The 281,173-nt window shown below is 37.6% G+C and overlaps 25 protein-coding genes, 4 long non-coding RNA genes, 1 other non-coding gene and 1 pseudogene across 43 annotated transcripts; 15 read left to right on the top strand and 16 right to left on the bottom strand.

Moving 5' to 3' along the window:
- Window positions 1–10,535: 10,535 nt before the first annotated feature.
- LOC126612581 (wax ester synthase/diacylglycerol acyltransferase 11-like) lies at window positions 10,536–15,699 on the bottom strand. Its single transcript, XM_050281044.1, has 5 exons — window positions 15,468–15,699; window positions 13,406–13,960; window positions 12,273–12,620; window positions 11,776–11,913; window positions 10,536–11,120 (listed from the first exon to the last, which is right to left on the bottom strand). Exons 1-5 carry the CDS (start codon window positions 15,648–15,650, stop codon window positions 10,941–10,943), a joined length of 1,404 nt encoding a protein of 467 aa, XP_050137001.1. The 5' UTR covers window positions 15,651–15,699; the 3' UTR covers window positions 10,536–10,940.
- Window positions 15,700–22,995: 7,296 nt separating this feature from the next.
- Window positions 22,996–23,370, bottom strand: LOC126611947 (rapid alkalinization factor-like). Its single transcript, XM_050280252.1, has one exon. It carries the CDS (start codon window positions 23,368–23,370, stop codon window positions 22,996–22,998), a length of 375 nt encoding a protein of 124 aa, XP_050136209.1.
- A 13,292-nt stretch (window positions 23,371–36,662) lies between these two features.
- Window positions 36,663–37,442, top strand: LOC126611946 (uncharacterized). Its single transcript, XM_050280250.1, has 4 exons — window positions 36,663–36,849; window positions 36,969–37,001; window positions 37,091–37,171; window positions 37,254–37,442. The coding sequence occupies exons 1-4, from the start codon at window positions 36,838–36,840 to the stop codon at window positions 37,440–37,442; spliced, it is 315 nt and encodes a 104-aa protein (XP_050136207.1). The 5' UTR covers window positions 36,663–36,837.
- A 31,526-nt stretch (window positions 37,443–68,968) lies between these two features.
- On the top strand, window positions 68,969–76,025 carry LOC126610788 (switch 2). 2 transcript variants are annotated; one of them, XM_050278919.1, is made up of 8 exons: window positions 68,969–69,612; window positions 70,530–70,636; window positions 71,577–72,504; window positions 73,765–74,012; window positions 74,421–74,547; window positions 74,618–74,893; window positions 74,989–75,256; window positions 75,370–75,507. In XM_050278919.1, exons 1-8 carry the CDS (start codon window positions 69,247–69,249, stop codon window positions 75,387–75,389), a joined length of 2,340 nt encoding a protein of 779 aa, XP_050134876.1. In that variant the 5' UTR covers window positions 68,969–69,246; the 3' UTR covers window positions 75,390–75,507. The 2 variants fall into 2 exon arrangements, with proteins under 2 accessions (XP_050134876.1, XP_050134875.1); XM_050278918.1 differs by having other exon boundaries at window positions 68,971–69,612; window positions 75,410–76,025.
- LOC126610789 (F-box/kelch-repeat protein At3g23880-like) lies at window positions 76,016–77,528 on the bottom strand. Its single transcript, XM_050278920.1, has one exon. The coding sequence runs from the start codon at window positions 77,445–77,447 to the stop codon at window positions 76,302–76,304; it is 1,146 nt and encodes a 381-aa protein (XP_050134877.1). The 5' UTR covers window positions 77,448–77,528; the 3' UTR covers window positions 76,016–76,301.
- Window positions 77,529–83,111: 5,583 nt separating this feature from the next.
- LOC126612171 (uncharacterized) lies at window positions 83,112–83,832 on the bottom strand. Its single transcript, XR_007618979.1, has 2 exons — window positions 83,697–83,832; window positions 83,112–83,532 (listed from the first exon to the last, which is right to left on the bottom strand). It is a non-coding gene; the product is annotated as an uncharacterized LOC126612171 (long non-coding RNA).
- Window positions 83,833–86,394: 2,562 nt separating this feature from the next.
- Window positions 86,395–87,327, top strand: LOC126609931 (uncharacterized). The gene is made up of 3 exons (XR_007618325.1): window positions 86,395–86,567; window positions 86,669–86,814; window positions 87,248–87,327. It is a non-coding gene; the product is annotated as an uncharacterized LOC126609931 (long non-coding RNA).
- Window positions 87,328–88,687: 1,360 nt separating this feature from the next.
- Window positions 88,688–92,549, top strand: LOC126611686 (GTP-binding protein At2g22870). Of its 4 annotated transcripts, none has more exons than XM_050280062.1 (6): window positions 88,688–88,843; window positions 89,569–89,758; window positions 89,948–90,665; window positions 90,756–90,825; window positions 91,825–91,987; window positions 92,071–92,549. In XM_050280062.1, the coding sequence occupies exons 3-6, from the start codon at window positions 90,194–90,196 to the stop codon at window positions 92,278–92,280; spliced, it is 915 nt and encodes a 304-aa protein (XP_050136019.1). In that variant the 5' UTR covers window positions 88,688–88,843; window positions 89,569–89,758; window positions 89,948–90,193; the 3' UTR covers window positions 92,281–92,549. The 4 variants fall into 4 exon arrangements, with proteins under 4 accessions (XP_050136019.1, XP_050136022.1, XP_050136020.1 ...); XM_050280065.1 differs by having other exon boundaries at window positions 88,689–88,843; window positions 89,623–89,758; XM_050280063.1 differs by having other exon boundaries at window positions 88,689–88,843; window positions 89,583–89,758.
- Window positions 92,550–94,358: 1,809 nt separating this feature from the next.
- LOC126611687 (uncharacterized) lies at window positions 94,359–95,183 on the bottom strand. The gene has a single exon (XM_050280066.1). The coding sequence runs from the start codon at window positions 95,084–95,086 to the stop codon at window positions 94,601–94,603; it is 486 nt and encodes a 161-aa protein (XP_050136023.1). The 5' UTR covers window positions 95,087–95,183; the 3' UTR covers window positions 94,359–94,600.
- Window positions 95,184–95,419: 236 nt separating this feature from the next.
- Window positions 95,420–95,492, top strand: TRNAR-CCU (transfer RNA arginine (anticodon CCU)). The gene has a single exon. It is a non-coding gene; the product is annotated as a tRNA-Arg (tRNA).
- Window positions 95,493–98,502: 3,010 nt separating this feature from the next.
- Window positions 98,503–106,889, top strand: LOC126611397 (transmembrane E3 ubiquitin-protein ligase FLY2-like). Of its 2 annotated transcripts, none has more exons than XM_050279675.1 (15): window positions 98,503–99,113; window positions 99,950–100,022; window positions 100,841–100,968; window positions 101,222–101,337; window positions 101,485–101,545; window positions 101,735–101,843; window positions 101,925–102,002; window positions 102,514–102,671; window positions 102,760–102,819; window positions 102,904–102,997; window positions 103,627–103,794; window positions 104,959–105,287; window positions 105,766–105,882; window positions 105,963–106,126; window positions 106,484–106,889. In XM_050279675.1, exons 1-14 carry the CDS (start codon window positions 98,943–98,945, stop codon window positions 106,062–106,064), a joined length of 1,764 nt encoding a protein of 587 aa, XP_050135632.1. In that variant the 5' UTR covers window positions 98,503–98,942; the 3' UTR covers window positions 106,065–106,126; window positions 106,484–106,889. The 2 variants fall into 2 exon arrangements, with proteins under 2 accessions (XP_050135632.1, XP_050135633.1); XM_050279676.1 differs by having other exon boundaries at window positions 98,505–99,113; window positions 101,777–101,843.
- Window positions 106,890–108,522: 1,633 nt separating this feature from the next.
- On the top strand, window positions 108,523–112,334 carry LOC126611049 (ADP,ATP carrier protein 3, mitochondrial-like). Its single transcript, XM_050279231.1, has 4 exons — window positions 108,523–108,680; window positions 110,334–110,826; window positions 110,975–111,346; window positions 111,830–112,334. Exons 2-4 carry the CDS (start codon window positions 110,356–110,358, stop codon window positions 112,127–112,129), a joined length of 1,143 nt encoding a protein of 380 aa, XP_050135188.1. The 5' UTR covers window positions 108,523–108,680; window positions 110,334–110,355; the 3' UTR covers window positions 112,130–112,334.
- A 1,550-nt stretch (window positions 112,335–113,884) lies between these two features.
- LOC126609637 (leucine-rich repeat extensin-like protein 4) lies at window positions 113,885–115,553 on the top strand. The gene has a single exon (XM_050277489.1). It carries the CDS (start codon window positions 114,004–114,006, stop codon window positions 115,300–115,302), a length of 1,299 nt encoding a protein of 432 aa, XP_050133446.1. The 5' UTR covers window positions 113,885–114,003; the 3' UTR covers window positions 115,303–115,553.
- A 120-nt stretch (window positions 115,554–115,673) lies between these two features.
- On the bottom strand, window positions 115,674–120,287 carry LOC126609636 (mitotic checkpoint serine/threonine-protein kinase BUB1). Its single transcript, XM_050277488.1, has 14 exons — window positions 120,063–120,287; window positions 119,842–119,989; window positions 119,440–119,597; window positions 119,245–119,329; window positions 118,959–119,066; window positions 118,777–118,864; window positions 117,798–117,901; window positions 117,646–117,717; window positions 117,474–117,563; window positions 117,235–117,392; window positions 116,693–116,780; window positions 116,471–116,605; window positions 116,269–116,390; window positions 115,674–116,030 (listed from the first exon to the last, which is right to left on the bottom strand). The coding sequence occupies exons 1-14, from the start codon at window positions 120,110–120,112 to the stop codon at window positions 115,841–115,843; spliced, it is 1,596 nt and encodes a 531-aa protein (XP_050133445.1). The 5' UTR covers window positions 120,113–120,287; the 3' UTR covers window positions 115,674–115,840.
- A 1,542-nt stretch (window positions 120,288–121,829) lies between these two features.
- Window positions 121,830–123,160, top strand: LOC126609831 (squamosa promoter-binding protein 1-like). The gene is made up of 2 exons (XM_050277755.1): window positions 121,830–122,301; window positions 122,843–123,160. The coding sequence occupies exons 1-2, from the start codon at window positions 121,985–121,987 to the stop codon at window positions 123,012–123,014; spliced, it is 489 nt and encodes a 162-aa protein (XP_050133712.1). The 5' UTR covers window positions 121,830–121,984; the 3' UTR covers window positions 123,015–123,160.
- Window positions 123,161–126,299: 3,139 nt separating this feature from the next.
- On the bottom strand, window positions 126,300–127,961 carry LOC126610138 (uncharacterized). Its single transcript, XR_007618383.1, has 3 exons — window positions 127,764–127,961; window positions 127,088–127,151; window positions 126,300–126,353 (listed from the first exon to the last, which is right to left on the bottom strand). It is a non-coding gene; the product is annotated as an uncharacterized LOC126610138 (long non-coding RNA).
- A 927-nt stretch (window positions 127,962–128,888) lies between these two features.
- LOC126609864 (putative E3 ubiquitin-protein ligase RING1a) lies at window positions 128,889–143,137 on the top strand. The gene is made up of 10 exons (XM_050277795.1): window positions 128,889–129,147; window positions 129,289–129,331; window positions 129,797–129,855; window positions 140,099–140,180; window positions 140,331–140,451; window positions 140,623–140,664; window positions 141,035–141,553; window positions 141,768–141,875; window positions 142,245–142,475; window positions 142,939–143,137. The coding sequence occupies exons 1-10, from the start codon at window positions 128,976–128,978 to the stop codon at window positions 142,969–142,971; spliced, it is 1,410 nt and encodes a 469-aa protein (XP_050133752.1). The 5' UTR covers window positions 128,889–128,975; the 3' UTR covers window positions 142,972–143,137.
- A 1,035-nt stretch (window positions 143,138–144,172) lies between these two features.
- On the bottom strand, window positions 144,173–149,079 carry LOC126609700 (protein TPX2). Of its 2 annotated transcripts, XM_050277574.1 has the most exons (18): window positions 148,775–149,079; window positions 147,987–148,069; window positions 147,777–147,901; window positions 147,584–147,661; window positions 147,203–147,472; window positions 147,020–147,116; window positions 146,736–146,927; window positions 146,482–146,634; window positions 146,334–146,396; window positions 146,167–146,247; window positions 145,904–146,071; window positions 145,677–145,811; window positions 145,507–145,584; window positions 145,291–145,410; window positions 145,025–145,191; window positions 144,775–144,943; window positions 144,581–144,675; window positions 144,173–144,489 (listed from the first exon to the last, which is right to left on the bottom strand). In XM_050277574.1, the coding sequence occupies exons 1-18, from the start codon at window positions 148,938–148,940 to the stop codon at window positions 144,372–144,374; spliced, it is 2,358 nt and encodes a 785-aa protein (XP_050133531.1). In that variant the 5' UTR covers window positions 148,941–149,079; the 3' UTR covers window positions 144,173–144,371. The 2 variants fall into 2 exon arrangements, with proteins under 2 accessions (XP_050133531.1, XP_050133532.1); XM_050277575.1 differs by lacking the exon at window positions 147,584–147,661.
- A 1,915-nt stretch (window positions 149,080–150,994) lies between these two features.
- On the top strand, window positions 150,995–152,054 carry LOC126612421 (non-specific lipid-transfer protein 13-like). The gene is made up of 2 exons (XM_050280821.1): window positions 150,995–151,426; window positions 151,791–152,054. The coding sequence occupies exons 1-2, from the start codon at window positions 151,077–151,079 to the stop codon at window positions 151,798–151,800; spliced, it is 360 nt and encodes a 119-aa protein (XP_050136778.1). The 5' UTR covers window positions 150,995–151,076; the 3' UTR covers window positions 151,801–152,054.
- Window positions 152,055–155,184: 3,130 nt separating this feature from the next.
- Window positions 155,185–160,442, bottom strand: LOC126612602 (double-stranded RNA-binding protein 1-like). Of its 3 annotated transcripts, none has more exons than XM_050281061.1 (6): window positions 160,089–160,442; window positions 158,493–158,651; window positions 157,896–158,131; window positions 157,576–157,795; window positions 157,065–157,205; window positions 155,185–155,674 (listed from the first exon to the last, which is right to left on the bottom strand). In XM_050281061.1, the coding sequence occupies exons 1-6, from the start codon at window positions 160,390–160,392 to the stop codon at window positions 155,361–155,363; spliced, it is 1,374 nt and encodes a 457-aa protein (XP_050137018.1). In that variant the 5' UTR covers window positions 160,393–160,442; the 3' UTR covers window positions 155,185–155,360. The 3 variants fall into 3 exon arrangements, with proteins under 3 accessions (XP_050137018.1, XP_050137019.1, XP_050137020.1); XM_050281062.1 differs by having other exon boundaries at window positions 157,068–157,205; XM_050281063.1 differs by having other exon boundaries at window positions 158,538–158,651.
- Window positions 160,443–162,457: 2,015 nt separating this feature from the next.
- Window positions 162,458–164,574, top strand: LOC126609923 (zinc finger CCCH domain-containing protein 2-like). Its single transcript, XM_050277861.1, has one exon. The coding sequence runs from the start codon at window positions 162,862–162,864 to the stop codon at window positions 164,179–164,181; it is 1,320 nt and encodes a 439-aa protein (XP_050133818.1). The 5' UTR covers window positions 162,458–162,861; the 3' UTR covers window positions 164,182–164,574.
- Window positions 164,575–170,393: 5,819 nt separating this feature from the next.
- On the bottom strand, window positions 170,394–195,841 carry LOC126610386 (phospholipid-transporting ATPase 2). Its single transcript, XM_050278444.1, has 25 exons — window positions 195,611–195,841; window positions 194,730–194,950; window positions 193,988–194,201; window positions 192,215–192,331; window positions 191,561–191,653; window positions 191,243–191,417; window positions 190,398–190,564; window positions 189,452–189,556; window positions 188,225–188,322; window positions 187,977–188,119; window positions 187,142–187,238; window positions 186,909–187,018; window positions 186,664–186,828; window positions 185,545–185,699; window positions 185,310–185,390; window positions 185,052–185,172; window positions 184,229–184,335; window positions 175,758–175,889; window positions 173,633–173,786; window positions 172,708–172,825; window positions 172,380–172,553; window positions 172,175–172,226; window positions 171,834–171,961; window positions 171,459–171,609; window positions 170,394–171,016 (listed from the first exon to the last, which is right to left on the bottom strand). The coding sequence occupies exons 2-25, from the start codon at window positions 194,852–194,854 to the stop codon at window positions 170,678–170,680; spliced, it is 3,321 nt and encodes a 1,106-aa protein (XP_050134401.1). The 5' UTR covers window positions 194,855–194,950; window positions 195,611–195,841; the 3' UTR covers window positions 170,394–170,677.
- Window positions 195,842–201,091: 5,250 nt separating this feature from the next.
- LOC126610388 (reticulon-like protein B17) lies at window positions 201,092–221,469 on the bottom strand (annotated as a pseudogene).
- Window positions 221,470–222,711: 1,242 nt separating this feature from the next.
- Window positions 222,712–232,524, top strand: LOC126610961 (probable aminotransferase TAT2). 2 transcript variants are annotated; one of them, XM_050279140.1, is made up of 7 exons: window positions 222,714–223,208; window positions 229,828–230,167; window positions 230,457–230,675; window positions 230,970–231,029; window positions 231,517–231,672; window positions 231,776–231,869; window positions 232,274–232,524. In XM_050279140.1, the coding sequence occupies exons 1-7, from the start codon at window positions 222,916–222,918 to the stop codon at window positions 232,390–232,392; spliced, it is 1,281 nt and encodes a 426-aa protein (XP_050135097.1). In that variant the 5' UTR covers window positions 222,714–222,915; the 3' UTR covers window positions 232,393–232,524. The 2 variants fall into 2 exon arrangements, with proteins under 2 accessions (XP_050135098.1, XP_050135097.1); XM_050279141.1 differs by lacking the exon at window positions 230,457–230,675 and having other exon boundaries at window positions 222,712–223,208.
- Window positions 223,219–228,173, top strand: LOC126610963 (uncharacterized). The gene is made up of 2 exons (XR_007618653.1): window positions 223,219–223,774; window positions 228,141–228,173. It is a non-coding gene; the product is annotated as an uncharacterized LOC126610963 (long non-coding RNA).
- A 2,052-nt stretch (window positions 232,525–234,576) lies between the features above and the next one.
- LOC126610962 (tyrosine aminotransferase-like) lies at window positions 234,577–238,618 on the bottom strand. The gene is made up of 8 exons (XM_050279142.1): window positions 238,288–238,618; window positions 237,036–237,375; window positions 236,575–236,793; window positions 236,393–236,452; window positions 236,027–236,182; window positions 235,835–235,928; window positions 235,315–235,617; window positions 234,577–234,802 (listed from the first exon to the last, which is right to left on the bottom strand). The coding sequence occupies exons 1-7, from the start codon at window positions 238,569–238,571 to the stop codon at window positions 235,499–235,501; spliced, it is 1,272 nt and encodes a 423-aa protein (XP_050135099.1). The 5' UTR covers window positions 238,572–238,618; the 3' UTR covers window positions 234,577–234,802; window positions 235,315–235,498.
- Window positions 238,619–241,963: 3,345 nt separating this feature from the next.
- On the bottom strand, window positions 241,964–243,862 carry LOC126612419 (DNA-directed RNA polymerases II, IV and V subunit 6A-like). Its single transcript, XM_050280819.1, has 5 exons — window positions 243,695–243,862; window positions 243,220–243,395; window positions 243,078–243,129; window positions 242,322–242,389; window positions 241,964–242,224 (listed from the first exon to the last, which is right to left on the bottom strand). Exons 1-5 carry the CDS (start codon window positions 243,761–243,763, stop codon window positions 242,155–242,157), a joined length of 435 nt encoding a protein of 144 aa, XP_050136776.1. The 5' UTR covers window positions 243,764–243,862; the 3' UTR covers window positions 241,964–242,154.
- Window positions 243,863–244,388: 526 nt separating this feature from the next.
- On the bottom strand, window positions 244,389–247,962 carry LOC126612146 (pentatricopeptide repeat-containing protein At2g13420, mitochondrial-like). 2 transcript variants are annotated; one of them, XM_050280464.1, is made up of 2 exons: window positions 247,606–247,962; window positions 244,389–246,838 (listed from the first exon to the last, which is right to left on the bottom strand). In XM_050280464.1, exon 2 carries the CDS (start codon window positions 246,733–246,735, stop codon window positions 245,158–245,160), a length of 1,578 nt encoding a protein of 525 aa, XP_050136421.1. In that variant the 5' UTR covers window positions 246,736–246,838; window positions 247,606–247,962; the 3' UTR covers window positions 244,389–245,157. The 2 variants fall into 2 exon arrangements, with proteins under 2 accessions (XP_050136421.1, XP_050136420.1); XM_050280463.1 differs by having other exon boundaries at window positions 247,680–247,962.
- A 763-nt stretch (window positions 247,963–248,725) lies between these two features.
- LOC126610335 (nuclear cap-binding protein subunit 2-like) lies at window positions 248,726–253,226 on the top strand. The gene is made up of 9 exons (XM_050278383.1): window positions 248,726–248,922; window positions 249,169–249,255; window positions 249,405–249,628; window positions 250,060–250,198; window positions 250,276–250,309; window positions 251,367–251,477; window positions 252,324–252,377; window positions 252,501–252,607; window positions 252,866–253,226. The coding sequence occupies exons 2-9, from the start codon at window positions 249,238–249,240 to the stop codon at window positions 252,935–252,937; spliced, it is 759 nt and encodes a 252-aa protein (XP_050134340.1). The 5' UTR covers window positions 248,726–248,922; window positions 249,169–249,237; the 3' UTR covers window positions 252,938–253,226.
- A 766-nt stretch (window positions 253,227–253,992) lies between these two features.
- LOC126610334 (26S proteasome non-ATPase regulatory subunit 2 homolog A-like) lies at window positions 253,993–263,214 on the bottom strand. The gene is made up of 25 exons (XM_050278382.1): window positions 263,015–263,214; window positions 262,618–262,718; window positions 261,609–261,729; window positions 261,440–261,499; window positions 261,208–261,275; window positions 260,975–261,017; window positions 260,498–260,563; window positions 259,999–260,037; window positions 259,819–259,901; window positions 258,556–258,670; window positions 258,237–258,311; window positions 257,655–257,813; window positions 257,364–257,471; window positions 257,167–257,271; window positions 256,941–257,081; window positions 256,763–256,867; window positions 256,289–256,510; window positions 255,959–256,072; window positions 255,541–255,756; window positions 255,254–255,313; window positions 255,058–255,171; window positions 254,879–254,964; window positions 254,670–254,778; window positions 254,397–254,575; window positions 253,993–254,310 (listed from the first exon to the last, which is right to left on the bottom strand). Exons 1-25 carry the CDS (start codon window positions 263,132–263,134, stop codon window positions 254,235–254,237), a joined length of 2,685 nt encoding a protein of 894 aa, XP_050134339.1. The 5' UTR covers window positions 263,135–263,214; the 3' UTR covers window positions 253,993–254,234.
- Window positions 263,215–265,466: 2,252 nt separating this feature from the next.
- Window positions 265,467–269,616, bottom strand: LOC126612180 (probable transcription factor GLK1). Of its 4 annotated transcripts, none has more exons than XM_050280525.1 (6): window positions 268,554–269,613; window positions 267,969–268,109; window positions 267,008–267,451; window positions 266,476–266,538; window positions 266,157–266,279; window positions 265,467–265,927 (listed from the first exon to the last, which is right to left on the bottom strand). In XM_050280525.1, exons 1-6 carry the CDS (start codon window positions 269,241–269,243, stop codon window positions 265,778–265,780), a joined length of 1,611 nt encoding a protein of 536 aa, XP_050136482.1. In that variant the 5' UTR covers window positions 269,244–269,613; the 3' UTR covers window positions 265,467–265,777. The 4 variants fall into 4 exon arrangements, with proteins under 4 accessions (XP_050136482.1, XP_050136481.1, XP_050136484.1 ...); XM_050280524.1 differs by having other exon boundaries at window positions 266,157–266,282; window positions 268,554–269,611; XM_050280527.1 differs by lacking the exon at window positions 267,969–268,109 and having other exon boundaries at window positions 266,157–266,282; window positions 268,554–269,616.
- Between the last annotated feature and the right edge of the window lie 11,557 nt (window positions 269,617–281,173).

Genomic DNA, 281,173 nt, shown 5'->3' with positions numbered 1-281,173 from the left:
CCATCTAAATATCACAGATCCAAGACTACACGAAATTATAAAAATTCAAGCCTCCTATGTAAATGATATGTATGAATGTACAATAACCATTCTTTCAAACTCATTATCCTAAACCCAAAATACCACATCTTCCTTTTGCTAGTACTCTTGCCTAACTCCTTTTTGCAAGTTCCGAATTATCCTGATTTAATGTGCACTTTGGTGTTGTCGCTACCGTTCTTGCTACGATTTTGGCTTGAGAGGATGTGACAGGGGTCAGGAGAGGAGGCAATCGCCCAGCCTCCATTTTCTATCACAAGGAGGGACAGAGCAGGGACGAGGCGCTTATGAACCTTTCGTTGTGGTTCAGAATTTCCAACCATGTTTTCTTTCCTATCGCACGTGAATCGAAGAATTAAAAAAAATCGGACATGGGGGTGCATTAGAAAAATTAAAAGAGGTAGAAATTTGAAAAAAAAAATATTGCGAGAGTTTTTTTGAGATTTAAATCAAGCTCTTAATGAAAGCACCAATTTGTTTTTGCAAAATTCTGCCGCCCTTAGATTTGACGAAATTATACCAACAAAACAAATTAACTCCCTTGGTTACGGCCAAAGCCATGCGCCTAGGGGGGAGGGGGGTTGTCCAATTACCTTTGATGCCTAAGATAGTTTCAATGTGTGTGTGTGTGTGTGTGTGTGAGAGAGAGAGAGAGAGAGAGAGAGAGAGAGAGAGAGAGAGAGAGAGATTTTGGGTTGAATTGCATAGGATCAATTTACAGAGAATGAATTGGTGATAGGGTATTCATGGAAGCTAGTGGGCGGCCATGGTGTGTGGGAAAGGCCATGCCACATGTCCGTGTCCAATTGACCAAAGTGTGTCATCCCTTGGATGCAGTAGGAAAATATCTTTGAGATGTTGAAATATCTTAAAGATGTTTAAGAAAAGTCCTTACATGTATTATTAAATATATGATAATATCTAAGAATTCTATTTGGAGAATACCTTGATTGGATTTAATTGCGTTTCTTTGAATAAAGGAACATGTTTTCAATTAGGAAAGCATAAAGGTAGGAATTAGTTATTAGTTCTAGCTTTAATTCCCTTACCTTATCTCCTTGTTATGTGCAAATGAGCTTGGAGAAATATTAGTCTAAGGCTTAGGCTTCTTTGTTGGTTAAACTGTCAGTGGAATGAAATGTGGGCCTCGCCAATTTATGACAACATTCTTGTCAAATGTGAATAGAAGTCTACATGTTAGCTCTAGTATTGTTTTGAATTATTTTTGGCTTCACAGTGTCAGCTAAACTAACTTGCTTAGAGCCAGTGGCAGATCTAAGATTTTAAACTCAGTGGTCCCAATAATAAAGGTCAAAAAATTTATAGACAAAAATAACATTGAAAAGAAATTATAATACATTTCATTCAAAAATCATACAAAAACAACATTACAAGCTATAAAATCCTAATTAAAGTGTCCACGTTGAGGTTTCCAAGTCTGAAAATGTTTCATGATAGCTTCATTACCCATACATGAAAAAACATCTTTCTCAATGTAAACAACTAAGCTGTCACTCAACCAATGATCTCCCATTTTATTGCGAAGTTGACCTTAATGATATTCATAGCGGAAAATGCCTTTTCCACTGAAGCGGTTGCAACTAGTAAAACCAAAGCCAACTGAACAAGCAAATATACATATGCAAATGTTTGATGCAACCCTTTCTCCACCATTTTCTTAGCAAGATCATTAATTTTGCAATTGAGAAAAATCATTATCAGAACTCACAAAATGAATATAAATATCAAGTTGATCTTGAAGTGCTGATCTAACTAGATCCTTGAAATATTTAGGATACAACTGAGCAAGGCAAACAAGCTTTTCTTTATCAAACGCTATAAATGAATCATTCAGGCTCAACACATGCCAAGCATATAAGCAATTCAATATTACCTTCAGCGAAGCGATCATCTAATTCTGTAAGTTGGAAATCAATGACCTCAAAAAAGAGTTCCACTTTGTAATGATAACGATTGGTCTTTTTTGGAGCCTTACGCAATGACTTCCCTTGAATGACATATGAACCATCCGTATTAGGTACCTCAATTTCATGTTTGACACAAAAAGATGATACTTTATCAACCAAAAGATCAAATTTCTCATCATTCCTCATGCAACGTAGTTGTTCTTTACATGTCTTGACTAAAGTCATTGCATTCACAACCCTTGATCTTTCTTTTGCAATGCTTGTGCCAAATCATTTTTAACTCCCAATATGAATTTCAATAAAAAGATGAGGAACACAAACTCAAAAGATTGTAAATCTTTTAATAACCTTTTTGCTTCACCAACACTATCATAGTAGCAATCTTCAACAATCATGTCAAGCACATCCACCACAGATGAGAACATTGTAATCAAACGAATCAAAGCACCATAATGTGAATTCCATTGTGTATCCCTAACACGTTGGAGACTAGTTTCTTGATTTAATCATTGCCCCCATTTCAAGACAATAATTTTCAATAGCTTTCATGAGATTTTCTTGTTGTTTCTCTCTAAGTGCATCACAACACTTACATGAGCATCCAACAACATTCACCAAACTATTAGTAAAAAGAAAAGCGGCAACATCAGAGTTTTTCTTCGCTACGGCAACAAGAGCTAATTGTAGTTGATGAGCAAAACAATGAACATAGAATGCACAACTTTCTTCACCCAAATTTTTTTTTAAAGGCCATTGAACTCACCTCTCATATTACTCGCGTCATCATAACCTTGACCTCGTAGGTTAGAGTAACTCAAATCATGTAGTTTCAAGAATTCATCAATGGACTCCTTTAGTTTACTTAAAGTTGTTTCGGTAACATGTTGGACCCCCACGAACCTTTCAATTACTTGACCTTTGTTGTCCATATAACGCAAAACTCCTGCCATTTGCTCATTTGTTGAAACATCACGTGATTCATCTACCATTATAGAAAATAATTTACTCTCTTCCACTTCCTTCATAATAGCCTTAATGGTTTTGAAGGCACATGAATTGACAATATCTTTTTGAATTGAATGAGCTATATTAGGTTGAGACTTTCCGGAGCATTTTCCAACACAACTTCCTTTATTTTCTCATCATGATCTGCAAGGAATTGCAAGAGCTCTAAATAATTCCCCCTATTATTCGAAGTGTCACTTTCATCGTGGCCACGAAAAGGAAGGCCTTGTCACAACGAAAACTTAGTGCAATCTATTATTGCATTCAAGCAAAGACGATATTTCATACTCTTCTTTTGACTATTTGATCACAGCTGCTTCAATATGTGTTGATTCATTAGATAACTAGCTACTTCTCTAGCTTTATTATGGACACTACCAATAGGACCAACATGTTTGTCAAAACGTTCTCTTGCATTCTTCCATTTCTTAAAGCCTACCTCAGTGAAGGCATCACTTTCTAATTGTGAAAAGTTGATTTTAAAGAGATGGCAATGAAGACAAAACGCCGCATCTTTAGATATACTATACTTCAACCAATCATATTCTTCAAACCACGAAACAACAAATCGTCACTTTTTCTTTGCATGCAAAGTGTATGGAAACTCATGCATTGTAGGCCTACAAGGTCCCATTGGCATATATGCTATTCGGACCTCATCTTGAATATTAGGAGGATAGTCCTTCATTCGAATTCTTTTTCCCGAGTCTCTCTCAAGATTATTAAAATCAATGTCACACTCATTTTGTTTTGAGCTCGGAGTACCCGAACAAATAGAAGGTGCTATTGGCTTTGGCTTGAAAATTCTTTCCATGTTTCTTATTTCTAAACTACACATTTAACAAACAACACAAAACATCTACCAATTAATCAATAAACAAAAATTCCATTTATTCCAATGATCAAATGAGTATACAAACATAAAACATATCAACAATAGACTAAAAATCTCCATCAATATCTAATATAATTTAATTGAGATTAGATTAGAATACCAAAAAACTTACTTGAATTTTGAGCCAAATAGTGGCGGCATGGAGATTTGAAACAAGTGGAGGTATGATATTAGAGTAATAAAATTATAATATGGGATTGGGTGGGGTTAGAATTTTAGGGTTTTGAAATCGGGGAGTTGGGGATTGGAATTTGGGTGAATATGTGAAAGCTGGGACATTGGGAGAAGCAGATAAGTGGGGAAAAGTGGGACTGTGGAGAAAGATGTGGCCTGGGATTTAAAACAATATGGACAAACGACATCATTTTGCCCACTGTTTTAATTTTTTAATTTTTTTAATTAAAACAATTGCCAAAACACTGTTGCTTTGGGCCAAGTGTTAAAGGGGGTCCCTATTTTCTTTCTTCTCATGTGTGGTCGTCTTCTTCTCAAGGAAGATGCCACTACAACCTGCACAAACCTCGTGTTCGAGTATGAGGGGTCCTCGAAAAATTTCTAGCAACAATTTAGGATCGCCGAGGGGTCCTGGGACCTCCCAGGCCCCTCTATAGATCCGCCATTGCTTAGAGCGTCCCCAAGAGATGTTGTAAACAACTAAAACCCTTTATTAAAAGCCAAACTTAAAAATAAAAATAAAATTTTCCAACAAACTCTACAAAAGAGTCTTTAACATAACAAAATGAATAGTCACTCTTTAAATTTATTGAGCAACTGTTCATCACATAAATATTGAAAAAATAATAAATCTCAAGTGTGGATCCTTCTTTGAGAAAACAGAAAGAGAGAATATTGTTTTAGAAAATGAGTAGGTTGGATTTGAATTGTTAATAATAAAATATTCAAAACTTATTAAAATAGGGAATGTTATTGGAGATAAAAAGTTAAACGGGAAGTAAAATAAATTTTTTGACATTGGTTACTTGTTAGTTTAACAAAAACTTAGAGATTTTCGGAGATGCTCTTCAGCTAAATAACTACTAACAACCCTCTTAACAACTTTTCTAACAACTTAAAGCATCTTCAAAGGAGGTGTCAAATTTTAAACATTAAAATGATATTTGATGGCTTATGTGGCAATCCGACATTTTGTACAATACTTTGCTTCACCCGATATGTTAAATAACAATGCCATTTAATAATTTTTTTTTTTCTATTTTTGTTGGCTCCCATGAATGAGGCAACCAATCAAATACTTGAAAAAAGAAACAGCATTGATTATATATTATATTGATCTATTAAAAAAATTATTTAATAAATTAGATATCTGCTGTCAAATTTGACAACAAAATACTTTGCCTTCAATTGACTCAGCGCCACATAGGAAATTGAATGCTTGGTTGGAGAGAGTTTGCTGCCATTTTCTATCTCCTTTGAAGATATTTTTAAGAGGCACTATTTTAACAACTAAAGCTGAATTGACACTAAGGATGGCAACAGTTATGGCGGGAGGGTAATCGCAGTTATTTAACCATAACCATTTAATTCTTTACCTGACATAACCGTTTACACATTGGGTAATTGCATAAACGGTTATATATAATCATACTCATAACAGTTTATAAACGGTTAACAGTACCCATAATTGCATACCCATTTAACCGTAATAGTACATCCGTTTACCCATTTACCCGTTTACAGTTTTCTATCATTTACCCTTCTTTTACCCATTTATCCATTTACCCGTTACAACATTGATAAAGTTCAATCATTCATTGTTTTAAGGTTAGTCATTCATGAACGATGGGACGAATCGTGATCATTAATGCATTGTATGCATGAGAGATTAACTATATATTTAAAAATTAAAGTAGGGTAAGTGAGAGCTCTTAATTTCGAATCTCGCCAAATGTAAAATTGTATCATATTATTGTTAGTCTATTGTGAGGCTAAGCTTACTTCTTCTTCTTAGTGTAGATAATATCGTTTGTTAAAAAAAAAAAAAAAAAAATAGTGTTAAAGTTAGCCGTCCATTAGCTAAGCATGATCATTCATGCATTGTTATGTATGTAGCCGACTCACTGTACCATTTCTTTTGGGATTCAGATTTGCTTTCATTTATTTTGTTATTTCTCTATTGAATTTTGATCAAATTCCAACTAGATGGCACTGCAAGTCTTACAGAGAGACAGGTAATAGGATCGGTGTTGCTGTTCCCTTAGAATAATTTAGCAGTAAAAGTTAAAAATGGGATATATTGGCCATACAGAATTACAGATTCCTTTCCAGTATGGACTTTTGCCCCATGAGAAAAAACGACAATAGGTTATAGCCTTTTTCACACCACGTATTGTCGTAGTGTTTGGGAATTATTCACATGTGCCACATAGACAAATGCTTCGTTGTGAAACTCCGCCGTGGATGCAGGTTCAGGTGCCGCTCCGGAGACAAGAGAGAAGTGGAGATGAAAGAGATGACAGCAAGGAGAGAGATGAGCGGCGGGAGTCCATCGAACAATTTAAGGATTTTTAGTTTTATTTATTTTACATACATTAAAATAAATAGTTAAATGAATTCATGTTTATAACCAGGGGTAATACTCATAACTACCTTCTAAATTTCACGGATAAACGGTTATTCACATAACCGTAATCGTGAATTTTATATGAATGGGGTTATCCATACCCATAAGCATGGATTTAAATATCGAAAATATCGGCGAAATATCGCCGATATTTTCGTTTTTTTCGGTTACCGATATTTTAATGAGTATCCAATGAGTTTTCGTCAAAATATCGCGATATTATCACTAATATCGCGATATTATCAATATTATTGGTAATATCGCGATATTTTCGCGATATGACATCCAAAAATTCTTAAAATTTTCTGAAAAGTCTCAATTTTGAAACTAAAGGGATTCGAACCCCCTCCCATTTGACTCTTAACTCCTTAACCACCATATCCCTTATGGTTGTTGCGATAATATGCTACTATATTTATATATATTGTTTTGTTTTGAATTCTTTTTACAAGAAACAAATTTGCACATATTCCAAATTTTTTGTGGTATTATATTTTAAATTGTGTCAATTAATTACTTAGTTAATGACATGTGGTTTTTAATTTTTCTATTTTTTATTTGGTCACTTACATGGTAGGGCTGGAAAAAATTCCCGAAAATCCCAAACCAAACCGAAAAATCCCCAAACCCAAACCGAAAAATCCCAAACCAAAACCATCCTGAAGTTCGGGAATCCCATCCCGAAAAATACCGAAATTTTCGATATGGGATTGGTTTCCAAATCCCATTTGTTTGGTAATCCCGAAAAATACCGAAGTATTCGGTTTCCTATTGACTTTTGGGTTTTGGTTCTTGAAAACCATTGTCATGGTTGCTGACTACTCTTCACAATACACTTACTCTACAAGTAGAGATGATGAAGATAGTGAAAATTTTGAACCTCATAGGAACTCTATGTGGTACTAAGTCACTCATGTATCTTACCATGCAATGTATAAAGTGTAAAATATTGTACTAATTCATTATATATAAATAATTATGGTGTGTTTAAACTTCTTTCATTAATTACTACATATTTTCTACATTCACAATGTTTGCCAGTTCGCTATATAATCAACTTAAATCAGTTAAATCCATCATGCAATGCATTTCCTTCCAATTTTTTGTGATAAACTAATAGATAATTGACTAAATAAATATCCTGCAAAGTTTCAATAAAAATTTCCAAGTTTTTCTTACAATTTCCGTGGTTTCCATGTAATTTTTATCGATATCGATATTATCCCGATATTTCCATCGATATTTCCGTGTTTTCAGACTACCGATATTTCCGATATTACCGATATTTTCTTCCTTGCCCATAAGTATTTTGCCATTCTTAGTTGACACTCCTCCAATTTCTCATTGACATCTGTAAACGAAAGTATGTTGACATGTCTATAAACCCCTCACGAATCTTCAAAATATCAACTGAAGATCCCACCACCCATTTAATAACTATTTTTATTCTTCGTTTCTTCAGTTGATTTTCTCATGCTAAACTTTTCTTCCTATGATTGTTTCAAATAAAAAATTTGTTTGGGTTAATATTTGAATATTGGGCTTGGATAAAGGGAATCTCAAGGATGTCAAATTAAAGGATGACTTGCCTGAAGCCCAACATCGAGTCCAGAAGCAAACTAAAACCTTCTCAGCCAAGACATAAGACACGTGTCTATAACTGAAGTAACAAGTGATGGAGAATAACCTACTATCAGCCAAAAAACACTTTTCAATGGCATTACAAGTAAAAAGTTGATGACTCACTACTCTCCAAGAGCTTTTGGGCAAGATCAATGCCCTTACTCTCTGGCCAGATCGCCTATAAAAGGAAGAAGAGACAACAGAGACAAGGACACTCAACTAATCAAACAAACAAACTTACAAACTCTACTCTCAAGCCAGTTTGTACCCTTCAAGCTGAAATCAACTCAGATTCAGTCATTTTAGCTATAGTTTCCTTAGAAAGACTATCTTTTCTCTAGTATAAAAGATCTGCTACCATTTTCAATGTTGTAGTATTGACTCTCTCATGTAAACCTGTTTAACAACCATCCATTTTTAGCATACAACCTTTGTAAAACCAAAGAGAAGTGGCTGCAAGAGGTTCAACCTTACCAGACAAGATGAAATCTTGCCCGAGTCTCTTTGTTTGTCCTTTAAATTAGTAGATCTATCGTTTAATACACTTTTCAGCATGTATTCAAGTCATTTCCACATGTTTTTCTATTTTAAGAGTCTCATTTGCATCTGGATCTGGTTAACTTAATGGATATGTTTTCATTAAAGAGCAATTTGGAACCAAACAAATGACTTACAAGGGCTCTGGACTCCTTCCATTCGAACATACGAGACCATGAACTAAAAGTCCTTGTTTACAACGCAAGAAAAGAACTTAATATAGACTTAACTTATCTGTGACAATCTTTTGATAACAAGAAGTTTGAGTAACATGGGGCGTAAGTAATCGACTCATAACATATTTGTTCTATATCTACTATACTGAAATAGCAGTGGCAAGCCTAAGCATTTAGTTAGTTTTGATTGCGAGCCTTAAGGCGTATCCCCACGAAGGCACATTTCAGAACTAACTTCAAGCTCTTATTGCAGCACACAAGACAAGTAAGAGCTCAACTACCAAACACACACATCCAAAGTGTCAATCCCTTGGAGAGCTGTGCTGAGGTCCAGAGATCTTTGCCAGAGAAATCTTTGCCCGAACAAAACCAGTTCACTTTCCTAACAAATGAGGTAATATACAAAAACAAAAGTGATAACAGAGTGTCCGTAACAACCCTAATGGATTCTTCTTGACTTACATACAATCATCGTTCTTAATGGAAGGACTTAAAAGTCCCAAGTCTTTCGGTTATTCTGCACAGTCCCCCCTCCATTGCTCTTCTACCATTAATCAAACTTCATCATAAAACAACACATTGAATTCGCGATTATGCGAAGAGATATTGTATAATATAACAGGTATATAATTTTGTTTCCTTGTCAGTGTTAATTAATACCGTTGAAACTTTTTGTTTAAGGGGAGCTGTATCACTAATACAGGTTTAAGTCAATCTTACGTCAATTTTACGTCAATATGGGACTTTCATGGACTTTCAAAGTAAAACTCTTCATGAACTTTGACATCTCATAGTTTTACGTCTATTTTCGTGTCAACAACATAAAATATTATGTTAAAAACATGATGTGAAAGAGAATCCATAGCAAGTTCTACTTTTGAGAGTATCTTAGCATTTCTCTACATAAATAGTTTGTAAAAACTTTGCCAACAATATTAGAGCATCTTTAATGAACTCCCCATATGTGCTTTTAACTAAAATTTAGAAAGAAGTTGAAAAATTCTTCTCCAATCATATTTCTTATCCTGCTTCTAGAACGAAAAAAGCTTGGTTCCCAATTCCATGTCCCTTCCCATGTCTCCTATATAATATTTCAACACATACCCTCTAGCATAACCTGTCAAACTTGAGGTCAACATTCTTATATTGCCAACCTCAGGCTCCGATGGCAGTCGTGAGGGAAATGTTAGGCAAAAAGAAGGATTGATATCCCTTTGTAGACAGGAGATAAACTCGCCCACGAGAGAGTAGTCATCACCTAATGCACGGTGCAAACTTGAATATCACAGTACAAGCTGCACTGCTATTGGGGGGTACTTTATAACATGAATTTCCCACCGTGGTTGGTCTTGTGGGATTCTTTTTGTTGCTATGCTTGAGATCTAGTCATCAAAATACTCGTCATATGATTCATTCGACAAGTTGGAAGGGAAGATTGGAGTTATAACATGGTCTTCCAGCTTCACTTCAACCTTTTAATTTCCACCGTTTCTTTCCATGATTTTCAATCTATTTCCAAATTAAATAATTAGTAAATTGTTCATAGAAAGAATCATGTGAAGAGTACTTCAAAAGAAACTTGAAACGTCCCTAATACTTGGATGTTGTACAATACTTAGGTCTAAAATTTATCAAGCTTAGGAATAGCACACAATTTAGCGGTATGTCTTTTTTATTTTACTGACAATGGCATGTTATAGAAAAAATATGCTTGTGCACTTAGTTCAGTATTTGATTAATATGACAGTGTGTTTGTGTGGCTTAGCCCAAACTGCAAAATACCAAGCAGAAGTACACTCTTTGACAGCAAGCAGCGTCAACTTCGAAGAGGAGTTGACAACAAACCAACTAGTGTCCATACTAGCATGAATTTTATGCACAACACTATTAGTGAAGCTACCAAAAATAGGGAGTAAACCCAAGAGGAGCCGAGAACACACCAACTTAAAACTAAGATACTCACCAGGAGACTCCGAAATAACCTCACTAGGGAGGTACTTGTTGACAAAATATTGAAATGAAACAAATTTGAGCAATCCATAAGAACAAGAAAGAGGAAGGTGAGGGGAAGGAGGAGAAAGGCTGCCACCAGCCTTAAGCTAGAGCAAAAGTCCTGCCGACAACGAATTTTTTAGATCTACGGTTTTGGTAGAGTTTCAAACGTGTGACTGTTCTTCAGTACTATTTTGCATATAATTTCTGTCTGAGGCGTTGAATATCATATCGAGGGCGTTTTCCATGCACAACTTCAACTTTTGTGGATCTATGATGCCTTTTTTCATTGTGAAGGCAAGCTTCACCTTTCCCATATAACTTAGGATTGATATGTCAAGGTCCTGCAGGTCCATGTAAATTGTGTTACCTATATATATATATATATATGTATAATATATCTCTACTATCATTAAGAAAACATACCTCACATATGCATAAACATATATATATATATATATATGCAAGTATATTTATATAAAATAATGCTTTTTACTTTAATTTTTTAAAATACAATAAATTCCTTTACTCAATGAAGATGCAAAGATGCACTCTCTCATCATAAAAATGCAAAGTTTTATTTGTTATTTTCATTTTGCAAAACAATTCTGCAGATATCATTTCGTAAAATGCTACTAGAAGAGCCCTAAACGAACAAGACAATCACAAAAACACCACAGAGCCCTTGTTAATCAACCAAACTTTAGGCAGACCAGATATTTTGCACCTAAAATTGGTGTGACCTCCCTGTGGCTCCAATAAATATTTGATACGTATTAAATTTATAACAACAAAATTAAAACAAGTTAAAATATATAATAAATACGCGTCAGTCACTTATTAGGGCCACAGAGAGGCTACACCCATTTTGGATGCAGAAGATATGTCTCAACTTTAGGTTGTTCTGTAAATGATTACGGAAACGGAACGATGAATATTATTGTTTCCAAAACTTGCGAGACCGTACGTGTGTGCATGATATAGTAATATCTGGTTTACCTGAGGAGTCCCAACTACCAGAAAGTATAAGCCTTTAATTGGATGGTTTGCCAAAGACATTTGTTCCAGCGGGCCAATCATATTTGTGATCACCATGCTCGAGTTCTTTATTGTGCTACGGATGTATCTTGATGCTGCCTGCATCACCAGTAGCATTATAATTTTTTAAGTAAATGTTGTATATATGAAATATCACAGGCATTTTTCTTGGGCTGGTTTGATGCATTGGATGAAACGGATATTAAATTAAAAGTATGTTAGAAATAGAAATAATATAATTATGACCACCTAGAGAATAGAAGATGGATTACTCATTGTTCATTCTAACTCTTCATAAAATAGTAGGATTAGAAGAGATGAATTTTCTTCATAGCTAATCCTATTCTGATCCCTTCCAAACGAAAAATCAATAACATCTACCTTCAATACACCTTAAAATTTGAAAACTCTCCATTTCAATCCAATCATATGTACCAAACGAGTCCTTATTTACTAACCTCATGGCCTCCAAACTTGTTCAGCATCTCCAATAGCCCACTAATGAAATAAATAGTAAAAGAATTTCTTTTCTGATTGATTATTTTTTGTGCCTTCCAAACGAAGTCAAGCACATTTGAGAATTCAGTCAACTTGGGAATAGGAACTTGCAAGAATGTAAAACGATTTCCCCATGGGCTCTTGCTGTCGGGTTTGATCATTTCTTCAATCGACGTATAATTCGCCATGATCCTTGTATTTAGTAAAACCAATGATGTGCTATGTGCTTCCCTTGAGCTTTTGTTCATCTCTTGCATATATAGTCGAGCGCCGAGAAAGACCACCCCAGTAAGAACATCATTTATTGTCTGTGATAGTAAATAAGTTGACAATATGGTGTCTGGTGATTTGCATGTTGTGTGTGTATTTTGTTCTATTTTTTGTTAGACTCAATATTTTAAACAATGATATGTAAGAGATTTTTGTTACTAGCCATTAGAAGATCTATATAAATGTATAATGTATTGGGAGTCTAAGGGCTCAAAGTCCCCAAGTCCCCGATTAAACTGTTCACCTTGAGCTTCAACAATATCAAGACCATTATGGTGAAATTTATTGATAAATTATGTGTTATTTAAAGAATAGTTAAACAAATTTGAGAATCATAGTTTCATGGCTTCTTCATTATAGCATCAATAGGTCAGAATATTCTAATTTGGAATTTAGGATGAAGTAGGCACATTGGCCTTGAACAAAGAAAAAAGAATTGGCAGTTTATACTTTCTTAAGTAAATGTACTTTAAATTTTAGTGGCTAATAATAATCATTCCCACCATGCACGGGGTAGGATTTTGTTACGGCATTCAGACCTTTTTAGGTTTATATTAAGGCATTGAGATAGACTTGCAAGCAGACAGTTAGCCTAGCTAGCTAAACACATGTTCAGTTTAAGTCTTATGCATGCCCTCATAGGATGAGGGCAGAATAAATTTACATTCAGTTCCGATGTTTTAGAAAGAATAAATTTACATTCAGTTACTTTCAACAGGAGATGGAAGGTCAAACGTGAAAGCTTATTCCCATGGTTTAGAAAGAAAAAAGCACATACACACATGCATAAACCAAAATATTGCAGAGAAAACCTGAGACTTACCACTCCAAGCCTGCTCTTAATTAATCTGATTAGATCAAGAGAGATCGTCATAGTAGATACTGTAATTGGCGCGAACTCAAGTCCATTGTTCGAGGATTTTATTGGTGATCGATCATCTTCCCCCATGATGCTCTTTGAAATGCCCCACCAAGAATCGGATATGGTGTTCAACAAGCATGAGAAAGTTGTGGTCATAACATTTTCACTCTTCGGTTTCGATGGCAGTCGTGAAGGAAAAGTTAGTGGAAGCGATGGATTGTCAGCCCTTCGTAGACAGGAGATAAGAGCGCCCATGAGAGAGTAGCCATCACCTAACGCATGGTGCAACTTGAATATTACATTACCAGCTGCATTGCTATTTGGGTACTTTATAACATGAATTTCCCACAGTGGTTTGTCTTCTGGAAATCTTGTTGTTGCTATGTTTGAGATATAGTCATCAAAATACTTGTCATATGATTCATTTGACAAGTTGGAAGGGAAGATTGGACTTTTAACATGGTCTTCAAGCTTCACTTCAACCTTTTTCCATTGCTTCTTTCCATTATTTTCAATCTGCTTCCAAATTAAATAATTATTAATTGTTCATGAAAAAGAGTACATCATGTAAAGAGTACTTCAAAAGAAACTTCAAACGTCCCCAGATACATTTGGCGCACGTCCTATAATGATGCAATATTACGTACCATAATGATCTAGTACAATGCTTAAATCTAAAACTAATCAAGCTTAGGGATATCATTCGATGAGACTAAATCGGCACTGTACAAGTTTATGTGGTACAAATATGGCTTATACATTAGCCTCTACAAGGATCTTATGTTCACCGTATCATCAATTAAACGAAGGATTGAGTATAAGTCACACATCAGGAAATTGAGAAAAGAAAATACAACATGTAAATGTTTGGTTCCACTCTTAATATCACGAAGGTCTTTTGTGATAAAACTCAATACTTAGCAATAAGTGGTTTAGTTGAGACAATATCAGTGTTGTTATGGGTGGGCCATCTGACAATACCAAACAAGCAAACTGACCAAACCCATCAAGTGATACAATTTTAATTTTTAATATATTATGAGGCATCCACTTAATATTATGGTCTAATTGTATTCCTTAGTAGAAATTAATATATCGTTGTATAAACAAATTCCTTTTGGTGCAAAATAAAATAAAATAAAACTTCATGACTTTTTTGAAAATCACCTCAAACCTAAAGGGTGTGAAATGTAGTTTGCCCTATACCCACATGTGGAAAAATTTGAAAGACAAAAATAAAAGAAATCATATTTGGCCAAAAAGAAAAAAATGTTTACTAGTCAAGCGGAATTCCACTATTTTGAACATCTCATGTTTTATTTTCTGGTTTTTTTACAATGCATTTTTTTATATTTAATGACACATTTACACTAAGGGGGTGGAGAATAAATTCATTGAACTAGCCATACATGAGAACTGAATCTAAAACATATTACTTACAAATGAAGAAAATACCATTATACCATATTATTACTAAATAGCTTGACAAAGCGATATTGTAAGACCTCTTACAACTGAAGAGGACTTTCGTTGAATTTGTAATACTAGTGGCCATTTCATTTCTCCTACATCACTCACAGATGACACTTCATTGCAATAGCCGAAAACAATCATGCCTATTTTAATCTCAACTGATCTCTCTTCTCCCCAAACAACTAATAATTTAACCAATTAATACTATCGTTTGTCAAAAAAAAAAACAAGTATCACTCTCTCGTAGCGAATTGGCCTAAACACATCAGTCCTCCCTTAACCTTCACTACGATCTAGTGATATTGTTGCATAAAATAATTGAAAAAAAAGCTAGATAGTTTTGTCACCAACACTACGCACGATCTATGAGACTTTCATATAACTGACAAGTCTTAAATTCGATTGACTTTGATAGTTTATTGTGATTAACACAATCTTCAACCTTCCTAGTAAAATATTGAAAACAAAATTTGCTTTTGAAAAGTTGTTTAATAAGTAAAAGGTAGGAAACAAAGATTATGAGAGAGAGAGAGAGAGAGAGGGAGCGTACCATTATAGAGGAGAAGCGTGAGTTGATGGGGAGAAACACATTCTCAAGCAATGATAGAGTTTGAGAGTCATCGATTGGAATTTCAAATTCTAAAACACCAAGAATCGATATCGACAAAACGGAGCTATTGAAGTAGTGGCCAGTAGGGCTCACTGGATCTAGTCCCTCTCCCCCGATCTCCATCTAGTCCCTCGTTCCAACTAACTTGAAATTGTTATGCTTTCATCAACGTGCATGGGCTATGTATTTATAGAGTAAGCGACCAGCAAAACCTTCTCTTTAGCTTCTCTGTCTCATGCTTAAAACTTTGACATCTTTCCACCTACTTAACTAGACCTAACAGAGTTAATTGGCACCACCCTCCTTACAATTACCAATAATTCCCCCCCCCCTCCCCCAACAACCAATTACAAATAATTGCCCACCACCCTCCATTAAACAGGAGGTTCAATTACAATTAATTGCCCAATTGCATAAATCTTCCTAGCAACAACCCAACTAGTCTTCTCTCAAAGCATTTCCACCCTTAAAAAGTCATCGGACTATAAGCAATTTAATTCCCTCAAGTGAATAGTAACCATCTTTACTGCACAGTAATTGTCCAAGTGCATCACCACCCCTAAATTGAATAGTCCAGACAATTTGTATTAAAATATTATTAGTTTTTTTTTTTATAAAATAATAAAATATTTTTATTTTTAATTTTGGATGATAATAAAATATTGGTTGAAAGTATTTGAAAGTATTTTTTGTATTTTTTTGTATTTTTAATTAATTTTTTAATTGTAGCTGACTTCTGCCTTGCGTCACATGGCCTAAGGGCTAGGCATGGTATAAAATATCGATGATATAGGAAATATCGGTAGTTTAAAAACATGGAAATTTCGATGGAAATATCGAGATATTATCGATATCGATAAAAATTGAATAAAAACCACGGAAATTGTAAGAAAAACTTGGAAATTTTTATTGAAACTTCGGAGAATGTTTATTTAGTCAATTATCTATTAGTTTATAAAACAAATTAGAAGGAAATGCATTACATGATGGATTTAACTGATTTAAGTTGATTATACAGCAAGCTGGCAAACACTGTGAGTGTAGAAAATATGTAGTAATTAATGAAAAAAAAGATTAAACACCATAATCATTTATATATAATGATTTACTACAATATTTTACACTTTATATATTGCATGGTAAGATACATGAATGATTTAGTACCACATAAAGTTCCTATGAGGTTCAAAATTTTCACTATCTTCATCATCTCTATGTTTAGAGTAAGTTTATTGTGAAGAGTATTCATCGAATGATAAATCCCCAAAATAGTTTTGCATGTAATTGTTAACATGCCACTCATATAAATATAAATATTTTAGCATATTATCATTAAAGCATAAGTGATATATGGTGGTTACACTGTTGGAGGAGTAAAATGGGAAGTGTTCAAATCCCCTTTGTGTTTTTTTTTCCTCCCTTTTTTCCCTTTTTTTTTTCTTTTTTTTTTCTTTTTTTTTTCCTTCCTTTACATCGATATCACTGATATTTTGACAAAATATTATTATCATCGATATTGTCGATATTTGTACGATATGTACATGAATATGTTCCGAAATATCCGTGATTCGAAAAAAAAAATTTCTTTTTTTTTCCTTTCTTTACATCGATATTTTCGATATTTTAGCGATATTACACCGATATTTTGACAAAATATTGCTAAAGTGTGAGCGAAATTATCGACATCGACATTTTTCGATATGTTCCGAAATATCCGTGATTTGAAAAAACCGAAATATCCTCGATATTTCAGACTATGGGGCTAGGCTAGTCAACTTTAACCTAGGTGAGAGAATAGGCTCCCCAAAGCCCTGGAATGGGGTGGAGGAGTTTTGGGAGAAGGGAGGGGATTTAGGGCTGGTTAGGTATTGTTGTGCTTTGAAAAATAACTGATTCTGATGTGCTGTGAGAATAAGCTCATTTTGCTACTTCACGTTTTTAGTTTTTTTTCATTCAAAACTGTGAAAATAAGCTGTTTTTAAGTGTTTACCAAACACCTTTTTGAGCTCAGCTTTTTTTTATACCCACTTTTTATAAAAACACATCAGTACCAAACCAGTACTTAATCCATTATCGATTTGAGAGGGTGGAGGTGCTCTCGTTTTTGTACTCATTTACGAGCTAATAATGTAATTCACGGACTGACTCGTTATGGTTTAGCGGTTTTGGTTGTTTAGCGGTTTTGTGGCTGGCTTTTCTCAGCCTCTGTTTTTGTCTGTATTTCATCCTCCTGAAAGCTGCCATTGCAATAAGATAAATTCACTCTAGGTAAAATGAATTGAGTAATGGAAATGCTAAGTAGAACAACTGTAAGACTATTTTTTTTGCCTCTCCAGAACAGTTAATCTATCTACTCATTCCGTCGATCTGTTCCTCTTCGGTGGAATTACATAGTGTTGTAGGAAAATTCTTGATACATTGCTGAGCAAAACTTCAGAGTCTACAGTTCTTCGGCTTAGAGAGCATGTGGACCATGGCGTGTTCAGTGATTGACTAGAGGCAAGAAATTTAATTTCCTCAACCATTCGGCTGCAGAAGTCGAAGCTCAAGGTAACTGGGGGCAATATGTTTGGACCCAATTTTACACATTGGTCCATGCGATCAAGGTCATTGTATGAAAGGGTTTAGACCATTGGATGAGAGAAATATTAAGGTGATTTCAATTATTTTATATTATTACGGTTGTGATAACAATAATAATTATCTTCTAAATAATTAGGATTATCCTGGTATTTTATTAATAATTACCTAGTCAAGGTGTTTGATGCAATCACATTTTATTTAGGATATTGGTAGAATGTATCCAAATTGAGTTGTAATTGCTTGAGATTTGTAAGCTGTTGGTTAGAACAAAATGTGGTGCCGAGGCCACTTAATTGGGAGCCTAAGATCATGCATGTCATGCATGTTGTTGCTAAGATCATGCATATCATGCATGTTGTGGCTAATTATTTGATGATTATCCTTTGGATAAAGGATTGAATTGGTTGGTCAGCAAAGGTAGGATAATGCTTCAAAGGATGAAAAACGTGGGATAATGCTTCAAAGGTAGGATTGCAATTGAATTCTAATTTGCTTTATGATTGCATGGATGCATCTGAACAAACAAGTTAGAAAGGGAGTCTTTTGGTTAAGACGCAACATTCAAGGGCCACATGATATTTCATTTGAAATTAGTCAGCGTGGAAGTGATTGGTATTATCAGGTGGAGCTGCATGGGTGAGCAATTCAATCCCTATAGGTATATGACATTTCGCAACGTAAAAGGCCCTCAAACACAATAAACAAACAACTCTAACGCTCTAGGTGAAACTTTCTCATAACCCTAAGAAAAATACTAATTATCCTAGCCCTTTCGTCATTACATATTCACTTCATTGGAACATAACTGGAGCCGTAGAACTAATCGCTCTGGGAGTACCTTCAGGTCGGTGGAATAGCTAGCATTGCTTCTAGTTCGGTCGGGTATCTACCCAAATCTCAACCGGCGAAGAGTCTTGGATTTCTTCACCTAGAGATGTCACTTCATTAGTTTCTCGGTAAAGTAAGGTGTTACCAAATTACTTCATGTTTGGCACAATGAGAGCCAAACCACATTTATTCGCAATGATCTAGCAACCTTGTCTTCAAAATCTAGAACTCAAGGCTGAGACGTGTTCCTTCCTCAGCCGCAGTCACTCAAGTGTAGAATTCAGTAGCATATTCAACACCACCATCATCACCACATCTATTCTACTCGCGCGATCGAGCTCGGTTGTGAGTTAGTACACCTCATTGTTATTCAACCTACCAGTTACGTAAGCTTTGTAATTTTTAGGGGCAACTGTTCCAGAGTGAGTAAGGCACTCCAGATGTTACTACAATAACACGTCAATAAATAGTGATTCCCATTAAGATCTTCGAAGTTGCTTTGTTGTCGACGTCCTAACAAAACCACACGATCTGCCACCCCGTAGGGTCTCTGACTGGATTGAGTATCGAAGATACCTCATGTTGTACCCAACGACTCTTACTCAGATGCCATCAGTCACCAATCAGATCCCAACTGTCAAATCTTAATTGCAAACTTGATTTGTCAGATCGATGACGCATGTTACACCTACTACAAGTTGTTTTATCCTATGCTGATGGTGAAGCATGCACAACACCTTACCTTTGACTTCAACTACTTTGATGACTCAGACTGATTGCAGAGCACTCAAACTAACTCCTTAGGCCATCTCCAACCGAAGGGTTCAGAGGGCCAGATGACCGAAAATAGCCCAAAAACCGTCTCCAACCGAGGGCTAGGCCAAAGGGCTTGTGGGCCCCATGGGACAAAAAAAAGGCCAAAGGGCCAACTGGCTGGCCCTATCCAGCTAACCCGAGCCTGGCCACAAATTTGAATGCAATGGCTAGCTGACATCAGCATGACGTCAGCTAGGCGTTATATTTGATTTTTTTTTTTTACAGTTTATTCTTTCTTTTCTTTTTTTACAAATTAAAAAAAAATTAATTCTAATTTTTTTTCCTATAACTTCCAAAGCCATTAAACAACATTAAATAACATTAAGTAACATGAAACAACATTAAATAACATTTAACAACATAAAAAAAACATTTAACAACATAAAACTTAAACAACATTTTTAAAAACATTTAACAACATAAAACTTAAACGCCTACTCCATGCTTCTTTTGTCCCACAGATGTGCAACAAGATCCTGTTGTAGGTACATGAACGTATCATCCTATAGCACCTCATATACTCATTTAAAGAGATACTACAAGTTCTTGGATTCAAAGGCAAATTAGGCCCATTATATTTTTGCATGAGCCCTTCTTTTCCTATAAATTTACGTTGTTGTAGTTTTTAAACTTAATTTGTAGTTTTTAAATTTAAGTTGTGGTAGTTTTTAAATTTAAATAATAAATTATGTTTGGCCCTTTGGCCTTCGGTTGAAGATGGTTTTTTGTCACAAGGCTATGTTTGGCCCTTTGGCCCTCGGTTGGAGGTGATAAGAAATATGGTTCTGCACTGTTAATTAAAATATTAATTTCTTGGAGGGCCAGAAGGCTAAAACGAGCCATCTAGCCCTCCTTCGGTTGGAGATGGCCTTATGATATTAACATAATAAAAGTTAATTAATTAATTTTAAATATAATTTTGGGTGATTTGCTGTATTGTGTAAAACCAATAAAAAGTTACAATATATCAACAATATTTATGTTCATTATAAATAGGTCAATCATGTATTGTGATAGTTAAATGCATTCACACGCCTCTTACATGTTCCTTTTTACATGTGGATTCAGACACTGCAATACAGTGTCTATTTCTTGGTTTTTCTTTTTACTTTTGGATTCAAACGCTATGTTGCAGTATCCGTTTCCTGGTTTTGTTTTTTCTTCACTTACATGTCTTCTACGCTTCACAACACGAGCGACTCTTGATTTTTATTTTTGGATTCAGACACTATATTGCAGTATGTTCGTTTCTTGGCTATATTTTTTACATTTGAATTCGGACACTGTAATGCAACATCTGTTTCATTGTTCATTTTTTTTAGTTGAGTTGACTCCTCCATGTAAACGAAGGGCGAGATAGAGAAAGAGTGATAGAATATTCATGTTCTAACTATTTATTGGATTCAGATCCTCTCTAGATCAGTTGCATGGATATAGAAATCCAACGGCCAAAACCTCTTTCTCTTCCTCTCTTCCCCCAACTTCTTTTTCTCCCTCGCACTGCCGCTGTTAACAAACCCCAAATTCAATTGCAGGTCATCTGTGCTCCAAGTTTGAATTTTTTATTTTTTATTTTTTGCTCTCTTTTATTGTCTTAGCTTTTTATTTGTCATCTATTTCTTCTTCTTCATCTTTGAGATTTCTCTCTTTATAATTCTTCCATAGTTATGAAAAAGATCTCTGCAACCAAAAGACACCGGTTTGCATGATCCCTCTCTTTGTTGTTTCCTTAACATCAGCTGAGATTTTAGAGTCGATGAACCTGCAATTGAGGGATGTAGCGGTGTTGGGACTAATTTTTGGGAAGGTAAGGGGAGGGACCTGCAACTGGGGGTTGTGGCGGTGTTTGGCTTAATTTTGAAAGGGGTTGAATTTGATGTGGAATTTGGGGGGCTGATGGTTCGAGGTTGAAAGCTTCAAAGTGAGGGGAAAAGAAAGAGTTGAGGGGAATAAAGGAAGGAGAAGAGATTTTGGTCGTTGGATTTGTATCAATGAATAAGATCCATCGGTCAGGAGGATCCCCACAAAATTGATCTGGAAATGATCTAAATCTCTATTTATAATAGCTTAAAGCTCATATGACACTCATAGAGAGAGAAAGAGAGAGAATGATAGAAGAGTCAAATTCTCACTGTTTATAATGACTTAAAGCCAATGTGACGTTCATCAATTACCTATGTCTAATTAATAAAAATATATCATTGATTAAGTCCAAAACAAAAATATGTCATTGATATGGCTTAATAGTAAAAAATTTATCGATTTTTGGTTAAATTACCTTATAATTTAATATATTTTAATTTTTCTAATAATAAATAACATTTGTCTGACGAAATATATTAAATATTTTAATTTCTAATTTTTTTTTGTTTATAAAGCTAACCCGACGAATTTTTCGTTGGATAAATTATTATTATTTTTTAAATTTAACTTTTGCCTAAGGAAATTTGTTCGTCAGGCAAGAAATATTCGTCAAGTCTCATTGGTCAACGCAATGTTGCTGACGAAATTTCGTCGGCATACTCGTCGGTATTGGGTGGTTGCCCGACGGAGTCAAATTTCATCGAGTGAACCTTCCAGCGATGTCTTTTGCACGACAAATTTTGCTCGATGGATGAGCGCAATGGCGTCCTAAGATTCATATAGCCGACCCCACTTAGTGGGAAAAGGCTTTGTTGTTGTTGTTGGATGTTCGTCCCAAAAGCTTATATGACGAAAGCCTGTTTTAGGAGACGAATAATTTTCGTCTAGTAAGAGGGTGTTTTTTGCAGCGAATGGGTCGACACGATTGTGAAACAAAACGACTTCACCCAACCAAAATCTGTTTATTCCATATTTTCTACTCGAGTTATCATGGTGTGTCCAAAATTACAACCCTACAAGTGCTTTCATGCAATTTGGAATGTTGTCAATTCTTTATATCAAATAACCGGTTAATAACGAAAAAACATACACAACACAATTCTCAGCCCTCCCCCCACCTCCGAAAGAATGTATCACATAACCACTAAAGGGACAGATAAGAGAAAGAATGTAACACATATCATAGAAAATAAGAGAGATAAGAAGATTTATAAATGGAAAAAAGAAATAAAAAATTACTCCTGTATACTAAACAAGTCGACCAATGTCTAACAAAATAATTTGGATTCTCGTAATATATGTATGTCGGCCTTAAATCATAACTAGTGCTCAAACTGAAATTGTACCACCTTAAATCTTAATCGACCATGCTTGAAGTTCATCCGTTCCTTGCACAATATGTAATCACACTGCAGCCACGATGGTAAGGATTGACCTGTCCAGATGTACCACAACTATAATAAGAACTGCCTCGTCGATCGCATGGAACATTATCCCTCTGTAGGGCTCCATAACTTATATATCTTATGGTTTTAGCTTCTTCCGTGTCCTCGTAACCCTCCTCGTTGCCCTCCTCCTCTTCTTTAATATTCAGGCAGTCCTCACCCAACAGGCCATCGCAAGGATCCAGTGGTGAAGTTACTTCTACTTCACCGGCATTACGCCTCATGCTTGAGTATTCGATTGACTCCACCCCCAATGTCAAGGTCATGACAAGGAGAATAATTACTGAAACTGTAATATTATTCGTCATGACCACATATGACAGATATGAATTGGGAGAAACTGAGAAGAGAGTTGGTAGAGGATGGCGATGGATGATGAAGCCTCTGTGAGTACAGTTAGCGTAATAATTTACGCTTAACTAGCTAGAGTTCTAATTAATCTGTTCAATTGATGATCTAATTATAAGCTTGTTTTATGCTTTGGTGTGACACTTGCAGTGTGATGCGCCCGATTCTCACTCCTTATTTCATAAAAATGTTGTATTTGTATATACTTGAAGTCTATAAGATTAGTTCAAACCATACTGCCATGCATATATATACTCCACATTTATAGGATCCACTTCAGGATATATCTATACTTATAAGTGAAACTAAATAACAAACCAACAATGGGGTGGGTGGGGGGTTGGACGTGTGTGAAATTCCTCATGTAGGTCCTTCAAGTTAAAAATTGATAATTGTCATCTAACATATCATACTCCCCACATCATTGTTGTCCCTATCGTCCATTTTGGTAAAACATTTTGTTAGTGTGTACACTACACGAATTGTTGCCGCTACTTTGGCCACTCCACTACTACAAAAAATACTTTGCGCGACGAAATAAGTTTGTTGTGCAAAGTACAATTTCATCGCGCAAAACCTTGCGCGACGAAATTTTGATTACGCATGGTTTGTCACACAAAGCTCGTGAAGATAGGGTTTGCGCGACGAAAATTAATCTTCGTCGCGCAATGTTTTTGACTTTTTTGTTTTATTATTTCTCTTATATTAATTTAATTATATTAATTGTTTGCGCGACGAAATATTTAGTAGCGCAAGATTTTTCGAATTTTTACTTTTTTAATTTAATGTAATTGTATAATTTTTTTTTTAATTACGTTAATTTAAATTGACATATTCAAAATAAAATTACATAAGAAAAATAGTGACCAAATTATCCAATATATATAATATATTCAAAATGTACACATAAATTAACAAAGTACAATAATAAAATCCTAATACAAGTCTATTGTGGTGGTAGTGGCGGGGGATATGGTTCGATAGTGTCATAATCCTCAACTTTAGCTATCAAAATCTCGACGATTCCCTACAAAAAAAAAAAAAAAAACAAACAAACAAACATGGTCAAATAACCAAAAAAAACAACATAAAATAATACCAAAAAATTGGCATAATCTCCCCTAAAATTGGTATACCCCAAATCTAACCCCAAACTCCACCCCTCACCCTATACTCGAACCCTAACCTTGCACCAAACTCAAAACTAACTCCAAAAACACATATTAATGAAAAAAAATTAAAATTTGGGGAGAATATACCTTTTGGCAAGATTGAGAGTGAGTGAGAATGAGAGGGAGGGAGTGAGTGTGAGAGAATTAGAGGAGATAGTGAGAGAGAGATGAGAAAGTGAGTGAGAGTGAGAGATAGTGAAGAGAGATTAAGTGAGAGGAGTGTGAGAGAGAGGGTTGGATTTGAGGAGAGGGAAAGAGAGATGAGAGGTAAGAGAATAGAGAAAGACATTGAGAAAATTGTGGAGGAGTTATTTTGATTTTAAAAACCATATCACTTTGCGCTACGAAGGATACGAGAGTTTGCGCGACAAAATATTGGTCGCGCAAAGTCTTAAAAAAAGATTTAAAACGTTCACGCGTCCCATTTTGGCCCCCACCCAAATTTTTAGAGTTTTGCGCGACGAAGTGTTGGTTGCGCAAAGATTTGTGCAACGAAGGATTGATCACGCAAAGTCTTAAAAAAAAATTCCAGAGTCCCATTTTTGACTCTCACTACTACAAAAGGAGATATCACTGGTGGTTTAAAACTGACAAGAAACAACTGTGGAATTTTTGGTAAAAATCCGACATTAAATCGTGCAATGTCGCACAGAGGAACCAACACCAATACCACCGTCACAAAAAGGTATTGACGTCGCTTAACCCCCTTAATCCGCCACCAAGAAGCAAAGTAATATCAAATAAAAAAGAACAACGGCGTCGCTTAAAAGCGACATCAGTTCTTACGTCGTTTATAAGCGACATGAAAATATGATATGATGGCGGACCAAACCGACATTAAATAACAAATAAACAATTAAAATATCACACTTATTGTCGGTCCAAACCAACATTACTTAACATCTAGATACATAAAATAATTATTATGCTGTCGTCCATAAGCGATACCAAATATATTAATTAAAAAAAATATTTTTCCGTTTTTAATTAATAATAATTAAAAAATATATATATAAATAAATCCCACCATATGTCAATGAAAAACCAAACAATTTTAAGCAAACTTCATATTAAAAATAAAATTTCTACCAACTATATATTAAATTTAAAAGTAACTACAATTCTTAAAATTGTACAACCCATACAAATTCTTCCCAAACACTTGCAAATGATTTTGAACCGGTTGTGTGGTTCATAGTTTTCAACTGCCGATTATACTTATTTTTTTTGGCAATCTCCTGAAAAATAAAAAAATTTATTAGACAAATTTCAAGGTATAATAAAATAAATCATGAAACGTTTACCTTTGTTTTTTCTTTATTCCAGTATGCCACCATCGGAATATTTCTGTAATCTCTAACCTTTGCCGCTACATGTTTCGAAAACGACTAGAATTATCACTAATGCATTTTCCAGACGAATCAAATGAACAAGGCTACTCTTTCCAATTTGGAAATGAGGGTCCGCGTCTCCGTTGAGTTGATCCTTATAAATACAGAAAAAACAATTAAAAACCAAGAAACAAAAATAAATTTTCAATTTAAGCATAAAACTAGTTAAAATACAAAACAGAAATTAAAATTAATAATCATAATAATTTAAAAATGAACCACCTTCGAGCTCTTCCTCTTTGAATTGGAGTTCCTCAGAATGTTAATATTCAAAATGGTGATCCATAGCAAATCGGGAAGGAGAAAAGGAAAAACTGAAAAGGAGGAAGAAAGGGACGCACGGATGAAATGGGGAAGGAGAAGAAGAAAGACTGAAATTGGGGGAGAAATGAAAGCACGGACGAAATGGGAAGGAGAGGGGGTTTAAATATGGGTACCTAGTTGGCATCGGTTTAAACCGACATGGATTGACTGACGTCAAATTAAAAGCCAATGGTGTCGAATTAAATGTACATGGCATCAGTTTTAATCGACACCAACCTAACACACTTCATTGATATTCACGTCACTTTCTGACACTCTTTATTAGAAACGAAAAATCACGATTTAACGATTTTTTAACTTCGATTTTGATGATTTTTTACAGCTACACTCTTTGACCGTATATGAATACAATGAATGTATTCGATCTTCAATTTAAAATATTTACACTAGTGGATACCACAAAATCTTATGTTATACTTGATGAAAGTTTAGATAAACTCTAAGTGTTAGTGAATCTATCGTTTTGATGGGATACGCATCCTACGAAACTAATTTCAACGATCCAACCGTCAAACTTGTTTATATATGCTTCGAGATCGCATACGCCAAAAATTGAAAAAACAAACATTCAGAGATCAAGTAACGAGACAAAACTTTTCGACGGCTATAAACAAAAAATCACGATTTAAAGGTTATTTTAACTCCGATTTTCATGATTTTTTACAACTACACTCCTTGACCCTATATGAATACAATGAATGAATTTGATCTTCAATTTAAAATATTTACACTAGTGGATACCACAAAATCTTATGTTATACTTAATGAAAGTATAAATAAACTCTAAGTGTTAATGAATCTATCGTTTTGATGAGATACGCATCATATGAAACTAATTTCAATGATCCAACCGTCAAACTTGTTTATATATGTTTCGAGATCGTATACGCCAAAAATTGCAAAAAACAAACATTCAGATATCAAGTAGCAAGACAAAACTTAAGAAAAAATATATATTTTTCTTAACGGGTCATAACAAGTCGCCTGTTAAGAACCTGTTAAGATAATGCGTGAGACACGAACAACCCGTTAAGATAACAGGTGTTACACGAAAATGATAAACACGACCCGTTTGCCAGGCCTAGTTATGTGTCACCTCATAAACTCATCCTTAAGAAAGATGCAAGAGAGGAAGAAGAAAACACAGGGGATCGTATATAAAGATCATCAATCTGTCGCTTACAACCGACACCGGGTTTCAAATATTAAAAAAATAAAATCTATGTTGCTCAGAACTGACGTAGGCTTTAAAATATTTAAAAACAATAATTAGTGTCGGCTAGAAGCGACACCAATACTTTATGTCGCTTAAAAGCGACACCATTATTTAAAAATTATTAAAATGTAGTCGGTTATAAGCGACATTAAATGTTTACATCGGTTAAAAGCGATATAGATAGTTTATGACGCTTATAAGCGACAGTAAATCCAACGTCATGTTGAGTAGGTGTCGCAATTGTCTTGTCCGCCACTATATTATATTAAAGTGACATCACCAGTGACACAATAAGTCCATTTTGTATGAGTGTCCCGCCTAAATTTAAGGATTTTGAGCGACAATATTAGTTCGTCGTGCAAAATTTATAAAAATAATTTTTATAAATAATAAAAAAATAATTTTATTTTACAATTGAAAATATAAATAAATTAAAATAAATAAGGTTTAGGCGACCAAATGTGTATTCGTCGTGCAAAGAAAATAATTAAAAAAAAGAAATAATTTAGTTTAACAACATAAGATATAAAAATAAATAAATAAGGTTTAGGCAACGAAATATTGATATTCGTGATATTCGTCGCACAAAGTTTTTATAAAATTTTATGAAAATAACTAGATTTTAAAATTTATAATATAAAATTAAATAAAAAAAGAAAATAAATTGGTTTAGGCGACGAAATATTAATATTCGTCACACAAAGTTTTTAAAAAGTAATAAAAACTTATGAAAATAACTATATTTTAAATTTTATAATATAAAATTAAATAAAAAAAAAGAAATAAAATTGGTTTAGGCGACGAAATATTGGATTACATCATGCAATGATTTTAAAAAATAATATAAAGACTTCGTGCAACGAAGTTTAAAGTTTCATCGCACAAAGTGACTTTGCATGACGATATGTGTTTTATCGTGCAAAATTTCATCGTGCAAGATTTTGCGCGACGAAACTACTAGAGTACTAAGGCTTTGTCCATTAAGTTTTCGTTGTATGCTAATTTTAGCAACATTTTGTGTAAATTTTAAGATTTTTTTTTTTTTAAGTAGAGCGATAACTTGAGTGGATTTGATAGGTAGCTGTTTAGGGGAGGAAAATCGGTAGGGATGAAACATACACCATGGTGCATAAACATAAATGTTTTTTGCCATTGCAGTAAAACGCCATTTGCAATATTTAAAATATAGAGAAGATATATTTTATAAATACATGCATATATTATCATCAATGGTATCGGATGCAACCTTGTATGGACACTAATTTATTGATAGTACTATGATATAATGATATTTTTCTTTACTTATATGTGTCACTTGTAAGTGATACGTCTTATGTACAAATCTCGTGAATGGCAAGTTCGTTACCAATTTATTCTTCATTATTTAGAGTAAATATATCGTTGTATCACAAAAACACTAATATTTTTTTCTTTAAGAGAGAATTTTCTACTAGGATTGCATTATACTTTAGTGGTATTTTTTTCACTTATAAGTGAATGTCTCATATTCAACTCATAAATGGCGAGTTAGATACGTAATTATGACATGCCCATTATAGAAATTAGCCCAAATTAACAACCAAATCAAAAAAATTAGAATTTTTTTCTAATACAAAACTTACAGAAATTGCTATCAATAATTGGCACTGGCCGACTCTAATTATAGGTTATGATATTAAATAAATTATAACTTTTGATGCATTTCCTAGTAGCTTCGACCTCGTAATATAACGACAATTAATCACAAAATTATAGGTAATTAAGCGCCATTATCTTGGTTTATCAAACGTTAAACTTGAAATTGAGCCGATTTGCAAACAAAACAGAAAACAAACTAATCAAGACAACGACCCTTTTAATAGGACAATGAATTCTAAACTTTTGATGACCGTTGGGTCTCTTGCATGTCACCACCTGTAGACCCTGAGAGGATGAGGTTATAAAGCTTGTTGAAACGCCCGGCGGCAAAATTTATAACACGTATCCAAATTCCAGCAATGATTTTCAGGTAATCCCTTCACCATTTTTGCATGCCTTTCAACGGTCACATCCTCCTCACACTAGTAGAAAAAGAGCTTGCGCGACGAATAATATTTCGTTACTCAAGACGTACTTGCGCGACGAAAAATACTCTTTGTCATGCAAAATAGAAAAGATAGGAGAAAAAAAAAATTGCGCGACGAAGAGTTTCATCGCCCAAGAACACTTAGCGCAACAAATAATTGTTGGTGTCGCGTAAAGCCAGCAAGAAAACGCGGGTTAATTTTGTTAGGCGCGAAAAACTTGCGCGACGAAAAGGGGCATTTGCACGACCAATAATTCGTCGCGCAAGTTCTAGTTAGTTTTGACCATTTACTGCATGTGAATCCGAGGAATTAATACCGCATTTACTACAGGTGTTTGCGCGACAAAGGCTTCGTCGCGCAAAGGTCCTAACCTACCTATAAATATGCGCTTCTGCTGTCCTAATTCTTCACAATTCTATTATCCTTATTCTTCAAAATTTTGTTCGTTCTAGGATGGTGGATAAGAACAAGGATGAGAGTGTACGCGAAGCCAACCCGCATGATTTAAAGGATCATTTTGAGTTTGCGCATGCGATCGCTGTAGTCATGGAGAATAATTGTCCCACTACTAAGTGGCGTTCTTGGGAAGATGTGCCCAAGAATGTGAAGAAGGCTGTGATGGATGAAGTATTAGTAAGTATATTGTTGATGGATTAATAATTAAGTTTGTGAAATTTTTAGTTATATGTTGGAATTAATTATTTGCATATATGTGTAACATTGTAAGTATACTCTTGATGATGATACGAACAAACAGTTGATGAAGTTGATGGATAATGCGTTGGAGGGAGGTTACAATCGATGGCGTTATGAAGTCTTGCGGAATGGAGCAGGATCATCCAAATAGTAGTTTTAAATTTATGTTTTGTATAACAATATTTAAATTTCATGTGTTTTTTTTATAAGTTAAGTATTCGGACTTAATTAGGTTTTAAATCCTATTGGGTTTTTTTATTGAAACCTAATGTAAGCACTCTATCCTCGGTTTATATGTGTTTACAATCTTCAATGAATATCATACTTATGCTGAAAATAATTGTATGGATTAAGTCATTAATTATATATAGAATAAATATTTAAGGCATTAATTATTTATAAAATAATATTTCAAGTATTAATTATCATAGAATAAAAATTTAAAGTACTAATTAATTTTATAATAAATATTTAATTAAATATAATACCTTAAATATTTATTCTTAAAATAATTAATATTTTATTTGTCGCGCAATATATTGCGCGATGCTAACTTTGTCGCGTTAGTTTAATAACTTAAATATTTATTCTAAAAAAATTTAATGCTTTGCACGACGAATCATATGTTTGTCGCCAAAGTACAGTCAATCTGCGTTCAAATCTTCCAATTAATTGCGCATTGATGACTCATTTTGCGCAACGAACATGAAGTTTGCACGACTAAAATGTTCGTCGCGCAAAGGTGTCCTAGTGCTATATTAACACAGTTTCAGAGCCCTAGTTTTAAAAAAAAAATTGTTTAAAAAAGAATGGCCGATTTTGGAGAAGGTTCTAGGAAAAAAAAACTTGTAGTGTGATTAGAGAGGTATTGACAGAAGGAAGTACCGTACTTTGAAGGAAAAAATTTGGCTGAGGCGCACGCCGAATTTAAGTATGACATTGGGAATTTGGTGCGGAGGGAATGTTTTGCTGAGTTTGAGTCTTGGAAAAAGGTCCCTGAGGAGTTGAAGAAGTCCATGTTGGGAGAGTTATCAGTAAGTTTGTGGTAAATAATGAACGATTATTTTTGTTAAAACGTAATATTTTTTAAATTACTAACTTATTGCTACTGGCATTAATGTAGGCTTATTAGGATGTTGATAAAACTGATGAGAAGCAATGGATTTATGTGGTTGGGCTTTTCAAGAAGAGTTTTCGACAGTGGAAGTTTGATGTGTTGCGGGCAGAGGATTAAAGTTGATGAGGGTTGTTTTTTTTTTAAAATAAGATTTTGTGGACTTTATATTTAATTTAATGAATAAATATATGTTATGTGGATGAGTATTAATATTTTCATTAATTATAATTTATATTTGGGATAGTAAATTAGTTTTGTTAATTAATTTAATGTTTAATTAGTTTTGAGTTTTTGATTTATAATAAAATAAAAATTTACAATACATACAAATAAAAAACTAAAATAGAAAAAAAATTAAAAAATATGCCTTGCCCGACGATACATTATTTCGTCACGCAATGTGTTGAAAAAAATAAATTGTAAAGTAAAGGACATAAAATAAAAAAAATGGTAAACTTGCGCGATGAATGCTTCTTTTTTCGGCACGCAAATGTCATTTGAGCGACGAATTCTGTCTTAGTCGCGCAATGGGTGTTTGCGCTACAAAGACCTGTTTCGTCGCGCAAAATCGTTCGTCCAAAAGTGAACTTTTTAATCTGGATTCAGCCAAGTGTAAAGGCAAACTCCAAAAAAAATTGCAGATTGTGCATCTGCACTCATCCCTTCAATAGAAATACCGATTCAGTTGATCACAATTGACCTTGGTAATATTCCACGGTACGAAGGTCCAGTGCACACAAATGATGATGGTGACATACCTATCGATGATGAGGAATGGGACACTGAAAATGATGATAGCGACGAAAGTGAAAGTTATTATAGTTCGGATAAAGATTAAGACAATTTATTTGTAACTTTTTTTGTAAAACACATGAAATGGTTAATGCATTATATAGAGTGATGGAAAAAATGGTATGAATGATTCCCATTTTATATGTGAATTACTTTGTAAATAAATTTGGTATGTTTGTATTTTATAATAAACAGTAAACAAAAAAATTATTTAAAAAACCATTTTAAAACATAATTGCGTGACGCATAACAATTTTTGGTCGCGCAAGCTAGGCCTAGCAATTCCTGACACGACCCGATAACCCAACACGACAAGCAAAATATTAATTTTATAATTTTATAACCCTAAAAAAATTACCATAATAATTATATATATTAATTTAACAATTTTATACCCCTAAAAACTATAATAATTATATATATATTAAATTAAATTTAAAAAATTGGTGACCATTGGATTGGCTTAAATATACATACCATTCAACTTCTTAAGTGTTATATGTACAAAATAAATAAATTTAAATCTACTTAATATATATATACACACACACCATTGAACTTGATAGGATACGCATTCTACAAAACTAATTTCAACGATCCAACCATCAAACTTGTTTGTATATGGTTTGAGATCGCATACGCCAAAATCGCAAAAAACAAACATTCAGAGATCAAGTAACGGGACAAAACTTTTCGACGGTTAGAAACGAAAAATCACGATTTAACGGTTATTTTAACTCCGATTTTGATGATTTTTTTACAGCTACACTCCTTGACCCATTATGAATACAATGAATGAATTCGATCTTCAATTTAAACTATTTACACTAGTGGGTACCACAAAATCTTATGCTATACTTAATGAAAGTATAAATAACTCCAAGTGTTAGTGAATATATCTTTTTGATGGGATACACATTCTACGAAACTAATTTCAACGATCTAACCGTCAAACTTGTTTGTATATGGTTCAAGATCGCATACGCAAAAAATCGCAAAAAACAAACATTTAGAGATCAAGTAACGGGACAAAACTTTTCGACGGTTAGAAACGAAAAATCACGATTTAACGGTTATTTTAACTCCGATTTTGATGATTTTTTACAACTACACTCTTGACCCTATATGAATACAATGAATGAATTCGATATTCAATTTAAACTATTTACATTAGTGGATACCACAATATCTTATGTTATACTTAATGAATGTATAAATAAACTCTAAGTGTTAGTGAATCTATTGTTTTGATGGGATACGCATTCTACGAAACTAATTTCAACGATCCAACCATCAAACTTGTTTGTATATGGTTCGAGATCGCATACGCCAAAAATCGCAAAAAACAAACATTCAGAGATCAAGTAACGGGACAAAACTAATTTAACGACTATTTTAAATTTACACGGGAATATTGTAGGATGAATACATATATTTCGTCGCAAAAATTATATTTGCGCGACGTAATATTATATTTGTCACGCAAGTGTCTGAAATTTCAATTAAGGCGCTTTTTTTCGCGGAAATTTTAAAAAACTTGCGCGACGATTTTTTAGCCTTGCGAGACAAAGGCTCTGTAGCGCAAGATTCTATATTTTAACCCCATCTCTCCTTCTTCCCCTCACTTCCCTCTTCTTCCTTTTTCCCTGTGCAATACCCTCTCTCTTCTTCCTCTATATCTCCATCTGTCTCTATGTCCTTCTATCTGACCGTCGCGACTTCGTCTCCAAGAGGTAATTTCCTCTTTAGTTTTTATTTTCAATTTTCTTTATTTACAAATTGGGGGTTAGAATTAGGGTTTTTTTGGTTTTTTTTCTTTTTCAAATTGGTGGTTAGAATTAGGGCAGTCGGGTTAGATTTAAGGTTCGTAAGTTGCGGGTTACATTTGGGTTCTTAAATTAGAGTTTTTAGGGTTCTTAATTGGGGATAGATTTAGGTCTTAAATTAGGGGAACGATTTTGGGTAGTGAGGTTAGATTAGGTTGTCTTAAATTGGGGGTTAGATTTAGGGTACTTCACTGGGGGTTAGATTAGGGTTCTTAAATTAAGGGTTTTTTAATTTCAAGTACAGGGTTCGAATTAGGGGTTTTTTAAATTTAAGTACAGGGTTCTTAAATTAGGGATTTGTTAATGTTTTCCTGTGTTCTATGCATCCACAACATTGCACTTACACTTTTCAATATGCAACAATCCTTTTATTTATTTATCTTGATATCCTATAATTCACCTTTTTAATTCTCTTTTATTACGATTAGATGAAATATATTTATGTTTGTGGTTTTTATGTTGGAATTTAAAATATTGTAGGAAGTGTTCCCTATTGTAGGTTTGAAAGAAAAAAAATGAATTACACTATACATTTGTGGAATAAGTTTTTAGAGATTTGCATTGTTGACTGCCACGATTTCTTGATATATAATGGGGTATTAGCCTTTGTTGTTGCCTTATTAATATGATAGACTCAGTTGTATTGCTTGTTGAATTCGGCCTCCCAATTTTTAAGCAAATCTAGATTTTACTAGTAAATAATGATATGCTCTCTCTCACATTATTAGTTTGTTATGAGATCTTTATTTAAACATAAGGTAGTAAGGATATTCAAGGCACCTCACATTTGTTTGGTTTTAGGTAGTAAACTTGTTAGGATGTCCTTTATGCTAGTTTCTTCTTATAAGTTATAATTGTTGGGTCTGTACCTATCTGAATTGATTAGTTTGTGTATAGTATATCAGTTTTAAGTTTTATTTCTGCCAAACTTGAATTGGGAATTAGGGCTTTTAAATTTCGTTTTAAATTTAAGTTTAAATTATTAGCATGTGTATGGTAAGTTAAATCTTTGTGTACGAAACAAATTGATTTCCAATTTTGTAGTTGTCACACCTCATTAGAACCAGGAGGGCGATGACTTCTACACCTAGTCCAACGGCTACAGCTAGTCCGACAACTACACCTACTACTGCCGCCACTGCTCCAGCAGAGATGGACCATAGGTCAGTCAATCTGGTTGACCCAGCTGGTCTTCCAGTCCCACAGGTGCAGGCATTGTCGAATTCTTTGGTGGCGATGCCTGTTAGCGCCCGGGTACTCACCGGCGCCCCCGCACTACGGACGAGATGTTGCCATCGGGATCCACAACTGATGCCTTGGGTACACGGCCAGGTATACAATCCTAATTCACTCTCTCATTCCCATGTTAACTGAGTTGTTATTTTAGGTTGAATTTGTTATGTCATGTCATGTAAGGATTAAAAGTTTTCCATTGTTTTTCTTTTTTTTTTGTTCTCAATTTCTTCACTTTCAAAAATGGGTTTTGTCATGAAATCGAAATTGTGCGTATTCCGTAATTCATGTCTGTTAATTTTATGTTTTTGCAATTTTTTTGTTAATTTATGTGTCATTTCTTAGTTACTGAAATGGGTTTCTCACAGAATTGAAACAGTAGTGTTGTGGAAGAGATTTGATGATGAGGAAATGGCGAAAATGTTTAACTGGGAAATAAAAAACTTGGTAATTATCATGAAGCAAAGTTTTTAGAGTTGTACAAGTTTCGGTAGTGACTGTTAGAGTCTTACAAATGTCAATGTGGATAAGGTTATATGGAATTGTTTGCTACGGCAGCTTAGAATTCTTTGCCAAGCATGTTGCCAGCAATGTCGAGAGCCTGTGTATACAAGCTTGAAAATTGTCCGTCTTGGATGGCAGTTGTTGCCATTTTAGAAGTTTGTTGTGGTATTTGAAAACGCTCGAATTGGAAATATGTTCTAATTAGGAGAAAGGAAATAGTGGCCTCAAACAGAGAAGTAGATGTGATGCTCAATAAGTAACTTTCAGGAGAAATAGAGGAAGAAAATGTATGTGAATGTTAACTAATCAGTTTTGTTATTTTAGGTTGAATTTGTTAAGTTATGTCATGTAAGGATTAAAAAGTTGTCATCGTTCCAAACCTTTTATTAAACAATTGTGATCATTGTGTTGGATACGTATATTGTTTTTGTTATTTTCAAGGTTTTGGGAAATGTTTTAATTATAGGGGAGGTTATGCCAAAATTTTAGTAGGATTTGCTATTAGTTTTGGGTTAATGATTTTTTTTCATCTCTTTGCAGCAAAGAAAAACACCTGAAGACCTTGTTGGCAATTGAAGATGACAAAGGTCAACAGGGTGACCAACGGTCGTATCCCAATCGGATACCATGAGCGACATTGGGCAGCACCAACGGCGGAGCAGCATAGTGCATTGGCCCACGACATTAGGCATGTCGTGCGGACCTTTTGCCCTATGTGGTGGAAGTCTTGGAAGGCGATGCTGAAGGAGACGAAGAACATGGTGCGTAACCAATTATCTGTAAGTAGCGTCGCCTTTTTAATGCTTTTCATGTAAAATTTATATATTTATATTTATTACTGTCTTTTATTACTAATACTTTCAAAATATTTGTTACGTTACAGACAAACTACAATTTGGAGGACATGGACGATGACATGTTGGCGTACCTCAATCGGCTCTTCTCCGAACACTACAAACAGTGGAACAGTGACCTGCACCAATGTTTCTAGCAATTTGATGATCCGCAGGTTGCTCTCGAGGAGGATTGTCTGAAGGAGTTGGAGGACCAACAAGATAGTTGGGTTTGGCTTTGCGGTCGTTTTCAGGAGATGGGCTATGTGGTGCGTTTTTAATTACAACTCCTTTCATTTCACTTTTTTTAATTTTTACTAATATTTATTATTGTTTTTTTAATTTTCTTTAAGTATTACAACTAATACGTTTATTTTTTGTATAACAGAAGAAGGCGAAGGCAAACAAGATCAATCGGAAGGTATATATTACATCTTTCATTTCCAATTTTAAAATGTCGCTAATAATTTTTTTTTCTTACTAACATTTTCCTTATCTTTTTTATTATAGAAGGGTTCAAAATTTCCAGAGATCGACGTCTTTGCTGACATTTATGTTCGGCCTGGGGATGAGATGACCGAGTCCCTTCATGTAAGTAATTTCTTATGCATTCAACATTTATACTAATTATTTCAAATTGTTTTCTATTAATAATCCATGTTTTTTTTCACAGGCATTAAAGGGAAACTTTATCCTTAACAAACCTTATCTAATCATATCATATCCTTATCCAAACTTACCTTATCTTATCCAGTCCTGTTTTATCTCAACCTTATCTTATCTTATCATATCATTATCCTATCTTACCTTACCTCCAGCTGCAAAGGGGATTCCTTATCACATTCAACCACTTCTAATATGATTTAAGGAATCCTAAAACACTGCAAACAACTCAATCTTTTTCCACTACAAAGTAGGTCGTGCCCTAGCCTATAAATACAAGTTATTGCCGCAGCTTTCAAAAAGAATTTTTAGAGAGAAAATTGGTGAGAGTGCCGCAGATTTCTGGAGGAGAGAATGAGACTTTGAGTCATGCTTGCAAGGAGAAGAGGAGCCAATTCTGCCATCTAGAGGAGGAGCCGAATCTACCATTGCTGAAGTGTCTCAGAGTTCTTTCTATCCTTATTTGATTTCAAAGTTTAATTTAGATTGTTTTTATTTAGTTATGACAAACATGTGTAACTAAATTTCTTTTTAGCTAGATGTGAATTCGAAGCCATGATCATATGTTTCGTATGAATTGATTACATCCAGTTATTGTTTCATAAATCGTGATTGCAATTTACTTATCTGTTTTATTAAGAACTTGTTCTTGTGTGTTGATTAAGGGTGCACACTTAGTTTGCATGCAGGGATTTGATGCTAAAATATAAGGGAATTTCACCTAATCGTTATGAACTTATATTTACAAGTAGTAAAAGTCACTAGTCATGATTGAGTTAAGTAAATTCCTAGTAGGAGTATCATGCAGTTCATAGTTATGAATGCCTTGTCAATGCTTATGCTTTTCACAGAACTTAATGATCTTTAATATGTATCTCTATCATGCTGTTCATATAGGGAACTTGATAAGAATAATTTGGTTGAGTCGCTGAGTCCAATTAAATGAATCTAGGAAAATCTGAGAGTTAATTTGTGCAGTTCACAATTAATTTGGGGCATTGTCATTCATGGTTTATAGGAATAATAACTGAAAATCGATTTGTATGCACATGTTTCATGTGTTGAGAAAAATCCTCTGGCTAGCCTTTCACCCAATTTTCGTACGAAACTTAATTTCTTTCTTTAATTTACTTGTTTTAAGTTAAAATTCGTCCAAAAACCCCTTCAATTCTTATTTTGTGTTACTCTAGCTTAGTTTTCAAATTTTTAAGTTTAATTTGTGTTGATTAGCATCCCTCCTAATCCCCAGCCTAGAACGATCCCTACTTGTTCATACTACAATTGTCCAAATTATAGTGTTTAATTTGTGTGTTAGTTTCTACCACATCAAATTTTGGCGTTGTTGCTGGGGATTAGCAAAATTGTTAATCTCCCCTTTGTTTCTGTTTTTGTTTTTCTTGTGTTTCTGATTTTGTTTTGTTTTCTTTGTTTTAGGTACTAGTTTATGACTAGAAGTTCTCAACCAGTTCGTGGGCATATATTGGAGTTTAATGACGATTTTGAACGAACTTTGAGAAGGAAGAGGAAGCAGCCAGAACCCAATCCATCTAGTTTTAGTTCTAAATCCGAATTTGAAGAAGAGGAAGAGGAACAAGACATGGTTGTAAACAATCGAACAATTAAGGAACTTTCAGCCTCTGGATTGGACAATGTCATCCCTCTTTGCATTCAATACCCTAGGGCAGCTCAAGGTAAGACCAATGAGTTTGAATTGAAGTCTAGTTTGCTGCATCACATTCCCAAATACCATGGGCTGCCCATGGAAGATCAGAACAAGCATCTTAAAGAGTTTGAAGTGGTGTGCTTAAGCATGACACCAATCAACGTAGATGGGAACATTCTGAATATGAAAGCCTTTTCATTCTTTCTTTTGGAAATGGCTAAAGATTGGCTCTTTGAATTGGTACCTGGAACCGTCACTTCTTGGGAAAGCATGAAGAAGAAATTTTTCCCAACTTCAAGAGTCATTCTTTTGAGGAAGAGAATTAGCGGAATTCAGCAAGGCCAAGGAGAATCATTTCCAGCGTATTATGAGCATTTCAAGACTTTAGTTGCATCTTGTCCACAACATCAAATGAAGGAAGAGCTTTTAATTCAATATTTCTATGAATGATTACTTCCAATTGAGAGACAAATGCTTGATGCTTCGGCAGGAAGAGCTTTGGTTGACAAAACACCAGTTACTGCAAAGATCTTAATAGCAAATCGAGCCTTGAATGCACAATAATATGAAGAAGTTGGACAAAGAGACCCCCCACGACAACATCAAGCTAATGAGGCAAGTGCTATTTCAGAACTTCAATCTCAAATGGCTAATTTCTCTGTTCTTCTATCACAGGTTGTTGAATGATCCAAAGTGCAAGGAACAACTACTTGTTGTGTGTGCTCTATACAAGGACACCCCACTGATAAATGTCCTCAATTGATAGAGAATGGGGGATGGGAAAGTGTCAATGCCATAAGTTTTCAAGGCCAAAATCAACCAAGGCATGACCCATTTTCCAACACCTACAATCCAGGCTGAAGAGATCACCCAAATATGAAGTAGAGAGAACCTTAAACTCAACAACAAAGCGGATATAGATAGCCACCTCATGGGCTATATCAAAGGCCATTTCCACCACCACAACCTCACCCACAATCTAGCCAACCAAATTCAGGTTCGTTAATGAATAATGATAAAATTCTTCAAGTACTAACTTCTTTGATGCAGGGCTTACAAAATCAACCCAAGGAGGTGGGCGAATTGAAGAATCAAATGGGGCAGATGTCAGAATTCATGGGACAATTCAGAGAACAAGGCAAACTTCCTAGTTCAACCATTGTCAATCCAAAGTGAGGTTTTGAAACCGCTAAGGCTATCACATTTAGAAGTGGCAAGGAGATTGGAACCAACCCAAAAACATCTAAACAAAGCCAAAGAGAGGACAAAAAACTGCTGCAAGAAGAAGAAGAATTGGACAAAGCCACGGCAAAGGAAGAACAACCCTTGCCGCAGCCCCCTAAGAATCCCACGCAATCCAACTCAAGTAAGGTTGGTTCGAATCCAATTCCACCTAACCCTATTCCACCAAATGTGCCTTTCCCTCGCAAGTTTATGCAATCTAGGAAATAAGAGAATGAAAAGGACATTCTAGAGACATTCAGGAAGGTGCACGTTAATATCCCATTCGTTGATGCAATAAAGCAAGTTCCCAAGTATGCTAAATTTTTTAAAGAGCTTTGCACAACAAGGAAACGAATTCCGGAGAATGAGGTGGTACATGTAAATGAAAATGTCTCTGCAGTTTTGCAAAGAAAGCTACCACCTAAATGCAAAGATCCAGACAGTTTCAATATCCCTTGTGTTATTGGTAATATAAGGTTTGAACATGCTATGCTAGATTTAGGGGCTTCCATTAATGTCATGCCATATTCCGTTTATGCATCTATGAATCTAGGAGAGCTTAAAAATGATGGTGTTATTATTCAATTGGTTGATCGATCTAATGCATATTCGAAAAGAGTTTTGGAAGATATTTTGGTGCAGGTAGACCATTTGATTTTTCCAGCAGATTTTTATATATTTGAGATAGAGGATTCAGCCCACTCTACACCATTGCCAATCTTACTTGAAAGACCTTTCATGAAAACAGTCAAAACCAAGATTGATGTGGCCAATGGAGCGTTGACTATGGAGTTTGATGGCGATATGATTAATTTTAATGTTTCTGAATCTATTAAGTATCCTAATAATGTTCATTCTTGTTTTGCCATTAATTTGATTGAAAATATAGGGCAGGAACGTGCAGCACCTATCAAGATGGATGTATTTAGAGCCACCATTGAAAAGGGAATTGGAATGGATCACACGGGACAAGCCACTGCCCTTAAAGAACCTAAGGCCAAGAGAACCACCTCTGAAATTGTTGACAATGCTGCTACTTTTGAGTCTTCATCGCAGTACATTGGTGAGCCACCTATTGCATTTCCAATACCCATTTCAACTAATAGGTTGTTACCTTCTTTGGTTCAAGTGCCCAATCGAATCCAAGCTAGTGGTAGAGTTTACATTGACTTTAGGAAGCTCAACGCCACAATCAGGAAAAATCACTATCCCATTCTGTTCATAGATCCAATGCATGGAAGTTTTAAGGAACATGTCATGGAGGATGTACCCCTCCATGCCGTGGGCCCTAGTGAAGCTTAAGTGGAGGTATCGTCCAGCTGGAAGATGTTAAAGCAAGCGCTTCTTGGAAGGCAACCCATGTGTTCAAATAAAAAGACAATGGAATTTTCGGCTCCTACAACCAGATTTGCTCTCTTTTACCCTTCTCTTTCTTATTTTTACTTTGCCATGATTGTCTTATTTGCTAGTTGTCTTTTATTGCTTTCTTGTTTGGTTTTATTTTTGAAACATTGAGGACAATGTTTGGTTTAAGTGTGGGGGGGGTACACATATTTCTTTTCATGACTTATCTTTGAATTTCACGACCTATCACTTCTAATGTTGTTTGGTTTAAGTGTGGGGGGGGGGGGGGTACACATATTTCTTTTCATGACTTATCTTTGAATTTCACCACCTATCACTTCTAATGTTGTTACTCACTGTTTTTAAGTGTTTTAGTGTGTAATAATAACAAAAATTTGAAAAAAAAATAAAAAAAAATGTTTGAAAAAACCAAAAAGAGTCGTTTTGCTTGTTTGTGTCTTAGGGTACCTTCTAACACAATGATGAAGATTTGGTTTTTAATTGCATGACTGTTAAAGAAAGTTACAAACATGGGTGGAAGTTTGATATGCTCTTTAGTTAATATTTAGTTGTAGTTGTCATTTACGAATTCACATGTAATCACGAAGAGAAAAAAATCGGTTTTTGTAACATGCTTAAAGGAAGAAACTCAAACCAACGCTACAATCCAGTGAGACTTGAGCCTATTCCTTGTTTGGAGAATTATTAATCTGTGAATTCTTGTTTTCTAAAGTCGTTGCATGATCTCGTTACTTCTTTGCTTGGTTGCTACTTAGAATGCTTTTTCATCATTTTAGTTCCAAATACTAGAACTCATGTCTGTTTCAAGAAAAAAAGTTGTTTAGTTACCACCAGAGCCAAAAAGCCTTATCCCTTGCATATGTATTGTAGGTTTAACCCCTTTGAGCCTTATTTAGCCTATTTTCTTTGTTAGCCTGCATTATCCCTACCTAGCCTAGTATAGGAATATCCATACCCTTGTTCTTAAAGAATAGTGAAGCATGACTTGTTGGGAATTCCTTTTGATCTACGATCTGCAGAGAAATAAGTGTGGGGGAAGGATTTGTTCTTGTGAATCCGGTAAAGTGTAGTGTTTATGTTTTATGTTTCGAAAAAAAAAAGAAAAAAAAGAAAAACGTTGAAAAAAAAGAAGAAAAAAAAAGAAAGAAGAAGAAAAAGTTGAGAAAAGAAAAAAAGAGGTTGAAAAGAAGTGAGAATGAGTTCATAAGTGTTGGTTGTTGAAGAAGGGTCCAAAAATGCGAATCTGACCCTTAAAGTTGTACTAATCTCCCCTTTGTGTTTATAGCTGGGTGCTGTAATCAAAAGTTGAATTCTAAGTGTTGATTTCATTACTTTGCTTACTATCACTTTAAGAACGTTTGTTTATCATTGACCATTCTTTGTTAACCAATACCTTAGCCGCATTACAACCCTAGACTTTTATCTTGGTTGTTATGTGTTTCAATATATGGAGTTTGAAATTGGTATGAGCATATGGAATCCCTGGTTCTCGCTTCTAAGTAGTGGCATTCCGTTCATTAGATCATATACATGTTTGTATTAATAATTCCATAAAGTTTCTTCTTTGTTATAACATATGTGAGTGCTAGTCTACATATTTACGTCAATTTTCTCACATATACTTAGTATAAGGAGTGTAGTCAGAAAATCTGTGTGAAAATAGAGAGTATATCTGGTGAGGAATTGAGTGAATTCTCCAAGGCATGTTACTACTTTTAGATGTTGTTTTAATTGATTAAATGCGAGCTTATGAGTAGTTACTGTGGTTAAGTATAAGCTCAAGAGTAAGGATGGCTAAAATCTATGTGAGTAGTGATTTTTAAGATGTCATGTTTCATTAGAAATCCCTGAGGCAATTGTTGGAAGGTTTAGGTTGTGTTTTGTTTTCTTTGTTTTGCTTAGGGACTAGCAAAAACTAAGTGTGGGGGAATTTGATAGAAGCATATTGATACGACCAATATTGCATACATTTTAACGCCCTTTAGTTTCGATTCTTGTTATGTTTTTGAGTGAATTTAGTTTTTTCACTTAGTTTTATGTTTTTCTTAGATTTGAAGAGTGAAGATGAAGAAAGAAGAAAAATGAGCACTTTTGCGATTAAAATGAGTTGGCATGCTGGAAGCAGAAGCTGTTTGTGCAGATCAGTCAACTTTACGGATTAAACTGTACTTCCTCAGAATGAACCAGCTGTTGAGCCTTATACCATTGGAAAGATATGGATGTTAGCTTTCATAGGAATTTTACGGACTGTAATTTCGAGTTTTCTAGACAATGTTATGAAGGTTTTCGTACAAGACGTCGGTCAGCCGAGTTTATGCGGAAATTGCGAAGTCTGTTGGGTTTTTCGAGTCATAATTCAGTCGAAGTCCAAAGCCCAAGATAGAACGTGTTGAGCTGGCTTTAATCCTATTTCGAATGGGTTTGAAGTAATTATTTGGGAAGTTTACTTGCCACATCATTCAGTTATGCAATACAAAGGATATCACAAGACCTAATTATGTTAGGACTTGTCTACCATATAAAGGGGGTTTTTGGGAACGTGCTTTAGGGGGGTCGCAGCAAGGAACCAAAAGAAGAGCAGCAGCCGCTTTCCATCCTTCCGAAGTTTTTCATGTTTTAAAGATTTTTAATTATGTTTTCAGATTTTATGAGTAACTAAACTCTTTTTCTAGGGTTAGGATGATGCCCTAGTATGGATGTTTATGGTTTTTAATGTTATTCATTGGATTTCTAGTTTCTTTTAGATGAATGCATAATCACTGTTTGAATTGTTACTGTTTGTTTGAGTTCTTTGATTGATCACCTTAGGACTTTGCATCTAGTAAGATTGGAAGATGAATTTGAGGCTGAACTAGCAATATAATTCAATTAGCTTCTTGTGGTTAAGTGTGGTAAATTACATTATTGCTTGACAAAGAATAATGGTTTGCTTGGTTCCCTTGTTTTCTAGAGCGTAAAGAGTCCTACTTGTTAAATTTATGCCTTAACCAGGATAGACTGCATGTTAGGATATACGACCTCTGCCTGAACTAGGAGAGAATCATTCACTTAAGGAAAACTATGGTCTAATGTGCCTGACAAGGACTTAGATACGGGAATTATCATCTAAAGAATTGAAAGATCCATTGAATGCATTGAAACCTAAACTAGATTGCTTGTGGTTGATTCTGAATCCCTAGATTTTCATCATTTGCCTTAAAACACAACGTTTTCGTTTCTTTAATTTCAGTTTTTACTTAAGGTTTTGTTTTTGTTCGCTTATAAAATCATCACAACAAATTCTTCACATCCTTGACTGATTTATTAATTAAGATCGAGTCTAGTTCGTTGTTTGGGGTTGTGTGTCATTAATATTATTAGATTTGGTTTAGTTCATCAAATTGGAGCTTTAATTAGAATCCTTGTGGGAACGATACTTGGACTTGCAAAACGTTATATTACGACTATCTTGTGCACTTGCAAGTTTACACCACATATTTATGCGACTTTGTTAGCTTGTTTCTTTGCATTTAGTGCCTTAGTTTCTATTTATTATAGTGATTTAAGCTATTTTCGTATGTTTGTAGGTCTAATTGGCAAAAATGACAATAAATGGCTAAATGAAGCAATTTGGAGCAGTTTTGGACTTGGATTGGATAGCATGCGTGGGGAGCACTTTGGATGGACGTTTTTAGGGTTTAAATAATGCTAGAAATGTGCTACGATATGGAGGAATTAAGAGTGAGGCTTGGGAGACAAGGAATCAAAAATTAAAGGGAAACCTTATCCTTAACAAACCTTATCTAATCATATCCTATCCTTATCCAAACTTACCTTATCTTATCCAGTTCTGTTTTATCTCAACCTTATCTTATCATATCCTTATCCTATCTTACCTTATCTCCAGTTGCAAGGGGGATTCCTTATCACATTCAACCACTTCTAATTTGATTTAAGGAGTCCTAAAACACTGCAAACAACTCAATCCTTTTCCACCACAAAGTAGGTTGTGCCCTAGCCCTATAAATACAAGTTATTGCCGCAGCTTTCAAAAAGAATTTTTAGAAAGAAAATTGGTGAGAGTGCCACAAGTTTCTGGATGAGAGAATGAGATTTTGAGCTGTGCTTGCAAGGAGAAAATGAGCTAATTCTGCCATCTAGAGGAGGAGCCGAATCTGCCATTGCTGGAGTGTCTCAGAGTTCTTTCTATTCTTATTTGATTTCAATGTTTAATTTAGATTGTTTTTATTTAGTTATGACAAACATGTGTAACTAAATTTCTTTTTAGCTAGAGGTGAATTCGAAGCCATGATCATATGTTTCGTATGAATTGATTACATCCAGTTATTGTTTCATAAATCGTGAATGCAATTTACTTATCTATTTTATTAAGAACTTGTTCTTGTGTGTTGATTAAGGGTGCACATTTAGTTTGCATGCAGGGATTTGATGCTAGAATATAAGGGAATTTCACCTAATCGTTATGAACTTATATTTACAAGTAGTAAAAGTCACTAGTCATGATTGAGTTAAGTAAATTCCTGGCAGGAGTATCATGTAGTTCATGGTTATGAATGTCTTTTCAATGCTTATGCTTTTCACAGAACTTAATGATCTTTGATATGTATCTCTATCATGTTGTTCATATAGGGAACTTGATAAGAATAATTTGGTTGCGTCGCTGAATCCAATTCAATGAATCTAGGAAAAGCTGAGAGTTAATTTGTGCAGTTCACAATTAATTTGGGGCATTGTCGTTCATGGTTTATAGGAATAATAACTGGAAATCAATTTGTATGCATATGTTTCATGTGTGGAGAAGAATCCTCTAGCTAGCCTTTCACCCAATTTTCGTACCGAACTTAATTTGTTTCTTTAATTTACTTGTTTTAAGTTCAAATTCGTTCAAAAACCCCCTAAATTCTTATTTTGTGTTAGTCTAGCTTAGTTTTCAGTTTTTAAGTTTAATTTGTGTTGAAATCCCTGGCCTAGAACGATCCATACTTGCTCATACTACAATTGTCCAAATTATAGTGTTTAATTTGTGTGTTAGTTTCTACCACATCATTGAACCCCAAGTGTTGGAACTCCAATGTGCGCTGAAGATCAACGAAAGTTTAAAGAAAGAAGTGGATGAGCTACAGTGCGTCCGTGTTGGTCTGCTCGATGAGAACAAGTAACTAGAGGGTGAGAAGGCCAGGTTCAAAGGTTCACTTGTTCATAGTTAGGCCGATTTCTACAAGCTGGGTTATGTAGATCGTCTTTTTGGTAGGCCATTTGACTTTAAGTTTGCTGGGAAAGACTTCAAGATCTTCTTTATTTCTCCAGAAGACTTGTTTCCCTTTACTTTTGAGGCCTCTATTGGTGAAGTAGTCGAAAAGGTTGGTGCTCAGGTTAAAGCAGCCGGGGTAAAGTGCTGGATGATGTCGCTGCTGAGTGTGTTGCGGCTGCTAAAGGTGTGATTTGCGAGTAGTCGTGGGATGTCCAAGCTGCTAAAGAGTAGTCTTTTAGGTAATCTTTAAGATTTTCTTTGTTTTCCTTGTTGATTTTTGCTTTTCTTGAACTTCTTCGGCCTTTGCTATTTGTTTATCAATTTTACTAGAAAATTTAATAAACTTGCTTCCTTCATTTTTCTCCATCTTCGCTTCTTTTGTTTACACCCAACATTTGACTTTTAGATCAGCGGTAGGCGTGCTGCTTTTTTATAAGCAGACAGGCCACCATAGCCTATGCAGCCATAGATGTTGGTGTAAAATTTTTGCAAAGTTGCTAGCCATAGGATCAGCAGCTAGAAGCCTTACTTACAGAAGCAGACAAGTCTGCGTAACCACTTGGCTATTAACCTTGGCTTTCTTCAATCCTTTAAGTTGCGTCACCTGCATCACAACATACAAAAGTCATGAAATTCACTAACCTTTGGTATCAAAAGTACATGGTTATATGGAATTTCATAGGCAAAGGTCCGAGAAAACTCCCTGCTCTTTATGTAACCAATTATATGGGTCACGTAGCAAGTATCACAACACTTTAAGAATTAGCATAGATCTACACGATCATTTTACGCTTGGCAAAGGCGAGGCTTATCGATTGCATGGCATGTCGGAAATGGATAAAGCTTCGTATATACATGTTAACTTGTTTAACCTTTCACAAAAATGTGCAGTTGTATAAGTTTAGCGCAGCTTATTGCTCGAATGGCAAACCGTAGGCAATCTTATAGAAACCGTAGACTACCTTAGTGCACTCAATAGCAGCTTTAAGGTTCCAGGGCAGCCGTCCATAGGGCGTACTGCGTAATGTGCCTCTTCTATCTCTGAGGCCCAGCTCCCCGCGGATTAGGCCAAAAGACCCAAAATTCTTCTGTTAGCTAAGCCTTGAAAAAAGCCATATGGCTACTTCTAGGAATCCCGGCGCAAGCCATCGTGCACCTAGTTTCACCAGGGCAGCCCGACTCACCCACGTTTGGATATTCGGAGTGTAAAGTTTATCCTCATGTATTAGAGAGCATGGTTGGTCCCCAGGAGGTGCAATCCCTGCGATAAGTCCCTAAGAAGGGCATGATCTTCTTTTAAAGTGCAAGAGTGATCAGTTGTTGTAAGCATGCAGCCGAGCTAAGTTATAAATTACTTCTGAATTCCTCATTGAAAAACAAGTGAAACGAACAAAAACTTAGTTATAAGGTAGGAACTACATAACAACTCGATAGTCTTCGGCTTGTGAGGTGGAGCCCGTCGAGCTGCTTGAGTCTTCAGGCTTTGAAGTAGTGGGAGGTCACGTATAGTACTTTCTTAAATTGTAAGCATTCCACTGTTTTTCGATCCTTTTGTCGTTTATGGTGGCGATGGTGTAACTATCATTGTCGTCTACTCTGTTGACTTTGTAATGACCTTCCCAAATGGAATCCATCTTTTTGGAGTTTTCTATGTAAGCAGTGTTGAAGGCTTTTCTTAGGACTAGATCTTCAGGCTGGAACTGCTAGATCTTGGCCCTTTTATTATAGCTGGAGATAAGTTGTTGCTAGTAGGTTGCGATGTGGGTGATGACCTTCTCACGTTTCTCCTCTGCTAGATCTAAGTTTGTGGCCATCTCCTTTTTGTTATGCTCGATGCTTGACAGTAGAATGTTGATACTTGGCATAATGACATTGGGAGAAATGATTGCTTCTGAACCAAATGCCAAATAGAAATAAGTCTCACCGGTTGGTCATCGTTTGGTGGTGAGATATGCCCATAGACATCCAGAAAGTTCATATGACCATTTTCCCTTCTTGTCGAAAATGGATTTCTTGAGGCAATCAAGAATCATTTTGTTAGATGCTTCAACCTGCCCATTGCCTTGGGGATACCTCGACATGTGCATGTACTACTTGATGCTATATTTCTAGAAGAACTTCGTCAAATCTTTGCCCGAATTACGAGTCATTGTTCGTGACGATGGATTGAAGGATGCCAAATCGGTAAATGATGTTCCTTTATATGAAGCGCTCTATGTCTGTCTGAGTTGTGGTTGTCATGGGCTCTGCTTCTACCCACTTAGTTAAGTAGTCAGTCGCCATCATGCCTCTACCCTTAGTAGCGGGCAGCATTAGCCCTACCAAGTTGATTGCCCATTGCATGAATGGTCAAGGGCTCACATGCAAGTATAGTTCGCTGGCAAACAGTACTGGTATTGGCTTGTAGCATTGGCAATGGTCATACTTTTGTACTAACCCCTTAGCATCTTGATGCATAGTTGGCTAATAGTAGCCTGCGTTAAGAGCTTAATGTGTTAAGGATCGGCCTCCGAAGTGATTTCCACAAACACCTTCATAGATTGAACTTATATCCTTTAGGCTGTCGAGAAGCACTAGACAGTAGAGATGTGGTCCAGTGTAGGATCTTCGGACGAGAATGTCGTTCCACATGTAGTAGCGTGCTGCCTTTATTTGGAGCTTTCCAGACTCCAATCTTTCCAAGGGGAGTGTGCCATTGACCAGGTAGTCTATAATGAAATTTTGCTAGTTTGAAGTTGTAGTAACCTACAACACCTCGACTGCTGGCTCCGCCTCTATACTTGGCTTGTCTAGATACTCCATCAAAATAGTGTTTGAGTTGGTGGTCGAGGGTGGAGCCTAGACTGGCTCGCGTCCACATGGGCGTTGCCTGCCTACGGAACTTGAGTGATGGTGTAAGTCTGTAATGCCGTAAGCTGCTTTCACACTATCTTTAGGTATTGCGCCATCTTTGAATGCTTTGTTGTGTACTCCCGAGTAGTTTGGCTGGTGATTAGCTGGGAATCGGAATGAATTGTAAGCTTTTTCACCGCTAAATATTTTTCCATTTGAAGGCCTGCTAGTAGGGTTTCATACTCTGCTTTATTGTTAGATGTTTTGAAGCCTAAAGTGATTGCCTGCTTAAGCATCAAACCGTTCTGGGGTGACAAGGACCACGCCTGCTCCCAAGCTCTTGTAGTCGAATGTGTTGTCAATATGTAAATGCCAAAAGTCTTCATCCGGTGAAGCAGGCGTGGTTAGAGTGTGCTCGATTGCCTCTGGGGCATCGTTGAACCGTTCTATTACGTCGCCTAGGCTAGGTGTGAATTTTGCTATAAAGTACGCCAAGGCTTGGGCTTTTATCGCCGTGCAAGGTTGAAAAACTAAGTCGTATTGGCCAAGTTCCAACGCTCACTTCATTGTTCATTGAGAAGTATCCGGACCATGTAGGATTAATCGTAAAGGATACTGAGTCAATGACCGTATGAGCTTGAAAATATGGTCTGAGAATCTTCCTGAAGATACTTCAAATGTGTATTTGGCGAGATTGATCTTCATCTTGTACTTTCTAACGATGTCGAAAGTTTTCGCCAAGTTGCCGATATGGTCTAATCACTATTTAACCTTCACCATGATGTCGTCGACGTAGACTTTCATAGTTACTCCAATTTGCTTCTTGAACATCATGTTTACCAGTAGTTGGGAAGTGGCTCCCGCGTTCTTGAGGCCAAAAGACACGACCTTGTAGCAGTAGGTGCCTCGTTTGATCGCGAACGCGGTTTTCTTCTTATCGGGCTCGTACATGGCTATTTGGTTGTAGCTTGAGTATGCATCCAAGAAATTGAACAGCTGGTTCCCAGAAGTTAAATCTACTAGTAGATCGATTCGAGAAACTGGATAGGGATCATTCGAGCATCCTTTGCTGAGGTCGGTGTAGTCTACGCAAACCCTCAATTTGCCCTTCTCTTTCTTCATCACTAGTATGACGTTGGCAAGCCATGTTGAGTGTGTTACCTCTTCTATGAATCTGGCTTCTAATAACTTATCAATTTTTACTTCAATGATTGCCACTCGTTCAGGTGTAAAATGTCTTTTCTTTTAGATCACCAATTTGGCAGCGGGGTCAACGTGCATCTTGTGGCAAGCTATCTTGGGGTCGATGTCGGGCATGTCAAAAGGTGACCATGCAAAGACGTTACGACTTTCCCTAAGGAAAACCGTGAATTCCTTATTTTCTTTCGAGCTCAGACATGAGTTGATTCTAGCAATCTTCTACGGCTGGTAGGGATCAAGAATGATGTGTTTAACATCCTCTTCGAGTTTCCATCCCGTCTCATCTGCTAGTGCGTTGATTTGGACACCATGTTCTTAATCTGACTGTTGTAATTGCTATTTGGTAGCTTTATCGTCCATTTGGACCTCGGTAGCCTCTACAAGGGTAAAGGTCTTCTTTTTTTACTCCTTCAGCACTTGCATAATGCATAGTCGAGATGTGGCCTAGTCAGACTTGATTTCTCTGACTCCTCCTCCTAGGATGTGGAATCAAATTTTTTGATACTTGATAAAGGTTACAGCATCCAGGTTTATTAGCTAAGGTCGCCCTAAAATCCCATTGTGGGGAAACGGGTCGCTTATTATTGTGAACATCTGCTTTGAGACAACTGGCGGTGTTCTCACTTTAAATGTAATGTTATCGATGGCAATCGAGATGTGTTCGTTGAATCCGATGAGCACCTCCGCTCGGCGTATGATTGTGTTTTCCAGGCCCATCTTCTGAACTACTAAGAGCTGAAGTAGATTGATTGCACTTTCGTTATCAACAATCATTATGTTGACTATACGTAGGCTAGTTGGACAGATACCACTAGTGCATTATCATGTGGGAAATCAACGTCTTCAGCATCCTGCTCGGTAAAGCCAACGATGGGTCTATGTTGGGTGTTGACTGCTTCGACCTGTGAGACTAGTAGAGCATGTTGGATCTTCTCCTTCTTGGAGTTGTTGGTTGCCCTCAAGTGCTCGGATTCGACGTTGATGTCATTGATCCGAATTGTCTTGGTTAACGGCTCTTTGTCGGCGTCTACGTTCCTTCTAGGCTGCCCAGCTAGCTTGTCCAAGTATATGTCGACCTTGCCTTCTTTCACGAGCTTCTCTAGGTAGTTGTTCCAAGTGTAGCAGTCGTCAGTTGTGTGACCGGGACCTCGATGGAATCCACAATACTTGGTATGGTCCAACTTGGAAGTATCTTCATTTGATTGTTTCGGCATCTTAAACCATGGTTCGCTTTTGATATCACGGAGGATTCGGTGGATCGAGATCGTGAACTTAGAGTAGTTCTTGAGCGTTAGGCCTTCTTTGGTCGTGGATCGGTCTTTACGCTTTGCCTCATACCTACTTTTGTTATTGTATTGCTTTCTATCCTCTTTCTTTTGAGCTACTACATATTTTATTCGAGGATACTCGGGTACCTTGTCTGCTCGCCAAGCCCTGTCCCAAAGTGCATGCTTCTATGCCATAGCAAAAAAGTGTGCAAGAGTTAGATCTTTTTTCATGATCAATTCTCCAAACAGTGGGTGATCTGCTAGAAGTCCTTTTTAGAAAGCTGCACTAACTATCGAGTTGTCGCATCCGATTATCTTTGCCTTCTCTGCTTTGAACTTCTTCACATTAACGTTGAACAAATGGTCAAACTTCTTCTTGATCGAGCGGTATAATGAATATTATTTGGTAAAAACCAAAGAAAGCTCATCAAAACTCCGGCTAGATTGTGGCAGCAGGGTGTGAAACCAATCTTACGTCTCTCCTTGCAGAGTGATGGTGAATATATTTCACATGAGAGCGTCATTGTTCCAGTAAAGGACTATTGTACTTCGGTAGTGCTTAAAGTGTCTTTTCAAGCTTCCATCTCCTTTGAAGGATGTGAAATATGGCATGCTGAACTTACATGGAGGCTCTGCATGCTCGATCTTGTACGTGAAGGCTGATCTGCTTATGTTGGTTTATGTTATGTCGTAATGCATCGTAAGTGACCTCGTTACGTTGGAAATCGTGCAATCGTTCGGTCATGAGCCTCTCTACTTCTTCCTGAATTTGCCTTTGTTGGAGGTAGCGGAGCTCTCGGCTGCCCCCTGTCGTGACCTACTAGTCTAGGCTGCTTTTCCATGTGTTCAACTCATCTATGCCACAACTGCGGTGCATGTGGTACGTTTCTAGTAGGTGAGCAAATTTCTCACAGGTTGTCGATTAAACTTGAGCCTGATTGAGTGATTGCTTCTATTCATCCGTTATGCTGCCTACTCCAATGTGAGGTGGATGATGCTCTTTGCGGGCCTAACCGCAAATGAACACTTTGCCTAGAAGGTTGCTCATGTTGATTATCGAAGTGTGGCCTCAACCGTGAATGTATGCTCGTCCGTGGGCCTAACCGAGAATGCACACTCCTCTGCACGTTAAGACGAGAACATACGCTATATCGGGGACCCAGTCAAAAGTGTACACTACCCGAACGCTTGGTTCGTGGCTGGTCGATGGGCTAGTTTCCGAAACACTACTTGAGAGGTTCGTCATCTGCCTTTGTCCTACTTCGGGACATTGCATCTGGGGCATGCTACAAAAGCTGATTCACCAAGGTCATCTGTTACACGAGGGCACTTATCAACTTTATGACTTGTCGAGACAAGTGTTGTTCGCCATATAGATTGGAAGAGCTTGGACAGTACGCGTCTCCTTGAGTAATAGAAGTGTAAGGAATTCCAGGCGCAAGATTTGAGTTGGGATATGTCAAATCTACGGAGAAATGAAGTGAAAATACTTTATGTTCAATCGTAAGTCTAGAAATATGAAGTTGGGATGATTGAATTGATCTTGGAACGATCGGGATTGCTTAGAGGACCACGGGAGTGGGCTGGACCGTGGATTGGGCCGCAGAAGTGGGTCGGGCCATCGGCACGGACTGGGCTGCTGGAGCGCATAGGCACTGGGCTTTCCTCAGCGCGGCTTGGGCCACTATCTTGGCAACTGCGGTTGTGTCTTGGGCCTGCTCGCGATGGGCAGTGCTAGGCTCTCTTGTGGCACGGGCTTGAGCTCACTGCTGCAAGGTAGCATAGGCCTAGGCTTACAGCTACAAGGTGATGCCTTCACCGTGGGTTTGGATCTCATAGTGAACTGCCACAGTGGCTGTTGCCATGGTGGCTACTGCATAGCCACGATGGTGCTCTTTGGGGGTGGTGCCGCTCCACTCGTCGTCGCGTTGAGCCTCGTGGATCGTGGTGGTCCTAATCCTTGAACATAGGAAGTTCTGTTAGTCGTGGTTTCTGAATTTCTAGTCATTGTACTTTTCTTTTACGTTTATTCAAAGAACTTTATAAAAAAAATATAGGAATAAGAACGTACAAAAAATATACAAATGAACGTGAAATTAGAAACTTTGAATACGAGAGTCTTCTTCGAGCGTGTGAATCAAGACTCTCAATGAAAGCACCAATTTGTGGATGCAAATTTATGTCGTCTTCTCATTTAACGAAAATACACCTGCAAAATAATAACACCTAAGATTAAGACCAAAAGCCTCACACACCCACGATGAATGGGGGGTTTTGGGCGAAGAATCTCTGATGCTAAAGTTAGAATTTGAAAGAAAATATGTTTGGAAATTTTTTAGGGGAGAATGAATTAGGATTTTAGTGAGAAAAATGGGGCTATTTATAGGGGAGTGGCCAGCCTTATTTGGATAATAGGGATCGGCCATATACGGTGGAAATATGAATATAATTGCAAGATATTATGTAAGATAATATCTTGCACTTAATTTGTCAATTAATCGTAAATTGAATAGGAAAATTGAGAGTTACCTTTTGAGTGAGGATTTGATGAGAAGTGATGAGAGAGATTTGAATAAATATCATTTTGATCACCTTTGACTCTCCTTTGATTAAGCCGTTATTGTCCGTTGCATGCGCATGGGAATCCCGGTATGCCTCGAGAGTAATTTTGTCATTTTTACCCAAAAATTCACATGTCGCCTTCATAATTTTCTTGATTATTTTTTGCCCCACAATAATTTCTGCAACCAAAATTTAAAAAGTTATCATTACTGCTAAGTGGCCATCACTATAAACATGACATTTTTATTGAAACATTTTAAGATATAAAATTGTTTTTCTTTAATAAAACATGTAAATTTTAAAATGAAACTAAAATGCCATCCACTTTTTTTTTTTTTTTAAACTTTGATAAAATACATTTTCATTGATTTCATAAATATAACAAAAGCAAACAGCAAAAGTTAAACTATTTTTCTAAGAGAGGTGAGTTTCGCATATATTTTTTTTAACACGTCCCTCTTTTTTTTGCTATCGTATTGAATAAAAAAAATGAAAACAACGAATAAAATTAAACAAGAGTGTGTTAGAAGTTAAAAATAATGTGAGTTTATCATTCCAGTTTTTTACTTTCCAATATTTAGTAATTGAATTTTTATTTTTACTTTTCAATTTGATTTTTTTTAAATTCATTATATATGAAAAGCACCACGGGAGAATTCAATTTGGTATTTGTTTGTACCATACTTGACTAATTCCGAAACTACTGAGCACCGGTCAACGTTATACCGTCAAGGACCCAGAAGAGTTTCCCTTCAACCAGAAGGCCAATCACAATGCGACACGTGTCAACATCAGAAGCCAATCACAACACGACATGTGTCAATATTAGAACAAAACTAGAAACTCTCTTCTATAAATAGGGATCATTCTCCCACAACAATCTCTAATGTCATTTTGTACTAAACTATTCACTAGAACTCACTAAACCAGAGCTTGAACCTATGTATTTGTGTAAACCCTTCACAATTAATGAGAACTCCTCTACTCCGTGGACGTAGCCAATCTGGGTGAACCACATACATCCTGTGTTTGCTTCTCTGTCTCTATTCATTTACGTACTTATCCTCACTAGTGACCGAAGCAACCAAGCGAAGGTCACAAAACCTGACACTTTCTGTTGTACCAAAGTCTTCGCTGATTTTGTGCATCAACATTTGGCGCCGTCTGTGGGAAACGACACTTATTCCCACTCTTTTCAACTTTGTCAAGCTGGTTTCCACCGCTCGTACACTCTCTTTTGGCCAAGCATCTCTCGCCGATATGGGGAGCGAAAGAAGCCACAGCACACAGAATGACACCCCTGCTGGACCTAGTATGAAGCAACGAAAGCAGGAAGGAAATAGAGTTACTCTTCAAGCTAAAGTCGATGAGCTAGAGGTTCAGAACAACAAGATAGCGATGAAGAATGAAGTCCTCCAGGAACAATATGAAAAACTTTTCGAGATGCTTCACGAGGCTAGGCAGGCTCAAACACACAAGCCCGTCGCCCCTGTCGAGGTCAACAATCAACTGAATGCCCCCCAACACGGAGGGTCGCCGATATCCGACACGGACATCCCTGATAGGGATCGAGCTACACATCAATGTGATAATCAACATGAGACTTCTCTCAACCCAGCTGCTTCAACCCGAAGCAGGAGAAGTAGAGGAAAACACCTCCTCACAGAGGATGTGGAAGGATCAAAAGCTGTCTATCGCGATTGTCGAGACTTCCTAAAGCAACGTCGAGAGAATCCCATCCACATAAGCTCGAAGATCAATGACCCAAGGGTTTCTGAAAGACTCGGTCCTCTTCCACGACCCAGGCCAGCCGCCAATCTAGATAAGGGGCAACAAGTCCCAGAAGAATATGAAGGTACTGGGGACTCGAAAACATTCCGACATACTTACTCTAGAAGTCAGTGTGGCGAGTCCAGAGAAAGATCACGCTATCTTGATCAAACTTTCCTACTTCCAAGAAGTGATGGGGACTTAAAGAAGAAAACTTCAGTGGTGCACGACTCCACTCAGGACCCCCTTGTCCTGCAGCTCCTTGAGGAAGTAAACAAGCTGAAGGCTGAACGTCAAGCCGAGATACCTGACTGGAACCAACCCAGGCCTGGCCCTCTCACAAGAAGGATCCTCAACACTCCCCTCCAAGCGAAGACAAAGCAGAAGCTTGACTTACAGCTCTATACTGGAAGGGAAGACCCGATTGAACACCTTAACCTCTTTGAGTCCACCATGGTATACCGGGGACACACCGACGAAGAACGGTGCCTTCTCTTCCCCTCCACCCTCTCTGGCGGAGCTTTAAACTGGTATTGTCGTCTTCCACCTGAGACAGTAGACTCATTTGAAGAGTTGAGAAAGCTGTTTGTCTCTCAACACATCTTCCAGACCGATCGCTTGCATTCCGCAGATGACTTGTACACTATTCACCAGAAGCCGGACGAGTCATTACGAAAGTACGCTGGCCGCTTCAGCCATGAGTATTCTCGCTGCGCTGAGGCAGATGACAAGACCGCCCTCAAGGCTTTCACTGCAGGCTTACGTGATTGTTTCTTCAAGTACATGATCAATGCCAACACTTGGAAGACTTACTCTGAGGTGATGATACAAGCTTACAACCATGCCTCCGCCGAGGCAAGGACATATCAAGGGAAACCCCCTACAGTCACCCCTTATCAGCAAGTAGGGAGTGGAGGCCAGATCCAACCGAATGAAAAGACCTCAACCTTCCAAATGGTAGTAGCACACCCCCCTGCCTCATTTAATGCTTCGCCAAGTCAGCAGACATATCAATCTCAGGGCAAAAGGAAGGACTTCCATCCTCACCAATCTCATTTTAATAAAAAGAACAAGGGGCACTATCGCGATAACTCAGGATATCGTCACAATAATGCCCGCCCCCAGGCAGTCAACGCAGTGGGCCAATCACGTGTCAAGACAGGCCCTACCCCGAGGTATGAGACATACACCTCTTTGAATGCTACATGTGCTGCCATCTACCCCAGTATAGCTCACCTGATACCAAAGCCAAAGCCAAGACAGCCAGATTACAAGTCCACGAAGAACACGGGCATGTTTTGCTGCTACCACGAGTATAATGGCCATGATAGTGAGAAGTGCATTATCCTCCGTGACTATATTGAAGCTTTGGCACGTGAAGGAAAAATTGATCAGTTCCTCCTTCACCCTCCAAGGGATAACCGTAACCAACGCCAGGTGAATGTGATATATTCCATAAGCGGCGGCACACCCATGTCTGAATCTTCCAATAGGGCCATGAAAAATAGTGAACGAACTTTGAAACTTGGCCATCAAGTGTTTCACGTGGAAGACATCAGAGGAGGCAAGTATCAAAAGCCTAACTGGGATCCAATATGTTTCTACCCTGAGGAAGAAAGAGGTATCATCTACCCTCACAATGACCCGCTGATCGTGGAAGCTCACATAGCAAATTTTGATGTGAAACGAATCCTGATAGACACAGGTGCTTCAGTCAATATCATGTTTGCTGAAGCTTTCAAGGCACTTAATGTAGCTGAACACTTGCTCGATCGCTCGATTTCTCCTCTGATAAGCTTCTCTGGCGATATCGTGCAACCTTTAGGGAGTATACACTTACCCTTCACCATTGGTACAGGCCCCTACACAGCTACTATTACCACTAACTTCCTAGTGGTCAACTGCCCGACGGCATACAATGTCATCTTTGGGCGCACAGGCATCAATGATCTCAAGGCCATGGTATCCACACATATGTTGTTGATGAAGTTTCCAACCCCTTTCGGCAATGGGTACATCAGGGGAGATCAACTTAGTGCTCGATCATGTTACAACACTTCAGTCAAACAACAACACCTGCCTGTCCCCAAGGAGACTCTCTTTATACATAACCAAGTCGTAAAGACCAGTCCAGATGAATCCAACTCGGGTCTTCAGGATGGCAACAGTCAACCCGACGACCCTCGAGATGACTCATTCACCCAGCAAGCACAACCCGCTGAAGAGTTAGAGAAGATCTCTATCTCCAAAGACCATCCAGACCGCATGGTGAATATTGGCACCACTTTGTCACCACCCCTTCGGTTGTCGCTGATCTCCTTTTTGCAAGAGAACGCCGAGGTCTTCGCTTGGTCATATAAAGATATGCCGGGCATCTCTCCCGATATCATCTGTCACCACTTGAGTATTGATCCCAAGACCAAACCAGTAAAACAGAAGCGAAGATCTTATGATGTTGAACGATACGAGGCGATGAAAGCATAAGTTGAAAAACTCAAGGACATAAGCTTCGTCCGTGAAGTCAATTACCCAACATGGGTAGCAAATGTTGTCCTTGTTAAGAAAAATTCGACCAAGGAAAGTCTCCTACTTCAAAAGGTCTTGTGGAGAATGTGTGTCGACTACACCGACCTAAACAAAGGATGCCCGAAGGATAGTTTCCCCCTTCCTCTCATTGATAGACTTATAGACTCTACGGCAGGGTGTGAGCTCTTGAGCTTCATGGACGCTTATTCAGGATACAACCAAATCCTCATGAACCCCTCAGACCAAGAACACACGGCCTTCACTACTGACAGGGGACTATATTGCTATAAAGTCATGCCTTTCGGCCTAAAGAATGCAGGAGCAACTTATCAGAGACTGGTCAATTCAATGTTCGCCGAACAAATTGGGAAGAACATGGAAGTTTACGTTGATGATATGCTAGTCAAAAGCAAACATGCTGACCAACACATCACCAACCTATCTGAAACTTTCACCATTCTAAAGAGGTATCGAATGAGGTTGAACCTCAACAAATGTGCCTTCGGCGTGGGCTCTGGCAAATTCTTAGGCTTCATGATTAGCCAACGAGGCATTGAAGCTAACCCTGAAAAGATCAAAGCAATCCTCGACATGAAAGAGCCAATAACTTCAAAAGACATCCAAAGCCTTACTGGCAAGGTGGCAGCCTTAACCAGATTCATCTCTAAGGCCACAGACAGATGTGCTCCTTTCTTCAAAGCACTCAAGGGAAATAAGAAGTACATTACATGGACGGAGGAATGTGCCAAGGCATTCAGGAACCTCAAAGAGTACATGAGTAAAGCCCCTCTGCTCTCCAAACCAGAAGTTGGTGACACTCTCATCATCTATCTATCGGTTTCGGCTTCAGCAGTCAGTTCTGTTCTTATTCGAATGGACAGTAGTGTCGAACGGCCCGTCTACTACGCTAGCAAGGCCCTACAAGATGCGGAGACACGATACTCCAACATTGAGAAATTAGCTCTAGCATTGGTCATGTCTGCTCGGAAACTTCGCCCTTATTTCCAAGCACACGCCATCATCGTGCTTACCAATCACCCTCTTCGACAGATACTCCAGAGTCCTGACACGTCTGGACGAATGATCAAATGGGCGATAGCATTGGGTGAGTTTGACATCTCCTACCAACCAAAACCAGCCGAAAAAGGTCAAGCAGTAGCAGATTTCATCGCCGACTTCACATATCCTGTTGACATTGCTTCTACACCTGAAGCAGTAACTTCATTACCATCGGAAGCTCAGAAAGTAGAATCAACGACCCCAGCATGGAGTCTGTATGTTGATGGCTCATCCAACCAACAGGGCTGCGGAGCAGGATTAGTCCTCACTACCCCCGACAAAGTGGCGATGGAATACGCTATTCGTTTCAAATTCAAGGCATCGAACAACGAGGCCGAATACGAAGCCTTTCTAGCAGGCTTGCGTTTGGCCAAACACCTTGGGGTTAAACGAATTGATATCTTCAGTGACTCCCAATTAGTGGTCAACCAAGTCATAAACAACTTTGATGCTAAGGATAGCTCCATGGCAGCATATCTTGCGCAAACGCGACTTTTGCTCAAGCACTTCCACTACCAGATCACCCAAGTTCCTCGAGCGGCAAACAGTCATGCAGACGCTTTGGCTCGCCTCGCCTCGGCAGTGGAAGACAAGATTGGGAGAAAAATTCATGTCGAATTGTTGGCAGAACCAAGCACCATGGTCGCGGAGGTGTACAATTTACAACAAGAAGATAGTTGGATCACCCCAATTTATAAATTCCTTGCTCATGGCACCCTCCCAATTGACAAAGTCCAAGCTAAGCAGATTCGATACAAGTCTGCCCGCTACCTGATCATTAATGACCAACTCTACAAGCGCGGTTTCACCCTGCCATACCTAAGATGCCTTACACCTGCGGAGGCGGAAATTGTCCTTCGGGAAATACATGAAGGAGTCTGCGGAGATCATGCTGGGTCTCGATCCCTAGCTCACAAGACTTTTCGCCAAGGATACTATTGGCCAACACTCCACCAAGATGCCATCAGAATATCTCGCTCATGTGATAAGTGTCAACGCTACGCAACTATCCCTCACTCCCCTCCCGAGCCGCTCACTCCTATGATCAGCCCTTGGCCCTTCGCCCAATGGGGACTTGATTTGATCGGCCCAATGCCTGCAGGGAAAGGCAAGGTCCGCTATGCAATCGTTGCAGTTGACTACTTCACAAAGTGGGCTAAAGTAGAACCCTTGGCAACCATTACTGAGGGAAAAATAGAAGAATTCGTATGGAAGAACATCCTCTGCAGATTCGGCATTCCCAATGCGATAGTCACGGACAATGGGCGGCAGTTCGACAACAAGAAGTTCAAGATGTTCTGCTCTAAGTTCAACATCAACTTATGTTTTGCCTCTCCAGCCCATCCCCAGTCTAACGGACAAGTCGAGGCCGTTAACAAAATAATCAAGCGCACTCTGAAAACTAGCTTGGACAAAGCTAAAGGTTGTTGGCCAGAATTCGTACCCCAAGTCCTTTGGTCATACCGCACTTCATATCGGACTTCCACAGGAGAAACTCCATTCTCACTTGCTTTTGGTACAGAAGCAGTTGTCCCAGTTGAGCTTGAGCAAGCAACATACCGAATCCAGAACTACATACAGAGTGAGAACGACAAGCAACTCACCCTCAACCTGGATCTAGTCGAGGAACACAGAAATCAGGCTCACCTGAGGAATGTCGCCTACAAGCAGCGCATCTCCAACTACTACGACTCAAGGGTCAAACCTCGCTCTTTCAAAGTGGGAGACTGGGTACTGAAGAAAAGATTACTCTGTGATAGAGTCCCGAGTGAAGGAACACTCAGTCCTAACTGGGACGGACCGTTCGAGGTCGTCGGCATCAGTCGCCCTGGCTCCTACAAGCTCAGAAACTCCGACGGCAAGACCCTTGGCCATCCATGGAATGCTGACCACTTGAAGTACTATTACAAATAAGACTCACATTGTACAAGTGTTAAGCTACAGCCGTTCGGCATCCTATGTAACAAAGACCATTTGGTATGAATTCAATAAAGAGGTGATTTAGCCAACTCGGCCATAAACTCTTTTCCATTCTGAGCAATGAAACACTCAAGTGTTGAAGCTTCAACGCAAATGTTTCCAATACAAAACAAAATCTAAGTATGTGTCAACAAGACTATACAAAGGATCTACATCATACATTCCAACACATTCATACATTCCAACACATTCATACATAAACATCATACATTCCAACACATTCATACATAAACATCATACATTCCAATACATTCATACATAAACATCATACATTCCAACACATTCATGCATAAACATCATACATTCCAACACATCCATACATAAGCCAACTGTGCTTCGAAAGGGTTCAACACACTTTGTGTCATTCGACATTTGCCACAATGTGCCTCGACACCTTGCCCTTATTCTCACCAACTAGGTGATGAAGGAACTCACCTTCGTACCACCAACTAGGTGATGAAATGTACAACCCGTACTCTAATATTATTTGGAAACTTGCCACCCTTATCACCAATCAGGTGAAGAAGGAACTCATCTTCATGCCACCAACCAGGTGATGAAATGTACAACGCGTACTTTCCTTCATGCCACCAACCAGGTGATGAAATGTACAACGCGTACTCTCCTTCATGTCACCAACCAGGTGATGAAATGTGATGAAAGGTGATTAAGGAATTCACATTCGTACCACCAACCACGTGATGAAAGCAACCTACCATTCATTCCATTAACCAGAAGACGAGTGGTACAACTTGTACATGTGAACTCCTAGCATTCACAAATAATCAAAAACCATCAAGCTTTACAACTCAACTAGGGGAGCACTTATGCCTAACAAGAGCTATAGTCACCAACAAAGTCTTATTGCAAGCCAACAATGGCTTCAATGCATGGTATACGAAGATCAAGCTCTTCAGCCCTCTTGCATCTGCTTCAGACATTTCTCCTCTGTAACAATGCAAACACTACAACAAGATGTGGCTTGCATCACAATCTCTCGCTTAACAGTATGGAAGCAAAATTTGTATACGTTGTCTCTCCCACATTTTCAAATTTCTAGTTTTCCCAAAAAAAAAAAAAAAAAAAAAAAAAAAAAAAAAAAGAAGAGGAAATTGGAAATTGGGAAATTCAACAAAAGCTTCATCAATGGAGGACAAGTATCAATCTCCAAAGCTTCGCACTATGTTCATCAAGATAGTGCGAAGCACAATCAATTTATGGTGCCAACAAAATCTTCATCAATGGAGGACAAGTATAAATCTCCAAAGCTTCGCACTATGTTCATCAAGATAGTGCGAAGCACAATCAATTTATGGTGCCAACAAAAGCTTCATCAATGGAGGACAAGTATCAATCTCCAAAGCTTCGCACTATGTTCATCAAGATAGTGCGAAGCACAATCAATTTATGGTGCCAACAAAATCTTCATCAATGGAGGACAAGTATCAATCTCCCAAGCTTCGCACTATGTTCATCAAGATAGTGCGAAGCACAATCAATTTATGGTGCCAACAAAAGCTTCACCTATAAAGCTTCAACCCCAAAGCTTCACCTATAAAGCTTCAACACAAAGCTTCACCTATCAAGCTTCAACACCAAAGCTTCACCTATAAAGCTTCAAACACAAAGCTTCACCTATCAAGCTTCAACCCCAAAGCTTCACCTATAAAGCTTCAAACACAAAGCTTCACCTATAAAGCTTCACCTATAAAGCTTCACCTATCAAGCTTCAACCCCAAAGCTTCACCTACAATACCAAATTTCAACACCAAAACACATAAAAGCTTCACACACTCTTCATCAAGATAGTGCGAAGCTAATTCCAGTGGAGCTGAATTTTGGACATCTTATAGTTCTTGAGCAGATGAACAACTTTCACGAAGGAAATTTTTCTATTTGAGCGACGGAAGTTAGAGTGTTGAAGCTCCAAACATGACGGTCAGATTTCTGCAAGCTTCAAAGCTGCTGCGGTGTTTCGAAGATCTGGAAATATTCAACCGTTAGTTTGTTCTGAATTTTTGATATGTTATGGAAGAGATGATGAGGAACAACTTCCATGAAGAAAGTATGTTGATCTGAACAAGAGAAAATGGAGTTTCGAAGCTCACAACAAGTCTGACGGATTAACAGAACATTGATGAACAGTTACTCATCATACTTGAATTTCTGAAGTTGTACTACTCCGATGGATCTCAAATTTGGATATGTTGTAGTTCACAAGATAAGGAACAACTTTCATGAAGACGACTTTGCAATCTGAGCTATAGAGAATGGTGTTATCTTGCATCCACTCAGGCTGATTAGTAGAAACGAAAAGCAATTCCACCAAAGAAAAGATGAAAAAGAGAGAAAAGCTACTAATTGCACTTGATCTTGTCTAGTCAATAGCATGCAGCATCAAACACACAAAAGTTGGAAATATTTTTAGATAAAGCATATACGAATGTGTGACATCGAAACAAGGATTCGTTACTTTGACAAATTAGTAACACGCGAGACACCTCATTCGGCAACTCTCTTCGCCTGAAGACTTGGGGGACTCCCACCATATGCTACTGCACCTTGATACTCGGCAGTCTCACAACCACTCAGTGACTTGGATTTTTCAAGTCTCCAACCGAGAAGTTTTCCTCACTCGGGAAATTAAGGGAACACTACCTCAAACTACATGCTTCACTCACAAAGCTTCAACAATACAGGTTTCAACAAAAGCAAAAATTCAAAGAACTTTATGAAGAAGGCTTTGGTGTATTTAACACAATATGTTGAAATGAAGCAAAGCTTATTTATTAATATTTTCGATAAGCCACAAATATGTACATATACATGAGTCAAAATAAACAAACAAAAGGGAGCCTTCACAAAGGTTGCTTAGGGGAAGTCTCAGCAGTCGGTAGAGCCTCAGAAAGAGAAAGCACCGGAGGGTGGTTATCCGGAGCCTCAGTACTTGACAAAACCCCAGAAGGAGGAGGCATTGGAGGTTCATTATTTGAAGCTTCATTACCAGGTACAGCCCCAGAGGACGAAGGCAATAAATGCCTTTGGAACAAACCCACAAACCGCTGATGATCAAGTAAAACCTTACCATCAGATTCCTTCATCTGGTCAAGCTTCCTCTTCATGTTTGTAGCATAGTCATGGGCGAGCCGGTGCAACTGCTTATTCTCATGCTTGAGCCCTCTAATCTCCTGTTTGAGACTCATCACTTCAGCAGCCAATGATTCAACTTGGCGGGTTCTAGCAAATAGGCGTTGGGCCATATTAGACACAGAACCTGCACACTGAACACTAAGAGCCAGAGAGTCCTTAACAGCCAACTCATCAGACCGTTTGGAAAGTAGTCTGTTATCTTTGGGAGTGAGAAGGTTCCTGGCCACCACTGCAGCGGTCATATCATTCTTCATCACAGAATCCCCAACGGTAAGAGGACCAGTAGGGGATATGAAGGATGGGCGCCATATGTTGTCTGGAGAAGGCGTGGCTGTCTCTTCTCCAAGGTTCAAGTCAAAACGACGGTCGGAGGGTCCAGACATTTTCAAATGTGTTGAAGAGGGAAGAGGTCAGACAAATCAAGATCTTAGAAGTGCAAGAAATGAGCTTCTACTGGTAGAGATTCAAGTGTGCTGTGGAACTTAATGCCAGCCTCTATAAAAATCTGCACTCGACGGAGCTTCAGAAATCGAAGAGGCGTTTGCTTTCTCAAAAGCTGGGCTGCTCAGAGACCACGAGGGCCGATCTCAGAAATCGAAGAAGCACCTGCTTTTTCAGCCTCGTCAGCACCTGTCACATGCACACTCAGCTTTGCGGAAATTACGGGCAATCTGTCGAAGATTTCTGGTGAAGTAGAAAGCACGTGAATCTTACTGTTCAATCACCGCTATCCATATGCACCATCAACTCCTCGGGTACCACATATAACTTTGTCAAAGATCTCTGACAAAGTTTAGGCACGAGAATTTCGAAGTTCCAGCTACCCTACTATTACCCATAAGGGTAAAGGAACAGCACCACTGCTTGACAACTGGAAAGTCCCTATGTGTGTCGACCTCCGTGTTTTGCGGCAAGACAGGTTGGCAAGAACGTCCAACCTTTACTCACATTCGAGAAAAGACTCCCAACATAATTACTTTCTCAAAAACCGGAGTAGCACCGCTTTCCGAATCTCGAGAGTCAGATCCTCGACGGGATTGCTTGTTCGAAAACCGAAGAGGCACAACTCTCAGAACTTCGAGAGCCAGATTTCCTTAGATAAAGCTTGTCTGTAATCTTCACACGTAACATCAGCTTTCCAGATACCACATACCACTTTTTCAAAGTGCTCTGACAAAATTAAAACACGTGAAGCTGGCAGCTCCCACTACATTGTTGTGACCAAGAAGGGTAAAGGAATAGCATTACTACTTGTTATTGGGAAATCCCTATATACATTGACCTCCCTCCTCAACGGACAGGCAAACCTGTAAAAATGCTCAACCCTTTCTCGCATTCGAGAAGGCACCCTCAACATAACCTCTCGAAATACTCAGCTTTATTTCCCCCCGATAATACCTCAGCAAATAAGCCACACCAAGAACAAGAGTATCTCATATCATCAGGGTCGAAAGCAAGAGTATCCCATATCATGCTTTCTCCCTGTCTTTGTCTTTGTCCTTGTCCACACCTGCAGGACAAGGAGAAAGAGAGCAGTCAGTCGGAACCTGAAATCAAACCTCCAATTTGGAACTGACTGCCTGGAGCCTTTGCCTGGTTGCTTACTTAGCATTGCTCTCGAGTACTCATCCTCAACTGCTGTTAAGGTCACGAATTCCACCGGCAAATACCTCATGACAGTTGATCAGATATTGGCTCTTTACACTGAAGCTGCCAAGCGTGGATGAGTCACTATGAAGGAATGTTCTGAAGGACCATTTAAATGCAAAGGTTGCACACCACTTCTGCCATGCAAAAGATTGAAGCAGAAGGTTCAACGATGAGCTGAAACAGATCACTACAACACGACACCTTTCCATACCACATTCATTATTCCGTCAACAACAAAAGTATCCCATATCATCAAGGTCGAACGTACTCTAGATTTGATGGACTTGTTTTGACCCTCAAATTCTTGAGTCGGCCTTATACTCTGAAGGGCACCAGAAAACCCTCCAGCACAGTTCAAGAATAAGCCTGTGGAAAGTTACTTCTTCAAAAGCAAAAGTATCTCATATCATCTCTTATCCATTTGCTTCTCCTTATCCTGGCAGTTGAATGAGAGACAAGGAGAAGGAGAACAATCAACCGGAAGCCGAAGTCAAACCTCTGATCCTGGGTTGCTTACTTGGAAGTTTGACTGCTTACCTTGTCTGTCACCTCTTTCGGCAGATCTCCTAGCTCGGCGACTTGGGAGACTCCTACTATAAGGTTTGTATCGCACTTGACCAAGCCCGAAACTACAAGTAAGCTTCAAGTGAAATTGATACATTACCTTGTGCATCTTCATCGGTTAAAGATACCACCCCTGGATGGAGGAAGCGTACTTCCAGAGAAGATGCCACATCTACCTATGAGAAAGATAAGGCAAGTGAAGACGATACCACACCTCGGTACTTAGAAGTTTCGTGATTACTCAGCGGCTTGGATCTTGCAAGTCCCCAACCGAGGAGCTTCCCTCACTCGGGAACTTAGGGGAGCACTGTTTGTACCATACTTGACTAATCCCGAAACTACTGAGCACCGGTCAACGTTATACCGTCAAGGACCCAGAAGAGTTTCCCTTCAACCAGAAGGCCAATCACAATGCGACACGTGTCAACATCAGAAGCCAATCACAACACGACATGTGTCAATATTAGAACAAAACTAGAAACTCTCTTCTATAAATAGGGATCATTCTCCCACAACAATCTCTAATGTCATTTTGTACTAAACTATTCACTAGAACTCACTAAACCAGAGCTTGAACCTATGTATTTGTGTAAACCCTTCACAATTAATGAGAACTCCTCTACTCCGTGGACGTAGCCAATCTGGGTGAACCACGTACATCCTGTGTTTGCTTCTCTGTCTCTATTCATTTACGTACTTATCCTCACTAGTGACCGAAGCAACCAAGCGAAGGTCACAAAACCTGACACTTTCTGTTGTACCAAAGTCTTCGCTGATTTTGTGCATCAACAGTATTGATATGCATGCCAAGAATCTGAATCTTTACATTTAGGCTTCGCCTCACATTTTGCTAAATTTCAACCATTATAATAATCCAACGATTGAGGACACGAAACACTAAAGATTGGTTCTAAAAATATTTTCATCAAAAATGTTTTCAGTTATTTTAAAAACATATCCAAACAAGTTCTAAATTTTGATTATTTTGAAGAATTAATCTCTATCTTTGTAGACATAGTAAAACACACTATGCAACAATCCAACCAACTTTACAATTAGCAACTACAATCCTCACAAAAAACCCCCCGTCGTGCACCGCCTACCTGAAAATGGCAACAAACAACTCCGTAAATGGTCAAATACCCGAAAACGAGCACGAATGCAATCCCAACCCTCTCCTTGAACAACTCATACCTCCTCTTCATGACGGTGAACCCATAGACAGGCTCAAGCACGGAGACCACATGGGTCAAGTGCCTAAACGGAGTGATGCAGACATGAATGACCTAAAAGAGGAGGAATGTGACAATGCCGAAAAAGTGCAACAGAATTAATGATAAGGAGATGAGCATGGAAGTGTAGATGGTGTCAAATCTCATTTTTATTTGGATAATACTAAAGAGGCTAAATTTTTAAAACAAAATTTTGTAAACTAAATGATATAAAAATTGAGTATTGGATTATTAATTAAGCGTTGATTAGTGTGTTTATTTCTTTTGGTAACACATTATTTAGTTTGAAAATATAATATCTCTAACATTACATTTTCTATTTTAATTAAAATTTTCATCTTAAAGCATATACTAGTACTAACATATCAATTTTCATTATAGTCATCATAAACTTAAAAAAGGAGTATAATTCGATGTAATTTACAAATTTTGGTTAACCAGGGCTTTCATCTTCATCGCGAGTGGAGCAGGGATCTGAATTCGGAGTTTAGCAGAAGTATTGCGATTTGGTCAATTTGGGAATTAGGTTTATCCTGATTCGAATTGAATCGGGTGAACAGTCCGTTTTCTGAAAGGGGAAAAAAATAAAAAATAAAAAATTCCCCTGCCCCCACCCGTTTCTCCCTTCCCCACCCCACCGTCTCTCTCTCTCTGGCCGTTTTGCTCTCTTCGTCTCCCGTTTCTCTCTCTCCCCCTACCAATATCCAATGTCCCTCCAGTCCTTCAAAGAAGCCCTTAAACCCTGCAGAAACTCATCATCCTTAACAATCCCATCAACCCAATCACAGTCCTCAATCTCCCAACCCGTAGAAGAACCTACAATCCCAAGACGTCCCGCCAAATCGTCTCTGTCTCAGCAGCTTCTGAGACTGCAAGACCCATTGTCTCTGCCGCCAATTCAAACCAAACAAATCCAGGACCAGAATGGTAGTGAGGATGAGGTTGATGAAGAAGAAGACGACCCAGAATCAGTGGCCTGTGGGAGCCCTAAAGTGGGTTTCTTTGAATTTGATCACACAGGACCATATGAGCCCCTGATCTTGTCCTGTGAGGGAGAATTTCCAGTTGTACAGGTTATTAAACTTTGTTTTCCCTTTCATAATTGTTTCAAATTTATGCATATGTGTTGTGTTTTCGCGGTAATTTTGGTTTTCAATTTACGATGATCATTATTTAGTTTAGTTTGCATAAATGTATCTGCTTGGTGTAAGGAACGTAAAGGTACATTCTTTCTGTTTGCATTGTCTCACAAGTTCACAATTCAATCGTTATATATTCACACGCGCCACACAAAAGTTTCCGGTCAGTGTTTGCTCCTTACAACTTAAGTAAATATGTGATGGTAACAGTTAGGTTCATAATTGGAAGTTCGAGTAGTAATATGACTTCAAGGACCAGGGAAGTGCTTGATGAACCTGGATATTATGTATTTGATTTGGCCGAATTACTTGAGCCTATGGTGGCTATTAGTGGTCAAAGAGAATTTTTGTTAACTGGTGATTAGGAAAATTCTAACATCGGCTTTTATTCGAAGAGCAATTGTTATTAGGCCATTTCCTTCTTAGTTCCAAAGTTGTGCAACAGACAGAGCAGTGAGGTCATTATTTAGCGTTGGCGGCTAAAGGAAGGTTTGGAAGTTTTAAAGTGAATGAAATGGAAGGGAAAACAATAATGAAGTGTGGTGGAATGCAAAAGAAATAATTAGGCTTTTCCTGTATGATTTGTTATCTTATGGGATTCTAACGACGTTGGTCACTTTGTTGAAACATTAACTGCCTGACACTACTGTATTCCAATCGTGTAGTTTTCTTGTCTGTAAGGGGATCTGTAGGAAACGTCTAAATCACTGGTTTTTATATTCATGAAATAGTTGAAGTTCTATAAGTATAGCTTTTGGGTCTCTACAATATGAATGGTTTGCATGAATGAGATATAAAATTGTTGGACTCTTTTTGTATAGTTACCATATCACTTCGTTTTCCCGTTGCAGGTTCCTGCATCCATTAACTGCAGGTTGCTTGAACATCAGAGAGAGGGAGTGAAGTTTCTGTATACTCTGTACAAGAAAAATCATGGAGGTATTCTTGGTGACGATATGTAAGTAGTAGTGATGAACTTTCATCTTATATAGTTCTTAAAGTTCTGACCTTTTACTTTTAGTTGTGTCCTCTGGACTCTTGCATTTTCATTGTTTTTTATTTTTTATTTAATTGTATTGTAATTTAATTTTGAGCATTATCCATTTCATTCAATGTTGTGATTGGTTAGTGAAAAATGAATGTTTGGTTTTGGGGGCATATCTCCAGCAGATTTGACTATGCATTTTCCAAACTGTAGATGAAGCACTCGTTCTCTCAGACTCAGACTGTGAACCGAAGATACATGAGTTTCTTTTAACTTAAGAATATACCTAACCTGGAAAGGGGTTCTGGGACAAATTTTCGTAGTGGAATTTTTCTCTTTAAAACAGTTGGTAGCTGCCACTCTCCTTGGAAGTATATATTAACATGGAGAAAGAAAATGCCAAAAATTAGTTTTTTTTCCTCTTTCCGTTGTAAATTTGACAGTGTGCCCAGTGCATGTGTAGTTACTTTTGAGAACAGCATATTGATTGGGACTATAATTATTTGGTCGAGATCTTGACAGTGCATTATCATAGGGATGATTTTTACTCATTTGAAATGTGAATGTTTCTTTGATTTCCTTATGTTGGTGTATTGTAAAGTGCCCATTATCATAGGGATGATTTTACCCATTTGAAATGTGAATGTTTCTTTGATTTCCTTACATTGCTGTATTGTAAAGTGCCCATTAAAACATTTCCTTGTGTTTTGCAGTTATTTTATATGGTAAAATGCCTTCTTTTTTTCTAAGGATGTTTTTGCTTTTGCTAGACAGTCCACCGTAATATAGATTGGCAAGGATAACATTAGCTATGAACACATATATGCATTTGTGTTTGATCTCTAGCAACTCACAACTTGTACATTCAAGTTCCTAGTTAGCAAGTTCTTGATTTCTCTTACACATTGAACAGGGGACTAGGAAAAACCATCCAAACAATTGCATTCTTGGCTGCTGTGTTTGGGAAAGATGGGGATTGCATCGACTCCACAGTACTGAAGAAATGCCAAACAGCTGAAAGAGCCCCTGTTCTCATAGTTTGTCCTACTTCAGTTATCCACAATTGGGAGAATGAATTCTCTAAGTGGTCTAACTTTAGTGTTGCTGTTTACCACGGTGCAAATCGTGATTTGATTTATGATAAATTAGGATCACATGAAGTTGAGATACTTATCACAAGCTTTGACACATACAGAATATGTGGCAGCCAGTTGTCAGAGGTGAATTGGGAGATCGTGATTGTTGATGAAGCACATCGGCTTAAAAATGAAAAATCAAAGCTCTATATAGCATGTTTAGAATTTAAAACCTTAAAGCGTATTGGTCTCACTGGAACCATAATGCAGAACAAAATCATGGAACTTTTTAACCTCTTTGACTGGGTTGCACCTGGATCCTTGGGAACACGTGAACATTTTCGGGAGTTTTATGATGAACCCCTCAAGCATGGCCAAAGGTCAACTGCTCCTGAAAGATTTGTTCGTGTTGCTGATAAGCGAAAACAACACCTAGTGGCAGTTCTTCATAAATATATGTTAAGAAGGACGAAAGAGGAAACTATTGGGCATCTTATGATGGGGAAGGAAGATAATGTCATATTCTGTGCTATGAGTGAATTGCAAAAACGGGTGTATAGGAGAATGTTACAGCTACCGGATATCCAATGCCTAATAAATAAGGACAACCCATGTAGTTGTGGAAGCCCTCTTACTCAAGCTGAGTGCTGTAAAAGGACTATCCCGCATGGAAAGCTTTGGCCATACTTTCACAAGGAGAACCCCGACGGTTGTGATTCATGCCCCTTCTGCATTGTCCTTCCTTGCCTTGTCAAGCTCCAACAGGTAAATGATATTTTTAGTTTTTAAGCCCTTGGTACTCTGATTATTTCTCCTAACTCTCTTTTTATTAGGAATAAAGTCTTTGGTTTTCAAAAGTTTTTTCACCTTTATAAGTTGTAACTATTCAAGTTATAGTTTTCTGAGCATGAGTTTAAGGTGCAGAGGCAACGCTCACAGGATTGTTTCAGTTTTTTTTCCTAAGCGTATTTTTCAATAAGAGATTGAATAACATGAATGAGAAAACAAATAGCTGTAAAGAAGGGCATAATTTGTCTTGAAAATCAACTTAACGTCCAAGTTATTATATTTTTCAGTGCTGTGTGTTTGCGGTATTTTCACTTTGTGTGCGTTACTATACAATAACAAAGGGTCATTGACTTTATTTGGAAGTCTCAAGTCTCAGATACCTCTGAGGATCTGTTTCTCATTAATCATTTAATGGAAAAATAGACTGGTTGTCTGTTGTTTCAAGTGCATTAGGAATCTATGACATTGTAGGGGATAGTTTGTTGCTGGATTACTTGATGTTGAAGGAAATTAAACTAATAAGTAATAACTATGAAGGGCTACAAAAGATCAAAAAATTTCTGTTACTTTCTAAATAGTTTAGTAAGATTACTCTCTTCCTATTGAATGAACTAGGAAGTAGCATTTTTTTAAATTCCTCTGGTGCTTTTGGTATTGGCTTTTCTGTTTATGCTTGTCTGTGCATATGTAATTTTTCTGTTTATTTTCTTTTTTTGCTCGAGTTTTCTTTAGACGGACCTCTGGTTTAACTGTTTGTACTGTTTCCACTTGATAAACAAAACCCTCTCTTAAGCTATTGAACCTTCTTTGTTCTTATTTGTTTTAAAGTATTGAACCTTGTGTGTCTAGCATGTGTAGGGCGCACATTTACTTACACAAGATAAACATAAGACATGAGGCTGGCTTCTCTTGAATTTGTGGCACCTTGAGACATGATCTCTTTGGTGGCTGTTAAATCAACACTGCTCTGTTATAGAGCCCTGCATGTGCTTAACATCAGCATTAAGAATTTTAGAAAACAGTGCTTAAGTGGAAAATGTTAGAAAAGTTTTAAAAAAAAAAAGAAAAAAAAAAGGATATATGTTAGAATGATAATGTGAGAGGGGCAATGGATTTTTGTATTTTATAGGGCATGTTTTACTTTTATGGTGAGAACCGTGGATTGATTTGTTCGTATGCATTGTGACTGTTTATCACATTACTTTCTTAGTTTTATGGTGGTGTTATGCTTTACAGATAAGTAATCACTTGGAGCTGATTAAGCCTAATCCAAAGGATGACCCAGATAAGCAAAAGAAAGATGCAGAGTTTGCCACCGCTGTGTTTGGCGAAGATGCTGAATTGGTGGGAGGGAACACCCAAAATGAGAGTTTTATGGGCCTGAGTGATGTTAAACATTGTGGCAAAATGCGAGCACTTGAAAAGTTCTTGTTCTCATGGATTTCACGGGGTGACAAAGTTCTTTTGTTCAGTTACTCTGTCAGGTGACGTGAGAACCTTATTGGTTAGGCACAGTTGTTTTTTCTGTTATTCTACTTTTTTCATTATAATTGTCTTCTTTTGGGGTCTAAAGATGTTTAAGTAATTATAAAGTTTCAGTTTAACACAGGAACTTTGTGCATTGTTTAGGGTATTTAATACGTTGGTCAAATTGTCAATGTTTTAATTGATGCTTTCCGTGTAAATGAATTGTCCAGTACATGTCTTTCTTTCTCAGAAAGAAAAAGTGTTTAACCTGATCTATTTTCTGCATTCTTATTTTTAAATAAATGGATTATATAGTCAACGTTCTTTTAATGAATATTTTCTTGGGCAAAAGTCCATGCTTGCATTTCTTCTTTTGGTTATCTATCTGGATAATTATTATCCTGAACTAGAATTACTTCTTCCAGGATGCTGGACATACTGGAAAAGTTTCTCATACGCAAAGGCTATTGCTTCTCAAGACTTGATGGTTCAACACCAACCAACTTGCGTCAGGCTCTTGTTGATGACTTTAATTCAAGTCCTAGCAAACAGGTATATTTCAAATTCATATGACCAGAGAAGTTTGTGTTTAAATTTCCGTTTGACAGATTTATTGCTTTAGGTGTTCCTTATATCAACTCGAGCTGGTGGGCTTGGGTTGAATCTGGTCAGCGCAAATCGTGTGGTAATATTTGATCCAAGTTGGAACCCTGCACAAGACTTACAGGCCCAGGACCGGTCATTTCGTTTCGGACAGAAGAGGCATGTTGTGGTTTTCCGCTTTCTTTCTGCTGGTTCCCTTGATGAGCTTGTTTATTCACGTCAGGTGTACAAACAGCAGCTATCCAACATTGCTGTTTCTGGAAAAATGGAGAAAAGATATTTTGAAGGTGTCCAGGTATAGAAACCAATCTCTTTTTGCTTTTGGTTAGTTCTGGATCTTTTCTATTGGCATTCAATTACAATATATTTGTATCATTGGCTTACTTTCAGGATTGCAAAGAATTTCAAGGGGAACTTTTCGGAATCTGCAATTTATTTCGTGACCTTTCAGATAAGCTATTTACCAGCGAAATCTTTGAGCTGAATGAGAAACAAACTCAAAAAGAATTGTATAGTAGAAAACAAGAATCAACCAAAGTTGGTAGCGATCATGTTTCATTAAAAGAAGTGGATGTCACCTCTTCATCAGTGTCTGAGGCCAGATCAACCAGTGATTCTGTGAAGCGTTTAACAAGTCAACCTGTGCTCAAAGAAGTCGGTAAGTTTGATATTTAAATTGGACTTTTGTTCTTGCGTTGCACTTTTTTCGCATTTTTCATATCATTGTGCTTTCTTGTCATTTTCCTGTTCTGAGGATATTTGGTTGGGTAGATGTAGGCTGTAGCGACTGAAAGTGTCTTTTACTCCTCAGGTATCGTGTATGCACATCGTAATGAAGACATTGTGAATTATGGACCTGGAACTCAAGGGACGACAGAAATGACCATCCCTCAGAATGGTAGCCTCGTGGACCCAGGCATTCATGTCTCGAGGAAGAAGAAACTAGATGGTATCGGTGGGAAGGAAAATTTTCCTTCACCCATGGATCAGAAAAGGATCCAGTACAGCCGCCTTTCTAAGTTCATGGGTTTGGGAGAGCTTGAATTTAGCAAGTGGGTAATGTCTGCCACACCAATGGAGAGGGAGAGAGTGCTCGGGGACTTCAGGAAGAGAAAGAAGAAGACGCTTGAAAACATTATTTTCGAAGTTTAGTTTGTGCGAAACAAAAACAGCTCGGCTCCCTCATTGTACAATTTTGTATATCCTAGAGGTGGTGATGGAAATTGCTCAACATTTGTATCTTGGACAATTGTGTCAGACCTTCGTTTAAGAATCGTGCTGCCAGAGAGTTCACTCTCGACCGACCGACCTCCGGTGTAACATCGCCAGCAGTTCTATCTGCATTTCCTGCAATTCCTACCAATTGTAGCCGCAGCGTGTAAATAGATTGGCCTAATTTCGAGTTGAAAATCTAGACTACTGATGAACTAGCAGGCTGCTTCATTTTCTGTATTACGGCATCGACGTACATACATGCGGCTACAAACATTAGCAAAGCAAGCACAAACATAACTCTCCCTGTTCTTCCCCCTTCTTGAACTCACATGTAGACAGATGGAAGCTCGATCTCATCATCGAGAGACAAACACATACAGGGATACTCTAATTCAGTAAGGATTTATACAGTTTAACATATCACGAAACGAAAAATGAAAGCTATGGCACCCAGCTACTTCTCAACGATTCTTCGCTTTCTTCCTCTTTCATGGAACGTGCATCAAGTCGCTCGCTCTATCGAGTAAAGCTAGGCTCTCCGTGTAATATTCAATACATGAATACCCTGGATCTGTATGAATTCCTAGAAATTCATTTCTGTTGTTACTAGGATCATGAGAGACCAACTCTCCAGTCTTCCTTCCATGGTCATACATTTCTAACAGAAACTCGCCATTCTTCCTGCACCCCATAATCTGTACAACTCGGAAATTCGGGATGACATGCGTATCAATGGAGAATTTCTTTGTCCATGAATCCACCACCCCGTACTCTCTCATGATCCAAATACTATGTATGTTTTGATCATAGTGCTTCACGGCAATAGACTTTCCAGCAGCTGAAATGGCCATGTACTTGGTCGGTAACACACGAGCCAAATCTTCTGGCAACTCAATCTCTTTAAAAGTCTCATCACTCACATCCAATGACAAAATCACATTGCGGAGTCCATTTTCTTTTCGACGAGACGCAATCCAATGCACAGCTCCATGAACAAAAACTTGAGACCAAAATGTCTGAGCGATGACGTAATTAGGAGCAGTTGCTGTGATGGTTTTCCAAGACCCTGAATTTAGTGAATAAAGCCCAATTTCAGGGCAAGCTTGGCCTTGATCATCTTGGGGGAGATACACCAGTTTCACTACCTTGTAGTCATTTTTCTTCGAATCAAAGCCGAACCCGCAAATAGAATAACATGAGGAGGTTGGTGCATGAGGCTTTGCAAGTGAGACGAACTTCCTTATTGAGGGGTTCCATAGAATAAAAGAGTTGGTTTCTGTAAGGTAATCGTCGGAGAGGAGAAGCAATCCGTTGCAGGAGCCCACAACTCGGAAACACTCGTTGAAGCTCTGAACTGGAAGCTGTGGCTTTGAGTGTTCCAGGAAGGAGTCATTGTCTAAATGTAGAGAATACTGCTCAACTGTGGGGTCCTTGAGGGGGCAGTGCCTGAGAAGGATGGAAGGGGTATTATTGCTGGTTTTGTTTTGGTTAAGGTTGAGGTGTCTGTTGATGAAGCTAGTGTGTTTAATGATGGAGTTCCAAGATCTGCAGACACAGGTGAACTGAATCAAAGGTTTGACGGGAAGCCTAAGAAGAATTTGGATTATAATTTCTTCAGGAAGGTATTCTGACATCGTTATTCGATTTCCTCGGGATATTTGTGCTCGATAATCTGCGATGCCTAAACTCCCAGGCCATAAGTAATTGTTCAAGAGCTCCTCAGTGAAAGGAATTTGGACCAAAAAGAAATCGTATTCAAACTTGGCTGCTGATATTGATGTTCAACCACATGTTTATTAACTAAGATTCAAACTTACAAATGTTCCGTCGTGTCATTTGACCAAGATGACCATATTCATCCCGGCAAAGCCAAATTATATTCCAGAGCAATCAAAATCATGATCAGTAAATTACGGAAAGTCTACCTATAGTAGAATATCGTTTGTACGAAGAAAAAAATATGTAACCAATATTTTAAAAGATGAAGGCGAAGTCAAGATGTTTCATGGATAGTCTCATTTGGACGATAATCTTACAGTATCTAAATTTATTATAATAACATATATAATATTTTTGTAGAACAATCAAGCTGGCATGCCAAGCAATCAAATATTTGACTATTATTAAAGTCATAATAAACTAATAGAACGTAGTTGGAAACATAAAATTAACATGACACTGGGTACGACCTTGCGTAAAGCGGGAGCCTTGTGCACTGGGTACGACCTTTTTAATAATTCAAACGCTTAGCTAGTCTATAGCATACTTTCACTCAGCAAAGGTGTTTTCTTGATAGCCCCGTCTAAAAAACCGCCTAGGCTAGTCTCAATACTAGTTTTTTTTTAAACATTATGTAACAAATCTTAATGGAAAATGTTAAATAACTCTTACTGGAAAAGGAAATACAGGTTGCACTAATGCTCAATGCATTGTCATGCAGGAATTACAGCACGCAGTCATTAAATTCCTTTCTCTTGTTGATATTAAAACAAGACTATTTTAATGCTGTCCTAAGAAATCAAACCAACAATGAAAGACATCCATACAAGTCAAGTCCTAGGCAGATTTTGCATCCACACTTTGAGGTTCTAAAGCACATAGGACTTGCAAATGAATAGAGAGATTGAGCGATCATCCATTTGGTTCAGATTAAGACCAAATTCTAGCTGGTAACAGTCACAATTCCATGTACACTTTGGATAAATACACAGCGATTAAAGTAGAAGCTACATTATACTTACAATGACCTTAAAATGACCGAGGCTTTCTGTCTGTTTAGTCCAACAGGAGATAATTGGTTCAGATTTGTAATTATTCAGTTCGTCCGAAGTTGGTCTACACTAGAAGAAACGAGAAAGAGTTAGACAGATCTTAAGAGTGGGAACAACAATCTCTGTAAGTGATTGTTTCAAACAAAAATGACGTACAAAGTGCATGAAGAAAAAAAAATTCCTTTTGTTGATTCATTATCAGTTTTGCAAATTCCCTGATGTGATTCTTTCTTTTATGTAGCAGAGACAACTCCCAAGTTTAGGATTTGGTCAGAAGCTAAGAGCAAAAAACACTTCCCTGTTATAATTCCCTTTAACCAGTGGACTGAGTTGCAAGACGTAAGGTATAAACTTCCGAAAAGAATATTGTGCCACAATTATCATCATATATCACCGTCTAGAAATACAATGAGAACAATTGCTTAACAAAATGCATCTAACTAATCGCAATGAGAAACGTCTCCAACTTACTTGCATAAATATCAACATCAGATCAATAAATTAGTGAATTTACCATTGTTCAAGGTGGAATAGAAGATGGCTCTACTGGCTACACATACCATGTCAAGCATATTCATATATGTAACTCATATTGATCAATAACTTGGTGGAGAATATTTAATAACTCTTGTTGCAAAAGAAAATACATCTAGGGCTAAATGAATATACATTTAATCTCAGTTTACTAATTTCAAGTTTCTCGATTTTCAACATTTAGTATATCAAGTTTTTTTCATCTCAGAGTGGTACTTGAAGTCAAAATTTTAGGACAGTTTTATATATTCGTTAAGGTTGCTATTAAGTTAACCGTTAACTGGTGATGTAGCATCCAATTAGACATTGATTGGGCGCCACGTGTGAATCTGGACCCATAGATATTAAAAATAAAAAATAATAAAATTTAAAAAATTTAAAAACCTAAAAGCTACAACTTTGGATTTGGAAGGAGACTTTCTGGGTTTTTTTCCCCGCCCTAGCCGTCTTGGGGAATGGGTTTGCTTCTGTTGTTCTTCCTGGAGGACAACGGCGGCAGCACCACCGCCATTGTTGACGAACCCACCAAGCTCTTCTCTTATTCCACTTCCTCTTCGTAGTCCTCCCCCACCCCTTCTTCCTCCTCGTCTTCCTCCTCCAAAACATGCACAAGTTGTATCTCCTAACACCTCCGCAACACCAATAAATGTGCTAAAAGCTCCCCAGAAATTTCTAAAACGATTAAAGCTTTGATTTTTATACAAAAATCAGAGCCCATTCCTGAGTTGGGTGGGAGCTCACGGGGACGAACCCATCTCGGTCTCTATTTTTTCTCTCTAACCCTCATCTCTCTCCTCCACACCTCAGCCTCCTTCACAGGAGGCTACTACCTCATCAACTGCAGCTCACCCTCCAACGCCTCTGTCTTCAACCATGTCTTTCAGCGGACCCGTACAAACCCGGGTCGGGCTCCATTTCAATCGCTGACCAAAACCAATGTGACCGCAGATCCGTCAGCATCGGCGACGAGGATAGGTGGATCCGGTTGATTGGACGCTCGCGGTGGTGATTTGACGAAGGGGAAGGCTCAATTGCGATTACATTTTTTTGCGGTTCGTTATCGATGATCCGTCTTCCCCACAAAGACAGAAGGGAAGGTAATTTTGTAGGGTTTTGCACAGACGATGATCCGTCTAGCTCGAAGCTCCATGGCTCAAGATGATGGGTGGGGTGCGGAGGAGAGAAGGGAGGAGGGGATTGGGGAGGGAAGGAGGGGCGGATCGAAGTAACATAAAGGAATTTTTTTTTTAGGGCAAAAACTGTTATCTCATGTTACGTGGTTTTCAACATTTAGGAGGGTGTATTCAATTGGGATTTTAAGGGATTTTAATTCTTTTAATGAATCTAGGGATATTCAATCTGGATTTTAAGTGATTCTCTGAAATTCTAGGTGTATTCAATTAGAATTTTAAAATAGTTTATTAAAATCCTTAGAAATCCAGGTGTATTCAATTAAGATTTTAAAGAAGTTTATAACATTCCAGGTGTATTCAATTAGAAATTGATTTTAAAGAATTTGATAAAGTTGAGGAATTAGAGGGAATTGGAGAGATTTCGTAGTGTATTTTAAGTATCCACAAATCTCACCTCTTCCCATGAGATTTCGAGGGAATTGAATCAAAATTTTATATGGAATCTCTACAAATCAATTAAACTCCATAAAAATCCATGGATTTATAAATCCATTAAAATCTTTCACATTCTCAATTGAATACACCCCCCTTAGTATATCAATTTTTTTTCATCTCAAAGTCATACCTAAAGTGTAAATTTTGAGACAGTTTCATACATTCGTTAGTCAAAGTTAAGTCTCTCGTTAAGTGATGACGTGGCGCACATGTGTACAATAACTGGGTGCCACGTGTCATTAAAATATTAAAAAAAATTAATTAAATATTTTACATGTTCCGTGGTTTTCAACATTTAGTATATCAATTTTTTTTCATCTCAAAGTCATACCTAAAGTGTAAATTTTGAGACAGTTTCATACATTCGTTAGTCAAAGTTAAGTCTCTCGTTAAGTGATGACGTGGCGCACACGTGTACAATAACTGGGTGCCAAGTGTCATTAAAAATATTTAAAAAAATTAATTAAATATTTTAAATTTTAAATTTAAAAATTAAAAAAAAAAACAAACAAACCAGCCATTTTCCCCTTCTCCCCCCGCGCCCCCAACCCAGAGGAAGAAGAAGGAGAAAAAAAAAAGAAAAAAAAATTGTTTGCCAACCCAGAAGAGGAAGAAGAAGGAAGAAGAAGAAGAAAAAAAAAACAGAAGAAAAAGAAGAAACCTGAATCGACAAAGATGAATTCGTCCCCCCCCCCCCCCCGCGACCCACTTGTTCCAACTCCTCCACAACTGTTTGGGCTTTGTTCCTGGGTTCTACGGGAGTCTAATGGTGGTGGTGGTTGACGAGATTTACTTCAAAAATGGCGGATCGCCGTCACACCACCTTCGCCGCACCCCTCACGGTTTCTTCCATTTTCACCACCAAATCTCTCCAAATTTGGGATGTAATAGGTAGAGGGAAGGTCATGAAGTTGATTCTAGGTGGTTAGGTAGTGCAATTTGCCGGAAAAATTGGTGAAAATTTGTCGGAAAACAAAGAATGATGCGGGTCGGGTCGCGGGTCAAGGAGAGACCCGGCCGTTCCCCTCCTTCTCCCCTCCCTCCTTTCTCTCCTTTCCTCCTCCCTCATTCGCCACCTCATTTCTCTCTCCTCCTCCCCTTGGCCGAAACTCTCCCCTTTCTCTCCTGAAACTCTCTTCTTCCTCTCTTCCTTCTTCTTCCTCCTTTTTTTGGGTTGCAAACGGCTTTTTTTTTTTCTTTTTTTTTTTCTCCTTCTTCTTCCTTTGGGTTGGGGGCATGGGGGAGAGGGGGAAAACGGATTGTTAATTTTTTTTTTAATTTTAATTATTTAATTAATTTTTTTAATATTTTTTAATGACACGTGGCTCCCAGTCATTGTCCACATAGGCGCCACGTCATCACTTAATGGGAGAACTAATTGTTTGACTAACGGATGTATGAGACTGTCCCAAAATTTACACTTTAGGTATGACTCTGAGACGAAAAAAAATTGATGTACTAAATGTTGAAAACCATAAACTTGAGGATAATAAACAGTCTTTTGCCCTGTTTTTTATGTGATAAAAAAAGTTTTTATTTTTTATTTTTTAATATTAAAGTGGGCCTAGATTGACACGTGGTACCAAGTTAGTGGTCAGTTGAATGCTACGTCATCAGTTAACGGTTGACTTAACAACAACCTTAATGGATGTATGAAACTGTCTCAAAATTTTGATTTCAGGTAACACTTTGGGATAATAAAACTTGATGTATCAAATATTGAAAACAAAAAAACTTGAGATACTAAAACACTAAAACCAAAATGGTATTTTAATTACAGCACTCAGGCCGCGAATATTTAAGCAACACTATTGCTATGCATGTCTCGTAAGAAATCAGACCAACAATGAAACACCATCCTAGTAACATAAAATGACATAAAAATTAGACATCCATAGACAAGTAAAATCTTAGGCAGGCAAGCAAGGACATTGATTTATTACTGTTAGACGAAGGAAGGGTACGTTATGCCAAAATACACAGAAGGCTTATATATGTCTTGTATGTATCTTTTCTACTTTAAACTTCTAAATAACATAGGACTTGCAAATGAATTGAGAGTTGTGGACCAACAGCTTGGTTCAGATTAAGACTAACCAAGCTGGTAACCGTCATAATTCAAAGTATATTTTGGATTAATACACACCGACTAAAAGTAGACGCGACATCTTACTTACCATGAAGAAGTCTTTGCTCTCTCTGTTAAGTCCACAGCAGAAATTTGTTCAAAGTTCAAACAGATTTTCACTCGTCAAGTTTGTTCTCAGTCCGTCTATTCTGCGAGAAAGGAGAAATGGTATAGATAGATCCTATGAGAGGTACATAATTGCTTCAAACTTTCAAATAAAAAAGAGAACAATGTGCATGGAGAAAATTTTCCCTTCATTGATCCATTATCAGGTTTACAATCTTAACTAAACTATAGCCTATATTTATAATTGAACAATGTTTACAACTAGATATAAACAATGTCCTCCTTTTGAGATGTTTGCTTCTGATCTTTCTCTTTAACTGAGATTGTCTCTTGAATGCGTTGTTGTTGTTATCGGATGATTGGGTCAGAACTCAGAAGAGTCTCCTTGAGTCACAGTCCGCCATTCAGAGCATGCGCTTGCACTTCAGTCTTGACGGCTTTCGCTCTTCGAGCCTCTTTGTCACCGGTGCCATTCTCCCAAACAGAAAAAGAGATTTTGTGGTACCGGATTCCTGAATGGTGGTTCAGCGGTTCAACTGAGACCCCAAACAATGGTGTTTGTTGACCAGACCACGCTTTTCGAGATTTTCATCTGTAATTCCAAAAAATCACGTAGATGAAATTAACATATGCAGCTGATCAAAGTTTTAATTGATACATATGAATCATATATTCTCAAAGGCTAATTTGCTAATTTATCCAAGGTTTGTCCAAAAATTAAGATGAAGGTCAAATTTTAATAAAATAGAAATCTACCCGATCTGGTAAATCATGGATGCGATATGTTAAAACCCTACCAGCACCGTCATCCTCTTCATCTTGGCTTTCAGATGCCTCACAAACTTTCATCTCTCTCTTTCTGAAACCCTAAAACCTAATGAGTAATGAGTAATGAGGGTGTCAATGTGGTCAGTTTTATAGGTGGAGAGGAGGGTGCAAACGATGGGCGCATTTCAAATCCAGGGGCTCATGCTGCGGCTGGTATTAGGGTTTTGAAATGACAATTGGATGCTGTCGTCAAACATGGTAAATGCGTTTTCTTTACCTTAAAGAGATTACAGATAAGATCCCAACTTCCAGGTGCATTGTATAATTCCCAATAGACCACAAGAATGATCCAGGAGCAGGTCAGTGGTACTGGAAACCAATTGGAAGCCCTATGACCGACCTGAGAATAACATATTCTCTGTCACTCATAAAAATAAATTATCAAAATCTTAATGAATGCACACAGGGGAGCCAACATAAAAAACAACAAAAATTATAATAAAAAAAATCCTCTCTTTCATCCTTAACAATGTAGCGAAAAAAACCATAACATGTTGTGCATTAAGTCCTTAATTAAAATATAGATCGATGTTTTTTCAAATTTCGAAAGTCGTCCATGATTGAATTTATGCTAAATCTTTCTAATAAACAGTGAGAGTCGACTAGGGTTTATGCAAGGGTGGACTGAAGTGTAAGAGAGAGACTTAAAATGTGCAACTTGAATTGAGGTGGAGTTGATTCAAAATTGGTTTGGAAAAATTGTGCAGATGCCTGAAATGGTTTGTATGTTTGAAATGAGAAGTTTGAAGCTAAAATCATTTCAAGCATCTGCATAAATTTCCTATACCAATTAAATTAATATCTAAAATCACCATATCTAGGGCAAGTTTGGGATTGATCCGCTTTTTAAAAAAATGTTTATGTTGTGTTTTAAGAATAAATAGCTGTAAAATAAAATAGTTGAGTGTTTGATACACTGTATTTTTAAAAACGATGTGAGTATAAAAAACAGTGTAAAAGCATTTGTTAAAATTTAATGTAAAAGTGATATAATTTGTACAATGAAACAAATGGACATGGTAGTGGGGGTGGTGGCATGGCAAGGGCAATGGTGGTGACGGTGGTGGTGGTGGCAACAGTAGTGATGGTAGCGACAATGGTGGGGGTATGGTTGTGGTGCCAATATTGGGGTGTAGAGGTAACAATGGTGGTAGGGCGACGGTAGTAACGGTTGACAGTTGTAGCAACTATGGTTATGGTGGTGATGGTGGCGGTGGTATTAACGGTGGTGGTAGCAGTAACAATGGTGATGGTAATGGCAGTGGTGGTATAATGTTAGTGTTTGTGATAGCAGGTAGTGACGGTCAATCACTTTATTCACCAAGAAAGTGAGTATAGAACGTTAACAATGTGAATTTTAAAAACTAACAAGGGTATTATAGAAATTAAAAATATTCATTAAAGATTCAACTCCGTTTTTATTAAAGCAGCTTTTAAAAGTAACCCACATGCTACTTTTAAAAGTTGTTGTCTAAGGTCATTGCTTTTAAAATAAGTAGGATATTTTATTTTTACCAAACTTGTTTTTGTATTGCGTAACTTTAAAGGAAGGCGTTTTTAGTGGAAAAAAAATAATACCAAATGGGGCCGTAGTCGGGTAAATTGTCAATATACGTGCATAATGTTATTTCTTTATGTGTATTTTACTCAATATAGCATAAAACAACGGCTTAGAGCGTCTCCAACAACCTAACTAAATGAGACTTTTTGGCTAACATAAGGGGCAAAAAAAAAAAAAAAAAACAAAGCTCGAACAGGCTAGTTAAATGACTAGTTATCTTAACTTTGTAAATAGTATCTATCTATATTAGCTAGGAGGAGAAAGAAAGTAAAAATTTTACTAAACATTAAAAAAATATAAATTTCATTGTGTGGGCTTCAAGAGAAGAAAAATGGCTTCCGTTGTTAAGTTTAGGAAAAAAAATAATATTAAAATGTTTTAACTTGTTGGAAGTGGTGGCTGTCCAAATTAACATTTGAGTCATCTAGCTAGCTATAAAAAGATAAATTTAGCTAATATGCTACAATTGGTTTAATCATAAAATGGATAATCCTTGCTTTCCTCTGTATTGTAAATATGCATATCCTACCACTTGCAAATAATGTATATTTTGATGTATAAAGATTAGTTCAATTTCTTAATCTTTATTTAAAGATGATTAACTTGTAAACAAAATCATGGCTTTACTGTAGCAATGGTCCTTGAATTTAACCCTCTGTTTAATTTTAGTCACTGAACTCTCATATTAGTTTCTTTAGTCCTCAAACTTAATAACGTGTTGTCCCATTTTAGTCCTTGGTCATTGCTACAATTCAAATCGAAGAATTTTAGTCATCAAAATGTATCAAAATAAATAGACGATTTATCATGAATATATTATTTGGCACTCACACAATTAATTTGTTCCATAAATTTAGAAGATTCAATACATTGATTGTCACAGCTCGTCCCGAAATAAATTATCGATGACGTGAATTGACTATTTCACCCTTAAACGTGAGTGTCGTGGTGTGTGTTATGCATGTTAGGGGTGGTCCAAACTTATGTTTTTCCTTAATTTTTGGACCAAAGTAGCACTTAGTTTTTGTGGTTTTGGGTTGGTGACCACGTGGACCACTCACACACACATAAACTCTTCCTCTCTCTTCTCTCCCGTGCTCTCTCTCATTCGGACTCACTCTCTCTCCTTTCCTCACGTACGGACCAACAACAACACGAATGGAAAGTTACAGATCGAGGTTTTAAAGGACACCATCATGTTCTTGATGTTCATACGAGTTGAATGGTACCATTTTTAGGTAAGAACTCCTTCGAAAACCCCAGTTTCTCTCGAACTCCGATTAAGGTAGTATTCATGCAAACGTAAAATCTCATGTTTTTGGGGATTTCAAGCTTAAAGGTAGCTTAAGGAGGTCCTCACGAGGCTAGGAGTGGTTCGTTGGAAGAATTTGGACGTCGGAATAGTGAGATTCGACGAGTTGCAGGTTTGGCCGGAGTATCGAGGAGTTTTCTGGCGAATCCCGTGGGTTTTAAAGCTTTTAAAAGGTATGGTTGTGTTCTATTCGTGTCAAGCTTCAAATTGGTTTAAGTTTCATGAAATTTGACTGAGAAATGGACAAGAAATGGAAGTTTGAAAAATTCCCAGTTTTCCAGCGCCGGTGACGGTCGTCGGAGTTCTAAGGTAAAGGATGACGGAATATTCCTAACGGCGTTGGTTAGTTTAACGGATTCCATTACTATTTAACAAAATATTCCTACGGGGTTAAGGGATTCCGTTAGGGTCCCTGCGCGTGGGCGGCGCGTGTTGCCGTGCCTTGGCCGGCACGTGAGGGCGCGTGGGGTCATAAAAAATTATTAAATATGGGGATGTTCGTGAGGTTATGTAGATCACATTGGTATATTCAAACACCCTATTTGAGCAATGTATGAGAAGTTATTAGCTAGTTTTGTCTATGTGCTTTAATTAACGTTTTTATAGTTATTTCGCATATAGGGAAGACTTATCCCGAGGACGAGCGCAGTCAAGGGCGACTCGAGATCTATGACCCTTCGACATACTAGTGAGTGGGCTTTTGGTTTTCAGTATATATTTATATACTTGATATTTTCCCAGAAAAAATGTGTTTAAATGAAGTATGCCTTGAATGCCATGCATATAAATTATATTCTGTACATGAATTAGTATTTGATGCATAATATATAATTGTGGTGCTGTAGACACTCAGGTAAGTCCAGGTGAGTTTATGAATTGTGAATGTGAACAACAGTTGTGATTAATTGAGAAGCATAGAGCTCATAAACCTGCACCTAGGGTGATTGTGATTTAGCCAGAGATATAGCACATGCATGTATATAATGTCACCTCCCGCACCATATGCTCACATCCAATTTAGGTGCACAATCTTGTCGTACAGACCATTATAGGTGGTTCCGACTCGTAAGTGACTAGTGATTTATCGCACAGCTATCATGAGAGAATAGTATTGAGCATAATTATATTACACCCAGTCTTGTCGTACAGACCCCTCTTTAGTGGTTTCGACTTATGTGCAGTGTAATGTCGTATAGGTCATTGTAGTGACTCCAGCTAGATTGACTAATGAGCTATGAATTTAGCCGTGCAGACTTCTACAGGGGTTCCGGCTAATATGTTATTTTCCATGAATTTATTCTCACCTGAACTACTTATTCTGTTTATATCTTGGCATGGCATATTTATGAATATGATTATGTGAAGCATGATTTGAATTGAGATATTTATATATACATTTATGCATATGCTTATATTCTATTTCTGGGAAAATTATACATGTTTTACGGCGAGGGGTTAGAACTTTTGAGAAATGAAATGGTTTTGTAAAACGTTTGTTTTTGCCCACTCATGTTTTCTGTTTTGCACCCCTCTAGGTTTTAGGTAGACTGCTGTTGGTGGCGTACGAGGATTCCGGCGGTTCTGACATATTAAAATAATTGTAGGACATGTTATGGTACTGTATAATTAGTACTTGTCCTACTGGACTGCACCTAGATTTTCTATGCTCTAATTAGGAGTAATTACACTTGTATCTCACTCTTAGCACTTCCGGTTTATTAGTGCACTTTAGTAGCTTTCGGTTTTTATTTATTCGTATATTTCTTATCCTTATTGTTTCCGCACTGTACACATGACTACGTTACTTTCACGTGACGGTCAGCATGCCTCGATCTCGGTCGAGGTGTGTCATTGATGATTTTTAATAAAAATTAAAAAAAAAGAACGATTTTTGTTATAAAATTTTTACGGTAAAAATACGTTATTTGCAAATAATGAAATATGCGGGTGGGATCAAGTATTTTCCTTTAAAAAAGTAAAAATTAATAAATAAATACAAAATAAAGTAAAAAATAAAGAACCCGAAATAGTTACATCCCCGTCTGTTTTTATAATTTGCGGTCTCTCTCTATATATCCAGAAGCAGAAACCAGAGGAAGAGGGTTTAACTTGAAAACCATCCATTTCTGTCGACCTCATCCACTTCACTTGCAGCAGGTACTGCAGTGCGCCTCTCTGATATCTGCGCTCACCACCATCAAGGTCAGCGCTTACCCTTCTCTGTCTCCCCTTTAGCTCAATATTTTCCCTTTCATCCTCTTTGCCTGTAAAGTTTCAATAGGGATGCATTTGGCAACGCATTAATCTCTACTTTTTACCCAAATTTAATATAAAATTGAAATATAATGAAGAATGTCTTTTTATTTTTGTTTTTAGTTTCTGGAGGTTCATGTTTTAGCTTTAGCTAGTATTGTAACCATTGTTGATGTTGAAATATGATAGTTGAATGATGGGCTGTTGCAGTTAGCACTCTCCTGTTTGATCGAATTTACGCTTCTGTTTCAGCAATTAATTTTTTGTATGGATTATGATATGAACGACTCTGCCTTTTTACAAGATTGCTTACCAAGTTTATGATTTTACAAGTGTGCATTCAATGAATTTATTTCCAATGTAATAATAATGATTATATAATTGTTGAATTGAACTGATTCGATTGAATTGAAAAGAGTTAGTTGAAGGAAATGGCATCTAATTCAACGTTATATGCTTCATTAATGAAAAAAGTTAGTCGAAGGAAGGTTTGAAGCTTTATCGAGTTTGCTTTTGATTTTTTGTAAACACTGTCATGCTGTGTTTTATCTCTATAGAAAATGCGGGAAAAAAAACCCAGTTAAACCCTGCTTTGTAAAATTTCAGTGAATTGGAAACCTTGATTTGTTGAGTTGAGTGTTGTTCATCGTAGAAGTTGACGTTTATTGTTAAAGTTTCGAAATTGCAGGACGTGGTGAACAATTTGAAGGCTGATACACGGGATGCAGGGAAGGTGTTTGTTAAATGTTCTGGAAGATTGTTCGGCTCCTGGCAAACCATCCTCACTTTGTCATTACCTTGATGACTGCTGATAGAAAAGCTGAACAATCATTAGGGTCGGTGTTTCTGCATCTAGTTTCCCAAGTAAGTTTTTCTTTATGATTAATGTGTTTTCTCTAAGGCCAAAGACTTGAATTAAGATATGATTAGCATATTGGTTGGAGCCTTATGTCTGGGGTAATTTCTTAGTGGCTATCATTCTCGTTCTCCTCAAATGCTCATAAACCTTGATGCATCGTATGACATCTACCCCATTAATTTTATTTGTTACAGGTCAATTAATGATGGAGTTTCAATTGTTTGAAGACTTGGAGTACCAATTTCCAGATTTCCAGGTTTAAAAAAATTTAAGGTAAAAAAAACCAAACCAACAAAACCGAATCGAAAAGAATTGAAAGATAAACAGAACCGAACTGAACAGTAATAGCAAAAATCCAAGCCTCCATTGTCACAAAAATAGCCTTATTAGATAGCCTTTTCTATAACCTCACAAAATAAAACCTCTCTTGAACCCATACAATGTTACTCAGAAACCGCCTCCTAACCCTGCAAATCACTTCCTTCTTATCACCGCTTCCTTCCCCACCTATCAAAACCCGACCTTCCACCCTCTCCTTCCGAACTCTCCTCTCAAACCCAACTCATCCGAGCCAAAACCCAAACCCAAAACGCAATGTCCTAGCTCCAAAAGCCACGGCTAACTCAACAATCCTGGACAAGAACGTCCTGTTCATGTCGCCTGGGGTCGACCCGGCCGAGGAGGTGACTGAAAATATGGTCCTACCCGGTTCGAACATCGTGCTCGGACCCTATGCCGGCGATGCCAAGATTAAGGAGGTGGAGTTCGTGAAAAGCAGTGCCAGAGCTAAGGATTGCCCAAAACATGATCGACCCGAATTCGCTATTCTGGGTCGATCCAATGTGGGCAAGTCCTCACTCATTAATTCCTTGGTTCGCAAGAAGGATGTTGCTCTTACATCTAAGAAACCAGGTTTCTGATTTTCTTAAAGGTTTTGAATTTTTTGAAGTTTGAATGTGATTTGGTATCTGGGTTTTGCTTATTTTTGTGAAATTTGTGCAGGGAAGACTAAGCTCATCAATCATTTCTTGGTCAACAAAAGTTGGTACTTTGTGGATTTGCCTGGTTATGGGTAAGGCCCTTCCTTCTTTTGTATGCAAAGAAAGTTTCAGCTTTTGACCTTTTATCTCCTAGGTTATGTTATCTCCATTTGCAACTGTTTGGAACTAGTTGTGCATCGCTGAAGAAAATCTCAAAATTTATGGGAATTAGTGCTGGATCAGTTGGGTTTGAGTTTCTTCCGACAAAGCAAGTCAGTATATGTATCAGTGAAGTAATGAAAAATACAAATTAGAATAGGAAGACGCTCTACACATATGAAACTAAGTTTTCACTTACAAACTGTTATGCATAATGTATGACATGTATTCCACTGCCTGCGGCTTCGTAATGAATACAGCACTCTTGCCAACCAGCTCTCTGTAGTATCCCAAGTCCCAGATTGTCGGGGTCAGGGCTTTGGTGACTTGAGGTTATTACAATACTGAATATCTATGTCCTATGACATTATTCTTAATGGGCCTAATAGTTTTTAATCTAAGCAACTAAATTTCCATCATGTCACTCATTGACACTGAAAAATGGTTACTTTTATGAACCTGTAGTTTAAGCTGAATTTTATATAAGCTGAACTCCATGGACATAGTTGAGCATGTACTCATCTTTATCCTCATTTAACAAATTTAGACATACTTCATGCTAACATTGACTAAGAGACCTTATTTTGTGACGTAGAGATTATCACAGAACAATCAGTCAAGAGCATAGTTAGGTGGCCCTTTCCATTTTCTGGTTGTCGTTCTTTTGAAGTTTAAAACTTTCGATTTTAACATGGGTTGCTGTTCTGTTACCAGCTGTTTGCTTACGAGATTGCTAAATTCCTTTAATTGCTTTTTTCTAATGTTTGTTGAATTCATACGTAAGTAAAACATTTAATGCAGAACAATAAGGAATTAATCCTGCTATTTCAGTATTCTTTATAGTTTCTGTATCGATATACAGTAATTGATCAAATACATTTGCCGCCTCCTCTTTTTCATTTTCTTATGTCTAGTGATTTCTTTGTTGGTAGGTTTGCTAAAGCTCCAGATGCTGCTCGAATGGATTGGTCTGCATTCACAAAAGGTTTCTTTTTGAGCAGAGATACTCTTGTTACCGTCCTACTCCTTGTTGATGCTAGTGTTCCACCTCAGAAAATCGACCTAGACTGCGCTAATTGGCTTGGACGTAACAATGTACACTGCTCTCCAATTTGAAATACCTTTATGTTAACCTCTTCATAAATTGCTCATAATTTGTATGCTCTTTCTGCTTTTAGATACCCATGACTTTTGTCTTCACCAAGTGTGACAAAATGAGGGCGGGCAAAGGTAAAAGGGCAGATGAGAACCTCAGGGATTTTCAACAGTTTATCAAAGACAACTACCGCGTACCTCCTCCGTGGATCATGACTAGCAGTGTAACTGGCTTGGGCAGGGATGAACTTTTGCTCCACATGTCGCAACTTAGAAACTACTGGGACCAATAGCTCTGCACGACCATAATATTGGCCGATTTGTCCTCAACTTCAGAAGGAACATGAAGAACAAGGAACTTCCGCTCGGCTGCTCATAGTTTTTTTACTTTTTGTGCTATTAGTCTTGTTACTGGTTACCATAAACGCTTGGAAGAATTCCCCGGCTAAAAGTAATTCAGATTTGTAATTTTGGCTGTGGAAACTGGAAAGATGTATTGTTCTTTGCGTATATATAGATGGATAATGTTCTCAGATTATGCAGAGACGCATATTCAGTTTCATCTGTGTGCCCTTATCTATAGAATGGGATTGATAAGCACTCACTCTTTTTCTCATCCTACACATATTTTGTCCGTTGTTTTCATTTGAATTATTCAACCCGGACCAAAAATAAAACATGGGTGTGAAAATGAACTCCGACTTTCAGATTTATCTTATTCATTTTCAGACCCTTTGTCTTTCCCATGTAGGTTGAGTTGCCGAAAGTTTGAGTTTCTTCTCAAGTGTTTTTAAATTCATCTAAAACCACCGTCGCATTTACATCTCATTTTACATTTTCGGAAAATGTATATTTTAGTTATACGCCAATAGAGAAATGTATATTTGGAATCCTATTCATCTCTCTCTTTGACTGGCGAAGTCCACCTCTGAAATATGCAACTCTGATGGCTTTTTTGAGGACCGCAGGCAGCCACACATCACGTGCCAACATTGATGTCCTGCATAATTATTTACTTTTCTGTGAGCATGTGCCACGGACTAGTCCACGTTCTCTCCTCCACTTGTGCAGCCGCCAGGCCTTCGAAAAACTTTCGTAGTGGCAGTTGTGGTCAAAAGACCGTGTATGATATATTTTTGCCACGACTTGGACTGTTCTGTAGTCAAAAGACCTTGTTATCTTCTTTTAAGCCCTTTGTTTAGAGCTTGTTTAGTTTTTTAGGATTGAATTGAATTCGGTAACTCATAAAATTCAAGATATAATGAGATTAAATATGAATGATTTTTATTTTGAGGGAATTAGACGGAAATTGACAGGAATGAAAAATCTCTCCTACCTGAGACCACTCATTAGTGGACCACTTGAAGACAACACCACATCAATAATTAGGGTTGGAAAAAAATCCCAAAAATTCCAAACCGAACCAAAAAATTCTCGAAACCAAACCGAAAAAATCCCAAACCGAAATTCCCGAAAATTTCGGTACCCAATACCGAACCGATCCCGAAATTTCGGTATGGGAATCGGTCTCAAGTTTTTGAGATTTCGGTATTCCCAAACCGAACCAAAAAAAAATTATATATATATATATTGTTTAATTTTTAAATATATATTTAGATTTTTAATAGTTGTCAGATTCTATTGAGATTTAATCTCAACCATTGAATATAAATTTGATTATTTGATTATTTGATACCTTGCCCCTCCTTAATAATTCTTCATCTGGATGGTTCATATATGCATTGAGATGAAAGATTCATGTGCTATATAGAAATTTAAGCTGATGTATTATTTTTTATGCTACAATTGTACTTACTGGTGTACACAGACTTTCTTTTTCCTTCCATCCATTATTAAATCCATTTTTACTTACTGGTGTACACGGACTCAAATTTGTGCACAAATTAGTACAAACATGCCTTGCCATTTGATTGGTAGATTAGTAGAAACAAATTGGCAAATTGAGCTCAAAAGCATAATATGTCAAATTTTAGTCCAAAAGCCCAAAAGCCCAAAACCATTTCGGGATTCCCGATTTGTCCCGAAATCCCGAAACTATTTCGGGATTTCCAAAAATTGGGATTCCCGAAAATTTGGTTTGGGATCGGTATTGAAATTGGGATTCCTGAAAATTTCGGTTTGGGAATTGAGACAAGGGTTTCGGTATGGGATCCCATACCGAACCACCCCTACCAATAATCCTTAATTATTATTTCATTCGGGTGTCCCGTCTTGAGACCTCAGACTTCGGGGTTGCGGGTGTCCCTAACTCGGGACTCTACTTCGGGGTTTTCCATTAATGATCCCAATTCAAGTGTTAATAATTTTAAGTGTAAAAGAATGTGAAACGTCCATTGAAAACCTACAAAAATAAAAATATAACTTGTGTGATTTCACTTTTTAATTGCATCTAAACCTTAACGCTACACTTGCTGGACTAGTAAGTGGTTAATTATGATACTATTGACCCATTTAGAACAGGCCGCCCAGTCCCTAAAACGTTGACATTAAGCCTCATCGCAAAGATACTAGGGTGATACTGGACACAGTCCCTGGGCTGAGCAGATGCAAGGAAAACCAATGATGGGAAGACGGGGACTGCAAATTCAGTCTCTAATAGCTCGAGTCCACCGTGCTACCATGCACCTTCTTATGGCGAGGCATCGGACTCAGCTCCAAAGTATCCGACAAGTCCTTGTACATAACAGAAAATAGTGAGCTAATTTCTGGTGAACAAGAATGGACATGATTTGGTACAGAAGACGCACGGATATCGATCAGTGGAGGCGCTACGCTCTGGAGAGACCGAGTCTCCATAAACTCCGGCGCGCAGGTGAGGCGCTGGACAAGCTCCCTGAAGTTAATGGGGTCAACTTTGTAGATTCTTGGTGGGGTTGGTTTGGTTGGTGGGAGTGGTGCAACCGCAGGCTTCTTCCATGGCTTCAACGAAGATTTTTGAACCGAGTGGAGTGATGACTGGTGATGGGGAAGCTGCTTTGAGTTTGAAGTTGAACCCTTTGTTGGTTGGATGGTTTGGGACAAGTACTTGGTGGTGGAGGAGGCTGAAGAGGAAGAGGAATAAGATCTTAATGGTTCCATTGGGAGTGGAAGTTTGAAACTTCCAGGGTTTTTGAGGACTTAAAAGTGTGAGATTATTTCTGGGATTTGGTTTTCTTTGTGTTATGAAAATATTAGAAGCACTATATATAGATTGGAAATGAGCAAAAAGTCAACGAGTGAAGCTTTTGGAGAAAGGGAAGATGGAGAAGAAGAAGCACAGAATTTCAATCACGTTTTTCATCTTGCGCCGTCAGCTGTGACGACTGTATAATGTACAAGTTCGCAACGTGGTCAAACCAAAAGTTGCCAGGGAAATGAAAACAGCTAACAGAGATTTGAAATATATGTTCAAACACACGTCAATGACATCAAGCGCCTGTAGCTCAGTGGATAGAGCGTCTGTTTCCTAAGCAGAAGGTCATAGGTTCGACCCCTATCTGGCGCGTTTATGACTACTTTTTGTCATTTTCACTATTGGAGTCTCACCTATCTAGTAGGAGGAGGTTGTCAACCAGGGGAGAGGATCCAAATCCTTCTTAATTTGAGAATATGACTACTTTTTGTCATTTTCACTATTGGAGTCTCACCTATCTAGTAGGAGGAGGTTGTCAACCAGGGGAGAGGATCCAAATCCTTCTTAATTTGAGAATTAAACCACTTCCTAGCATCTCCATATTCTATCTATTCATTTTATATTTCGCCAAAGACGGATTTGAATCACATTATTACTAACTTATTGTGAGGTTAAGTTCATCCCCTCTCTTTTAGTGTAGATAATATCGTTTGTTCATTTTAAGAAAAAAATTAGCCTAAATATTGGGCTAAAAATTTAACCCAAGGGTTGGAGCGGAAAAACTGTTTCTCGATTAAAATCTAAATTTTTTAAGTTAAAAATTTTAGGTTTTAACTCAAGATTAGAAATCTATTTAATGTTTATTTACTAAAATAATGAGTTGACATGAAATGTGACAACCCTTCCCGAATTTTATTGTCTATGGTGTGAAATGATGAATTTACCCTTGAACGTTTGTGGTGTTGTGTGGTTTAGGTTTTGGTTGTGGACCAATTTTCCTAAGTGTTTGGACCCAATGAGAAAGAGATTTTTGTTTGTTGTGATTGGATGCCCAAAACTGGACCACACACTCACATCCAAAATAACCCGTTTACTCTTTCTCTCTTTCCCTCCCTCTCGCATTTTCTGCCATTTCCATACAAGCGTACGGACAACCTTCAAACCTTCACTTCCAGTCACGGATCGAAGCTGGGGAAGTGGTCTTTGTGTTCCTTGTAAGTCCAGGAGCTCACCCATGCCTTTTGTTGGATGCGAAACCTTCGAAAATCCGAGAACCAGAAACCCCAATTTAGTGCATTGTTCATGTGATCGTGATCGTGAAGTTTTTAGGGAGTTTTAAGGTTCTAGGAAGCTTTGGGACATCTTCATGAAGCTCGGGGAGTAATTTTGGAGTGTTTTGGACGTCGGGAGACTCGGGTTCTAGGAGTTATTGAAGTGGCCGGAGTATCATGCTTTCTCCGATGAGTTTCAGTGAGTATTGGGGCTCAAAGTTGGTAAGGTTTTGTTCCTTGCATCATGAGCTTCATTTTGAGACAAATTTCATGAGTTTTAGTTAAGAAATGAAAGAGATATGAAGGTTTGAATAATTTTCCAGTTTCCGGCGATAGCAACGGTACCGGCACGGGGCTCTGACGATCTAAGGAAGAAGGAGGAGAATATTCCGTCAAAGTTGACGGAATATTCTGACGCCGTCAGGTAAATATAACGGCATATTCTAGTTTTTAACGGAATATTCCCTAACGACGTTAACTATTTTGTCCCTCATGCCAAGCACGTGCCTGAGCGTGGCAGCGCGTTTGGCCGTGCCTTGGCCGGCGCGTGAGTGCTTAGGAAATTTTTTTAAAAATATGGGGATGTTCGTGGTGTTGAGTAGATCACGTTGGTATATTCAAACACCCCATTTGAGCATTGTATGAGAAGTTATTTCCTAGTTTTGTGTATGTGCTTTAATTAATGTTTATTTAGTTATTTCGCATGTAGGGGAGACCTATCCAGAGGACGAGCGCCATCAATCGAGGCTCGGGGGCTACGACCCTTCGACATATCAGTGAGTGGGCTTTTGGTTTTTCCATATATATATCTATATACTTGAGATTTTTCCTAGAAAATGAGTTTGAATGATTATAAGTTTTGAAATGCCTTGCAAAGTATCTGCCTATTTTATTTATGCATTAGTAGTTGCATATACTTATGATTGGTGCTGCGGGCGCACAGGTAAGTGCCAAGTAAATTCATAAATCAAAGATATAAGATTGCTTCAGTTATGCGAGATATGATGTGATATATTGAAAGCTCATAAACCTGCACCCCGGTGTTAGTGCTCTCGCCCAGAGTTAAGGCATAGTCCTTCACGTGATGTTCACTTCCCGCACCATATGCTCACCTTGGATCCAAGTTAGATGCACATGATTGTTGTACAGACCATTATATGTGGTTCCGACTCGTAGGTGACCTACGATCATTCGCACAGCCTTCAAGTGATCGTAGCACTAGCATATTTATTTTACACCTAGTCCTGTCGTAGAGACCATTTTAGGTGGTTCCGACTCGTTTGTAGGATTTGATATGGTTGAAATTGATTATGAGCTATAGACTCACGTTAGGTGGAGCCGACTAATATGATATTTGGCATTGATATATTTTAACTGAATTACTTATGGCATTTCATTGAGATGCTTTGGCATGATATATTTCTATGGATTTCATCTTAAGCATGATTTTTGATATAACATATATTATATTTTCTGGGAGATTATACAGGTTTTACAGTGAGGGGTTAGAACTTTTGAGAAATGAAATGATTTTGAAAAGCTTTGTTTTTGCCCACTCACACTTTCTGTTTTGCGCCCCTCTAGGTTTTAGGTAGAAGTGTTTTGGTGGCTCACGGGGATTTCGACGGTGGTTCTGACATAACATCATAAATATAGGATCACCTTTGGGTGTTGTATAATTAGTACTTGTCCTGCCTGACTGCACTTAGGCTATTTATGCTCTGATTGTGTATTTCACACTTAATCTTACACTAGCACCTTATTTTAGCTAGTACTTTTAGTAGTTTGGTTTTTATTCATTCGTATTTCCTTATATCTCTTTTGCTTCCGCACTGTGCACATGACTATGTCACCCTCATGTGACGGCCAGCATGCCTCGATCTAGGTTGGGGTGTGTCATGAAAAATTTAGTATTAATTACATTTTACACTCTAAAATTTGGAAATCATTTACAAAATAAGTCTTGAAATTTTAAATTTCACATATTATACCACATAATTTTTTAATTTTATCAATTTAACCCGTCCGTCAATTTTACCGAGGCCGCATTGACTTGGGCGGCGAGTCCCATGTTCGTTGAGGCGCGTACGCCTACTTTGCCCCCCGAACAAGCCTCCCCGACTCTGACCTCCATTTACCAAATACCAGAATACAAAAACCAGTGGACATGTCAACCACCATTCCCACGCCTTCGTCTTCCTCTTAAGCTCTCGAACCAACCCTCTTAATCTCCAACCCACAATAATTATTACTAATATTATTTAATATATATTCAAATTAAATACTTATTCTAATTTGATACTCCTTTGTTATTAGTTTTCTTTGTTGTTGCTTAAGAATAATTAAGAAGTCAATTAGTCGTTGTGCTTTCACTTTCTCCATTTGATCGGCTGGTAACTTCCTCCAATCTTTGACTCCAATTGAAGCAAAACCCCCCTCTCTTAAGCTGTTTACTCCAATGGGTTTCCTGTTTTTCTCTTCGTTTTTTCGATTTCTTTCCCAACACAGAGGCTTGGCGGTGGCGGTGGAAATTCGGAGTTGAATTTCGGGGATGGGATTTATGGGGTTTGGTTCGGGGGTCGTGAGGAATTTGGGGTGTTTGTGGTCTCGGCGGAGCAAGCTGTACTGGGTTGTATTCTGGGTTTGGGTTGCTTTTGTGCTTTTGCCGCCGGTGGCCAGTCTTCGACCCTTGCGGGAACGAGCTCGATCATGGGGCGATGAGGTTGGTAGTCGAAATTTCGGGTTTTTTTTCTTTCTATGCTTAGTTTTGTTGCATTTGGTTGTTTGTGATTGAACTTTATGACGTTTTTAGGTTAAAGGTTGTGAATTTCAGTTGGAAATGTGAATTTGATCTGCCAAGTGCTATTTGTGTTTGTGTGTATGTAAATATTTATACTAGCTATATTAACTCATGGGAAGGATGTAGATGCAATGATAAATGTAAAATCGAAGTTCATGTTTCTAGAGATAGGTTAATGGAGAGCTCAATATTGGTGTTATACTTGCTAGAAAACTTAAACATTCATGTTGTGAACCTTTGTTATGAACCCAGCTGCTTCAAAAAGTCATGGTTCGTAGTTAATTTAGTTGTAGATACTGAGTTCTGCAGCCCATCGTTATTTTTAGTTCCGAGTTAGTTTAGTTAGAGAACCGCAATAGTGGTGTTTCACTTGGAATGTTGATATGATCACTTAAACTATATGAGCAATGACTTACATGTCCTGCAATATTTCTGTCTGCTTGTTATTTCCTTGGTTGTGCCCATTTTATGGGCTGCATTAAGTGCATCTGTATGTGGCGGCTTATAAATTAGATAAAAGAACGCTTATGCCCACAACACTGCAAGAGTTTGACTCTCGCCATTCCCTCCCCAAATAAAAGTAAAACGTCGTTTGCTGTTAACCAGTAAATTTTTTTCAATTACTTGGCATTGATATAATTTGTTTGACATATCTATATACTTTTTATGAGGAAGTAGGTTTATGACCAAAATTTGTTTTGGAATGGTATGAAATTGAACAAACCAACCTTTTAAATTCCTCAATTTTCTTTTTGCAGTGGCTATTTGTAAAAAAAGATGAAATTGATTTGGGACCATTTTCTACATGGAATATAACAGGAACTTACAGAGGTTTGTAACTTATCATACCTTTGAATAATGTTAATTATTGCCGCTATTACTTGTTCAAGGTTTGTTCATTGCTAACTGGATCATAAGATATTCTTATTGTTCTCATTAGAATTTTGTATCATGAGGCTTATTGCTGAAGTAATTGGGTTAGAAGCAGAAGTTGCAAAATATATATTCTTTATCTTAACAATGCTATTTTTCTTAATTCAAGAAACATAATTCATTAAACAAGAACAGGACAATACAGGGAAAATGTTTTCCCACAAATATATGTAGAATAAACTAGGCTGACTAGCTAAACAAACCAACAAAACTAGGCTGACTAGCTAAACAAACCAACAAAGACTGCTAATCTATGTATAATATACTAGGCTTACTAGCTAAACAAACCAACAAAGACTGCATAGCTAAGCAAAGGAGATGTCAGCAGACCAACAAAACCTAGTGTACAGCAGTAGAATTCCAATCATACAATACAGCCTGAATATGAACTCTATCCCAATGGATGATGACTGGCATAAGCCTCTGGATTGTATGCATACATTCTGAAGATACAGACGTCCAAAGGGAACCCAAAGACATATTCCATACAACATAGTCTCATTAGATACAGTCTAAGATTATGAATTATCTAAATAATTAACTGCAACGAATCTTTTGAAATGCATGATTCCTTTCTTTCTGTCTTCTCCGGCATGAATCAATGTTTTCTGCATATATTCAAGAACCTTACTGTAAACATTAATGGATAAAACTAAGCCTGTAAAATTTGCTTTCTTGACCTGCTTAGACATAATATATTTACATGTGAGTTGCAGGGACTTGGAAGTTTCCTGATTCAACAAATAGCTCTTCCAGATTTCCGGATTTTAGGAATTCCCATGGCAACAGTATCATTGAATTGGTTAGCACGCCGACAAAAATAACTGGCGTACATTACGTACAGGTGAGTAGTTTGAACCCGTAATGACCATCATATCAAAGTAAGGTCTGCATCTGTATATATATCCTTGTGATGGGCTCTGATCATCTTTAAAATGTCATATTTGAAATGAGCAGTCAAAAGGCTCAAATATTCTATCTTCTCATGGCCTACATAACTATAGAACTATTTCTTTCAATTGTTTTAGTGTTAACTTTTCAAGTTATTATTGTTCTTTTTAAAATAACAGTCTACTTCTTCATTTGGCTGACAATAGGGGGTAATTATTTTCCATGATGTGTTTGACAATGAACACAATGTTGGTGGTGTTCAAATCAGGGTGGAGGGTGTATTTATATGGCCGTTTAGACAACTTCGAATGGTAGCTAACAGGTAATTTTTCCTGGTTCAGTTATTGAAAGCTTTTCGTCCATTTCATTGATTAATTGTTTACACCCGCTTGCATTTAATATCTTCTGTTATGGATATGTGCTCCATCTCTTTAAGGAAAACAAAATATGTGCTCTTATCATTTTGCAGTGGAAAAGAGGGAGAGTCAAGCCAAGCAGAAGAATATTTATTGTCAAATCCTTATCATATGGTAATTTTTTGTTCAATTCATTGTTATGAAGCCTTATAACTCTGCTTTCTGTAATCATATGCATTATCCCTTGGTGTTTGCTCGGTGCTGCTAGTCATGTTGATTTTTGTAATCTGGAGTGCCAAAAATATATGAAAGATGCTAGTACTTGTAATAGTCATTAATTTAGAAAGTGAAATGCAATTACAGAGGTTTCAAGTACTCACACATTACATGGTACCTTTGCAACAGCTTGGAGTTTTCTCTTCCCAGGTTTTCCAAGAATCTCCTAGAGATAAGATATGGAGGAAAAAACATTGTAATTTCTCCTACTTCACTATGAATTATTTTCATCTTGCTTTTTTCATGTTATGATAATTTTATTTTGCTCATACTGCAGCTCCAATCTATGAAATGGAGAAACACTGTAATGTAGAAATCGCGGGCCAAGTTTCACGTGTCTCATCCACCCATAATGGTATTTGAGTTTTCTCAGCGTATGGATTCTTTCTTTCCTTTTAATTGCTGCCTCACCATCCCTTTTCTTGGAAACTACAGAATCTCTAATCTTTTTTTTTTGGACAGAATCTCTAAACTTAGTTTCACATTTCTTGCCAACAGTTTTCCTGATAAGATATGATTCAGAAGCACTTTTAATTGTTAGTCTATGATTTTCACATAAGTGGACATAATGCTTATGTAATGTACCATCTTCATCATGTAATTCTTGCCCATGTCATGATTCGTTTCTTTCATATAATCTTTTATTTTCTTTAATACTGAACGTGCTCGTAGCATCTTTAGTTTTTAATTGTGCCTACTTTTTGTGAGTTTTTACTGAATAAATAGATAAACTTAATGAATGGAGGGGCTTGTGCATGTGGGAGGTCAAAACCTTTTGGTCTAGGTTGTGAATGGACATAATTATTTGTTTGTTTGTTTGTTTCTAAAGTCCAAGACTCATTCAAATTTCTACAAATCTTTATTAGATGGAGATCGTGATCGATACCATATAGAATCGTTGATGGAGAGTCCTTCAGTGGATGATGATGGAGATTGCTTCTCTCCCTTGATATTAAACGCTACTTCTGTCAATGTGGAGGTGTACTACAACAAAGCAGTGAACTATACTTTGATGGTCACCTTTGTATCCTTTATTTATCATTGTCTTTCAGGTTAATTTCAATGTTTTATGCCATATTTGTGTAGGCATATTCCTTAACGTATTTCCTCAGGTCTCTTTTCTCCAAGTTCTCCTCTTAATTCGGCAAATGGAACATAGCAACACTCATTCAGTAAGAACTTTTGTCTGAACATACAAAAAAAAAAAAGGGATTTTAACAATACATGCCATTTGTATTTACAAGTGCACTTTTCAGGGGGCTGCCAAAGTTTCGATTCTAATGATTGGCCAACAGGCTATCATGGATGCTTATCTCTGCCTTCTACATTTGACTGCAGGAATACTTGTTGGTAAGTTTGGTTGAGATTCACTACCTGCTTGTTGTAAAGGTTTCCAATCTTAGGAGTGTTACTCTGAAGCAGTTGTGATTAAGTATAGTCACTACTAAAGCTGAAATTATTGTGATCAGGAAGTATTGGGGTTAAGATTACAATGAGCAACTCTCATATAACCGACCCCACTTAGTGGGATAAGGCTTTGTTGTTGTTGTAAAGCTGCAAATAGAGATAAATGCTGTTATTTAAGATAAGAAACTGATTACAACTACTTTGAATATTGTTTTCACGAACTTATAGCAGCTTTTTGGAACATAGATTTCTGATGAAAATAAAACCTGGTGGGCTTTTCAAAAATGTCACTGCAAAGTGCATGCTTCCACATAAGAAATCTTTTTCTCAAGACCCCAAATGGAGTTTGTTACAGACTGATACACGTGTATCGTCTGTTATGTTTATAGATTACATGTCCTATTTTTGAGCATCTTTCTTCACATGCTTAATATTATTGTGCCCATGTCCTCTATAATTACCTCATTTGTTTGTCACATGTTAGTTTTTGCTTATTAACAGTATTTTTAGGCTTTAACCTCTTGTTTCTCCTTATTAACCATATATTTTAACCTTGTTTCTTGTTCATACAGAATCCTTGTTTAATGCTTTTGCGACTGCTGCTTTTTTCAAGTTTGTTGTCTTCTCAATATTTGAGATGAGATATCTTCTTGCTATATGGAAAGCTAGTAGGCCTACAAATAGCGGGGAAGGTTGGGAGACGATGAGGCGTGAGCTTTCAGTTCTATATAGCCGTTTCTGTAAGTACTAATTTGGAATATATGCTTCTTTGTTTGTATGTGGAATGCCATTTCATCAACTTTTGACTTTAAAGCCCATTTGGTAAGTTATTTGTTTTACCCAGTGCAATAAGGTAGAAAAGTTGCATCCAAAAAAGACTGGAGGATAATTTGGGGAGGGTTGTCACTAGTTCTCTTCTTGTTTCAAGAAATATGTAATTTGGTAGAAATTGATTAGTTGTTCTGAAAATAGAACTTGATTAGTTTAATAGAAAGAAACAATTAAGCAACGTAGACAATGAGTGGGATGACTTTGTAGACCTACAAACAGCCCCTTAAATCCAATGTATCTGATACAGAATAATATATTTGGAATATTTTTATTTATTTTCCTCTATTGTTGAATTTCATAATTGTTATGGAATTAAGATTACTTTCCTATTCTAGTAGATTTAGGATTCTTCATGTTCGTTGTACGATTAGATTATTATGAACAGGTGTTTTGTGATTTAACATTGAGACACTTGATTGATGAACGAAATCATCTCCCTGAGTTATCTCTTGCCTCTGTCTTCTAAACCTAATCTTCCCTTCTGTTCTAGATCTCTCCTCGACCTATCTGTTTCTTCTCTGTCTTAAAATTCTAAAATTCTCCTAATTCTCTTATCTTGAGCTCTAATTCTAGTTCTTCTAGAAACCCTTCCAAACCCTAAATTCTAGTACTTGTTCATCATTAATTGACTTTGATACCAATTGATGTAGCACAAGCAACCAGAAATCAGGGTTTGGATCTAAAAAACCAAAAGAGATAGGTCAAGGAGAATTTAGAAGCACATCATTAGAACAGAACTCTAGAAAAGAAGATACGCATGGAGAAGATTTGTTTAATCAAATTATTTAAGTCTCCCAACATTGAATTACAACGCACCTATTTATAATAACCTAATCCTACAAAAAAAAAAAAATCGTAAATTTACTAGAAATAGGAAAGTAATCTTAATTCCATAACACCAGGAAATTAAATCATATAGGAAAATAATTAAGAAATTATGTCCTTTCTTTTGCAACCTACGATGTGTGCTCTTTGATTTCCCTCTTAGGTTTATACTGTTGACTGAAAATATTCTAGCTTATGAGTCTTTGTTTCAAATTATAGGCTTTATCTAACTGTATACTTATTTGCAGATGGGATTCTTTTGGGAGGCATTCTGCTCATGTATGAGTTCCATAACTTCTTGAGACCTATTCTTCTCCTTATGTACTCCTTTTGGATACCTCAAATTATCACCAATGTCATTCGTGATTCAAGAAAACCTTTGCATCCTCATTACATCTTGGGCATGACTGTTACGCGGCTTGCAATCCCATTATACATATTTGGTTGCCCTAACAACTTCATGCGCATTGAGCCTGACAAGAGTTGGTGTATTTGTTTGGGTGTATTTATTGGACTGCAAGCGTCCATTCTTCTTCTTCAGCACTATCTTGGCTCGCGGTGGTTCATTCCTCGTCAGGTTCGATCTAACTCTGGTCATTTATATCTTCCTGGGAATTCTTTTCCTTGACAATTCGCTTTTGACGCACAATGACACACAAACAACCTCGCATCAAGACAGCCATCATTGCTGTATTACGAAGGAATGTTAATTATACGGGTAACTTCTTGTGGAATTTCCCCCAAGCAAGGAGCAGGTTTATTCGATTGGAATAGCATACAAATTGCTTCTTTCAATCGCACAGTAACTAACGTCTTTTCATATAGAATACTAATATTATGATCACATAAAAAAGATTGTAACTAAATGCTTTTTAAATTCCCATCTTGAAGGTCTGTAAACAATATCGTGCTTCACACCCCAATTTTGTGTTAAAATTTGAGCTCCTTTCTTTATTATCAAAATAATGTAGTTTATGTGCAGCTAGTATAACAAGTGTTTTTTTTTGTGGAAGCGTAATTATATTTATATCTCATTTCTGTTTGATGGGTTGCAGATTCTACCTGAAAAATATAGCTACTGTAGAAGGCTTGATCAGAATACGAATCGCACCACAGATTGTGTCATTTGCATGACCGCAGTTGATCTCACACAACGTTCAAACGATCGCATGGTACTGTGACGGCATGTTTTATATTGTAATGTAAGTACCCAAACTTAGGTGCTTGATTTAATGTTCTATTTCCTTTGCAGGTGACACCATGTGATCATTGCTTTCACTCGGGTTGTTTACAAAGGTGGATGGATGTAAAGATGGAGTGCCCAACTTGTCGGCGTCCACTGCCACCAGCCTGATCCTTCCAGTCTGTCTATATCATGTATAGGATCAACTGACATCGCCCAGCTCACTAATTTTGGTAAAGTCGTTGATGCAAGCAATTTAGTAGAAATATTCTGAGTTTTGTTTTCTCTGACGTTTTCCTTTTTGGATTTATTCTTCGCACAATAATAATTGCTTGGATTTTCCCATGAGCTTCATCAATAACCAGTTACGCGAAATTTTAATAAATCCAACATTGAAGACATGTCATTTTAAAATTTGATTTTGATGAATCATATTTCAGTTCAACTCATCCTCTTTGCTCGAATATTATACATCGGTTTTCTGACTTTAGCAAAACTTCGTGTTCTCTTGTTTTGGCTTCTCACTATCTATTTCCTTCCACCAGTTTCGAAATAAGATGTAAAATCTGTTATTCTGTATTCCGTTTCAGGTTGGGCATTGAATCGATATTCAGGTTGAGCGCACCTTCCGAAGGAAGAAGGATGAGGTACGGCATATAATCAATCAGTTTCCATTTCCAAAATGTAACAGATTCTGCATCAGTTGTTACTCGAGCCAACAATTTTTAATTTTTCACTTTTGCTTTGTTTGGTTTTGTTGTATAATGTGTAATGTGTATGTAGGAAGCAATTCTTTAGGTGCAAATTCTTGCCAAGTCCATCAATTGTTGTATAATGTATAATGTATAATGTAGTAAACAATTGTTGTAGGATCTTGTAGACTTGCAATAACGAATTCTATTGGAGAATAAAGTCTCACGGCGGAAATGTAACAAAATAATATACAGCTTATATGTCAGAGTTTCACTCTTAATATCACCGAGGTTTTTTATGGAACTCTACACTTTGTAATATGTAGTTAAGTTGGGACAATGTTGTTAGTGAATCGTGTTGGGTTTTATCAAATCCTTCTTTTGAACTTGCACCACACGAACCAAGTAACTAGCTACTCTCGTGTATTTCTCACTCGTAGTTCGGAAGGCTGGCTATTAGATTTGCTCTTGCATAAAGCGTTTTGCCCAGTAATTCCAAAGGACTGGCGTTTGAGGGAATATGTTTGGTGTTTTGGTAAAGACCATGAAGTGTCCCAACACACGAAGGGTGGGTCTAATCTTCCCTGAGGTTCGGCTTGCCTCTGGCCACAAAGTGCTCTTAACTGGTTTCGAACCTCTGCCCGAAAGGTACCAGGGAATCTGCCGGAATGTGTTTGCTTTAATATCCACTCTTCAACATCATATAGTATGAGGCTATTTATCCAAAATGGTTCATAAGATTTGCATCTTTTTATTTTGATCCCTAAGATTTGTATAACTTCTCATTTTGATCATTGAGATTTGAAATCGATAGAATTGGTCCTTGAGTTTGTCCACCATCAATCATTTTGGTCATTCCGTGAAAAATCTCCATTAAATAAAGATAAAATGACAAAAATACCCTCAATTTTTGTCAAATCATTTTGGCATATTGTTTATTAAATTGAGGGTAGTTTTGTCATTTTAATCCTTCTTCTTTTTTTTTTTGGTAAAATTAATCTTTTTTTTAACAAACAATATTATCCACACTAAGAGAGTGGGGTGAATTTAGCCTCACAATGGTTTAGCAATAATGTGGTTCAAATTTGCCTTGGCGACTATCGAACCTAAGATCTTTCACTTACAAGTGAAGAGAAATACTACTAGACCGTAATACCAAATGACTTGTCATTTTTATTTTTATTTAACATAATTATTCATGGAATGACCAAAATGATTGATAGTGGATAATCTCATAAACCACTTGTATTGATTTTAAATTTTAAGAACCAAAGTGGAGAGTTATGCAAATTGCAAGAACTATTTTGGCTAAAAAAACTGATTGTATATGTAATACTAATATATGAAGGGAGAATGTCAAAACAGTAAGGCTCTCACGATCTCCAAAATACCCCTCCTCAATTAGAATTCTAAAATAAACAATTTACTTTAAAAAAATTTAAACTAAATAAAAATAAAAAGTAAAATATAAAAATAAAATAAAAAAATTGTCACACACATGAACGTGTGGCATGAGACTAGTAGAAAACTAAAGGAAAATGCTCTCTTTTGCATGTGCAATAGAGAAAACAACAAAATTAGAGAATAAACCAGTAGGGTTTTTTTTGGTAAATAATAAAGGCTAGTTTTGATGTGTTTTCAAAATTATTAAAAGTGATTTTAAAGAAAATATTTTTTGGTTTCAAAAGCACTTAAAGTGCTTTCAACAAGAAGCATCAGTTATGTGCTTCTTTCAAGAATGAAACACTTTAAGTGTTTTTCCATAATTTACTTATATTTTTAAAAATGATTAATTTCAAAAATATTTTTACCAAAAAAACTTACGCATCCAAACCAGCACTAAATTAGTATGTTCTTAGACTTCTGGTTTGCTCGTTTACAGGGCGCCAAAATGGCCAAGCCGATAATTTAAAGGCAGAGTGAGGGTAAAACAGTCATTCCAGATAACCCTAATTGTCCCCTGTCTGCTGATGTCGCCCCATTTATATACCTCCTTCATTTCCTAGTTGAACGAGAAGCACTCGGTTGCTCGACGCTCGCTCTCTTCTTCGTTGACCGACTGTCACTCTCTTCCTCCTCGCCGATCATCTCTCAGGTTATGGTTTTTTTCTTTCTCTTCCGCTTTGTTTGGTTCCCGAGAAAATCCTGTTGAGAATTGTGCTCTCTTCATTTTCCCGACTTTTCTCGCCAATCAAACAACCCTTTACGGATGTTTAAGGGAATGTGTTGACTTGTTGATTGTGGTTGAATTTGGCAGCCGATCTTATCCGGTGGTTGTTTTTGCTGTTATTGTTGTTAACACCTCTAATTTTTGTATTTGTTACGAAAATGCATGGAATTTCTAACACTCTGATCATTAATTAATTTCCTTGTTTGTTTGTGATCACACTAATATTTTGGTTGCCGAGATGCCCAAACTTTGAAGTTCAAACTTTTTTGGAAATTCCACTTGAGTTCTTGGTTAATTACGTAATCTGGCTCAAATTATTGTAGACTATACCAGTATTTAGTAGTTGTCAGTGGCGGACCCATTCATGGACCCCGTGATCTCGGACCAACTGGAAGTCCGAAGAAGCGTCTGTGAGGACCTCCGAGGACCCGGTCTGGGTAGATGGTGGAAGAGGGAAGACAATCATGGCTGGCAGATGCTGTGAAACAAAAGCTTTGAACCAAGAAGAAGACAACACAGAGAAGACCACCATGGCTATGCTGTTCCTGGACCTTGGTTCCAAGTTCCAACAAAGAAGAAAAACTCTCTCTCCATTTCTCACATGACCAACTCCCCCAGCTTTTTAAAATTGTTATTGTGCCACCTAGCATTTTAATTAGTAAAGTGATGTGTATTAAAATAAAGGGTAAAATAAATAGTATTGTGATTTATTTTTGGAGGCAAATTATCTGCCCTCCCAAAACCATACATTTCTCATATCTTTCTATTTGTACGGTCACGATTAAGTCACGTTAACATTTTATATTCCTATTGATTTTTGTCTTATTATCTTTATAAAAAAAATTAATATAAAATGTTGACGTGGTTTAATCGTGACCGCATAACACAAGAGGGGATGGGAAGGGTATGGTATTGGAAGGGATCTGCTTTCTTATTTTTAGTGTAAAAATGTAATTTTTTGTTAAAATAAACAGTATCATAACTTTTCGTTAAAGTTCTTTACTTTTTATACCATATGTTGACATCCGTTTTTTTTTTTTAATTCACTATAAATTCATACAATATTTGAAAATTTTTCATCTCGTACCACTAAAATACTATAGCAAAATTATGATATTTTTGTATGTTATATGTTAAGTAATAAACCTAATTAAAATAGTAAACCCAAACTATCAATACAAGTATAGTTTTTTTTAAGTGTAAATAGGTACTTATTTATACGATATTTAATAAATTTACTTAAATCTTGCTAAGTTCTTTAGGACCCATCTAGGCTCTAGGCACATGCCCTAGCCTATTGCCTGACTAGCACGTATCTTGATTAGGACCACCCGATGTTAGAATCTTGGATCTGCATAGTATTACGCTGCTTTCAGGATACATTCTTTATAATTTTCAACAACTGACTATTTTATGGAGAAAAAAAAAATCCGTTAGTTAAGCTTGTGCGAAGAATTATATTATTTCATTTTGCTGTGTCATGGTTTCATGTGTATCATTTGCGGAATACTCAATACGGACATCTCTTGTAGATGTATTTGGCATGCCTGTATTTGAAATCATGTTGTTCTTGTGCAGGTCACTGGCTTGAGTTATAATCATGGATGATGGGTCATCGTATCCATCGGTATTTCAGAAAATACATGGGCAGTCTTACCTCATATGTAGGCTTTCCCCCAAGATTCACACGAGAAACTATGGGGTGAATGGTGCTTACGCCAATGGAGCTTTGCAGAGCCCCCTGCTGCCAACTTTTGACAGCACTGCCCTTGCACAAGTCTCTTCTTTGTTCCCAGTTATGGCGCAGGCCCCGGCAGAGAAAGGTGCAGCTGGTTTTGCTATCGATTTTCTCATGGGAGGTGTATCTGCTGCTGTTTCCAAAACTGCTGCTGCTCCTATTGAGCGTGTTAAACTACTGATACAGAATCAGGATGAGATGATCAAGGCTGGTCGACTTTCTGAACCATACAAAGGTATAACTGACTGCTTTGCCCGAACAATTAAGGATGAAGGTGTCCTTTCTCTGTGGAGAGGAAACACTGCCAATGTTATCAGATACTTCCCTACCCAGGTCAATTTTCTTTCACATGAGATCTACATATCTTTAGTCATCCGATGTTGTCTGTATTACTTCATGCTCCCATATATCTGTGTTGTTGTGTTTCCATTGAGCATTTCCCTTTAATTGACATTCTAAGTTGTTTAAACTTGTGTTTCAGGCCTTTAACTTTGCTTTCAAGGATTACTTCAAGAGGCTTTTCAACTTCAAGAAGGATAAAGATGGCTACTGGAAGTGGTTCGCTGGGAACCTGGCATCAGGTGGTGCTGCTGGTGCTTCATCTCTTCTTTTTGTGTATTCTCTGGACTTTGCAAGAACACGTTTGGCAAATGATGCTAAGGCTGCCAAGAAGGGTGGTGAAAGGCAGTTTAATGGTTTGGTTGATGTTTACAAGAAAACCCTCAAGTCTGATGGCATTGCTGGGTTATATCGAGGATTCAACATCTCTCTTGTTGGAATTATCGTGTACCGTGGGCTTTATTTTGGAATGTACGATTCTCTGAAACCTGTGGTTCTAACTGGTGGCCTGCAGGTATGTTAAATCTTTTTATCTTTTTCCCTATAGGGATTTTTTTTGTGGGGAGCTATTTGATAGTTTCGGCTGTGTGATTCCCTTATACTGTTGATGTTTCCCTTGTTTTTCATTATAAATTGATGGGTAGTAAAGGGACAGTGTTTACATTAATATTAAAGGCAGTTAGCTGCTTGAATCATTTTCAACATGGCTAGAGTTGCTTTGACCACTGCCTGCCTTGCCCAAAATGAAGCGGTGAAGGATCAATATGTACTGGGAATTAGCTCCAGCGGCTGTTGGAATTTTGGTTTATTCTGTATATGTATGAGGAGGTGAAGTTGCTACTTTTTGGCCTATTTTGCTACGGTATTGGATTTGAATCTGTGCCCCTTAAGCATGTATAGGAAAATGATATATGTAAATCTGTGCTTAGTTCACTGGATATTAACACATCAAAGGCATGTTGAAGTTCATTGCTGTTTTTCACATGGTGATTTACAGGATAGCTTCTTTGCTAGCTTCGTGCTGGGATGGGGAATTACGATCGGTGCTGGATTATCTTCTTACCCTTTGGACACAGTGCGCAGAAGGATGATGATGACCTCAGGAGAAGCTGTGAAATACAGTAGCTCTTTTGATGCATTTAAGCAAATCATCAAAAACGAAGGTGCTAAGTCGCTGTTTAAGGGTGCTGGAGCAAACATATTGCGTGCTGTTGCAGGTGCCGGTGTGCTTGCTGGCTATGACAAGCTGCAAGTCGTACTTCTTGGCAAAAAGTATGGGTCTGGCGGCGGTGGTTAATGATATGCTATGTTGACGAAATCATTAGTTATTGTGTGAGCACCGACTCTAGTTGAAGAATTTGGATGAACGGAAGTGCTTTTATGTTTCCAAATGTTTGTGGATTTGTTATTAGAAAGTATAGTTACAAGGATGAAGAAATTTGAATTTTGGGTGATTGTTATCTGTAATTGAGCTCTGAATATAAGTGCTTTTACGTTTTTAATCGTTCCTTTGTTGAGAATAGGTAGTGGTTTCGCGTTCCTTTATGCCTCCTGTTTTGTGGCCGATTCTGTTTCATACTTTTATAGTTCCATTTTTCAGGTTGAGTTTAGCTATTTTTAGGCTGCTTCTCTTGTGGGCGCGGTTCTTGGGTAGGGATGCCTGTATACGGTGTTGCATTGTTTTGTGAGGTTGGTTGCGTAAGACACGTGATCAGACGGTCTGGCCTAACTCATTCAAGCTAGTAGGCTTGGTTCTTGGGTAGGGATGCTCGTATATGGTGTTGCATTGTTTTGTGAGGTTGGTTGGGTAAGATACATGATCAGACGGTCTGGCCTAACTCATTCAAGCTAGTAGGCTTGGTTCTTGGGTAGGGATTCTCCAAGCAAACTTGGATTGTCTGCCCTCCCCATCCCATGCCCTCCTATATTTTGTGGTCAAAGTTAAATCACGTCAACATTTTATATTGATTTTTTATAGAAATAATAATAAGATAAAAAGTAATGAAAATATAAAATGTTGACGTAACTTAATCGTGACCACAGAATTAGAAGGGCATGAGGAGGGTATGGAATGAGGAGGGCAGACAATCCAAGTCCCTCCAATTACACAAAAAATGAACAACAAAATGCTTATCAAGAGTACCATTCTCCTAGACCCCACGATTTAAGAGACTGAGGGTCCCCCACCTTTCGATCTTAACATAATGATGGAGGAAAAAGTACAACTACAACAAAAATTAAATGACCATTTACCGTTAGATTAAGATCGAATATTGAGTGACCACAATTTTCTTGGACCACGGATTCTAGGAGAACCGTACTGTGCTTATCAAATGGGTCTTGGTTTTTATTGCTAATATTACAAATTCCTGCCCAGCTATATAACAAATTATGGTTAGACAACCTTAACAGATGGCTGGTTTTCTATAATGCAGTGCAGACTTAAGATTCAATGCTTTAATTGAAGACTTGCTCTCTCTCTCTCTCTCTCTCTCTCTCTCTCTCTCTCTCTCTCTCTCTCTCTCTCTCTATACATTTTTAGGCAGACAAACATTCAAGGAAGACAGGGACGTATGATCTTCATATCTTGAACTACTTGATGCGGCCGCAATTTGATTGCAACAACATTTCCTTGAGCTTGAAGAAATCCACCCTCTCCAGGTCTTGGGGGAGTCTGAAGCTGTCTTTCTCCAGCTCCACTTGAAACAACTGTGAAAGTTACATGGAAGGAAGGAGGAGTTAGGTCCTTAATCCTTATCAATTATTCTACCTACAGCCATTATATTTTATAAACACCACTTTGTCAAACTGTGTTGCCATCATATTTTCATATGTCAAACACAAAAGCATTCATCTTTATCTTTCGGGCCAATTGTAATGGTTAACTGTCGCTGTAACTTGTACGTCGATACCATGTAACATTTTCTTTCTGTGTTATCATCTTGTCTGAGAAACAGTTCGATCTGTCTACATTGAGTCACATGTACACGAACATGATTAAACACGAGACTAGGATATTATGTCTGCGTGTGCTACTTATTACTTGAATTGAATGGGAGCGGGGAGGGAGAGCTCCGAAGGTATATATAAACAGAAGCTCTTTACTACTTCTACAAGTCCTACCATATCGATCTCAAACCAACTCACCGAGGTGTGTGGATAGAGTGAAGAATGTCTTCCTTTTCACTTTCTTCCTTTGCCTGCCATGTATTTTCATTGCTCCTAACTTTCCTTCTAGTTCTATCTTGTCTGTTCAGCAATTTCAGTCTGGCTGCTGCTGCAAAGCGCAGCAGCAGCCACGTCTATGTCTCTCATCACCATCATAGCCACCGCGGGCACCACAACCATCCACATCCTGCAGCAACATCCGATGATTCAAACCCAAGACTCTACCAAGCTTTTCTTGCTCTCCAAGCATGGAAGCACGTAATTTACTCTGATCCATACAACATCACAACCAATTGGGTTGGTCCTTCGGTTTGTAACTACATGGGTGTGTATTGTTCACCAGCTCTTGATGACCCCAAAATCCAAGTTGTTTCTGGCATCGACCTTAACCATAGGGACATCGCCGGATTTCTCCCTGAGGAATTTGGCCTGTTGTCGGATCTTGCACTTATCCATCTAAATAGCAACCGCTTTTGTGGCATCCTCCCTCAAAGTATGGCCAACCTTACACTCCTTTTCGAGCTTGATCTTAGTAACAACAGATTTGTAGGCCCTTTCCCCACAGTTGTCCTCTCTCTTCCTACCTTAGGCTATCTTGATCTTCGGTACAACGAGTTTGAAGGGCCATTACCTCCAGAACTTTTCAGGAAAAAACTCGATGCCATATTTGTTAATAACAACCGCTTAACCAGTGTAATTCCAGCGTCATTGGGTGGAAGCTCAGCCAGTGTAGTGGTGTTTGCTAATAACAACTTTGGCGGGTGCCTTCCCCCAAGCATAGTCAATTTCGCAGGTACTCTAGAGGAACTGCTGTTAATTAACACGAGTTTGTCAGGGTGTTTGCCCCAAGAAGTTGGGTTTCTGTACAAACTGAGGGTGTTGGATGTGAGCTACAACAAGCTTGTTGGTCCTATACCTTACAGCATGACGGGGCTATCTCATTTGGAGCAACTAAATTTGGCCCACAATATGCTGACCGGGATTGTACCCGCTGGAGTTTGTGGTCTCCCAAACTTGGCGAATTTCACATTCTCTTACAACTATTTCTGTGAGGAAGAGGGGACCTGCCAGAATTTGACATCGAAAGGCATTGCCTTTGATGAACGCCGTAACTGTTTCCCCGAGAAACCTTACCAGAGGACCCAGAAAGAATGTAATGCCATACTCGAGCATCCTGTTGATTGCTTCGAATATCCTTGTGGCAGTGGCGGTGCATTTGCTTCCGCCCCAAGCATTGCCGCAGTGCCAGCAGCAACGCCTCTGTCTTCGCCTCCTAGTGCGGCAGCTCCTACCTATACATGAATTAAATTAGTAATAATCATCATAAAATTAAGAATGTCAATTGGTCTAGAACCAAGAATAAGGGGACAAGCCCATTTCATACAGTTTGATATTGTAAATTAATACTGGATCATGTAAAAGTTGTTCAATCAAGTTCCGATGGAGTAGAGAAACTTGTATAGTTACTCTGGAAGTTTTCGGTGAAACAACCTAACGGTTTCCTTTGGTTTTTGTTTCATTAACCAGATTGTCGCTGCGCAGGTTGCTTTAATCAGTCATTGCTTTGTGTAGTTTTCCGCAGCCTTGTTTTTCCTTCTTGTTGCATTTTAGCTTTGGCATTAGTTTGCTTTTACGATTTGTTAGTTTGTTTCCCTGGACAAAATCGTATGGCGTTTGCAAAATATTTGGAGACAACTTTTGATTCCATAATCCGGTAAACACATGTACAACAAGCGCATTTCTTTGAGACAACATACATCTGAATCTTCCGACAAAGTTTGGGAGTTAAATTAACAGATGCTCCCTGAGATGAGCTCAGCCAGGAGGACTGATTGGGTAATTAAGCAGAACACAGTGAGGCCCTTTGCTTGACCAGTAAATCGCTTAGTTTCCTTATAAGCTGAGGCTCCGAGCACAAGTAATCCTGGAAGGACTCCCTCAGATCCTGCAACAGCTTCTTGTGGTTACAGCCGGGGCTACTATTAAGCAGTTTCTTAAAGAAGTTCCTCCAGAGTTCGACATTCCAGTATCTGAGCTCATTTGAACGACAAGAATTGAAATCAAAATCGTCAAAACGTAAACTAAAGGGTGAAAGTAAAGATAAGAGATGGAAGATATGTGTTTGCATTCGCATTGCTCATGTTACGACCCAATGCAAGACTCTCATTTTTAGGCAACCTTTGCTAAAGTAACGATCAAGTTTTGGAGCGAAACAAAAATCGATAAGATGGACAAGTGGTCATGTATGCAGGACTGAGAGAAAGGTACCTTTTAAAAGATGACTTGGGCAGATAGAAGTGACCACCTTCGGGTGATGGTTTCTTGTCAATTTCCATGTAAGAATTATGCAGCATCGTGTGGACAACAACACAGAGTCCGTATGTGTCTACCTGGTAACAAGAAGTTACACAAATTAGATATAAGAAAATGTTGACTGAAATTAGAATAGAAAAAAAAACGTGGACTATACTTGATATGTCCATGGCCTATTCTCTTGCATTTCCACACAACGAAATCCAGAAGTCCGGCAATCTCCCGTAAAGTCCACAGTGTCAGGAAAGAGATGCAGATCTATCCCTCTTCCCCAGTCGACAAGGCATAGACCCTGTAAGATAACCCCAGATTAATCATAAAAAACTAAGCTGAATACTAGTCTTCAATCTGATACTAGTCTTTTACAACCACAAATAACCTGATCAAGCCACGGACCACTTCTCTCACGAAATTCTTCTTCTGTAAAGTCAGTTCTGTCACAAGATCCGGCTTTTGTAAGGCCATTCCTGCCAAATGGTAAATTAATTGATGATGCAAATGGGTAAGCTTCATAACACACAATCAAGCTCTTACATGAAAGTTGGATTTTTTTTCCTCTCTTTATTAGACTTCTTAAAATAAGTTGCACGTACGAGCTAGCGGTTCTAACTAGAAATAAAATTGTCCCATGTTACTATTGAAGATAAGAAACTGTCTCCCACGCAAGGCATAGGTTAACTAATAGAAACTTAAGCTAAAAACACGTCCTATCACCAGAGTATGCAGTAAGAATAAGACTAGAAAAAGAAAGAATGACAATCAATGCTGCTAGTAAGTAATGACCTCTAAGAGGGGACAAACGAAGGGAGATGAAAATCAGATTGTGAGTAAAATATAATTAGTAAGGTCCAGTTTTCTGTATGTTCAAGTACCAGTCTGCTGTCGTAACGCTCAAGATCTACAAGGGAGAATGTTTGTTACCTAGCATAACGAATAAGCAAATTATCAGGCTTGAAATCTCCATGAATGATGCCAACACCATGCAGAGTTTCTAGCATGTAGAGCATTTCTATGGTGTAATAAATGCATAACACTTCTTCCATGGACTTGCCTTTGAAGGCATATGAATTTATTGCATCCTGCACAAGATCTTTAGGTTACAATAAGCATGACAAGAGTATGGCAGACATGAAAATTGGAATGATGTATGTTTCACTAACCTGAAGTGTTCCACTAGCAAGATAGTCGGAGACTAGAATGCTACAGTCGGGATAGAGATGCATTCTATGAGCAAACCCAAAGCTTGACCTCTGATACAATAACATATCAATTGTAAAATAAACAGAACCAGCAACTACCAATAAAAAACTTGGAGGATCAGAAAATGCTTACTTCCTTGTCTGAGATCCGTTGATCAAGTTGACGATACATATAGAACTCCCAAGGGAAAGCAGGCTTTTGTATCTGCCACAGATTTCCAAAACTGAAATTATCCGGTAATACACTGGTCATCATTAGGAGAGTAGACGTCTGGTAGATTTTACCTTCAATGCAACAACATCTTCAGGATTACAATTGACATATGCTTTATATACTTGAGCAAAGCCACCCTGACCTGCACAACCAGTGATCTGGTACTTCGTACGACCTATGAGTACCATGATATGGGTAATGAACATAATACGTTAACCTTCTACCTTCAAATGTTAACCTTCTACCTTCAAATGGAGCATCAATAGATAAAATGGAAGAATATTTGAAAAACCAAAACACTCAATTAATTTGATTGAACTAAATGTTCTGAATATCCAAGAAGATTCTAGCTCCCTTGGCCCTAGCTCAGGTGGTAACACCTAGTAGTGAAGTTGGTAACAGTCCAATTCTTGAGTGAAATAGAGAATATAAATAATTAAAGTTAAAATAAAAGAGAAATGAGTGATGCATTAAAACTTCGAGAGAAGACTTTTGATCAGGATATGAACTGCATATCCGGTAAGGGTCCATGAAGCAAACTCCAAACAGTTGAGATTACAGCTAACTGAGGTTGCGTTGTGTATAAATAGAACTGCTTGTTGGTATTGGCAAAAACCATAACAGTCACAGGTCCCTAACGTAGAGATGATAACATATCCTCCAACATCATTTCTATCTGATACCGGATGCTCAAGGATGTGTGCTTGATGAGATTGAAAAATGAGAATAAACATCTTTCTTATACATCGAAGGCAAAATGCAAACAGACAGTAGAAAAGACTAAATGTCTATCCATCTCTAAAATCTCATTAAACAATTTACGTTGAGAAATGTCTTCTTCTAAATCCAAGTTCAACCAAGCATTAGTGGGTTTCAGCACAAGATACTTATGAGTTTTTTGTTTAGAAGCCTAGCATTCCTGAACTACTTCGTAAGAAAAGTGAAAAACCATCTTACTTAGCTAAGAAGTTAGAACTCAGAAGTAAAAATTTATGTCTAAACTCATATATTGTGACATAGAAAAGAAAATGAACCAGTAATGTGAATCACCTATCTCAATAGTTTTGTTCCTGGACGAGTTCTTGAGAGAAGACAAAGCCACTTTTCCCGAGTAAGCTTTAGTAGTAGAATGGTATCCCTGAGTCATGTGTGCAAAATCCAAAAAATAACTCTTAATCCGACAACATTAGAGATTATCCAATGATGACTTGATGAGGAAGAAAGTATCTCACATCATATTTTGTAAGTTGACGATTAACTTTCTTCAATAGGTCTTTCATGGTGGAGCTGGACCATGGGTTAATGAGGCTCCCAAAAGGAACTGCTTCATCATTTCCAATCTGCACGACGGAAATGCAAATTGATCAATTTTCGTACATCCAACAACATATTTACTTTGCAACTAATCAAAACACTTCAAGCAATAGTTGTGAAAAAATATAGAGCAATGAAGAAGAGAAGGTAAAACATATCAATTGCCTACACGTAAAACACGTACATGAAACAAGGTTCGCTTACCTTCTGAGCTGAAGAAGCTATTCTATACATCCGAGCAAGAAATAAGGCATGCGCCTTCTCCACCCACTCAACTGGCTTAGCATTCCTACCACCACACGAAACATCATAAGCATAATTATATTCAACAACAAAACTGCAGACCTCCATTTCGGGACACGCGCAGACGCAAAATCCTGTTGGGAGACAGAGGCGGACCTTGAAATACCCATCTGATAAACCATGTGTGCATCGTACAATTTCTCTTTGGCTTCGAGAAATATCGCGTACCAGACATAAAGCAAAGAGTGGCCAACACAAATCTCCCTGTGCAACATTTCCAGAAAAACGCTTTCGAAATCTTCACTGGTATCCATCTGCAAATCCACAAAGACAAGTAATTAAATTTTCCATATCAATCACATTGACAAACAAACTAAACAACCTCCTCAAAATTTTAACCCAAAAAATGTACCAAATTTGATATTTATTAACATAATCAAAGCAACTAAACAAAACCAAAATTGAAAGTAATAAAAATAAATTGACCCATAAAAAATACATAAGCAAAATGTATGAAAAAAAGGTCAGAAATTAGAGAGGGAGTGTATTAATACATACATAGAGGAACCAAATCTTGAGAAATCTGATGTCGTCCCTGTACTGAGCATTGTCCTTGAATGTGGCGATGCAGTCGGATAGAAGCTTGGTGAGATCCAACCCGGAATCCTTTCCGGAGTGAAAATCTTCTAGGGCTTGCTTCACGGACCTGGTTCGGTAACTAATTTCAGTAACAATTTGAAGAAATTGAAGGGTAAGAGAGAGAGAGAGAGAGAGAGTACCAGAGCCAGGGCAAGAGAGGGTCGTGGAGAGGAGTGGTGTCGGAGTCCATGGCCTCTGCTGTGTTTCTTATGTACACAAAACGATAGATGAGATGAGAAGAAACGTGAATTGGAAATTTGGAAGAGCGAAGCTGATTGAGATATCATTCATTCGCATTCAGAGAACGAAAAAGAAGCGCGGAAATGTGTTTTTGAATTTGGAAGGAAGGGTTTGTAATTTGTTACCTTTCTTTGGAAAAGTTTAGTTGAACCAATCTAACCTCGCAATACACCCAGCTTAAAATTTAAATGTGAGTTACGTTTTTTATAATGCTAGAGAAACCAAAATTTTTAAATCAAATGATGTAGTTGTTGATGATTGGATTATTAACTAAATGTCAATTAACGTACTTATTTCTTATTGGTGACACATTATTTAGTTTAAAATTTTGGTCTCCCTAACATTATCCTTTTTTTTTTACTTTATTGTATAATGGTGACGGATCTGTGGCGCCACTTTTTTACATAATTTTTCACACACGTTTTTGTGGGCTCCCTTCATAATATATTTTAACAATTCGAATCATCTATCTTTTATAACATCATTCATATATCATCCTTGCAAAAAATAGTACAAATCCAAATCATTAAAACATTCATTTCAAGTGAAGAAAATAACGAATATAGTTCTACCAAAAAAAAAAAACTCTTAACTCTTAACTCAACGGTCATATGGATATCATTCATATATTATCCTTGCAAAAACATGTATAAATTCAAAACTATTAAGATATTCATTTGTAGTGAAAAAAATAGACAAATACAATTTTACCAAAAAAAAAAAACCAACTCTTAATCCAACAATCATATGAATACCATTCATATATTATCCTTGCAAAAAATTATACAAATCCAAAATCATTAAGACATTTATTTGTAGTGAAGAAAATGAACGAATACAGTTCTACAAAAAAAAAAAAAAAAAAATCTAAACTCTTAATCCACTATCATATGGATTCATATTTGGGTGATTTTTGGTAGACATGATCTTTGAGGGACCTAAAAGATAAAATGGTTCAGATTGATGAAATAAGTTACAAAGTGGGACCACAAAAACGTGCGTAAAAAATTGTGTAAAAAAAAGTTGTGTCACGGATCCGCCTTTTATATAATTACCAGTAAGTACAAAATAAACTAAAATTTACCAATAAACTTATACCAAATAATTAAAACCCTATCTTTCTACTACATTTTATTTTGGCTAAAACCGTTAAAGGCACAAGCTCTTTTTGATGGATGGATGATGATTTTGATTTCTATTTATTAAATCATGAAGAATTTTTTGGTGCTTTTGGTTCTCAATGAAAATGAAGAGATATTTGTGGTGCTTTTCCTTGAACTTTTGTATGTAGTTAAGTGAGTAAAAACATCAAAATTCGTTCTCTATGTAATGTATAGAGGTTTAAGTGTCCCATTCTGAATAGGTTAAACAACCTTTCGAAATTTTATATTGGAGATGCTATTAAGTGGTTACGGGCGTTGATTAAAAAAAATCTGCATATTTGGCATGCTTTGATTTGTAAACATGGAAGAATGAAACCCAAATCTTTTGGGTTTGCTTATTTTTAACTTTTCTTCGGTATTACCCCTTCCCCTCTGTTGTCTCTGACCCCTATGGCCTATGCTATGGCCTATGCTATGCATTATTGTTGTACAAGTAGAAGCTGCTAAACAACGAACAAGAAGCAAACAAGACTCCTCAGAAAAATGAATTATGGAGGAGATTCTTGTGGTCCTCACTCACTCACTCACTCTCCCACTCCTCCTGCTCCTTCATCACGTCTACTTTTTACTCTTCTCCTTCCTTCCCCCTCCCCTTGTTCCACCACATCCCTACTCCCAAACCAAACCAAATAATAATATCATCTGGGGTCAATCCATTGATGGAGGGGATGAGTAAATTGGACTCGGACAAGCAGATGAAGGAGAAGCCGCATGTGGTGGTGGTGGTGAAGAAGGAGGAGGAGGAATTTGATGATGAGCTGCAAGTGGACAGGATGAAGAAAGGTAAGAGATCGTTGTCGTCATCATCAGGAGGAGGAGGAGGTGCAATGAGACGGTGTCAGGCAGACAGGTGCACAGCTGATCTGAGCGATGAAAAGAAATATCACAGAAAGCATAAGGTTTGTGACCTTCATTCCAAGTCTCAGGTTGTGCTTGTCTCTGGCCTCCACCAAAGGTTTTGCCAGCAATGCAGCAGGTATTGCAATTTTCATTTTTATTCTCTGGTTTCTATTTTTTTTTTCCGAGTGTATGAAAATTTATAGTAATTGTTGCTCAGTTTATATATTGATTTTGCAGAAATTGCATAATTTGTAGTTACTGGTTTCTTCTATATGTGTGTGTGTGTGGGGTTGATGTACACTGCTACTCTTTATTTTACATTTCTTCGTTTTCTTATATCGATCGCTGACAATATTAAGTTCACAATTCAAAGTTGTATGGTTCTGTGAATGTTCTTAATTTACTCTTTCCAATTAGTAATGAGGCTGAATTATTTAAGTATATATCTAGCAAGAACACCGTCAGAGCGGTTTACTGGTACAAGTTTGTGCTTCATCTATTTCTATATAACACGTTTTGTATAGCAGTAGGTGAAGATTCCTCAATTTGATGATATGTATTGCTACTCTAAAAATAAACAAAAATTGCTCGATCGACGAAGACTTAGATCTCATTGCATAGATAATAAATAAACAAGCATCCTGATGCAGAATGTTGTTGTTGTTGTTGTGTTGCAGATTTCATGAGCTATCAGAATTTGACGACACCAAACGGAGCTGTCGTAGCCGTTTGTCAGGACACAATGAACGACGAAGGAAGAATCCAGCCGAGTCTCATGCTGTGGAAGGCTCAAGCCGCAATGTTGGTACAAGGACTCAGTCCACTCACAAGCACTTCCAAATCAAATAAGATTTAGAACAAGCATGCTCCCTCTCTTCTGTCAATTTAAAGATGTATGATAATAATAATATATGTTGGATATTTGGCTTGTAAGACGAATCAATTTCATGGACTGTGCTAGGATTGCTGCTACTCGGCTGATTTATCCTTTGGTATATTTCTTGTGTATGCGGAATTATCTGGAAGGGGAAAGAGACTGCATCAAATGGACGGGAATAAAAAAGCCTCAATACTTTGATGTTTGAGGTCGCACAAGAAAACATTAATGGTTCGTTTATTAATCTGTAATCGGAATGGAAGGAACATGCTAATGAGTTCTTTTTTTTTTTTTTTTTTCAAACTTGCTAATGAGTTCTTTTAAGTGTTGTTTTCTCTAGATGTTCTCTTTTGTTTTTTCAAGTGGGACAATTTTGGTGGTTTAAGCTTTGTGTAATCTGACTAAGCAAATGTTGATGGAACTGTTTTTTTAAGTGGGACAATTTTGGTGGTTTAAGCTTAAGTGGGACAATTGGACTCGGACATGGACATCCGGAGGGTCGGCATTGATGTCCAAGTTGGAAAAATTGTGAAACCGAGGTTAGTGGTATGAGAGATCATCTCATGTCACTATGTGTCATTTGTTCATTGGATAGAAAGTGCATTTTTTGAACACATGACAAGTTTCTACGGGACAATAACGACACTAAGACCAAAACTTAATTGTACGAGAGTCCCTCCATACGCATTTTTGTCGTAATTTACTGGAGCAAGCAAGTAGTGGTTATCATCAGCCAACTTCTGAGAACGTCTACTTCAAGACACTATTTCGGGGTTTAATGTCATCGAGTCTTTTGCATTTTTGCAGAATAATGTCCTTAAGGTTTTTTTTTTCTTGGTGAATAAGGCTCAACCTAAATACTTAAATTATTTTTTTCACTTTGTGTGGTATTTTCATGTCGGCAATGATTTTGACAGGTTTATCTAACGGAAAAATTAGTATATGTTCCCTTGTTTCTAATGTTCATTGATTAAGAACTTATTTGTTTTAGATTTTGATCAAAGTCTCTATCATTAATATATTAACGAATACATGTAAGTTACATAATTTTTATAATAAAAATTAATAATTGATTTAGAATTTTAAAACTCCTAATTAATTTTCAATTCAAACATTTTCAAAATATAAAAAATAAAATTAGAATAAGCTTGTACCCATTAATTTTTTATAGAAAATTGATATGTACCCATTCTTAAATGGGATAGGATCAAGGGACAAATATTTTTACACTTCTTTGGAGCCTTTAGATTTTATAACATCCAAGGGTTTTTATTTATTCATTAAGTGACTTGGATACTTATGTGGATTTTAACTAATATTAAAAATAAAAATAAAATTGAAAAAATATAAAATCTAGAAGAAAATTAAAAAATATATATAAAAAAAAAGGGAAGAAACCCTAATCGTGAAAATAAGAAAGGAGGTCTGAAGGCTACAAAGAAAACCAGACCTATGTTCTTATATTTTACAATAGGAAGAAAGTGCAAGATGATTTTTTTAGAGTGCTAATAATAGTAGCTTTCTTTTTTTTGTTTGAACTTCATTGGCTAATGTTAATATTTTCTAATCCTAGGGAACAAATAAAATTAAGGGCATCAAGTTACAGGTCCCCAAAGGCTCCGAACCAGATCAAATATGTTTGAATGCTAAAAGCTTCTCAAAGATGAAAAATCTTCAAATACTTTTTGTAAATAGTAATGTGCGCCTATCTGGAGAAATTGATTATCTCCCTAATGAGTTGAGACTCCTTCATTGGCATGAATATCCATCACAAGTTTTGCCCAAATGGAAGTTGCAGACCTGGGGATCGGAGATAGAGGTTTCAGACCTCCTTTCTTTCTTTTTTTCTTTTTTTTTTCCTTTTTTTTTGAGTGAAACGATAGCGTTAGTAAGTTAAATGTTAGATTAGTCACCGACGAGGTTCGAATTCTAAATCAGATTACGAGCGAAAGTTGCTATTACAAGAGTAGTCAAGCAGAGAAGATGGCACAATGTCACTGGTATGGGAATGCCTAGTACGTCAGATCATAGTCTTTGTTCCTATGTCCTGGGGGGGCGTGAAACAAACATGAGTGGACCAAGTTGATATATATATACACACACACACACACTACTGAAATAGTTATCAACATACTAACCCCCAAAGTTATATGAAAACTAACAGCATAATAAGTAGTAGTTTATTTTTATTTTTAATATTAGTTAAAATCCACATAAGGATCCAAGTCACTTAATGAATAAATAAGAAACCTTGGATATTGTAAAATCTAAAGGCCACAAAGAAGTGTAAAAATGTTTGTAAAAATATTTGTCCCATGATCCTATCCCTTCTTAAATATATCAATATATTATATGAAAAATGTACCCTTTTTTTAATATAAAATGTACCCATTTTTTTTATATAAAATTCATTCAATCTTTTATCTATTCTATTTTTAAACTTATTCTATTTCGTTGATTTGAGAATGTATCCATGTCAAGTTTAATAGAAGAAATTTAATAATGTTATTAAACCTAATACCCCCTTCTTTTTTTTGGGAAAAATGTACTCATGGTTTGGTACAATAATTTTTTGGTTAGTTTTTTATGAACGTACCCATGTGTGTGTATATATATACACACAATATATTGAAGAGTATAATTTATCTTTAATATTTTTAATCTCATAAATTATGAAGTTTTATTTTAAATCTCATTAATATAAATAACTACAAATTTCATTCTATTTTCTCCGCTTATATTGTAATTGACACGCCCCGATTTCGATGTCCCACGGACATCGGGATGGTCACGTGCTGGCCGACACCTGAAGGTGACGCAAGCTGTGACGACCCGTCCCTACTGTTCACTATGATTTCTTTTCCGTTGGTGTGAGTTGACGATTTTACCCTTTTTGGACAAAAGTGGAATCTGACGTGGACGTGGTTTTTGGCTTTCAATTTCATTTTCCTAGGTTCGTACTAAATTAGTACTCATCACTACACTTTATGGCTTCGTCACCCTCCAGGTGTCGGCCATCATAACCTGATTCGGAGTCCAAGTGGACATTCCAGGTCAGGGTGTGTCACAAGCCATTTATGAAAGCAAATGCTGAGAACATGCACCTAAATTGTAGCAAGATAAAAGAATGTGACATAAATGATATTCAACTGCCAACAATGAATTCACAACGATAATGCATGGCATGTTCCGAGCATATTCTAAATCAGGTTACAAGCGAAAGATGCTATTACAAAAGTAGTCAAGCAGAGAAGATGGCACAATGTCACTGGTATGGGAATGCCTCGTACATCGGATCGTAGTCCTCGTTCCTATGTCATGAGGGGGCGCAAAACAAACATGAGTGGACCAAGTTGATATATATATACACACACACACACACTACTGAAACAATTATCAACATACTAACCCCCAAAGTTTTATGAAAACTAATAGCATAATAAGTAGTAATTTTTCTGAAAACCCTAGCATGCCATAAAACCTTCATAAAACATATCTTGTATATAGTGTGCTAACTAGTGGTATCATTATCAGTATCTCTCTTCTGCACAGAACAGTGCCTTACACTAGTTACCAAAAAAAAAAAAAAAAACAGTGCCCTACACATGCTCGCCCGAAGGCAATATAAGTATCATTTTCCATATGCACAGAACAGTGCCCTACACACGCTCGCCTGAAGACAATATAAGTATCTCGCCCGAAGGCAGAACTTTGACCACTAGATACGCACAAAACCATTGAACATAATCTTTTCAAACATAGGTACATATATCTCAAAAACAACATCTTCATAGTATAAAGTCATCCATCATTTGTACTAGAAAGAAGTGTGTAAAAACATGTTCTAAATAGTATATCGTCATCCATCAGATGTCCTACAAAGAACATAGGTTCAATAGAAAATATGGTATTCCAAAATATTCTAAGTAAAGCATGATATCACAAGTGTAAATCTAATTTACTCATAAAACGTAATCATTAAATCGTGCTTTTCATGTATGCATTTCTACTAATAAAACATGCATTTTAGAAGGGGTCCACTCACAAATACTCCGTTGTCGTAGAGCCGTATGAAATATGAATGACGAAATTGTTGCTATTAATTGCACCTAAGCACATAACGGGTACAATTAATAAAACTATACCCAAACAATTTAATTCGGGAAAACGAATGTCAGAAATGGGTCCAGGACGTCGAAATTAGCCTAGGAGGGGTTTCGGACAAAACCCGAAAAGTCAACGGTCAAGGTCAAAGTCAACAAGTAGGGTTAACGGGTCAAACTGGGTCGGACTGATTTAGGGTTGGATCTGAGTTGGGTCCTAGGGTTTGGGTTAGGCCGGTTAGGGTTTTAGGTTGGCTGGGTTTAGCTTTAGGAATTGGGCTTAGGGCCCGGCCCCAAGGCCAAGGGCCCGTGGTACAAACGGCCCGAATGCTTACAAGAAAAAGGGTTTGGGTTTTATCCTAACGGGCCTTGGGTTGAAAGCCTGGCCCAAAACCTTTAGGTTTTAACAAAAAATAAAAGAAAATTAATAAAATGATTTTGGGTTGGACTTAAGGGGTAACAAACCTAAAGCCCAGGTTTTGGCAAGGCCCAAAGGGTTTGGTTTCGACAGAAAATGAACGCCGGAGCTTTCCCAGCTCCGGTTGCCGGTGACCAAACATCTTAGGGTCCGATCTAGGTGTTAAAATAAAGGTGGAGGTGAAAGGAAGGAGTTGGTACCTGTTTCACAATGAGTGGTGGCCGGGAAGTGGCCGGATTTTGCTCAAAAGGTCGCAAGTACGCCTGAGATTTTTCCTGGGCTTCTAAGCTTCGCCGAGCTCCACCGAGACTAGGGAAGGGGAAGGGAGGTCCCTGTGGGTCGTAGTGGTCTAGCACCATCGTCGAGGTGTCTCCTGGGTGTGTGTGGGTGCGATCAGAGAGAGTGTGGGAGTTAGAGAGTGAAGGAGAGGGAGAGAGAATTGAAAGTGAGAGAGAGATAGAGAGAAGAGAGAGCTGACTCGGGAGGGGGAAGAAGAGAGAAAGATATGGGGACTTGCCACGTGGCAAGTAATGATAGGAGGAGAAGGGTTAGGAAATCCCAAAAGGGATCCAAATAGGGTTAGTGTCCAAGGGGTCAAAATGCAAATTGCATTAACTTTGAGGGATGTTGTATAATTACATAGAAATTTTTGGGGCGGGGTTTTACAATAACATATGAAGAATCGTTTGAATACCGTACTTTGAAAAATCTCTCCCAAAAAGAGCAATACACAAAGCAAGGGAAACATGGGAACACTTTAATAATATGTTGTTTTATTTATTTAATTATCAATTTGTTTGTTTTGCCACTTAGTACTATGGTTTAGTGGTATTCATCTTCACTTGTAAGTAAGAGGTCTTAGGTTCGATTCTCGCGAATTTGAACCACATTATTGCTAGCTCAACATCGCCTTCAATAGAGCAATTTACATAGAATGAGTTTACTATCATATAACGTCTTGATAAAATATTATAATACCATGTACTAAAAACTTACACATGTTACTGTTTTATGAAACGGACGTCACAATAACAATGAAGGTAGCAGTTAATGCATTCTATACAAGTGAGAATTTTTTTTCTGTACCTAGTACACAAATCGATACCCACTTGTAATATCAAATGAAAAAGACACGAAAAAAATATATGCTCTTTCCACTTATATTATGATGCTTGGACCAGCGGCTTGTGTATTGGGTAATTGTAAATATCTCTCCATATAAGTCCTCGTCGCCTTCTTCTTCTTCTTCTTCTTTCTTATTAGGCAGGCAGTGAGATACAGAGAGAGAAACGTTTTCACAAAACAGACACAGCCACCGACCGATCTCTCTCTCTCTCTCTCTCTCTCTGTGTTTCCATCGATCTGTGTGTGTGTGTTTTCTCTTTGTTTTTTGTACGCAATAGAATACATCAATGCCTTCACAGAAGCGTTCGACAGCAGAGCAGCTCAGCGATGATGTAGAACATCGCCACCACCAACGGCAACGACCCAAGCAATCTCGACTGCAAGATGAACACCAACTCCTAGACCAAGAAGAGGAAGAAGAAGAAGAAGCAGCAGTAGAACAAGAAGAAGATGATGCCGGTTACGTATCATCTCTCTCTCTCCCATCCCATATTCTCTGCTCTTTATATGGTTTTCTTCATATGGGTCCTCTTTTGGTTCTCGATTGACTAACTTAACAAGTTTTCTTGGTTTTTTTATTTTTTATTTTTTACACTTCAGATTCTGATGGAGGTGCATCTTCAACTTCTCAAGAGATTCCAGAGTACTCTCTCTATCTACTTTATTTTCTGTCGTACTTAAATATCTTATGTGGATAGTACTAGCTAGTTGTAGATTCATGTTGATTTTATCACCATTTTCAAGCAGTTTATGAAAGCTCCATGGGTTGAATGATGATCGGTTTTCGACGTCTATAGTAAAAGATGGAAGTTGGTTTCGATAATGTTGGATCGTCGTCGGTTGTCAAATTAGCTATTACCAAGTTGTGGTTCTGCTTAATATAATGGTCCAGTGATTGTTGCATGTTGGGATCTGAGCCTTGTTTTGTGCTTGTACACGTCGATATATTAAAATTCGACAGGGCAGGGGCTAGTTTTCCGAATTTCTATTTTCGAGTAATGCAAACTGTTATTGTGTATCGTCCAACTAGTGCTATATATGCTTTGAAATTTTGTACCTTCTCTATATTTTTGAGAAACGATTCCACGTACTTGTTGTGCCCTTGCAGATTGATATTCATACAACTGCAAGAACTCCGTAAAGACGTACACTGTCCAATATGTCTCGGTAAATGCTGCTTCTCAACCTTTTGAGTTTGAATGAAATTCAATGCTTTAAACTTAAAATTGCTATGTGTTCACTCACTGGACTCAACTGATGAAGATTTCCCCCTCGTGGTGCACATATCCTTTTTCTCTTTTGCTTCTGCCCAGAAAACATGAGTGTTGCTTGTTTTAAGGTTTATTGCACTACGATGTAATACACACACATATACACATAACAAAATTATTAATTCACTTTTCATTTCAATGGTGGTTAACTGCTAATTTTGCTATGCATTTCAGTTCTTGTTGTTGCATTGCATGCCCGCATTTTTTGGCATGGATTCTCAGTGATGTAGAGATTGAGTTGCCTATAATTAAGTAGTTAACTGCCAATTGTTATAGTGTCCTTTGTAGTTCCACCACTGTCTTCACTCTATAAAATGCAATGTGGTATCCTTTGGGGCAAACTATTTAGGGACTGCAATTTGAATAATTTGGTTGGCTCCATATATCGTTCAATTTGTCAACCACGATATTTTCGGGCCAAGAGTAATCTGGATCTGGAAACAAGGGCTATCTAATACCAAAACCAACTATCAGTATTTGATTTAGCCTATAAGTTAACAAGGGGAAGGCTAAGTAGGGTGTGATTGAGTTGAAGAAGTGAGAAAACCTCGGTGATCTATGGTTTAGCAATGACATGCCGTTGACAGATAATGGGAAACCTGCCTCCTTACATTACACCTCATTTTTCTTGGTTTATGAAACCTTCGGTACTCAGTGACGTCCCACATTTTAGAAATAAAGATAGCTTTAGCGTACTCGTAGGAAAACTATTAAGTAATGAATAGTTTCTAAGATCTAAATAATAAAAGATATATTGATGTGGAAGAATGGGAGCTCAAGTGTGTAGAAAGCACACACATACTTGTGCCGTTGCTTGGCTGATTAGAACCTTGAAACTATGACTATTGATTCATTCCAAAGAAAAGGTGGTAAAGGTATTCAAGTTCGATTATTCCCAAGCTTTCTGGACCTCACTTTCCACCTACCCAGCATCTTCACTAATAATATTTGTTGTGAAATATGTCCAGAGGATCAATACGAGCGACCTCAACTTCTCTAAAAGTGTTATTTTTGTAGTGGTTCTGGTAATTACTATGTTATCGTGATCTTTTAAAGAAGAAAACTGTGATTCCACTTCTATTTTCTTCTCTTGTTGCTTGCTTACATTTAACTCCGCCTGTGTAAGTTTATCTTACATTGCCGGTTCCAAGCCCAGATAAAGGAAGAGGGGGAGGGCGTCAGGTAGTCGACAGCCGGCACTCCTAGTTTACGTCGAATCCTTATGAAAATGAATCCAGAACGAAATCGCGCTAAAGCTAGGGCGTCACCCGTAAGTGGTGCGATGTGTGGCCTGAGCACAGTGATAAGTGAGCAAGGGTCGCTGTATCTCCATCGGCACCCAAATGCAGTGTTAAATGGGCAAGGGGGCCATAGAAACTTCTTTTCGAACGACTCCACTCAAAGTTGTTTGGGAGCATATGCTCTTATCAACTTTACACAGGACACACAAAAGAAGTACTTTGATCCTATTAGACGGGGGAGGTTGAAGAAGCTAGGACAGAAGGGTAGAGTTCAAGAGAGTAGAATGCGTTTAGGAACGTGGAATATAGGAACCCTAACGGGAAAATCTATGGAAGTAGTGGAAGTTATGGTGAGGAGAAGGATAAATATTATGTGCCTACAAGAAACTAAGTGGGTTGGTCTTAAGGCAAAGGATCTAGAAAACTCAGGGTTTAAACTCTGGTATTCGGGCACAAATAGAACAAGAAACGGTGTTGGCATCATCGTGGACAAGACCTTGATACAAGATGTTGTAGATGTCAAGAGGGTATGAGATAGAATCATGGCAATCAAGATTGTAATAGGACAAGGACTCATCAATGTGATTAGTGCGTACGCACCTCAAGTAGGGTTGGTTACGAGTTCGAAGGAGAAATTTTGGGAAGACCTTGGAGACTTGGTGCAAGGAATTGCTTAGACGGAGAAATTATTTATAGGAGGAGATTTAAATGGACACGTGGGCAAGGAGACAGACAAATATGGAGGTTTTCATGGTGGCCATGGTTTTGGGGAGAGAAACGAGGATGGGGAAGCTATCTTGGATTTTGCAATGGCGTATGATCTTTTCTTAGCCAACACCTTCTTTAAGAAGAGAGAAGAACATGTGATCACCTACAAGAGTGGGTCGTCAAAAACACAAATAGATTTTCTTCTAATGAGGAAAGGGGATCGTATAGCTTGTAAGGATTGCAAAGTTATACTGGGAGAGAGCTTGTCTAATCAACATCACTTGTTGGTGATGGATGTACATATCAAAAGAGTGAGAAAAAAGAACAAGACTTGGAAGTGCCCAAGGACTAGATGGTGGAATCTAAAAGGAGAAAAACAAGCCATTTTCAAAGAGAAAGTAATCACCCAGTGTGTGTGGGATAGAGAAGGGGAAGCTAGCCAAATGTGGGATCCCATGGCTAGTTGTATCCGAAAAGTAGCAAAAGAGGTATTAGGAGAGTCCAAGGGCTTTGCTCCACACCAAAACGAATCTTGGTGGTGGAATGAGGAGGTACAAACAAAGGTGAAGGCTAAGAAGGAATGTTGTAAAGCCTTATGCAAGGATAGGACCGATGAAAATGGTGAAAGGTATAGAAGAGCGAAGCAAGAGGCGATGAAAGCTGTGAGAGAAGCTAAGTTAGTGGCGTATGACGATATGTATAAGCGACTAGATACCAAAGAAGGAGAGTTGAATATCTATAAACTAGCTAGAGCAAGGGAAAAGAAGACAATGGACCTAAACCAAGTGAGGTGCAGCAAGGATGAGGATGGAAAGGTTCTTGCTACAGAGAACGCGGTCAAAGACAGATGGAGAGGTTATTTTCATAATCTTTTCAATGAAGGACATGAAAGGAGTACTTCTTTAGGGGAGTTAAGTAACTCAGAAGAGTGTATAAACTACTCCTTTTATCGTCGAATCAGGAAGGAAGAAGTGGTTGTAGCTTTGAAGAAGATGAAACATAGAAAAGTAGTGTGCCCAGATGATATACCGATCGAAGTGTGGAAAGTCTTGGGAGAGACAGGTATAGCATGGCTCACTGACATTTTCAATAGGATTTTGAAAACAAAAAAGATGCCAAATGAGTGGCGAAAGAGCACTTTGGTGCTTATCTACAAGAATAAGGGCGACGTACAAAATTTCATGAACTATAGGGGTATTAAGCTAATGAGTCATACAATGAAGCTCTAGGAGAGAGTCATTGAGCATAGATTGAGGCAAGAAACACGGGTTTCGAACAACCAATTCGGGTTCATGCCAGGGCGCTCAACCATGGAGGCAATCTATCTCTTACGAAGATTGATGGAAAGATATAGAGAGGGGAAAAATGATTTACACATGGTCTTTATAGATTTGGAAAAAGCGTATGATAGGTTCCCAAGAGACATTCTCTAGAGGATTTTGGAGAAGAAAGGAGTACGAGTAGCATATATCCAAGCTATAAAGGATATGTATGAAGGAGCAAAGATTGCCATAAGAACTCATGAAGGACAAACCAAAAGCTTCCCCATAACTGTAGGATTACATCAAGGCTCATCCTTAAGTCCTTACCTTTTTGCGTTGGTAATAGATGAGTTAACATGACATATTCAAGATGATATTCCTTGGTGTATGCTTTTCGCAGACGATATAGTGTTGATAGATGAAACTCAGGAAGGGGTAAATGTGAAGCTTAACTTTTGGAGAGAAGTGTTGGAATCTAAAGGTCTTCGCCTAAGCCGATCAAAGACAGAACATATGGAGTGCAAGTTCAGTGCAAATAGAGGCCAAAATGAGTTAGGGGTGAGGATCGGAGATCAGGAAATACCAAAGACCGACTGCTTTCGCTACCTAGGATCTATCTTGCAAAAGAACAGAGAATTAGATCAAGATCTCAACCATAGAATACAAGCTGGATGGATGAAGTGGAAGAGTGCATCCGGTGTGTTGTGCGACCGCCGTATGCCACTGAAACTCAAGGGAAAATTTTATAAGACGGCAATAAGGCCGGCGATGCTGTATGGCACAGAATGTTGGGCAGTGAAGCATCAACACGTACACAAAATGGATGTAGCGGAGATGAGGATGCTTCATTGGATGTGTGGGCACACAAGAAAGGATAAGATTAGGAATGAGGATATCTGAGGTAAAGTAGGAGTAGCCAAAATTGTAGGAAAGCTGAGAGAAAATCGGTTACAGTGGTTTGGACATGTGCAAAGAAGGCCTACTGACGCTCCGGTTAGAAGATGCGACTACGAGATAGAGGTTCAGGGTCGAAGGGGTAGAGGAAGACCTAGGAAAACTTTGGAAGAGACTCTAAGAAAAGACTTAGAGTACTTGGATCTAACGGAGGACATGACACAGGAATGAGCACAATGACGTTCTAAGATTCATATAACCGACCCCACTCAGTGACTTGGATTTTTCAAGTCTCCAATTGAGAAGTTTTCCTCACTCGAGAAATTAAGGGAACACTACCTCAACCTACATGCTTCACTCACAAAGCTTCAACAAAAGAAAAATTCAAAGAACTTAGTGAAGAAGGCTTTGGTGTATTTAACACAATACGTTGAAATGAAGCAAAGCTTATTTATTGATATCTTCGATAAGTTATAAATATGTACATATACATGAGTTAAAATAAACAAACAAGGGGAGACCTTCACAAAGGTTGCTTAGGAGAAGTCTCAGCAGTCGGTAGAGCCCTAGAAAGAGAAGGCACCGGAGGGTGATCACTCGGAAGACGAAGGCAATAAATGCCTTTGGAACATACCCACAAACCTCTAATGATCAAGTAAAATCTGACCATCAGATTCCTTCATCTGGTCAAGCTTCCTCTTCATGTTTGTAGCATAGTCATGTGCGAGCATGTGCAACTGTTTATTCTCATGCTTGAGCTCTCTAATCTCCTGCTTGAGACTCATCACTTCAGCCGCCAATGATTCAACTTGGCAGGTTCGAGCAAATAGGCGTTGGGCCATATTCGACACAGAACCTGCACACTAAACATTGAGAGCCAGAGAATCCTTAACAGCCAACTCATTAGACCGTTTGGAAAGAAGTCTATTATCTTTGGAGTGAGAATGTTCCTGGCCACCACCGCAGCGGTTATATCATTCTTCATCATGGAATCCTCAACGGTAAGAGGACCAGTAGGGGATAAGAAGGATGGGCGCCATATGTTGTCTGGAGAAGGCGCGGCTGCCTCTTCACCAAGGTTCAAGTCAAAACGACGGTCGGAAGGGCCAGACATTTTCAAAGGTGTTGAAGAGAGAAGAGGTCGGACAAATCAAGATCTTAGAAGTGCAAGAATGGAGCTTCTGTTGGTGGAGATTCAAGTGTGCTTTGGAACTTAATGCCAGCCTCTATAAAATCTGCACTCGACGGAGCTTCAGAAATCGAAGAGGCGTCTGCTCAGAAATTGAAGAGGCGTTTGCTTTCTCAAAAGCTGGGCTGCTCAAAGACCACGAGGGCCGATCTAAAAAATTGAAGAGGCGCTTGCTTTCTTAAAAGCTGGGCTGCTCAGAGACCACGAGGGCTGATCTCAGAAATCGAAGAGGCACCTGCTTTCTCAGCCTTGTCAGCACCTGTCACATGTACACTCAGCTTTGCGAAAATTACGGGCAATCTGTCGAAGATTTTTGGTGAAGTAGAAAGCACGTGAATCTTACTGTTCAATCAACCACTTTCCACACGCAACATCAGCTCATGGGTACCACAGATAACTTTTCCAAAGATCTCTGACAAAGTTTAGACACGTGAAGCTTGCAGTTTCCACTACATCACTATGACCAAGAAGGGTAAAAGAATAGCAAAAAAACAACACTAACAAAGTTTAGACACATAAATTTTGAAGGTTTAGCTACCATATTATTACCCACAAGGGTAAAGGAACAACACCACTGCTGGATAATAGGAAAGTCCCTGTGTGTCAACCTCTGTGCTCCGTGGCAAGGTAGACTAGCAAAAATGCCCAACCTTTACTCACATTCGAGAAAACACTCCTAACAAGATTGCTTGCTCCAAAATCAAAGAGGCACATCCCTCCGAATCTCGAGAGCCAGACTCCCAACAGGATTACTTTCTCAAAAATCGAAGAGACACCGGCAGGATTGCTTTCTTAAAAATCGAAGAGGCACCGTTCTCCGAATCTCGAGAGCTAGATCCCCGACAGGATCGCTTGTTCGAAAATCGAAGAGGCATCGCTTTCTCAACTTCGAAAGCCAGATCTCATTGGATAAAGCTTGTCTGTAATCTTCACACGCAACATCAGCTTTCCAGATACCACAGATCACTTTTTCAAAGTGCTCTGACAAAGTTAAAACACGTGAAGCTGGCAGCTCCCACTACAGTGCTATAACCAAGAAGGGTAAAGGAATAGCATTACTACTTGTTGTTAGGGAGACTCCTATATATGTCGACCTTCATCCTCAACGGACAGGCATACCTGCAAAAATGCTCAACCCTTCCTCATATCTGTGAGGGCACTCCCAACGAAGCCTCTCGAAATACTCAGCTTTCTTTCCCCCCGATAATACATCTGCAAACAAGCTACACAAGAGCAAGAATATCTCATATCATCAGGGTTAAAAGCAAGAGTATCTCATATCATGTTTTTTCCCTGTCTTTTCCTTTGGCCTTGTTCTTACCTGAAGGACAAGGAGAAAGAGAGCAATCAGTCAGCACTTGGAATCAAGCTTCCAGTTAAGAACTGGCTGCCTGGAACCCCTTACCTGATTACTTACCTGGCATTGCTCTCGAGTACTCATCTTCAACATCTTATGCTTCCAGAGAAGATATCACATCTGCCTGAGGAAAAGATAGGGCAAGTGAGAAGGATACAAGGAAGCATGTGGAGACAAGCGTAACAGAACACGTGCCGATACTTCCACTACTTGGTCAACAGCAAAAGTATCCCATATCAGCAGGGTCGAACGTACTCTAGATTTGATGGACTTGTTTTGACCCTCAAATTCTTCAGTCGGCCTTATACTCTGGAGGTAACCAGAAAACCCTTCAGCCTAGGGGTGGGCAAACGGGCCTGGACCCGCGGTCTGGGGCGGTTCGGGGCGGGTTTGGAGCAGGTTCGGGGCGGGGCCCTATATTTGAAACACAAAACGAATCGGGGCGGGGCGGGACGGGTCCAATTCTAAATATACACGGGCCCCCGACCCAGACCGTATACACATACTTTCCTTCCTTCTCTCTCACACACACACACAGGGTCTCTACAATACCTCTCTCGGTTTCTCCGATTCTCCTCAATCTTCTGCGTCAAATCTTAACCCTCTTCGTCAATTCTTAAACTTGGAGATGTTCCTCCCTATCGATCTCTCTCTCTCCCATATCGTCTTCGTTGATTCTTAAACTCGAAGACTCTCATCCTTACCATCTACTCCTCTCGACTCCGAGTCTCCGACGACCACCATCTGCTCCTCTCAACTTCAGCCACCACCTCACGGTCCAGAGTCTCCTGACTCCTGAGTTCCGACCAGTCCATTTCGAAGCCACAAGGTATTCAATTTTAGCCTTTAGGGAATTAAGGAATTAGGGTTGTTCTAGATTTAGGGATTTTAATTTATTCTGTTCTATTTTGGTTTCTATAATTTTGAATATATTTTATATCAGACATTTTGTTCTGGGTTTTGTGTTTTGGTTGCGATTTTGTAATTTAGATCATAGTCTAAGCTTTGAGAATTAACTACATGTGTCATGATGGAATCTTTCTCAACGCATGTAGGGCTTGTTATTGTTATTATCGAAATTCTTTCAAAACTTGAGTTTCATGTATGGATTTTCATTGTTATCCTATTCTCCATTTTAGGGATTTATATTTTAAACCATTAATCTTTGGCAATACAAGGTTCTGAAAAATGGGGTTGAAGTTAAGCTGCAAAGGAATGCATTGAGTGTGCTTGAACATCTACAGGGAATGAGGAAGATTACAATTTTTATTAAATGTTAATTACCAATTATAGTATAATTTGCACTCTGTTAGGAACCATGGATAGATTACAACAATGTTCTATATTTTGGATTTGGATAATAATACTAATATGTGCTGCTAGCCACAATCTGTGCTTCAATACTCCTCTAATATGTGCTGCTGCAGTGTTGTTGTGCATTCTTAAGCCTATAGCCTTCTAGATTATTGCAGAAAGAACTTCCCAGATTTGTTTTTCATCAAGGTTTTCTTTGCTGCATTTCAGAGGAAAATTCAACAACAAAAAAAATTAAGGAAAAAAAAAAGTAAATGGACCCGTGGACCCGCCCCGACTCGGCCCGTTTTAAACGGGCCGGGTAGGTTTGGTTCCAAAACTTAGAATTCCTATACCTGCCCTGCCCCGCCCCGTTAGATTTTTAAACGGGTCCAGTCCGGTCCCTTTAAATTTGGACCCGGCCCGGCCCGTGCCCACCCCTACTCCAGCCTAGTTCAAGAATAAGCTTGTGGAAAGTTACTTATTCAAAAGCAAAAGTATCTCATATCATCTCTTCTCCTTTTCTTCTCTTTATCTTTCATGCTGCCTGTAAGATAAGGAGAATGAGAACAATCAGCCAGAACTCGAAATCAAACTTATGATATGGGACTGATTGCTTGGAGCTCTGATTGCTTACCTTGTCTGTCACCTCTTTCAGCAGATCCCCTAGCTCGACGACTTGGGGGACTCCTACTACATGGTTTGTATCGCGCTTGACCAAGCCTGAAACTACAAGTAAGCTTCAAGTGAAATTGATACATTACCTTGTGCATCTCCACCGGTTAAAGATACCACCCCTGGACGGAGGAAGAGTACTTCTAAAGAAGATGCCACATCTACCTATGAGACAGATAAGGCAAGTGAAGACGATACCACACTTCGGTACTTAGAAGTTTTGTGATTACTCAGCGGCTTGGATCTTGCAAGTCCCCAACCGAGGAGCTTCCCTTTCAACCAGGAGGTCAATCACAGAGCGACACGTGTCGACATCAGAAGCCAATCATAGCGCGACACGTGTCAACATCGGAAGCCAATCACAACACGACACGTGTTAACATCGGAAGCCAATCACAACACGACACGTGTCAATGTCAGAACAAGGCTAGAAACTCTCTTCTATAAAAGGAGATCATTCTCCCAAAATATTTCCTAATGCCATTTGTACTAAATCATTCACTTGTACCCACTAAAGGAGAGCTTAAACCTATGTACTTGTGTAAACCCTTCACAATTAATGAGAACTCCTCTACTCCGTGGACGTAGCCAATCTGGGTGAACCACGTACATCTTGTGTTTGCTCTCCTGTCTCTATCCTTTTACATACTTATCCACACTAATGACCGGAGCAATCTAGCGAAGGTCACAAACTTAATACTTTCTGTTGTACCAAAGTCCTCACTGATTTTGTGCATCAACAATCCTTAAGTCTTTACCTTTTTGCATTGGTAATGGATGAGTTAACAGGACATATTCAAGATGTTATTCCTTGGTGTATGCTTTTCGCAGACGATATAGGGTTGATAGATGAAACTCAGGAAGGGGTAAATGCGAAGCTTAACCTTTGGAGAGAAGTGTTGGAATCTAAAGGTCTTCGCCTAAGCCGATCAAAGACAGAATATATGGAATACAAGCGGGATGGATGAAGTGGAAGAGTGCATCCGGCGTGTTATGTGACCGTTGTATGCCACTGAAGCTCAAGGGAAAATTTTATAGGACGGCAATAAGGTCGGCGATGCTGTATGACACAGAATAATGGGCGGTGAAGCATCAAGACGTACACAAAATGGGTGTAGCGGAGATGAGGATGCTTCGTTGGAGGTGTGGGCTCACGAGAAAGGATAAGATTAGGAATGAGTGGGTTGGACATGTGCAAAGAAGGCCTACTGACGCTCCAGTTCGAAGATGTGACTACGGGACAGAGGTTCAGGGCCGAAGGGGTAGAGGAAGACCTAGGAAAACTTTGGAAGAGACCCTAAGAAAAGACTTAGAGTACTTGGATCTAACGGAGGACATGACACAAAACCGAGCGCAATGGCGTTCTAGGATTCACATGGCCGACCCCACTTAGTGGGAAAAGGCTTTGTTGTTGTTGTTGTTGTTGTTGCTGTTGCTTGCTTACATTTCCTCTTCTGTGCTATCCATAATGGGGTGTCAATCTAGTAAACAAACATTGATAAATTTCTTCTCCTTGACAGGAATTATGAAGAAAACACGGACTGTAATGGGATGCCTACACAGGTTTTGCAGGGAATGTATCGACAAGTCAATGCGATTGGGGTATGTAATGTTGAGCTCTTTCCCTCTTAACTTTTTATTATTTTTTGTAACAGTGGCATTTGATTTTCTGATTAATAGAATGAAAAATATATTAGAATACGAGTTGAGAACCAATCAAGTTTATTTATTTAGCTTGATATATAATCTCAGGAACAACGAGTGTCCTGCTTGTCGTGCACACTGTGCAAGTCGGCGTTCATTGAGAGATGATCCAAAGTGTGATGCCCTAATAGCAGCTTTATATCCGGATATTGAGAAGTATGAGGAGGAGGTATAAATTTAGCTGTTGTTTTTTATGTTTGGTAGCACTTTTGACTTCATATAGAAATAGAGAGGATACTTCAAATTAGTGTCGTTACAATGAACTTTTGACTTCATATAGATGACTCTAGTCTAATAATGTTTTTGCAAACGGAGAATTAAATTTGCAGCATGGTTTCAGGAATTGTCTTTCCATCAGGAGGAGAGGACTCGAAACGAGCAGGTTAGTTTCATTTTTGGTTAAAAAATTTCTTCCTAAGATTTGGATGGTGGTGTTTTCTTCGCTGACAATTTCAATCATGAAGTACCGCGTATAATCTTTCTTGGGACATGCCACTACTCAAGAAATATGTTCTCAAGTCCTGTAAATAGTATGTGGTTTCATCAGTGAGAAATTCTCTTCAAACTATTAAGCCAAACCCTCGCCCAAAGAAAGCCAAGGAACAAGGAAATGGAGCAAAGTGGAAATGGAGCAAAGTCGAAATGACCTTACCTTATTTTTCTTATTGTTGTTTGTTTTTTGGTTTTTGGTTCTCTAAACAGGTGCTTACTGACAACTTTGTTCCTGGTGCCATATTAATGCCTTAATACAGATCCAAGCATCAATTGCCAAAGTTTTTGAACAACAATCAGAAGCTCTAACTAAGAGACGCACATCTGGAAAAGATATATCAGATTCAATTCCTATGAGACCGCGGCCCAATAATCAGAGTTCTGTTTTAAGGAAACGGAACTCTCGAGCCGCTGAGGATGATAATGACAATGACAATAATACCAAGGGCAACAATTCATCTTCCACTGATGACCGGTGTACTGAACTTAGGCCAAGACAGCTGAGAAGACGGGCAGGATTTGGATCCTCTCAGCCTACTTCATCTCTGGCCAATTCAAGTGGAGGATGCGCTGAAAATAATGTAGAAGGGAAACGAGAGAACCGCAGAATTTCACCTGGTGTTGTCTGGAGCTCTGAAATGCTTGTTTGGGGGCGGGGTAGTGCTCGGAGTCACACACGGCGTGGCATTGCTAGTGGTCGCAACAGCAAGAATTCTGAGAGTACTCGCATATCAAAGTTGGTTGATTATCTCCAGAGCTCAGAGGAAAACAATGATGAGGTATAGGGAAACACTGCTGGACTATTTGTTTGGTCGTTAGTAAGTCTATTAATTCCATGTGCCACTCAGGGAGTACTCTTGCTGAGTTTTAGTTTCTCGGGGGCAGATGAAATGAGATACTTCTTTGAGCACCACAGTGACAAAATTAGAAACGGTATTGCTTTCTGTTTTCGTCGTTTTGTATCCGCTTTGATGAAATAATTCTTTTCTGCAGTTAGATGTTCATCTCATGCTTATTTCTTTGGATACAAGTTGTGCACCAAGTTTACAGCGGCCACACCTTTCTTGTCGGCCAAGTTTGTCAGTGAAGCACCTGTGTGAAGTAAGATTATTCTCCTGATATTACTAACCTTAAACTTCTGAAGATGTATACTTCATTTGTTAGACTTCGTTTGAGTATGTAGTATGCATAATCTGTTCTTATTCTTGTTTGGATGAGAGTTATAACGTCGTCTGTAAAACTTGCTTGTCATGCCTCTTTTCCTCATCTTGTGCCAGAATATTAGTTTGCATACAATTGATAAAGAATATAGACCTGATTCATTTGAAACTCTGACTAGCCTTAAATTTGGTAGGATCTTTTGTTCAATGCGGAAATGTTAGTTTACCCCTCTTCTTTCTTTGGTTTTGTTCTACATTACACAATATCTCCGGTGCCTGTGTAATTTTTACATGCATATTTTCTGTACAGTATGTATCTCACCAGACGCCTTTGAGGGCTGAGGAAGTTGAATTATTGGCAGTTAAAGGGCCTCCCAGTTCCAATGACAAGAAATTGAACCTAAACCTGGTGTCCTTAATTGATGATCCGGATTCTGTGCGATTTCTAACAGATCCATGTAGTTATGAAATCCAAATTCTGCAAGAAGAAGAAACTTTGGGAAGGATCAGAGCCAATTGCACTTCCAGCAGGGACCATTTGGTGAGTAGACAAGCTCTTTTAAGATCTCTACTTTTCACTATCTACAAGCTAAAATGTGTGCACTGGTTGCGAATGACAGAGATCCCCAAGATTTTGTCAAACTTTACAATAGTACGCGTTTGATCAAGTAACAAAATGAATTCGCTGGTTGAATTTTCCTCTCAGATTTAACCACAAAGAACACTCCGACATCCATTTTTGCATTATATTTGACTGTTTTGAACTGTGCGGAGTACTACTTGACTGCGTTAGTTTGTTAGTGATGACGGTATGAGTAGTTTTCTCTTGCTAGAGAATCGCGTATTATGCTGTAAAACTGTGAATGAAGACTGTTGATTACGCTATTCGTGTATGAATATGCAGTCCCATCTACGAGCTGACAACATGAAATACCATTACGATTGTCTGGCAGGCGATCATTCTTTATGATCGTACTAAATTACTATCTTCTACTTCTTTTCAGATTCTCGCATACAGGCAGAAGGAGATTAGTTAGGAATGAAATCTTGAACCTGCCAAATGAATGCGGACGAGAAAATTGTTGTATTCGCTGTTGACATGAGAGTTACTGTAAATGCAGTCGAAGATAGATACCGGGATGCATTGATCCCCGGTTGAGACATTGTTTGTTGTATTCTTGATTTCGTAAAACACTTGTTTGCATTGTTATTTATTTTAAGCCATCCTTTATTTAACAGTTCTTAGAAGCCCGGTCAAGTTTTAAGGGCTTCCTGTGAAGCAGAATTCTGTGGTCCACGTTGACGGAGGTTGATGAAAACCTGGACTCTTGTTTCTTCCTCGGATAACTGCTCCAAATGCGAAACAGAAACACGGAAATGGTGGTGGTGAAGCAGGATGAACGTGTTTCGTTCCTGAGGAGAAATTTTTCTGACGCATCACGAAGCAAAAGGATTACAAACGTAAATCCTTCAAGACCAAAGTTGTGAATCCACCAGTTTGATAGAAATTCCAAAAGATAATTTGATTAATTGATGAGTTGACTATAATGATAACATCCAAGGCTTAAATAAGTCATTTACAACTTCATTCGACAACTCAAAAGTTTAGAAAATTAAAACATAATTAATGACATTTATTGGACGGAAATTGAAAGCTCAGATTTTTATTACAGAATCTAAAATTGCGGTTTGGAGGTTGAAATGGCTTCAGATGGCTAAATATCATCTTATGTCACGGAAAAGTAGTGACTTTGAACCATGGTGTTGTTTGCATTCCGAAAAGGTATCATGGGCCTAAATCTAAGTCGGAGGCCAATTCTGCAAATTTTCACTGTGTTCTTTTGTCTTCCAACCGTCCATTTCCTCTTCAATCCATTCGGCCATAAGTCTATGTCATTTTCAGTGTGCCGAGAACACTTCCCGCACACTAAATGTCATAATACAAGTGGTTGAATTTTTTTTTCAAGTATCCAACCACTTATATTATGACACGTAATGTGCTGGCACTTTGCCGGCATCCCAAGGACTAAAAAATTTCGTATTTGGGTTGGACGTGCGAAATGAAGCCGAGATACAACATGATCATCAAAACCGAAATCGAACCCTCAACAGCAATAACACAAAGAAGCTTCTGAAGCAACAAAGTTGTTAGTAAAACTAAACACGAAGCAATCAAAGGAAGTAGACAACGAAGGGACGGCCGCCGATTCTGATTCTAGAAATCTTTGATGAAGGAGGTGGAGAAATTTTGAGGTTTTACATTGATCAGTAAAAGAAATTACACAAGTAACATTGAAAGAATTACACATTGGATTACATTGATACAAGAATTGGTAGATTCATGCTGCTAGTAAAGCAATAACTACATGTACTCGAATGGCCCTTGTACGGGTTCAAGAGTTCTTGAACAAACCACAGCATAGGGAAAGGGAAACAATCATCGCATCTGTGCCGCTGCGCTGGAAACTGCAGAGTTGATCACCATTTTTCGCCTTTCTTTCCGTTGGAGCACACGTAGATATGGTGATTTCGGTTTTGTTGCTTCCTTAGGACACCTATTATGTCATGAAATACACCATTTAATCAACCAGTCATGGAAATAATGCAGCAATTAAAATGCAATTTGGAATATTTACAATTCCTTACTTTGGGGGAAGGAAAGGATGGTCAAAATTGGGCACTGGCCTTGCATGGGGTACCAATGTCCTTCTGAGTTGTTTCAGTGCCTTCTCTTCTTCCACCTGCAGATGACAACGTTTCGGGGTATATGTCAGTTTAAATCATGCAAGTTCCCAAAAACTATGCAGCAAAAAGTACGTATAAAAAAGCATGATGCTTACCATTCTTGCTGCCTCGCTCTCTTCTCTATATCTCTTATACATCATCTCTTTCTCCCTAACTTTGTGATCAAATTCTGCTCTTTCAACAGCTCGATGATCAGCATGGAGATTGAACTCTTGAACTTGGGTGAGAGGCTTGCGTTCTTTTTCGGGAACTGGAATTGGGTCCCTGCATTACAAAACAAATGGTTATCAGTCCCTCATCTCTTTAAGACAAACAATAAAATCATGAATAAAGTAGTTTGCTTACTCTTTCAAGATTGGCTGTGCCTTGAACACTCTCATCTGAGCTTCTTCTTTCTCCTTCCGATGTCTTTCTTCCATTTCCCTTTGCAATTCCTCCTCATGCCTCACTAAACTCTCCAGCTGGAAAGGTTCCGGTTTTGTACACTGCTTGGGCTCTGGCTTGGGTGGGATCTGCATTTAAAACAACAGGATTTGGGGACCATCATTTCACCATTTTTGTTCCAATTGCATGTAATTGAACTCAAAAAACAAACTGATAAATATATGTACCACAGGGTAATCAGTGGTATAAGGATATGGGTTAGCTTTGGGAACCCTCGCTCTTTCTTCTTCCAATTGCTTGTGCCAGACTTCAGTAATGAATTTCCTTTCTTTCTCGGCCCCTCTTTCCTGATCATTACGTAAACACAAAATCAATAAGCAGGTTACAAGCAGACTGGCATGCATCACTGAATTATTAATGCTTTTGGAATTGAATTATCATACCTCTGTGTGGAGATGGAATGGGTTTGGCGTTGTGTTTCTTGGAACTGGTTTTTGGTGAGGCTCTGAGTTTAACGACAGCTGAAAAATAAATAAAAGATGTATAAGAGAAGCTGTACAGATGTTTTGTCTGCTACTTATGCAGTAGTATTGATAACATCCAATTCACTTACTTTATCAAATAGATCAACAATAGACGAAGATTGTGGTGGTATCCTTTCATTTGTTGCAAAATGGAATTCCCGAGGTTTGGTCACATGTTTCTTGGCATTACAGAACACCCCCATATCTCCTTTACTTTCAAATATCTGTGAACAATGAACATTTAGATAAATCAGTTCAGTACCTAATGTTTCCAAGATGAATATCTCAAACCGAAATTGAAAGGCTTGACATATACCTTCTTATTCAGAGGCTTGGCCTTGAATTTTGGGATTCTTTCGAGTTCTTCCTGTTCAATTTCAAACGAACTTTTCACCCTGGGTGGACGAGCCCTCAATGATGTTTGTAGCACAGGGGTTTTAGGTTCCGTAAGAAAAAACCCCAAACGAGGCTTCCATGGATTATTCTGTCATACAATGCAGAAAGAGATGTCAATGAGATGCCTCAGCTGGCTTAGCAAGAACAAAGAATGGAAATAGCAAATATGATTCTGTCTTATACCTGATGGGACACTTCGGTTGAAGCTATTGAGGATGTTTCTGCACTCTGATTGGCCCTTGCCATTGTCTCCAAATGGAATTCCTGCAACAATTAGACACAAGAGACTTATTATCACCGCTGCAACATTGAATGTCCTATTTATCAACCTCCAATCCACAGTAACTTACGTGAAATTCCGGTGGCTGGGGTGTACTTCTTGGTATTGCAGGCAATGATGAGGCTTCTAGAATCTATAATCAGCAACAAAGATCCAATGAACTCAACTGATATAGAACACAAATGAAACAGAAATAAGAGTATAAAATTACAAGTTACCTTTCTGTTTAATGGTCGAGCCTTAAACTTCGGAATTTTAGCCATCATCTCTTCTTCAAGCTCAGCAGTACTCTTTACTCTCACTGAACGAACACGCTGGGATGTTTCAAATTCAGGCTCCTTAGGCCTCGTCAAGGTGAGTTTGGGTTTCATCTGAATAATAAAAACAGCATCAACCTTTCATCATTAACATGAAAAATAAAATGAGACATGAAAAAGAACTTAAAGAGCCGGATGAAGATAAGATGCTTTACATGTGAAATATGCGGCAATGACAAGTCTCTGGTACTTGATTGGAACCTTTTCATCATTTCGGCTGTCGAAACAAATGGTGCTGCAGGTTCCCTAACATAAAGTTTTCTGTCCTCTTTTTGCACAGGAGCTGAAAAAGTTACATGACCCAGTTTTGACTTGTGGGGATATGCTTGGGGTTTGGGATTTAGAATCTGTAATTTTAGGGGACATAAAGGAAAACAATTAGGGTTGTTGTCTAGAAATAATAGTCAAGTTGATAAAACAGTACAGGAGTAAACTTTACCTGTCTAGATCTTCCTTCGTCCAATTTCTGCCGCTTTATCGCCTGATTTTCCTGTCCTAAATTGGGAGTTCCAGTTGCATTCTTCACATGTGTTTCTCTAGAGTTTTAAGTTATGTAGCTAATCAGTCATGACTGTTAGAATAAATCAACACATACATGAGGTAAAAACGTATATACACCAACCTTTTCACGCTATTTCGTTTAATGCTTTTAGTTTGGGATGACTGTAAGTGACTTTTTTGCCTCAGTGCTGAGGGGTTTCTAACCATGCTCGCTATCTTTTTAGCTGTTTGGTGCTTCTTGGAATGACTCGCAAGGCCTCCCCCCTTCTTGGAATAACTCATGGGTGGTTTTGGAGTGCAAGCTTCATTTTCATCTTGAATGATAGGTTTACTATTCTCCTTACCCTTGGTCAGATCAGTTTTCTTAATAGAAGACACTGCACCCAAAACACTGCAAAATAGAATGTAATAAATGAGAAAACGTGGAGCTCAATATTATATTCTAATTGACTAGTACGAGTCAAGAGGCTTGAAACAAAGCTTAAGAGGACCGCCCCCTAACCTTCCGTTTCCACTAGTACATTTGTCATCATGTCTGGTTAAATCAGTTTTCTTAATAGAAGATTTTGTATCCAAAACACTGCAAAACAGAAAGTATTAAATCAGGTCTTGGAGCTCAACGTTATATTCTAATCGACTAGTACGAGTCAAGAGATCTGAGACAAAGCTTTTAAGTAAGAGGAACGCCCCCTAACCTTCCATTTCCGCTGGTACATTTGTCATCATCTTTTAAGGCTTCAGCAGGCATGATCTCTGATTGAGGCTTAGTTTCCATAGACAACTTATCATCAGCTTTTAAGTCAGATGATGATTCCAAGTTCTGCAAAACATAAACAACCACGGAGTTAGAGAGCCATAAACAAGTCTAAGTTTTAAAGGCAAGAAAGAATGAATGAGACCACCACCTTCTCCATTTTCTCTGCTTCACTAAAGTCACACATGCTCTCGATTGTAAGGGATCTACCAGTCTTGATCTTAGGCATAAAGGCTGCACAGAAAAATACAAGTCCCATTACAATTCTAGAGAAGCAAAAGAACAAATGAAAGTCACTTTCAGTGATAAATGGACAACTACAGATTGAATGTCCCTTGCTACGTCAAACCAAACCTAATTCAAATTCTACAGAAAATTTGGGAAAGAAAGAACGAAAATCCGGAAAGTTCAAATCTAATTCCCTTTAACAAATAACTACTTTAAATGCCTAAGACTAAAAAGTATAAAAGAACATCTTGCTTTCAACAATTTGGAGTTCCTGCTTTCAACAAAAAGAAACCGAATTGTTATTCCTACTCCTTAATCTTCTGGGAAACAAACACAACCTAATGATATTTTCCAATAATCAAACACCACAAAATAAAGCAAGCATCCAGATTCCAGACAGCAATCGCTTCCTAGTCGATTTCGATTTCAAGAAACGCTTGGAATTGGAGCAAAATTCACCACGAAAAGAAAAATAAAACCCTAAAAATCCAATAGAGTTGCAGAAATCAACGCAATTAAGAGAAGAAAAGAAAAAACCCCTAAAATCGAAAGCAAATATTTGAGAGAAACCCTAACAAAGAAGACGCAAAAAACATACAGGTCTAAAGATATGAAAAGCACAAAAATGCGAAAGGCCAATACTGAAATTAAAAATGTCAGATAATAAGAGGGAGAGAGAAGAGATAAGAAGGATTAGGGAAGACGACGTACGTGAAGGAGCATAGGCTAGAGCGCAGTCGAACCAGAGCTCGGCCTTGAGCCTATCGTCGTTGCTCTCGTCCTTTGTGAAGTCGAAGAAGCGTGGAGCCGAGAACTCGTACGTCTCATCGACGATGATCGCCGTCGCCGCCGGCGCGTTGGGTTCTTGATCGGTCATTTGGTCTTCTCCTCGATTTCGAAAACTTGTTTGGGATGTGGGGATTCAGAGGAGGATGAGGAATTAGAAAAGATTTGGCCGATTAATGAAGAAATGATGAATAAATGAGAGGGAGGGAGGGAGGGAGGGAGAGAGGAGGGAGCGTTGGAGTGTGTCTGAGTGGGTGCGGAGAGGAGTATAACGTTAGGGGGGAAGGATCCCTCTAACGGTCTGATTTTTTGAATTTGGGGGCCAAGAGCCAATGTGACTGCTCTGGAGTGTGCTGTTTCTAACGGCTCTATTTCGCTTGCCTTTTAGGGGAGGAACGACGTCGTTTGCGTATGGGTAAATACCAAAATAATAAAGTAAAATAACAATTTTCAACTCAAATTTTTAACATAAAAAAATTAAGAGAAAATTTAGCTCATATAACCTCATTTTACACTCATTATTATTAATTAAACTGTCAATATCTAAATTCAAATTTACTACCTAAACTAACCTCACAAACCAACTTCAATATGTATAATTATTTTTATACCCATTTAAATAGAAATAGAAATCAAAATCAAAATCCATAAGAATTGGTGAGAATTAATTTAACGTTTGAGTTTACAAGAGGATGGCCATTGGACGCTGATAACACTAAAACACTTTCTTTTGATGGAATCTCCATCACCTTTATAGCGTTGCGCTTGATAAATCTCAAGTTGCCTTGCGTGACAATGTCAAACAAGTTGTTCCCTCATAGATCCCACTGCAATCATTAGGTTCCTTCTATATCCACAGTTTCCATTAGGATAAACATCAGTTTATCAGATAATATATGTCCTAATAGTCTTTGTGAGAATTCTTCTCTATGTATCTATGTGGGCAAGAGAACATTAAATTCAGGTGGTGTATAAAGCTAGTAAGACATAAGGGAAATAATAAAAAAATCAACACTCTTTCTTGAAGTTAATAAAAGGAAAAAGCTTTATGTATTTTATCAATAGATGCTTAAACTTTTACCTACCTTAAACTGTTTTTGTTGTGGCAATATATTAGTCTTTGGTTTTTGAATGTCATGAGTAAGTTGGGCAAGGACAACCTCAATATTCCACATTGATGATGTGGCAGCAACATTCATCTTTTGTTTCTATGAGAGCATCTTATGTTTTAGCCAATGAAAGAACATAGCTAATAGAAATGACATCTTGTTTCTTGCTCTTCCAACTAATGGCCCCACCTATTATCAATATCAGACTAGAAATCTGCATATATATAGCCTTCCTATTGCATAACCATTAAGAATTCTACTCATTTGTTGCACTTCCTCCGACTAGAAATATGCATCTGTCAGCTGCTCAGTGTTTTGATCCTAGGTTGGATTGATATCGATTAGGAATGCTCACAACATATGCAATATCTGACCTTGTCCATATCATGGTACACATGAGACTTCCTATTGCAAAAGCATAAGAATTCTACACATTTGTTGCATGTCCTCAGGAGTTTAGGTCCCATCGGTTTAGAAAGGTGAATTCCATATCTCACAGGAAGATAAACCTTCTTAGATTCCTCCATGTGGAAATACTTAACACCTTGTCTACATGCATGGATTGGGACAATTCTATTAGAGTCCTAGATCTGTCATGATAGAGCTTTATTCCAAGTATGTATGATGCATCTCCCAAGTCTTTCATATGGAAGGTTTTGGACAACCACACTTTTACAGAAGAAAGCACTGCAATAAAAGCTTAAAGCTTAAGTAATATGTGGTAAAAATTAAGTGGTTGATAGTGATATAATCTAATCTCAAGTTAAGTCTTAAAAAAGTTTTTCTCCAATATAAGGGTTGGCAAAAGAAGATAGTTTTTAGGAAATGATAACTACCCACCCTTGTTTACGGGTGTGTTAGGAGGAATAAATTCTCTAAATTAATTATATTAGATTATATTCAAATCATTCATGAAGCATGATATAGTCATTTGTTAACTAGCAATCAACAAACTAACTGAACAACGTGCCGTTTCTTACTTAGATTACTAAAGCCAATGAAGCTTTATTTGTGTTTTTATATCTAAATCATGTCCTAATACTAAAGCATCATATGATCATATACAATTAATCCCAGTATACTTAGCTTGTTAATTACAAATTATTATCGCGCGGTCGATGGCGCCTCGCCTTTTGGCTTATGTAGCCATGTTTCTGCTAGTTTGTGGATCTGCCAAGGCATCGCACGCGTCCAGTTTCTGTGTTAGTGTGTGGTATGAGTTGGGCAATTGCCTGAATTTTCTTACTGGGTTTTATGCTGACCCTACGCTCGAATGCTGTAACTCCGTCCGGACGTTGAACACGATGGCCAAAAGTGATGAGGCTGAACCTCAAAGTATATGTGAATGCATTGAGGGCGTGGCTGATGCGTATCGAATTCGTTTCGTAGCGTCCCTCATCCAAGATCTTCCCATCAAATGCAATGCTCATCTTAGTTTCCCTATTTCTAATAGCATGGATTGCACCAAGTAACTCTCTCTCTCTCTCTCTCTCTCTCTCTCTCTCTCTCTCTCTCATACACATTTTAAGTTATCTTCCCATCAAATGCAATGCTCATCTAAGTTTCCCTATTTCTAATAGCATGGATTGCAGTAAGCAACTCCCTCTCCCTCTCTCTCTCTCTCTCTCTCTCTCTCTCTCTCTCTCTCTCTCTCTCTCTCTCTCTCTCTCATACACATTTAAGTTATCTTCCCATCAAATGCAATGCTCATCTTAGTTTCCCTATTTCTAAATTTCTAATAGCATGGATTGCACCAAGTAACTCTCTCTCTCTCTCTCTCTCTCACATACACATTTTAAGAATGAACTGAACTGTTACTATTTTTTTTGCAGCCTCAACTGAGACTTCATGAACAGATGCAAAGGATTTCGGCGAAAAGGGTTCAAGTTCTTTTGGAGCATGCATGTATTGGATACAAAAGATAAAATAATAATAAATGGAAATAAAAGCTGTTGTACTAAGGGCTGACCAATTATTAGCAGCCACCTACATTTGGAAATATTTCTTGTTGTATTCGGGACACAATGTAGTACAACATACGTCATAATATAAGTGAAAGTACAATAAAAGTATACTCTAAAATTGAGACATATCAATCATATCGTTCACTTATATTATAATATGTAGTGTATCATCTTATATTTCAAGCACACATAGAAGATTAATGAAGTGAATGCATATTCATTGAAGACCCCTAAAACTTGGTAGTTGGAAAACAAAAATTTAACGCAATGTTGGTGCTGCAGAAGCAGTCATTTTGCTATTAGCGTGAAAACAAGGAGGAGGATTGTCTGCCCTCCAAGTTACCGTGCCCTCCCATGCCCTCCTGATTGTGTGGTCACGGTTAAACCACGTTAATATTTTATATTATTATTTATTTTTGTTTTATTATCTTTATAAAAAAATAATATAAAATATTAACGTGACTTAACCGTGACCACACAAAACAGGAGGGCATGGAAGGGCACCGAAACTTGGAGGGCAGACAATCCTCCTCCTGAAAACAATGATTTTCCCCCAATTTCTAACAATAAATAAATCCTTAGTATTAAGTCCAAATTATATATCCTAATTAAACAAGACTAGAAGTTCTATCTCAAAATTTTGAGTAACAATTCCAAAATGCACTAGATGTCTACTTTCCTTTGTGCCACCGAGTTGTAATTGTGCAATGGAACATTAGAACCACTAATAAAGGACATCGACTATGCATATTAGTGGCCGCTTGGTGGCTATAAACTTTTGACACTGAAGCCAACGGATTCACGTCAAGCTACAAAGAAATGGACCATAAAATGTAGGGAACTTTAACGAAAAGCTCCCGGTACTGTTCACTTTAACGAAAAACCACATTTTTACACTAAAAAGTCAATCCTGGTACTATTCACTTTACTCTTTATTTTGTCCTTATCATTAAAACTCAAAGTTTTCAAGCTCTTTTCATTAGTTTTCTTAAAATGTAAAGTGAAAGGGATTAGAAAAATCCTTCATGAGCATTATAAAAAGCATGTCGGAAGGCTGTAGATGATACCATCCATGTGGGAAGCTTTTTTGACGCAAACAGAAGACGTGACGCAAAACTTAACATAGTAACGTTTTAGAATTTATACGGCCGGCTAGTGGGATAATGCTTTTTTTTTTAGGGGTGTGCTATCCACACACCCCTTTTTACTTCTCACACCCCTTGTTAATTTCTGTCCGTTGATTTTCTTTAATTCATTCGATCCGACGGCCGAAAACCAAAAAGGTGTGAGAGAAGTAAAAAAAGGTGTGTGGATATCACACCCCTTTTTTTATTGTAACTCATGCATTTTTTAAAAGGAAAACTAACGAAAAATCTAAAAAAACTTTAGTTTTAATGAAAAATGACAAATAAATGTGTAGTGAATAGTACAAGAGAAGAGTAAAAATGTTATTTTTCATTAAAAGTGAACAATACTGGAAATGTTTCATTAAAACTCCATTTTTTAAAGGATAAAAAAATAGGAAAACTAATGAAAAGGGTTTAAAAACTTTGAGTTTTAATGATAAGGACAAAATAAAGGGTAAAATGAATGGTACTATGTTTGACTTTTTAGTGTAAAAATGTGGTTTTTCGTTAAAGTGAATAGTACCGTGGGCTTTTCGTTAAAACTCCCTAAAAAAATCTTATGCTTTCATTCTTTTAGAAAGTTAAAAAAAAATAAAGAAAAGAAATGGAGAATTATAGAACATGCTTTTGTGCTGGGTAAGAAATGGAGAATTATACTTAACACCTTATCTTATACATGGATTGGGACAATTCTATTAGTCTCCTAGATCTATCACGATAGAGCCTTATTCCAAGTATGTATGATGCATCTCCCAAGTCTTTCATGTGACAGGTTTTGGACAACCACACTTTTACAGAAGAAAGCACTGCAATAAAAGCTTAAAACTTAAGTAATATGTGGTAAATTTTAAGTGGTTGATAGTGATATAATCTAATCTCAAGTTAAGTCTTGAAAAAGTTTTTCTCCAATACAAGGGTTGGCAAAGGAAGATAGTTTTTAGGAAATGATAACTACCCACTAGTTTTTAGGAAATGATAACTACCCACCCTTGTTTACGGGTGTGTTAGGAGGAATAATTCTCTAAATAAAGTGAATAGTATTAGGATTTATTTTTTAGTGTAAAAATATGATTTTTCGTTAAAATGAACAGTACCGAGAACTTTTCGTTAAATTTCCTTATATTCAAATCATTCATGAAGCATGATATATAGTCATTTGTTAACTAGCAATCAACAAACAAACTGAACGACGTGCCGTTTCTTACTTAGATTACTAAAACCAGAGCTTTATTTGTGTTTTTATATCTACATCATGTCCTAAATACTAAAGCATCATATGATCATATACAATTAATCCCAGTTTAATTAGCTTGTTAATTATAATTTTTTTATCGCGCAATCGATGGCGCATCACCTTTCGGCTTATGTAGCCGTGTTTTCTGCAAGTTTTTTGGATCTGCACAGGCATCGCACGAGTCCAGTTTCTGTGCTAGTGTGTGGTATGAGTTGGGCAATTGCCTGAATTTTCTTACTGGGTTTTATGCTGACCCTACGCTCCAATTTTCTGTATACTCGGAACATAAAATCTTATGCTTTCATTTTTTTAGAAAAGAAAAAGAAAACACAGAAAGAAAGAAATGGAGATTATAGAAGAACATGCTTTTGTGCTGGGTACGCAGTCAACAACAACTGTTGTACTTTTGCCCCTTCACACTTACTAAACTTTATCCATCTTGAAGATTAGGAGGAAGTTTTCCTGCTATAAAATGAGCAAGTCACTGTGTGTGCTCTGAATCAAGCACATTAGGAGAGGCTGTATGTGAGAGTTGGAGGAAATTAATCCCCGTCACTTCACTCCGCTTAGCGAACGGGTTTAATTTCCTCCAATATCTTACCTCCAGTTTTTGCTGCAGTATAGTTTATATCCAAATTTCAACAAAATCAATGAAGAAAATGGAGGAAATTAACTTCATTTGCCTCTTTTAGCAAAATGAATTTAATTTCCTCCAATATCTCATCTCCAGCTTTCATCAGACAAGCAAAAACGATTTTCTTATGGTGCATTCACACAAAAAGTTTAAAGGAAATGCAACTTCAACAGGAAGCACATTTACCCAAAGCACAAACATAACTCGATTTTAATACTAAAGAAATGCATCGTAGACAGAAAAAAGCACATTTATGCACGAGTCAAGAAAGGCAACAGCTATTGTATATAGAAAAAGAGTGTCAAGTAGGGTTCATACACGGAGAAACGTAACATATTATAAGCACATAACTTCACATTATAAGCACTTAACTTTGAAAGCATAGCATATGGGTCTCACCTAGTTGAATCAGGTCTTAGTAAAGCCTAAATGAACCTCTCCCTTCATGTGTGTGAGCAAACAACCCACTTTTCATTGCTCATGGGCAACATAGTGGTTCCTTCAGGATATTCAATATTTAACTTGCGTGAATAAACAGAGACCTTGTTGTACGCACTCCTTTTAGCTGGTGGCCCAAGAGAAGAGTCCATAACGCAATTAGCGGAGCCATTTTGGGACACAGGGCTAGGTCCGTGGTTCGTCTCCTGCGCACGGCCATGTACAACATCAGAGGAAGATCCTTCCCCACCTACTGATGTAGGAGTGCAGGGTCCTGAAGATACAGTGATCAAGCGTTGACGTTTTCCTTCTGCAATTACTGTAATCAAAGAAGATAAGCCCAATGATATGAAAACATCAATTACTTGTAAGATTGTGATATTTATGTAGTATAAGAAGATATAGTTATACAATAATTTAAGAAACAGAGAGGAGGATGTTTGAATATCAACATCTCTCATCCGTCTTCATGGTTCATACCCTATTTAAATTCTGAGTTAAGCCTGTGATGCCATGAATTTCTCTGATACTTGGGGTTTGGGTTCGTTTTCTTTACTTTTTTTTTTACTGTCCTTGTGTCAATCAGAATTGTAAGCACGATTGTTTGTATTACTAAACTGAATCATTAGTGAGAAGTAGTCAACGACAAAGTCAACAGAGGGTATGTACTTCACCCGACATCTAAATTACAGATTGAGATGTCACTTTTCATGTGGTGAAGAAGGTTCTACTCTAGTAGTATCTTTCAATTCTAGTTTCTAGGTAGGTTACGTTTCTTTACCTATGTTTGGATGAGGGACTTAAGGTCCAAGGAACTTAGGCTAAATTCATTAAGAATGCACTACAAAGATTTGATAGAGGAACTTCAAAATGACTAGATACATTACATTTGAGAGAACTCTTGAATGACACTTCCATTTTGAAAGTCCTTCGTTCAATGTCTTTGTAGTGCATTTGTAGTGTTTCCGTAGTAGCTTTCAGGTACATGTTAACTAATGTATGCAGGAAAAACCCTTGCCATAAATCACACACGTTATGAACTCCAAATGGAATTTGCTTCTCTGAACGATTTTACTTTTATTAGCTTTCTAATATATGCTCTCTCAGGGTGCAGCAATTGTGAAGTATTCACATATATGCAAGACCATGAATTCTCTACCTTCACTATCAGCCGTCCGATCCGTTTTAGTGGAATCATGCGGCTAGAAATATAACATGCCTTATAACCTTATGTGAATAGTAAAAGACGCCTGAAAGTTCTCTGCCTTCACGAACAGAGGACTGTCATCACACCAACTTGAGCTTCAATCCCTTTTTCCGCATGCCATATCATCCATCAACAAAACCTACTGGGTTCTGAATGGGTTCAAGGATCTGGTTCTTGGTTGTGATTTTATTTATTTTTTAAGCATAAGGTAACTATTAATATTTTCACAATTAAATAGAATTTGAGCTGTCCAACCCAAATTCAATTTGTGGCATAAAGAGAATGGTTGTTGTTACTCTCCTTAAAACCAAAGCTCCTTTCAGAGAGTTGGCAGCTTAGTTAAAAAAACACAGAGCTGTTTAATCAGACTTTCATAGCTAACCAGCATACTCTAATTTGATGTACGTATTTTGTCCTGACAAAGACATTCTGAAACATATGAAAGCAACAACAATATAGCAGTAGGGTATATAAAAGACTGAGTTTTTGGGGAAAACAATACCACTGTTCTCATGTGTGTTAGGCCTGGCTTGTGGATGTAGTTCAGCAGCTGGGTTTGACTGGAAACTTGAAGATAAGATCTCGGAAGCTTCTTGCCCTTCCCGAGCGCAGGATGGGACCAAAGGTAGCTGACTTGATTTACCTGAAGACGACGGTTCAAAATGTTGTGAAGCATTCAATAGATCTATTCATCTTTTGCTTTCCCATATCATCTGATATTATTTTTAATGGAAAAGGTCTTGCAAAGCACATCTTGTAAAACAGACTATTTCATAGGACAGTTACTTAGAGCTATGAAATTGAAAAAAAAAATCCATAAGAACTATAGGTAACATATTTATGAAATTTGATGTAACAAATGCATTGAAAATACAAACACATCTTTAATAAATAAAAGAATAAAAGAAACATAACTATCTTAAGCACTTAAACTTCCATAGAGAAACATCGTAATAAATTAAAAAGAATATAAACAGTGGTTGACACTAATTTGCAACTAGTAATACACTTACGCTCTCTCAAGGTATGGTAAGCGACCTTTGCTGCACTCAACTCTGCCTGCTTTTTGCTTCTTGCTTCTTGACCCATAAAAGTTTCTCCTTCTATCTCCACTGACGAAACAAAAACTGGCACATGAGGTTCACCAGACATCCTTGAGCTATAGACTGGTATAGAAAAACCTTCCTTTTGAATCAATTCTTGTAAAAGGTTTTTGAATAAACCAGAATCATCCTATGGAAAGAAAAAGAGAAAAACAAACAAAGACAAAAGAGGTATTTAGAGATGCTCGAAACAATCACATTTAACAAAAAACACGTAGAAAATTTTCCACCTCTTGAACTCCATTTGGAAGAATGGACGTTAAAGCAGCTTTTGCAGCTGCATGTTCAGCATCCTTCAGTGTGGGAAGAAACTCTTGACCCTCATATGTCTGTCCACCAATAGTTACTCTACACTTGAAACGACTGTTATGAGGTGGACCTTCCCGCTCACAAGAGTACACAGGTGGAAGCAGATTTCTCTTTTGTGCATAAGTTTGCAGTTGATTCTTGTGAAAATGTTGTATATCTACACCCCATATTAGAAGAGTATAAGTTGTAAATTGACTTAAAGTAATCAAGACAAGGTTCAGACAATTCACAGATGCTAAAGAATTGAAGGTATTATATACTTGTCTTCTTTCTGTTTTGCATATCTATTTTAAGTTAGAGTTTAGATTTCAACAGTTTTTAGCAAGCTAGCTCCAACATTGAGATGAAAAATGTTATTTATAGGCTCAGTTGCCAGCAAAAATTAAGTTCAAAGCAAAGCTGCTGCAAGATATATTTTTTTTTGTTTGTGAAATAATCTTCAAAATGTCAAGGTTCGGTGAAACGATCATAAAACATTAAGGCTCATTGCCAATCACCAGAGAATATACACATCTTACTCAACAAGGTGGCATTCGCCTGAGGAGTGGCTCCTGATTTGTTACCACTAAACTGAAGTGGCAGCTGAGGAATCTGGTGCGTTTCTTGAATCTTCAGTTGCACTATTTGTGGTGCTTCATGTGTAGTACTGGAATCAGCGGCTGCGGTCGAAGGAAGTGCTGGAATAACAGAACCCATATGTGAAAACAAAGTAATACATTGAACTCAATTTCGAACGACATAAATTATCTCCTAGATAATCAGGCAGAAATGGTAATTAACATAGTTAATCAGCATTCACACAAGTTCCGAATTTCGAATGAGACATAAATTATCTCCAAGATAATTAAACACAAATGGTAACACAAGTTCCGAATTTTTGAATAAGACATAAATTATCTCTGAGATAACGAAACACAAATGGTAACACAAGTTTCGAATTTCGAATGAGGCATAACTTATCTCCTAGATAATTAAACAAAAATGGTAACTAACATAGTTAATCAACATTCACACAAGTTCCGAATTTCGAAAGAGACATAAATTATCTCCAGGATAATTATACTCAAATGGTAACTAACATACTTGATCAACATTCACACAAGTTCTGAATTTCGTAAGAGATGTCAATTATATCCTAGATAATTAAACACAAATGTAACTATAACATCCCAAATCGTCTAGGAGAAAAGATCATGTAATTCTCATTTCTTCCTAGAACAAGACCTTTTGGGAGCTCACTGGCTTCGGGTTTCATAAGAACTCCGATGTTAAGAGAGTTCAAGAGCAATCCCATAATAGGTGACCTACTGGGAAATTCTCTCATGTGAGTTTCCAGAAACAAAACCGTGAGGGCATGATTAAAGCCCAAAGCGAACAATATCATACTACGGTGAAGTCGAGCCCGGATGTGATGAGGGTCGGGCCAGGATGTGACAATTTGATATCAGAACCAATTCCTGATCAGAAGTGTGTCGTGCTACTGTAAAGTTGAGTCCAGGATATGATGAGGACCCGGACCAGATGTGACAATTTGATATCAGAGCTAATTCTTGACCGGAATTGTACCGACGAGGACGTCAAACCCCTAAGGATGGATTGTAACATCGCTCATTTAGGAAAGAAGATTATGTAAACCTTATATGTATATTCTTATCTCTCCCTAGCACAAATTTTTTTGGAAGCTAACTGACTTAAGATTTCATCGGAGCACTGAAGTTATGCGAAGAGTTCTTTTGGAAGCTAACTGACTTCGAATTTTATCGAAACACAGAAGTTAAGCGAGTTCATACGAGAGCAATCCAAGATGAACGACATGCTGAGAGAAGTTTTCGTGTGAGTTTTTAAAAACAAAATTGTGAGAGCATGATCAGAGCTAAAAACGGACAATATTGTATTACGATGAAATAGAGTCCGAGATGTTGTGGGCCTGGCCAGGATGTAACAGTAACTAACATAGTTAATCAACATTCACAAAAATTCTGAATTTCGGCGGGTATAGAAATAAAAAATAAAAAACCCTAGAAAATTAAGGAAAACTGAAATACCAGTAAATAAAAAAACTTCCTTCCATATGCAGTAATATCAACGGCATCGTCTTCAGATCTAGCGATTACCTGAGCAAAAGGAAGTGGAGGAGGAAGAGGGAAGACAAGGTTGAGGGAAAGAGGAAGGGACGGGAATGGGATTCCTGGGTTTGGGTTGCGGATGATCAGAGAAGTGGTCGAAGGCGTGTTTAGCGGCGTCGTTTTGGGCTTCTTTGGAGGATCTAAAGGTATCCACTGTGTGGAAGTCGAAGCCATTGATTGTAACGGTGGCGGAGAAGCAAGGGATGTGGTCGAGGCCAACCTTGGTGGTGTTGTACTCCGGCAACCGCCATTTCCTCTGCTGGCAGAGCTCCTGCAGCCTCGACTTGAACATCGTCCTTTCCGTTTTAGCAAATGGCAGTGCAATGTCTATCGTTGTTTTGGTTTTGCTACTATTTATTTAAATTTATTTTTTGCGGGTTTCTTGTTTAAATGAACTAACTTGGGCTTGGGCTGTATTCATTGTCCTAATTGGGCCTAGTGTTGGGCATTTCATCCACAAGATTGGTTTGATTAATAGAGCAAATTGTCATTTATTTTTCTTTATTAGTACGATATTCCAACTATTTATTAGTCTAATAGCATTTTTAGTAAATTTTTCCTCTTGTAACTAAGCAGTTTTAGGATTGAATTCGGATTTATCCTAATTTTTTACTTCGTGTGTTAGTCTAATACATAGGAAATATTGGGAAAATATTCGGACTTATCCTAATTTTGTTCTTCTTCTGCTTTGTGATGAAATCGTAGTAGTTGAGGTATTAGGGTTTGGATTCGTGAGTGGAGAAGAATGAATTTGAGATGCATAGTCAGACGAAGGAGAAGCAGAGGTTGTCATTGTCAAGATTTAGGGTTTGCAAAGAGAGGTAAATGATCGAAGATCCAATCAAGAAGGATGAAGGTTCAAAACGAGAGAAGGAAGGAAGCGTGTTTAGATTGGGTTGGTAGACACAAGCGGGTAATACCATATTAGGAAAATATGCTTTCATTCATTAAAGAAAATAAGATTACATCTTAAATATATATACAATTCATATGCATAAGAGAGACGACACTTCACTGGGTCATTTACAATATTATCCCTAAATAGATTCCTCATTAAAATTTTGTAAAAAATGAGTAATGATATTCATACCATGTTTTTGTACTATATTTTCATACCATGATGACATTTGATGTGGACAGTCACATCATTTGAATTAATCAGATTTTTAAATTTAGTTCATTATTTAATAAACTAATAATTAATAAAAACTAGTTAATTAAATGATAATTTAGTTCCAAATGCTAGCACTCCAATTCCAGATTTGCGTTCCTAAACCCTTCTCTTTGTTGTTTATTTCGTTTTTGCCATGTTTGTTATGTTAGTTGCTGTTTGTTTGTTTACGTGTTATGTGTGTTAGTTTATGCTTGAAACATTGTGGACAATGTTCGATTTAAGTGTGGGGGGGGGGTAACCAAAGTGTTTTGATGCAAATTCGTAGGGTTTTATCACTCATAACTTACAATGTTGTTTCTTGCTGTTTTAAGTGTTTTTAAGCTGTTTTAGAGTGTTTTTGTGTGTTTCGACTTAAAAATCCGAAAATTCCATAAAAATTTGAAAAAATGGTTTTGAAAAACTCAAAAATAGTTGTTTTTGTGTGTTTGTTTGTGTCTTAGGGTACCTTCCAACACAATGATGAGGATTCGGTTTGTAATTGCATGATTGTTAAAGAGAGTTATAAACATGGATAAAAGTTTGATTTACTCTTTGTTTATGCTTGGTTGTGGTTATAACTTATGAATTCACATGTAATCATAAAGAAACAAAATTAGTTTTTGTAACATGCTTGAAGGAAGGAACTCAAACAAACGCTACAACCTTGTGAGACTTGAGCCTAAACGTTTATTTGGAGAGTTAAAATCTGTGCATTGTTGTTTTCTGAAGTCATTGCATGATCTCATTATTCTTTGCTTGGTTACTACTTAGAAGGCGTTTCATCATTTAGTTCCAAATGCTAGAACTCATGCCAATTTCTGAAGTCTTACTCCTTCCTTTCTTTAGGTTTTGCAAATTTTTCAAATGATGTGGATGTCTACATCAGATGCCACCTAAGGTGGTATAGAAATGTGATATAAAAACATGGTATGAATAGCATTACTCTTGAATCAACTATACGTTGAGGAAGTAGATCATATGCTCATCCCTTGTTCGTATTTTTAAATTCATGAGCCCCTTTTTTTTTTCTTTTTTTTTTTCCGATATGATCAGGTGGGGAGTAGATTAAGCCTCACAATAGGTAACAATAATATGATTCAAATTCGTCTTTGATGAGAATGAAACCTAAAACCTATCACTTATAAATTAAAAAAAAATTATTAAACTGTAATACTAAGTTGATTGCCATTTAAATATACAATTTTAACATGTTTTTGTGTGCATGTAATGAAATAGGAATATAGGTGTTGGCTTCCGAACCCAAATCCAAAAACTTGCTGTGAGAAAACGGAGATGCTCCAATAAGCAAACACATAGCACAATGCTATTGCGTGCCAAGTGAACTGTGAAGCTGCCACATAACCCTTTTGCATGTTCGTCCCTAATGCTATGCAGCCACGCATCTTTCTGCCCATACCCCTTTCTCCGTCTCGTCATCGATCATCCCCCACTCTCTCTCTCTCTCACTAAACTTGTCTCCCTCAACCACCTATATAATCCACCCCCTTGTTCCCCTCTCATCAACACCACCATCTCTCTCTGGCTAGGCAATTATCTGGTATATTTTGATATTATTATTGTTATTTGCATTCATCAGATCAATTAGAAATGAGTAGTGTTTGCGCCGAGCAGCACAAGTTCCACCCCTCCCACCAACTCCTATCATCCAAGAAAACCCTCCTCAGAGACACCAACATTGACATCCCACCGAGGAAGCTCCTCACCCGCCGCAGCCCCCAAGAATTTCCCTCTTCTGACGTGTACGCCTCAGCTGACTACGGATCCCCGAGCTTCTCATCTGCCGACGAGGCCCTCCTCCGCAAATTCCTCCCCTACAACACCGGCTCCGATGACTCTGACGACGACGAGGTCGATCCCTACTCTTCCGACCACTTCCGCATGTTTGAGTTTAAGGTCCGGCGCTGCACCCGCAGCCGTAGCCACGACTGGACCGACTGCCCTTTTGCCCATCCCGGAGAGAAGGCTCGCAGGCGGGACCCGCGTCGCCACCACTACTCGGGCACTGTGTGCGCGGACTATCGCCGCGGATCATGCAGCCGCGGTGACAGCTGTGAGTTTGCGCACGGAGTATTTGAGTGCTGGCTGCATCCGGCGAGGTACAGAACTGAGGCTTGCAAAGACGGGAAGAACTGCAAGAGGAAGGTGTGCTTCTTTGCGCACACGCCACGTCAGCTTAGGATTTTGCCGGCGGATCAGGTGCTCTCTCCCACGGCTAGTTCTAAGAAGTTGTTCCACCTGAACAACCATTTATCGGTGGGGTCTCCGCGGTCCTGTTCGAACAACAAACAGTACTGCTGCTTGTTCTGTCATCCAGCAGCGGCGACGTCATCTCCAACTTCGACTCTGTTGGCCGGTATGTCTCATCATTTGTCGCCGCCTGTGTCGCCAGCAGGTAACTGCTCGTCGGTGAGCGGTTTTCATAGTTCACCAGTTATGTCTCGCTGTGGTGGGCTAGGGTTGGGGGGTTTGGATCAGGTGCATGCAAGCACAGGTGGGTTGATGACCTCCAAAGAAGTGGTTGCTGAGCTCATGAGCTCCATGGAAGCCATGAAATTCAATGAAGCTGCAGCTGCTGGCGCTGCTGCTTCTCCGAAGAGGTGGGTCGACGTTTCATTCGATATGAACATGAATTATGCTTCTGCTGATGACGATCTGCAGCCGCAACAACAGTTTATTCTTTCGCCATCCACTCCGAGCCCAACAAGGCGACCATTTGGAGGTGGAGGACGTGGAATCAATTTTTTCGGTGGGGATGAAAATTGCTCACCGACAAATGGAAGCTTATTGGGATTTGATCGTGATACCAATACGCACATTAATAAAAAGGAGATTGTTAACGGAGGAGGGTTTGCATCAGCCGGTGACTCGGATCCGGATCTTGGCTGGGTTAACGACCTCTTGATGTAAAGGACTTTTGTTACAGTTTGACTGCCATGATTTGGAAGCTAGATGATCATCATCGTGTGATGTCAAAGGACGGACGGAGGAGATCCAAAATTAATAAATGATGGATGGATGATGATCGTATCTATATCCATCCCATTCTCAAGCCAACTGAATATATTGCATGCTTCAGCAAACGTACGTACGTACGCCGTATGCATACGTGGATTGAGCGTACATTGTTAATTGTTGTCATTATTTTCTGTTTATTTGTTTCAAAGTATTCGTTGTTGTTAATGTCTTTCTTGGTGATGTTTTTTCTTTTCTGAAGTGGGAGGCCAAGTGAATCAGCTGAGTTGATGTTGTTGATGTTTAACTGTTTTGGAGAGGAATTATCAATCAATGCAGTTTTTATTTCGTCTTTTTTTTTTTTTTTTTTTAACATTTGGTTTCTTTAATTTTCTGCCTACAATTCACAATTGCGTGTCAAACCTAATCAGCCAAGATAAAATAGGGTTCGAAAATCATTCGTGTTTAAGATAATTACTTTTCCGTGAGAACTTTTTGTGCATTGTTCGTAGGCCCAACAATCGGGTTGTATTTGTGTCATGCTTGTTATCTTAACAGTTCGTGTCGTGTAGTATCAAACTTCTTATCTTAACGAATTTTTAACTGACAACTAAATAACGATCTAATTCGTTAACGGATCATGCAAAAAATTGTCATGCTTAATATTTAGATCTAGTAAACGATATCTTATCAGCTAAGATCGTTAACGGGTCATGCAAAAAATTGTCATGCTTAATGTTTATATCTAGTACACGATATCTTATCGGGTTCTTAGCGGGGTCATGCAAGAAATTGTCATGTTTAATGTTTAGATCTAGTAAACGATATCTTATTTGTCATGTTTAATGTTTAGATCTAGTAAACGATATCCTATCGAGTTCTTAGTGGGGTCATGCAAGAAATTGTCATCTTTAATGTTTAGATTTAGTAAACGATATCTTATTGGGGATCCAATAACTGTCCGATGGTTTAACAAATTTTTAATTGATGATTTGATTCGTTAACAGATTAAACCATTCGTGTCATTTCGTGTCAGATTAACGTGTTGGTGTAAGAAATTGACGGCCTAATAGGTGTCAAAGCAAATCTTGATTAGCTACATGGAAGCCATGCATGCAGCAGTGTTCGTTTTCCTGGAGATTAGGTTGAAGTGTATACGCTGAGAAAATGGTACAAGTAAGGGAATCCAATTCTGATCAGGATTACTCCAAATCAAGGAAGAAAATATCGGTAATATCGGAAATATCGGTAGTCCGAAAACACGGAAATATCGATGGAAATATCGGTAAAATATCGATATCGATAAAAATTACATGGAAACCACGGAAATTGTAAGAAAAACTTGGAAATTTTTATTGAAACTTTGTAGGATGTTTATTTAGTCAATTATCTATTAGTTTATCACAAAAAATTGGAAGGAAATGCATTGCATGATGGATTTAACATTATCAAGTTGATTATATATCGAGCTGACAAACATTGTGAGTGTAGAAAATATGTAGTAATTAATGAAAGAAGTCTAAACACACCATAATCATTTATATATAATGAATTAGTATAATATTTGGAGGTTTTATTTAGGATATTAAAAAAAAAAAAGGGAAGTGAATAAAATGATGAAGACTAATGTGCCGAATTTGACATTTTAAATTTCTTACACATAAGCATGCGTCTAGGCATTGAAGTTCCAAATTATAGTATATCAATTAACGATTGAAAATCAATACATTGAATAAAACTAAACTTTAATTTGGATGCCGATTATGTTTTTTCAAGTTTATATAAAGTAAAAGAATTGAATTTTGGAAGTCAGGAGTGTGTCAATTGTTTTATAATTCGTCCGAATACATATATCAGGTTGCTACTCAACGTAATTTGAAAGTATATCTAGTGCAAGGACTTGTCTTTTTTTGCTGATAAGCAAAGGGTTTGTAGCTTTTTTTGCTAAGCAGTAGAACATATTATGTTTGTTTAATCTTTAGCATTTGATGGTTGTCCACAAATATAGGATAGAAGGCCCCAAATTAGATTTGGCTCTTACCTAGTTAGAGTCACAAGTTCACATGTACCAGCCCTTGAGGCAATACGTTTTGGTTTTCCGGCCAAACCACGGCGAGTTGGCCGGCGTGCAAGGTATCAATCTCTTCGTCTCGTCGAGTAGTACAACTTTCCTTTTTGTTTCACTTAATTTCGTTGAGTATTGAAAAAGTTATACTCATTTGAATCTTACCCAGTTTTCGGCGACCTCAGTGGCTTTCGAGGCAATTTCTGGCCAAACCACAACGAGTCAGACGTCGTGTGAGGTACTATTCTCTTCGTCTCTTCGAGGGCTACAACTTTCCTTTTTGTTTCACTCAATTTCGTTGCGTATTGAAAAAGTTATACTCATTTGAATCTTACCCAGTTTCCGGCGATCTCAGTAGCTTTCGAGGCAATTTCCGGCCAAACCACGGCGAATTGGCCGGCGTGCAAGGTATCAATCTCTTCGTCTCGTCGAGTAGTACAACTTTCATTTTTGTTTCACTCAATTTCGTTGAGTATTGAAAAAGTTATACTCATTTGAATCTTACCAGTTTCAGGCGACCTTAGTGACTTTAGAGGCATTTTCCGGACAAACAACGACGATTCAGATGTTGTGTGAGGTACCATTCTCTTCGTCTCTTCGCGGGCTACAACTTTCGTTTTTGTCTTGCTTGATTTGGTTGAGTTTTGACAAAGTTATGGCCGTTTAAAGTGGGTATGAATTTTCGGCCGAAATTCCTATTTTTTTTCCTTGGTCAGTCCCACATCGCCCAGCGAGGGCAGTGAGCATGCCAAGAATGCCTATAAAAGGCACATTCACTCGGTAAGAAAATCAGGTCTTGGTTAGCCTTTTGGGGCTTTGATCAAGTGTAGTATATGTTGATATTTTCAACATTTTAAAATATTTTTGAATATTATATTACGATATTATCGATAATTTTAAAAATATCGCGATATTATCGATATTTTCGATAATATCGCGATATTTTGACGAAAATTATTTGGATAGTTAAAAAAATTTCGGATCTCTAAAAAAACGATAATATCGGCGATATTTCCCCGATATTATCGATTTTTTCTTCCTTGCTCCAAATCCAATACCACAGACACCTTGATTTATTCGTCAACTATTTTTGGTTGAGGTCGCATGCACAACACGAGGCATAGACCCTGTCCCTTTGATGCAAAAGTACGTACTACTCGTACCATTACCAACGACTTCCATATATCATTCCTAAGTGACAAGTTAATATTAACTCAATCTCCTCCTAATTTGGGACCTTCAGATAAACTAATTTGAGACATCTTGTGGAGCTCACTACGTAACTTTTTTTTTTAATTCAAACCGTCTATATTTTGTCACCACGCATAGATCATCATTAAAAGGAAAAACAAAATCATACTTAAAAAATTTTAAAAAAGGCAAATTCTTTTTCATTAAGACATCCAATTATTGATGAGGAAAATATTTGTGATGCTTTACAGAAACACTAAGATGACCACCATTTAATGTACCATCATGTTACGTTTTATTTGGGTGATTTTTGTCGAAAATGATCATCAAAAGAAGACCTAAAATATTGATGGTTGGATTAATAAAACGTGTAGTGGCTTACAAGAGTGTCATTTAAATAAACATTTAAGGATCCATCAACTGAAGCTCATCGTTCGATTATAGTATTATACCATTTTAAAAACAAAAGTCGTTTGAACACATGATCCCTTCTACAAATACTCCACTTAAATATTATTCATCTTTTACAACTGTTTGACAAATTTTGAATTATACCACTATTTACACACTAAATAAGAAAATAATTAACAAATGGAAAGTAAAACAAATTTAACAATTTTTTTTTTTGGGTGAGACGAAAGGACTTAAATGATTGTAGCGAAGTCTATTAAGATTAGAGTCAAAAAAACAAAATTTTCGTTAATTCTCTGTTAACCCCATTAACCATGGCTCCACACTCACCAACGAAGCTTCCTCCGCTGCCACTACCAGTTGTGAAGCGGCCAACTATTGCTTGGAAGACTTTGATTCTAATCTAATAAATAAAAGATTTAAATTCAATTAATCTATTTATCAAATCAAGTTTTGTTTAATAATGAAATAAAAATGACAAATTTATCGAATCCGCGCTCGAAGACTTTGATTCACTGTTGCTGTCATATAGGATTGTTGAAATTCAAGCTTGCTGTTGGTTAGATTGAGATAGTAAGTTTCTAGAGCAACATTGCTGAAAAACTTGTTAAATAAGATTAAAAACAACGAACTTCATCACAAGAGTTCAATTTTTTTATCATAGAAACTATCTTCAGTATACCGTATACCGCATCATTATCCATGAATGTGAGTAGCAAGGAAGTCCATTACTAAATCGTCATGAAAATCTTAGTAACATTGTTCATAAAAGTAATAGTAATAGTAGTGTGAGTGAGGGAATGATGGATGGAAGGATGTAATACTTGTTTCCTAGCAGGTTTACTTATCTGAAGAACAGCTGGGGTGGTAGGGAAATCACCCATGACCTTCTGTTTGGACTTTGGAACTTGGAATATGCGTGCAACTTTTCTCTGCTCTGTACTAAAAGAAAAAAGAAAAAGAAAAAGAAAATAAATGGAAAAGACATATTACTGTGCTGGACGGGTAGGGTTTGTTTGTTGCTGGATACTGGCCAGGTGCAGTGCAAATGCGATGGTCCCTAGCGAATTTGGTCATGATTTGTCAGAGACGACTTAAAATAATAAATGGGGTGGGGGAGCAGCCCATGCTAAAATCCAATGACCATATCTGGTTTGGGAGAGCAATTTAGGGCTACTTCGTAAGCATCGTATATGTGTTTCTTGCACGAAAAATTTGAAATGATTTTTCAAGATTTACTTGAATTTTTATTAATGATTAGTTTCAAAAATATTTTCATTACAAATGATTTTCGTCATTTTTAATACACTTACAAATAAGCCCTTACATGAAACAAATTGACTATTATTACTGGGTTTTAAAATCCAATAACAGTATCTACTGTCGAAGAGCAACATGAAACAAATACGTCGTCATTGTGGCGCTTTAGTCTCATAACGTAAATTTTATCCATAACACTATATTAATGAACTAATATTTAAATTTACGCATAACACTATATTATTAAACTAAAGTTAACGCTACGTAATAAACTTATTTCATATAAGTCTTTTTCGTGCCTGAACGTCCCAATCTCTATTTTATTTTATTTTTGTGTAAATTAAAAAACTGTTGGGTTTAGGGACAGAAGGCCCATGCTATGCTCATGAGTAATGCTCGTGACAGAGTTTATTAGGTTGTAGGTATGGCTGACACCTGTAAATCGGTTCATTTTACGTATTTAGCCACCGTGTAATGTTTCATCGATCAACGTCTCTGCACAGACAGACACAAACTTTTAAGGTCCGAAGTGGATCCCCTCCTGAGAAAATAATAGGGATCCTCATGACCAGACAACACGGATTGTTGAATTTTGATTCAACAACTACAAATAGAGAATTTCTCCAAAATTTATAATAATTATAACCGGTAGATCAAAATCCAACTGTCCGTATTGTGTGGTCATGAGTATCCCACCATTTGCTCAGGAGGGGATCCAATTCCTTTATGGTCAATAATCTTTCTGACGTTCGTGCAAACAAAATTAGACACATCAAACTTGTGAACTCATCTATTGCATTTTGCAATTTATTTTATTTTTCAAACTGAAAAAACACTACAAAATGATCATTGTTGGATTCTAAAACTAGACAAATCAAAATTAACCTAGGTAAGATAACTTTTGGAAAATTATTATAACAAATAAGTGAATATTGTAGTTACTAAACAGTAGGGGGTGGGCGAATAGGTCCTGAAACCGTAGGTTGGGACGAATCAAGGCTGTTCAGGACAGGTCCACAAAATTAGCAGGTCGGGACGGGTCCAAAAATTTGGAGACATGGAACCCTGGCCCGGACCGTTTCCACTGTTTCTAAACAAGCAAATCTATCCGTCTCCATAGTTGCTTCTCGATAAATATGATCAAATGTATAATTCATAATTTACGGAAGAAGTTTCCCATAGTAGTGAGTTTCGACGGAATCTGTATAGCACAATGTAAAGTCTCTCGAAGAGCCATAACTTCAGCCTGAAACAACATTGTTATATCCTTCAAATACAACATAAAACCACTATTGATACGTACTTAGGCACGCGTTTACCTCGCCAAAAAAGTTAAAACAAAACAATCCTAGCTCAAGTAACATAACAAAAAGGAAATGTTACTCTTTGAATTTGAAGAATATGTACTGACTGCCTATACCTGCTACATACAATGCTTGATTGACAACAAAATTGACAGTACAGTTTAACCACGGCACGAGTAATGAGTTGTGTTGATCAAACGGTGCTAAAGAATTGTACAAATCAGTTGTCCTTACAATTTCTTGTGTAATTAGACGTTGACAATCTGGACTGCGACTGAAAGAAATCGAAAGGTGCACCTGAGCCGAAAGACCTTCTAGTTGAATTTGGTGTATCTGATAGTAGAGGTTCGAAAATTGGATTTCTGTTCTTGGGTTGAGTTATCGATAACGGAGGAACATCTTTCTCTATGGTTCTGGGTTGTGGCTCAATGCTCCCAAGAGACAGGATAGGACCACCCAATCGTTCTGCCTGCTGTAGCATATTGATTTTGCTTGGCCTGTACGTATACCTGAAGTACTTCAGAGCTAGAATCGGACCCATCCCTGCTGCAACTATGAGCTGCAATGCACGAAAAGTTTCCATCAGTTTTACATAGTAAGGATGAACCACAGGTAGCATCAAGCGCAGGGGCTTTTAGACCAGCAAGTGACCTGGCCCGCCATTCTTGATTCATAGAAGAACAATCGATAGATCAAAATCAAGTCAAGTCATCCGTTGGATAATACAAAGGTTATTGAGCGACGTGTGTTTCATCTCTCTGTATACTGTTCGGTGGTTCTGTATCATCCTAAAGAAGGTCCTTGCCATCAATTTACCAAAGAGAAACCACTAAACTAATACAACAGTGTACTGTTCTACAAACCACTTGGTGGTTCATAGCGGTGCCTTTGCTGGAAACACCTATCCAACATGACTTACATCTGAGAAACCAATGGTGATGATATTTAAAAGGAAGCCACACGGAACAAATAACTGTAAAGAACGGAGAACGGAAACTTACCAATATTGTCATCCAATAAGATGGCTGTCTACACAAGCGAAACATTATTGTATACATTCCCGATGTTGGAATGGCACTGAAGATCCAGTTGATGATATAGAAGGCAGCTAAATTGCCCCATATAGCAAGATGTTGCAATAGTGTAAAGGAACTGTACAAATCAAACAAAATCAGGTAGTCAGGAAAAAAAAATCAAAATCATTTTTTGTCAGAAGTTTTAGATTTACTTTTATTAACAAGAGATGACTTGAACAAATATCTAGTAATTACCAAGCAAGTCACACCTTGATTAAGAAGGATGCGTATATTTTTATCTAAAGTAATTACTTGGAAACAAGTTAGAGCTACATGAACGCCAGCCATGATAACACTTACTTTGTCTCTAATGCCATGACAAAAGCTTGCAACCAAATACATCCGGAGAGAGCTACCATTGAAATCTCCTCCATTTCACTTTTTTCATAGGCATAGGCATGTATGCTAATCACAAACACAATAATTGCCTGAAAGCCACACCCGGTATCAGAATCGATGGAGAGAAGTAACACGAAGAAAGTTTAAGCCAGCACTTGGATTTTCAATAAAATTTCTCAGGGTTTCTAAAAATAGGCACTTCTAGCTAAACCGCTTATGAGAAGAAATGCTTTATAGAGAAGCAATCCCAAATGGGTTCTTAATTGCGATTACTAAAGTGATTTCAATGGATGAGCACTCACATGGAAAAGGGATCGCCCAAACCATCCAGCAAATGTGCTAGGGTTCAGAAGCCTGTTTCAAGAACATCAGAAAGTTCACTATAATGACAAATAGAAAGTATAACTAATCTCAGAGAGCAGATGGCCTGCTGCACTGTCAAGTGAAAAAGGTCTTGCAAATATGAATTATAAACAGAACAAGGATAATGCAGCTTAAAAACCATACCTCCCCGCTTGGCAGTAAAATAAAATTTGTGGATGCTGCATCACAGTATCCTCACTGAGATCTTTGTCAAGAACACTGACTAGAACAGGAATACTGGTGTAGAAAACATTATAAGCCATCAAGCTAACAGAATTGAAAAGACTGGTTCCAGAAACACCTGAAACAAAAGAGAAACTGGCAGTGTTCCAATGTCAGTATAAAAGATAATAGTGATGATGCTGATGACGAAGAAAAGGTATCCAGGAAAGATCAAACAACAAATGCTATCAGAACGAGCTGGAATTGAGAATCAGCTATAAAATGAGAAACAGTGTCCATGGAAACTCACAAAATTTGGATGAAACATATCACCAGGGATTTATAAAAGGAGTACTGGGACAAAAATGTTGTACGATTGTACGAGTAACGCCCATGCACAAGTATTAATCTTTTCAGAAACCGAAACCCTGCAAGCCAGGAGCAGCAGTCATATAGTCAGGGACTTGCAAATACATACATACATATGTATTGAGACAAGAAACATAATTACAATTACAACATTAATAAAGGCACTAATGGACAAAAATATAATCTCCTTCGTAGGTTATGCTCATTCTAGAATTAACCAGGCATGTGCCTTGTATTTCTTTTGTAAGAAAAAAAAATTTATTGAAGATGAAAAGAGAATTGCACACCAAATTGATGCAAGCTAAACCACAGTCTAAAACGGCAGAACAATCCAAATGAACCAAACTAAAAGGAACGTCCTTAAAATGCTTAGTCAAGGAAGCCAAAAGGAAAGCCAGAAATCTCTTCCTGTCCCACAGAGATACCCTTGATGATTTTTCTGTTTTCATCCCATGCAACCCCAATTAACAAGACAGCACAGTACCAAAGAGAGGCAACTCTTTTCTCAACTCCACTAGAAAAAGTTCAGACAGCAAAAAAAAAAAAACTCAACTTGGTGGGCAGCCTCACTTTCCATATTAACTTCCAAGGACCAGAAAGAAAGAGGTTTGAATTTTCAAAAATGGAAACAGAAAAGGACTTTCAAGAAAACACCCTGAACATCCCAACATTTAATACAGGACAAGAGGGTTTGGAGGAGTTATTTCTAAGTACATAAATATTTAACATCACGCAAAAGTTGGCCAAACTTAATAACCTAAACCATATTCTAGCAATATAAGCAGACCAAAGTACATCTGATGATTTTTAGTCTGCAGAAAACACATGCACCGACACCCACACACACGCAGCTGTCATGAACTTACTCCCAATACTATAATCAGCTGCTCTGGCTGCTTGCAGTCCTTCTCTACCACTGATGCCAACCCCAATGTCTGCTTGTTGTATCATCCTCACATCATTTCCACCATCCCCAATAGCCAATGTTCTATAGTCACATGATTTTAAAATCTCCACAAGCTGCAATATATAAGCATCACATAAATCAAATTGTCTTCCAATATATCCTACACCACTACACAAAATCGCCCAGATATATATCATATACCAGGGAGTGGCATCATATGATTAAAGAACATGAATTACTCAAATGACACGTACTGCTTCATATTAAATACACAGCCTCTACAAATGCAGAGATACATTGATAGTTTAAAAGAATCTCTGTTTAGTTAGCATCTCTACCAAATAGAAATGTATGTAACCAGCATAATCCAGATGCCTCTTCAGACCATTTAAAGAAATGGATGCGTACAGTTAATTCGCAGCAACTTTAAACATTAGTTAGAAGGATGTATAGGCTATCACCTATGGTTGTTATTATATCAAGCATATAGAGCATTTGGAAGCACATGCAGATAGAGTTAATTTCACTAGCTAATATAATGAAAATTGGATAAGCTAATGTACCCAAAAAACTGACATGAGGTGAAGTAAAAGGTAGGAATGACAGACTTTGGGCTAGCTCGTTTCCATTTAGTATAAGTTAGAGTACTAGCTTCCTAGAACAGGACTTTGTTCATTAGAAAGAAAGATCGAAGAAGAATTTGAGAAGGAGGAATCGATCAAGAATCAAGCAAGAATCGATCGATCGATCGATTGATTTGAGCGGAAGAAGGAATCAATGCTGTTAAGCAAAATGGTGTGATACCATATAGAAGCAGAAAACTTCCTCTGTAAGTTTTCTTATTGTATTGACTTGACTGAACAATTGTACACTGTGGTGATGTATGTATATATAGCCTTTGGCTATTTACAACAATACCCCTTAACTGCCTAACCTTATAACAGCCCTAACTAATTACAATCATTAGCACAGCTAAGCACATTTAGATATAACTAACTATTTTACAGTAACTGAAATGGATGACTTGTCATTCTCCCTAATAAACAGTGCAGTGTCGACAAAGGTAAAGATCAACATTTTAGCGTATTACAGGTTCCTATCCAAGACTAGTATCATTTGACGACTCCATGTGAATTGCCGTAAACATTAATGTGTATGGCAAATTGAGTACCGAAAGTTTCACAAGGGAACTGAAGGAGGCTCACATGAGATAAATGATTTTTCAAAAAAGCAATGTTGCACAGATCCGTGGTACGCAATAAGAGACACAGTATGACATGGTGATACAGAATATCTCCAAAAATTAGGATACAGGTATGTCAAGGATGCAGGAATAATAAATAATGGATATCATTTCATATCAACTCTAAATAGATTATATTTTCTTGGAATATTTCAGTACTATTATGGTTTATATTACTTAACATCGAGTACTTTAGTGGCCTATATATTCCATATAGCCTAAGTGATAAGTGCCACCAAGGATGTTGGGAAATCATTGTTAAGAGAGGGTTGCACTTTCCAGTCATTTGTTAGTGAAATGGTTAGTTTCACTAAGGGGAGGCCATTAGCTGATGTTTTACGGTTAGGTCACAGGACCTCATCTTCTTCCACAGTATGCCGTGAGTATCTGATATGGATAGGCCATGTATGGAGGCTGTATCCATATTGAATACTCACCGAGGCTAAGTTTTCATCCATTTAACATAGCTAAAGAGGTTCCATGGAAGAAATATATCTCCAAGGTCAAGTAACATTTACCATTTCCCTTTTTTTTTTCACAGCAGTTATTCAATGCATTCTCTTGGATACACTGGAGAGTTAGAAAGAAAACTGTATCCAGCCAGGGATGGGCATAAGTTAACTCGTAAGCTATCGAGGGTATTGATAATCCAGGTCTTATTGCATATTTTTCTTGCATGGGAGCCTTCCCTGTCATAACTGAGGAAAAGGCACATAGCTATCTAAGAAAAACAAAACTAATTAACACACCTGAAATTCTGCAATTAGAGGGATCAAGCTTGAAGAAAAAAGATTGATACAAGAAAACTGAAATTATTTATAAAAATAAATCTAAAGAACACCTGAGCTTTTTGTGATGGCGTCACACGACAACATATAGCAGTCCTTGACAGTATTGCTAATTCAGTAAAAGCTTTCCGATAATGCTTGAGTGCAATTTCAAGAGACCAGCCATCGATGGCAAATGCCACATCCTGTTGAGGGAAATTATAAAGAATTACAAAAATATAAAGAATTACAAATTTACACGTGGGAGACTACAACAACAACAACAACAACAACAACAAAGCCTTTTCCCACTAAGTGGGGTCGGCTATATGAATCCTAGAACGCCATTGCGCTCGGTTTTGTGTCATGTCCTCCGTTAGATCCAAGTACTCTAAGTCTTTTCTTAGGGTCTCTTCCAAAGTTTTCCTAGGTCTTCCTCTACCCCTTCGGCCCTAAACCTCTGTCCCATGGTCACATCTTCGAACCGGAGCGTCAGTAGGCCTTCTTTGCATATGTCCAAACCACCGTAACCGATTTTCTCTCCTCTTTCCTTCAATTTCGGCTACTCCTACTTTATCTCGGATATCCTCATTCCTAATCTTATCCTTTCTCCTGTGCCCACACATCCAACGAAGCATCCTCATCTCCACTACACCTACGTGTTGATGCTTCACCGCCCAACATTCTATGCCATACAGCATTGCCGGCCTTATTGCCGTCCTATAAAATTTTCCCTTGAGCTTCAGTGGCCTACGACGGTCACACAACACGCCGGATGCACTCTTCCACTTCATCCATCCAGCTTGTATTCTATGGGTGAGATCTCCATCAAATTCTCCGTTCTTTTGCAAGATAGATCCTAGGTAGCGAAAACGGTCGCTCTTTGGTATTTCTTGATCTCCGATCCTCACCCCTAACTCATTTTGGCCTCCGTTTGCACTGAACTTGCACTCCATATATTCTGTCTTTGATCGGCTTAGGTGAGGACCTTTAGATTCCAACACTTCTCTCCAAAGGTTAAGCTTCGCGTTTACCCCTTCCTGCGTTTCATCTATCAACACTATATCGTTTGCGAAAAGCATACACCAAAGAATATCATCTTAAATATTAAGTTTGTGATCTTCGCTAGATTGCTCCGGTCATTAGTGTGGATAGAGACAGGAAGCAAACACAAGATGTACGTGGTTCACCCAGATTGGCTACGTCCACGGAGTAAAGGAGTTCTCATTAATTGTGAAGGGTTTACACAGTATATAGGTTCAAGCTCTCCTTTAGTGAGTACAAGTGAATGATTTGGTACAAATGACATTAGGAAATATTGTGGAAGAATGATCTCGTAATCACGAAACTTTTAAGTACCGAAGTGTGGTATCGTCTTCACTTGTCTTATCTGTCTCATAGGTAGATGTGGCATCTTCTTTGGAAGTACTCTTCCTCCCTCCAGGGGTGGTATCTTTAACTGGTGGAGATGCACAAGGTAATGTATCAATTTCACTTGACGCTTACTTGTAGTTTCAGGCTTGGTCAAGCGCGATACAAACCATGTAGTAGGAGTCCCCCAAGTCGCCGAGCTAGGGGATCTGCTGAAAGAGGTGACAGGCAAGGTAAGCAATTAGAGCTCCAAGCAATCAGTCCCAGATCAGAAGTTTTGATTTCGAGTTCCGGCTGATTGTTATCCTTCTCCTTATCTTGCAGGTAGCATGAAGGATAAAGAGAAGAAAAGGAGAAAAGGTGATATGAGATACTTTTGCTTTTGAAGAAGTAACTTTCCACAGGCTTATTCTTGAACTGGGCTGGAGGGTTTTCTTGTTTCCACCAGAGTATAAGGCCGACTGAAGAATTTGAGGGTCAAAACAAGTCCATCAAATCTAGAGTACGTTCGACCCTGCTGATATGGGATACTTTTGCTGTTGACAAAGTAGTGGATGTATCGGCACGTGTTCTGTTGCGCTTGTCTCCACATGCTTCCTTGTATCCTTCTCACTTGCCCTATTTGTTCCTCAGGCAGATGTGGTATCTTCTCGGGAAGCATAAGATGTTGAAGATGAGTACTCGAGAGCAATGGGGTTCCAGGCAGTCAGTTCCGGACTGGAAGCTTGATTCCAAGTGCTGACTGATTGCTCTCTTTCTCCTTGTCTTGCAGGTAAGAACAAGGCCAAAGGAAAATACAGGAAAAAAACATGATATGGGATACTCTTGCTTTTAACCCTGATGATATGAGATATTCTTGCTCTAGTGTAGCTTGTTTGCAGAGGTATTCTCGGGGGGAAAGAAAGCTGAGTATTTCGAGAGGCTTCGTTGGGAGTGCCCTCTCAGATATGAGGAAGGGTTGAACATTTTTGCAGGTCTGCCTGTTCGTTGAGGATGGAGGTCGACATATATAGGAGTCTCCTTAACAAGGAGTAATACTATTCTTTTACCCTGCTTGGTCATAGCACGATAGTGGGAGCTGCCAGCTTCACGTGTTTTAACTCTGTCAGAGCACTTTGAAAAAGTGGTCTGTGGTATCTGGAAAGCTGATGTTACGTGTGAAGATTATAGACAAGCTTTATCCAAGGAGATCTGGCTCTCGAAGTTGAGAAAGCGGTGTGAGGATTACAGACAAGCTTTATCTAAGGGGCTCTCGAAGTTGAGAAAGCGGTGCCTCTTTGGTTTTCGAACAAGCAATCCTGTCGGGGATCTGTCTCGAGATTCGGAGAACGGTGCCTCTTCGATTTTTGAGAAAGCAATCCTGCTAGGAGTCTGGCTCTCGAGATTCGGAGAGCGGTGTCTCGTCGCTTTTTGAGAAAGTAATCGTGTTGGGAGTCTGGCTCTCGAGATTCGGAGGACGGTGCCTCTTCGATCTTGAAGCAAGCAATCTTGTTGGGAGTGTTTTCTCGAATGTGAGTAAAGGTTAGGCCTGTTTGCTAGTCTACCTTGCCACGGAGCACAGAGGTTGACCCATAGGGACTTTCCAATTATCCAGCAATGGTCCTGTTCCTTTACCCTTGTGGGTAATAATATGGTAGCTAGACCTTCAAAATTTATGTGTCTAAACTTTGTTAGTGCTGTTTCTTTGCTATTCTTTTACCCTTCTTGGTCATAGCGATGTAATGGGAGCTGCAAGCTTCACGTGTCTAAACTTTGTCAGAGATTTTTGGCAAAGTTATCTGTGGTACCCGTGAGCTGATGTTGCGTGTGGAAAGTGAATGATTGAACAGTAACATTCACGTGCTTTCTACTTCACTAGAAATCTTCGACAGAATGCCCGTAATTTCTGCAAAGTTGAGTGTGCATGTGACAGGTGCTGACAAGGTTGAAAAAGCAGGTGCCTCTTCGATTTCTGAGATCGGCCCTCGTGGTCTCTGAGCAGCCCAGCTTTTGAGAAAGCAAGCGCCTTTTCGATTTCTGCGATCGACCTTCGTGGTCTTTGAGCAGCCCAGCTTTTGAGAAAGCAAACGCCTCTTCGATTCCTGAGATCGGCCCTCGTGGTCTCTGAACAGCCCAGCTTTTGAGAAAGCAAACGCCTTTTCGATTTCTGAGCAGGCGCCTCTTCAATTTCTGAAGCTCCATCGAGTGCGGATTTTTATAGAGGCTGGTATTAAGTTCCAAAGCACACTTGAATCTCCACCAATAGAAGCTCCCTTCTTGCATTTCTAAGATCTTGATTTGTCCGACTTCTTTTCTCTTCAACACCTTTGAAAATGTCTGGCCCCTCCGACCGTCATTTTGACTTGAACCTTGTTGAAGAGGCAGCCACGCCTTCTCCAGACAACATATGGCGCCCATCCTTCGTATCCCCTACTGGTCCTCTACCGTTGGGGATTCCGTGATGAAGAATGATATGACCGCTGCGGTGGTGGCCAGGAACCTTCTCACTCCCAAAGATAACAGACTACTTTCCAAACGGTCTGATGAGTTGGCTGTTAAGGATTCTCTGGCTCTCAGTGTTCAGTGCGCAGGTTCTGTGTCTAATATGGCCCAACGCCTATTTGCTCGAACCCGCCAAGTTGAATCATTGGCGGCTGAAGTGATGAGTCTCAAACAGGAGATTAGAGGGCTCAAACATGAGAATAAACAGTTGCACCGGCTCGCTCATGACTATGCTACAAACATGAAGAGGAAGCTTGACCAGATGAAGGAATCTGATGGTCAGATTTTACATGATCATCAGAGGTTTGTGGGTTTGTTCCAAAGGCATTTATTGCCTTCGTCTTCTGGGGTTGTACCGCGTAATGAAGCTCCAAATGATCAACCTCCGATGCCTCCTCCTTCTAGGGTGCTGTCCAGTACTGAGGCTCCGAATGATCCCCCTCCGGTGCCTTCTCTTTCTGGGGCTCTGCCGACTGCTGAGACTTCTCCTAAGCAACCTTTGTGAAGGCTCCCTCTTGTTTGTTTATTTTGACTCGTGTATATGTACATATTTGTAACTTCTTAGAGATATCAATAAATAAACTTTGTTTCATTTCAACGTATTGTGTTAAATACACCAAAGCCTTCTTCACTAAGTTCTTTGAATTTTTCTTTTGTTGAAGCTTGTATGTTGAAGCTTTGTGAGTGGAGCATGTAGGTTGAGGTAGTGTTCCCTTAATTTCCCGGGTGGGGAAAACTTCTCGATTGGAGACTTGAAAAATCCAAGTCACTAAGTCAGGTCGGCTATATGAATCTTAGAACGCCATTGTGCTCGATCCTGTGTCATGTCCTCCGTTAGATCCAAGTACTCAGTCTTTTCTTAGAGTCTCTTCCAAAGTTTTCCTAGGTCTTCCTCTACCCCTTCGGCCCTGAACCTCTGTCCTGTAGTCGCATCTTCTAACCGGAGCGTCAGTAGGCCTTCTTTGCACATGTCCAAACCACCGTAACCGATTTTCTCTCAGTTTTCCTTCAATTTCGGCTACTCCTACTTTACCTCGGATATCCTCATTCCTAATCTTATCCTTTCTCGTGTGCCCACACATCCAACGAAGCATCCTCATCTCCGCTACACCCATTTTGTGTACGTGTTGGTGCTTCACCGCCCAACATTCTGTGCCATACAGCATCGCCGGCCTTATTGCCGTCCTATAAAATTTTCCCTTAAGCTTCAGTGGCATACGACGATCACACAACACGCCAGATGCACTCTTCCACTTCATCCATCCAGCTTGTATTCTATGGTTGAGATCTCCATCTAATTCTCCGTTCTTTTGTAAGATAGATCCTAGGTAGCGAAAACGGTCGCTCTTTGGTATTTCCTGATCTCCGATCCTCACCCCTAACTCATTTTGGACTCCATTTGCACTGAACTTGCACTCCATATATTCTGTCTTTGATCGGCTTAAGCGAAGACCTTTAGATTCCAACACTTCTCTCCAAAGGTTAAGCTTCGCATTTACACCTTCCTGAGTTTCATCTATCAACACTATATCGTCTGCGAAAAGCATACACCAAGGAATATCATCTTGAATATGTCCTGTTAACTCATCCATTACCAACGCAAAAAGGTAAGGACTTAAGGATGAGCCTTGATGTAATCCTACAGTTATGGGGAAGCTTTCGGTTTGTCCTTCATGAGTTCTTACAGCAGTCTTTGCTCCTTCATACATATCCTTTATAGCTTGGATATATGCTACTCGTACTCCTTTCTTCTCTAAAATCCTCCAAAGAATGTCTCTTGGGACCCTATCATACGCTTTTTCCAAATCTATAAAGACCATGTGTAAATCCTTTTTCCCATCTCTATATCTTTCCATCAATCTTCGTAAGAGATAGATTGCCTCCATGGTTGAGCGCCCTGGCATGAACCCGAATTGGTTGTCCAAAACCCGTGTCTCTTGCCTCAATCTATGCTCAATGACTCTCTCCCAGAGCTTCATTGTATGACTCATTAGCTTAATACCCCTATAGTTCATGCAATTTTGTACGTCGCCCTTATTCTTGTAAATAGGCACTAAGGTGCTCTTTCGCCACTCGTTTTGCATCTTCTTCGTTTTCAAAATCCTATTGAAAAGGTCAGTGAGCCATGCTATACCTGTCTCTCCCAAGGCTTTCCACACTTCAATCGGTATATCGTCTAGGCCCACTGCTTTTCTATGCTTCATCTTCTTCAAAGCTACAACCACTTCTTCCTTCCTGATTCGACGATAAAATGAGTAGTTTCTACACTCTTCTGAGTTACTCAACTCCCCTAAAGGAGTACTCCTTTCATGTCCTTCATTGAAAAGATTATGAAAATAACCTCTCCATCTGTCTTTGACCGCGTTCTCTGTAGCAAGAACCTTTCCATCCTCATCCTTGATGCACCTCACTTGGTTTAGGTCCCTTGTCTTCTTTTCCCTTGCTCTAGCTAGTTTATAGATATCCAACTCTCATTCTTTGGTATCTAGTCGCTTATACATATCGTCATAAGCCGCTAACTTAGCTTCTCTCACAGCTTTCTTCGCCTCTTGCTTCGCTCTTCTATACCTTTCACCATTTTCATCGGTCCTATCCTTGTATAAGGCTTTACAACATTCCTTCTTAGCCTTCACCTTTGTTTGTACCTCCTCATTCCACCACCAAGATTCCTTTTGGTGTGGAGCAAAGCCCTTGGACTCTCCTAATACCTCTTTTACTACTTTTCGGATACAGCTAGCCATGGAATCCCACATTTGGCTAGCTTCCCCCTCTCTATCCCACACACACTGGGTGATTACTTGCTCTTTGAAAATGACTTGTTTTTCTCCTTTTAGATTCTACCATCTAGTCTTTGGGCACTTCCAAGTCTTGTCCTTTTTTCTCACTCTTTTGATATGTACATCCATCACCAAAAAGCGATGTAGATTAGCCAAGCTCTCCCCCGGTATAACTTTGCAATCCTTACAAGTTATACGATCCCCTTTCCTCATTAGAAGAAAATCTATTTGTGTTTTTGACGACCCACTCTTGTAGGTGATCACATGTTCTTCTCTCTTCTTAAAGAAGGTGTTGGCTAAGAAGAGATCATATGCCATTGCAAAATCCAAGATAGCTTCCCCATCCTCATTTCTCTCCCCAAAACCATGGCCACCATGAAAACCTCCATAGTTGCCTGTCTCCCTGCCCACGTGTCCATTTAAATCTCCTCCTATAAATAACTTCTCCGTCTGGGCAATTCCTTGCACCAAGTCTCCAAGGTCTTCCCAAAATTTCTCCTTCAAACTCGTATCCAACCCTACTTGAGGTGCGTACGCACTAATCACATTGATGAGTTCTTGTCCTATTACAATCTTGATTGCCATGATTCTATCTCCTACCCTCTTGACATCTACAACATCTTGTGTCAAGGTCTTATCCACAATGATGCCAACACCGTTTCTCGTTCTATTTGTGCCCGAATACCAAAGCTTAAACCCTGAGTTTTCTAGATCCTTTGCCTTAAGACCAACCCACTTAGTTTCTTGTAGGCACATAATATTTATCCTTCTCCTCACCATAACTTCCACTACTTCCATAGACTTTACCGTTAAGGTTCCTATATTCCACGTTCCTAAACGCATTCTAATCTCTTGAACTCTACCCTTCTGTCCTAGCTTCTTCACCATCCCCCGTCTAATAGGATCAAAGTACTTCTTTTGTGTGTCCTGTGTAAAGTTGATAGGAGCATATGCTCCCAAACAACTTTGAGTGGAGTCGTTCGAAAAGAAGTTTCTATGGCCCCCTTGCTCATTTAACACTGCATCCGGGTGCCGATGGAGATACAGCGACCCTTGCTCACTTATCACTGTGCTCGGGCCACACAGCGCGCCACTTACAGGTGACGTCCTAGCTTTAGTGCAATTTCGTTCTGGATTCATTGTCATAAGGATTCGACGTAACTGTGGAGTGCCGGCTGTCGACTACCTGACGCCCTCCCCCTCCTCCTTTATCAAGAATTATCAGTGCACAGTGAGAGAGAGAGAGAGAGAGAGAGAGAGAGAGTCGAAGTTTATGCTATCAGACTGAATCTCGAGGAGACATTCAGGCAACAGTCAGCAGTTCAAAGGACCAGATTCAGTCTGACAATATATATATATGTGTGTGTGTGTGCGCGCGCCCAATGTAATGCAGGTATTTTACTGAAGTTAAAATGATAAAAAAGAAAGTTTCCTATTCAATCACCTAAACTACCTGTCACTGTAGAAAAGCAGAATAATCACAACAAATCTAGCGTGGTAAAACTAATTACATACTCAGGATTTCGATTTTCTCATAGACTACCTCATTTCTGTCCCCAGCCAGCCAAAGAAACGGGAAACAAAACACTTTTGAGAATACATAACAATGTCTTTGAAAAACAGAATCATACAATTTTCAAATAAATTATTAGATCCAAATCCAGTTCAAGTATTTTTTTTTTCCCGGGAGAAACACAAATTTTATTAAGAAACCACAGAAGGAACTACAAGAAACATGGACAGGCAGTCCAGCAGACCCTAAAACACAGAGAAAAACTCCATGCTCAATTATATTTCATATGACCACAAACTTTTTATCAATATTATAGAAATAAAATAGCTTTAGAAATTCACAAAAAGGCAGGGGAATCCATAAATAAATTTGAGTTTGTAATGGTTAAGTGTAAAAGCTGTACCTTAGGTTCTGAAGTCGTTATCCTCATTGTAAGTAAAACTCTCTCTAAACTTCTACGCACTTCATCTTCAGTTTTGCCATCAATTAACAAAAGCTGACCTTTCGGCTCTGTCCAGTGATTGGTTGATTGATTGATTAAGTGAGAGAGAGGATGAAGAAGCAAAGATTAATAGTGGAAAGAATATGGAAAAACACAAAACAAAATTTCTTGAGAAGCTTGGGTATTGATTCATTCCAAGCAAAGTTTTAAGAAGCAATATAATCCAAGTCCAATTTAAATTAAATATAGATCCACTAAGTACAACATAAACCAACTAATTAAAAATGTGTGTATGTATATATATTCGTTCAAATTGAGCAGAACAGCATCAATTCCGTTCACCTTAAACAAAGTTGACAAAAATAAGGCAAATTTGAAACTAAATCAGTATAAAAATAATCATGCAAGCAAAAATCTTTAAGAACTCATGCATAAGGTATTTTCTTGTCAGTGACAACCTCAGTTTCATCAATTAAGTACATTCAGTATTTAACTATTTATAGGGTATAGACATACAAAAAGAGAACCTTATTAAGCGTGCAAAAATATTCTTGTCCACGTGACAAAGTAGATGCAAAAATAATTGAGAGATTAAAATATGAGTCACAGGCAAAGCATCATAACAAGATAGTTATAGTGTTATACAACTCTCTCTTACTGCTTCAAATCAGGTAAAAAAGCCTTACTCATTCATAGACAGGTTTGTCACAACATGTATGTCACTAAAATGGACAAAGTGCACACAAACATATACAAAAACTGATCCAAGAGATATTGCAACTACCAGGGGAAATGAAATTGCATGAAAGCGCAATCTGTATCGCAGTATTCTGCTTGTCTCCAGTCAGCATCCAAAAATTTATGCCAGCTTTTCTCAAAGTCTCAATTGTCTCTGGTACACCATCCTGAAATTTATATACCGACAACATGACAAGTTAGGTATCCAGAAACTACCAGGAATTCAACACTATAGACAATCAGCAGAAATTTAAGCAAACCCACATCTAATAAATAATTTTCACAGTTCTATGGAGACATTCACCTGTAGGCGATCCTCTATTGCAGTAACTCCAAGAATTTCAAAGTCATGCTCTAATCTTTGACAGACCTCAGCAATTCTCCACTGCAAAAATAGTTGAGTTAAAAAATCAAATATATAGATGCAAATAATTTCCATGTCTGTGTATCAGTGTAAGTACCTACCAATTACAAATGTAATGGACAAAAGTATATCTAAGCAAATACTGTTAGGAAAACATATACGATATTTACTTTACCTCCCTGTCAACTAATGTGCTGCTAGCCTCTTTGAACATCAAAGACCATTCTTGATATTCTTCTTCTTTTAGTTCACGCCAAGCTAGACATAGAGTACGTAGTCCTAATTGAGCATATTGGTCAACAGCTTCAACAAATGTCCTTGTTTGCTGTCCTGAGGCATATAATTGGGATTATTGAAAGCCAATGTAACTGGTATACGCATTCATTAACAGAAAAATTTCAAGTAGATGCCAAAGTAAGACTATTCTCTTTCCATTATTAAGAAGAGACAAACTTGAGTAAAGAACTACAGACCACTTTCAATAAGAAAAAAAACATTCTAACTAGCAACAGAATACACATTATTCAAGGAAAAACTAAACCAAAATAAACAAATTAAAAGCAATATCATGTCACCACAGCTAGCAAACCCAATGTAAAGACGAATAAGGAATCCCCCCAAAACCAATGCCCACAATGCTGACGAAAATCTAACACGATCCCAAACATCTTCCACACCTACCCTATTGTAATCCTCAGAACTATCACGTTCCCTCGGTCAAATTCATCCAAAGATTGCGAACAGCAAACCACCCCACTACCTCTCTCTCCCCAAAGCCTTGAACTGAATGCTCAACTATTTGAACACCAATTTGGAATGAACCAGAACTCATAAATTCCCATAAACAGCTTCACGAAAAAAAAAAAAAAAAAAAGGAAAATGAGGCAGTTGAGAAACACTTGATTTCCCCATTACCCACCACAAACTTGCAACAACTTAAATTGATGCATAGGCTTGAGACATATCATTCCCCTTTACTAACCATATAGCAGACTATTCTACGCATTATAGTTAACAATAGACAATCAAAAGCCACAACTGAAACCCTGACACTAGGAAAACATATAATCCACATACATTCTGGCAGAGGGCAAGTCCAATTATAAGAATCAACACCTAATGTGAATGACTGTCAGTTTTCACCAAATCTGAAATCTGAGTCATGGATGGCATCCTATACATTATTTTTCTATTGCCACCCTTTCTGGAAAAGCAATAAGTAGCAGCAGTAAGCAGGGCTCTCTTATATATGCATACTATAAAGTATAAACACAATAAAAATAAAAAACTATACCAGCACATGCCAAAGGGAGAATTGCTTCATCTGCTCCTTTTGACAAAAGGATAATCCTGCCATTTTGGCAATCCTTCACCACTACTGACATTCTTTTCCTATCAGAAGTGAACTCCAGAATTTCCAAGGCTTCATATTGAATTGTCGAAGCATTAAACTTGATCTCTGCAATTTATTGGTGGAAAATATATCATCTTTCCTACAATTAGAACCAATCTATTATTATTATAGCCAAAGTAATTTACCAAGAGTATTTGAATTTTTATTGACAAAAACCATATGCAGCTGAGCAGCAGCATGAACAAGAGCATCCTCATCTTGAGATTGTGCCTTGTACAAGATACTTCCACTTTTGCTACAAACAACAGAAAAATGTACAAGAAAGATTTTTACTCTGACAGGGTGCTAACGCACATAAAAAATTATTATCTGATACTTTTGTTCCAAACACAAAGGCCACACATTATGGGAAGGTTACCTCTGAATAGGTACCACTGTATTACATATTGCCATAACTGTAAGGAAACGTATAACATCAGAAGAGCCACCGGTGACAGCATTTATGAGCTCCTCATCTGCATTACAAAGGATTAAATACATCAGAAACTGAAGTTCAGAATGAATGGTTTCGTTTTTGTAATTTTCTAAAGTCTATGAATTCTTTTAGAATACTCTTTTCTTGAATATCATTCAATGCCTATGGTACCCTCTTCAAATACTACTAATTCACCTGCCATTACTTCATCATCGATGTTACCTACCAAATAAAAGGCCTGCTCAGGAAGGCCGTCTAATTCTACGTTTGGACGAAATGATAAAGGAATACCCGGAAACACATTTACAATTTATATATAAATTTAAAAAGTTTGTTCTTTCAAGGAAAAACCCGTTGATTCAGCTGATTCGTCTGTCAAGGCATATGCAAGTGGCTCATATTTGAAAGGAAAATGTAATCACTTAGCCGTCTCATGATCGGAAATAAGAAAGATTTATTTATATACAATAATCCTAGAGGCACCAACATTTATCTCAACCTTTTAAATCCCAACTGATGTGGCAGAATTTTATTGTATTTGGGCCCACTTTGAACCTCATTTATGTATGACCAGTTAGGTGTCACAGTATTACTTGTAGAGAATTCCTGCATTAACCTTGATCTCTGCAATTTATTAGTTGGTGCCCAAGTATTACTCATAGTTATTTTTTGTTAATCTCCTGTGTAGTGTAGAGGTTTAAAATACAATAAACTGGGTGTGAAATAAAATAGACAGGACAGCAAGGAAAGTTGCATAAGTAGAGAGTTAGAACCAAACCTATCAAGGCATTCCCATTTTCATTGCCATAGAAAATTCCATTGATACAGCATCTTCTAAATATCATTCTATTTTCGGTTAAGGTACCGGTTTTGTCAGTCAAAATGTACTCTACTTGTCCCAGGTCTTCACTTATTGCTGTGCTGCCACATACAGCACACACATCTTATATACACTAATCAATATAAATTGATTCTTTCAAGAAAGAAATGGATGTCTTTGCTTCTTTCAATACCACTTCAACTTACTTTGTTGCATGGGCTGGAGTACTCGTTTCTCTGTCAATCATTTCATTATCCCAATCAATAAACTTCGCATACAAGCCCTTCACAAGGTCGAGAGATACCTTTGACAATAAAAAGCATTTCATTATTTTAAACGTTAGAATGCAGTCCCCCAAAACTGACCAGCAAAAATTTATGACTATTCCGGAGTTCCTATAAAGAACAAAGATTTAAATGCTGCCAAGATAAGTATCATGATCACCTTTATGGTTAATGCATCCTGACTAAGAGATGACAGGCTGCCCGCCTCTTATTCAAACTTAATGCAGGAATTCTTTAAATAAAATTTTCCGTAATAAATTCAAACTAACAGCTACAGTTCTCTAGAGTTGATAATATTTTTCAGTTCAGATATGCTTAAGATTATTATAAAATACAAAACCCTAGATCAAAATGTACTTTTTGAAATGATTTGATCTCCATATATTTAAAATGACAAACAAACCCAAAATAACCTTCAGATATATATCTGTATATAGTATTATATTTGAATCTGTTTTTCTAGTTTTCATTTTCCTATAAATATTTGTTTGATAAGAAATTGATCCTGGGTGTCATAGTAGCCATTCTTGTATGCAACGCAGGATGAAAATCGGCATTTCCAATGTAATATGTGGGATTTGGATTTTGCAAATTTCATAACAGGGATGCGCATGCGAATTGTAATTCTGCCCGGTTTGTCCAACAAAAATAAAAAGTTCATCATTTTTTAACAATTACCACCCTGGATAAGTGCAGAGAAAGTATATCTTTATAAAATCATTTACTTCCTTCACTCTGTATTAAGGGTTGGAATTGATAAATTCTTCTAAAAACATTTCCTCTTCCCCAATAACATGTTTGAAGATGATGGTACTTTATTTACTCTTTTGAAGACTTTATTTCCGAACATGAGAGGAGACCATTCTTACTATATCAATACAATGATAATTAGTTACAATTAAGGTTGAGAAACAGAAACAGACACAGACTCACAGAAAGGATCTGAGTCCAAATAAAAATCATTTTTAACAATAAGAGAGCAGAGTTTTAGTAACTGAAGATCTTAAAAAAAGTCTCAAGATTTAAAAAAAAAAAAATGTTATCTTCCAAAATAGGCCTTGATTGAATATCAAAGAATGAGAATCATGCAAAATCATAAGGTGACATTGTAGTCAACAAAAACAATCAGCACAATATTCACAAGCTTACCTTAATTGATATGGGTATCATGATGGAACAAAGTAGTTCAAATCGAAGAGGGATTACTAATAGTTCGTACCACGGACCTTCCTCTGGATATAGAACATACCATTGCTGAAAAAAGAACAAAAAAATAAAAGAAATTGGGCTTATGCTTGATATAAGATTCAATAATTAATAAGGCAAAAGAAACTTTTTAAAACAACTGTACATTTACATTACACGTATGAGAAGAGCAATGTGCTTTAAGATAAGCACAAGAAAACCAATAACATCTGAGTAGTGTCAAATAGACAGAAATGAGCTTAAGAAACCAATGCACACATATAAGTAAATATTTCACAACTTTGAAGTTATTTTTCATATTTAAAAATGCATAATACTTGTTTTTTATTAGAAACAAATATTTATTTGAAAGCTAAGATGAAAGTACAGCAAAATGCGGACAAGATGTCAACTGAAATCATACAACATCCATAACTTGGCAAGAGGCTTGTAGCACAAGTGGTTATGAGCATTTACCCATGCACCCAAGGTCCTGCGTTCTATTTTTCCCCTCCCCCACTATCGAATTGTATATTAAAAAAGCATTCATAACCTGACAGCTTCTAAGAACACCAAATTCAGTTTCAGTTAATCTGAAAACTAAAACAAAACAGCTAGAAGGGCTATTAATCTTAAGATACCACACCCAAGATCATGGTGCCTCCCAAAATTCTGATGAAATGAATCCGACAATGATGCACAGAAACAAACTTTATCCTACGTCCTCCACTTCCATAATCCCTATAGTTAATTTGCTTGCAGTGGCCGTAAAGTCCTCACTATCATTATAGTCTTTATTCGCATGATATTATGCACCTCAGGAAAAAATGTAAACACAATTCCAGCATAAAAAATAGTTTGAATACTTGGACAATTGAAGAAAAATGCAAGCTTTCATGCTTCAACATACCTTCCTTGCTTCTGTATCCTTCCATACATTACCAGCAACGCCTAGAACCATCACCACCACTATTTGGAAAACAAATATAGCTCCAGTCAACTTGTCAATCATGGCATCAACAGCTGTAAGCTTCGGCTCGGGTATGCCCCTACTCATACCTAGCTTGGTTTCATTGCCTAAAAAGTACAAAGGAATTACACAAGAGACATAAATGAACAATTACTTTAACTGATGACAATATCATCAGAGACATTACCATATATAACTTGTGGCATACCTACAGCCTACCTACATCAAGAATATAGATCCAAACTTCTCCCAAGAGAGAGAGAGAGTACAAAAATTGAATTTGGTTTTCAGGAAAGAAATCTTGAACTATTAAAAATGTTACAAAACGAGATTTATATCATTTCTTCTCTTTTCTCAAAATCCACTCAAATATTCATGATAATAATTGTGGAAAAACTAGTTCATGTGGTCAAACTCTATTGCATACTGCTCACAACTCTCCCAATAAATTGTTAAATAACTTAAAATCCAACAAGATCAACATGCAACCCGAATCCCTTTCTTTATTTTACAGTTCCAACTTACAAAAAATTAGGCAAACTTGAAACCAATAAAAATGATGGCCCTAATAATAGAACATCAACACCAAGAATGAATGTTACCAAAACCAAGAAATGATGTACTTAATGTCAAGATTGAACGAAATGTTTGTCAAATCTCAATGGCTTCACCACCCTCAATTTTGAGTAAAATGTACACCAAGAAAAAACCCAGACAAAGGACACATATAAAACAAATTAGTTTATGATTAGCTACAACTTGACATTTTGTTTATAAGTACTTGCCAGTGTACACTGCTACTCCACAGGCCCACTCTGTATTCCGCAAGTAACAAGACTGAAGTAGTGTGTTTTTTATTGTTAATGGGCACAAGTCATTATCAATGAATGGAGGAAACAACCGCAGATTTGCATCAAATCTTCTAATATCCTTATCGGGATTAGGGCACTCAATTAAACCCTGCAGATCAAACATATTAACAAAACGATAATCAGAAATTTGATAAAAGATGATATGATATACCAACAGAACATTTTTTCTTTTCCTAATCTTAGCAAGAAATGATGAACTTTTTATCGCTGCTTAGCAATGAGAAATCTTGCCTTAATTTTGTGCAACAATTCAAGATCTATACCCATGCAAGCTGGGGGTATAACCCTCGTCTTCAGATCAATCTCGCCATCTAGGGCAGAAGTCTGCAAAAAAATGTCATCTTATTAGGTCCTTCAAATTCTCAAGGAAATCATACCCATAACAAAGAAAAGGAAAATCAAAACAAGTTAATAACTGAAATTGTAGGGTTGCTACCACAATTAGACTTAAGTCATTATTCAGGAAAAATCCAGACAAATAGAGTGCAACATCAGCTCGTTTTGAATTTCTTCCAATCTTGTTTTTCATGCGTTCAATGTTTAGTATAATTATGAAATATTGTGTCCACTTGGATTTTTACTATAGGATTTAACTTAATTTCATATACATATATATATATATAGGAAAATGTTCTAAACGTGGACCAAAGATCAGGTTGCATTTTTCCAAATTGTGGGATCCAGGATCCAGATTCAGTCTATGCCTGTGTGCATGCATGCACACACACACATAAATATTTATTCATATATAATATTTTTATATAATTATATATAAGAGATTCTCTGTGCAGGAAATCATCTCTCTACACACACACACGTGTGTGCAGAGAGAGAGAGAGAGAAAGCAATTCAGAATCAAAATCGAACAAGAAAATGAAATATTACCTCTACATAGCACAGGCCTTGTGCTTCAGAGGTGCCAATCAAAACAAGATCACATGGCACCTCATCATTCTCTCTGAGCCAAACGATGTTACCAACATGAATATCTTGTGCTTTAATCTAAGAGTAAGGGAAACCAATGCACAAAAAATATCAAGCTGTTAGTCCAGTAAAGCCTGAGGAAAAGTAGATGACAACATCTAATCCAAGAAGCCGTTGCATCAGACAAGACTGAGAACCAAAGATCCATTCTAAAGTAGAAGCCAACGTCTAATCCAAGAAGCCGTTGCATCAGACAAGACTGAGAACCAAAGATCTATTTTATAAGAACATAACACAAATGTAGTTATCATAAGTAAATCCTTCTTCTTATAAGTTTATGTAAATCCTATTTAGTTATATTCTATAGCATAATGGGGATGCTTGTTTCTTTTTGTTTGGTAAGTACACTTGATAAGCAATATATGCATGAATCTCTTAAACTGAATCAGCTTGGAGTTATTATTCCTATATGAAAGGGACATCCCCACCATAGATTGATCCCAATTGTAAAATCTTTGATCAGGCATCAGAAGGTAATATAAAAAATAAGAATAAAAGCGCCATCCATAAGTTACAAAGAAGTGCTCACCATACAACAGCTTTCAATCTTACTAGCACTCTCTTTTCTCCCAAAACAATACAGCCCTTTGGTGGTATGGGGTGGAAATTGATTTCTTTTTCCTTCATTTTTTTCTTTTTTAGGAAAATTGTACCAATACCACCTGGACTATAAGCCCTGCTGCAAATTGCTACCTCCAAACAAAAGATGAGTAACATTGCCATGTCAATTTGTTGCAATGTCCAACCTACTACTAACACACTCCATTTTCATCTCCAATAGTTTCACTTGCTTTGCATGTGACCCTTTAAATAAGTGTGCAATGTCAAAATAGGTTGTGCAACTTTTTGGACAAAAACATTTGACCCGGGTGGCAAAGGGGTTCAATCATTGCAAGTGGCAAATTGCAACAATGTCTTCTCTTATAGTGGCAATAGTGTAAATTTCCCTTTTTTTCCTTTTATTGTCCATGAGAGCTATAGTTGGACTATCAATCAATTAAGTTCATGAACCAGTTTAAATGGTCTCATATGTCATAAGACTCCCAATATAGCATGTACACATGTTTTAGTGCATGTAGATGCACATATTCAACCGTCGTACCCAGTGCACAAGGCTCCCGCTTTACGCAGGGTCTGGGAGAGGTGAATGTCGGCTAGCCTTACCCCTATTTATGGAGAGGCTGCTCCCAAGTCTCGAACCCGAGACCTACCGCTTATGGGCGAAGGCACTTGCCATCACACCAAGTGCGACCTCTAGATGCACATATTCAACCAAAGAAAAAAAAAGATACACATAATTAGTCAATCATATAAACAGGATGTCCATACACACATGAATGCCTTCGGTGATTGTACTTATTGTCTAGTTTTATCAGGCATGATTCTATCTCTCATCCCTTAAGTCAGAATTTTTTTTATTTTTGAATAACCTTTCAAGTCAGAATCATCCACCTAGTTAGCTATAAGAAAATGTTCATTCAAACCTCATAAACAAACCAACCAATTTTTAGTAATAGCTAATGCATGAAGCAGATTAAAGAAAGTTGATTGATGCCAAGCTGTTAACCCCACTTTATTGATCGACAACAACTGTAAATTAACTTTGTTATTCTATTTAATTTCAAAAGGTAAACAAAATCAACCACAGAAAAAGAAAAGAAGAAGGTCTATTACATGTTTCTTGATGCCCTGCCTAACAACCCAAACTTCTTTCTCATTCGCCTTCTTGTCTGAGAGATATCGGTTGTAATCATCCCATGCCTCTTTTGAAGCAGAGACTGCAAAAATGAAGATAAGTGGACCCCATGTACTAGCAGGATTTACTGGAGTAATAAGTGACCATAGCTGAAGGCAAGCAATCAGCAGAAAGTACTGATTCATGAAGCGGCTGAAAACGGAGACAATATTTGTTAGAGAAAAGAATGGGTGGGGGAAATAAGGGAGTGTTCAAAACATAAGGACAATTCAAAACAAATTAGTAGAATAAATAGTAAGGAAATAGCAGTTTGTTGAACCACAACAATTTAAGCCAAGGCGACAAATTAGAAAGATTTATGCGTCTCTATAAGACTATAACATGAGACTAATTCATGCACCACAAAAGTACAAACTATCAGTGGCAAAATAGAAAAACATCATGTTTTTTTTTATAAATAAAAGAAACATCAAATTGTCCCAATAATCTTCATGCATGTTATGATGGATTCAAGAAAAACTTAAATACATTAGATTCCAACAAATTGAGAGAGAGTATGCATGTTAATAGAGTGGAGGTTTTATTGGTCTAAATCTCAATGCAATGGAAATGAACTGACTGAAGTCCACCAGGACATCATATTCCAATTAAAACGTTTAAACATATACCCAACCAGAAGTTGAACGAATATAAAATCAGAAGTATCAATTCCTCAATCACCTGAATTGTTCCCATAAATTCTTTGGGAGAAAGTTCAACAGAGTGTACTTTCTATTTGATATGCGATTGTCACAGTAAAGATACTGCGATGACTCGTCATCATTTATGTAGATGTAGCGCTTCATTGTTGAACTACAAGAATATGACTTGGTTCAAATGTTCTTTCCAAGTTACCCACAACTCTCGGCAGCATGTAGAACCTCCATACAAGACACAACCGACTGAATGCAAAAATAGATTAATAAATCAGACAATGAACTAGAATATCAAATATATTGTACAAGAAACAAATACCGTGGCCGAATCTAAAGTAAGGCACAAAACAAAGTATCCCAACATGACATGATTTTGAAGCAACCTAGTGTGGTAACATTTTCTAGCGGCCTAGCCATTAGCTTGGTTTCCAAGAAAACTGAAAATCGCACAATGCTGATGTTTCATCCTACAAACTTCATTAAAAGCTGCTAACCTGTAATAGTGTTCAGCATTTTAAGTACAGACAAAAAATAATGGTATTTAGCGGGCGACCTGGAAAAGGGAGATGAAGGCAGATTTTCACCCACAAGTCGCCGAAATTTCTGGAAATCGGCTAAACATCACCAAAGAAATGAACCTATCGAATCAAAGAACCATCGAAGAGAAGGAAATTTCCGAAACTTCGAAGGAAACCCATAAATTTGACTTGAAATTCACCGAATTGAACACAAAGGAAACGGAAGACATCCCTAAAACCCAAACCCTGTTAGAGTTTGTAAATTCCAAACGAAGCAAAAACTAAATTACAGAAATTAAGATGGCAATCCAATCCAATAACCCAGCAAACGAACAATAAGGAATCAAACATCACAGAGAAATCAGCATTATGTAGAGAGAAAGAAAACCTCTGGCGCGTTATTCAGCTACTGTGAATCGGTCAGGCATCTCTACCCAACTACCATTCAACACAGATCAGCATCGAAGACAAGAAAATCTTAGCGAATTCAGAATTCAGAAAGCTAGAGCACCCAAATCCAACAGAGACTTGTTCGTCTTCAGATCACACACTGACTCCCTCTCTGTATTTCTTTTACTTCTGCTGCTGGGACTTTTTTTTTTTTTTTTTTTTTTTTTTTCGGTCGAAGCCGACAGAAAGCACAAAACGAAAAATGTTCTTTCCGCTGTCAGGAATCGAACCCGGGTTACGTCTTCGGGTTGTTTATTCCATTAGGAATAAATGCTTGTGGATTAAATGGGCTTAAGTGGTTTTTTAATTAAAGCCCATTAGAATCATGAGGTCCTGGGTTTACTTTCTTCAATCAGAACCATGCGCTCTCCTACTGCTTGAGAGCCTACGGTTTTATATTCTATCATTTTCCGGTGGGGGTTCTTTTCACCCTTTTCTCACAGTACTGCTTAACTATCGGTCACCCAATTGTATTTAGCTTTGCGAGGTGGTCCTTGCTGAATCACACGGGATTTCACGTGTCCCATGCTACTCAGATCAGAGCGCAAGCTAGTGATGCAGCTACTGGATTCTTGCCATCTAGTATGCGGCACTCCAAGCTTCGCCTAGTAGCACAACGCTTGATTAAACTAAGTGTCACATGCTCATGGTAGAGGATTATCCCTAATTTAACACGCGTACGTCCCATATTATGACGAGTACATCCAAAAAAAAAAGTTGAATTAATTCAAAAATTACACTAGAACATTACGTCCGCGTAATTCACTCTACCAAAATCTGTTTGCTTTACATTTCTTCACACTGTGATCATCTTCTTCCCCCCAAAATGAATGTCATTGTAAACTTTATATCGAGGCGATTCCTTTCTGGGCAAGAATAGTCATCTCTATTTGCACCATCTCTATGCTCAAATTGGGATTTAAAAAAAAAATCAGAAAAATTAGGGTAAGTGGTTAAATTGAGGGTTCACCATATTTTGAATAAATTTAAGTTTTGGAGATTTTGTAAAAGCTATATTCAAGATATGGCACCCAAAATAAAGCTTGTATGGCCTAAATCTAAAGCGTGTAAGTCACAAATTAACAACAATTCAAAAGTTGATACGTGTCTGAATGACTTAATGAGAAGATCGATGGCAAAACGAAAGATAAATCTAGACTACATGCTTCCGTCACTTATTAGGTTTAAGTGGTACAAACTTTAGTGGTCAAATTGTGCGTAGTATGGTATTGAGTCGAGTAGCAAATAACGGTGTAAGGAAGCCCTAAATGACACCCAGCAAGTTGATTACTACTAATACTATCTCCACATGTATTACCTTCAAAGAGGCAATCAAGTAAGTTCTTATTAACTAATTAATATTAAGGTTATTTATATGTCTATATATATACATACATACATATGGTCTAGCTATCTTAATTCTTCTTCTTTTTTATCACTGATTTGGATATAATAAAATTACCATATGACATCTTCAGTGCATTTAAACTTTTCCCTCCATTTTCTGCAGGGATGGTGTAAGGAACACTTTTCAAGGTATTTGTCTGGTACCTTTTCGTTTACATTTACATCCTTAACTTTTCAAGAGCAATCCTTCATCAGTGGTTGTGAATAACTGATTTTTCTCAATCTTTTCGAACTTGGTTCTGTAGAATTTGGATCCATTTTATTCTTGAGCCATAAATATCTTCTTCATCGGCTTACCAGGTAGTACGACGAGCTTTAAGTTAATTCTACGAAGATCCTCCTCAAGTGATCATGTCAATCATTTAGTATATTTGAAGGTGATGCATATGAAGGTTTTGGAAGTATATGGAATATGGATTGGATTATATATATAGTTTGAAGGAAGAAAATCAGAGAGGATAAAGAACGACATCGATGGATTTATGGAAGTGTTGTTATTGATGGAAGATTAGCAATGATTTAGTTAAGTTTCCACCAGCTAGTTTCTTCCCATTTGCTTAACTAATTAGCTTTGGAATCAATCATCCATCCAGTCTGCATTTCTCCTCTAAGAGCATCTCCAATGGCTCCCACCGGCCACCACCTCTTTTGAAGACTTGTTTAGGGACTAAAGAGAATCTTTAAGTCCTTAAAAGAATATTATCTCCAATGAAAAAGTCTTTACAGTATAAATCCTAAATTTGAGGACTATATAATAAAAAACTCTAAATTAAATCTAGACCGTTTATCTATAAGGTACCGTTTGGTACATGAAACGGGACGGAACCGAGTGGGACGAGGTGTTCTGCTCCATGTTTGGTGCGTCTAAAACGGGTGGAACACGTTGTTCCACAAGACGAATTTTGGGTGAATTTTTGTTCCACCTCACCCTCTGGAACGACTCGTTCCACATCTGTGGAACACAAAATTATAACATCTCTGTCTCCTTCTTCTTCCTCCTTGTTTCCATCCGAGGGCATCTTTGCTTCCTCTCTGTTCCGTTCCGTCTTGTCCGTTCTCGTCCTGTCCCATTTTGTTCCGTCATGTTCCGTCTGCATATCAAACGATACCTAATAGAAAAAGAAATATGTGGGACTCAGCCTGTAGTTACGTCAGCAGCTGTCTGGCGACTAGCATCCACCCGCGCTGCTAGAGCAAGTGGATGAGCTACAACATCATTCAAACCCAATATTTGGAAGAAGCACACAACCTTTAACGTGAGTGGACCTCCATCCCCACTCAAAGTTGTCCCTATATATAGTCCTCAATTGTGAGGAAAATTTTCAATATTTCGGCCAATTCCTCTACTATAGGGACTATAGCTCCGCCCACTGGAAGCCACAAAGTACTTAAATTTAAAGACACGGTGGTAGAGGGTGGTAAGGACTCCATTTAGGGACTCCACTGGAGATGCTCTAAGTAATAGACGGAAATATTTTCTTTGCTTTTTCTTTTTCTGGTTTATGTCAAAAGACCATGGAGAATTTGACTATTTGTTGACATACCCCTGCATGATTTCAACTTCGTTCAACGGCCATTTGGTTTTCGCTGGAAACTTGGGTCGATGAAGAAGAGGGGGCTGTGACATATGTGTCACGCTAACTTCAACTGTGTGGGAAATATTTACATTTACTAAAAGGTTCCCTCTCTGGTTCAATTTATCGAAACAGACGTCGTTTCTTGGCATTTATTTAGTTAGTTTCTACTTATTATAGTGATTTAAGCTATTTTCGTGTGTTTATATGTTTGTGTTTATAGGTTTAAATGACAAAGTTGGCAAGAAAGTGCATTTTGGTGCATTTGGGCTAAATTGGAGTGCATGCATGTGGAGCAAGTTAGATGAACGTTTTTGGTGCTTAAATGAGGCTAGGAACATGCTACAAATCTGGAGAAACAAATGCAAGTTGCAAGAATGGTTGGTGCACTCACCTAACATAATTCCAGCCATTCTCATTTTCTTGTCCCAGCCCCATTCAACCTTAACACATCTCTTACCCCTTCATTCAGCCATAAACATCCATAGTCACTTGTGTCGCAGCAAGGTGGGGAAGAAGAAGGGCTTTTGACGTTTCAAGCTTGAAGATTGGAGCGTTTTAGGTGTACTTCATTCTTGTTTTCAATGTCTATTATTCTATGATTTTGCTGTAACTATGAGCGGCTAAACCCCTACTTAGCTAGAGGGAAGTTTGAAGCTATGAACATCCTTGAGATATGAATTGATTTCTTCCAATTGTGATTTGATAAGTTATGAATGCAATTCAATTAACTGTTTTCTTAAAAACTGATTTTTATATGTTGATTAAGGATGCATACTTAGTTTTTATGCATGAATTTGATGCTAGAATATAAATGAGTTTCACCTAATCGTTACAAATTTAGATTAATGAGTAGTGAAGGTTGCTAGTCACAATCGCGTTAATTGAATTCTTGTCAAACGTATTATGCATTCATAGTTACAAAAGTCTCGTCAACACTTATGGTTTTCATAGAATGTAATGATCTCTGTTTGTTTCTCTATTATGCATTCATGTAGGGGACATTTAGAGAATGATTTGGGTTGTCGCATGCATTCATCCAATTCAATGAGTAAAGGAAAATCTGAGGGTTAATTAGTGCATCACGGTTAATCTGGGGTGTTGAGCTTCATAATTTATTGAAAAGCAATTGGAAATCGATTCATGTTCAAGTGTGTCATGTGTGAAGAATGGACCTCTAGCTAATCCATCAACCATCTTATTTCCCAAAATTCGTTTTACAATCTGTTTAGTTTTACAATTTGTTTGTTTGTTTCAAATTCGTCAAAACCAAAACCCCCATTTACTTTGTTGAGTCATATTAGTTAGAAACTGTTTTAGTTTGTGTTTTTGTAAGTGTTTTGAGTCAAGATAAAACCAATTTTCGTCCAAATTCACTCTTAGTGTCTGTTTTGAGTCAATTAGCTTGTTTTGTGCTGTTTTGAGTCATTTGAGTTGTTTTAGTGTATTAGAGTCTAGTTTTACATTCTTTAAGTCTAGTTTAGTGTTCCAAACTTAGTTTTACATTTTCAAGTCAATTTCAAGTGTTTTAGCAATCCCTCTTAATCCCCGGTCCAGAACGATTGATGCGAAAATTAACTTAACACACAAATTAAACTCTCTTGTTTACGATTGTACTAAAGATGTAGTAGAGATCGTTCTGGACCGGGGATTAGGAGGGATTGCTAAAACACTTGAAATTGACTTGAAAACGTAAAACTAAATTTGGAACACTAAACTAGACTCAAAGAAAGTAAAACTAGACTCTAATACACTAAAACAACTCAAATGACTCAAAACAGCACAAAACAAGCTAATTGACTTAAAACAGACACTAAGAGTGAATTTGGACGAAAATTGGTTTTACCTTGACTCAAAACACAAACTAAAACAGTTTCTAACTAATATGACTCAACAAAGTAAAGGGTGGTTTTGGTTTTGACGAATTTGAAACATACAAACAAATTGTAAAACTAAACAGATTGTAAAACGAATTTTGAGAAATAAGATGGTTGATGGATTAGCTAGAGGTCTATTCTTCACACATGTCACATTTGAACATGAATCGATTTCCAATTGCTTTTCAATAAATTATAAAGCTCAACACCCCAGATTAACCGTGATGCACTAATTAACCCTCAGATTTTCCTTTACTCATTGAATTGGATGAATGCATGCGACAACCCAAATCATTCTCCAAATGTCCCCTACATGAATGCATAATAGATATACAAACAGAGATCATTACGTTCTATGAAAATCATAAGTGTTAACGAGACATTTGTAACTATGAATGCATGATACGTTTGACAAGAATTCAATTAACGCGATTGTGACTAGCAACCTTCACTACTCATTAATCTAAATTTGTAACGATTAGGTGAAACTCATTTATATTCTAGCATCAAATTCATGCATGAAAACTAAGTATGCATCATTAATCAACATATAAAAATCAGTTTTTAAGAAAACAGTTAATTGAATTGCATTCACAACTTATCAAATCACAATTTGAAGAAATCAATTCATATCTCAAGGATGTTCATAGCTTCGAACTTCCCTCTAGCTAAGCAGGGGTTTAGCCGATCATAGTTACAGCAAAATCAGAGAATAATAGAGTAGACATTGAAAACAAGAATGAAGTACACCTAAAACGCTCCAATCCTCAAGCTTGAAACATCAATAGCCCTTCTTCTTTCCCGCCTTGCTGCGGCACAAGTGACTATGGATGTTTATGGCTGAATGAAGGGGTAAGAGATGTGTTAACGTTGAATGGGGCTGCGGCAAGAAAAGGAGACTGGTTGGAATTGTGTCTGGGAGTGAATGGATGTGTAGAATGGTGAATGATGGATATAGGTGAGTTATGGTGAAGAGTTGATGGGTCTCCCCTAATGAGATGCATGGCAATGGGTATTTATAGGGAGATGATGGATTAAGTGAGTTAGGTGAGTGCACATTCCATTCAATTTCTAGTAGGTTAGGTGAATGCACCATCCATCAATTTAGGTGAGTGCACCATCCATTCAATTTCTGGTGGATTAGGTGAGTGCACCACCATTCTTGCAACTTGCATTTGTTTCTCCAGATTTTTAGCATGTTCCTAGCCTCATTTAAGCACCAAAAACGTCCATCCAACTTGCTCCACATGCATGCACTCCAATTAAGCCCAAAATGCACCAAAATACACTTTCTTGCCAACTTTGTCATTTGAACCTATAAACACACGAAAATAGCTTAAATCACTATAATAAGTAGAAACTAACTAAATAAATGCCAAGAAATAAGCTAACTAAGTCACAGAAATATGCTCCTATCAAATTCCTCCACACTTAACTTTTGCTAGTCCTCGAGCAAAATGAAACAAACAAAAGAAACAAAACACAATCTAGACCTTCCAACAATTGTCTTAGGGATTTCCAAAGAACATGACATGTCAAAGATCACTACTCACATGAATTTTAGCAATTCTTACCCTCGAGCATACACTTAATCATAGTCACCATTCACTAGCTCGCATTTAATCAATTAAAACAACATTTTGAATGTAGTAACATGCCTTAGAGAATTCCCTCAATTCCTTACCGGATTCTCTCTTATTTTCACACAAGACTTTCTGACTACACTCCCTATACTAAGTATATGTGAGAAGATTGATGTAAACATGAAAACTAGTACTCACATACGTTTATAACAAAGAAAGCTATTTCTGGAATTATTAATGCATGTATACACACTTAGGGCCAGATTCAATCTTTTGGACCCTTTCTTCAACAACCAACACTTGTGAGCTCATTCTCACTTATTTAGAACTCTTATTCTTTCTTTCAAACCCGTGCCCTATTTCTGTGGCACACAAAACACACACTTTGAAAACCCTTCCCCCACACTTGCTTATGCAATAATGTTGCCCAAAATGAATTCCTTCTAAGTTATGCTTCATTATACTTTAAGAACAAGGGTAAGGATAGTCTTATTCTAGGCTTGGTAGGGATAATGTGGTTAACAAAGAAAATAGGCTAAACAAGGCTCAAAGAGACTAAACCTACAAAAACAAATGCATGAGATGAAGGCTTTTTGGCTCTGGTGGTAACTACTAAACAACTTCACCTTGTTATGTGTTATGCATTCAATTTTAAGCTTTGAATGGAATGGGCATGAGTTCTAGTATTTGGAACTCTAATGATGAAAACGCATTCTAAGTAACAACCAAGCAAAAAATAATGAGATCATGCAACGACTTAGAAAACAAGAATGCACATATTAATAACTCTCCAAATAACGTTTAGGCTCAAGTCTCACAAGGTTGTATCGTTAGTTTGAGTTCCTTCCTTCAAGCATGTTACAAAAACTGATTTTTTTCTTTCTTTATGATTACATGTGAATTCGTAAACATCAATTATAACCAAGTATTAGCCAAAGAGCATATCAAACTTGCATCCATGCTTGTAACTTTCTTTAACAGTCATGCAATTAAAAACCAAATTCTCATCATTGTGTTGGAAGGCACCCTAAGACACAAACAAACACGCAAAAACAACTCTTTTTGGGTTTTTCAAAACTTTTTCTATTTTTTGTTTTCAAAATTTTCAAATTTTCGTATTTTTCTTTCAAGACTCACTAAAACAGTTCAAAACACTCTAAAAACACTTAAAACCAGTGAGACACAACTCTAGTTATGCTAGGTGGTAAAATCCTACGAATTTGCAATAAAAACACTTGTTTACCCCTTCCCCACACTTAACCCAAACATTGTCCTCAATGTTTCAAACATAGACTTACACGCAAACAAGCAAACAACACAACTAACAAACATGACAAGCATGGCAAAGTAAAAACAAGAAAGAGTCGAGTTTAGAAACGCAAATCTGGTTATAGAGGTAAATGATCTTTGGCTTCAGTAGTGAATGATTCGGCACGTATTTTGTCATGCTTGTTGACTTTCCACAACTTTGATCTTGAACTGGATTGGAGTTCTGAGCAAGGAAGAGGAGAATTCCTTGGTGATGGTGATTTGATGGCATTGTACGGCGAGGCTTTGTTTTTTTACGACTGATGCGTTAATATGTTGTTGAAGTTTCTCGAGCTCTTGGATTCAACTCAGACTCATTCTGCTGGGTTGATTGATTGTGCAGGCTGCATTCTTCTCTGCTTGTTTCTTCTGCACGGCAAGCAGGCACGAGGTAGAGGTGATGGTCTGTTTCTTTGTTCAATCTTTCCAAGTGCCGACCTATATTTTTCTTTCTCCTTGTCCCGCAGGCAAGAGCAAGGGTAAATGAAAAGCATGCCATGAGATATTTTTGCCTTCGACTCTGATGATATGAGGTACTTTTGCTTTTGAAGAAGTATCTTTCCACATGTTTATTCTTGAATTGGGCTGGAGAGCTTCTTAGCAAGGAAGAGGATACTTGATCTTGAAGGAAATCGGACCATGAGTAGTCTGACATGGCAAGTGATCCTTAGCTTAGTTGAGGATGAATCAACACGTTGTCTCCACATGCTTCAAGGTATCATTTTCACTTACCTTATCTGTTCTCCAAGCAAATGTGACATCTTCTTCGGAAGTACATCAGCAATTGAAGATGAGTACTCGAGAGCAATGCTAGGTAAGCTATCAGGAAGAGGTTCCAGGCAGTCAGTTCCAGATCAGAAGATTGATACCAAGTGCTGGCTGATTGCCCTCTTTCTCCTTATCTCGCAGGTGAGAACAAAGACAAGGAAAATGACAAGGAGAAAGCATGATATGAGATACTTTTGCTTTCAACCTTCATGATATGAAATACTTTTGTTCTTGATGACTTGTTTGCAAAGATACCCCAGGGAATGAGGAACACTGAGTAACTCGAGAGGCTTCGTTGGGAATGCATTCTCGGAGATGAAGAAAGGTTGAGTAAGTATGTCTTGCTATGGAGGGTGAAGTTGACATTTATAGGAATTTCTTCATAACCGGTAGAGGTACTATTCTTTTACTCTTGTCGGCAACCGTTGGGTGATTGAATAGTAAGATTCACGCGCTTTCTACTTTGTCAGAAATCTTTGCCCGTAATTTCCGCAAAGCTGAGGTTGGGTGTAACAGGTGCTGACAAGTCTAGAAAAGTCGATCTTTTGAAATTTGGAGATCGGCCTGTGGTTTCTGAGCAAGCCCAGCTTTTGAGAAAGCAGGCGCCTCTTCGATTTCTAAGCAGATGCCTTTTCGATTTCTGAGCAGGCGCCTCTTCAATTTCTGATTTTTATAGTGGCACGCATTACATTCCAAAGCACACTTGAATTACCGCATGTAGAAGCTCCCTTCTAAGATCTTGATTTATCCGACCTATTCTTTTTCTTTAACTCTTTCGGAATGTCGTGCCCATATGATCGTTATCTTAACTTGAATGTCGGGGAAGATATTGACATGTCTTCTCCAGACAACATTTGGCATCCGTCTTTCTTATCCCCCAATAGTCCTCTTACAATTAGGGACTCTGTGATGAAGAACGATACAACCGCTTCGGTGGTGGCTAGAAATCTTCCCACTCTAAGAGACAGTAAGATACTTTCTAAGGATCCGACGAGCTGGCTGTTTAGGACTCTCTGGCCTTTAGCGTCCAATGTGCAGGCTCAGTATTAAACATGGGCCAACGCCTTCTTGCTCGATCTCGTCAGATTGAGTCTTTGATAGCTGAAGTGGCTAGTCTTTGGCAAGAGATCAGAGGGCTCAGGTACGAGAATAAGGAGTTGCACATGCTCGCAACTAGTTACTCAACGAGTATGAAGAGGAAGCTTGATCAGCTGCAGGATTCTGAAGTTCGGATTCAGAGTGATCATCAAAGGTTTGTGGCGATACTCCAGAGCCAACTTTTACCTTCGTCATCTGACATTTCACCAAGTGTTGAAGCTTCGGAAAATCAAACTCTGGTGCTTCGTCTTTCTAGAGCTCCGTCGAGTGCTGAGGCACCACCTGACCAATGAAGGCTCATTCCTGTTTGTTTGCACATTCTTGTAATAATTATTTTTATTTTTATTTTTTTATTTTTTTACTTTTCTACCTAATGTTCCTTTCCCACGAAAATCAATGTGAAAACAGCTTGTTTACCTGACAATGTTTCAAACATAAACACACACATAAGCAACCAAACAAGCAACAAATAAACATGGAAAGATAAAGGCAGCAAAGAAAAAGGTTGAAAGAAAGCAAATCTGGATTTAGAGCCGATTCTAGGTGCTCTTTATTGGCATGGGGTGCCTCCCACGAAGCGCTTGCTTTAACATTGTACAGCCGGATGAATACCATCCTTTAAGCCTCCTTGGAGCCCACGGCATGGAGGGGTAGTTCCTCCACCATATGCTCCTCAAACAGGTCGTAATAGGGCTTCAAACGATGCCCATTCACCTTAAATTCGTGGTCGGTTTTCAAGCTTTGGACTTGGACTGCACCATAAGGAAAAACATTAGTAACAACAAAAGGTCCAATCCACTTAGAAGGTAACTTACCGGGGAATAACCGAAGTTGAGAATCAAAGAGGAGCACTTTCTGCCCCTTGAAGAATGTCTTTGTACGAAGCATCTTATCATGACACACCTTGGTCTTGTCCTTGTAAATGCAAGCATTCTCGTAAGCCTCGTGCATTTATATCCATGTTGAAGGTCTTCACAGCCCAATGTGCCTTGTGTTTTAACTCTACGGGGAAATGACATGGCTTACCATAGATGAGCCGAAAAGGTGACATGCCAAGGGGAGTTTTGTAGGCTGTACGATGAGCCCACAATGCATCCAACAAAATCAAGGTGAATCGTTTCCAACTTATTATGAACATTTTAAAACTCTTGTAGCTTTATGTCTACAGCACCAAATGAAGGAGGAGCTGCTCATTCAATACTTCTACGAATGACTCCTCCCCATTGAACGCCAAATGCTAAATGCCTCAGCGGGTGGCGCGTTGATAGACAAGACTCTGGTGGCTGCCAAGACTCTAATTGCAAATCGAGCCCATAATGCATAACAATATGAATGTGTTGGATAAAGAGAAGGCCCACGACAACATAGTGTGAATGAGTGCAATTTCTAAAATTCAATCACAATTAGCAAATCTTACCTCTCTTGTGTCTCAGGTTGTAATTGGGTCAAAAGCACAAGAAATTAGGTTTACACCGTGTGCTCAATCCAAGGGCATCTATCCGAGAAGTGCCCTCAGTTGATCAAGAATGGAGGATGGGAATCTACCAATGCTATTGGATTCCAAGGCCAAAACCAAACCAAATACGATCCATACTCGAACACATACAACCCCGGATGGAGAGATCACCCTAATATGAAGTGGAGAGAGCCCCAACAACCTGCACAACAAGGGGGATTTCGGCAAAACTACCCTAGGTTTCCACGACCATATCAACAAAATCAACCACCCCCGACCCAATCTAGAACAGGTTCGTCCATGGATAATTATCGACTTGTTCAATTATTAACCAATGTGGCGCAGGGCATGCAAAATCAAGCCAAAGAGGTGGAAGACTTGAAGAAACAAGTGGGACAAATGGCTGAATTCATGGGGCAATTCAGTAGAGAACAAGGTAAGTTACCTGGGGCAATTCAGTAGAGAACAAGGTAAGTTACCTAGTTCAACAAATGTGAATCCAAAGGGAGGATTTGAATCTGCCAAAGCCATCATTTTGCGTAATGGAAAAGAAGTTGGAATTGAGTCCGACATTCCCAAATCTACCCCAGAAAGAGGATGAAAAGTGGTGGCTTTGGCAGATTCGAATCCTCCATTCGGATTCACATTTGTTGAACTAGGTAACTTACCTTGTTCTCTACTGAATTGCCCCATGAATTCAGCCATTTGTCCCACTTGTTTCTTCAAGTCTTCCACCTCTTTAGCTTGATTTTGCATGCCCTGCACCACATTGGTTAATAATTGAACAAGTTGATCATTATCCATGGATGAACCTGTTCTAGATTGGGCCGGGGGTGGTTAATTTTGTTGATATGGCCGTGGAAACCTAGGGGGGTTCTGTCGAAATCCCCCTTGTTATACAGGTTGTTGGGGCTCTCTCCACTTCATATTAGGGTGATCTCTCCATCCAAGGTTGTATGTGTTCGAGTATGGATCGTATTTGGTTTGGTTTTGACCTTGGAATCCAATAGCATTGGCAGATTCCCATCCTCTATTCTCGATCAACTAAGGGCACTTCTCGAATAGATGCCCTTGGATGGAGCACACGGTGCAAACTTAATTTTCTTGTGCTTTTGACCCAATTACAACCTGAGACACAAGAGATGTAAGATTAGCTAATTATGATTGAATTTTAGAAATTGCACTTACCTTATTCACACTATGTTGCCGTGGGCTTTTTCTTTGTCCAACACCCTCATATTGTTGTGCATTATGGGCTCGATTTGCAATTAGAGTCTTGGCAGCCACCAGAGTCTTATCTACCAACGCGCCACCCACTGAGGCATCTAGCATTTGGTGTTCAATGGGGAGGAGTCATTCGTAGAAGTATTGAATGAGTAGCTCATCCTTCATTTTGTGTTGTGGACATGAAGCTACAAGAGTTTTAAAACATTCATAATAAGTTGGAAACGATTCACCTTAATTTTGTTGGATGCATTGTGGGCTTATCGTACAGCCTACAAAACTTCCCTTGGCATGTCACATTTTCGGCTCATCTATGGTAAGCCATGTCATTTCCCTATAGAGTTAGAACACAAGGCACATTGGGCTGTGAAGACCTTCAACATGGATATAGATGCAGCTGGGGTGCATAGAAAGCTCCAATTGAATGCACTCGAAGAGATTAGGCACGAGGCTTACGAGAATGCTCGCATTTACAAGGACAAGACCAAGGCGTATCATGATAAGATGCTTCGTACAAAGACATTCTTCAAGGGGTAGAAAGTGCTCCTATTTGATTCTCGACTTCGGTTATTCCCCGGTAAGTTATGTTCTAAGTGGATTGGACCTTTTGTTGTTACTAATGTTTTTCCTTATGGTGCAGTCCAAGTCCAAAGCTTGAAAACCGGCCACGAATTCAAAGTGAATAGGCATCGTTTGAAGCGCTATTACGACCTGTTTGAGGAACATATGGTGGAGGAACTACCCCTCCATGTCGTGGGCTCCAAAGAAAGATGGTATTCGTCCGGCTGTACGACGTTAAAGCAAACACTTCGTGGGAGGCAACACATGCCAATAAAGAGCACCTAGAATCGGCTCTAAATCCAGATTTACTTTCTTTCAACCATTCTCTTTGCTACCCTTATCTTTCATGTTTATTTGTTGCTTGTTTGGTTGCTTATGTATGGGTTTATGTTTGAAACATTGTCAGGTAAACAAGCTGTTTTTACATTGATTTTCGTGGGAAATGAACATTAGGTAGAAAAGTAAAAAAATAAAAAATTATTATTATTACAAGAATGTGCAAACAAACAAGAAGGAGCCTTCATTGGTCAGGTGGTGCCTTAGCACTTGACGGAGCTCTAGAAAGACGAAGTGCCAGAGTTTGATTTTCCGGAGCCACAACACTTCGTGAAATGCTAGATGATGAAGGAAAAAGTTGCTTTTAGAGTAACGCCACAAACTTTTGATGATCACTCTGAATTCGAACTTCAGACTCCTACAGCTGGTCAAGCTTCTTCTTCATACTCGTTGAGTAACTAGTTGCGAGCATGTGCAACTCCTTATTCTCATGCCTGAGCCCTCTGATCTCTTGCCGAAGACTAGCTATCTCAGCCATCAAAGACTCAACCTGACGAGATCGAGCAAGAAGACATTGGCCCATGTTTGATAGTGAGCCTGCACATTGGACGCTGAATGCCAGAGAGTCCTGAATAGCCAGCTCGTCGGACCGCTTGGAAAGTATCCTACTGTCTCTTGGAATGAGAAGATTTCTAGCCACCACCGAAGCGGTTGTATCATTCTTCATCACAGAGTCCCTAATTGTAAGAGGACCATTGGGGGGATAAGAAGGACGGATGCCAAATGTTGTCTGGATAAGACATGTCAATATCTTCCCCGACATTCAAGTTAAGACGACAGTCAGATGGGCACCACATTTCCGAATGAGTTAAAGAAAAAAAAGAGATGACCATTGGGGGGATAAGAAGGACGGATGACAAATGTTGTCTGGAGAAGACATGTCAATATCTTCCCCGACATTCAAGTTAAGACGACGGTCAGATGGGCATCACATTTCTGAAGGAGTTGAAGAAAAAGAAGAGGTCGGATAAATCAAGATCTTAGAATGGAGCTTCTATTGGCAGCAATTCAAGTGTGCTTTGGAACGTAATGCGTGCCTTTATAAAAATCAGAAATCGAAGAGGCATTTGCTCAAAAATCGAAGAGGCGCCTGGTTTCTTAAAAGCTGGGCTTGCTCAGAAACCACGGGCCGATCTCCAAATTTTAAAAGATCGACTTTTCCAGACTTATCAGCACCTGTTACACGCAACCTCAGCTTTGCGGAAATTACGGGTAAAGATTTCTGACAAAGTAAAAGCCCGTGAATCTTACTATTCAATCACCCAACGGTTGCCGACAAGAGTAAAAGAATAGTACCTCTACCGATTATGAAGAAATTCCTATAAATGTCAACCTTCACCCTCCATAGCAAGGCAGACTTACTCAACCTTTCTTCATCTACGAGAATGTATTCCCAACGAAGCCTCTTGAGTTACTCAGTGTTCCTCATTCCCTGGGGTACCTCTGCAAACAAGTCATCAAGAGCAAAAGTATTTCAAATCAGAAAGGTGGAAAGCAAAAGTATCTCATATCATTCTTTCTCCCTGTCACTTTGTTCTCACCTACGAGAAAAGGAAAAAGAGGGCAATCAACCAGCACTTGGTATCAATCTTCTGATCTAGAACCGACGTCCTGGAACCCTTTCCTGATTGCTTACCTAGCATTGCTCTCGAGTACTCATCTTCAACTCTTGATGTACTTCCAAAGAAGATGCTACATCTGCTTGGACAACAGATAAGGCAAATGAAAATGATACCTTAAAGTATGTGGAGACAACATGCTGATTCATCCTCAACTAAGCTAAGGATCACTTGCCATGTCAGACTGCTCATGGTCCGATTTCCTTCAAGATCAAGTCTCCTCTTCCTTGCTAAGAAGTTCCCCAGCCCCAGTTCAAGAATAAACATGTGGAAATATACTTCTTCAAAAGCAAAAGTACCTCATATCATAAGAGTCGAAGGCAAAGATATCTCATGGCATGTTTTCCTTTAACCTTGCTCTCGCCTGCAGGACAAGGAGAAAGAAAGAAATCGGTCGGCACTTGGAAAGATTGAACAAAGAAACATACCATCACCTCTACCTTGTGCCTGCTTGCCGTGCAGAAGAAACAAGCAGAGAAGAATGCAGTCTGCACAATCAATCAACTCAGCAGAACGAGTCTGAGTTGAATCCAAAAGCTCGAGAAGCTTTAGCAACATATTGACGCATCAGTCGCCAAAAAGCAAAGCCTTACCGTACAATGCTATCAAATCACCACCACCAAGGAATTATCCTCTTCCTTGCTCAGAACTCCAATCCAGTTCAAGATCAAAGTTGTGGAAAGTCAACAAGCATGACAAAATACGTGCCGATTCATTCACTACCGAAGCCAAAGATCATCTACCTCCATAACCAGATTTGCATTTCTAAACTCAACTCTTTCTTGTTTTTACTCTGCCATGCTTGTCATGTTTGTTAGTTGTGTTGTTTGCCTGTTTGAGTGTAAGTTTATGTTTGAAACATTGAGGACAATGTTTGGGTTAAGTGTAGGGGTAAACAAGTGTTTTTATTGCAAATTCGTAGTATTTTACCACTAGCATAACTAGAGTTGTGTCTCACTGGTTTTAAGTGTTTTTAGAGTGTTTTAAACTGTTTTAGTGAGTCTTGAAAGAAAAATACGAAAATTTGAAAATTTTGAAAAAAAAATAGAAAAAGTTTTGAAAAACCCAAAAAGAGTTGTTTTTGTGTGTTTGTTTGTGTCTTAGGGTACCTTCCAACACAATGATGAGAATTTGGTTTTTAATTGCATGACTGTTAAAGAAAGTTACAAACATGGATGAATGTTTGATATGCTCTTTGGCTAATACTTGGTTATAGTTGATGTTTACGAATTCACATGTAATCATAAAGAAAAAAAATCAGTTTTTGTATAAGTTTTTGTAACATGCTTGAAGGAATGAACTCAAACTAACACTACAACCCTGTGAGACTTGAGCCTAATGTTGGTGTATAATCCTTTAGCTGAAGCTTGGCAGCAAGAATCATATTTCTATATGTTGTTTCAGTTTGAATGTGAGCCTTTGGATCATAGTCCACATGGCATTTCAATCTTGTATCTAGCCTAAGTAATAGAATAAGCCAAGTGGCATCATCTCATAGGATGATACCAATGAATGGCTAAGATTGCATTGTATGTTGAAGAGTGAAGGATCTCCCTTCCCTTCCTCATAAACGGTTAGATTGTATTATGCAGAAAATGAAAAAAAATGAAATTTGAAGAGACATTTTTGCAGCTTCTTCTCTCTCGGAAACTCTTTCTATCTTTGAAGACAACCTCCATTAAAACACATACTAAAACTACACACACAAACACTAACATGGCCTCAGAGCCAGGTTTCATCGTCTAATCTGGGCGTGAAATCTGTGCGATTGAGCTACATCTTTGAGCTTCAATCGAATCTGGAAAGTGTGCTTTCATGTATCCAAGTCTCATATGGCTGGGTCCGGAAATGTCGAGCTTAGAGCTCCGGTCTTCAATGGAGAGAACTATGAATTTTGGAGGATTCATATGACAACTATACTGAAATCGTATGGTTTGTGGGAGCTGGTAGAAAATGGGTTTGAACCACCAGATCCGAAGTCTGAGAAAGCTGTGGTCGATGAGACGAAGAAGGAGACGCCGGATGGAGTGTCGTTCAGTGAGATCCTGATGAAGGATGCTCGTGCGCTTGGAATGATACAAGGTGCTGTATCGGATCAGATCTTTCCCAGAATCGTGAATGAAGAGACATCCAAAGGAGCTTGGGATGCTCTAAAGGGTGAATTCTGAGGAGATAAACAAGTAAGAAATGTAAAATTGCAAGGTTTACGTAGAGATTTTGAATATACTCGTATGAAGGACAGTGAATCATTATCTGTGTATCTCTCTAGATTGTTTGATATCATTAACCAAATGAAAAGTTATGGAGAAGAACTATCTAGGGAGAGAATTGTGCAGAAATTACTTATTAGTCTACCGAAAACATATGATGCAATTTGTTCTGTAATTGAGCATTCTAGAGATCTTGAAATTATTGAGGTCCAAGAGGTTGTAGCTTCTCTGAAAGGATTTGAACAGAGGCTTGATCTACATATTGAGTCTTCGACTGAGAGGGCATTTGCAAGTTTAAATATAGCATCTAAGGGTGTCAAAAGTGGTGGATTTTCTGGGAATCAAAGGTCTCAAGAGGGTTGGAAGTCAAGGGGAAAGAATTGGGATCACAAACCAAATTATCCTTAGAGACAGAGCAATACTCAAAGGAATTGGGATCACAAACCAAATTATCCTCAGAGACAGAACAATATTCAAAGGAATTGGGATCATAGGCCTAATTATGTCCAGAAGCAAAACAATGCTCAGGGTGATTGTAAGTGGTGTGACAGGTTGCACTATGGGAAGTGCTGGTATGAAGGTAAACCAAAGTGCACAGGCTGTGGTAAGCCATGTCATTCTATGAGAGATTGTCATGAGAATAGGGGCGTGCAGAAAGTTAATTATGTGAAGCAAATGGGAGAAACATGATCACTGTTTTATGCCTGCAATGCAGTGACTGATGTGAAAGTCAATAACTCATGGTACATTGATAATGGTTGTAGTAACCACATGACAGGAGATGAGAGATTATTGGTCAATGTTCAAAGAGGTTTGACATCCAAAGTGAAGATGGGAACTGGAGAAATCTGTGAAGTGGCAGGAAAGGGAACTTTGGTGATTGAAACTAAATTGGGAAGAAAACATATACAAGAAGTAATGCTTGTTCCCGGACTTGAGGAAAATCTTCTAAGTGTAGGGCAAATGATGGGAAATGGTTATTATTTGTTGTTTGGAGGTGATGTAGTGAATATTTTTTATGGATGGTCACTGGATAACTTAGTTGTAAGGGTACATATGACCAACAATCGATGTTTTCCTTTGACAATGTTGCCTGCAACACAGTATGCACTAAGGGCAGGTATCACTCATTGTTCTCAAATATGGCATAAGAGGTTGGGTCATTTGAATGAGAGAAGTCTCAAGGTACTTGAAGAACAGGAGTTGGTGCATGGATTACCTAAATTAGAAATGTCCCAAAGTGTGTGTGAAGGTTGCATGTTGGGTAAACAACACAGAGACTCATTCCCTTCCCAATCAACTTGGAGAGCTAAAGATCCACTAGAGTTGATTCATACTGATCTCTGTGGTCCAATGCAAGTAGAGTCTCATTCTGGAAACAAATATTTCTTGTTGTTTACAGATGACTGCACAAGGATGTCATGGGTGTATTTTTTTAGAAACAAGTCTGATGTGTTTGAATGTTTCAGAAAGTTCAAGGCAATGACTGAGTTACAATGTGGATATAAGGTTAAATGTCTCAGGAGTGATCGAGGGGGAGAATTCCTTTCTGCAGAGTTTGACAAATACTGTAATGGACAAGGAATTCAGAGACAATTGACTATGGCCTACACTCCTCAACAGAATGGAGTGTCCGAAAGAAAGAATAGGACTGTGGTGGAGATGGCAAAGTCAATGCTACATGAAAAAAAACTTCCATATGCATTTTGGGCAGAAGCAGTGAATACTGCAGTCTATTTGATCAATAGGTGTCCTACTAAAGCTTTGAAGAAGTCAACCCCATTTGAAGCTTACAGTGGCAGAAAACCTGGAATAGCTTATTTGAAGATATTTGGCTCACTGTGCTATGTGCATATCCCTTCCAATCTCCGACGTAAGTTGGAAGAAAACAGTCACAAGTGTATCTTTGTAGGATATGGTTCAAGTGAGAAGGGCTACAGGTTGTTTGATCCCATTTCAAGGAAGATTGTTCTCTCAAGGGATGTCACATTTGATGAGAGTAAATCTTGGGATTGGAACTGCAATATAGATACTGGAGTGACATTTCCAGTTATCACTGAACATAAGAATGCTAATGAAATCTGTGAAGTTGATGACAATTCTCAGTTTGAAGAATACAATGTTTCTCAAAGTGAGAATGTGCTTGAGAGATCTCCAACTTATGATGATACACCGAAGAAATGGAGAAGTATCAATGAAATCATGACTCAATGCAACATGTGCATTATTGAACCAGAAAGCTATGAGGATGCAGCCAAAGATGATTCATGGAGGAGTGCAATGAAAACTGAATTGGACATGATTGAGAAGAACAACACATGGCAGCTTGTTGAGAGACCATATGACAAGCCTATTATTGGTGTTAGATGGGTTTATAAGACCAAACTTAATCTGGATGGCACCGTGCAGAAGAATAAAGCTCGGCTGGTGGCTAAAGGCTATTCACAAAAGCCCGGAATCGATTATAATGAAACCTTTGCCCCTGTGGCAAGGTTGGATACAATTAGAACTTTAATTGCCCTTGCTGCACAAAAGAAATGAAACTTGTATCAATTAGATGTAAAGTCTGCATTTCTCAATGGGGTACTGAAAGAAGAAGTGTATGTTGAGCAACCTCAAGGTTTTGTGAAGGAAAGTGAAGAAACAAAGGTGTACAAGTTGAACAAGGCTCTATATGGCTTGAAACAAGCACCAAGAGCCTGGTATGATGAGATTAATGCATACTTCAATAATGCAGGGTTTGAGAAGAGTTCAAGTGAAGCAACTTTGTATGTTAGGACAAGTAAGGACTCAGGTATCATTATTGTCTCTCTATATGTAGATGACATTGTATATACTGGTAGCAGTCCACAAATGCTTGAAGAATTCAGAAATGACATGATGAAACACTATGAGATGACTGACTTGGGCTTATTACATCATTTTCTTGGAATGGGTGTGCTGCAATCTGAGAACAACATTTTTATACACCAAAAGAAATATGCACAGAAACTAATTGAGAAGTTTGGTCTGAAAGAATGCAAGTCAGTTGCTACTCCACTTGCAATGAATGAGAGGTTGAGCAAAGTTGATGGAAGTGAACTTGCGGATGAAGGAGAATATAGGCAGCTTGTTGGAAGTCTGCTCTATTTAACTGCAACTAGACCTGATGTGATGTTTGCAGCAAGTATGTTGGCAAGATTTATGCATAATCCCACTAAGAAACATATGGGAACAGCTAAGAGGGTATTAAGATACATCCAGGGAACAATCGATTTTGGTATTGTCTTTGAAAGGGGAAAAGCTACTACCCTAATCGGCTACTGTGATAGTGATTGGGCTGGAAGTGAGGATGATATGAGAAGTACTTCAGGGTATGCATTCACACTAGGATCGGGTATGTTCTCATGGGCTTCAATCAAACAAAACACTGTGGCACTGTCTACTGCAGAAGCAGAATATGTCAGTGCAGCAGAGGCTACATCACAAGCAAAGTGGCTGAGATTTGTTCTAGAAGATTTTGGAGAAGAACAAGTGGAAGGAACTCAGATCTTGTGTGATAATACATCAGCCATTGCTATGGCAAAGAATCCAGTCTTTCATCAAAAGACAAGACACATCAACAGGAAGTTCCACTTCATCCGAGAAGCAATTCAAGCCAAAGAGATTGAGTTAGTGTACTGCAGGACAGAGGAGCAGATTGCAGATATACTTACTAAGGCCTTACCTAAAGATCGATTTGTGTATCGAAGGGAGCTACTTTGAGTTAAATCAGCCAAAGGATTAGAAGGGAGTGTTGGTGTATAATCCTTTAGCTGAAGCTTGGCAGCAAGAATCATATTTCTATGTGTTGTTTCAGTTTGAATGTGAGCCTTTGGATCATAGTCCACATGGCATTTCAATCTTGTATCTAGCCTAAGTAATAGAATAAGCCAAGTGGCATCATCTCATAGGATGATACCAATGAATGGCTAAGATTGCATTGTATGTTGAAGAGTGAAGGATCTCCCTTCCCTTCCTCATAAACGGTTAGATTGTATTATGCAGAAAATGAAAAAAAATGAAATTTGAAGAGACATTTTTGCAGCTTCTTCTCTCTCGGAAACTCTTTCTATCTTTGAAGACAACCTCCATTAAAACACATACTAAAACTACACACACAAACACTAACACCTAAACGTTATTTAGAGAGTTATTAATCTGTGCATTCTTGTTTTCTAAGTCGTTGCATGGTTTCATTATTCTTTGCTTGGTTGCTACTTAGAATGCGTTTTCATCATTATAGTTCCAAATACTAGAACTCATGCCCGTTCCATTCAAAGCTTAAAATTGAATGCATAACACATAACAAGGTAAAGTTGTTTAGTAGTTACCACCAGAGCCAAAAAGCCTTCATCACATGCATTTGTTTTGTAGGTTTAACCTTTTTGAGCCTTGTTTAGCCTATTTTCTTTGTTAACCACATTATCCCTAACAAGCCTAGAATAAGACTATCCTTACCCTTGTTCTTAAAGTATAGTGAAGCATAACTTAGAAGGAATTCCTTTTGGGCGACATTATTGTAGAAACAAGTGTGGGGGAAGGGTTTTCAAAGTGTGTGTTTTGTGTGCCAAAGAAATAGGGCACAGGTTTGAAAGAAAGAAAAAAGTTCTAAATAAGTGAGAATGAGCTCACAAGTGTTGGTTGTTGAAGAAAGGGTCCAAAAGATTGAATCTGGCCATAAGTGTTTTGTGAACCTTCCATTTGTGTTTAATGTGGATTTTTGCATTCAAAAGTGAATTCTAAGTGTCAATTTCATTACTTTGCTTACTATTGCTTTAAGAACGTTTGTCTACCCTTACCTTTCCTTGTTAGCCAATATCTAAGCCCCGTTACAACCCTTTGACTTCTATCTTGGGTGTTATGAGTTTCAATCTGTGGAGTTTAAAATTGGTATGAGCATATGGAATCCCTGGCTCTCGCTTCTAAGCAGTAGCATTCCGTTCATGAGATCATATATATATATACATGCATTAATAATTCCAGAAATTGCTTTCTTTGTTATAAACATATGTGAGTACTAGTTTTCATATTTACATCAATCTTCTCACATATACTTAGTATATAGAGTGTAGTCAGAAAGTCTTGTGTGAAAATAAGAGAGAATCTAGTAAGGAATTGAGGGAATTCTCTAAGGCATGTTACTACATTCAAAATGTTGTTTTAATTGATTAAATGCGAGCTAGTGAATGGTGACTATGATTAAGTGTATGCTCGAGGGTAAGAATTGCTAAAATTCATGTGAGTAGTGATCTTTGGCATGTCATGTTCATTGGAAATCCCTAAGACAATTGTTGGAAGGTCTAGATTGTGTTTTGTTTCTTTTGTTTGTTTCATTTTGCTCGAGGACTAGCAAAAGCTAAGTGTGGAGGAATTTGATAGGAGCATATATATGCAACTTAGTTAGCTTGTTTCTTGGCATTTATTTAGTTAGTTTCTACTTGTGATTTAAGCTATTTTCGTGTGTTTATAGGTTCAAATGACAAAGTTGGCAACAAAGTGCATTTTGGTGCATTTTAGGCTGAATTGGAGTGCATGCATGTGGAGCAAGTTGGATGGACGTTTTTTGTGCTTAAATGAGGCTAGGAACATGCTACAAATCTGGAGAAGCAAATGCAAGTTGCAAGAATGGTTGGTGCACTCACCTAATCCACCAGAAATTGAATGGATGGTGCACTCACCTAAATTGATGGATGGTGCACTCACCTGACCTACCAGAAATTGAATGGAATGTGCACTCACCTAACTCACCTAATCCATCCTCTCCCTATAAGTACTCATTGTCGTGTATCTCATTAGGGGAGACCCATCCACCCTTCACCATAACTCACCTATATCCATCATTCACCATTCTACACATCCATTCACTCCCATACACAATTCCAGCCATTCTCCTTTCCTTGCCGCATCCCCATTCAACCTTAACACATCTTTGACCCCTTCATTCAACCATAAACATCCATAGTCACTAGTGCCGCAGCAAGGTGGGAAAGAAGAAGGGTTTTTGATGTTTCAAGCTTGAAGATTGGAGCGTTTTAGGTGTACTTTGTTCTTGTTTTCAATGTCTACTTTATTATTATCTGATTTTGCTGTAACTATGAGCAGCTAAACCCCTACTTAGCTAGAGGGAAGTTCGAAGCCATGAACATCTTTGAGATATGAATTGATTATGATTTGATAAGTTGGGAATGCAATTCAATTAATTGTTTTCTTCAAAACTGATTTTTATATCTTGATTAAGGATGCATATTTAGTTTTTATGCATGAATTTGATGCTAGAATATAAATGAGTTTCATCTAATTGTTACAAATTTATGTACATAAGTAGTGAAGGTTGCTAGTCACAATCGCGTTAATTGAATTCTTGTCAAACGTATCATGCTTTCATAGTTATAAATGTCTCGTCAACACTTATGATTTTCATGGAACGTAATGATCTCTAATTGTATCTCTATTATGCATTCATGTAGGGGACCTTTGGAGAATGATTTGGGTTGTCGCATGCATTCATCCAATTCAATGAGTAAAGGAAAATCTGAGGGTTAATTAGTGCATCACGGTTAATCTGGGGTGTTGAGCTTCATAATTTATTGAAAAGCAATTGAAAATCGATCCATGTACAAGTGTGTCATGTGTGAAGAAGAACCCTCTAGCTAGCCCATCATCCATTCAAATCACCGAATTCGTACCAAACTTTATCTAGTTTAGCTTCTATCTTGTTTTAGTTCAAATTTGTCAAAACCAAACCCCCCCTTGTTTTAAGTGTCAATTAGGTTAGAATCTATCTTAGTTTGTGTTTTTAAGTGTGTTGAGTCAAGTTAAAATCAATTTTCGTCCAAAGTCATTCCTAGTGTCTAGTTTGAGTCTATTTAGTTGTTTTAAGCTGTTTTGAGTCTTTTAAGTTTGTTTGAGTCATTAGAGTCTAGTTAAGTGTTTTTAAGTTTATTTTTGTGTTTTTGAGTTAGTTTAGAGTAGATTAGCAATACCTCTTAATCCCCGGTTTAGAACGATCTCTACTTATCCATACTACAATTACCAACAAGAGAGTTTAATTTGTGTGTTAAGTTAATTTTCGCATCAGTTATAAAGATAGACTGAAGTGGATAAGTAGACTGGTGGATTATGGATACCTTTTTGGTTAATTTGACTGGCGTAGCATGAGTATACTTTTGGGATTGTGAAGCTGACAAAAAAAGCTAGCCATCATTTCACACAATTAGCACCATGATTATGGTAACACGGAACAAGTAGAGCAACGGAAAATAATCAACAATAGACATACCAAGCACACAGAGCCTCCAGAGTGTTATAATATGCCCATACTCTGCTCCAAGAAGAAAGAATGGTGCTACCTAAAACCCGAAAATTGAACTTTACTAATCGCTCAAAGTAAGCAATTCCGAATCCAAAAACTGCTTTAGTGTTTTGTTTTTCATTACCTTGAGGGTCATGGATGGCTCTCCTGAGAAAGGTGCTCTCATCTTTAATAAGGCAAGATTTACAGCAGGAAGTATCTGTTTGGCCACACCAAGAATGTCATCTTCTTTGAGGATAAAATCACGCTTCTTTTCGATATTATTTCTGCAAATCATAATCTGAAATAGAAGCGTTGGAGACAAATGAAGCCCTCCAAAACAAAGAAAAGAGTGGCCGAAAGGGAAACCACTAGTACCTTTGGCAGATTGAATTCGAGACAAATGAAGCACCCAAAAACAAAAGTCCGATGTGGGAAATCGCTGAGAAAATGCTGAAATAATTGAATTAGTTAAAATGAGATGATTTTCATAGGCTAAAATTAACATAGGAAAAATTGGGGGAAAGTGAATGAGAGTAGTTGTAAGAGTCCACCTAAAGTTGATTCCTTTGGCAAAGCAAGAGGAAAGGAAGAAGATAGACCCCAAACCAAGCCAAAGGCTTGACCTTGCAACATCTCTCCACATAACCATATCACTCATGAGCTGCCCAATTCGATCAAGGCTACCCCGATACTCATCATCGACTGCAAAACCAAACAGCGAAAACATAAGAACCCAAGAATTTAAAAAGACAAAAGAACGAAAAGAAAAGACAGCAATGTCAAATTGGAACGGACTTGATGACGAACTTGGGGAGGGCAAACAGGGAACCAAGACGGGCTTTTCCTTCTTGGACCGCCTTTTCCTCGGCTTCGCCATCTCCTCCACCAAGCCCGAATCTTTCTCTTCCCGAGTCTCAGTCTCTGACCGCCTCCGCAACCTCCGAGTGTTCCTCGGCGCGGCCCTGGAACCTCGACAGTAGGGTCATCAGCCATTTCAAGACGATCCATGAGACGAGTCTTGGATCTTTTTTGGACAGGTGGAGACGAAAGAAGCAGTAGCTCGCGGAGAGGGAACGATTCGGAAGATTTGCGGGAATGAGCGGAAGGGGATGAAGTCCTCTTGGGTGATGATTTTATGAGGCCGAGAGAGGGGTGGGGGATATGTCCGGTGTGAGCAAGGCGCGAGGCCGACTTGGCCCGGGACGGCGGCTCGGATCGGGAATGGTGGAGATATGGCGGTGTTGTCGTTGATGTCGTTGAATCCATCAGATCAGATTGGGTTTCAATGGAAGATAGCAGTTTTGGGATCAAAGGATTTATGGGTTTTAATTCCAAGTGCAAGATTTCTAGGTTTAATTAAGAGGTTGTGGAAAAGATTTTCGGTTTTTCGGGGTTTTGAGTTTGGGTTGCTTCTTGGTTCTTGAAAATGGCAATGGGGTGATTGAGCTCTCTAATGTAGCCGTTAGGGACATTTGAATTTTAACGGCGGGGATGGTGGGGCCGTGACCTTCAACGGGAGGAAATGAACGTGTCTTTGTTTGCCACTTTTTTGTATCAGTACCATGTCACGTTGTATTACTATTTCACGTTTTGCAGTTTAAGTGAATTATTTTATGTAATAATTCTTTATAAATAAAATGTATCAAAAACTTTCTGTAATATGATTCGAATCAAGCTTTCTCCATTTCGATTCTAATGAATTTAAGGAATTGTTATTGGCACTTCAAAAATCTCATTTTGCACTCTAAATTTTCTATAGTTAAAAAGAAAAAAACACTTGCAAAGAGTGTAAAATGAGATTTGTAGAATGCTAATAACAATTCTCTGATTTTATTGTATTATCTCTCATAAAGATTCAAATTAATAAGGAAGATTGTTTTGTTTTTTATGAAACAACAATATACATAAAATTAATTTTGAAAGTGCATAAAAAAATTTGTATTAGACACGAATTTCAACATAATTGTAAAAACAACTCAAAAGACTAAACTAACAACTAAAAAAATCCATGACGCCAGTATCTAGTATAACCTACATCCGAGCCCACACACCCAAGACAACCAAAACCCTAAAACATAACTGTTACCACGAATCGAAGCCCCGCCGCCACTGAAGAAACTGTAGAACAAAAGGAGAATTTGGTGAAGTTTCAATTCCCAATGACCCTTCATCATCAGACTAATTGGCCAAAAACATATGATCAGATCGCACCGAAGTCCTTCAAATCGGCAACATAAATAAAGTTAGGGAAATTAAAAAAAAAATTATAGAATGCCTTTTCGGGGGAACAATTGGAATGAGGGATCAGCAAAAGAGAAGTGAGGGTACTGAAAACTAAGCATAGCTCGAACTAGGTCACCATAAGGAGATTTTTTCAAGTACCGGGTATTCAAACAATACTTCACATGCATTAATACAAGTGGAAGAGAAATATATATTTTTTCGTATTCCTCCACTTATATTATGATACGCGAAATATTTTTTTGGATACCAAGACACTTGAAAAGAAATCTCTACCACAAGAAACTTGTTATTTACTGCTACAAGGGGACTTTTTTTTTTTTTGGAAACTACTACGAAGGGACTTGTTACGTGGAAGATTAACCATAGTTATTTTATACACGTGTTAAATTTTTAGGTCGAGAAATTCTTGTGTGACGGACCTAGATATAATCATTACATGAGGTAGTGATGCATTTCGAAGAAAGAAGTGGTGGTGGGCCATGAGAGGATTTTGTGTCTAACATTCGCACGGACACGCATGTCCGGATGCTAGACCTAAGACTTTCTCTAAAGGAGAGTAATGGAGATGGAGAATTGTATATAGTGGAGAGTTGTAGAGTGTTATCATCCTTCACTTACAGAGCTATAAGCCCAACAGCTACCAACATAAAAGTTAGCTAGGGCATGGAGATGGAGGGTATGGAGAATGGTTGGCAGAAGAAATGGCAGTTCCGAGGGAACGAAGAACTGAACACGGCGTCGATCTCCGTCCGAGGAGCTCTCACGATGTTAATGAAAAATCTCAGGAACCCAGCTGGTGATGATCAACGGCCCACCATTATGCTTGGCCGCGGGGACCCCACTGAATTCCGATCGTTTTGGACCACTCCGGCGGCTGTTGACGCCGTCGCAGATGCCCTCCATTCCTTCCAGTTCAACTCTTACTGTCCTACCGGCGGTGTTATTCCGGCAAGAAGGTATGTTTGTATGCACTTGTTTAGTTTAGTCTTACTGGAAGTTTAATTTGCTGCTTCATTTTCTTCCGTTCGTTTTGCTTTTATTTTAATTTCCTTTCTCATATTTGCATGTATTTCTAGCCAATATTAAGAAATTCAATGTCACCATTTCCATGTTTACAAACTTTACTTGTAAACACAGAAAATCAGAAAAAATATCTGCATTAGAAAAATACATAAAAAAGGGGGGGGGGGGGGGGGGGGGGGGGGGTCTGTTTGCTATTTGGCTTGTTTAGGAGACTCCAGTTTTATATTTACAAGTAGTTGGTGATTTGGTGCTAATTGCTAATATATAAGGATTCTCTTTCCTTTTTTTTTCTTATTTCCTTTTGTTATCTCTCATTTTTTAACGTTCAAGATTTCATTTTGTTTTTTCATCTTTTTAGAGAAAGGAAAGAGAAAAAATAACCGTGAGACGATGAGAAGGAAAAATTGAGGGAAAAAGAAAAGAGAGAGAATTTTCATCCTATGTATATAATAGTTTCATTTTTATAGAACTTACTTGCACACTAAGCCTAAAAATATAAGTGTGATACTAATTGTTTGGACCCGAATTTACATCGTCGGTCCGTGCAATCAAGGCCGTTGAGTGAACATAACTTTACACCGTTGGATGGAAAGATGAAGATAATTTTGTTATTAAAAGATATTATTATGGTTTTATTATAATAATTATCTTTTAGTAAAGAATTGTTTTTATAAGATAAATGGGGTGCAATATCTGGTTAAGCAACGGTCTGCGTGCAAATTAAATGGGTGATTGATTGGTGCCGTGCAAGTCTTGGATGCCATGGAAGATGGTCTTTAAGGTACCAGATGATAAGGCATGCATGCGTGGGATAAATGCTACTGATGTTGGGAGAGTTATGATAAGGCAAGAAGTCTAGATAGGCTAGACTTTTGACAGAGTTTGAAAAGTCAAAATGAGGCTTTGATCTTGGAGGGCCAACCATTTGGACGAAAGGTTACTTTAGATAAACATGGAAATAAGGGAATCATCAAGGCCACATGATCCATTTGGGATAATTCGAGAAGTTTAGTCTCGGTTGGTTTCTAAGGTTACGGGATCATGCAGAATATTCCCATTATTTTTCGTAACTCACGACGACAATCCTAGCGTTCTGCTACTATAAATACAAGACATTCAGCAACGGAAAGAGCCCTCTGCAAATCAATACAAAATTGCCCTGCGCAAACTCTCACAACTTGTGATTTTTCTTTTTCCTTTTTCGCTGACACATCTTCCGTTGGCATCAACAGCACTGTGGAAGCAACCGGTGATATCTTAAGTCGGCATAGATAGCTCTGTCACCGTAGAATCGATCGGTCTTGCAGTATCTTCCGTTGGCATCAACAGCACTGCGGCGAGAAAGGTTGATTACCTATCCAAGTCTCGATCGAGAAGGGTTTCTGAACCCTTATTGGTCGAGGTCATCTCATCAGCCTTCTCGGCAAAGTGGGGTGTTACAGTTATTACATTCGGCACATTGAAAGCCGAATTTGATATTGAACTTCGTAAGAATAGTAACCTTGTCTTCAGGTTCGAGAGCCCAAGAGGCCGAGACGTGTTCCTTTCTCGGCCGCAATCGCAAGACGCAGAAGTCAGCCGTGCACCCAACGCAACATCAACAAATTTACTCCTCGGCCGAGCTCGGCCGACGAGTTGGCACGCCCCGCATTCACCGAAGGACGTAGTTAGCTTATTAATTACTCGGCCTGCGCGCCACGTAGGCTTTGTAGTTTCTAGGGTCAACATTTTGGCACGCCTAGTGGGACCCAGTGCTAAACTACGAAGTTCACATGATCTATCTCGATCCGGCTTCAAGGGATGAGTGTTATCGCCTATTAAAGGAGCAAAAACAACTTCTCGAGAGTTTGAGAAGAATTTCTGAAAGGCAAAAGGTCGGGGGGCAAATCTCCACTCCGGCCACAACCAATATTCGGCCTAAGAAAATTGATAATTTGGCCGAAGAACAAAGGCCACTTGTTGTTTCGGTAGAGACTGAAAATATAGTAGGCCTAGAAGAAAAAATTCAAGTCCCTAAGCTATATACAAAAATTGACTTGGAAAAAGATTCGTCAAAAGAATGCTCCAGTGACGAACGAGGCCGAGATATTGGCCTAGCCCGAGAAACTACGCCAATTGATGTGATTATTGGCAATAAAGCCGATATGGAGAAATCCTGTTCGGCTAAGTTATTTGAATTAAAAGCCAAAATTATGCCTGGGGGGCATAATAATTGTTCAGCGCATTCGGCAGCCGATAAAAAATCTTTCGTCAAGTCAAACATATTTGGAGATAGTATTTTATTCGGCCTTGCAAAAATTCAAAGTGAAAGTTTTGATACAAAAAGCCTTCGGCTTGGAATAAAACATTGTTTGCCTCCTCCACTTATAGTAGGGCCACTTTTGTTTTCTTTTACTACAAAATAAAAATAAAAATTATTTTCTTAACAATTCGGCTGATCAGCCGATGCTTAAGAAAATAAAGGGGACATTTTGTGGTACAGTTCGAAGGTTTCGGCGATTAAAATTATTTTAATCTCATCGAGAATGAGTGAATTTAAATAGTTACTTATTCTCGGCCATTCAGCAGTTCTTGTCCTCGACCATAGCTGTCCTCGACCACATGTTTCTTCAACCATCTTTAGTCACCAAGTCAGAAAGAGAGATGGCATGCGGAAAAGACAAAATGTGCGGTTTTATATATATATATATATATATATATATATATATATATATATATATGTTTGTCAGAACGTACCCATCAACAACATCCCACCACATGAGACAAGCAGAGATTTGATGGCAATTTTCGAGGTATAAGATATATTTGGCAGTGCATTCGGTGAAAAAGCAGTGCATGTGAATTGGCATGCATGCGACGTTTTGGGGTACTTCTTGTTCAATAGTCTCAGCCGAGAGAAATTGCAGTGGTGTGTTCGTCGAGTCGAAAGCCACCCGTGCTAGGTGGTAGGCATTCGCGTGGCTGGATGTTTCCATGAGGTAATTAATCGGCGGTTAAAATTATTTTTAATCTTGCCGAGAATGATCGAGCTATAGAGGAGCTGCTCGGTGAAACGACTACTCAATACAGACCTGAAGAAATGGAGGCTTCTCATCTTGATGTATGCACGTCATTGAAATATATATATATATATATATATATATATATATATATATAAGTGTGGGGCTTTGAAAGGTCAAATCAGTTGAGGGAAGGCTTTAAGCCTAAACCCTAGACCTGATGGTTACAGACACTTTCGGCAGAATTTGGTGAATATATATATATGGCAGTATCACATGGGTGCTGACATTGGGATATATATATAGATATATATCTAGCAACGTCACATTAGGCAGGTATATATATATATATATATATATATATGTTATATACCGATTGCATGGCGGACAAATCACATCAGGCAGTTTGGTTTACATGTATGTATAGGCAGGCCTGGAGATTTTTATTGACCTCGGCCCCAATTTCTCTCGGCCTCAGCCTTGCTCGACCCCAATTCTTCTCGGCCTCGGCCCTGCTTTATGATATTGACAGAACAAAGGTGACTTTAATGCCGAGGAACACAATTTGTTTGGGCAATACGACGAGATGTTGGCTATGAACCAGTTAATTTCCTTAACCATTCGGTTTACAGGCCGAAGCTCAAGGAAATTGGGGGGCAATGTTTGGACCGAATTTACATCGTCGGTCCGTGCAATCAAGGCCGTTGAGTGAACATAACTTTACACCGTTGGATGGAAAGATGAAGATAATTTTGTTATTAAAAGATATTATTATGGTTTTATTATAATAATTATCTTTTAGTAAAGAATTGTTTTTATAAGATAAATGGGGTGCAATATCTGGTTAAGCAACGGTCTGCGTGCAAATTAAATGGGTGATTGATTGGTGCCGTGCAAGTCTTGGATGCCATGGAAGATGGTCTTTAAGGTACCAGATGATAAGGCATGCATGCGTGGGATAAATGCTACTGATGTTGGGAGAGTTATGATAAGGCAAGAAGTCTAGATAGGCTAGACTTTTGACAGAGTTTGAAAAGTCAAAATGAGGCTTTGATCTTGGAGGGCCAACCATTTGGATGAAAGGTTACTTTAGATAAACATGGAAATAAGGGAATCATCAAGGCCACATGATCCATTTGGGATAATTCGAGAAGTTTAGTCTCGGTTGGTTTCTAAGGTTACGGGATCATGCAGAATATTCCCATTATTTTTCGTAACTCACGACGACAATCCTAGCGTTCTGCTACTATAAATACAAGACATTCAGCAACGGAAAGAGCCCCCTGCAAATCAATACAAAATTGCCCTGCGCAAACTCTCACAACTTGTGATTTTTCTTTTTCCTTTTTCGCTGACACATCTTCCGTTGGCATCAACAGCACTGTGGAAGCAACCGGTGATATCTTAAGTCGGCATAGATAGCTCTGTCACCGTAGAATCGATCGGTCTTGCAGTATCTTCCATTGGCATCAATAGCACTGCGGCGAGAACGGTTGATTACCTATCCAAGTCTCGGTCGAGAAGGGTTTCTGAACCTTTATTGGTCGAGGTCATCTCATCAGCCTTCTCGGCAAAGTGGGGTGTTACAGTTATTACATTCGGCACATTGAAAGCCGAATTTGATATTGAACTTCGTAAGAATAGTAACCTTGTCTTCAGGTTCGAGAGCCCAAGAGGCCGAGACGTGTTCCTTTCTCGGCCGCAATCGCAAGACGCAGAAGTCAGCCGCGCACCCAACGCAACATCAACAAATTTACTCCTCGGCCGAGCTCGGCCGACGAGTTGGCACGCCCCGCATTCACCGAAGGACGTAGTTAGCTTATTAATTACTCGGCCTGCGCGCCACGTAGGCTTTGTAGTTTCTAGGGTCAACACTAATATATTAAACTCGTATAAGAATCATAATTTTGACAACAAAATTTAAATATAATATCAATATGTTATTCGGGGTGTTATATCCAAACATTCAATTTTACTTCTCACATATCCTTTTAATTTTCGATCGTCGGATAGAATGAATTGAAGAAGATCAACGAATAAAAATTAATAAGGATGTGTGAGAAGTAATTTAGGATGTGAATAGCACCCATATTATTCATGAGTTTAATACATTAAGTGATATCAATGTTTACGGTCAAAAGTTTGAACGTGATATCAATATAATAATAATAATATCATAAATAAAACAAACAATGAGCCACTTGCATGTTTTGTCACACTCCGGAGGTCACATGTGGAATCATATTACATAGGAGTACGACAGGGACAGCCACTCGTGAGTGGTGACCCCACATATAGTAACAAAATACATCGAACATGACAGTTTATATATGACTTGACACCATCAAATTGAATTTTGATTTGTTGTACATTTTAAATTGTACCTATGTTCACGACAAAGGTGGAGACGAGACCCGTGTACTACTTTGCATTTCATCACTTCAACTCCAAAGTTTCGTGAAAGGGGTTTACAATTGATGCCGTGCTTCGTTTTAATAACATAAGGAAAACTAATTAATAAAACTTGAAAATTTTGAGTTTTAACAATAAAAACAAAATAAAAAGTGAAGTGAATAGTACTATGATTGAATTTTTTAGTGTAAAAATATAATTTTTCATTAAAGTGAACAATACTGAAAGTTTTTCGTAAAAATTTCCAATAAAATAGTGATTTATGTTAATTTTTCAACATATGACATCTTATTATCGACTGAATACCTAATGATGTAAGGTCAAGATCTCGGGTCATACCGTGGAGCTGAACATTTTGAATTTTGGAGGGGTGGAAATTTGGGATTTGAATAAGAGTTTGTTCGGAAAATGTTTTAAAATGACTGAAATCGTTTTTAAAAACATAAGTGCTTTTCTAAAATCAACTTGCAGTTTTACAAATGATTAGTTCCAAAATCAAAGTACTTATCAAATGAGCCCTAAACATCGCAAACAAAATCAAAAGTATAAGAATGAAACAAAATCTGGAGACGGCCACTTGGACAAACAATGTTGCAATTTGACATTAATGTTTTCATATAATCGTTTGGATATGTTTTTAAAATGATTGAAAGAGTTTTTGGTGAAAATATTTTTGGAAACAATCCTTAGTAAAAATGTTAGTAAATGAAAAACACTTAAACTGCTTCCTGGAAGAAGCATATAACTGATGCTTCTTGTAGAAAGCATTTAAACTGTTTTTGGAACCCAAAAATATTTTTTCTAAAAACGTTTTCAGTCATTTTAAAAGCACATCCAAAGTAGCACTCCCACTTCTGTCTCACCACCTCCTTTCATCTCTCTCCATTCCTCGTTTTTTCACGTATACTTTTTTTGAATGTTATGAAAAATGAAATTAAAATACAGAATTGTAATGTTATTAAACGATCCCTTATTAATTTTGATAATATTAGTAGTGTAGAAAATATTTTTAGTATCGCGAACATGTACCGAACCAAACACTTCGTATATTTGACATTCTGTTTCAGTATGTGGTGGTTCTTTTTGAATCTTCTTGTTGAATAAAAAATCTAATGAAATTTTTGTAATTCCCGCTCAAAAGGGCTATTGCAGAATATCTCTCTCGTGACCAACCAAACAAGTTATCGGCGAATGATGTATATCTCACTGCTGGTTGTACCCAAGCCATTGAAATCATAGTATCTGTTCTTGCACGTCCTGGTGCCAACATTCTTCTTCCAAGGCCTGGTTACCCTCAGTACGAAGCTCGCGCAGCGTTTGACCACCTCGAAGTACGCCATTTCGATCTTCTTCCTGAAAAGGGCTGGGAGGTGGATCTTGATTCTGTTGAATCTCTTGCAGATCACAACACTGCCGCTATGGTTATCATCAATCCTAGCAATCCCTGTGGAAATGTCTTCACTTCTCAGCATTTGAAAAAGGTATACGTGCACATATATAACTTGCTCGATCAATTTTAATCTATGGAAAATGTTGTCTTGTCATACTGCTTTATATATGTTGCTATAGACCATTGACCGACTTGATTGGAACGTCACAATTGAACAACATAAGCATTTGTTTGACGACATATTTAAACTACTTACCGATCATTTGGCCAATTAGCATGAGTTGTAGGGCTCAGATTGACGTCTTCTTTTCGATGGAGTGTTTAATCGAAACGAATTTGTACTAAGTTCTAATGAACATTGTGCTTGTCAAAATTAATAGATTGCAGAAACAGCAAACAAACTTGGTATCTTCGTAATTTCGGATGAAGTTTACGGGCATCTAGCTTTCGGCAGCAACCCTTTTGTACCTATGGGAAAGTTTAGTTCCATCGTACCAGTTATTACGCTTGGCTCTGTATCAAAGACATGGATTGTTCCTGGTTGGAAACTTGGCTGGATTGTCAAAAATGATCCCAATGGCATCTTTGAAAAAACTGGGGTACTCAAACTGGTGTTTTGTCTGTGTTTATATATTTTTGCTTTCACCTATATTTTTCTTATGCTGTTATTTCTGTGAGCGGTAAAGTAGCTTCATTGACGCATATATAAGTATATATATACGAGCTCGTTTTCAGCGCGGATCTCGTTTTACCATAGCAAAAAGGGGAAAACAATGAAATATATAAGAGATCGTTTTTGTTACAGTAGAACGGAATCCGTGATAAAAAAACTGTTCTTATTTGTCATATTTCTAAACTAAATAGGTATGTGGTATTGATGTTTTCAATTGCAGATTGTGGAGACACTTAACAACTATCTCGACATCACTACTGACCCAGCAACATTCATTCAGGTACCTATATACATGCATGCATGCATACATTTATACATAATACATCCGTATGTACGCATGCATGTTTGCATAAATACTTACATAGCTTCAAACTTTTTCTTTAGATAATTTTGGGAAATTTTAGGTTACTTACGCATAAAAATGTATTTGTACTCTTTGTTTTAATAAAATTATTAGTGGACGTCATAGAATCACTCATCATTGTTATTCACTTTTAAACTGTCTATCTTCATGCTCAACGATTATGACATGACATTAACATTCAACGTTTGAGTTACAGGAAAAGTAAAGTACTACTATAGTCAAAGTTTACGGTCTAAACTTACGCCTAATGACATTTTATTATTGTAGCAAGGCTGTTGTTTACGTTGTGGACCTCATATTACACTGTCAACGCAAATTTATTATGTTTCAACTTGATTGCATTGGAAAATCATCGTTCATATTAAGTGTAATATTTTTATTAACTATTGATTATCATTTTCAGGGAGCTATACCTCAAATGTTTGAGAGAACAAAAGATGTGTTTTTCTCTAACATAATTGGCCTTTTGAGAGAAGCCGCAGATCTTTTATACGAAATGGTGAAGGAAATTCCATGCCTTACTTGCCCAAACAAACCACAAGGATCTATGGTTGTATTGGTAAGGATTATCTAAAGCCTTTGTTTTGTGCGAGATTAAACTTGTTAATCCAAACATGCATTAGCTAAAACCAGTGGTAATTATTCTTAATCGTAATTAACAGGTAAAGCTAAATCTATCAGCACTTGAAGACATTGATGATGATATACAGTTTTGTCTTAAGTTGGCCAAAGAGGAGTCGGTGATTGTTCTTCCAGGTAAATATAATTGAAGACCTTACACACCATAATATTCGCAATCTAACAACATAACAAACTGTATATTGATGTTTTAATTTGCAATTAACAATTTCTCTAGAAAATAATCGTTTTACAATCAATATAATTGTGGCCTCGTTTGGTATAAAGGGTTCGATTGGAATGGATAACCCTTTAAATTCAAGGTATATTGAATGTAGAAGAGAATGATTTTACATTTCGAGAGAATTAGAAGAGGATTAGAATGAAAAACACATCTCCGTTCTAATCCATCTCTTACCTTCAAGTTGGCATACCTTAATAACTTATCTATTCCAATCTAATCCTCGTATACCAATGGCGGCATGTAAGTCCACGATAAATGAAATTAATATTAGTCATGAATCAAAACCCATGGTTTTCAGGGGTCACGGTTGGACTGAAAGATTGGGTCCGCATTACTTTTGCTGTGGAGCTTTCAGTACTTGAAGATGGATTTAAGAGGATAAAAGCCTTCCACCAAAGGCATGCCAAGAAGCTCTAACATGTCTTCTTTTATATTCACTGTCAAACCAAGTGTATGGTGCTCAGATGCTAATCGGCAACTTTCACATACGATCTCCAAATGTTACATTTTATAAATAAAATAAAAAATAAATTACGTTGTTATCTTTTATTTCTTCTTCTCATTAATTAAAATCTTATTTCTTTTTCATTTTTGATTGAGGTTCCTTGACTTTTCTTCATGTCATTATTTGAATATTAAATTATTTACAAGTCATTATATGTCAATTTAAAAAATTTTATTAATCATTTCAAATACAAACTTTTTAGTATTTTTTTTTCATATATTTCTATTTATAATTTGTATCCATTTTTTAATTTATATCAATATTCTTTTTAGTTTTAATTTGTACCCATAATTTTGAATTTTAATATGTACCCATATTTTCAATTTAATTTGTACCCATAGTTTTGAATTTTAATATGTACCCATATTTTTAATTTAATTTGTACCAGTATTTTTTTTATGAACATAACCATGCTAATTATATGTGTTTATTTTATGTTTTAAAATATATCAATAGTTATTACTTGCGCTATATTAATAATACGTGGGTACATTTTTTTTTTTTGCTAGAACTATGTGAAGAGCAAATTACTCTATTATTGATTTTTAAGTAATTGTTATATTTGTAATAATATTATTTGGATTTGTTTAAATTTCATAATTTGTGGGATATTGAATGCATAAATGCATGAGTTAAATCTCTTAAATGATGCTAGGGACTTTGATCAAACTATTTAAATATATAAGGTTTTATTCTAACAACTAGGTTGATTAGGGGCTGAAATCAAAATGTGAATTTAGAAATGAGTGTTCTGTTTGTGACTTGCGATTATTTTCTCTATAACATATATTTTATTCAATATTAATTCATTATATACTTATACATGTTTGAAAGTGCTTCATAACTAAAAATGCTTCAGATCATGTTTGGCAGAAAAAAAAATAGAAGTGCTTGTTAAAAATATCACTTGAAAAGTGTTTTCTGGAAGAAACACTTGATTTTTTATTAAAAAATTCAATGCGCTTCTAATAGAAGTTCTTTTACTCTAGAAGTCCTTCTAAGGCTGATTTGGTGTTGCTTAATTTTTTTAAAGCAGCTTCATAAAAAGGTTAGGGTCTTAATTGTGTTTGGTAACTGAACAAAAATTATGGGTCCAAAATAGAAAGCAGAGGTAGCTCTACACATTCTTCTAAAAAAAAAAAAAATTATTTTTTATTGGAGGCATGTGAACAATACCATATTAATGAAACTTTCATTTTGACAATCTTATCACCATTTGTTTTTTGCTAAAAGCACTTTTAACACTATAGTATACCAAACACTCATCTGCTTTTATTAAGTAGCTTGAAAAAAACACAACTCCAAACTAGTCATGTAAAAGTGTTTTTAAAGAAGCAGTTATGAATGAGCCTTACTTTTTTTTTTTAACAAACGATATTATCTACACTAAGAGGGAGATGGTGAGCTTCAAAATGGGTTAACAATAATTTAGTTCAAATTCGCATTTGACGAGAATCGAACCTAAGACATCTCCCTTACAAGTGAATGAGCCATACTTCTTTAAATCCATGAGTATTTATCATAAATAGCCAAAATTTGATACTCAATTTCATAAATATCAGTTTTTATAAATAATTTCTAATTTAGCCAAATCTACACTAAAAAAAAAACTCAAATACCCAGTAAAATAAAAAAACAATATAAACCTTAAAGTCTAAACCCTCTTGAGACAAAAGTATGAAATTGTGCTGATTCATTCACCAACAACAAAGTATGAAACTTTTGCAGGCTGATGAATGGATCTGGATTCATTGGGTAAAAATTGTTACCGGTGTATATGAACCTATTAATTCTGATCATATATATATTTTTTTAAGCCTAGCAAAGAAATAAAGCTCCCTTTGATCCAATACCCACCCATACCGCATGCAGAGCAACTGAATTCTATGGCTTATCACCGGAAAAATTGTCGGCAACTGGATTCCAAGAATTTGCTTCAGCTTTGGTGGGAAAGAAAATCACGCAAACCCGCATCAATGATAACTCATATAGCAAGGTTGGAATTACAACCCATGAAAGAGGCAGGGTTACTATTGTTAGTATTTTAGATATTTCTATGTAGGACGAAGCCAGAAATTTAACTAAGAGAATGCATCTTAAAAAATTTGACCTCCTTTTTTGGACAAATAAAGCGAGTTCTTTTACAAATGCTGAAAAAATTAATTACAAAATGCCTAATTTTATTACTCTATTGTCTAATTTTATCTTTAATTGTTGACAATCCAATGCTCATTTGTACTAATTAACCAAATACATGCAACTCAACAAGGTTTAGACATTAGTACGTGATAAAAATATACAAAACGGAGGGGCATTTAAAAACTAAAAGAGGATTTTCACTATTTTAATATGATTAATTGAATAATATGTAAAACAAAAAAAATAAGAATGATTAATTGAATAATTTGTAATATAAAAAAAATAAATAATAAGGATGAGAGGGGACATGTGCCCCCACTAAGCCTTACCTCCCTCCGTCCATGTTTCCATGGTGTTGTTGTTGAAACTTACTTTTCAGCGGTAAAGTTAGTTTTTTTTCCGGTGACAACCAAATAGTATGGGAATTTCAAGAATTTTTGGTGTAGTGTAATTTGGTTCTAATTTTTTAAGCATTTAAGTTTATTCAAGTACATTTTTTTATTATAATCCATAGTTTTTATAAAAACTAAACATTTTTGAAATCGAAGGGTAAATTTTGGCTTTATATGATAAATTCTCTAAATCCATTGAATATGCCGTACAAATAATTTAGATTTAAGTTGCATAATTTATCAATAGTACATGTTTTTTAATCTTCTAGAGATGAATGGAGCAATGAGAGAGGCAGATCGAACGCGAAGTTACTGATCTCCGACCACCCTCGATTTTATTTTGTTTATACGTATTACACGACTGGCTAATAGATAAATTTTCGGAACTATCGATCTTCATTTATTCAAGGTAGAGCCAGCATTTGAAGTTTCGAACGGAGCATGGGATCCAACGAGAAGTTGTTGATCACCGTCATCAACAAGTTAACTAATGTTTCTTGGCATGCCGTTGGCAGAAGGCTTTCATCCGGCCAAGGCCATCTTCGAGACATGAATGATCGCAAGCGAAGGTTACGCGCAACCAGTTCTTCATTCCCACAGCCACCCCTGCAAATAATGTTAACCGCGAGGAATTACAGCGAAGTTTATGTGCAATCTTCAACATATGATTCAAATTTGAGTCCTTGTAGTTGATCTCTGACTGTTTGATCAAGTGCTGAAATGATGTGTTTTGACATTCTTCGATTTGGTGTGTTGTTGCAGGTAAGAGAGATTGAAATCCGGTGTTCGATTTTGATGTATGCTAGTGAGTTTTGATTCTTACCAGGTAAAACGACAACAGATTCCTCTTCGGCAAGTTTAATGCAAAACTCCATATCATCACCAATGTCATCCAATAATTCGAGGTTTAGCTTCACCTGCATCACAAAATTTCACATCTTTTACGAATCACAGGCATAAAAACACACGCGTGAGCGCTCACGCTCGCGCGCACATATTTGTGTAATGCCCTTACCATTAGAAACATGGAACCCTCTGGTTTGCTTGGGCAAGTAATGCAGGGGATTTCCTGAAGTCTATCAAAACATATGTCCGCGCAACGTCTTAAAATCGCAATTATGTTTGAATAGAACTCCTCTTTGGTCTTCTCTAGAATTTGAGGAACTGCTGCCTGCATGCATAATAAATCACATTATATAGTGGTCTCCAAGGGTTATGCAGTCTTTCTCTACGGCCTTAAACCGGCACAATACAGTTTGAGCTCGGTTTAACAAGATACTACGCTTGTTAGAAAAATGATCCGATCTTGAGCTTTGGTTATTCGGCTCATAAACTGTAAATAACCAAGCAAGCAAAAAAAGAGCAACTTGATTTACAAAACCTGGACGAAGGTTGCGGGATCAGTTGTAACTTCAAGACACGCCGTTATGCGCTCATTTAGCTGAGGTCAAGAACAAAGCAAAAACAGAGATTTGATTAATTACGGGATATATATTCCAACAACATGATACACACACACACACACACAGAGGTATATATACAGAGAGAGAGAGAGAGAGAGACCCCAGAATTTTTAAGAGCGGCAGTGGGATCACAGGTGACAAGCCAACCAAGTCGCCAACCAGGTACGGTCCATCTCTTCGATATAGAACCAAGCGTAATAACTGGCACAGTAGCTGCAAATGCCGCCATTGGCACAAACTTGGTACTTCCAAAAGTAATCTGCTCATAAACTTCATCAGCAATTACCAGAATCCCAAGCTTCCTCGCTTTCTCCGCAATCTAGAACTCCACCAAAATCAAAACTAGTAATTATCTTTTAGTTAAAATCTTTATTTCAAACCACATTATGAACCGTCTCACTGGTGTATTTGTCGGGAGCCTGAACCTTATAACTAGAGATGTGGTATAAGAAACACAACACGCACGAATTACCTTGATGTATACACACATTAGGACTAGAATCCTTAGATTAGCAAGAAAAACTGAACAAGTAGTAGTTCACGTTAGAGCAATTAACCAACCTTCTCCAAGTGTTGAGGTGAGTGTACATTTCCACAAGGATTGCCAGGATTGATGATCACCATGGCAACAGTATTTTCATCCGAAAGTGCTTCAACAGCTTCGAGATCAACCTCCCAGCCCTTGTCCGGAAGGAGATCATAATGACGGACTTCGAGATTGGAACAGGCCGCCCGAACATCATAGTAAGGGAAGCCTGGCCTCGGAACCAAAATGTTGGCACCCGGACGTGCAAGAGCTTCTATGATGACTTCAATCGCATTTGAACATCCAACTGTAAGATAAACATCGTCCGGTGATAGGTTGTACGGGAGGTCATGGGAGAGGTAACCAGCAATGGCCCTGAACGTTGCATTTCCGGCATCAATTTAGTAACTAGAGTACGTACTAATTAATTTGAAATGTTACTTGAACAAGTGTATAAATAAACACATCATGTATACGTGACAGAACGAAATACGTATAAATTATGTAACTACTTGTAATTAGGCCAAATCAGAGATCATCAATACATATCAAGGTATCACTCTCCCTCAGGTGCAGCGTAAACCTTCATGTGGGAATCAAGTTAAGATTTGAGGTTTCAAACACAAAATATGTTGCGAATGCTGGTTTGGTATTATTGTGCTTTGAAAAAAAATTGTTTCTGCTGTGCTGTGAGAATAAGCTCATTTTTGCTGTTTCACCTTTTTAGCTGTTTTTTCACCTAAAACTATGAAAATAAGTTGTTTTTAAGTGTTTACCAAACACCTTTTTGAGCTTAACTTTTTTTTATACCCACTTTTTATAAAATCATCGCCGGTACTAAATTTGATTAAATTACACGGTTAAACAACTATTGGACTCAAAAGTTCAAACTGTTAACCCGACAAGCGCCTAAATTTGATTAATTTTGATTAATTTTCAAACACACAATAGCCAATCGCCAAGCGTCTAAGCCAACAGTGTCGATGAGACCCCCAATATTCGTTTGACAGATCTAGGAATTAGGTATGATAATTTCTTGTATGACCCGTTAATCCGACAAGAAACAACACGAATCGTCAATATCGGATAACTTATTAAGAATCATTAAAATAACGAGTTTAACTCAACACGATATATTGAGATATCGATATAAAACAAAAATGGCAAACACGACCAGTTTGACAGGCTTAATCTAGACGCAACAAAGCTTCATAGAATTAGAACTTTAAACAAAAAAAAAAAAATTAGGTTGCAGAAATTGTTATCAAAGTTGACTTGTGTATATACCTTCTTGCCGGTAGAATACCAACGGTGGGAGAGTAAGAGTTATAGCGGGCGGAGCGAAGGGCGTCGACGACGGCGTCTTCAGCTGCAGCACTAGTTCGGAAGCATGGGAAGGCGGAGGGGTCACCGTGACCAAGAGGAATGATTGGTCTGTCGTCATCTTTGTTGAGACTTCGCATTATCATGTACAGGATTCCTCGAACTGTGATTGGTGGTGATACCGTTTTTTGCTCTCCATGGAAATTCCCCTCAAAATTCCACTTCTTCTTCGACTCTTTCTCCACCATTTCGATCGTTAATGGTTGGTGGGGGTTTGTGAATTTGAGGTATGTACTCAATGTCTGTTATTTATTTATGGGAGTGTGATATCTACCCATTATTTTGTATTTCTTTCACGCTTTTTTAGTTTTCGACCGTCGGATCGGATGAATTGAAGATGATCAACGGACATGAATTAATAAAGGGGTGGGTAAGAAGTAAAAAGGGATGTATGTATAGCACACCCCTATTTGTAAATGAAACATGTTAAATTTAAATATCTTATGCTGCAAATTTAATATCAATTTATTTTTATAATATTTTAATATAAATAATGTTGTATAAAAAAAATAATTTTAGGAAGACTTCATTCGTAGACCAAATTTTATAAACTAAATGACATGAAAAATGATGATTGAATTATAATTTAAACATTAATAAACGTGCTCATTCATATTAACCACATATTATATCATTTGTGTAGCATTACCTATAAAATAAATCTGTCTTCTCGAAATTATTTTGACTACGTCGTTCTAGCACTTGCCACATGAATTCAATAATTAATTCGTTCGTGACACATACAAAAGGTGTGATTCCTCCTTGGCACAAAAGTACAAAACATACTATGTTTGATTCCATTTTTCTGTTCCTATCAAACCGCTTGCAACACATGTTGGATGTATTTGTTAATCGTGAGTCAATGTTAGGGAAAAAAGAATGTAAGATACTTTAAATACTAGGAATCCTTTTTTAGAAGTAATACAAGAAAATTACCCCGTATTGAACAAGGATTGTATATGTATATATTTCAAAAGAAGTAATCCAAGAAAATTACCCCGTAAAATTCTGTTGTATTCATCGGTAAGAAAATGAAAAAAGTGTTAACGGTGATTGAATTAACGATAAATAGAATTTTGAGTTTCTAAAAAGTACTTTGATAAAGAAAGAGGATTTTGGTTTGAAATTTTCTATGAAAATCGGAAGTACCAAATATTCTATGTTTTTAACTGTTACATCTTCAATTAATAATACAAATATTAAGATCTAATAGTTAAAAAGTCTGAAATATCCCATACTTAGAAAACACACAAATTTTTTATCCTTGATTTAGTTCTTCACCTTAACTGTAGAAAAATGATTGATCAAATCATAATGATAAAAAATTCTTGTTTTGAAATGGATTGAACAACAACCGGGAGCAATTGATTTATTACACTTAGTTATTAATATTGGTTTAATTTGCAGGCCATTGGGAGCTTCTTAATTGATTTATATATTTAGCGAAGTCAAAAATGTTGTCTTGGTCATGAGGATGATTAAGAAATGCATGGTTGCCCTTCCTTAGACTTGACGTGATCTTGCTCCTTTACGATGACATTATGTTGTCTTTTCTCTTTAGCAATGACCAGTGTGGTAGCCGGTAAAAGTTTGTTGTGTCGATTATTATTTGGGTATGGTTATTGAAGTTCTTGGAGTCTAGTTGTTGTTCAAGATTGAAGTTCTTATCAGGTTCTTGATTTCTGGTTTTCACAGTGCACATAATCTATTTGATTAAATGTTTCAGTAAGAAAATGTTTGATTTCTGATCGAAACAGAGGTGAATATCTTCGTTCATATCTTCTCTAGTTGGGGTACAGATTCAAGGTTCGCAGAATGTCAGGTTCATTTATCTTGCACTCTATGTGTTTGATGGAATGTCGCAGTCAAAGTTCTTTGCTTCAAATTGCATAATTGTTAGAGGCCAATAGCCATAAGTGTTGAAATCATGAAAATTGTAGATAAATGAGGTGTTTGTTGGGATAGAGAGGCCGATAGCCATTTCCCTTTTATGACCCACTTCAGAAAGGCCGATAGCCAGAAGTGTGTGTAAGTTGTTTGTTTCCTCCACAAGGCCGATAGCCGGAGTGAAAAGTTATGTTTCAGATATTGTGTGTTACTCCTTAAAGGCCGATAGCTGGAGTAACGTTCTTGAATAGTTTTTGTTTGTCGTTATTGTGTGCAACTCCATTAAGGCCGATTGCCGGAGTGCAGTTCTTGTTCCCTTTCTTCATTAAAGGCCGATTGCCGAAGAGGGTTGTGTTTCTTGATTTCTGTGATTGTAAAGCTTGTTGTTTGATGACTGTGGATGCTGTTGAAGCATAGATTGTGTTGACTGATGAATGGGAGATTGTTGATTATGTTGAAGACTAGATGGATGTGATTTCACCATAGAAGTGGAGATTGGACAAGTTTTGGGATATATCCTTGCTGCTGCCACGACTGTTGTGGAACTATCTGCTGCCACAGTTGGATATGATCTGACAGATGTAAACCTGAACCAGTTGGTTGAAAGGGTATTGGTAGCTACAGCGGTGAATTAGTTTGAGGGGCTGAAATTCTTTGGGAAGTTGATTGATGAGTATGAAATAACACTGCTCTTGAGTAATTTTTCAATGCTTGCAGCCATGGAGGATTAATTGATGATGGGAGCAGAGCTAGGAGTACATCGACAAGAAGGATTTCATTGTTCTGCAGCATTCATTCAATCTCAACCTGGGGATCCCAGTTGAGATTGAGGGGGGATGTTGAATATATCATTCTAGCTCAACAATAGTTAGTTAGACAGTTGAGAATGTGGCTATATAAACTGTTGTCTCATAGTTGTAAATATTCATTCAATCAATACAATTCCTATTCTCTCTAAACTCTCTCTCTCTCTCTCTCTCTTGTTTCTCTTTGCCTTCTTCCTCTTTCTCTGTACAAATCCTTCATCTTTGCAATGTAGTTAACAACAGATAGGTATTAGTGGCATTTACATGTTTGTGGTTGTGGTGGCCATATAGAAGTTTAATTTGTTAGATTGTGTAATTCACTCAAAATCAATAGCGAGAGGAAGAAGCAATAATTAAGAAACCTAAACATTAGCACAAACAATTACAAAGCGTAGAGATAAATTGGTATTGTCCAAGGTTAATTAACGGATCCAACCATTATCAACCCGACTCGATCAGGTATGACCTAAAACCGTAATTTTCGACGGTTTTGTGATCGTGTTTAAGGGTCGGGTACATCTTGCCAAGTCCAGTCCGACTATTTTTTTTGTTTACTTTGCTCAAATCATGTCAAATTTCTGTGTTAATTTTAACGGTAAATGAGAGTTGTTCAGAAACAAAAAAGAAACGAAGGACGAAATATAAATCGTGGATCAACTAAGCCCTCTTGGGGACTTGTTTAAGAATAAGAAAGAGGAATTTCATGTAAATACCATTGAATAAGGTTTGATCCTATTCATGGGGATTCTATAAAAATTCCATTCCAAAAAGAGAGTTCGAAACAATTGGGATTTTTTAGAGATTGGATGCAGTTACTAATTCATGATTTGGCATCTCGATTCAGCCGATCTGGCATGGATAATCTTTAAAAGAAGAATGTCCTCAACTTCCTTAAAACATACTTAAATTTCTATGTCCTCAACAGTACATCAAAACATTTACAAATGACAGATAGAAAAGGTCTCGTAGCATGTAAGTTTATAGGTAAAATGTTACAAGTCAACAGAAGCAGATCTTCACGGGAAATTTATAGATAAAATACCGACATCGGAAACCATTTTTCATGCATAGATGATGATCATTCACCTCCCACCTGCCTCTTCCACGAGTCTTCCACAATCAACTCATCTACTCCCCAATCTTCGTAACTGAAAATTTTCAGACCCGATTAAAACGTTTCTAAAACACATGCGAAAGCAAAAATACAATGCTTAGAATGAAGATAAACTAAAATCAAAACCGCACCTTCCATCAGGCAGGTAGCGGCGAATGGTGAAGGGCACCTTCCGCTCACGAAGCTCCTTCATAGCAATCTACACCATCATAACATACGAGGTCATACCAGTGTAGTGTAAGGGAACCCTATGTATTGTATCATTACATTACTAAACAATTGGAGCTCTCACAAGTCAGATTAGATAACATAATTTCTTTTTCCGCTTAAAGAAATAACTAATATGTTTTCTCATGTTCTATGGAAAATCATTCTCAACATGATATACGGAGGATGGTATCCTAATATTATCCAGAAAGACAGGGATCAGTTTTCTGTAGAAGCAAAGAAAGCCAAAAGTAGAAAGAGAAAAACTGAACATCAAAGTAAAGTGCAATTAGATGCTATATCAAGATAACATGCACATTGTCACAAGTCACAACAACACACAATTTCTGGCCATTTTCCGTTAGTCAGACAATGGCACATGGTACAATAAGATACTATAAGGTTTGGCCGTTCTTCGATTTTAACTCTTAATTTATAAAAACTAGTTGTTTTAGAGGAATGTGGAAGAAAACAATAGCGGAACAAAAATCCAATATGCAAGCACTTGTTCTGTGCATGTAATAGAGCAGGTTAACATGGTAACTGTTCTATCCAATACACAAGCACTTGTTTTGTGAACGCAAAGTGAAGCAGCAGGTTAACATGGTAACAGTTCTACTTTCTAGGCATCGATTGATTCCAGTATCCGAGCATAAAATATAGGTGCAGGAAAATGTTACCTCAAGCGGGTCAGTCTCACCCTGCAACTCAACCATCACAGGGGCATTCATGCTGCTCATCCAAACCATACAATCTCAATCAATTTCCAATTCAAATCAATCAACAACAAAGATTCAAAATTGAAACTGAATAGAAATATACCTGATCTGCACAGCACGAGTACCCAATATTCTAGCACGTTCATATTTGGTCATAAATTTGGATGTTCTTCGCGGTCGTTCCACCGGTGCTTCTTCTTCTTTGTCATCAACTTCAATGGCATCGCCTGGAAGATCATCGTTAGCATTCTCCGCATCCTCTACCTCCTCTGCGCCTTCCTGTCCATTATCCAATTATTCTTCTTCAAATTTATTTTTTATGCAACGATATTTACACTAAAAGTGGGAAATAAATTGGTATCGAATTCACAATCCATGAGATTCAAACCTAAAACCTAGGACCCTAAACCCTAAATACCACTAGACTGTATTACTATATCGCAACTTCAAATTTATTTCTTTAATTTTTTCAATAAAATACAAACTATGAATCCAGTCAATTTGTTAATCAGAGATTTTAACAGCAATCATCATAAAATTGAAAGAAGCAAGAGACAAAATTAAAGTAAGATCGTTACCTCAATCTCTGGCTCTACCGGCTCATCCTCGTACCCGATGTCCATATCATTGTAATCTTCGTCCGCCATGGTTACTTGGTGATTTCTATGTGCCGCTGGAGAAAGAAGAAGCAGCAGCAGAAGCAGCTGGAGGCGTCTTTCAAAAGCGGAGGAAGGGACTTCGACCTTATTATATCAGAATTTTAAGTAGGTCAATAAAATACCTATACGGTCAACGATGATAGATGTAAAAATATTACATTTAATGGACGGTTCACCGTGAAATTTTTAACAATTCATATGAATCACACAAAAATGAACGGTTTATTATGAGGAAACTACCTATTACTCAAACGGTTGGTTCATTTTACACATACGGATAACTAAACGATCTTAAACTGAATAATTTTTTGCAGGTATGATCTTTAGATGATGATAAAGAGAATGAACGATTCTGATTATGATGTCGTCCACCAATCATTCTGTCGTCGTTGATAAGACTGAGCCTCGATTGACGAGCAGAAATGCTCACATCATTAGTTTTGATTATGGTCACCATTGTAAGGCCGGATTAGGCAGTTCCGATTATGGTCACCGTTATGAGGGCAGATTAGGGCCTTAGGGTTTAGAAAAACAAAATAAAGGACGAATTGGGATTAAGATGCATTTTTTCCCATTAAGTATGAAAAGAAATTAAGTAAACAATAAACCGGTGTTAAGTACAAAAGAACTCATCATTTTATTCAAATAAGAAGCTTTGTTTGTATGAGTACATTGTTATCTATCCTTCTTCAGCATGCACCAAAATAGACAGGAACAACCACAAGGTCCACAACCACGAAAAATTCCAAGACCACAATTTCCTCGAGGCGCAGTTTGAGCCTGAGAGTGAAGCTGATGAAGTCGATATTCTTGGTTCAGTAAGAGTGCGTGAAGTTGATCAAACGTTGGAAGGACTGATCGTGTAGGGATGAACCTCGTAAAAGATTCATAACCATCACCCAAACCGGCGAGAGTGAAGCGAACAAGCTCAGAATCCGAGACACGATTCTGAATGGCTGCGAGGGGATCTGCAAGTGTTTTGATCTTGTCAAGGTAATCACAGATGCTAGAGTTGCCCATGTCGATGGTTTGAAGTTGAAGTTTGAGATGGAGTGCCCGAGTCATAATCTGCGGATGAAATTTTTTTTCTTGAGAGCCCGCCACACATCTTGAGAGGTAGTCAAGCCAAGAAACTCTGCCAGGATCGGTTCAGAGGGTTGCGCAGATCCCAGAAAGTTAATCTGTAAGGCCAAGTAGAAATACAAGAAACTGCAAGCATCTCATTTACTGCATCATTATAGAGAATTAATCAATGCTTGGAATGAAAGACACGAAATGATTGAGGTTGAATGTGACTCTCTGCCAAAGGCACAGCAATATCTCTTGAAAACAAAATGCAGATGCTCACTGCATGCATCCTACAGTTGCCTGCAGATGGAATATCATCTCCTAAATGGCTTAAGGTGATACTTTTGGAACTCTGATCCAAACGAAATAGACTCTTCATCGAGTTTCTTCTTCAATCTTCGCCAAGTTCTCAACATATCAGATTGTATCAACCCTTTGTAGAGTGTCTCAAAAGTAATCTTCTGAGGAAGAAGACCCTTCTCTATCATCTCCACAAAGAACTGACAAGCCTCCCTCCACTTCTGTTTTGCACATAACCCATGAATCAACATAGTATACGAATCCAAATCTGGTCCCACCCCACTCTCTTTCATATCATTCCATATTTCTTTCACAATCTCCATTCGATTCAATTCCAAAAGCATTCCCACCAATATGTTATAAGTGTGCATACTGGGCACGCAGAAACCATCCTCCTTCATCTTCCTGTACAACTTCAAAGCACCTTCCCCGTTCTTTCTCCCCCTGTACTCTTTGAAGAAACAATTATACGTAGCTGCACATGGACTAACCCCACTTCTCACCATCTCACCAAGCAACTCCTCTGCATCCTCAAGTCTCCCGCACGAGCAAAGACACTTTACAACTGAAGTGTAAGTTTCCACTGTGGGGAATATCCCTCTCTCCCTCATCAGCTTCAGCTTATCAAGCGACAACTCGGGCTTATGTGCCCGGCTATAAACATGAAGCACAATCGAAAAACTAGTGACATCGGGCTCAATCCCTCTATTCCACATTTCCTCAAACACCTTCTCTGCATTCCTTATCGTCTTCTCAAACCTTTCCTGAGGGTGCAAACTCGCACGCCTACAAATACCATTCAGGAAGACATTATATGTAACGACATTGGGCTCAATACTATGCTCAATCATATCCCTCAAGAATCTCTCTGCCATATCGAAACGACCAATCTTACACCACCCATAGATCAAAACAGTGTACATTTTGACATCAGGGACAAACTCATGCTTCTTTTTGTTAAAAACTTCTGTTGCAACCTTAACATGACCGTATTTGCAAAGGGTATCAAGCAAAAAGCAAAAATCTTGGCTACTGGGCTTGGTTTGGACGAAGGTTTCAATGTCGTCAAAGGCCCGAATGGCTTGGCGGGTGAGGCCAGAGGAGATCAATCGGCGAATTAGGGTAAGAAATGTGGTGGCAGTGGGAGTGAGGTTGAAGTTGTCCATTTCAACAATGAGCTGCCAAGCGACGTCATACTGACGGACCTTGGCAAGGATGTCAATGAGCAGGTTGAAGGAGGCAGTGGTGAGAGGAGGGTTGGGGAGGGACTTGGCATAGTGGAAGAAGGCAAGGGCAATCTTGGAATTATTGGTGAGACGGAGGAGGGTGTGGTGGACGAGTTGGGAGGAGAGAGTAATACCGTGGAGTTGGAGAGAGGACTCCATAGCGTGGAAGGGATTATGGTGGTGGACAAGGATTTTCGATATCAACTCAGCATCATTAGCGTCCTTTGTGTCTCCATTTGGGTCATTAAGGTTGGGGAATGAAGAGCAGGAACGACGGATTTGAACTGAATGGAAACTACCATGAGAGGAGAATAACTGGAAACAACGCAAGGACGAGCAAGAGCGACTTTGTGCTGAAAAAATCATCCTTAGTCCTTACAAAGATAAATCTACCTTCCTACCAGTTGGGTAATGAATAAAATTATCAGCCAGCTGAGCAAATTGAGTACACTTTCTACAGATGCAACACCTGCCAATGTAAAAGAAACAAATCAACAAATTAATTTATCCCACTTCCAGTAAGAGAATACCGATAGTCATATAGGAACACGTATAATTTATGAAGCTCCATCTCCATGGCATAGTTCCTATGAAAAATGCTAAACTGTTGGACCTAGCATACATTTTCGATTGTAAAAGATAAAATGCATTACTCAAATACTCAGCTGCCAAGCTGATCTTTACTCCCCAAAATTTTAAGATGCCACAGCTATAAACCAGACAACCAAACGTGACACAGATCGTCCTAAATAAGAATACCCTCGAAAAACATTACGTCATAAGTTCATTTCTCCATCTTTTATGTTGCTATTTTTTTCACAAGGTTCTCTCACTACTCTCTTTGCATCGCAACCTGTTTGCTTTTCACCATATCAAAGTTCGAATTCTTGGGCTAATACCATCGCCACTGGGATGGTGGTCTAACATTCTCATGTCCCACATCTGCCAATCAAACCTACCAAAAATTCATTACCACCCAATTAACTGGTGCCGCCTCGACTGGTACTGTAAAAGCTCTAAAACATGTGTTTGTATTGAAGGAAAGGATTATGCAATTAACTTTTGAGAAGGGATTATGCAAAGGTCCTAATGCAAAACTTGATTTCACCCCTAAAACAAATTAAACCCCGATTCCTAAGTTCCTAACCCTAAAACTTAACCCTCCAACTTGAAAATCCCCAATCTAAAATGAAATTAAGGTACAAATGAAACTTGAAATTAAGTAAGATAAATTACCTAAGCAAGAATTATAGATCAATTCCAAAACTAATAAGAAAAAAGAGACAAAAACACTGATAAGCCAAACACACCCAAACGGCGTTGTTTGTTCCCTGCTCTAGCTCTGCAATTTGCTTCAACGTGACGAGTTCCCCTTCAAATTATTTGGGTCAGCTTTCTCCAAGTGGAGTGGAAGCAAGCCCAGAATGACGACCACAACCCTGTCGTCGAAGCTCTAGTTACACAGACAGACTGAGGAGCACCGCCATGGTTAGTCGACGCGGAAGGCGAAGACGAGGCCATCAATTTTTCTTTTCTTTTTTCTTTCTTTTTGGTAGCGGACGACATCGTTTTTGGGATTCGTTTGATGTTTTTCAATTTTGAGTTTTTGGCTTTTGATCTTTAATGTTCACTTCTTTGGAAAAATCTGAATTTTATTCAGTAATTTTGAGATAAATACCGAGCACTGTTCTAAAAATTCTTGCCTATACACTAGGTGGCTGGCCACCGTTTTGATTAATACCTAGGCGTTTGAAAATTAAGAAAACCGTCTAAATTGCAACTCATTTAGACAGAAAATAGATAACTTCAATTTACATTTTATTTTTTTAATAAATTGTAAGAGACTTGTTAAATACTTAAATGCACACACATTATATGTTTGTTCCCCATGTTTTCATTATGTATACTTCATAATACATATGTCATTCTATTTTGTAGTTTACGATGAAATTATATATATTTTAAGTATAAATTGATACTTATTTACACGAAATATAATGGATCTACTTAAATCCGTCTAGACCTCGTCTGGCCGCCTAGGCCCTAGGCTCCAGCCTGCTGTCCTACTAGCGTCTTTTAGAACTTTGATACCGAGTAATTATTTTTATTTAAAAAAATAAAAATCAAAAAGTGAAAATTTTATAAAATTAGAGAAAATTCACTTATATTTTTATGTACTTGGTGCAAGTTCGATCTACATCGGTCTTCCTAATTTAACAACTAATAATTTAATATACTACCGCTACGTTTGTAAAATCAAAAACCAAATCAACAGTGTTAACACTTCTCTTTTGTTTATATTTTTGTATTCATATTTAGGTGAAGTCCAAAAAGAGAAAAATCAAAATATAATGAGGGAAATGATAAAGAAGCTGCCGACCCAGACCCGGTCCGGAACTTGGGAATCCACCCGAAGCTCTAAATCAAGTTGAAAGAAGGGACTTGGGAATCCACCTCGTCGTCCTCCTCCTCCTCGACCTCGAGTCCTCCTCCGTCTACACTCCTCAACTCTCCCGAGCTAGCGAGGCCAAAGCTCCCCCTTCCTCTTCCTGGGTACTCCCTCTCTCCTCTCTCTTTCCCTCCACCTGGGAATTGAGATTGTTCTTAAATCTACCACTGTGTCTAGTATTTAATGCAATTTTGGAGTGAGCTTTGTAATTCTGAATTTCTGAGTCTGCATTGTATTGGACTGAGCTTTGTAATTCATATTCTTCTTTCTTTCTACCTCCAATTTTAGTATTTAATGCTCCGACCTAAAGTATTATGCTTTGAAATTGCTTCAATCAACTTGTTTTACAGATTTGATAAAACTCCGCAACTTGTTCTTCAAATTTTACCTCACTGGTTTGCCCTCGGTTACAGACCGCCATGGCTTCGTTGTTTAAGGTAAATAAATTGCTCCATCCCATTCGGGTGACTTTAAATTTGGCGCTTTTATTAGATAGCGTTTGCCACATTGTGTCCTAGGCTGTTTCACGCGTTTTTTTTTTTGAACTTGTTGTTCAGCGTTTAGCGTCTTTTTGTTTTGTCATTAGGACCAATCAAAGCTTTCCCAGTACCGGGATAGAAGGTTTCCGGGGTCACAGGAGGAATTTGAACAAGCGCTCTTGGCATCGACAACGGTTTACATTGGAAATATGTCCTTCTATACGACAGAAGAGCAAGTTTACGAGCTCTTCTCTCGCGCTGGGGAAATCAAGAAGATAATTATGGGCTTGGATAAGAACACGAAAACGCCTTGTGGTTTTTGTTTTGTCCTGTAAGACTTCATTCCTTCTTCTTCATATTGTTAATGTCTTGTAAGGAAAAAGTTTAGGGGTTATTAAGAGACAATTTCAAATTAACTGATTGGCGTCAGTTACCTGAGGTTGTGGTAAAGAGAGGCGGTACTCCCACCCCCATTCCTGTTGTTGCTTAAACTATGGCTAGCAAGTGTCAACCATCATATTTTGTCGAAGTGCACATTGTACCTGCCCCAAATTGTCTGATCTTTTGTTTTATCATTAGAAGCTCGTCATATGTTATGATTTAAATTGATTGTGTGATGCTTCAGAAGTTTATCATTTCTTAGCAGTCTTTGTCAAGATATGTGTAGCATGTAACTTGGTCCTGTATGTTGAGAATTAGTAAAAGGCACATTTTCCCCCTTTCTGAGAGTTAGATGCTTAATCCGTATGCATTTATTAACAGATACTATTCTCGAGAGGATACTGAGGATGCTGTAAAGTATATTAGCGGGACTATTCTTGATGATCGCCCTATTCGTGTGGATTTTGATTGGGGATTTCAAGAGGGAAGGCAATGGGGTCGTGGGCGAAGTGGTGGACAGGTTTATTACTCCGCCTTCTTGTCATGGGAAAAATGTACCATTCTGATTGTTTTGATTTTATCTTCTCTGTTTTGCAGGTGCGCGATGAGTATCGTACTGATTATGATCCTGATATCCTTTTGATTAGTTTGGAATGTCTGGAAAAGCTTTCTTTAGTATGGTTTATAGATCATAGTGTTGCTCATTCCTCTGAGATTAAAAATGGTGCCAAGTTTTTATTTTTCTAGCAAATCTAGTTAGATTGTCCATGCTAAATTTATATACACGTTTCCCTTTGCATTCAATTTCTATTCAAGTTATTTTTCTATCATGGTTTCTGTTTCACAAACTTAAGAATTGTAAGGAGTGGTAGGTAGAGCATGTTGTATATGCTTTAAAACTGTGAAGGGCTATATATTCTACTTAGAGACTATTTACTGGGTGGATAAATTCTTGTAGATTGTGCTTTCCTGTGCCCCTGTACCTACTTAATTTTAGATTATGAATGCGATGGATATTAGTTCATCAATGGGTACTTTATGGCACTACTATGCTGCCGTAAATTTATGGACTCATGTCGTCTTAACTTTTCCAAATTAGAACATTTTAACTCGGTCAACCTATCTCCCGTTGTAGCTATATCTATTGTAATTACTGTTTGGTTTCACAATTCTTTTGTGGATGGACATCAAGTATATACCTTTTCCCCCTCTACTATATGTTTTTTTTTTTATCTTTATGTATTCTCTAGCAGCTATTTTCTTATTTTATTTTTTTGTAAAGCTTATCTACATATTTTTATTTGTCACCCAAGTAACCGTTTAATCTATTGATCCCACTTTGTTAGAGTTGCAGAAAGAAGATATAAACTGTGTAGGTCTTTGCGGCTTAAATTTTATGTGACATTCAGTCCGAGTAAACCACTTCTCTTTTTCTTTTCTTATGATGTGCTTAGAATTAATTTATGCTATTAACTTCAAAATCATTCTGGTTCATGTGTTTGAGTTGCTCTGAGTGCCCTTTTTTTTATTTGACTTGTGGCGTTTCTGTTCACTTTCTGGTTGTGAAGCATTTTCTATTTAAAAAGTACAGCACTTTCAAAATTTAAAGCAGGTGATGGATATTTAGTCTACATTATCGAATACGAGATGAAAAAAACGTTGTCCTTTGTTTCCTTAATATGCTATACGTAGAGGTGGATATGGTAAGTTAGTTCAAAAAGAGTTGGAAGCTCAAAGAACGCTTGTTGATTATGGAACTGGATCATTGGGCTCTTTCCCACCAGTCATGCCACCTCAATGTAAGTTACTTGAAACTATTTGATCTATTTCTAGCTTTAAACTGCATGTATAGTTCAAGGGATTAGGATATTTTGCTGGAGCGGTTGTCTTTGCTTTTATAATTGCATTAGGATTTTAGAGTAGGTTGATTGCAGGTGCACTGCGTAATGCGTACTGACAACTGCATCCTTAGGAAAGGACCTAACCTGAAATGGTGCAGCTAAGCATCCTCCAGATGGAGAGCGGACCTAACCTAACGGGAAATTTCTTAGCTTTATAAGCTGAAATGTCTTGTAGAAGCCATTTTAGGTCAAACAACTTATCATTGCGTTGTGAGCTATAGGAATAGGCAACGCACCCCAGTTGTCTCCAACCACTACTGATTAGAATAATCTGGGTATTGCCACTTTAATGACTCCAAATTCACTCAATTATTACCTATTCACTAGTGCAGACATGATCGAAAAGTCACTCAATTATTGAAATATGTCTCATTTCTCTAGCATTTTGGTGTCTCGTATTTGGAAAATTTGAATAGCCAGCAAAAAGTATGGTTCAAAGGAAAACTTAGTGCTTGAAATTATAGACATTGGATTCATATTGCAAAACAGAAGTGAGGTGGAATTTGGGTGGGGTGGGGTGGAAGAATTACTGATCTGTGTGTCACGACTGCAAATAGAACCTGTAACTTCACGCATTGCATCAGGATTGAATGCAATTATCTGAAGGGACAACAAACTTTTAGTAGCGAGCCTGTTGAGATACATAACTGTTTGCTATGGTGGTGTAAGTTAGAGTTTAATCTAGTGTATTAATAAACATGATAGAGTTCCTCTTTTAACGCTTTTGAGTTTTAAATGGTTCAGATGGTAGACATGGTGGAGGTCCGAATCATGGGGGTACTCATCGGCCTCGTAGAGGTATCTATTATTAAAAATATTTGTATGATTGGTGTACTAGATTTGTGCAGTCGTTTCTGCCGGTATTTGTTTTACCACTCTTTTGAACAACTGATTTAATTTGATACTTTTTCGCCAAAGCAGATTATCCTAGGAAGCGGTACCGAGATGATGACCGCCAATCATATGACGACTCAAAGAGAAACTCGGATTATGAATCGCAGAAGAACTCCGATCACGAATCTAGACCAGTAATTTCTAACGACTCACGTCCCAATTTGTTTTGAATTCTCTTATTTTATATGGTATTTGCAATTGCCAACCTGTTTGCCATGCAATGTAACATCGTCTCTATGACCGAAAGAGTTCCAGTTCACATGTGTATTGATGTTCCTGTTTCCTCTCTTTCGTTGGAATGCCATCGCGGGGGCAATTGTACATTCACTATTGAAACCAAAAAGTACAAGGACGGGCGTTTTAATTGATATATTTTTTATTTGCTGCAACAGGAGAAAAATCCACGGTTTCGTGAGAGTGGTGACTCAGATGACGATGAAGATGAGCAAAAGCGGCAAGCTTAATCAGAATCCACAGCCGGGGATTGATCAGTGGACTGACACTTTACGGCAGATAGAATTCAACGGTGTCCAAATCGGAATGTTAACTTAATTCTGCCCCAGACAACTTGAAGACATGATCATCTTTTGTAGATTTAATTTCTTGAAGGCCTAGTTTTTGCACTTAGTCCTGCACAGGAGAGGAATCAATTACGTATATGTTAGTATTTGCATGGATTCGATTACGCTCGAGATAAGGAGATTGAGAATGAACATTTTACTAGTCATTCTGAAAAGCTACAGTTTTTTTCGATATGTAGCCTCAAATGATTATTATTTCATGTACCTGTTACTTTGGCTGCTATTGCTAGTTTGCGATATCTAGTCTCGATTCTCGAATGATTTATTATTCCAAGTCAGTGAAAGATCTTTCTTGATAGATCCTTCCGGTTTGAGCAAAGTTTACCGGAGAAGGTTGGTAGTCAATCGTAGATCAGCGGGTTTTGGTCGCCAGTGAACATGTAAGGGATGTCGTCGAACGGGTATCCATCCCGGGATGTGGAGTGTGTGCCGGAGAGCGAACACGAGAACACCAAGATATAAGGGGTTCGACGATGTTCTTTTTACGTTCAAGGACATCAATAAATCACTTTCGCTAAGAGAGAAATTAACTTGTACAAAACTAATGCTCAAATCTTAATCTGGTTTTCCCATTGAGAAATGAGGTTATGGCCTCCTCCTATTAAGAGTGGAACTTCAATGCCGTGGCCTGTGGAGCCTGGTAGTCGGACATTGACTCGAGCCATTTTTCTTAACAAACAAGTGGGAGAGGCAGGATTCGAACCTACATAGATAAATTTCAACAAAATTTACAGTATGTCGCTTATAACCGCTCTGAAAGGTCAACCCAACTCTAACTGTACAACTTGAGATCGGGTTTCATTAGGTTGCAAAAATAATATGAACCCAACCAAACCCAATGTGAAACGAGTTGACTTGGGTTTGGGTTTGGGTTCCGGTTCCGAGACTTTCTTTGGTTGAGCTCAACTTCATACTAACATATTTTGTCGAAAACTTAGTAAACAAAGTGAAATTCTTCACGATTGTCTCCATCGTTTCAAAAGGGAGATTTCACAAATTTGAAGAGTTCACAGATACAGCGAAAAGGGTATACGAATAATTAAAACTAAAGTAATACAGAGTCATGTTACACAATCAACAGTCACTGAATGCAGTTGCTAAAAACATGCTTCCAAGAAAAATATGGCATTCATCAAAAGATACAAACTCTCCAGACATTTGTTGGGCGAACCGGACTTAACTAGTTATCTTCTCTGTAGTCTGGATTCTCTTTCAGGATAACGAACCCTTCCAAGATGGGAGACAGGGGGATATACCTGTAACAAATAAACAATTGTTAGCGTGTCATAGCGGTAAAACAGCAAGTCAGTGAAACACAAGCTCCACAGGGAAAAATTCCTACTTTTCAGTAGCCAGCTCCGCTCTATCACCCGCAGCAAGAAGAACCGGTGTTGAGTGGGTCTGGAAACCCGTGATCGTTTTGGGACGACCAGCCTGGCCAACCACATCAACAGCTTGTCCCACTCGAACAGGGACTGACAGCGGTTTGAGATTCTCGTCCACAGTCAACAACATTCTCGGCTAGCACAAGAAAAACAATTACCAATAGTGAGAAAGACCAAATCTAATTACCGGGGAAAGCAACGTATAAAGAAGAAAGTGTTCAAACACCAACCTGCATTGCCAAAGTAATAAAGTAGAGAATGTAATGATATTTCCCCAGAATGATGGCTTTCATATCAAGACATGCATGCAGCACGGTAACGATTCCAGCAAGTGCCGTTCTGTAAGTAGAAAGATAATTTATACATGTTAGACTAAGCCACCGAGAGCCATTCTGTCGGTAGTAATGACAAGGGTGTATTTGCAAACAAGGTTACTCACGGTGATAGCAAGAAGCGATCAGAATGGTATGGATTCAGAGTTAACAAACCCTTTCCTAAATGAACAAGACCTTGAGCAATTCGCACCTGCAGACAGTAGCCGAAGATATATATAACCGCAGGCTGGAAAACTCAAAAGGAAAATGAAGGAACATAAAGATAGGACTCGAGATGTATTACACAGAAAAGAAGGCTGGCATCTTTGTAGTAATAACTTGAAAGATTGCGAAGCATGCCAGCTATTCTAGCGTTGTTGGTTCCCGCACCTAGCAAACCTAAGGAAATCACTGCAGCCTGAAGAATCCAAATGGAATATTAGACACTTACTATGAAAAATATGCCAACAATGGAGATATTGAATGATGTAATATGTTACCATTGCTACTTCTGAATCCGTATCGTGGCTAAGCCTGCTTAATGTGTCCATAACGTTGACCTGGAGGAAATAAACAGTAAGAAAGGCAAATATAACCCAAGTAGCCTAACTTCCCAATATAAAATCACTAGTCAAGATAAGTATTTCAAAAATCACTGCTCCATGTCTATTCCAACTCTCAATACATGAATGGTTAGATTTCAAGGGCAGCTGAGCTAGCATTGGAAGTAAAAGTTTTACTTTTAAAGGCTTTATAACTGTCACAATGGACGTAACCAGATTAATACCTTTGGATTTGATATGCAAAGGAGACCAAGTGCCAATGGAACTGCCCGACGTATATTTTGTTCTCCGTACTGTAAAAGATGCTCTAATGAACGAATCGCCATTTCAACTCCCAATTCTTCAGCCATTGATATCATAGCAATTCCAAGAACTGCGGGTCCCTGGTGAGTTTCATTCTTATCAAGATGTTGTGAACAATGACCGAGAAGGTTTTGGACCTGCATGAGAAAAGAGTTCCCAACTTCATAAACGTGACAGAATTCAAATGATATTTTAGTAGCGTTAAAATATGGGAGGTGTTATTGACACTCCAAAATTCTAACCGTGCACTCCAAACCTTCTATATTTAATAAGAAAAATACTCTTATAAGGACACAATTAGGTTTTTGGAGTGCAAATAATAGTTCTCTAAAATATTACCTTAAGAACATTGCCTGTTCCTGCATAAGCACAAGAAAGCAAAGTCATATCACAATGCTTTCTTATTTTTTCATTAAATGTCTTTGAAACTTCGGCAGTGGCCTCCACACTTTCCTGTGAGAAAGTAAATTCCAAAAACCATTAGAATTGTGAACTATTGAGTTCAACATTGTAATGAGCCTCTTTGGGCACAATGACATTAACCAACAAGCTTAAACTGCACAACAAACATCAAACGAAACAAAAATCATGCAGGAAAGAAAAGCACATGATTTTGTATAAAGTAGAAAGAATAAACAATGAATTCCAGTAAGTTCAGCAGGATTTTACCTGCTTCCCAAGGTACAGAAGTCCAAGGCTGAGGGGAATCAACCGAGCAAGGGGCTCCCCCAACTCGGAGTCACTTCGGTCCATTAGTGCAAATATGATTGCCTGAGCAACCTCTTCATTGCAGGAACCAACGTATACCAACCCCAATGAGATTGCAGTAAATGCGACCACGTCAAGGGGGGCTTTTGCATCATTAAGTATAGGAGTCAGCTTACTACGTATCTGAAAAAAGAAGGATAAGTTAGCTTTAAATGGAAATTAACGTATAACAGATCAATCCAGACTCTAACCAAACTAACAAACTCCTGCATCAGCACATCCAAGGGCAAGGGCAGTAGTGATTAAAGAAGGTTTGACCAACTCTTCTCATGTGATTCTTGAGCCAAGAATGATACATAGAGTAGGTCCATAGTAAATGGAAAATTTTCTGTTGCCTGCCAGATATATCAACAAGAAAAAGCCAAGACACTTTACCTGCTCGTTCTGAGAACCAGCATATGCAATCCCAAGGCCCATTATAGCACCAATCCGGATAGATGGATCCTCTCTATCAATGTACTCGCCGAGAAGTGCCAGCGCCTGTAAAAGGAATTAAGATTCAGAGATACATTTCAAATGTTATATTCTGTAGATGAAAGATAGAGGTACGCACAGGATCACAATCATTCTTGATACCACAATTAACAATCCCAACCCCTAATAATGCACCAGCGATAACATGGGTATCGTTGCTGTGGAAGTACTTGTCAATTTGGGCAAGTCCAGAGTCAACATCCCACAATAAAATCATACCCTGTCACGAAGAATAACAAAGAAGATTGTAAAATGAAGTTAAAAATAAGATGATAAAATGAGCAAGGTAATATAGTCATGCATACCAGACTTGCTGCAGCACTTGTCTTCCCATGCTCTTTATTCTTGAAAAGCCAGTTTCCTGAAGAGCCTCCACTTGAGGCATCTGATGGGACTGTCATCAACTTATCCTGCACCAAAAAGAAGCATCAAAGAATGCATGTCAATCAACTCCAAAAATCGTCAACTTTTTAACAGATACATCAAGTGTAAAAAATTTTACCTGACCAAATCCAGCATTTACAAAAGCGTTAACAAATGTTGCAGCCAAGTTCTGTCTTGCTGAATCAACACTAGCACCAGCACTTGCACGGCCATCAAGTAAGTGTGCCTAAATGAAAATTCCAAGACGATATAATTATCAGAGAAGGGATAAGAAGGATAATATAAATTACACAACTGCAATGAACAAAACACAATTATATTGCATTTATTTTCTCTCATTACACATCCCACAGACATTGTAGACATGCATATCAGTGTAGATCAAGCATTACAAATAATCAGTTCAAACCTTGTAGATATCCTCTGGAGTTTTGGCCTCCATGACCTCAATATCACGAGCAAGAGTAAGATAACCTTCACTTAGCTTAGTATTGTTGATAATGTCCTGCAATACTTCCCTGTCATCATCCTCCGCAACCATCTCATCATCAAGCTCAAAACTAATACCCTGCATGAAATATAAATGCGATTAAAATTATTATATTTAAGTAAACAAGCATAAAAAATATACCATACGACATTACTGTGCAATGTTACCTTTCAGGAAAAATGCACAAAATACTTCCAAGGCTAATTGATATCACTTAAGCAATGACACCTAACTACATGCACCCACTTATCTTATAATAAAAAGCCAAAGAGAGAGAAAGAACAAGGAACAAGAGGATACACTACCCCACCCAGAACAAACCCATCACAGTTCACTCTCCCTGTCAAGGAATCAAGTTAAAATCTCACCATGAGTGTATCATGAGAAGAGAATATAACTCTATTTCAGAACATAGATTACAACATGTTTTGACAAGGAACATAAGCATGCATTCCTTCATATAAAGAAGGAAATGAAAAAAAACAAAAATTAAACACTTACATGTCGAGCAAGGATGTAGCAAAATTGCTTTTTACGAAGCAGATCATCACATGATGTAAAGACATTCTTTATATTCTGCATACATACAATCATGATTGTTAGTACCAAATCATTAGAAATATGTAAAGACCAGATACAGGTAATGACATATACAACATATACATACTGCAAACTTCTCATTTCACAGAGAAATAATCTTCTCTCAGACACTAAAGAAAATGAACAGTTGCATACTCAACTATAGTTATAAATACATGTTTCAAACAATATATACAAATACATGTTTCAAGAAATATCAAAACTGTTGCATGGCACAAACCTGCATGTTATCAAGGAACAGTGCAATCTGAAGTGCATTTGGATATTCTTCAAATTTCATATATATTGTGTATGCAATATCCAGAACTACAACATCATCTGGTCCAGGAAGGTATCTGCAATATGTAAAATAAGTAGAAAAAAGTCAGCACTGGGGAGAAGAGTCAAGGAGAATGAAAGAACAAATAATACAATGGCACCTGGCAGCAACTTAATATATGATATACAAAAAATAAGAAATGAAGAGTCTCACGAGTCTATAAAAGCATCTGGTGCACGATATTCTGTGACTATAAGGAAAAAAAACATGGCATATTATTTTTTTACAGCCAAATTCTGCTACTGAAACCTTTAAAACGTTTTATGGTAATGCACTAGAAATGGAATTTCTGGCAATTAATAATAGGAAAGTTGAAACAATTGAGAAAAAGCAATGGGATCAAATTTCAAAAGTTGATAGATCAGTTCTAGGGCATAGATATACTCTAAATCTAATTTTCTGAGGTAAACTGGGTAAAATGCATATTGAGCCTCCTAAAAGAGATTTATACTAGGGTTAGTAAGCCTAGCATCCTGGTCCTTGTTTGCTTAACTAACAATTCAACCCTACCCCTGTGAAATGCTTCAAAAATTACCTGAACACTTAAAAAGCCTAATAAATACAATCTGCCAAACTAAATACAAAATAAATTTCAGACAAGAAAGAAGAAAATAACTAAAACCCTAAACTAACTAGAATGCAATCCAAATTGGAAAGCAGGTTCACTTGGTATTGAAAAGTCTTGTAGTTGCTCTAACATCATCCCCCAAAGAAGCAAAATCAAAGAATTTGGAAAAACTAAGTCCTTAGGCAGGTATGGTCATATGTAGTGCTGGTTTGGTACTGAGGTGCTTTTATAAAAATGAGTATCAAAAAAAGCTGAGCTCAAAAAAGTGTTTGGTAAACATTTAAAAACAGCTTATTTTCATAGTTTTGGGTGATAAAAAACTGAAAAGGTGAAGCACCAAAAATGAGCTTATTCTCATAGCACAGCAGAAGCAGTTTTTTTTTCAAAGCACAGCAATACCAAACCAGCCCGTAGTAGGTGCATACATAGGAATACCTCCATATATTTCCTCCACATCTGATGTTATGAACTTGTTTAAAGAAAAATTCAGTTATCAACTTAAATCGGACTTTTGAGTAGTCGTGAGAAACTATGCCACCTTTTACCCCATAAGAATGTCACATGCAAATAGAAATTTCTAAACTTCATCTGCTTACCTTGCTGAACTGGTGAGGTAGAGACAGGTCCTCTTAAAATTTGTTTTATCAACATGCTCAATTAACAGATCAAGGTCTTCAACCTGGCCATTGGTCAAACTATCAGGCCCAGGAAGAAAGGGATAGAACAAGAAGGCTTCACAGGCAAAGAATATTGAAGAATTAATTAATAAATTTTACCTCCATTAAAAGGTCGACAGCTTCAGGTTCAGCATTGTGCTGCAATGCAGAACAAATAATTAGAAGCAAAGCCAATACAGTCTCCCAATTGAACATTGTCTACTGTTTACAAATTTGGATTTTCTGTCTATCTTCCGGATGGAAATTTACCCCTTCAATTGAATTAAATGGCTTGAAGTGCATCAACAAGAGCAGTTTGGCTTTTGAAATTTTGTGAACAATGTATTATAATCCACTTGAAGGCTTCAAGCTGAATGACTAAATATTGCTGCATTTAAGTACTTCTTGGAACATTTTTGTATACAATTCCAAGCTTTTGTTTGCAATGGGATAGATAATACAAGCTAGAACTCTACTTAGAACACAAATGAACCGGAGCCTGATTTGGACCCAACTTCAGCGAGGCATTTTTAAATTATCAAGTATTTTGTGTAACTTGATCGTCTACTCTAGTTAGAAGGAAAAAAAAATCAAGGCGAAAAGATGTTACGAATCTTACCTTCATGTGAAAAGCAACAATTTGCTGCACTAGTTCCATTAGTTCTTCAATTGGGGCCTCTTCACCCTGTTACAAGTATAAAAAAGTAAAAATTTAGAATAAATTTTTATAAGGAGACCATAAACAATGACATGAAACATTGTCTCGTCTCGCTTATTTACTGACACATCTCCAGAAACAAATTTAAGGATACCAAGAATAGATAAGTGAAGGAAGATATGGCTAAGGAACTAATATACACATGGGATACTGGTATTGAACACAATCCAACACAACAGCATGTCATATACATCAACAGAAACATATGACCATATCCCTGGACCCTAGCTATATTAATCAGGAGTGTGCTAATCTCAATTTCACAAGTAAACAATAAAGAAATGATTGAGAACAATGTAAAAATATGCTCCGAACAACCTAACGTAACTTTCCAAATAAAAATGTTACTATTTCATATGCACAGAATAGATATCAAACCTGTCGCTTAGCAAACTCCTGAGCAATTTCTCCAGCTAAGTTCCTGATTAGAAACAAGAAAGTCAATCATTAGTGAACAAATTTATCTTTATGTATGCCACTTCTGAACACACATTCAAACATTACTCCAAAGGACCTTTAAAACCCCAAAAAAGCCTAAATAGGTTGGGAATTATGATACTATAATACCACAAAATTTCCAACTGGAAAGTTCTAAAGTAAATTGGTCTGACCTGACATATTCGTGTCCCCATGAACCAATATCACCCTCTGAACCCAACAATCTGTACTTCAAGCTTTCCTGTAAGTGGTGGGCATATACACAAGATGAATACAATAGTTTTGAATATCACAAAGAAAGTGAACCAGAACTAAAATGAGCAAGGATACTAGTATAAATACAATAACCTAAACCAACCAACAAGGAGAATAATTGAACAGAAATTTTAAAATAATCTAGCATACCCGTTCTCCCTCAGCTGCCATGGTGAGTGCCAAAACGGACAATATATCTGCTAGGTATTTCTGCGAGTAAGAGAAGGTAGATTAATTAAACTACAGTGAACTATTAAAGTTGTTGGCGGGGTACAAATACATGAACTATACATATTCTATGAGATATAGATGAGTATACCTTCAACTCTGATTCTGCCATTGTTTCATAGTAAGTTTTTAGAGTTCCGTAATGCGGGCGAAGATACTTTAATGGCTTTGGAACTGAAGTCATGGAGCTAGTTGAGGTACGGATTTCCTGCCTATGAGATGAAATTTTGTGTCAGGCCACACCATATGAGATACAACTATATAAGAAAAGATTACCGGTTCCAATCCGGGTAAGAAGCATGGTAACTTCTATGTAATAGTAAAACAATGAATATAACAAATCAATCACTTTCTACACTGACCAAAGATTGCAGATGACTCTCAGGTGTAAATTGCATTTATAACATAATAATCATACACACACATCACAGCCGTAATGGTGTTGATCAGAGTTAGAAAACCACTCTGATTTTCATAAATTTACGGTTTCTAGAGAGTCTAGGTTCAACAGCATTCAAGCAACAAAACAATTTCCTACCAAAGAACCTTTTGGATCTTTATAGTGTAATATATACTGCCGACTACCAATGCCTCTTTACAGATTCACTAGGAAGAAAAATGAAATAACCCAAAGCCAACCCCTCTTTACCTTTGTTTCTTTACCATAAAAACAAATAATCATAAATATAAAGGGCTCAAAGACGCATTTCTTTCATTCAATGGCCCTGTAGCTATAACTTAAAAGATAGCAGATAAAGCATCAAGAAATTCAGTTCACTGTAGAAGAAAATATTGCATTTATACTTGGCTCCCTTTTGAGAATATCAAGTAAATTTCACTTAGAATTTCATAAATATTCTATTCTACACATTTTTCTATTCCCTTAAAAACAGCTCAATAAAAATTGAAACTTGAAAGAAAGTATAGAATATAATTCACAGAGACAGTGATTACAGGAGAGGGAGAGAATAGGCGACATAGAATTCGATTACCCATAGTGCCATAGACAGGCAAGGGTATTTTATAAGCTAATTACACTACAAACCATGTAGCTTGATTATCAATAATTACTAACTTTTAAGGGTGCAAAAAGGGTCTACCTCATACTCTCCAGAGCATTTTTCTGCACACCAGGATCAGTATCCTGAACCCTCTCGACGTACAACTCTAATTGGTTCTTCAACTCCAAATCCTCCTCAGACTGCACGAGAATCCAATGCAGCTCAGTTAAAGAAGCAAATTTTCATAGAATACTAAACCGTAAACATCGTTGTTAATCAATTCAACAGTCGAACGCATCGCAACTCATGAACTAATTAAGAATAAAGAAATAAAAACACGACCTTGATTCAGTAAAAAAAAACTCGATTTTTATATTCCACAGTTCTAGCCTTTGATACAAATAGACATGAACAAGGTGCAGGAACTTCAGCTTAATAAATTTTCTGGAGAACCAAACAGGCAGTGAACGAAACCCTAACCCCTGGAATCGCTTACCAAATCCTCATCCTTCTTATCATCTTTCTTCTTGGGATCTGTTGCGGGGACTTTAACGGAATCCTCACTGCGCTTGCCGGAGCCGCTGCCGCTTGGGGCGTTTGGATCTTGAGGTGCCATGGTCGAAGTTTGGCTTCTCCTCTTTCTGCTTTCCTCTTGAACAAGAAAACCTCACACTTCTTTTCCTTTCTCTTTTCACTCCCTCTGCAGCTGTTTTATACAAATGAAAAATGGCCTGCACTGTACCGTGTTAATGGGCTGCTGTATTGGGCCTTGAATTTTAACAATTTTTTTATTTTTCTATTTTTTGAACACAAGTATTTTAACAAATTCTTTAATGAGAATTTTAAAGAAAAACTCCGGTACTGTTCATTTTAACGAAAAACCACATTTTTACACTAAAAAATCAATCCTGATACTATTCACTTTATCTTTTATTTTGTTCTTATCGTTAAAACTCAAAGTTTTCAAACCTTGTTCACTAGTTTTCCTTTCTTCAATTTGGCTTTGATCATCGCAATTAAAAGAATTTTAAAACATGGGACCATGATCAAACAAGAGATAATTTTAGCACAATTGACCAATGATTCATGAACTTCAGCTCATTAGAGCTTTGATTCCTGAACTAAAAAGTCATGAATATTAGTCTCTGAACTTGTTATAATATAAAACAATGGTCCTCTTAGCTAACTCAGTTAGACCTTCTATCCAAAATAAAGTGTTTAAAGGGACAAAAAATGAACAAAAATTTTAACAGAGTTAAGCAAAAGAACCATTATTTAACATTATAACAAGGTATATGGATCACACAAAGTTAATGTAGGGTGTACGTGGAAAGTGTGGAGGTATGTAGAAAGTATGAGTATGTGGAGTAAATAAACCAACCGTTATGCTAATTAGAATTATGACGTGATCATGTTATTTGTGGAACCCTTCTCTTTGGAGATATTTGTTGTATTGCCATGCCTTTTTTTTCTTTGAAAGATTGCCATGCTTTATGCATCCCTTGTGGTTAATGAAATTTCTTTGTTCACAAAAAAAACAAAAAAACCAACGAATGATTTTAAGCTAAGTATAGGTTTAGGCTGTTTATTGAAGGCTTAACTACTGCAGTGCTCCTGAAAAAGTCTTCGAATCCCATTGTACCGGCTGAAAACACTTGCTTGTTCAATTAAGATGGATTTGGATCAAAACCGGATCCAAATCGTAGGGATCCTCATCTAACCGTTCATCGTACCTCGTGCATGCATAAATAATTTTAAATTTTATTTAAAATTAAACAAAAATAATACCTAACAAAACCTAGCTGCACTATTTACGATGAACTGTTAAGATGTGAGTATCCTCATCCAATTAAGATGTCAAACTTACATTCTTAAAGATTTAGTGGTATGTCATGCCTACCTAACTGTTAGGGAAGATCCAATTATTGAAAGTGACAATAAGCTAACTAGAGTTTTTTGGGTTAGGGCACAACAACATTTACAGGTTATTTGCAACATAAAACGAAATCCTAACTGCCTCAAGGGCCAATTGCAAAAGTCTTTTACTATGAGGGAGGTCAACTTTTCATTTGGATCATTGTTGTTCAATTGTTAAGGACACTGTCAAGTGGTCGAGAACAAATACATCACTATATACACAACTCTAACCATCCTGATCGAGCAATATTATACCAAACCCAGATTCTTATATGGTATATCATCCATCTAAACTCTAATGACAACTTTTCTTCTCATCATGTCTACTTCCGCTGCTGCCAGTCCCATTTCAACCCCCCATCTCTAATGTTACAACTTCCTCACGATCAAACTTGACTGCAATAATTATCCCCTATGGAGAACGCGATTCATCTCGTTGACAGCATTTCCAAGTGCCCGGCTACCTATAGTTTGGACCTTGTTAACAAAGGATTGGTTTGTTAAGGAGCATAATCTGAGTTGGTTTTTTGAGATATAAATTCCCAGCTGCTGTGGCATCTTGGGTAAGGCGTGAGAAAAATTCAAATGTGGTTTTATCATAGTGAAGAGTTTATTGAGTCACATTTAACCACTTGGGATATATCCCTAGGTTATTTATAAAGAAAAGGCTACTGATATGAATAAAAACTGCAAACTTATGGAGCACCCACAATCAAATGCAAGGAATGGAAGCCACCCACATTTGCGCAAGCCTGCTGCAAATTGCAGAACCGTTTAATTAACTTTCAATTTTAAATGTTTTTAGATTGCCCTTTATAGGCCAGATTAATTTAATACTTAGGGTTGAATTAGATTGGATAACTCAAGAAATTGAGATCAACTTTCAACGTATACCCAGGCTGAAAGAACTTTATGTATTAGTTTTAAAGCATTGATATTCTACCATTTTGTTCTTTCATCATACCAAACGTGATCATATAATTGTGGAAAGTAAAGCAAATTAACAGTGTTTGAGCATAAAAAGCTTGTAATTTATTTACTCAGAGCAACCACTCCAAAAATCATTCGCTTTATTCCGACATATATATGCTAATATAAGGTGTCTTGTACACATATAATGAAGAAGTAGTTTATACTCAATTAGCTTAGGAAGAAGATCTAGAAAAATGACGGGCCAAAAAGAAAAGAAAGAGAAAAAAAACTCGCAGAGCAGGTCGATGCGTACAATATTATCTATGAAAGGACTTGTCGTCAAATTTGGGGTTTTCTACCTCTGTTGTCTTGAACAAACACCATCAAGATTGATACAACATTATCAAATGTGGTATCAATCTGTTCAGGTTCAAGCACAGGAGGGTGGAAATTTCTGAACTCCCTGTCGTTGTAGCTCCACCATGACAGTATCGGTAGCGGGAGGTCTTAGGCCAAGAGGAAGAGGGAGCCACGGTTTCGATAAAACGTCTCCAATAGCTGCATCTATGCTTTCTTTTGACTGTCACATATAATCAAAAGAGATTAAATTGTCATCCTTAATTGGTTCTAAACTAAAGTTACTACTATTGCGACATCAATGATTTTGAATTTACATATGCAAATAATAAATAAGAGTCTCGTTTTCTTAATCACCCAGTGACCAAGGATTCATGGTCACCAATGAGTGTGCGTACGAGAACAATTTCTCCAAGAAATAATTCTATGAATTGAGTGACTGACTGACTTACCGGATGAAAATCGAGAAGAAGGTGAGGACCAGATTGTGGTGGAGTGGGGGCAGCAATGCCTGCAGGTTCAACTTTGTACATGGCATGTGGTGGAATGCCTGGGACAGGTGGGGTGGGAAATCTCTGCTGCATCATACAAATTCAACAAAAGTAATTCAGCCAATGTACAAAATACAATCACATGCATTCACAAAAGATGCCATCCAACGTATCACCTAATCTATGGTATGTACTTAATGTTCCAAAAAGGTTATTCACTGTATTGTATTTGTACCAACAAAAACTACTAACACCAAAAGTGTAAGGAATGATTAGTTACCGTCGGAGCAACCAACTGCTGCCTTGGAAAACATGGTGCTCCTGGAGTTGGTGAGTCCAGAGCCTAGACCATCAAGTCATAAATACATTTTAGTACTCATTTTTTAGAACCCAATGTTGATTGAATTAAAGTCTTTTTTTCATTTTTATATGTACAAAACAATAGGATATATAGAAATTTATCTAAACTACGAAAAATATTCAAACATGTGTAGAAGATGGAGCACACTACTCTAACCAAGAAAGTCAACTTGTTTAACAACTATTTTTAGTTCTTGAAAACTAAAAACAACTTTTGTAATAAAGTTTCAAAAATTTGCGATTTAATTTGCGACTTTCAGTTTGGAAAACTGAATACAGTTACCAATTAGACTTTATTTTTAACAAATATAAACAAATGACGCAAAAAACTGAAAAAGGAAATGACCTAGAGATAGAGAATTATACTAAGAAGCACTTTACTTAATTAGACACAGAGATAGAGAACTAAACCAATTTATTTAGAGAGAGAGATGAATACATAGTGAACTTACACGCTGGTGGTGAGAGTGAGGGTGGTGCCAGTACGAAGCGTCTGGAGGAGGTGGCGGACCAGGAGGCCATGCATGTGCAGGAGCTGGTGGAGGAGGTGGTAGTACTGGAGATGGGAAATGGTGGGGAAGATGATGCTTTGGCGGCCACGTGTGCATCATGGATTGGTCCATGGTGGGGTGACCCCACACATGTAAGGGTCTGATCAACTGGTGGTAGTGCTGAGCGTGATGCATGGGAGGAGGTGTAGTACTAGTTATCGAAGGGAAACCCATGGTGGGTGCATTAAGCCAATTAGGGTTATTCATCATCATGATGTCCCTTCTACTCTTGGCTCCTGCTCCTCCTCCGGCAGCAGCTACTGCCCCATACATTTGCCGTCTCTGGGTCCAGCTAGCTGCCTCTGCCTCACGGGCTAGCAAATGTTTCCTATGCGACCGATATTTCTGCACATTAAATGATAATTTATAAAATTAAATGTATTGGAAATGTAACTAAAACGAATTCCAAAATCGTGAAAGAAACAAACGTCTTTGTAATTCCCAAATAGATTTGTTTCTCTTTAGAGAAAAACCCTATTTTATACCGCTCGTTGGAATATCAATCTTGAAGGAAATTATCCTTTTCTCTAAACTAAATAAGAGACCAAAAATACAACCAAAAAAATTAAAATGCAGGCTGACAAATGAATAAGCTATATACAGCTAGTTTCATGTTCTTCGTTTATTTTTACAAACAATAGCATCAGTGGATAAATTGTTGGTTGTTAGGGGGAGAGGGATGAGTGGGAATCAAATATGCACTATGGTGCATAAGCATGATTACTTTCCACCATTGCGATTAAGCACCATCTACAGTATATATGTTATGTGTAAAGGCTAATTAACGAGATTAGCTAGAGATGGAATATAGTAGTATAGAATTATAGGTGGGGAAAATATAATTAAAGGGAAAGTATTGTACTTGAAGGTGGCTAGCAATATTGTGGCGAGTGAGACAATCTATTCCCATAAGCTCTAGAATCCTAGAAGGGACTGCCTTATCCACCCCTAGTTGCTCTACTGCTTGCACGAACCTCCTGTGCAGTTCTGGTGTCCAATCCACCTACACACAATTCAATAACCAAAACCCTTTTCAATTTCAGATCCCACAATGCATATGTAATAGCAAAAACCTTTTTAAAAGTTACCAAATAGTTGAAAAGATAGATACAAAAGAAAAAACAACTCTCTCTCTTCTCTCTACCCTCAATTATTGTCATTCTTTAACTTTTTTAGAACATTGCCATTCACAAACTTGAAAATAAATGAACACATTACAATCCGCTCCTGCGTGATTCCCGTGAATTCTTTGCAGTTGATGAAGTTAGTGAATATCCCATGACCCAGAGAGAGAGAGAGAGAGAGTTGTTATCTATACGTATTACACAGTACGAGCTTCTCATATATATATATATATATATTTCATCCAACTAAAGTAACACTAGTACTGCAAAACCTAGAAATTTAATTGATAATTATAAAAGCTAAGCTGTATATTAGTATTTACCTTAACTTTTCGCTTCCCATGAGACTTTTTGGATTGGGCTGCGGGTGAAGACTTTGTTGCTAATTTGTGGTCAGCTGATTTTCTTCGGGTGGATCCGGAGGAGGGACGATGAGCTGCCCTAATTTGATTAATATCATCTCTTTTACTCACTATTTCTTGATCTCCTCGATGATCCGGAGTAGTAGTAGTACTGGAGCTGGAGTAATTCTGATTCAACCCTGAATTATTATTAGTACTCGTTATACTAACTGCGGCTGCAGCAACCTCACCATGTCCATGCAAATCCTCCTCCTCCTGGTCTTCCACTTTGGACGACGTCGTCCTAGTCTTTGTAGTATTATAGTAATCATCAGCAACCTCTTCTTCCTCTTTGGATGGTGGTGGTGGTGTTGTTTTTGTGTTGATATCGTCGGCGGGTGCTGGAACTGAAAAGTCAAGTATTTCCGAGTCCATCTCCAAATCCGGCAAGACGTCTCCGTCATGGATGCCAACGAAGAGGTCATCGAAGTCGATGCTATCCAGCAGATTCCCCATTCCCATTCCTCCCGAAAACTCTGGGAAATCAAGCACTGTGTTATTTCCGCCATTAAAAGCAAAACTACTCTCCACGTCACCATCATCACCTAACTGTTTTTCATCTTTGAGCTGATGATGATGATGACCCTCCCTCAAAGGTGATAAAAGAAGCATCAAGCAATTATTTCTGGTTAATTTCCAGATGCAAAAAAATATATATATCAAAATTTACAGCACCAGTAGCTAATAAATTAGCTAGTCTGCTGAAAGAAAAAAAATTCAAGCGTACGGCTCGCCCTCTAGGGTTAGCAGCTAGCCAGTAAGTACTGCTCCATCGGAGTAGCTATGCTCTTTTCCCGTCCGGTAGGTACTGTATAAAGAATGGAGGATAGGAGAGGAGATGAGAGGGGGGGCAGACAAGTTGTATAATGAGGTTGGATCCTTCAAGGGTTTTTGTTGCTTTTTGCTGTTGATAGTGGGAGTCTAAACAGGTCGGATGGATATCGACCACAAATTTTGTTGAGATCTCTCTCTCTCTCTCAAATTTGTTTTCACGTATTTGTTTTATATGGGACTGCTACGTATAATTTTTCCTTTGTTATTATGTAATGTTTCTGTTTGTGGATGGCCTTTTTTTTGAAGCGTTTGAAAATCTATCAGAATGTCTCGTGAGCTTTATTTAAAAAACTTTTTAAATCTAAAAGTTGGTGAGAGAAACTCCAAATTGCTGTCAGTGTAGGGCTGAAATTGGAATTGGATTGATATACTGTCAGCTCATGTTCATCCATTTGTATAGTGAAAAAAATTGATGCAATGGTCATTATGCACACGTCGGATCTCTTCCTTCAAAACCACCAAATCAAGTGATCTATGTTTTTGAAATTTGATCCAACAATTAAAAATAGAGAAGTTAATAAAAACTTGTAAAAATTATAATAATTTTTACCGTTTGATCAAATTTCAAAAATTTATATCACTCGATTTGATGGCTTTAGAGGAAGAAATCCAGAGATGGTCTCTTTCGATATGGACACATCCAATTGACCTTTGTACTTGTATGGCAGATAATTAGTAGGGGAAATGATATTCAGACTGCCATTGTTGACAAGTATGTATTTAGTTTTGTTGATTATTTTTGTTCAACTATCCAACTAATTAAAAGAGGTAACTGAAGCAATAGTTCTTAAATTTTTAGCTTTATTGGAGGTTTAGTCCATAAACTAAAAATTCGTTAGTATTGATTTGTGAATTAAAGATTCTGATTTAATTATGAGTGAAATTAAAAAGGAGACAAACTAACTTTAATTTGATCAAATTATATCAATTAGGGTTTAACTTCCTAAATTAAATATTCAAATTAACTAAGAGTTAAATTAAATAATTAGTACTTATTAAATCAAATCTGAAAATCAATCCCACAAATTACGAGATTCATATTGGAGATTCTAAACTAAGACTCAATTGCTCGCTTATAAATACTAGGCTCATTTTCAATAATAAAGAAGATTGGAGACAAATGAAGCAAGTCTAAAATCTTGAAGAAAACCAGAAAACTCTCTAGCCAAAGCAAATACCAAATACCCCAACACTAGTGTTCTTTATCAAGCTAATGGAGAATCAACAGGCACAAACACATGTGCCGATTCATCCACCACTAAAGCCGAAGACGACCCACCACGTGAAACTCCTCTTGGTTTGTTCAAATCCGAAGATCGAGTGTTCATCGCCCTTGAGTCGAATTCTACCTTGGAGATTGAATCAGAGGAATATTCTTCTAGGAGAATAAATCACAAAGATTGTAACCATAAACATTAATTTAATACATATATTATTATGTACACGTGTTATTGTTTCATTTGTTGCGGGAAATTTCGTGTTCACAAATGTCATACGGTTCTTTTCTATATCAATACTCATATTGACATTGTTTGGTTAATAGTTTATTCATGTCTGTTATCAAAAGTGATTCTCTTGTCTATATGATTACTTTAAGTGTGATTTGGAGCGTACTTCCTGAATTGAATCCATGTGCTATGGTCATAAACTCTTAATCATATCCTAGAGCATTCTCCTTCAAATGGTGGGAAGATTAATTAGAGATCCCTTGGTGTACCCTCACATGCCTCCATGATTGGGTAACTTAATCCCAATGATGCAGTAGACACCCTCACACATCAGAGTGCATTTACATAGTCAAAGATTAGAGACCTAACCAGAAGAACATTGTGGTGTCTTAGGTTAAAGGACTACTTTGCATTATCCAAACTAGTGAGTTCTTAAATGACACGGGTATGAGAACTCCTGGTTGATCGTGTTCAATGGACTTAATTTCTATTGAGCACTTACATACTTGCCTTGGTGTCTTTTTCACCAATGACTCGAGAACAATCAATCTCTGAAAATAAGACATAGTATGTACTGATTATCTGGATTATCAATGCCCAATTTGCAATTCAATGATCCTAAACGTTTAGGATATCTGTACGAAAGAGAAATGTCTCATGAATCTAATTTATTTATATTACATTATCTTATTTACATATTTCTTGGACTTATCGTTTAGGTGTAAAACCTTTAATGGAATGGCTTTAAACAATAATCTTTGTCCATGGATTAATCTAGAATAGTATAACATGTGAAATATTTGTAAGTATCAAATAATGATTGGCTTTTGCGCACATTTGTAACATCCATCTTACATAAAATTTGATCGGGATATGGATAATAGAAGAATCGAATTGCATTGTAAATATAATCAAGGTTCGAAAGAGTATCATGATTATATCACGAATACTTCTATCTAATTCAGGTAGCCATGACATGGTGCTAGATGTCACTCATGACATGTGGAATTAAATTAATTAATATTTTCACTGTCATCTTTAGTTCGAATCTAAGATGTCACACACCTATGATAGTAATAATGGTGTTACATGAATGATGTAATTATTTGTTAATTTATTGGATTAATCATTTGGGCATTTTAGACATGATTTTAATTAAATAGGTTTTGGACTTTATTTAATTAAAAAGGGGTCCGAGTCACAAGCTCAAGGTGAGCAAAGGAATGGGCTTGACACAAAGCACAAGACGTAAGAGTCAAACCCTATAGGGAGGCACGACTAGAGGATGTAGCAATGTGTCTATTTATAACACTTGTGTTTTCTCTAATATGCTAAGTGAAATAAGTTTTGTCTCTCAAAGAAAAGAGAGAAAAATCCAAAATCGAAAGCCACCTTGTGTCGCCTAAACTAATTGTTCCAAGTGAATGATCTTGTTAAGACAATCGAATTCCTCATACTGTCATCTGTCGTTGGTGTATTAGTGTGAATACTCCTAGAGGCACACTTGGAAAGTTTTCTCATGAATCATCATGAAAAAGAAGAACACAAGTACAAAAAAGATCCTACAAAACGGTACACACTTGATTCATGTAAGTAAATATCATCGAGACATTTTATGATAAACCTTGCATCTAGTAATAGGTGGCTAAATTGAAAACAATACAAGTGAGGTTGGTGGTGAACCACGCTAGGCCTGAAAAGCTTTCTCCAAAAAACAATTCCTTACTTAGCCGAATAATCATGTGGTCCAATATCCTAGTAGATAGGATATTGGTTTGTGAGCATGCTTCCCAAACTCCTTTCCTGAATTATTTATAATGTTTCAAACTCAAATGCAAATGCATGAATCATGTATACTCTCTGTCCAACGCAACCACGGTCTCACGTCTGCATTTTTCTTCTTGAATTATGATATAAACTGTAAATGTAGAGGATCACAAGGCTTGAAGATGAAGATAGTCCCTCCCTCAGATTCACTCAAATGAAATTAAAACTGAATGAATGGTGCACAGCAATTTTTATTGAAAAATAACATCGACCATTCTTGGTAAGGGCCATTACATCCATCACCATCTACTGGCTCGTGTTATTCTTGTCTTTATACCTTTCTTATAATAGTGCTGGTGCCGTCCTTTTCATCACCATATGTCTCCATTTGTCCTTTAACCTTTCGCACAAAGGAAAGGATCATCAAACTTGAAATGGATACTTTGTTTTCTTGGTCAATTATTAGTATTATTATCAATTCATCTTTTACAATACATATAGGAACTTAGCAAACACGTTATCAGGACTTGACTCAATCTAACCAGAGATTTTTCAGTGCGATCGGTACATGGGATGGTATACCACGTGTCATTATACAAATGGTAAGATATGTGTGCTAAAAAGTTAATAACTTAAAAAATAATTTTTTCCACCAATTATATTAAAATACGTGATGTACCACTTGTATTCCCGTCATAATAAAGAATTTCTCCAATCTAACCTAATAAGTGGAAAGCAAGAGCATCTTTATTGGAAAATGTAAATTATTTCAAATTGAGTCAAGTCTTGAGAACACGTTTTAAATTATCAAAAACGCTTCTCATCATGGTTGATTGAAAAAGGTAAAAATTCTTATTAGTTTAAAAATAGTATATTTATATTTTTTATGGGCATGTTTGGAAGTGCCTTAAAATAATTAAGCATGTTATATCACCAAAAGTGCTTTCGATCATGTTTCGTAGAAAAAATTTGCTTAAGAGCAGTTCCACCATGGTGTATTACCCGGTGAACTGGGGATGGAACAGGGCCAAATAGGCCGGGGGATAAGGTCGAGCGTATGCCAGCCCGAGGGACAGGCTAGGCCCAAGCAACAGGCCCGGCAGGAATTGCCAGTCCGAGAGCTCGAAGGGAATGTGACGTGGGCTGACATCAGGACGACGTCAGCCACAATATAAAATTAATAAAAATAAAAAATATTAATAAAAAAATAAAAAAATAAATTTAAAAAAAATGAAAACCCAGGCTTCGAACTCAACGGCTCTCGCCGGAGTTCGTCGTCAATGTTGATGATACACCCACACACAAATGGCAGAGACTAAACCCAAGGGTTTCAACTCGAAGGCATGCGTTGAAGGTAAGGCGAGCACATCACCTGAACCTGCTCCTGCAGAAATCTGATGTATCCCATCGCTTCGTGAAGCACCGATGCCGTGTCCGTTTGCAGACACTCAATTGTCCAATTTCCCAGAAGAACACCAAAAAAAAAAAAAATCAGATTTTTTGGGTGAATTTTCCAAAAATATGGTTGAAAAAAATGTAACTGGGGTTGGTTGATTTGGGGTTTTGCAATTTCACCTTGCTGTATGGTGAAACGAGCTGCAGCGCTGTGATTCATTCTCCAAGCTTCTCTTTCCTCTGTAAATTTGCAGAAAATCAGAACCCATGTGTAAAATCACAGAGGGAGTTGTCCTGCTTTGCAGAAACGGAAGAGAGAGAGAGCAGAGCATGCAGAGAGTGGGTTTTGAGGAGGGGGAGAGAGAGAAAGAGGGAATGGGGCATGCAGTGATGTAGATGGCTTTTTGGAGTTCTGTTTTTTGTTGAAAGGTCGGACCTTTTCGTTGCCGGCCGATGTGGGATTCTCGGATTTCATCTTTTCAGCGGCTCTCTGGGTTAGAGAGAGAGAGAGAGAGAGAGAGTGCTCTAGAAAAAAAATGAAAAGGAAAAGGAGTAGGAAAAAGGAAAAAGGAAAAAAAAATATTATTTTGTATTATTTTATAAATAAAAAAATACTAATATTTTATTATCAATTGCCAGGGCTATTTAGTGTAGGGATGGAGATGCAAAAAGCAGTTACTGTTCATTAAAGGAAGTTACTATTCACTTGGTGGATTGAATAGTGAATAGCCTGGGGAGAGGGCTCCCACGCTGGAGTTGCTCTAAGACAAAAAAAAAAACACTTGAAGTGATTTTTGAAAGAAGCACGTGTTGTGTGCTTCTTTCAAAAGCACTTCAAGTGTTTTTTTTCTTTTCAAAAAGTACTTGCATTTTTATTAGAAACTTCAATGTGCTCCTATTAGAATCGCTTTTACGGAATAGAAGCACTTTAATAGTTCTTAAATTCATTAAAATTTGTCAAGTTCCTCTATTGTAAGAATTAAACCTATTCAATCAAATAATCTGTCAATTTTTGGAAGAAAAAAATAAATTAATCTGTCAATTTAGGTCATGTGATTTGCTGTGGCACGTTTTGGAGAATATATTGACAATTTTAATGAGTTTAAGGATCATTTTTCAGAAAGAAAAGTAGCCTAAGAAGTTAACTTTGCAAGGTAAATGCACAATTGGATTTGAATCTTATATGAATTATTAAGGGTTTATGGGCTAGAAAATGACGATATTACATTCTGCGATGTATCACGTGCAAGCCACGTGATTTAAATTGACGGACGATTGGATGAAAAAGCCTTGTATCTAACGACTCATATTTCCAAAAAAAATTAATATAGACTTATTTTAACTCGAATAGTAACGACTATTTTGGAGTTTTGAAATGGTCACCTAGAACACCCTAAGTCGTCAACAAGATTGAGATGATTATGAGTGGAAGTTTAAAATTGTTTTGGTAAATGATAAATACAAAAATATAAGGTTTTGATATTCTTCTTCTTTTTTTTGGTCGAAAGTCGTATCTTAGATATTCTTCAAGATGGTCTGTTTGCATCTGATAATACACATTCATTTTCACTGTCAAACTGTCACATGCAAGAAGAAAACACTAAGATTTTTTTTTTATACCAGACAAATGTTGAAAGCCAATCTATGACTTACACGTATAAGTTAAAATGTAAGTAAGTATAAGCTAAAATACAAGTAATCAGTTTTTATTTTTTATTTTTTGTCAAAATTTTAAGTAATTACTTGAGCTCAAGTAGTTTTACCATTGTAATGATCGACTAGCTAGCCTGCATTTAGTTTTCACTTTATCGGAGGTTAAGAAAGACAATTGAAATTGGGAAAAGGACCCTGGGATTCCAAGGATCTCGTGATTGTGATTGTTCATCATATATCGTGCGGTCAGTTTTCGTTAAGTACTATGTATATTTAATTTTAAATTTTAAATTTTAAATTTTAAATAATTTCTAACCACACGATATACGATGAACGGTTACGATTACAGAATCTCCAGGATCTCTAAGAAAAGGATCCTTCCTTGAAATTGGCCCAAAAAAAAAAGACAATTGAAATGAAATAAAAAATGGTACTTCGATTCATTGTTTTTGTTTAGTCTAAATCTTAATCATTTCTTGTTCGATTGAGTATCCTCTTTGGATCCTCTTTGTGAAAATTTTGGGGATTCTCAAATAACATTTATTCATCATATATTGTGCGGTCAGAAATCATTGTAATTTTTTTATTTAAAATTAAATATAAACAATATTTGACGAAAACTGACCGTACAATATACGATGAACGGATGTGATTGAAGGATATCCATGATCCTTACAAAGAGGATTTGAAGAGGATCCTCATTCTTTTTGTACATATATCACTGACCTATTCACATATCCTTTTTCATTTAAGATTATTTTTGCTAGCAACTTTTAAGTAATGGTGATGTTACCATCCTATTTATCATCGTTGGATGAGTTTAAATTTCGAAATCTGTGTCATCCACGTGGAAATTAAAAATAAATTCTTTATAAAATAAATAAATAAATAAAATTATATATATATTAATAAATAAAATAATAAAAAAACCTTCATCTTCCCCAGATTCGGAGGAAGAAGAAGAAGAAGAAGAAGAAGAAGAAGAAGAAGAAGGAGAAGGAAGAAGGAGAAGAGGGGAAGGAAGAAGGAGGAATGAAGAAGGAGAAGAAGAGGAAGAAGGAAAAAAAAAGTTGCAGTCAGAGGAAGAAGAAGAAGAAGAAGAAGAAGAAGGAAGAAGGAAGAAGAAGAAGGAGGAAGAAGGAGAAAAAAGAAGAAAGAAGAATAAAGAAAAAAAAATCCGAATGTGCAACCCAAATTCGGAGGAAGAAGAAGAAGAAGAAGAAGAAGAAGAAGGAGGAATAAGAAGAAGAAAAAAAAAACCTTCATCTTCCCCAGATTCGGAGGAAGAAGAAGAAGGAGAAGATGGGGAAGGAGGAAGAAAAAAAAAGTTGCAGTCGGAGGAAGAAGAAGAAGAATGAAGAAAAATGAGGAAGAAGAAGAAAGAAGAAAAGAAAAAAAAGTTGCAGTCGGAAGAAGAAGAAAGAAGAAAAAAAGAAAAAAAAAGTTGCAGTCGGAAGAAGAAGAAAGAAGAAAAAAAGAAAAAAAAAAAGTTGCAGTCGGAAGAGGAAGAAGAAGAAAGAAGAAAAAAAAACTTCATCTTCCCCAGATTCAGAGGAAGAAGAAGAAGAAGAAGGGGAAGGAAGAAGGAGAAGAAGGAGAAAAAAAAAAGTTGCAATCGGAGGAAGAAGAAGAAGAAGAAGGAGGAAGAAAGAGGAAGAAGAAAAAAGAAGAAAAAAAAATAAAAAATAAAAAATAAAATGTGGATGACACATAACGTCTGATCATTATCCACATGGGCACCACATCACAATTAACGGCAGATTTAACAGTTTGACTAACAGATGTATGAGATTGTCCCAACATTTACACTTTAGGTATGACTCTGAGACGAAAAAAAACTTGATGTACTAAATGTTGAAAACCACGAAACATGAGAGTAGTAAACAGTCTTTTACCCAAATTTTTAATTTCGAATTTTTAAATTTTTAATATTCAAGTGGGCCCGTATTGACACGTGTCACTCAGTTATTATCCACGTGAGCGCCACTTCATCAGTTAACAGAAGTTTTAACGGAAAACTTAACAGATGTATGAAAGTATCCCATAATTATAATTTTAGGTACTAGACTGGAACGAAAAAAATTTATGTTCCAAATGTTGATAATCAATAAACTTCATAATAGTAAATTGAAATTAACCTTACTATTTTACTAGATCGAAACACGCATAGTGAAGAATTCGTTTCATACATAAGATCAAGATTTATTAATTAGAGGGTCTCTTGACAATTGACAAGTTTGTTAGTAGTACTAAAAAGGACATACACGTCTTCATTGATGGTTCTAGTATGCATACACATGTACGTGTTCAAATGGGTCCTCAAAATAGCAATAATTGCTCGTGCTCGTGCTTGTGATTACATACATATATATTGTAAATATGAATCTGACCTTCTCTATCAATCCTATTTTCGAAGAGGTCACCGATTGTCACAGCCTAAAACAACACAAACATAGACCCAACATTGACACCACTCTTCAATAATTTCGGCCAAACTAAATATTCAATACATGTTTTGCCTTGGTTGTTAGATATAAATATTGCTTATATTAAAAAAATGTATGCAATATGTATTGTCAGATTAGTTTCTTTTGAGAAATCATGGGGTATGACTTTAATGATACGTATTGTTCAATGCTAAGGGTGTTTTAACTGTTAAATTTGATTTTCACAACTATTTTGATTTTCTATTTTAATTTCAGTTTTTATTTTTTCGTAACATTCAATACTATGTAGTTCCTAAACTAGAAGCTAGCTTTGACAAACAAAGAAAAAGAAGAAAAATAAAGAGATTTTTTGCTTGTTTTTCCTTCACAAAAATACTAGACGAAAGCATACAAATCTTCAAATATAAAGTAAATGACTAAAAGCTGATAGAAATGCTTCTAAGCCTTTCATATTAGACCGGAAACTGAGCGTGATACCAAAGTATAGGAATCAAACTCCTATAGTAGGCCGAAAATCTAAATGCTAAGAAGCGAATCTTATTTTTTCGTTCAATATATTAAACTCATGAGTGTGATACTCATACAATAAATAACAAGAGAGAAAATAGGTAGCTGATCATAAGATAGAGATAACTAAAAAATATATGGGTCTCACATTTAAAATATAAAACTCATTCGTATCAAACTTATACAACTGTGACAATATTGTATTACGAATCAAACTCACGATGCTTGATTCTTATACATAAATATCACACTAGCCTAAACAACTAACGTACATTTCAGATTAAATGGAAATTGAGGAGAAAGTAAGATCAAGCCATCTCAAGCTAAAAATTCGCCAAATACGACTAGGGATATGAGTGTTAGGCTAAAATTAGAAGCTTTGTTCGATGAGAAAGGATGATCAGTCAGGAAGAACATCAACTAATAGTTATATATACTAAAATGTAACGTAGCATTAGTTTTGCATTGTGTTTTGATGAGTAAATTTAAGATTATTAATAAATTAAAAAATGATTGAAATTAAAATGACGAAATTTCAATTCATCTCTATCAAATCTTACCATGTGAAATATGTAATGTAATAAACAAGATAACTTGTATACAAGTGCATTAAGGTTTTATTTATTTATTATTTTATTGTTTTATAAATGAAAGTTTATAGGTTATTCTCGTCACCAACATCAAGACATACCTACAACCTTAAGCTAGAAGGACTTACGCATGGCACCTAACTGCTAGCTGCCACCCGTATGGATTAACATAGGAATTTACAGATTGTGCACCAAAGAAAACTGCTGACAGCATGAATTGAACTTGGATTAGGAATTAACCACAAACACGCCCTTACCAATTAAACCAAATTCTTATTGGCGAGTGCACCGAGTTTTAAATCATATTGTAGGTAGAAAAAGTGAATTTTCACATCATGAACAACATTGTTTACTCGATTTCTACCTTGTTACAAAATATACATTGATTGTTACACTAGTGCTTCCATAAAATGATTTCTCAATATCTTTGTGTATGGTTTGAAGGCTAGTAGCTTGTTGATCTTTGTTTATGTTTGTGTGTTTGTTAAGACTGACATTTTATGCCTAAAATCGGAATTCGTTAATATATGCTATAATCCAGCACATGGCAGATCTCGCAACTAGTTATAGTATTTAAAAAATGGTGTATATATATAAGTATTTGGAGAGAGAAACATAGCAACTATTAGGTTGTGGAATACTTTAGTCCACATGTGCGCAAGCGTGACGGGTGAAGTAAGCGTAACTAATCATATTAACATGCATAGTTAGCGGAACGTTGGATTCTGTTTAATTATATTAAATTAATTCAAGTGATCATGGTTAATCGATGTGCTTGTGTTCATGCAAAATAAATTAAGAACACACGTTAGATACTTAGAAGTAAGTTTAGAATTCCACCCTTTACAATTCGTATTTGTTTGAAGGAGAGGCATGTGCTCAGCCCGCCTAACTCGCGCAAGTGCCGCTTAATATACATTTCAATTTTTATGCGAATATGCATTAATTGAGGCAATGACCAGTTGCCTAGCAGCTAGGCCTATTTTCAAAACATTGTTTAGGCATATGAAATTATGTCTTTAATAAAGTATAAAGGGTAATATTGTAACTACACTATCTAGGGATATTACTTAGTGATTAAGTATCTGTTAGTTAGTTATAGTTTACTTACCTTAGTGGTTACAATATACTTGTATATATATATACTCAAAGTGTAACTTTATTTAGTTGGATAAATGAAATCATTTTATCAAATATGGTATCACTCGCCTTCTCTGTCTAACGACTTCGATCTCATCGTTCCCGCTTCTCTCCCTACCTTGTTCGATCTCTTCTTCGATCGATTTTCTTGATTTCTTGATCTTGTTTGAGCTTCTTGATCTCTAGCCATGGCGTCTCCTTTGTCGGAATCGGCTTCTCCTGTTCATCCTGTTCCGACTGCCTTTCCAAACCCTAATTCTCTGAATTTCGTCTCCATCACGATCCAAAACATCGGATCTATGGTGCCAATCAAGCTCACCACCAAAAATTACTTGACCTGGAGTGCTTTATTTGCTCCGATTTTTCGTCGTTACAACCTTACCGGTCACATTGACGGATCTATGGTGGCGCCGCCTTAATTTCTTGATTCTTCGGGAAATCGCACTCTCAATCCTGAGTTTGTTGCGTGGTATGAGAATGATCAAAATATTATCATCTGTCTCAATTCTACCTTCTCTGAATCCCTAATTCCCTATACGGTTGATGTGAATTCTGCTTGCGAACTTTGGGCAAAGTTGGAATCTCGCCTTGCCACGGTTTCTTAGTCTCACATTCATGAGCTTCAGTCTCATCTTCGTAATCTTACCAAGGGTGATTCTACTGCTACTCAATATCTTTAGCAAATTGAGGCAATTGCTGATGCCCTTGCTAGTGCCGGCTATCCGGTGAACGATTCTGACTTGCTTTCTGTCACTCTACAT

Source organism: Malus sylvestris, chromosome 17 (assembly GCF_916048215.2).
Source record: "Malus sylvestris chromosome 17, drMalSylv7.2, whole genome shotgun sequence".
NCBI lineage: Eukaryota > Viridiplantae > Streptophyta > Magnoliopsida > Rosales > Rosaceae > Malus > Malus sylvestris.
This window is presented reverse-complemented; position numbering and strand designations above follow the sequence as displayed.

Coding starts and splice junctions, on each gene's coding strand:
- LOC126612146 (XM_050280464.1), bottom strand. CDS start 246,735: ATGATTTTTTCAGCACAAAGTCGCTCTTGCTCGTCCTTGCGTTGTTTC.
- LOC126609636 (XM_050277488.1), bottom strand. CDS start 120,112: ATGGACTCCGACACCACTCCTCTCCACGACCCTCTCTTGCCCTGGCTC. Junction 117,902..118,776: donor GAACAAAACTATTGAGATAG/GTGATTCACATT, acceptor TGGTACTCATAG/GTCGTACGAAGTACCAGATC. Junction 116,391..116,470: donor ATAGGCCATGGACATATCAA/GTATAGTCCACG, acceptor TCTTGTTACCAG/GTAGACACATACGGACTCTG.
- LOC126610789 (XM_050278920.1), bottom strand. CDS start 77,447: ATGTCAGAATACCTTCCTGAAGAAATTATAATCCAAATTCTTCTTAGG.
- LOC126609923 (XM_050277861.1), top strand. CDS start 162,862: ATGAGTAGTGTTTGCGCCGAGCAGCACAAGTTCCACCCCTCCCACCAA.
- LOC126610961 (XM_050279140.1), top strand. CDS start 222,916: ATGGAGATGGAGGGTATGGAGAATGGTTGGCAGAAGAAATGGCAGTTC. Junction 223,209..229,827: donor GGTGTTATTCCGGCAAGAAG/GTATGTTTGTAT, acceptor CCCGCTCAAAAG/GGCTATTGCAGAATATCTCT. Junction 230,168..230,456: donor CTTCTCAGCATTTGAAAAAG/GTATACGTGCAC, acceptor CAAAATTAATAG/ATTGCAGAAACAGCAAACAA.
- LOC126609700 (XM_050277574.1), bottom strand. CDS start 148,940: ATGACCGATCAAGAACCCAACGCGCCGGCGGCGACGGCGATCATCGTC. Junction 147,473..147,583: donor TGTACTAGTGGAAACGGAAG/GTTAGGGGGCGG, acceptor TCTATTTTGCAG/TGTTTTGGGTGCAGTGTCTT. Junction 146,072..146,166: donor CAACCGAAGTGTCCCATCAG/GTATAAGACAGA, acceptor ATTGTATGACAG/AATAATCCATGGAAGCCTCG.
- LOC126610962 (XM_050279142.1), bottom strand. CDS start 238,571: ATGGTGGAGAAAGAGTCGAAGAAGAAGTGGAATTTTGAGGGGAATTTC. Junction 236,453..236,574: donor CCGCTCTTAAAAATTCTGGG/GTCTCTCTCTCT, acceptor TCTTGACCTCAG/CTAAATGAGCGCATAACGGC. Junction 235,929..236,026: donor AGGGTTCCATGTTTCTAATG/GTAAGGGCATTA, acceptor TTTGTGATGCAG/GTGAAGCTAAACCTCGAATT.
- LOC126609831 (XM_050277755.1), top strand. CDS start 121,985: ATGGAGGGGATGAGTAAATTGGACTCGGACAAGCAGATGAAGGAGAAG. Junction 122,302..122,842: donor TTTTGCCAGCAATGCAGCAG/GTATTGCAATTT, acceptor GTTGTGTTGCAG/ATTTCATGAGCTATCAGAAT.
- LOC126610386 (XM_050278444.1), bottom strand. CDS start 194,854: ATGAAGCGCTACATCTACATAAATGATGACGAGTCATCGCAGTATCTT. Junction 172,826..173,632: donor AGCTGATTATAGTATTGGGA/GTAAGTTCATGA, acceptor CCTGGCTTGCAG/GGTTTCGGTTTCTGAAAAGA. Junction 171,610..171,833: donor GTCATGGCATTAGAGACAAA/GTAAGTGTTATC, acceptor TGATTTGTACAG/TTCCTTTACACTATTGCAAC.
- LOC126611687 (XM_050280066.1), bottom strand. CDS start 95,086: ATGGAACCATTAAGATCTTATTCCTCTTCCTCTTCAGCCTCCTCCACC.
- LOC126612419 (XM_050280819.1), bottom strand. CDS start 243,763: ATGGCGGACGAAGATTACAATGATATGGACATCGGGTACGAGGATGAG. Junction 243,396..243,694: donor CGGTAGAGCCAGAGATTGAG/GTAACGATCTTA, acceptor GATAATGGACAG/GAAGGCGCAGAGGAGGTAGA. Junction 242,225..242,321: donor CGCTACCTGCCTGATGGAAG/GTGCGGTTTTGA, acceptor GAAAATTTTCAG/TTACGAAGATTGGGGAGTAG.
- LOC126611049 (XM_050279231.1), top strand. CDS start 110,356: ATGGATGATGGGTCATCGTATCCATCGGTATTTCAGAAAATACATGGG. Junction 110,827..110,974: donor TCAGATACTTCCCTACCCAG/GTCAATTTTCTT, acceptor CTTGTGTTTCAG/GCCTTTAACTTTGCTTTCAA. Junction 111,347..111,829: donor TTCTAACTGGTGGCCTGCAG/GTATGTTAAATC, acceptor GGTGATTTACAG/GATAGCTTCTTTGCTAGCTT.
- LOC126609637 (XM_050277489.1), top strand. CDS start 114,004: ATGTCTTCCTTTTCACTTTCTTCCTTTGCCTGCCATGTATTTTCATTG.
- LOC126611686 (XM_050280062.1), top strand. CDS start 90,194: ATGTTACTCAGAAACCGCCTCCTAACCCTGCAAATCACTTCCTTCTTA. Junction 90,666..90,755: donor TCTTACATCTAAGAAACCAG/GTTTCTGATTTT, acceptor AAATTTGTGCAG/GGAAGACTAAGCTCATCAAT. Junction 91,988..92,070: donor ATTGGCTTGGACGTAACAAT/GTACACTGCTCT, acceptor TTCTGCTTTTAG/ATACCCATGACTTTTGTCTT.
- LOC126612602 (XM_050281061.1), bottom strand. CDS start 160,392: ATGTTCAAGTCGAGGCTGCAGGAGCTCTGCCAGCAGAGGAAATGGCGG. Junction 158,132..158,492: donor GGCGAATGCCACCTTGTTGA/GTAAGATGTGTA, acceptor TATGGGGTGTAG/ATATACAACATTTTCACAAG. Junction 157,796..157,895: donor TTCCAAATGGAGTTCAAGAG/GTGGAAAATTTT, acceptor TTCTTTCCATAG/GATGATTCTGGTTTATTCAA.
- LOC126609864 (XM_050277795.1), top strand. CDS start 128,976: ATGCCTTCACAGAAGCGTTCGACAGCAGAGCAGCTCAGCGATGATGTA. Junction 140,181..140,330: donor GACAAGTCAATGCGATTGGG/GTATGTAATGTT, acceptor ATATAATCTCAG/GAACAACGAGTGTCCTGCTT. Junction 140,665..141,034: donor AGAGGACTCGAAACGAGCAG/GTTAGTTTCATT, acceptor GCCTTAATACAG/ATCCAAGCATCAATTGCCAA.
- LOC126612421 (XM_050280821.1), top strand. CDS start 151,077: ATGGCGCCTCGCCTTTTGGCTTATGTAGCCATGTTTCTGCTAGTTTGT.
- LOC126611946 (XM_050280250.1), top strand. Junction 37,002..37,090: donor CAAACAAGATCAATCGGAAG/GTATATATTACA, acceptor TTTTTATTATAG/AAGGGTTCAAAATTTCCAGA. Junction 37,172..37,253: donor AGATGACCGAGTCCCTTCAT/GTAAGTAATTTC, acceptor TTTTTTTCACAG/GCATTAAAGGGAAACTTTAT.
- LOC126612180 (XM_050280524.1), bottom strand. CDS start 269,243: ATGCTTCTTTTATCACCTTTGAGGGAGGGTCATCATCATCATCAGCTC. Junction 267,452..267,968: donor ATATTGCTAGCCACCTTCAA/GTACAATACTTT, acceptor TTTAATGTGCAG/AAATATCGGTCGCATAGGAA. Junction 265,928..266,156: donor TTCTTCTCGATTTTCATCCG/GTAAGTCAGTCA, acceptor TATATGTGACAG/TCAAAAGAAAGCATAGATGC.
- LOC126612581 (XM_050281044.1), bottom strand. CDS start 15,650: ATGGAGATCGGGGGAGAGGGACTAGATCCAGTGAGCCCTACTGGCCAC. Junction 12,621..13,405: donor TTAAGAGCAGGCTTGGAGTG/GTAAGTCTCAGG, acceptor TTACTATCACAG/ACAATAAATGATGTTCTTAC. Junction 11,121..11,775: donor TGGTAGTTGGGACTCCTCAG/GTAAACCAGATA, acceptor ATGGACCTGCAG/GACCTTGACATATCAATCCT.
- LOC126611397 (XM_050279675.1), top strand. CDS start 98,943: ATGGGATTTATGGGGTTTGGTTCGGGGGTCGTGAGGAATTTGGGGTGT. Junction 101,338..101,484: donor CTTCGAATGGTAGCTAACAG/GTAATTTTTCCT, acceptor ATCATTTTGCAG/TGGAAAAGAGGGAGAGTCAA. Junction 102,003..102,513: donor TGTCTCATCCACCCATAATG/GTATTTGAGTTT, acceptor AATCTTTATTAG/ATGGAGATCGTGATCGATAC.
- LOC126610334 (XM_050278382.1), bottom strand. CDS start 263,134: ATGGCACCTCAAGATCCAAACGCCCCAAGCGGCAGCGGCTCCGGCAAG. Junction 262,719..263,014: donor ATAAGAAGGATGAGGATTTG/GTAAGCGATTCC, acceptor ATTCTCGTGCAG/TCTGAGGAGGATTTGGAGTT. Junction 261,018..261,207: donor TGGGGACACGAATATGTCAG/GTCAGACCAATT, acceptor GTTTCTAATCAG/GAACTTAGCTGGAGAAATTG.
- LOC126610788 (XM_050278918.1), top strand. CDS start 69,247: ATGTCCCTCCAGTCCTTCAAAGAAGCCCTTAAACCCTGCAGAAACTCA. Junction 74,013..74,420: donor TTGTTCAGTTACTCTGTCAG/GTGACGTGAGAA, acceptor TACTTCTTCCAG/GATGCTGGACATACTGGAAA. Junction 74,894..74,988: donor GATATTTTGAAGGTGTCCAG/GTATAGAAACCA, acceptor GCTTACTTTCAG/GATTGCAAAGAATTTCAAGG.
- LOC126611947 (XM_050280252.1), bottom strand. CDS start 23,370: ATGACGAATAATATTACAGTTTCAGTAATTATTCTCCTTGTCATGACC.
- LOC126610335 (XM_050278383.1), top strand. Junction 249,629..250,059: donor TGTGGTTTTTGTTTTGTCCT/GTAAGACTTCAT, acceptor ATTTATTAACAG/ATACTATTCTCGAGAGGATA. Junction 251,478..252,323: donor ACCAGTCATGCCACCTCAAT/GTAAGTTACTTG, acceptor TAAATGGTTCAG/ATGGTAGACATGGTGGAGGT.